The 266,591-nt window shown below is 39.6% G+C and overlaps 4 protein-coding genes across 6 annotated transcripts; 2 read left to right on the top strand and 2 right to left on the bottom strand.

Annotated features, from left to right (window-relative positions):
- Window positions 1–70,083: 70,083 nt before the first annotated feature.
- Window positions 70,084–265,985, bottom strand: LOC6620202 (teneurin-a). 3 transcript variants are annotated; one of them, XM_032726421.1, is made up of 21 exons: window positions 265,587–265,985; window positions 265,164–265,433; window positions 248,244–248,277; window positions 207,281–207,878; window positions 204,961–205,743; window positions 204,352–204,421; window positions 128,878–129,183; window positions 126,546–126,652; window positions 116,668–117,873; window positions 116,332–116,526; window positions 114,312–114,521; window positions 111,375–111,560; window positions 107,987–108,133; window positions 107,655–107,862; window positions 105,198–105,224; window positions 92,012–92,131; window positions 88,082–88,249; window positions 87,603–87,795; window positions 85,638–87,022; window positions 82,681–83,225; window positions 70,084–77,923 (listed from the first exon to the last, which is right to left on the bottom strand). In XM_032726421.1, exons 4-21 carry the CDS (start codon window positions 207,603–207,605, stop codon window positions 74,031–74,033), a joined length of 10,074 nt encoding a protein of 3,357 aa, XP_032582312.1. In that variant the 5' UTR covers window positions 207,606–207,878; window positions 248,244–248,277; window positions 265,164–265,433; window positions 265,587–265,985; the 3' UTR covers window positions 70,084–74,030. The 3 variants fall into 3 exon arrangements, with proteins under 3 accessions (XP_032582312.1, XP_032582313.1, XP_032582314.1); XM_032726422.1 differs by lacking the exons at window positions 204,352–204,421; window positions 204,961–205,743; window positions 207,281–207,878; ... (1 more) ...; window positions 265,164–265,433; window positions 265,587–265,985 and adding exons at window positions 171,980–172,548; window positions 197,271–197,533; window positions 197,674–197,852; XM_032726423.1 differs by lacking the exons at window positions 105,198–105,224; window positions 204,352–204,421; window positions 204,961–205,743; ... (2 more) ...; window positions 265,164–265,433; window positions 265,587–265,985 and adding exons at window positions 171,980–172,548; window positions 197,271–197,852.
- LOC116802307 lies at window positions 128,049–128,446 on the bottom strand. Its single transcript, XM_032726425.1, has one exon. The coding sequence runs from the start codon at window positions 128,385–128,387 to the stop codon at window positions 128,049–128,051; it is 339 nt and encodes a 112-aa protein (XP_032582316.1). The 5' UTR covers window positions 128,388–128,446.
- Window positions 166,412–167,686, top strand: LOC6620203. The gene is made up of 2 exons (XM_032726424.1): window positions 166,412–167,138; window positions 167,204–167,686. The coding sequence occupies exons 1-2, from the start codon at window positions 166,595–166,597 to the stop codon at window positions 167,656–167,658; spliced, it is 999 nt and encodes a 332-aa protein (XP_032582315.1). The 5' UTR covers window positions 166,412–166,594; the 3' UTR covers window positions 167,659–167,686.
- Window positions 221,589–223,862, top strand: LOC6620204 (calnexin). Its single transcript, XM_002044375.2, is given in 2 exon segments — window positions 221,589–223,212; window positions 223,215–223,862. Coding segments are annotated over 2 exon segments (1,647 nt in total). The 5' UTR covers window positions 221,589–221,694; the 3' UTR covers window positions 223,344–223,862.
- Window positions 265,986–266,591: the final 606 nt, after the last annotated feature.

Genomic DNA, 266,591 nt, shown 5'->3' with positions numbered 1-266,591 from the left:
TTTTGGCTATAGCTTGTCAAAAAATGGTCTCACAGCAAAAAGTAGTACCATTTTATACTCCTTATCACCAATACTAACAACCGCTTTCACGTTAGACTGATTTTGTAAAATAAAATGTTGGCCAAATTTTTGCATTTTTTGTAAGGGGTACCATCATCAAAATTTGCGAAAAATTAAAAAATCGTAGAATTCCCAAACTTGAATGCAAATCGATTGGGATTTAAAAAACAAACTCAACGAGGTATGACATTCCTTATTGGGAGCATTATTTCCAATGCTTCGATCAAAATACCGATTACTTTTTTTCACAAAAAATCTGGAAAAATATTTTTAATAAGAAACTGAATTTTCAAGTTGGCTTTTTTGGCTATAACTTGACTAAAAATGGTCTCACAGCTAAAAGTAGTACCATTTTATACTCCTTATAACCAATACTAACAACCCCCTTCACTGTTAGACTGATTTTGTAAAATAAATTGTTGGCCAAATTTTCGCGTTTTCATCATCAAATTGCGTAAAATGGAAAAACTCAAGCCTTTTCGATATAAATGGTCATAAAGGTAGCTACATTGTAGCATTTTTACAATTTTATATTATATGTACTTTTGGATATATTTCTTATAACCATTTTTCTTTTTTGGTGTAGAAGCGGTAAGTAGAGGATGAGCTGGCAGCCGAGCATTTACATCATAACATGGCCGCCTGATGAACAGACAGATAGTCAGGCATTACCATTAGTGGCCACCACAATGGGTTTTTTGATGATGATGATCATGATGAGAATTGGCTGCGATGATGAAGACGATATGGATGATTACGATGATGGGCAGATGATGATGAAGATGATGATGATGACGGCAGAAGCTCCTGTTCCTGTCTCCTGGATTTGTATTCGGCGTCGGATTCAGATTCAGTAAGCGATTCGCAGACTCAAAGCTAGAAACTCCGTCTGGGCGTGCGGTTTGTGGGTGGGCGTGGCCGGACCTGATGTTGAAACATGCGGGTAAATTATCTTTTCATTTCCATCAACGTCGTCGTTGTCGTGGCTTTTCTGTGCCTGTAACTGTTGTTGTCGTAGAAATCGCCACTTCCACTCGCCCTGCCTACTCCAACTTTCATTCCCACACACCTTCTCCCCCCATTTCTTCTCCTGCCCTCCTCCAACTTGTAGTTACAATGGCAACACATTCGGGAAATCGGGGGATTGAAAATCGCCATTGGCTGTGTGTTCTTCTATTCGCCACGCCCCCGTCCACCTCCTGCGACGTTTTGAGGCTCATTAAAATGGAATTGGAGGCCATTTAAGAGACGGCATGACACTTGTCCGCCACTAATTAGATAATTAAGATCTAGAAACTGAAATTTAGTAATAATGAACTAAAAGTGCCAAAACTATTTAAATTTCCGTACCATTGATATGTCGCAACACACTATTAGAAACGTTTACAAGTGATGCCAGGACTTGTTATTTCTGGCACCAATATCTTTAGGTGGTATTATATAATTGCGATTGCTTTGATTGATGCCGTTAACCTCGGTCGTGGGTCCAGTTCAATATCCGTCGTGAACGATAGCATGCCCGGGTGCAAATGAGTATTAATGAATATGAAAGTTGTCCTGTCGCCGGACGAACTAACTTGCCAACGTGTCTAGAACAAACGTGACAAAAGTTTATGTACAGCCGGCAATTGCAGAGGCAGTGAAAGAGACGGATTGCACTGACGTGAAAGAGAGAGGGCATTAGCGGGGCTGACAGAGACGGAAAGATGGCGCTGAAGTTGGATGAGCAACAAACAGCAAAATATAAATGACTTTAATAGCTCATCAATGATTCAGGCGGAAATCCGGGCTGTCCAAGTGCAGTCGGTTTATTGGATACCGGAAAGGCATTATGCTGCTCTCTCTATTGCCCACTCTGGCCCTCTCGCTCTATCTTCACAGCCCGTCCCGCTCTATTTGTGTATTTGTTTGATTGTGCTGACTGGAGTAGTCTGTCTGACTTTCTGGTCTGGGGTTTTTGGATCGAAATCGTTGTGGTACGGGGTCTTCTGTCTGCTTAGCTGCAATGATTTTCACGCTGCCTCCGAAAAGTATGCAACAAAATTTGCATATTGTTTTGCTCCTGCATTTTGCCCCTGCAATTTGTCCCGCTCCCTGTTTTCGACACCCCTTCCAACAGCTCATCATCTGCTGTTGCACCTGGAAAAAAATTTGGCAAGTTCAGTGGCAAAACTTGGTCTTAGAGCTTTGTCAGATGATTTAAAATCACGTAACGTGTGCAACAATATATTTCATATCTGTATTTTCGACGATTTCCCCCCTTTTCACTGCATAATTGTTCATGTTACTGTATTATGTTAGCTTTTGTTTCGCACAGTGCTCTTTGGGCATATGCCGACCATTTGCATTTGTGTCCAAGTCAACTCTCACTTCAATTGCCCCCACACCTTTTACACCTGTTTTCGAGGAGTGTGCATGCAGTGTGTGCAGTGTGTGCATTTGCATCATTATTATCATCATTATAGATGGCACATGGCCAGTTTCTCCCATTGGCCATGTGACAGTAGCCGCTTGGCTTTTGTGTCTCATTTATTATGCAAATCCGAGCCAGGGGTCGAAAACGAGGCGTGTGGCAGGAGTGGGGTTAAGACCGGATGAAGGGTGGCCAGCGGGTTGTGCGGCGATGCGCAGATGTGTGGATGTGAGTGGAAATGGGGACAGTGTCCTTTATTCCTTGGCCGATTGTCCGATGGACCGGACGGTCAACGAGTTCAAGTTTTGCAACAATTATACCGCAATAATCATCGATGTGTTGCAGTCTTGCAATCGTGTATGAGCTGTGCCATTTGCCCAGAAACAATAATGCTTATCGCATATTAATGAAACGACAGCAAATATTACAAATCAACGCAATTGGAAAATTTATTCAGCTCCCTTCTCCTTTATGGCAAATGTTATTTAAAGTTTCGACAAACACAAATCGAATCTGACAAGAGGGCTTTCTATAAATTCGAAGCACTAAATACACTTTAAGTATTCTTTTCAAATTGTTTTCATAAAAATAAACAGGCCTTAGTGTAGCAAAGCCCTAGTCAAGAGCATTTAAAATAGTTATGTACTTTAGAGCCCATTGCCAATGTTTACTCACTAACAATTGATCTAGCATTTTAGAGATCCAAGCAAATAAATTCAAGGCCCCTAATGAAAGGCAGTGTATGCATTTGCTGCGAAGCTTATGGAAATCGAATATAGAGGTGGAATTGGGTGGACAATAATAAAAAGTAAATATAATTTCAATTTTTATTCTCGCTTCAATGTTAATCAATTACGTGCTTTAATTGAAATCGCCAAAGTCAATAGCGAGCATCAAGTAAAACCAAAAACAAAAACCATTTTGGCACATATACCCGTATTTATATAGGCGAAACACACATATTATTGTGCGTTATTTGTCTATGAATTTTTAAGCGGCCAAAAGATCCCGGCTGGCCACTTATTTTCACTCCGGAAAATCGACTGTCCGCCGATTGCTGTTTGCCTACGAATTGCTTTTCAATTAACTCTAAGCCGTAAAAACATAATTGAAATGCGGCTGCCCCTTCTCCATTCTGCATTCGCAATTCTCCATTTGCCAGGCCAACGCGCAATAAACCAGTAAGATTGGTCGAAGACCTCGACTTTGAGGTACCCAGTAGTGGAGGTTAATCATATCCATAGGTATACAACTTGCACAAGATATATTTCCAATTTAATTAAAGCTTATTATTATTTTAATTTACTTGAAGATTACATCAGACTAATTGAATAAGTGTAGTTAAGTTTAAAGGATCCATATAGTTTTATACAGTCTCTTCAAGCATGAAAGGCATTATCAGGGTCTTAATGACCAAGCCTGGAGAAAAGAGGTCAGAAGTGTACGAACCATCGAGTTTATGGAGGCTATAGCATTGAAACTGGAGCCTGGAGACCTATGCCCCACTCTATGGTTGAACCTCTGGTTGGTGTCCTGGCGCCTAGCATCCTGCTGTCCCTAATGTCCCACTCCCATATCATCGTAGCATCGTAGTGCCTCCACTGAACTAAACCAGAACAGAACTGAACTGAACCGAACCGAACCGAACTCGACGTAACTCGACTCGAATGGGCCTCCTGTCGTCTGCGGCTGTAAATGAAGTTGTGTTTTAATTAAAATTCCAGACTTTATTTCTGTAATTATATTAACTCGCTGTTCGAATTCGTTTGCCGGGCCTTCGCTTTCGCTCTCTCGATCGATCTATGGGGTGTGCATGCTGGTTGTTCGGAAGCGGGGAAAGTAAGGAAAAGATAAAACCATTAACGGCAAAGTGGAGAAATGTGGAAAACGTGGCAAAGGCATGCGGTGTTCTCGGCCCAGAGTGTTTGCTCCTGGTTGCTGGGTCGGGGGTCCTGAGTCCCGTGTCCTGTGTTCTGGCTCCTGGCTCCTCGGTTCCGAGCCGTGAGTCCTGAATATCCTGCTGTGTCGTCATTGGCATCGGTATCGGCATTGGCATCTTCGTCGGGGTCAGCTCACCCCTTGGCGCATCCTGCCGAGTCCTTCGTCCTCCGACTATCGTCCTGCTGCCCTGCCAGCTGCCCGACTGCAAATGGTGTTAAAATTAATTTAATTGAATGTGAAATGAAATTTGTTTTGACACACACCGGCACTAGCACTTCGAGTCCAACGAAACCATCCACCCACCCACACCCATTTAAACCCACAAGAGCAACATCAATGCCAACTCAAACTCAAACCCCTGCTGCTACACTCGTAAAACAAATGATGAAGCATTGACTTTGACACTCCAAATGAAAATATCCGAAAGATCCAAACATCTATATTCCTGTTATTCAACAATGGTTAATTTAGCCACTTTCTTGTTTGATTCATTAAATTATGGTCGTTGTCTATCCCGTTTTTTCGCCCAGTGCAGCATCCCAAGCCGGTCGTGGATTGCTCTGGATTCCTTTTGGCCTCTGCTCCCATTGTTTTCCTATCGCTGCATCGTCGCATTGTCGCACAATACAAATGCCCGCCATTGCATCCTGAGGAATTGCGTCCCGCCGTCGGAATATCGGAATGCGAAAGCCTTGCATAAGTGGGAGCTTATTGGGTGTTTTCCGGAAATGGTAAAAGGGTTAAGTTAAGGGCTAAAGCGCTGGGTGGCAGGGGCGTGGCGGGGAGGGAAAGGATATCGCCATACAAAAAATTAAGTTAATGAACTCTATGAAGTGGGTTCATCTGCAAGATAACACAGATACTATAAATTGTATGGAAACTTTAGAGTCATGGCTTAAAGTCAAGCTTCATGTTCTAAGGATACTTCATTATCTGTAATACTAACCAGTCGGGAGATACATGTCCTTATGTTCCGAGCCGATCTCATTGGGTTTTCCCATGCGATTCCACTAATAGAAGCATATAGATAGTATCCCTTGGCACCCAAAACTCTTGCCACATATGACCGTGTGTGTTTGGCATTGTCGTGTTGTTGGTTGCCTAATCAAAAACAGAAGCTACGAAAGCCGCAAATTTTGGCCAGCGGATGCTGTCAAGTGCATGTGTATGGGTGCCAGTGAATGTGCGTGTGTGTGTGCGGGTGCGGGTGCGGGTGTGTGTGGGTGTGCACGTCCATTTTGTGGCGGCACACGTTGCGTATGCGCAACGCATTTCTATCGGCAGCAGCGCTGAAACAACTAAAAGCAACAATTTTTGTTAAAATTTGCTAAATTTGCATTTTTTGACGTTTTTGCGGTGAGGAGTGTTGTAGCAGCTAGAGCAAATGCCTATGCCTCATAGCCTCCTTCCGTCCATCCGCTCGTCCGTCCATCTGTTTGTGTTGCAAATATAATTTTTAATTTAAATGCAAATTTTGGAAATCATTTTCGAAGCATTATGTGCCCATATTGATACGCAAATTGCTGTCAGCACACGCACACTGTCGCCGCCATAGAGACACACACTCACATATACTCGTACAAACGTATACATGTGTAGGATGCGAGTACGCACACACATGCAGATTTAATAACGCATACGCGTCAGTCAACCGCCGGCAAAAGCCGCAGAGCCATCAGTTTTGGGAGTTTCGGGAGTTACGGGTGGCACTATGTACTCCTCCTTGGGGCACTGTGACCACCACCGAGGAGCTGACAGCGTCAGACTCCGTTTTCCCAGCCAGTTTTCAGTTCAGTTTTCCCGCACCGTGTACCCATGTTCAGTTTTCAGTTTCAGTCGCCGCCCATTGATTTTTGAAGAATCCGCTAGGTGGATTTTAGCCAGATTGCCCAAATGCAGGTTGTCGACGCCTGTTTTTAATGTTTATTGGCGGTGGCAGCAGAAGCAACTGAAATGCGATTAAGGTGCTGTCCGTAGAATCCTTTTAGATTCTTGGGCAGTTAAGAATAGCAACGAAAAAATGTCTTAAAAATTGCACTTCATCTACAAAAATGGTATTTGCTAAATTTATGAAATAAATTCATAGATATATGAATGGGTTCTTCACATAAACAGTATAAAAGGTCTAAACATAAAACAATGAGAATTGAAACACGGTTGCCAAATGAAATCCATTAATGCGGAAATGAAAAGGCGTAACATTTTACCTTGCATCAAAGGGAGTAATTTAGCTAGTTTAGTTTCCCACCTGGGAACCCCTTTAAATGCCCCACTCCACAACCTTCCCTGTCCACCATTGCACATCCCGCAAATCAACCAATCGGTGTGAGTTAGTTTTTTTCTCGGCTTTTGCTCTAATGATTATAATTCCATCGGACTGAACGCCACTGAACACTGGCGCATTTAAAACCATTTCACAAGTCGTCAAATCCGATTATGAACTCATTTCACTATACCACTCTGCTCTCTGTCCGCCAAGTGACTTTGATGTTTAATTTGCAATTTCATTTTAATGTGCCTACCGCGTGCCACGCCCCCCGCAGGGCGGCCAACGCCTTCCTTCCTTCCTTCCGCCATTAACCACCGCCCACGTCGCGTTTTCCGGTTGTGCCCACCTGGGCGTATGAGCAATTCATAAAGGCCGTGCTCCCTTTTCCCCTTTCGGCGATAATTTTATTATTGCCGCCAATGTTGCCGTTGTATTTGCCATTTTGCTATTAGTTGGTTGCCAGCAGCTGGCCATTAACGTCCATTTAGCCAGGCGCCACGCATTTCTAAGTCGGTAACATTTTCTAATTGCCACAGATGGCCAAAATAGCGGGGGTAAAGCAAATAGCACCATTGTGGCTTGTTACCACAGAATAACTTTGCCAATTCAATATTACATCAAATAATTTGATGATGATTTATTGTTTTAGTTTAATTAATGTTTAAATCATTATATAAATAAAATATTATAATATAGCTGCTACAAAGTTGCAAAATTATAAACATATTAAAATTATGAATTGATAATTTCCCAGACCTATTATTTTGAGCTCGATAGTTGCTGATGAGTGGATGGGGTGTGACTTGAACGTTGATTACAACTGACAGCGACAACAGCAACATTACGGGAAAACCGGGTGAAAAGCGGAGAAAAGCCAGCGAAATGTGGGGGAAAAGCGAGTGAAAAGTGGAGTGAGCGTGGAACTAGAGCGTTTTGCATGCGATGGATGCGATGGCTTTGTTGCCTCTGCCAGTTGCCATTGATTTCACCCACTTTGCCCGCCAGCAATTAGTGCAACTCCAGCAGCAACATCAGCACACCAGCACACCAGCAATGTAAACCTTCAACCTCAATAAGTGCGAGGTACAACGTGAAAGGGTGATCCAGGGGCTATAGAACCCCAGCTTATCCCATTAGCACCCGACAAACTCTTTTTGCATTCATTTATGAATATTTTAAAATTCATTGCTGATGTTGCTGCCGTGCAAGTATTTGCCGCTGCTCCTGCTGTTGTTGTTATTATTGAAATCTAGTCGGAAATTAAGTTGTCCCGCTCGACCGTGTGGCAATAATGGAGTGTGGAACTCCCCGCAAAAGCCAACTGAATGCCATCCCCAACGTACTCGTACTAGGGGACTTCCCCATTTTGTTAGTTACCTGAGACATCTTAATGGACATGCAAGACCAAAGTTCGGTCTGGATGCAAGTTGATGTACGAGTATTTACATATATGGTGCTCCGAAAGATGGAGGTGAGTGTAATGGCTTAGCTGGGCACAAAGGTTTTACATTACATTAGTCTGACATTCGAGCCAAAGGTCGAATGGCATTTTTGGCCCAGTTTAGCACGATTTTTTGAGATTTTAACTGAAAATCTTTGACTTCATATGTTGTCCAAGTATATAGCAATTAGTTGAATCATTTAGTGTTTTTCTTATGTTTCATTATATTTTAAATATATATATATAATATATAACTCTGAGACTTAATGTCGTAATCATTTGAATACTTCAAAGGAACTCCCAGTGTATGTGTGTAAGGAGCGACAGCATGTCCTTATATCTGGTGCCCGATTGGGGTGGCGGTCCTTGGATTCTGGCTACTGGTTGGAGGTTTGAGGTTCCTGCTTCCTGGTTCCAGGTCACGTGCAGGATGCTGACGCTCCTCGGGTTAACAAGTAACAAGTGAGGACCTTCGAGGCCAAAGGACGATGGTAACAGAATGGTGTCCCCGACAAGGAAGAGAGAGAGAGAGAGCAAGCAAGCGGGCGAGCGAGATGGCGCGTTAATGTTTCTTTTACGTGCCCACATTGGATCCCTTCCCCCTTTTAAGTCATAGCCAGGCACTTCTTAGGTTCTTAGGTAATGTAAGTTAATAGCCATTGTTGTGCCCGTGCCCCTCGACCTTCCACCTTCCACCTGTCACCCCGTGACCCACCACCACCGCCCTTCTGCATCTCCGTTCGCTGCTCAAAAAAATAAAAAAGAAAACGAAAAGGTGGAACGGTCAGGTTTATTGATAATTATTGTGCCCGGCTTCCTTTTGGCGTTCACACGCCTCCCTCTCCCTTGCTGTTGTTGTGCATAAATTTAATTTGGTTAATTAATTAAGAAAAGCTGCAAGTGCGGGAGCGGGAGGGCAAGTCGCTGGGCGAACGGGATGGGGATAGTGGGTGGGTCACTTTGCGAGCCACTAATTGAAAATAAAGACCAATTTTTTAATTAAACTTTAAATTAATTTATTGAAGTGCTCCTGGAGGGCAGGCAAAGGTAGGGGCGCAAAAAAAAGTGAGGGGATTGTCGGGGATTATGAACTTTGACCCGCGGTCACTTCACTTCCAGATCAAAGTGCTCACTAATTAACTGAAATAAAGCGCGAATCATTCAAACATTCATTAAAATGCACGAATTGCGCAACGGATTTTAGGTTTATCACTCATACGCAGCGTTGCCGTCGCTCAATTAATTCATTTTTCAAACAAAATGGAGTAGATAAGAAGTGAAAAGCTTTATTCATGTTTTCAACGTTGAGATGCTGTTATTACCGAGTTGTTGAATATTTAATTTAAAACTTATAAAATTATGAATTAACTCTATTAAAATTCCCTCTAAAATCGGTACATGTTTACCCAAAGAAACTTTATTATTCTGGCGCTCTTGGAAGCCATAAAGTATTTCAATTCCTGGAAATATCTACTGTTCACGGATGAAGCCTCTCATCCTAATGGCGGAGCTTAAATTCCGGCTTTAATTTAGCCCGTTTAAGGGGCGTTGATGGCCCGGTCGTTCAGGGGGCGTGGCACAGGGCTCGCTGCACTAAACCAACAATGCGCTAATGCTCATTTAATGCGATTTCGCACGTTTGCATTTTCTATTAGACGCACACACACACACCAACGCACTGGCACAGGACATCCCACACACACATATGCACTGGAAAGTGGACATATGTGATGAGTTTATGGCAGGTTGAAAGTTGTGAATACAAAATTCAATCGATTACCATTAAACTTAAACTTTACTAAGCACTATTAATCAAATTTATTGGCGAAACATGCACCAAAATATTTTAATTTCTTAAATCGCATTCATTTTACTGCATTATATTTAGGGTGAAACTTAAACCATTCATTTGTTTTACGATCGCAAGTGAAAAAGGCCAATCCCGAATTTAGTTAGCCCATAAACGGATTTGAGCCCATCTGCTGGCCATGCGAGTCTATTGCTAAAACGTATTTATCTAAGTTTTACGCAATATTTGCACTATATTACATAGCCGCATTGTTCCCACCGCCAATGAAGCTCGAAATGAAAAGCCAGCCCATGCAAAAAACGGCAAGGGGGCGTGGTCGTGGGCGAATGTGGGGGCGGCTGGGTGCGGCAGGTTGGCTGCCGTGCAAAAGGTAAACACAAATTGTTGCATGGAAGCGCTGAAGCGATGGCTTACAGTGCGGCAAAAATCGTTGTTAATAAAAAGGAAGTGGTCGGTCAACTTATTAATGTCTCTTGCTGTATAAAACTTTTTATTTTTATTTTCCAAATGCGTGAGGCTTTAGAAATGTACAACTTACTATCTCAATTAAATAGAAAACATGATTTTAGGCTTATATATAAATAAATATAATATATATTATATATCCTCGCAATCTATAAATTACTGCTGTTTGATAAGAGATATTTCCACGGTCCCTTAGCATATTGAAATATATCGCATTAAATAATAAAAAGGGCCAGGAATAGACAGATTGCGAGCTAAAAATCTGTGCTGGCCAACCAAAGTACACGTGGAGAAAAAAGGGTGAAAATATTAATTAAATTAAAACCACAAAACCAAGCCCGCAAATATCCGCACACACAAAATGTTGTAATCACGATTTATGCTGAGTTGGTTATTTACACTTTGCACTTAATACACACTACACACCCACATCTCGTCCTGGGAGAGGGGGAAGGGGGATGTGCATACATGAGTGCATGTTGCACACGTTGCGCGAAGCTTTTTGCATGTTTAGCAGAAAATAATATGCAAATTATGCAATTATTTTAGCTTCGTCTGTGTGCGTCCTTATCGCCCACTATCCCACCTGTCCCACCTATCCCAGCTATCCCTGCTATCCCAGCTATCCTACCCATCCTGCCATCTACCCCCGCAACTATCCAGCTATCCAGCTTTTCAGCCACATATCCCGCCCATTTGGCAGGTGACCATCGCCGGACACTGGAGCAACATAACCAGAAGGCGCAGCAGAGTGCAGCAGCAACATGGAGGCACTTTGCCTGATTGCACCCGTCTGCTGGGTGTCCAATTCCATAGTCTAGTGTCTTGCAGCATGGCTCTAATCGCTTTGGAGACGGAACGAGCCGAGCGGCGGTTAAGGATACTTTTTAACCTTCCCGATTTCTGGCAGATCATTTGCCAACTTTGCCAGCCTTCCAGCCAGCCAGCCAGCCACCCAGCTAGTCAGTCACCTCAGGACTCACATCCTGTGCGAATTTTTGCCATCCCATTTTTTGGCCAGACAACCGCACTCGTTTTGCCTTTGTTTTTGCGCCTTTGTCCCGTTCAGTTTGGCACGGCACATTGTTTCCCAGCACTTTTGCCAGGACTCGGCCGATCATCCAGCACCAGCTCCGACTCCTTGTCGTGGCTTGCAGGTTTGTCCTGTCGGCGCCAGAAATTTATGACAGCATTTGGCCAAAACATATGCCGGCAGACGGGCATTAGCTGCCTTTGCCATTACCATTGCCTTTGCCTGCCGCCGCCGTCGTCAACTTAACCTCAAGCTGGAAAATCGTCGAAGAAGGACGAGGTTGGTCCGCCACTTTGGGCACAAAATGTCATTCGTCCTGTGGGATTTAATAATGCGAAAATCATCAAATAAATGGCAGTATAGAATTTGCATAAATCGGTTAAAGTTTAAGCAGCTGCATTTTGGTAAAGACTTCAATGACAAGTATATGTACATATATTTTATATAATACTCATTTCTTAAAGAAAAGAAATAATTATTTATTTTACATAAATAATACAGTAAATTATTTTTAAACATTCTATGATTATTTCTTGGATTAATTAGAGATTGGCATTATGCATATTGGTCTCGATCTCCACCCATCTCGAGATTCCCCCGAGGAGAACTCTTCCGCTCGAATGGCGAAATCAAAATTCACTTATCGAACTGCCAGCGGAATGGGAGGACACTTCGTTTATTAAGGCGACTCCTTGAATGCCTAATGAGCAGGATGAAATAACGAGGGGAGTGTGGCAAAAATCCATGTGTGTGCGTGGAAATTATTTATTGACTTTCATATGCAATTTGGCAGGCCGGCGAGCAAACAGACAAATAAACGCTAAATTATGCACCCCGCCCTCCATCGACGATTTCTCCCCGACATCGGGCAACACATAACCATAACAAAGTCACTTGTCAAATGCAGCTAAAGTGAAAGCAAAAGCCAATCTCCATCCGAATCCATGTCCAAATCCGAATAATGCTACCAGAAATTAAAAGACCCGGCAGCGGCAGCAAACACTTAATGCCAAAAATATGGATAATGTCATTTTTCTATCGAATGCCCCACATCCACATTTATTGGGCCTGTCGCTTTCCGCTTCCTGATGTGATTATGATAAAATATCCTTGAGCCGTTCTTCGCTCCTTTTTTTATGATTTATGACTTTAAATATGGCAAACAAAACGGCTTCGATTTGTGTATTGGCAGAGGGGGCGGAACTGGGCCAGTAGCTGAGGAGCTGGGGGCGTGGCAGGACAATAAGCACTCGAGTGCGTCGGCATAATTTATCCTTGTTTGCCCGCCGAGCCGCAATTTCGCATTGGTAAAACTTTTCCCAGCTCTGTTCTTTCTCTTCTCCGCCCTCCTATATGTACATATTTTTTTATATTTCCTCGACCAGCAGCAGTACGATTACCACCACCTGAAATGGGGGTGTCTGGCCATCCTGGCTGAGTAGCGAGTCCTTCCGAAACAAAACCCCATCGATACACCCGTCTGGCCATCATTTTTCGCGCATAATTTGCTCTATTATGGGTCTCGAGTTCCACTTCCACTTCGGTGTCCTGCGTGTCCTTGTTTCCCCGTATCCTTGGCGGGGCGCCTTCAATTTTCATAATTTGCGACTTTTTGGGGTTGCCACGAGGTCAACTCACTTAGCACTGTCACGCCCAGCAAAAAAGGAAAAAAATACAATAAAATCTAAAAGGAGAGGAAAGAGCAAGGAAAAAAGGAAGTTGTGGAAAAAAAGGGAGTTCGAATACTCTTGATCGCAATAAGGGGTGAAATCGTGTATATTGTGTTGGCATATTTGCTTAAAGTAGTAAGCGAAAGAACATCCCAAATAAGCTTGAATATGATTAAATTATTTATTGGTTAGTCGTTACTTTGGAATTTTTAAATATTATTATATAATCTTTAATTCGCTTTAGAATTAAAAATAGTATATTATTATTTGGATACCTGTCAAAAGTCAAATCATACGAACAATAAAGAAAATTGTCCGTAATCTACTCTAGTTCCGAATATATGTAAGATTCAAGTTCCACCTTCCTTGAAGATTTTCCCCATTGCAAAGGTGAGGGGACGCAGTGCATGAATACTTCTAATCAAGCGAATGCAATCAGTTTTCCATCGAAGAGAAAGGCCAAATCAAATCAGGGTAGCACACTCAATTACCATATGAGCCAAGGCGAGTGTATTCATTGCATTCATTTCTGACGTACGCTCACGCATATATTCCTTTCTCGATTTGTTTGCGTCCTTCAATCTGCTTCAATCTTGGGCCACTGACTTTGCATCCACGCCGGACATGGCGTATACGCCATGTGCAACAAGCCCAGACTGTAACCCACTCCCTCACTCGCTCACTGATTTGTCCGTGGATCTAGACGGGTTCCCCCCCCCCTTCCCGCCTCCAACAAAAACTGGCCATGGTCAAGAGCGGCTGGCCTCGAGGGTTGTAAAGTGGTGTTCTGGTTTTGGGTGGTTGGGTCGCATTTGGGCGGATTGGTGGGTGGGTAACTCGTCCGCGCGAGCCAACATTGTTGAGTCCCCTTCACGTCACAGCTGACCAAAATTCCTTGTCCACAAGCGTCGAAAGGAGCTGTGCTTTAAAAACCTTTCTGGCCATCATTGCAGCTGCTTTTCTACGCAGTAAAATCATTCAAATTGACAGTAGAATACAAAACATTTATGAGTAAATCTTCTTAGAAACGCAACTTCTTGGAACTCCGATGTCAATTGGCTTATTCCTTTTTATATCGATTCTGATTTTGTGGCTGATAATAGGAGCGTTTGTCATATTAATATGTCATTATTTTCGTCTATTGAAATCGGCTTTTTAGATGAGGTCGCTACACTGGTCACGCACAGATGACAGCATCCAAAAGCCAACACACCCACTCACTCCACCCTCCAAATGGCAGACGAAAGGTGCACAAATGAGGACACCGCACACCAGACCAAACATACATACATATGTGCGGAATGAAACGTAATGAATTTGATGATCTATTGTCAAAGTGGGCTGGCACTTTTGGGGGGCCTCGGATTGGACTTCTCGGTGGGGGATGCTGCTCCTCGTAGGCCTCTTTTAAAGTCACTTCGTTGGGCTTACTTTGTATGCCTGTCTCGCAGAATGCCAGAGAGTGTGCGTGTGTGTGTGGAGTGTGTGCATCCTTAGCATCTATCAGTCTGTAGAGCTTCCTTCCTTCCTTCCTGTCCTCCAGAAGCGAACGTGCGGCAATGCGTGTGTCTGCCCCCTTATTCAGCCCCTTACCATCCATCGTTCAGTGTTATTTCGGAATGCGTCGACTGATATGCATATGTGGATGTGCACAGGGAGAAAAGAAGTGTATCAAACGGAATCAAAATATTAACATGTGCTACAGCTCTGCATATGGAGTGAAGAAGGATGGAACTTGCTATTGACCACTAGCTTGACATTTTCTATATATATATATATATATATATATATACATATATATATTTTTGTTTTCAATCAAAGATGTAGGGTAACGTTTTTCGCAGTGCCCGGGTATGCGGATTCAAGCAGGGACAACACGACACAACCACGGCCTCATCGCATCCACACCCACATGTGTGCTCATTCATTCATTCATTTCGGAACCCGGGAACCCAGCAACCCAGCCCTGGAACATCCCGGATTTGGATCTCGGGATCTGCTCTGCTCTGCTCAACTCAGATAGCGGTGGACTGAAAAAGGAACGCCGCAGAGGCATATATATGAATGGGAGGGGGGCATATTCAATTTAGCAACACACGAGAAGATGACAAAACGATTGCTTTCGACTGCTTGTCATATAGATGATGAATTGTTCCTGTTCCGACCGACCGTCGGACTAGCCAACCAGCTAACCATACAACCAACCAACCAACCAAGCGACCAACTCCCGTCCTCATTCTTATCTTGGCCACCATCCTTACAAAACATCCTTTTGTTTTTGCTGCTGCTGCTGCTGCCACTGCTGCATATTAATGCCCAGTGTGTGTGTGACAAACTTAAAGCGGAAATTAAATTTGGGGCAATTAAGGTGTCTGCCCACCATTCCATTCGAAAGTGAAATGGCAACAGCTTGCTCCTTCAAAGGTGTGACTTGCATAGTTTCCACATCACTTTTTGTGGTGACTGTCTTAAAATGTGTTGGCAAATTTCAGAAGAAGGAATTCATACAATCCAGTGTCTTGGGGCCACACAATCATTTTGTTTTCAATTTCGAAATTGCAAAATATTGTAAACGAAATATATTTAATAAATGAATGCGCAATATTTTGAGGTCATTATTTACCTAAGGTCTTTTCCTTCACAAATTGGGCCGTGTGAAGTAATTGATAAGTTCTTTCGTCCAAGCGTAGCTAACAACTTTTATTATTATTATTAGACCTTGGCTTTAGAATAAGGCTATTTGGAACCATCGAATTAAACCGCTCAGTAGCCAGAGTTCCACTTCAAAGTGCTGGGGGTTTGTCATTAAAAGTGACAGCCCGCAGCAGCTTTAGCAACTCCTATGGCTTCGGGGCTCTAGCTGAAGTCCTGGTAGCAGTGTGACCCCCTGAACCGGAAGTCATGGATCCTCTATACACGGGCACTAGCGAATCAATTAGTTCAGTGCATGTGAAGAGCGCAGCGTCGGCTTTATTTGCTCTGGAGCACTTCCGCCGCTTGCTGCCAACAAACAAAACTAATTACAAGCATTTTCATTAACGCCTACGAGTGAGCAACTCCCTCGCATTTGCCCCCACTCCTCGCACCCACCGCCGATGCACTTGCATTTGGCTGGGAAAATGGAAAATGGGGAATGGAAAGTGGGCGGGGAAAGTGCTCGGGTTTCGGCGGGGATGGGGCAACTACTTAAAAGTCGATGCGCAAGCAAGGCTAAAACACTTTTGCAGTCACTCAAGTGACAATTCAGACGGCCAGTGGGAAATTGGGGGCAGGGAAAAGTGGGCGGGCGATGGAGATACCAAGTGTGGATCACAACAAGGAGTAAGTCGCGGACTTGGAAAATATTGAAAAGTAGCTAGGTGTGAGCAATAGACAATAATAACAAACTAAAGATCTCAAATATATTGTTAGTTATGTGATATTATAACTAAGCCGCAAAACTACAAGAATAAATTCCTTAAAACACTTAAAAAAAATACTTAACTAGTTATGGTATTTGATTTGCCCTCGGTATAAGCAATATATTCATTTATTATCTTTGCATTTCGAATTTGAGTTGTCTCTTGGCTAACAACATGCCAATGTCGCAGCACTGAAATTGGGCGGAAAATCGGGGGGTTGGGAAAATGGTAGAGTCACCGGAGACGACGACAAAGTTCGGTGGCGCAAACTTTACCGCCAATGCGGCGCATCCCGAATCTGTGCCGTCAACAAAAAATATTCGACGCGTCGAGCGGCGGCGAGTGTGGCCAAAAAACGTGGGGTGGGCCATCCAAGTCCGAGACCTGGGGTCCAGGAAAGTGGAAAATCCGAAGAAATGGTGTGGAGGGGGCGGACGGACTGGCGGACCGTGTGGAAGGGGCGTGGTAAAAGGGCGAGTGAATTGTCTAATTACAGCTGCCAGCTGCAGGGGAAAACAAAAGGCGGCGCTGTCAGGAGCAGCGGGAAAATCCGAGGCCAACTACTGCGCCTTTTGTCGCCGCATCGTCGCCAAAGCGAGTCGAAAACATCTTAAGCACATTTTTAATTAATTTAAATGCGTTAAGTTGCCTGTCACTTCATTTGGCGCCCCAGTCTCTCAAGGACCCGCCACTCGAGTCCACGTTTCGGCACTTCAGCACTTTGGTTCGCTTCAGTTTGGTTTGGTTTGGCTGGTCCCGGGTTCTGGTACGAAGAGTCTGATCGGCGGACAGGTGTCCTGCGGCCAGGACATAGCCGGGAAATTCTGATTCGGGATCCAAAAGGCTTGCAATCGGATCCAGGAACAACTACATTATGTCTGGATGACGCTGATTTGTCCAAGCAGCCAAAGGGTCACCACTGACCAGAAGGGAATTTCTAACCCACTGATTAAGATGTTCAACTTTTGGTCAGCGACTCGATGACATTCATCCCCTACCCAACTGAAATCTAAGCCAGGATATGTCGTTTATAGACTTTTGCATACACACACACAGACACATGGCCAATGGCCAACAGATATCGAGGACGCCATCATATGAACCAAAAACGCCATTATTTCATTCCATTCGCAACGACTGGCTACAAATTGTCCAACTCAATTAAAGAAACGTTGTCTTACTTTGTAATTGAGCGGCCGCCGCACACGATAGCGCCATCTACCGGTCAGCAGATGTATATGTATTTATATGTATGCTCGAATGTATATATGTGCGGTTTGTACATAATGCACACACAGTTACGGCCACTAATATATTTCTATGGGAAATCGACATGAAGACTATATCAAATGGTAATACTATTAAATTGTATTTATGGCATCCGTCTACCAGAAAACAATAGCTACTTTGCACGCTCTAAAAATAAAAAGGTTTTTTTGCAAATAAATATATACCGACCGCTTGCTTTTAACATTTCATTAAGCACGAAAATACAAATATTTTTGTGGCGAAATCTAGAGATAACAGCTGTGATTTTCAGGTCAGCCAATTTGCCCGCGGCTGTTTCGTTTTGCCGGCGAGAAGGAGACACGAACAGCTGACTGTCTCGCTCACGCCTGCAACATTGGATCTACTTCATAAGCTGGCAGAAATAAAGCGAAATACATATAAAAAACAGGCCGAAAAACAAAAACCAAGTCGCACACTCAAAGTGAAGTAAAAAAAGCGGGGCAATTTCCGTGTGTGTTGACGGCGACAACATCGTAGCAGCAACAGCAGCAACTGCAACAAATATTGCAGCTGGGAGGAAAACAAGGGGCGTGGCAGTGACATGAAATTGTATCTGCACAAAAAAGTGCACCGTTGCTTTTAATTGAAAACGCAAATTGGTCATCAATTAATTTGACATACATATAGACGTTGACATTGCCCGACGGTTCTCTCAGAAGCAAAACAAAAAAAAAAAAGAAATATATATAAAAAAAACATTGGAAAGTGTGTGGAAAACAATCGGCAAAACCTCCACTTGCCGTCTCTTTCACTTGCCACGCTGCCCGTCTCTTTCTTGGCGGGTCATTATCCTCGAACGGCTGCGATCAAAGTTACCGCCACTTTTCTGCTTTATTTTTTTTGCCAGCGAAAGGAAATGCAAATCCACGAAATTCGTTTAAATGGTTTTGATAACTTCAAAATGCAGCCGCAAATTAAATGGCGGAGAAAAGCGGAAAAGCGCTGCACAAATAAATAAATATATATATGAAAATAAATAAGATGCTAGCCGCGGCTCCCCCAATGATTATCATTACCATTTCTGGCGCATCCTTTGTCCTTCGCTTGTCTGATGATGGTAGTACCCTGTAATTTAAAAGTGCCATTGATCTCTTAAGACAACCTAACATTAATCATACGCCCAGTGAGCTTTATGACCCCATAAACGTATGCTACGATCTTATGATTTTATAAGATAAATATAAAATAAAATAAATATATAAAAATATACAAAAACGTATTTTTCAATATTGACGATACTTCAAACCAGTACTTATTTATTAGAAGGGTACCACACAGTCTATATATTCGTTTGGCACTTATCACTTGCTGTTGCAACTGCTGTTACTGTTGCAGCTTATGTTGCTGCTGTTGCAAGTATTGCTGCCGTCGCCCCTGGCGCTGCATTTGCAATGGAAATGGGCATGAGAATGGCTCCCATCGTCGCCGTCATCATCATCGCATGCGAAATGCATTTTAAACGCGACTCCAGCCGAAAAAGCGGATCGCATCGGTCCGTTTCGCTTTCCCGAAAAGTCGTTGACAATTTGGCGACGATGAAAATAAATAAATAGGCGGAGGCGGAGGCGGCAGCAGGCAAAGTTATATCCCCCGACTTTTCCGTTCCCCCACCCCCCTTCACACCAGCGACGAGGCAACGTAAGCATGCAAATATTTAGATTAATGCAAGACTTTTGCAACAAAATACGCGGCGCGCATATTGCCAAACGAATTTTTATTTATGCCAAGAGATGGAGCTGCGAGTCCAAGTCACTTGTCACTCGCAACGCCAACGTCGCTGACGAAATTAGTTTTGGTTTTGTTTTTTACTCGGTTTTTGCTTTAGGCGTGTGCTTTTTATTTTGTTCAAATTTCCCTTGCCAGGAATTACTTTATATTACATATATATATATATGTATATGTATAAATAAAGTATGTATGTTTTATAAATATAATCTAAATTTCCTTATCAAGGAAACTATTTATGTCACAAGCCTAAAAATTAAGAAGTCGTAATTTCAAACACTGAATTTCCAAATGTTTATGTTTACTATATAACTGGGAATCCCTCGAAGATGAGCCACTCACACTGCCCCCCACATTCTCCTTTCATTTGAGCATCCGGCTATTGTGCTCTCTTACTCTCTTTTTCCATCTTTCTCTGCTTTCTCCTGCTGCTGCTTCTCTCTGGAGCTGCCATAAATCTCGCTTGAAGTTGCTATAAATGATTCTGTCGCGGGTTCGAAACCAGGCTAAACGTCGATTGAGAGGTAATTAGGAACCTAATTTGGAAAAAATTGAGCACCTGTAATTTGCCTTCAGGATATAATACTGCGTTAAAACATTAAGCATGGAAAGCAAATGAAATTAACTCTCCGTTAATGAAATATATGAATGTTTTCAGTTTCAGTTGACAGTGATTTTATTAGTTTGCACAACCAAAACATAGTAATTTTAATAGTAAATACTACATACTAAGAGTCCACTTTATGATAAATTGTTTTGATGTAATGTAAATGGACTCAAGGTTTTAATTTTGAAAAAACAAAAACAATTTCTACTAAGTTAAAACAGTACAAATGAATGACAGTTCCTGCGAATCGCATGTTATGTTCCCCCATGTCTATTTTGTCAGTGCCAGGATACTGACGTGGTAATACAGCGATGCATATGTGAATTCGGTTAGCCGATAAACTGGAATTGCACTTGAAACTTAATTACGAACTCGTGGCCGACTGGCAAGCAGCAAAATGCAAATGCAGATGCAGATGCAAATGCCACTGCCAATGTGAATGTGAATGTGAAATCGGAATACCTGACAGCCGGGGAGCTAAGGCTGAAAGCCGAAACTAAGTGCCACTCGCCCCTAAAATTCGCCCCACTCCGAATTCCGTTCCCCCAAGCATCTCTCTTCTGCTCCGTCATACATGACGTATGAGCAATGTGCAATGGGCAAACGACTGGCTGCCAAACTAAATGTGTCCATAATGCCCCATAAACTCAGTCCACGGCACAGCCAGCACATATATTCTGACACACTTATGTAATTAAGTGTCTTGTTAAAACGGAAATGGAATTCGGTTTCGGGTTTTGATTTGAATTTACATTAATTGCAGCTGCAACAGCACAAGCACTTGGATTCGGTGGCCGAGGCGGTTGAATCGAAAACAAATACGGCCAACAGGTAACAATAACAATAGCTTCCAAGCGCTGGCCGAGGTGCTCGGATGTCTTTCAGTGTCCTGCTTTCCCTTAACATCTTAAAAATGCATGAAACGAAAGTGGATATTCGGTATTTTGATCATGCCGTTAATCGGCCGCACTCGACGTGAAAGTATTTCGGATGATGCGTCCAGGGGATTCGACTGGATGCGCAAATGCAACATGCTAAATATTCCATTGTCGTTGGATTCTCACTAATTCATAGGCCAAAGGAAATCAAATCGAATGAATTTAATGCAAGTGTGAGCTTAGAGAAATTGCATCCGGCCCGGATTATAATGGTTCACACATGGGAGATGATTTTGAGAGGTAATGCCAGGTAAACAGACGAAATTTAACAGCTGCACTGGGCGGCAATTGTAATCATGTCCGAATGGATAATACAATTCAATATTAATTCAATATGTGGCACAGGACGAGGATTAGAATGGAAACAGGCCAAGATGCGGATACTTCAGCTGCAAGCTGCTAAAGATTCGTGTCACTGGCTGGTCACCAATGCCAATTCATATTTACCGAATTTAATTAACTAATTTATATCATTATACATTATTAAATAGATTTAATGGGACCTTTGTAGTGCTGCACTCTGCTTTTTTAAAAACTGTATATAAACTGGCTAAAATGTAACAGAATTTAATTAACTAATGCAATGTAATGGGAATTTAAGAATTTATGCTGCATTTTTTTCCATCAAGTATGTGGTTAGAATTATGCGGCGGTCATTGAATGGATCCTTAATTGCCATTAATGTTTGGGTTTGGATATTTTCATTTGCCTGGCCTCATTTCGGATATTTCCCATATTAACCCTTAGTTGGTCCAGACACAAAAAAAACAGGCAACTCACCTGGCTTTGAAGGCCTTTTGCGATTGGGGTGTGTGCCCACCACCGAAACCCCCCTTCGCCACGCACACCCCCCACAACCACTTCCCTTCAGCCAAGCAGCTTCACATCATTTGTTCGCATATGCATTGACGTATTTGCCGAGGCCAGCGAAGCGTGTGATTAAATTTAAAATATTTAAGCATATTTTACGCGTTGGCCAAAATAAAAAAAGAGCAACAAAAACGTAAAGAAGGCAGGGAAAAAAATGGAAATCGCACAAAAAGCGAGCCATTGACCAGTTGCATGAGAAGAGGGGTAAAACCAGCAACAATGAGCGCGAAAATAATAACAATAAAAAAATTAACTGCAAGTGCAAAAAATGGCGCGCAAATTAAAAAGAATAAAAATCCAATGGAAATTGCTCTCTATAAAAATGTAAAAATGCGCGAAGCATGGAAAAAAAATAAACGCGAAAAATACAACAAAAATGGAAACAACAAGATACAAATAAAACAACAACAAAAAAGCGCAGTACAGTGAAGCCAAATAAAAGGAAACTGTAAGCAAACGGCGCTGAAAATGCGCAATTGTTTATGGCATGGTTGGGGAAAAATGAGGGGGGTGGCACCGAAAAGGGGGACACTGATGGCTGCCGGCGCCTCTGGCGTGGTGTGCGTGTATTTGAGTGACTGCAAAAGTAGGGGGGGGGGGGGGGGGGGGGGTGTACTGAAAGCGGGTGGAGCGGATAGGTTCATGGGTGGTAATGGCTGCAGGGTCGCAGTGAAAGGGTGTGGCCGCCCTTGTTGTCTGCTAGGCATGTGGAAAATCAGCGCCAGCCAAGCGGAGACGGCAAAGGGGGTTCGTCAAAAAGGGGCGCAGGGGGTGTAGCCAGGAGGGGGGGTGCAAAAAAATGGGTAGAAAGAAGAAAACCAAACGAGAACGAGATACCGAAGCCAGCACACACACAATATGTTTCCAATGTAGCACATTTAATATTAACTTTTCGAATTTATTTTTATTTCCGCTCGGCGCGAAATATATTTGTGTGCGTGCGTGTGTGCGAGAACGTGTGTGTGCGTAAGTGTGTGTATCTGTGTGTGCCACATTCATTTCGCTTCATTTCTTGCTTTCTTGCAGGAAATTACAGCATGTAATTTGCATTCAGTTGTAAAGTGAAATGGAATAATTTCACGAAGCTGCCGCCGTTGATGGTTTCTTCTGCATGCCCGTCTGCGTATGCCTGTGTGTGTGTGTGTGCCATATATGCGTATGTGAATTAATTTCTCAATCATTCAATCATACATTCTCGCAGGCATTTCGCACTCCCCATCCAACCGCCCATCGCATCGATTCCCATCTCTCGATGTGCAAAAATTTGACATGCTTTTAGTCAAGACGACATTACATCTTTATCTTTATAAGTGTGCGCCTGTGTGTGTGTATGTGCGCTAGTGTGCGTTTGCGGAAGTTGACACTTTCGCGTCTAATGGCGGCGGAAGGAAGAGGAAGGCCAACACCAAAGGCCAACCCAGCAAACCAAAATCCCTGCTGCCTAAAGTCTTGGTTTTCTTTATCTTTATTCTGTTGCGAATTTCGAAAATTGTTAATAGGTTAATACGAATATTTCATGGCAAAATAGTGCAGTTAATGTATTAACCTATTTATGAAAGCATAATTCCCCAAACTAGATATTTATTAACTAACTAAATATATGACCGAGTTAAACACAATTTACTTAAATGGGAATTAGAGGAAAATGCATTTTTAATTAAATGCCAAAATTTTTAGTCTGAAATTCACTATTGAACGGACACTTTACTCCCCTTGACACCGTCTTGAAACCAATTTCCAGTCGAATCGAAGTCTTATTCAAAAATATTAACTTACTGCCAAAAGCAAAGGGTCAGGAATAAAAAGTGGGACAGTAACCCAATTTGCACTCCCAGTTGGCTTAAATCCTTGGAAAACTTGCGCCTTTAACAGAAAGTTTTTATATCCCCCCTCGTCCACCACCACACTCTCCCGTCATCGACCTCTCTTTTCAACTTTCTTTTCTCTCCCTTTCTTTCGGTATCTCCGTGGTCAGGATATATATGTATATTTACATAAAGAAAGCCATTTTGCGAAAGAAATCAAATTAAGTGCTTGGGGCAGCCATTTTGAGCATACGCTATATTAAATTATGGCCACATATATGTACGAGTATATGGTTATATAATGAACGTATAAGTAAATCAATGGGAGTGTGTGCGAGAGGACCAAGAAATGCATATCCTTTCTACCGTTAAACGGTCAACAGTCGCGGCCGTGCCAGCGAATGTTCATTCGCCGTTTAAATTTTTAATTGAAATTACAAATTGATGTCAGCAATCCACTCTCCCCTTTTCACCTTTCACCTGTCAAAAGGACATGCCCGCTAAAAGGACACCGAGCAAGGGATGGTAAGCTGGACAGAGCGGGACGGCGACAAAGGACACACATGGGCACGCTTTTTGCCTTTGTGTCGCTGGCCACTTGAAAAGGTAAACGGAACAAGATCAGCCGCCATTGCCATTGGCAGCTCAGCCGGATCCGGAATGCGCAATCCGAAATCCGAAATACGCAGTCCGGCAATACAGCGGTGCTACACAGAGAAAAATTCCACACTAATGCCACTTATCAAAGCTGATTAATATGCATAATATTGCGCGATAGCATTACTTTAAGTTATTAAATTAAGTTGTTATTTAAAACGAAGAGATATAGAGTAAGCACAGTTTTACCAAAATAAACTCAGCTATTATACTATTAGTGTAATAAGCAACCTATTGCATACTCCCATCTAATTGTTCAACCGAAAGAAACCGCTCTTATTTTTTGTTGTTGAGGTCAGAGCCGCATTTAATACCAACACGCCTCGTTCATTATTAACAGCTGACGCCAACGCTACCCACTGTGCTAAGGATTGAGAAGGATACAGGACGATTGCAGGAGGCCAGGAGGAGCGAGTGGACAGCATGGCCAGAAGATCCAGCAAAACAGGACAATAGTGGCTGTCCACGTCATGGCATTGACAGTTATTAAAGCGAATGAACGAGTAAATTAGACTGCTGCTTATGGGAAAAATTAAAACCTCCCGATTCAAATGTCAATTTTAGCATGGCAAAAAGTTAAAATTCGAAGAATTGGACGCCAGTTAATAATGAATTTAAGTAAAATCCTAACGATGTATTTTATTTAAAATTTAGACGTCAAGATACGAAAATTTTTGGGAAATTCACCTGAAACTGCACAGTTATTGTTCAAATTATTAAATAACTATCATTTTAAATCTGGACCTAAGCAGTTTAAAGTGCTACCTGTTGCCCCAGGGGAAATCCGTTTTTCAATTACGTCTTTGGCCCACTCAGATCCATCTTTTTATTTCACACACTTTTCTCGGCCAGGGGAAGTCGGCTGTTTCGGGCATGAATGTTTTGTTTAACACCTTCACGTGATTCCGGCATTTATTAAATTGCTTTGTACTTTGTTGCCATTTCCGTTTCGCTGCACGACAGAAGCCAAACATGCGACGTGACGAATGCGAATGCTAATGCCGCGATCCCTTTTCCAGAGGCGGGGGTTGGATTCATTGGAGGTGGAGGAGTCCTCTCCTCTCCACCGGAGAGGTGGCTTCCAGGTGAGTTAGGCCACCGCAAGGAGCGGCACAATAACAATAATGAGGTGTACTTACAAATGCATCTCTGTCGCTGAGCTCGAGTGTCCCCTTCCATTGATTGTAATGATACACTGGGGAAAATAGTTCAGATTAGCAACATAATGTTTCAATGAAGGAAAAATATTGTATACACATATTGGACATATAGAAACTATATCCTGAATCACCTCTTCATTTAAATGATATACTTCATGACAAATGTTGCAATGTAAATATATACCTTTTTTTCAGGTGCACAGGCACCTATTCGGCACCTTTTTCATCGCCATACCCTTGCCATCTTCATCAGAGTCCCGCGAGACGCAAATTTGTCTTTTAAATTATGCGCATCTCTGGGAATATGGGCATGGGTGTACTATCATGGGTGGGTACTACGTCCATGGACCAACGATGGCAAAGGTTGGTGCAGGAGGGTGAAGGGAGGGGTTTACCACGTCCTGGGACACCGGCGCGTTTTAAAATGCGACGCATGACTTTCATTTCACGTTGTTTACTTCGCATGCGTTCGCGTGATTTTCATACGGCGGCGTCTCAGATCGTTTCAAAGGGTGGGGGGGAGGCGTTTAGGAGGGGTTTCAGTCGGGAACGGGGTGGTGGTGTAAGGAGGGCGAAGGGGGCGGCGTTAAGGCCGCGGCACGATGCGGCACGTGTCAACAGTTGGAAATGGGTTTTTAAGGCGCCGCAACGTATGCTACAGTTTCTTTGGCTACAACTTTTGTTTCAATTACGATTACCTGTTACCGCCCCCAGCCCCTCGAGCCTTAACCCCCTGAACCGCCCTTAACCTCCAGCATCTTGCACTGCATTTGCATGGATTGTCACGCTCCATGATACCACCCCCTCGCGCACCAGGCCCACTCCACAATAAGTTTGTTGATGTATTTTGATGATTATCTGTGCTGCTAATACGTGGCCAGTGTTGGTAAGCAACTGCGACGGCGATGGGGGGGGGGGGGGTTAGATCCTGCGGAGTCCTTAGACTTGATTAATATATATAAGAGACTTTATGTGGGTGGGGATTTTGTACCAAACTGTTGGTGTGCCTAGACTTCGGGGACTTAACACTTTTGATTCTTTTTAATGGCGTTAAAGTTTTCGATTTCATGCAAATTTTGTAAAGGCGAATAGTATAGTTTAGTTGAATGCAAAACTAATTGATCACTAAAAAGCAAAGCAATACTACCAGTTTTTTTGCAAAGCCAGACAAATATGAGGAGCAGTAACAAATTTCTAAACTACAGATTGCAACTTCGTTGTGGAAGCCACAAGCATTTGTGAGGTATAAATCACCTTGGCTTTGCATTCTTTCGGCACTTCCTTTTGCATCGGCAAGGATAACTCTGTTGACTCCGTTTAATGGGTGTGGCAACCCTGAAATTGGATACTATTTCAGTTTGCCAAAATCTGTGCAGCCTTCGTTTATGTCACCAATTGCCACAAAAAATGCTGGAGCACCGAAATAATTCTTTGTCATATTTTTCGAAATCCCCCTCAGCAATACGTGTGAGTGTGTCTGTGATTGTTAGTGTGTTAGTGCCAGTGCACGTGGCATATTACACCTAAATGCCGCCAGAGCCATTTGACTCCGATTTCGGTCTGTGGCCAAGTGAAATTTATATGGCCAGACATAATGAACTTGAGGCACCGGCACGTACACCCCTTCCTCGGCTCTTCCGCAAGCACCCCTCCCCCTTTCCACGCCCATGTACTCCGGCAAGTATAGTAACATTTCACTTCAGCCCAAAGTGCAGTTTGGCTGGTTGACTGCCTGGATTGTTTGGTCCTTTTGGTTCTTTAGGCATTTCGTCCTGTCTGGGGAGAAATGGAGGTCTTGGCAACCCTTGTAACAATACAGAGAACAATACCAAAATCGGTTCTATAGTCAATGAAAATTCATGGATAAATTTTCTAAGCTTACAAAACTTATTGAAACGGCATAGAAATTCGGAATATTTCGATTTCTCTTTCTTATTCCACATACGCTCTTAGCAAAAAATATACTGGCAACATAGCTTAGAGCACTATACTTAGGAATGAAAAATAATATAAGAAATACAAATTGTAGGGTTTAAATTATTTTTAATATTATTTTGTGGTTTTTGAAGATTTAATTAGCTCGTGATTTATACTGCACAATGAACCATTCCATTTGTAGACATATTTGGCCAGTGCATTCATTCCTGTTCGTGTGGTGCAGCAGCTCGAACGGCAGTTGCCAATGCATTTGGAACATAAACTAAACTGCGCTGTGAGGATTCCCTATCATGCTGCTGTCCTGTTCCTTTCCCTCAACCCCCCTCGATCTACCTCTCTCTCTCTCTTCAGCTTCTGCCTCATCTCTACCTCCATTTCTTTGGCTGTTCCCAGGGAAAACAGCATGAAAATCATATTATAAATAAATTATGCAATTATAATTACACAAGAAAACTACTTGGGGCGAAACACGTTACGAAGAGGGACCGAAAGAGACTGAGGCATTTTGCTGGAAAGAGACAGGTAGCGCTGGGCAGAAAGAGAAAGATAGAGAGAGTTGAAGACTGGAACACACACACACATGGACATTCAACGCCAGAAGCCATATGTATACGTGTGAGAGTCCTGGCTTGGGCTGAAAATCCTCAATGTTGTCGTGCCGGGCGCGTGAAGCTTTCCCATTTCCCAAACTTTCTCTACTTTCCCACCCCCCCGCCTATCAACACTGTGCATGTGTGTGTATGTGTACCAGTGTGTGAGTGTGTACATGTGGGCGAGTGCCGAGCACAAATAGCACAAGTACAGGAAAATAATTACATTTTACGTGTTCCTATTAATCTTGCTGAGTTTTTAGTTTCAGTTTTAGTTTTGCCCACTAATTCACTTGCCTTCCATCCCTTTTACTCCCTTTTCAGGACCTTTCTTCACCCTTTCTCGAATTCAATTTTCTTGGTTGAGTTTGCTTTTTACTTTAGTTCACTTTTCCCCCCCATTTTCTCTGAAATTCTTTGGCAGTCCAGTGACAAACAGCTCGAAGTGAGTCATTTTCAGGGGGTAACTTCAAGGGGGAGTTTTCCGATGGGAGGATGGTCATTCGGTGGTTTATGAAAGAATCATATAGAGCACACACACACTCACACAAAACAGTGGTAATCACTTAGACCGCTAGCAAATCAAATTAATTTGTCCCAGCCTAGCGAAAAATTTACAAAATCATTTAGCGTAATGACAAGTCATAGTTTATGCCGAATATCTCAGGCAATTGATTAATTACTGAACTGGCAAATAATTAAATGCACAAGGCGATCGTTAATAAAACTTAGAGACAGAAATACAAAGGAAACATATATGCCAAGTAAGTAAAGTAATAAGTATTATATTGAAATGAATTAAATTCCATTGACACGGATTTTATTTTGTAGAATATTTTATTTTATATATGACTTTCAATCAGAATAAATGCTTTCTTCAATACAAAAAAAAAAAATAGGAAGCGAAATGAGGTGGAAAAGCTGCACAAAACCATTTTCAGCTTTCGGCTTTAATGGGTTTCCGGAAAAGTCCTTTTCCCTTTGATAAGGTGTGGGCGGCGCCGAGGCAAGGGGGCGTGGCGTGGTGTGTGTGTGTCAGTAGCCATGATGTTGCATGCAACTAATTATACTTTTTACCATTCGGTGGTTTGCTCTTTTGCCACTTAGCAACAACATAAGCCGCTTAACCCACTAAAGCCGCAGAATACATGAACACACATACACACACTTATATTATACACACTTATGCACCCACACACACATTGAGAGGGAAACACACACGCAAATCTCATTAAAGTTGCGAACATGTTTCAAAATTAATTTCAGTAATTCTCCACTTGACTGCGGCTCTCGGCGAATGTGTTCACCGCTCATCGCATTTGATGTATCCCATCGCCCTCCATCTCGCTCTCTCCGGCCATGTGGCGACTCTTTCTCGGCTGTCCAGGAACCCGATCCTTCAGCCGTGCTCCGCCATTCGGGCTCGAGGACTTGAGCCGGACCCCGGGCAACCGCAGTTCGAATGCAGCACTCGCAGGATAATCGCATCACTCGAAAGTTTCACCAAAACGGCAGCAAACGAAATTGGATTGCAATTTCTGGATGGTGAAGGGGATACAAATGGCCCATACACATATCTGCAATCCGGATGAATATACGAAATACTTTGGAGCGCCAATTAATAAGTGATATTAACTGATATCTGGCTGAAAGCCTTCAATAGGATGTGGGCAATTTTATCCAGAATCTTCGGGTTTCAACTGAAAACTTCGCTTAATAATAATTTATTAAGTAATTGCTTTATACTGTTGCCTTTCAATTAATAAATACTATTATGTCATCGAAGCTATTGTTGAGCTAGTATCAAGACTTTACTTTGCTTAAATAAACTCTAAGGAATAGTTGAAAATAATAGCAAATTGTCCTTTTAGAGCATCAATAGGGATTCAGGCTTAGCCGCCGACTGAGTGGTGACCCCGATGCCCGCAAAATGGCTGCTCCGTGCGGAAAGTGCCCTTTTAGATCCCATTACCACTGCAGGCATCCAGAAATGGGTGGCCATGGTCGGAGAACACACATAGAATGACATGTGGTGGCTGCGGAGTGGATGCGGTGACCTCCAAGGTGGACCAAAAGCCAGGAGACTGCATCCAGCGTTCCAACAGCATGGATCCAGGAGCCAGCAGCCAGCAGGGCGTACTTCACTTAATGTCAACTTAATTGCATTGTTTCAGCCACAAATTACAAAACGAGTTTTGCACAAGGCAGCAAACATGTCGTCACTGGCTCCAGTTTCCAGCTCCACCCGCTCCCGCTCCAGATCCCGCTTCTCCCCTTGATTCTCCACACTATTCTCTATTTTACCTAGTCCTACACTGGGAGAAATGTACTATCCCACAGCGGGTACATGGGGAAAATATGCATAAGTGAGTTTAGATAATACCAAAGGGGGAAACGTTTTTTCTCGCAGTGCAGCTGCAACAATGGCATCCTGTGTGTGTCTGTCTGTGGGAGGTGGCCCGGTTGCCAGCACCTGTAAAAAGAATCAATTGTGTGTGACCAAATTAAGTTCACTGACTCGCGGGAAGGGGCAGGAAGGAAGGGGCACGCTGCCATTGTCAAGTGGAAGCCAAATGGGGATTCATTTGAATAGAGTGGCGGCCAATGCGGGATGTTGACGGGAACGGGAATGGAAGTGGGTATGCAGAAATGACTGCAGGTCGTCCTGCCGGGCTCTGCGAAACTCCTCTCTCTCTAAAAAGCGGGGGCTGCCGTGTAAATGGAGAATGTAACCAAATTGAAAACAGAACAGAGCATCACTTTGAATGCACTCCCACGGGAGGAAGGAAAAAAGTTTTGGGAGGAGAGGCTGAAACACAGGACTCGGAAGAGTGGAGGTCCTGGCTCATCCATTATCAGACTAGGTCAGAAGCGTCCGACAGGCAAACGCTAATTGAGGCTGCACTTTAAACGGCTTTCGATCTCAAAGAACACAGCTTGATCAGCCTGAAATCAAAAGGACTTACTACATATTCTAAAACTAATACACGCTGGGTTTTTCGTTTTTGTAAAACCGCAAAACAAAACTGCTAATGAAAACTTCAGAAGTAAGTGTTCATCATATGTAACTGAAAGCAATGTATTTTCTGTACAATTAAAAAAACATTGATATTATTAATTAAAAATATTTCTTACAAGCATGTTAATCTTCCACATCTATCTAGGTTTAATTTAAATTATTTTAGCTTGGAATTCAAGTAGGTTTCTTTGGAAGAGGACAACTCTTTGACCAGATTTAGAGTCCACATTCTCGGCAGCCTTGGATTCCTGGTCTCGAAAGGATTCCTGGTGGGCTAAGGTAGGAGGGAGGTGGCTCGGATTTCTCAGCTTGAAAAGGTGAGGATGGTAGGTGGCAGGTCGGTTGTTGGGTGGCTGTGGGGCAGCACTCTGGTATCTGGGCCTTGGCAAAGTAGAGGTCGTGTGCATATGACAAAAGCATCTGCCTTTTGTTTGGTTGGCGCGCCCTTGGCTTTTTCCTTCTCTTCCCCCATTGCCAACCCATTTCTCCGCCCACCCGTAAGTCTGTGTGTGTGTGTGCTAGCTGAAGCATTCAAATAATTAAACTCATCAAGCCGGCTTCTTCTTGGCCTCCGCTCCGTTTAGTCTAATCTTCTTTGTTTTCTTTTTATTACAGGCCCGAGTCCTAGGAGCGCTTTTCCTCCTCTTTCGCCGCATCCGGAAAATACACACTAGCAAACTCACACACGTACACGCTTACATGCCCATGGACTGAGCACGCATAATCCTTGATCTTTTGTTAGTTGTTTGCTCAACTTCTGGGTTTTCCCCCGGCTCACCCTGTTTGTAAGAGGACTTCTAAACACCCTGCTGCTCCTGCTCTAAATTATTAATTAAAGTATTTAACAAATATGCTAAAGTTTGCCATGGCTCATGAGTCTGTCATATGGTTTCCCGTCCTCATCGTAATCCTGAACTCGCCCAGGAGTTCATTTCTTCCGAGTTAATAATGTGGCCAGTGCGTGTGTGTGTGTGTTGACATTGCATCTTTTTGATGTCCCGCTGCCGCATCAAAAACGAAAACCAAAATAGTTGACATTTCGGTCCTTTTGTGCCAGATCGCCTGGGAATTCCAGGGCTTTGAAATCCCTTTTCCTTTTTCTTAGTTTGTCACAAGAGAAAAGTGCTTTAACACCGGAACAACGCAAGTGGATAGAAAATTAAGTTACATATTCAACGAGGTATCGCATTCCAGTTTTGGACAACTATTTTAAATGCTATTAAAAAAAACTAGATATTAAAAAATAAGAAACGAACAAAAAATGTTGCCAAAATTTGAATATTTACATACGGGGTTTTCACTATAACTTGGGCAAAAAATGAGGTAAAGCTAAAATAAAGGCAGTTTTGTGCTGCTAATAAACATGCCTAACTATCCCTATCGCAATTTTTATGATTTTCGCGTTTTTTATAAGGGGTACCATCATCAAAATTTGCGAAAAATGACAAAAAATTTTATTTTCCAATTTGGAATACAGGTCGATAGGGAATTTTGCTACGAATTCAAAGAGGTATGACATTCCACTTTTGGACAGCTAGTTTTATTGCTATTGGGAAAATACTGATTATTTTTTATCAACAAAAAAACAAAATAATAATATTGCCAAAATTTGAATATTTACATACGGGGTTTTCTCTATAACTTGGACAAAAAATGAGGTAAAGCTAAAATAAAGGCAGTTTTGTGCTGCTAATAAACATGCCTAACTATCCCTATCGCAATTTTTATGATTTTCGAAAATCAAATATTTTACAAATTTTCGCGTTTTTTATAAGGGGTACCATCATCAAAATTTGCGAAAAATGGCAAAAAATTTTATTTTCCAATTTGGAATACAGGTCGATAGGGAATTTTGCTACGAATTCAAAGAGGTATGACATTCCACTTTTGGACAGCTAGTTTTATTGCTATTGGGAAAATACTGATTATTTTTTAGCAACAAAAAAACAAAATAATAATAATAATATTGCCAAAATTTGAATATTTACATACGGGGTTTTCTCCATAACTTGGCGAAAAAGGGAGGTAAAGCTAAAATAAAGACAGTTTTGTGATGCTAATAAACATGCCTAACTATACCTATCGCAATTTTTTTGATTTTCGAAAATCAAATCTTTTACAAATTTTCGCGTTTTTTATAAGGGGTACCATCATCAAAATTTGCGAAAAATGACAAAAAATTTTATTTTCCAATTTGGAATACAGGTCGATAGGGAATTTTGCTACGAATTCAAAGAGGTATGACATTCCACTTTTGGACAGCTAGTTTTATTGCTATTGGGAAAATACTGATTATTTTTTAGCAACAAAAAAACAAAATAATAATAATAATATTGCCAAAATTTAAATATTTACATACGGGGTTTTCTCTATAACTTGGACAAAAAATGAGGTAAAGCTAAAATAAAGACAGTTTTGTGATGCTAATAAACATGTTTAACTATCCCTATCGCAATTTTTTTGATTTTCGAAAATCAAATCTTTTACAAATTTTCGCGTTTTTTATAAGGGGTACCATCATCAAAATTTGCGAAAAATGACAAAAAATTTTATTTTCCAATTTGGAATACAGGTCGATAGGGAATTTTGCTACGAATTCAAAGAGGTATGACATTCCACTTTTGGACAGCTAGTTTTATTGCTATTGGGAAAATACTGATTATTTTTTATCAACAAAAAAACAAAATAATAATATTGCCAAAATTTGAATATTTACATACGGGGTTTTCTCTATAACTTGGACAAAAAATGAGGTAAAGCTAAAATAAAGGCAGTTTTGTGCTGCTAATAAACATGCCTAACTATCCCTATCGCAATTTTTATGATTTTCGAAAATCAAATATTTTACAAATTTTCGCGTTTTTTATAAGGGGTACCATCATCAAAATTTGCGAAAAATGGCAAAAAATTTTATTTTCCAATTTGGAATACAGGTCGATAGGGAATTTTGCTACGAATTCAAAGAGGTATGACATTCCACTTTTGGACAGCTAGTTTTATTGCTATTGGGAAAATACTGATTATTTTTTAGCAACAAAAAAACAAAATAATAATAATAATATTGCCAAAATTTGAATATTTACATACGGGGTTTTCTCCATAACTTGGCGAAAAAGGGAGGTAAAGCTAAAATAAAGACAGTTTTGTGATGCTAATAAACATGCCTAACTATACCTATCGCAATTTTTTTGATTTTCGAAAATCAAATCTTTTACAAATTTTCGCGTTTTTTATAAGGGGTACCATCATCAAAATTTGCGAAAAATGACAAAAAATTTTATTTTCCAATTTGGAATACAGGTCGATAGGGAATTTTGCTACGAATTCAAAGAGGTATGACATTCCACTTTTGGACAGCTAGTTTTATTGCTATTGGGAAAATACTGATTATTTTTTAGCAACAAAAAAACAAAATAATAATAATAATATTGCCAAAATTTAAATATTTACATACGGGGTTTTCTCTATAACTTGGACAAAAAATGAGGTAAAGCTAAAATAAAGGCAGTTTTGTGCTGCTAATAAACATGCCTAACTATCCCTATCGCAATTTTTATGATTTTCGAAAATCAAATATTTTACAAATTTTCGCGTTTTTTATAAGGGGTACCATCATCAAAATTTGCGAAAAATAGCAAAAAATTTTATTTTCCAATTTGGAATACAGGTCGATAGGGAATTTTGCTACGATTTCAAAGAGGTATGACATTCCACTTTTGGACAGCTAGTTTTATTGCTATTGGGAAAATACTGATTATTTTTTAGCAACAAAAAAACAAAATAATAATAATAATATTGCCAAAATTTAAATATTTACATACGGGGTTTTCTCTATAACTTGGACAAAAAATGAGGTAAAGCTAAAATAAAGGCAGTTTTGTGCTGCTAATAAACATGCCTAACTATCCCTATCGCAATTTTTATGATTTTCGAAAATCAAATATTTTACAAATTTTCGCGTTTTTTATAAGGGGTACCATCATCAAAATTTGCGAAAAATGGCAAAAAATTTTATTTTCCAATTTGGAATACAGGTCGATAGGGAATTTTGCTACGAATTCAAAGAGGTATGACATTCCACTTTTGGACAGCTAGTTTTATTGTTATTGGGAAAATACTGATTATTTTTTAGCAACAAAAAAACAAAATAATAATAATAATATTGCCAAAATTTAAATATTTACATACGGGGTTTTCTCTATAACTTGGACAAAAAATGAGGTAAAGCTAAAATAAAGGCAGTTTTGTGCTGCTAATAAACATGCCTAACTATCCCTATCGCAATTTTTATGATTTTCGAAAATCAAATATTTTACAAATTTTCGCGTTTTTAATAAGGGGTACCATCATCAACATTTGCGAAAAATAGCAAAAAATTTTATTTTCCAATTTGGAATACAGGTCGATAGGGAATTTTGCTACGATTTCAAAGAGGTATGACATTCCACTTTTGGACAGCTAGTTTTATTGCTATTGGGAAAATACTGATTATTTTTTAGCAACAAAAAAACAAAATAATAATAATAATATTGCCAAAATTTAAATATTTACATACGGGGTTTTCTCTATAACTTGGACAAAAAATGAGGTAAAGCTAAAATAAAGGCAGTTTTGTGCTGCTAATAAACATGCCTAACTATCCCTATCGCAATTTTTATGATTTTCGAAAATCAAATATTTTACAAATTTTCGCGTTTTTTATAAGGGGTACCATCATCAAAATTTGCGAAAAATGGCAAAAAATTTTATTTTCCAATTTGGAATACAGGTCGATAGGGAATTTTGCTACGAATTCAAAGAGGTATGACATTCCACTTTTGGACAGCTAGTTTTATTGTTATTGGGAAAATACTGATTATTTTTTAGCAACAAAAAAACAATATAATAATATTGCCAAAATTTGAATATTTACATACGGGGTTTTCTCCATAACTTGGCGAAAAAGGGAGGTAAAGCTAAAATAAAGACAGTTTTGTGATGCTAATAAACATGCCTAACTATCCCTATCGCAATTTTTTTGATTTTCGAAAATCAAATCTTTTACAAATTTTCGCGTTTTTTATAAGGGGTACCATCATCAAAATTTGCGAAAAATGACAAAAAATTTTATTTTCCAATTTGGAATACAGGTCGATAGGGAATTTTGCTACGAATTCAAAGAGGTATGACATTCCACTTTTGGACAGCTAGTTTTATTGCTATTGGGAAAATACTGATTATTTTTTAGCAACAAAAAAACAAAATAATAATAATAATATTGCCAAAATTTAAATATTTACATACGGGGTTTTCTCTATAACTTGGACAAAAAATGAGGTAAAGCTAAAATAAAGGCAGTTTTGTGCTGCTAATAAACATGCCTAACTATCCCTATCGCAATTTTTATGATTTTCGAAAATCAAATATTTTACAAATTTTCGCGTTTTTTATAAGGGGTACCATCATCACAATTTGCGAAAAATAGCAAAAAATTTTATTTTCCAATTTGGAATACAGGTCGATAGGGAATTTTGCTACGATTTCAAAGAGGTATGACATTCCACTTTTGGACAGCTAGTTTTATTGCTATTGGGAAAATACTGATTATTTTTTAGCAACAAAAAAACAAAATAATAATAATAATATTGCCAAAATTTAAATATTTACATACGGGGTTTTCTCTATATCTTGGACAAAAAATGAGGTAAAGCTAAAATAAAGGCAGTTTTGTGCTGCTAATAAACATGCCTAACTATCCCTATCGCAATTTTTATGATTTTCGAAAATCAAATATTTTACAAATTTTCGCGTTTTTTATAAGGGGTACCATCATCAAAATTTGCGAAAAATGGCAAAAAATTTTATTTTCCAATTTGGAATACAGGTCGATAGGGAAGTTTGCTACGAATTCAAAGAGGTATGACATTCCACTTTTGGACAGCTAGTTTTATTGCTATTGGGAAAATACTGATTATTTTTAGCAACAAAAAAACAAAATAATAATATTGCCAAAATTTGAATATTTACATACGGGGTTTTCTCTATAACTGGGCCAAAAAATGAGGTAAAGCTAAAATAAAGGCAGTTTTGTGCTGCTAATAAACATGCCTAACTATCCCTATCGCAATTTTTATGATTTTCGAAAATCAAATATTTTACAAATTTTCGCGTTTTTTATAAAATCATCAAAATTTGCGAAAAATGGCAAACAATTTTATTTTCCAATTTGGAATACAGGTCGATAGGGAAGTTTGCTACGAATTCAAAGAGGTATGACATTCCACTTTTGGACAGCTAGTTTTATTGTTATTGGGAAATACTGATTATTTTTTAGCAACAAAAAAACAAAATAATAATATTGCCAAAATTTGAATATTTACATACGGGGTTTTCTCCATAACTTGGCGAAAAAGGGAGGTAAAGCTAAAATAAAGGCAGTTTTGTGCTGCTAATAAATATGCCTAACTATCCCTATCGCAATTTTTATGATTTTCGAAAATCAAATATTTTACAAATTTTCGCGTTTTTTATAAGGGGTACCATCATCAAAATTTGCGAAAAATGGCAAAAAATTTTATTTTCCAATTTGGAATACAGGTCGATAGGGAAGTTTGCTACGAATTCAAAGAGGTATGACATTCCACTTTTGGACAGCTAGTTTTATTGTTATTGGGAAATACTGATTATTTTTTAGCAACAAAAAAACAAAATAATAATATTGCCAAAATTTGAATATTTACATACGGGGTTTTCTCCATAACTTGGCGAAAAAGGGAGGTAAAGCTAAAATAAAGGCAGTTTTGTGCTGCTAATAAATATGCCTAACTATCCCTATCGCAATTTTTATGATTTTCGAAAATCAAATATTTTACAAATTTTCGCGTTTTTTATAAAATCATCAAAATTTGCGAAAAATGGCAAAAAATTTTATTTTCCAATTTGGAATACAGGTCGATAGGGAATTTTGCTACGAATTCAAAGAGGTATGACATTCCACTTTTGGACAGCTAGTTTTATTGTTATTGGGAAAATACTGATTATTTTTTAGCAACAAAAAAACAAAATAATAATATTGCCAAAATTTGAATATTTACATACGGGGTTTTCTCCATAACTTGGCGAAAAAGGGAGGTAAAGCTAAAATAAAGGCAGTTTTGTGCTGCTAATAAATATGCCTAACTATCCCTATCGCAATTTTTATGATTTTCGAAAATCAAATATTTTACATATTTTCGCGTTTTTTATAAGGGGTACCATCATCAAAATTTGCGAAAAATGGCAAAAAATTTTATTTTCCAATTTGGAATACAGGTCGATAGGGAATTTTGCTACGAATTCAAAGAGGTATGACATTCCACTTTTGGACAGCTAGTTTTATTGTTATTGGGAAATACTGATTATTTTTTAGCAACAAAAAAACAAAATAATAATATTGCCAAAATTTGAATATTTACATACGGGGTTTTCTCCATAACTTGGCGAAAAAGGGAGGTAAAGCTAAAATAAAGGCAGTTTTGTGCTGCTAATAAATATGCCTAACTATTCCTATCGCAATTTTTATGATTTTCGAAAATCAAATATTTTACAAATTTTCGCGTTTTTTATAAAATCATCAAAATTTGCGAAAAATGGCAAAAAATTTTATTTTCCAATTTGGAATACAGGTCGATAGGGAATTTTGCTACGAATTCAAAGAGGTATGACATTCCACTTTTGGACAGCTAGTTTTATTGTTATTGGGAAAATACTGATTATTTTTTAGCAACAAAAAAACAAAATAATAATAATAATATTGCCAAAATTTAAATATTTACATACGGGGTTTTCTCTATAACTTGGACAAAAAATGAGGTAAAGCTAAAATAAAGGCAGTTTTGTGCTGCTAATAAACATGCCTAACTATCCCTATCGCAATTTTTATGATTTTCGAAAATCAAATATTTTACAAATTTTCGCGTTTTTTATAAGGGGTACCATCATCAAAATTTGCGAAAAATAGCAAAAAATTTTATTTTCCAATTTGGAATACAGGTCGATAGGGAATTTTGCTACGATTTCAAAGAGGTATGACATTCCACTTTTGGACAGCTAGTTTTATTGTTATTGGGAAATACTGATTATTTTTTAGCAACAAAAAAACAAAATAATAATATTGCCAAAATTTGAATATTTACATACGGGGTTTTCTCCATAACTTGGCGAAAAAGGGAGGTAAAGCTAAAATAAAGGCAGTTTTGTGCTGCTAATAAATATGCCTAACTATTCCTATCGCAATTTTTATGATTTTCGAAAATCAAATATTTTACAAATTTTCGCGTTTTTTATAAAATCATCAAAATTTGCGAAAAATGGCAAAAAATTTTATTTTCCAATTTGGAATACAGGTCGATAGGGAATTTTGCTACGAATTCAAAGAGGTATGACATTCCACTTTTGGACAGCTAGTTTTATTGTTATTGGGAAAATACTGATTATTTTTTAGCAACAAAAAAACAAAATAATAATAATAATATTGCCAAAATTTAAATATTTACATACGGGGTTTTCTCTATAACTTGGACAAAAAATGAGGTAAAGCTAAAATAAAGGCAGTTTTGTGCTGCTAATAAACATGCCTAACTATCCCTATCGCAATTTTTATGATTTTCGAAAATCAAATATTTTACAAATTTTCGCGTTTTTTATAAGGGGTACCATCATCAAAATTTGCGAAAAATAGCAAAAAATTTTATTTTCCAATTTGGAATACAGGTCGATAGGGAATTTTGCTACGATTTCAAAGAGGTATGACATTCCACTTTTGACAGCTAGTTTTATTGCTATTGGGAAAATACTGATTATTTTTTAGCAACAAAAAAACAAAATAATAATAATAATATTGCCAAAATTTAAATATTTACATACGGGGTTTTCTCTATAACTTGGACAAAAAATGAGGTAAAGCTAAAATAAAGGCAGTTTTGTGCTGCTAATAAACATGCCTAACTATCCCTATCGCAATTTTTATGATTTTCGAAAATCAAATATTTTACAAATTTTCGCGTTTTTTATAAGGGGTACCATCATCAAAATTTGCGAAAAATGGCAAAAAATTTTATTTTCCAATTTGGAATACAGGTCGATAGGGAATTTTGCTACGAATTCAAAGAGGTATGACATTCCACTTTTGGACAGCTAGTTTTATTGTTATTGGGAAAATACTGATTATTTTTTAGCAACAAAAAAACAAAATAATAATATTGCCAAAATTTGAATATTTACATACGGGGTTTTCTCCATAACTTGGCGAAAAAGGGAGGTAAAGCTAAAATAAAGGCAGTTTTGTGCTGCTAATAAATATGCCTAACTATCCCTATCGCAATTTTTATGATTTTCGAAAATCAAATATTTTACATATTTTCGCGTTTTTTATAAGGGGTACCATCATCAAAATTTGCGAAAAATGGCAAAAAATTTTATTTTCCAATTTGGAATACAGGTCGATAGGGAATTTTGCTACGAATTCAAAGAGGTATGACATTCCACTTTTGGACAGCTAGTTTTATTGTTATTGGGAAATACTGATTATTTTTTAGCAACAAAAAAACAAAATAATAATATTGCCAAAATTTGAATATTTACATACGGGGTTTTCTCCATAACTTGGCGAAAAAGGGAGGTAAAGCTAAAATAAAGGCAGTTTTGTGCTGCTAATAAATATGCCTAACTATTCCTATCGCAATTTTTATGATTTTCGAAAATCAAATATTTTACAAATTTTCGCGTTTTTTATAAGGGGTACCATCATCAAAATTTGCGAAAAATGGCAAAAAATTTTATTTTCCAATTTGGAATACAGGTCGATAGGGAATTTTGCTATGAATTCAAAGAGGTATGACATTCCACTTTTGGACAGCTAGTTTTATTGCTATTGGGAAAATACTGATTATTTTTTAGCAACAAAAAAACAAAATAATAATATTGCCAAAATTTGAATATTTACATACGGGGTTTTCTCTATAACTGGGCCAAAAAATGAGGTAAAGCTAAAATAAAGGCAGTTTTGTGCTGCTAATAAACATGCCTAACTATCCCTATCGCAATTTTTATGATTTTCCAAAATCATATATTTTACAAATTTTCGCGTTTTTTATAAGGGGTACCATCATCAAAAATTGCGAAACATGGCAAAAAATTTTATTTTCCAATTTGGAATACAGGTCGATAGGGAATTTTGCTATGAATTCAAAGAGGTATGACATTCCACTTTTGGACAGCTAGTTTTATTGCTATTGGGAAAATACTGATTATTTTTTATCAACAAAAAAACAAAATAATAATAATAATATTGCCAAAATTTAAATATTTACATACGGGGTTTTCTCTATAACTTGGACAAAAAATGAGGTAAAGCTAAAATAAAGGCAGTTTTGTACTGCTAATAAACATGCCTAACTATCTCTATCGCAATTTTTATGATTTTCGAAAATCAAATATTTTACAAATTTTCGCGTTTTTTATAAGGGGTACCATCATCAAAATTTGCGAAAAATGGCAAAAAATTTTATTTTCCAATTTGGAATACAGGTCGATAGGGAATTTTGCTACGAATTCAAAGAGGTATGACATTCCACTTTTGGACAGCTAGTTTTATTGTTATTGGGAAAATACTGATTATTTTTTAGCAACAAAAAAACAAAATAATAATAATAATATTGCGAAAATTTAAATATTTACATACGGGGTTTTCTCTATAACTTGGACAAAAAATGAGGTAAAGCTAAAATAAAGACAGTTTTGTGCTGCTAGTAAACTTGCCTAACTATCCCTATCGCAATTTTTATTATTTTCGAAAATCAAATATTTTACAAATTTTCGCGTTTTTTATAAGGGGTACCATCATCAAAAATTGCGAAACATGGCAAAAAATTTTATTTTCCAATTTGGAATACAGGTCGATAGGGAATTTTGCTATGAATTCAAAGAGGTATGACATTCCACTTTTGGACAGCTAGTTTTATTGCTATTGGGAAAATACTGATTATTTTTTAGCAACAAAAAAACAAAATAATAATATTGCCAAAATTTGAATATTTACATACGGGGTTTTCTCTATAACTGGGCCTAAAATAAAGGCAGTTTTGTGCTGCTAATAAACATGCCTAACTATCCCTATCGCAATTTTTATGATTTTCGAAAATCAAATATTTTACAAATTTTCGCGTTTTTTATAAGGGGTACCATCATCAAAATTTGCGAAAAATGGCAAAAAATTTTATTTTCCAATTTGGAATACAGGTCGATAGGGAATTTTGCTACGAATTCAAAGAGGTATGACATTCCACTTTTGGACAGCTAGTTTTATTGTTATTGGGAAAATACTGATTATTTTTTAGCAACAAAAAAACAAAATAATAATATTGCCAAAATTTGAATATTTACATACGGGGTTTTCTCCATAACTTGGCGAAAAAGGGAGGTAAAGCTAAAATAAAGGCAGTTTTGTGCTGCTAATAAATATGCCTAACTATCCCTATCGCAATTTTTATGATTTTCGAAAATCAAATATTTTACAAATTTTCGCGTTTTTTATAAGGGGTACCATCATCAAAATTTGCGAAAAATGGCAAAAAATTTTTTTTTCCAATTTGGAATACAGGTCGATAGGGAATTTTGCTATGAATTCAAAGAGGTATGACATTCCACTTTTGGACAGCTAGTTTTATTGCTATTGGGAAAATACTGATTATTTTTTAGCAACAAAAAAACAAAATAATAATATTGCCAAAATTTGAATATTTACATACGGGGTTTTCTCTATAACTGGGCCAAAAAATGAGGTAAAGCTAAAATAAAGGCAGTTTTGTGCTGCTAATAAACATGCCTAACTATCCCTATCGCAATTTTTATGATTTTCGAAAATCAAATATTTTACAAATTTTCGCGTTTTTTATAAGGGGTACCATCATCAAAATTTGCGAAAAATAGCAAAAAATTTTATTTTCCAATTTGGAATACAGGTCGATAGGGAATTTTGCTACGATTTCAAAGAGGTATGACATTCCACTTTTGACAGCTAGTTTTATTGCTATTGGGAAAATACTGATTATTTTTTAGCAACAAAAAAACAAAATAATAATAATAATATTGCCAAAATTTAAATATTTACATACGGGGTTTTCTCTATAACTTGGACAAAAAATGAGGTAAAGCTAAAATAAAGGCAGTTTTGTGCTGCTAATAAACATGCCTAACTATCCCTATCGCAATTTTTATGATTTTCGAAAATCAAATATTTTACAAATTTTCGCGTTTTTTATAAAATCATCAAAATTTGCGAAAAATGGCAAAAAATTTTATTTTCCAATTTGGAATACAGGTCGATAGGGAATTTTGCTACGAATTCAAAGAGGTATGACATTCCACTTTTGGACAGCTAGTTTTATTGTTATTGGGAAAATACTGATTATTTTTTAGCAACAAAAAAACAAAATAATAATAATAATATTGCCAAAATTTAAATATTTACATACGGGGTTTTCTCTATAACTTGGACAAAAAATGAGGTAAAGCTAAAATAAAGGCAGTTTTGTGCTGCTAATAAACATGCCTAACTATCCCTATCGCAATTTTTATTATTTTCGAAAATCAAATATTTTACAAATTTTCGCGTTTTTTATAAGGGGTACCATCATCAAAATTTGCGAAAAATAGCAAAAAATTTTATTTTCCAATTTGGAATACAGGTCGATAGGGAATTTTGCTACGATTTCAAAGAGGTATGACATTCCACTTTTGGACAGCTAGTTTTATTGCTATTGGGAAAATACTGATTATTTTTTAGCAACAAAAAAACAAAATAATAATATTGCCAAAATTTGAATATTTACATACGGGGTTTTCTCTATAACTGGGCCAAAAAATGAGGTAAAGCTAAAATAAAGGCAGTTTTGTGCTGCTAATAAACATGCCTAACTATCCCTATCGCAATTTTTATGATTTTCGAAAATCAAATATTTTACAAATTTTCGCGTTTTTTATAAAATCATCAAAATTTGCGAAAAATGGCAAAAAATTTTATTTTCCAATTTGGAATACAGGTCGATAGGGAATTTTGCTACGAATTCAAAGAGGTATGACATTCCACTTTTGGACAGCTAGTTTTATTGTTATTGGGAAAATACTGATTATTTTTTAGCAACAAAAAAACAAAATAATAATAATAATATTGCCAAAATTTAAATATTTACATACGGGGTTTTCTCTATAACTTGGACAAAAAATGAGGTAAAGCTAAAATAAAGGCAGTTTTGTGCTGCTAATAAACATGCCTAACTATCCCTATCGCAATTTTTATGATTTTCGAAAATCAAATATTTTACAAATTTTCGCGTTTTTTATAAAATCATCAAAATTTGCGAAAAATGGCAAAAAATTTTATTTTCCAATTTGGAATACAGGTCGATAGGGAATTTTGCTACGAATTCAAAGAGGTATGACATTCCACTTTTGGACAGCTAGTTTTATTGTTATTGGGAAAATACTGATTATTTTTTAGCAACAAAAAAACAAAATAATAATATTGCCAAAATTTGAATATTTACATACGGGGTTTTCTCCATAACTTGGCGAAAAAGGGAGGTAAAGCTAAAATAAAGGCAGTTTTGTGCTGCTAATAAATATGCCTAACTATCCCTATCGCAATTTTTATGATTTTCGAAAATCAAATATTTTACAAATTTTCGCGTTTTTTATAAGGGGTACCATCATCAAAATTTGCGAAAAATGGCAAAAAATTTTATTTTCCAATTTGGAATACAGGTCGATAGGGAATTTTGCTACGAATTCAAAGAGGTATGACATTCCACTTTTGGACAGCTAGTTTTATTGTTATTGGGAAATACTGATTATTTTTTAGCAACAAAAAAACAAAATAATAATATTGCCAAAATTTGAATATTTACATACGGGGTTTTCTCCATAACTTGGCGAAAAAGGGAGGTAAAGCTAAAATAAAGGCAGTTTTGTGCTGCTAATAAATATGCCTAACTATCCCTATCGCAATTTTTATGATTTTCGAAAATCAAATATTTTACAAATTTTCGCGTTTTTTATAAGGGGTACCATCATCAAAATTTGCGAAAAATGGCAAAAAATTTTATTTTCCAATTTGGAATACAGGTCCATAGGGAATTTTGCTATGGATTCAAAGAGGTATGACATTCCACTTTTGGACAGCTAGTTTTATTGCTATTGGGAAAATACTGATTATTTTTTAGCAACAAAAAAACAAAATAATAATATTGCCAAAATTTGAATATTTACATACGGGGTTTTCTCCATAACTTGGCGAAAAAGGGAGGTAAAGCTAAAATAAAGGCAGTTTTGTGCTGCTAATAAATATGCCTAACTATCCCTATCGCAATTTTTATGATTTTCGAAAATCAAATATTTTACAAATTTTCGCGTTTTTTATAAGGGGTACCATCATCAAAATTTGCGAAAAATAGCAAAAAATTTTTTTTCCAATTTGGAATACAGGTCGATAGGGAATTTTGCTACGATTTCAAAGAGGTATGACATTCCACTTTTGGACAGCTAGTTTTATTGCTATTGGGAAAATACTGATTATTTTTTAGCAACAAAAAAACAAAATAATAATATTGCCAAAATTTGAATATTTACATACGGGGTTTTCTCTATAACTGGGCCAAAAAATGAGGTAAAGCTAAAATAAAGGCAGTTTTGTGCTGCTAATAAACATGCCTAACTATCCCTATCGCAATTTTTATGATTTTCGAAAATCAAATATTTTACAAATTTTCGCGTTTTTTATATATATATATACCATCATCAAAATTTGCGAAAAATAGCAAAAAATTTTATTTTCCAATTTGGAATACAGGTCGATAGGGAATTTTGCTACGATTTCAAAGAGGTATGACATTCCACTTTTGGACAGCTAGTTTTATTGCTATTGGGAAAATACTGATTATTTTTTAGCAACAAAAAAACAAAATAATAATAATAATATTGCCAAAATTTAAATATTTACATACGGGGTTTTCTCTATAACTTGGACAAAAAATGAGGTAAAGCTAAAATAAAGGCAGTTTTGTGCTGCTAATAAACATGCCTAACTATCCCTATCGCAATTTTTATGATTTTCGAAAATCAAATATTTTACAAATTTTCGCGTTTTTTATAAAATCATCAAAATTTGCGAAAAATGGCAAAAAATTTTATTTTCCAATTTGGAATACAGGTCGATAGGGAATTTTGCTACGAATTCAAAGAGGTATGACATTCCACTTTTGGACAGCTAGTTTTATTGTTATTGGGAAAATACTGATTATTTTTTAGCAACAAAAAAACAAAATAATAATAATAATATTGCCAAAATTTAAATATTTACATACGGGGTTTTCTCTATAACTTGGACAAAAAATGAGGTAAAGCTAAAATAAAGGCAGTTTTGTGCTGCTAATAAACATGCCTAACTATCCCTATCGCAATTTTTATGATTTTCGAAAATCAAATATTTTACAAATTTTCGCGTTTTTTATAAAATCATCAAAATTTGCGAAAAATGGCAAAAAATTTTATTTTCCAATTTGGAATACAGGTCCATAGGGAATTTTGCTATGGATTCAAAGAGGTATGACATTCCACTTTTGGACAGCTAGTTTTATTGCTATTGGGAAAATACTGATTATTTTTTAGCAACAAAAAAACAAAATAATAATATTGCCAAAATTTGAATATTTACATACGGGGTTTTCTCCATAACTTGGCGAAAAAGGGAGGTAAAGCTAAAATAAAGGCAGTTTTGTGCTGCTAATAAATATGCCTAACTATCCCTATCGCAATTTTTATGATTTTCGAAAATCAAATATTTTACAAATTTTCGCGTTTTTTATAAGGGGTACCATCATCAAAATTTGCGAAAAATAGCAAAAAATTTTATTTTCCAATTTGGAATACAGGTCGATAGGGAATTTTGCTACGATTTCAAAGAGGTATGACATTCCACTTTTGGACAGCTAGTTTTATTGCTATTGGGAAAATACTGATTATTTTTTAGCAACAAAAAAACAAAATAATAATATTGCCAAAATTTGAATATTTACATACGGGGTTTTCTCTATAACTGGGCCAAAAAATGAGGTAAAGCTAAAATAAAGGCAGTTTTGTGCTGCTAATAAACATGCCTAACTATCCCTATCGCAATTTTTATGATTTTCGAAAATCAAATATTTTACAAATTTTCGCGTTTTTTATATATATATATACCATCATCAAAATTTGCGAAAAATAGCAAAAAATTTTATTTTCCAATTTGGAATACAGGTCGATAGGGAATTTTGCTACGATTTCAAAGAGGTATGACATTCCACTTTTGGACAGCTAGTTTTATTGCTATTGGGAAAATACTGATTATTTTTTAGCAACAAAAAAACAAAATAATAATAATAATATTGCCAAAATTTAAATATTTACATACGGGGTTTTCTCTATAACTTGGACAAAAAATGAGGTAAAGCTAAAATAAAGGCAGTTTTGTGCTGCTAATAAACATGCCTAACTATCCCTATCGCAATTTTTATGATTTTCGAAAATCAAATATTTTACAAATTTTCGCGTTTTTTATAAAATCATCAAAATTTGCGAAAAATGGCAAAAAATTTTATTTTCCAATTTGGAATACAGGTCGATAGGGAATTTTGCTACGAATTCAAAGAGGTATGACATTCCACTTTTGGACAGCTAGTTTTATTGTTATTGGGAAAATACTGATTATTTTTTAGCAACAAAAAAACAAAATAATAATAATAATATTGCCAAAATTTAAATATTTACATACGGGGTTTTCTCTATAACTTGGACAAAAAATGAGGTAAAGCTAAAATAAAGGCAGTTTTGTGCTGCTAATAAACATGCCTAACTATCCCTATCGCAATTTTTATGATTTTCGAAAATCAAATATTTTACAAATTTTCGCGTTTTTTATAAAATCATCAAAATTTGCGAAAAATGGCAAAAAATTTTATTTTCCAATTTGGAATACAGGTCGATAGGGAATTTTGCTACGAATTCAAAGAGGTATGACATTCCACTTTTGGACAGCTAGTTTTATTGTTATTGGGAAAATACTGATTATTTTTTAGCAACAAAAAAACAAAATAATAATATTGCCAAAATTTGAATATTTACATACGGGGTTTTCTCCATAACTTGGCGAAAAAGGGAGGTAAAGCTAAAATAAAGGCAGTTTTGTGCTGCTAATAAATATGCCTAACTATCCCTATCGCAATTTTTATGATTTTCGAAAATCAAATATTTTACAAATTTTCGCGTTTTTTATAAGGGGTACCATCATCAAAATTTGCGAAAAATGGCAAAAAATTTTATTTTCCAATTTGGAATACAGGTCGATAGGGAATTTTGCTACGAATTCAAAGAGGTATGACATTCCACTTTTGGACAGCTAGTTTTATTGTTATTGGGAAATACTGATTATTTTTTAGCAACAAAAAAACAAAATAATAATATTGCCAAAATTTGAATATTTACATACGGGGTTTTCTCCATAACTTGGCGAAAAAGGGAGGTAAAGCTAAAATAAAGGCAGTTTTGTGCTGCTAATAAATATGCCTAACTATCCCTATCGCAATTTTTATGATTTTCGAAAATCAAATATTTTACAAATTTTCGCGTTTTTTATAAGGGGTACCATCATCAAAATTTGCGAAAAATGGCAAAAAATTTTATTTTCCAATTTGGAATACAGGTCGATAGGGAATTTTGCTACGAATTCAAAGAGGTATGACATTCCACTTTTGGACAGCTAGTTTTATTGCTATTGGGAAAATACTGATTATTTTTTAGCAACAAAAAAACAAAATAATAATATTGCCAAAATTTGAATATTTACATACGGGGTTTTCTCCATAACTTGGCGAAAAAGGGAGGTAAAGCTAAAATAAAGGCAGTTTTGTGCTGCTAATAAATATGCTGCTAATAAATAAAAATTTTCGAAAAATGGCAAAAAATTTTATTTTCCAATTTGGAATACAGGTCGATAGGGAATTTTGCTATGAATTCAAAGAGGTATGACATTCCACTTTTGGACAGCTAGTTTTATTGCTATTGGGAAAATACTGATTATTTTTTAGCAACAAAAAACCAAAATAATAATAATAATATTGCCAAAATTTAAATATTTACATACGTGGTTTTCTCTATAACTTGGACATAAAATGAGGTAAAGCTAAAATAAAGGCAGTTTTGTGCTGCTAATAAATATGCCTATCTATCCCTATCGCAATTTTTATGATTTTCGAAAATCAAATATTTTACAAATTTTCGCGTTTTTTATAAGGGGTACCATCATCAAAATTTGCGAAAAATGGCAAAAAATTTTATTTTCCAATTTGGAATACAGGTCGATAGGGAATTTTGCTATGAATTCAAAGAGGTATGACATTCCACTTTTGGACAGCTAGTTTTATTGCTATTGGGAAAATACTGATTATTTTTTAGCAACAAAAAAACAAAATAATAATATTGCCAAAATTTGATTATTTACATACGGGGTTTTCTCCATAACTTGGCGAAAAAGGGAGGTAAAGCTAAAATAAAGGCAGTTTTGTGCTGCTAATAAATATGCCTAACTATCCCTATCGCAATTTTTATGATTTTCGAAAATCAAATATTTTACAAATTTTCGCGTTTTTTATAAGGGGTACCATCATCAAAATTTGCGAAAAATGGCAAAAAATTTTATTTTCCAATTTGGAATACAGGTCCATAGGGAATTTTGCTATGGATTCAAAGAGGTATGACATTCCACTTTTGGACAGCTAGTTTTATTGCTATTGGGAAAATACTGATTATTTTTTAGCAACAAAAAAACAAAATAATAATAATAATATTGCCAAAATTTAAATATTTACATACGGGGTTTTCTCTATAACTTGGAAAAAAATGAGGTAAAGCTAAAATAAAGGCAGTTTTGTGCTGCTAATAAACATGCCTAACTATCCCTATCGCAATTTTATGATTTTCGAAAATCAAATATTTTACAAATTTTCGCGTTTTTTATAAGGGGTACCATCATCAAAATTTGCGAAAAATGGCAAAAAATTTTATTTTCCAATTTGGAATACAGGTCGATAGGGAATTTTGCTACGAATTCAAAGAGGTATGACATTCCACTTTTGGACAGCTAGTTTTATTGCTATTGGGAAAATACTGATTATTTTTTAGCAACAAAAAAACAAAATAATAATATTGCCAAAATTTGAATATTTACATACGGGGTTTTCTCCATAACTTGGCGAAAAAGGGAGGTAAAGCTAAAATAAAGGCAGTTTTGTGCTGCTAATAAATATGCTGCTAATAAATAAAAATTTTCGAAAAATGGCAAAAAATTTTATTTTCCAATTTGGAATACAGGTCGATAGGGAATTTTGCTATGAATTCAAAGAGGTATGACATTCCACTTTTGGACAGCTAGTTTTATTGCTATTGGGAAAATACTGATTATTTTTTAGCAACAAAAAAACAAAATAATAATATTGCCAAAATTTGAATATTTACATACGGGGTTTTCTCCATAACTTGGCGAAAAAGGGAGGTAAAGCTAAAATAAAGGCAGTTTTGTGCTGCTAATAAATATGCTGCTAATAAATAAAAATTTGCGAAAAATGGCAAAAAATTTTATTTTCCAATTTGGAATACAGGTCCATAGGGAATTTTGCTATGGATTCAAAGAGGTATGACATTCCACTTTTGGACAGCTAGTTTTATTGCTATTGGGAAAATACTGATTATTTTTTAGCAACAAAAAAACAAAATAATAATAATAATATTGCCAAAATTTAAATATTTACATACGGGGTTTTCTCTATAACTTGGACAAAAAATGAGGTAAAGCTAAAATAAAGGCAGTTTTGTGCTGCTAATAAACATGCCTAACTATCCCTATCGCAATTTTTATGATTTTCGAAAATCAAATATTTTACAAATTTTCGCGTTTTTTATAAGGGGTACCATCATCAAAATTTGCGAAAAATGGCAAAAAATTTTATTTTCCAATTTGGAATACAGGTCGATAGGGAATTTTGCTACGAATTCAAAGAGGTATGACATTCCACTTTTGGACAGCTAGTTTTATTGCTATTGGGAAAATACTGATTATTTTTTAGCAACAAAAAAACAAAATAATAATAATAATATTGCCAAAATTTAAATATTTACATACGTGGTTTTCTCTATAACTTGGACATAAAATGAGGTAAAGCTAAAATAAAGGCAGTTTTGTGCTGCTAATAAATATGCCAATCTATCCCTATCGCAATTTTTATGATTTTCGAAAATCAAATATTTTAAAAATTTTCGCGTTTTTTATAAGGGGTACCATCATCAAAATTTGCGAAAAATGGCAAAAAATTTTATTTTCCAATTTGGAATACAGGTCGATAGGGAATTTTGCTATGAATTCAAAGAGGTATGACATTCCACTTTTGGACAGCTAGTTTTATTGCTATTGGGAAAATACTGATTATTTTTTAGCAACAAAAAAACAAAATAATAATAATAATATTGCCAAAATTTGAATATTTACATACGGGGTTTTCTCCATAACTTGGCGAAAAAGGGAGGTAAAGCTAAAATAAAGGCAGTTTTGTGCTGCTAATAAATATGCCTAACTATCCCTATCGCAATTTTTATGATTTTCGAAAATCAAATATTTTACAAATTTTCGCGTTTTTTATAAGGGGTACCATCATCAAAATTTGCGAAAAATGGCAAAAAATTTTATTTTCCAATTTGGAATACAGGTCCATAGGGAATTTTGCTATGGATTCAAAGAGGTATGACATTCCACTTTTGGACAGCTAGTTTTATTGCTATTGGGAAAATACTGATTATTTTTTAGCAACAAAAAAACAAAATAATAATATTGCCAAAATTTGAATATTTACATACGGGGTTTTCTCCATAACTTGGCGAAAAAGGGAGGTAAAGCTAAAATAAAGGCAGTTTTGTGCTGCTAATAAATATGCCTAACTATCCCTATCGCAATTTTTATGATTTTCGAAAATCAAATATTTTACAAATTTTCGCGTTTTTTATAAGGGGTACCATCATCAAAATTTGCGAAAAATGGCAAAAAATTTTATTTTCCAATTTGGAATACAGGTCCATAGGGAATTTTGCTATGGATTCAAAGAGGTATGACATTCCACTTTTGGACAGCTAGTTTTATTGCTATTGGGAAAATACTGATTATTTTTTAGCAACAAAAAAACAAAATAATAATAATAATATTGCCAAAATTTAAATATTTACATACGGGGTTTTCTCTATAACTTGGAAAAAAATGAGGTAAAGCTAAAATAAAGGCAGTTTTGTGCTGCTAATAAACATGCCTAACTATCCCTATCGCAATTTTATGATTTTCGAAAATCAAATATTTTACAAATTTTCGCGTTTTTTATAAGGGGTACCATCATCAAAATTTGCGAAAAATGGCAAAAAATTTTATTTTCCAATTTGGAATACAGGTCGATAGGGAATTTTGCTACGAATTCAAAGAGGTATGACATTCCACTTTTGGACAGCTAGTTTTATTGCTATTGGGAAAATACTGATTATTTTTTAGCAACAAAAAAACAAAATAATAATATTGCCAAAATTTGAATATTTACATACGGGGTTTTCTCCATAACTTGGCGAAAAAGGGAGGTAAAGCTAAAATAAAGGCAGTTTTGTGCTGCTAATAAATATGCTGCTAATAAATAAAAATTTTCGAAAAATGGCAAAAAATTTTATTTTCCAATTTGGAATACAGGTCGATAGGGAATTTTGCTATGAATTCAAAGAGGTATGACATTCCACTTTTGGACAGCTAGTTTTATTGCTATTGGGAAAATACTGATTATTTTTTAGCAACAAAAAAACAAAATAATAATATTGCCAAAATTTGAATATTTACATACGGGGTTTTCTCCATAACTTGGCGAAAAAGGGAGGTAAAGCTAAAATAAAGGCAGTTTTGTGCTGCTAATAAATATGCCTAACTATCCCTATCGCAATTTTTATGATTTTCGAAAATCAAATATTTTACAAATTTTCGCGTTTTTTATAAGGGGTACCATCATCAAAATTTGCGAAAAATGGCAAAAAATTTTATTTTCCAATTTGGAATACAGGTCGATAGGGAATTTTGCTATGAATTCAAAGAGGTATGACATTCCACTTTTGGACAGCTAGTTTTATTGCTATTGGGAAAATACTGATTATTTTTTAGCAACAAAAAAACAAAATAATAATAATAATATTGCCAAAATTTGAATATTTACATACGGGGTTTTCTCCATAACTTGGCGAAAAAGGGAGGTAAAGCTAAAATAAAGGCAGTTTTGTGCTGCTAATAAATATGCCTAACTATCCCTATCGCAATTTTTATGATTTTCGAAAATCAAATATTTTACAAATTTTCGCGTTTTTTATAAGGGGTACCATCATCAAAATTTGCGAAAAATGGCAAAAAATTTTATTTTCCAATTTGGAATACAGGTCGATAGGGAATTTTGCTACGAATTCAAAGAGGTATGACATTCCACTTTTGGACAGCTAGTTTTATTGCTATTGGGAAAATACTGATTATTTTTTAGCAACAAAAAAACAAAATAATAATATTGCCAAAATTTGAATATTTACATACGGGGTTTTCTCTATAACTTGGCCAAAAAATGAGGTAAAGCTAAAATAAAGACAGTTTTGTGCTGCTAATAAACATGCCTAACTATCCCTATCGCAATTTTTATGATTTTCGAAAATCAAATATTTTACAAATTTTCGCGTTTTTTATAAGGGGTACCATCATCAAAATTTGCGAAAAATAGCAAAAAATTTTATTTTCCAATTTGGAATACAGGTCGATAGGGAATTTTGCTACGAATTCAAAGAGGTGTGACATTCCACTTTTGGACAGCTAGTTTTATGGTTATTGGGAAAATACTGATTATTTTTTATCAACAAAAAAACAAAATAATAATAATAATATTGCCAAAATTTGAATATTTACATACGGGGTTTTCTCCATAACTTGGCGAAAAAGGGAGGTAAAGCTAAAATAAAGACAGTTTTGTGCTGCTAATAAACATGCCTAACTATCCCTATCGCAATTTTTATGATTTTCGAAAATCAAATATTTTACAAATTTTCGCGTTTTTTATAAGGGGTACCATCATCAAAATTTGCGAAAAATGGCAAAAAATTTTGTTTTCCAATTTGGAATACAGGTCGATAGGGAATTTTGCTACGAATTCAAAGAGGTGTGACATTCCACTTTTGGACAGCTAGTTTTATGGTTATTGGGAAAATACTGATTATTTTTTAGCAACAAAAAACAAAATAATAATATTGCCAAAATTTGAATATTTACATACGGGGTTTTCTCTATAACTTGGCCAAAAAATGTGGTAAAGCTAAAATAAAGACAGTTTTGTGCTGCTAATAAACATGCCTAACTATCCCTATCGCAATTTTTATGATTTTCGAAAATCAAATATTTTACAAATTTTCGCGTTTTTTATAAGGGGTACCATCATCAAAATTTGCGAAAAATAGCAAAAAATTTTATTTTCCAATTTGGAATACAGGTCGATAGGGAATTTTGCTACGAATTCAAAGAGGTGTGACATTCCACTTTTGGACAGCTAGTTTTATGGTTATTGGGAAAATACTGATTATTTTTTATCAACAAAAAAACAAAATAATAATAATAATATTGCCAAAATTTGAATATTTACATACGGGGTTTTCTCCATAACTTGGCGAAAAAGGGAGGTAAAGCTAAAATAAAGGCAGTTTTGTGCTGCTAATAAATATGCCTAACTATCCCTATCGCAATTTTTATGATTTTCGAAAATCAAATATTTTACAAATTTTCGCGTTTTTTATAAGGGGTACCATCATCAAAATTTGCGAAAAATGGCAAAAAATTTTATTTTCCAATTTGGAATACAGGTCGATAGGGAATTTTGCTATGAATTCAAAGAGGTATGACATTCCACTTTTGGACAGCTAGTTTTATTGCTATTGGGAAAATACTGATTATTTTTTAGCAACAAAAAAACAAAATAATAATATTGCCAAAATTTGATTATTTACATACGGGGTTTTCTCCATAACTTGGCGAAAAAGGGAGGTAAAGCTAAAATAAAGGCAGTTTTGTGCTGCTAATAAATATGCCTAACTATCCCTATCGCAATTTTTATGATTTTCGAAAATCAAATATTTTACAAATTTTCGCGTTTTTTATAAGGGGTACCATCATCAAAATTTGCGAAAAATGGCAAAAAATTTTATTTTCCAATTTGGAATACAGGTCGATAGGGAATTTTGCTACGAATTCAAAGAGGTATGACATTCCACTTTTGGACAGCTAGTTTTATTGTTATTGGGAAAATACTGATTATTTTTTAGCAACAAAAAAACAAAATAATAATATTGCCAAAATTTGAATATTTACATACGGGGTTTTCTCCATAACTTGGCGAAAAAGGGAGGTAAAGCTAAAATAAAGGCAGTTTTGTGCTGCTAATAAATATGCCTAACTATCCCTATCGCAATTTTTATGATTTTCGAAAATCAAATATTTTACATATTTTCGCGTTTTTTATAAGGGGTACCATCATCAAAATTTGCGAAAAATGGCAAAAATTTTATTTTCCAATTTGGAATACAGGTCGATAGGGAATTTTGCTACGAATTCAAAGAGGTATGACATTCCACTTTTGGACAGCTAGTTTTATTGTTATTGGGAAATACTGATTATTTTTTAGCAACAAAAAAACAAAATAATAATATTGCCAAAATATGAATATTTACATACGGGGTTTTCTCCATAACTTGGCGAAAAAGGGAGGTAAAGCTAAAATAAAGGCAGTTTTGTGCTGCTAATAAATATGCCTAACTATCCCTATCGCAATTTTTATGATTTTCGAAAATCAAATATTTTACAAATTTTCGCGTTTTTTATAAGGGGTACCATCATCAAAATTTGCGAAAAATGGCAAAAAATTTTATTTTCCAATTTGGAATACAGGTCGATAGGGAATTTTGCTATGAATTCAAAGAGGTATGACATTCCACTTTTGGACAGCTAGTTTTATTGCTATTGGGAAAATACTGATTATTTTTTAGCAACAAAAAAACAAAATAATAATATTGCCAAAATTTGATTATTTACATACGGGGTTTTCTCCATAACTTGGCGAAAAAGGGAGGTAAAGCTAAAATAAAGGCAGTTTTGTGCTGCTAATAAATATGCCTAACTATCCCTATCGCAATTTTTATGATTTTCGAAAATCAAATATTTTACAAATTTTCGCGTTTTTTATAAGGGGTACCATCATCAAAATTTGCGAAAAATGGCAAAAAATTTTATTTTCCAATTTGGAATACAGGTCGATAGGGAATTTTGCTACGAATTCAAAGAGGTATGACATTCCACTTTTGGACAGCTAGTTTTATTGTTATTGGGAAATACTGATTATTTTTTAGCAACAAAAAAACAAAATAATAATATTGCCAAAATATGAATATTTACATACGGGGTTTTCTCCATAACTTGGCGAAAAAGGGAGGTAAAGCTAAAATAAAGGCAGTTTTGTGCTGCTAATAAATATGCCTAACTATCCCTATCGCAATTTTTATGATTTTCGAAAATCAAATATTTTACATATTTTCGCGTTTTTTATAAGGGGTACCATCATCAAAATTTGCGAAAAATGGCAAAAAATTTTATTTTCCAATTTGGAATACAGGTCGATAGGGAATTTTGCTACGAATTCAAAGAGGTATGACATTCCACTTTTGGACAGCTAGTTTTATTGTTATTGGGAAATACTGATTATTTTTTAGCAACAAAAAAACAAAATAATAATATTGCCAAAATTTGAATATTTACATACGGGGTTTTCTCCATAACTTGGCGAAAAAGGGAGGTAAAGCTAAAATAAAGGCAGTTTTGTGCTGCTAATAAATATGCCTAACTATCCCTATCGCAATTTTTATGATTTTCGAAAATCAAATATTTTACAAATTTTCGCGTTTTTTATAAGGGGTACCATCATCAAAATTTGCGAAAAATGGCAAAAAATTTTATTTTCCAATTTGGAATACAGGTCGATAGGGAATTTTGCTATGAATTCAAAGAGGTATGACATTCCACTTTTGGACAGCTAGTTTTATTGCTATTGGGAAAATACTGATTATTTTTTAGCAACAAAAAAACAAAATAATAATATTGCCAAAATTTGAATATTTACATACGGGGTTTTCTCTATAACTTGGCCAAAAAATGAGGTAAAGCTAAAATAAAGACAGTTTTGTGCTGCTAATAAACATGCCTAACTATCCCTATCGCAATTTTTATGATTTTCGAAAATCAAATATTTTACAAATTTTCGCGTTTTTTATAAGGGGTACCATCATCAAAATTTGCGAAAAATGGCAAAAAATTTTGTTTTCCAATTTGGAATACAGGTCGATAGGGAATTTTGCTACGAATTCAAAGAGGTGTGACATTCCACTTTTGGACAGCTAGTTTTATGGTTATTGGGAAAATACTGATTATTTTTTATCAACAAAAAAACAAAATAATAATAATAATATTGCCAAAATTTGAATATTTACATACGGGGTTTTCTCCATAACTTGGCGAAAAAGGGAGGTAAAGCTAAAATAAAGACAGTTTTGTGCTGCTAATAAACATGCCTAACTATCCCTATCGCAATTTTTATGATTTTCGAAAATCAAATATTTTACAAATTTTCGCGTTTTTTATAAGGGGTACCATCATCAAAATTTGCGAAAAATGGCAAAAAATTTTGTTTTCCAATTTGGAATACAGGTCGATAGGGAATTTTGCTACGAATTCAAAGAGGTGTGACATTCCACTTTTGGACAGCTAGTTTTATGGTTATTGGGAAAATACTGATTATTTTTTAGCAACAAAAAAACAAAATAATAATATTGCCAAAATTTGAATATTTACATACGGGGTTTTCTCTATAACTTGGCCAAAAAATGTGGTAAAGCTAAAATAAAGACAGTTTTGTGCTGCTAATAAATATGCCTAACTATCCCTATCGCAATTTTTATGATTTTCGAAAATCAAATATTTTACAAATTTTCGCGTTTTTTATAAGGGGTACCATCATCAAAATTTGCGAAAAATAGCAAAAAATTTTATTTTCCAATTTGGAATACAGGTCGATAGGGAATTTTGCTACGAATTCAAAGAGGTGTGACATTCCACTTTTGGACAGCTAGTTTTATGGTTATTGGGAAAATACTGATTATTTTTTATCAACAAAAAAACAAAATAATAATAATAATATTGCCAAAATTTGAATATTTACATACGGGGTTTTCTCCATAACTTGGCGAAAAAGGGAGGTAAAGCTAAAATAAAGGCAGTTTTGTGCTGCTAATAAATATGCCTAACTATCCCTATCGCAATTTTTATGATTTTCGAAAATCAAATATTTTACAAATTTTCGCGTTTTTTATAAGGGGTACCATCATCAAAATTTGCGAAAAATGGCAAAAAATTTTATTTTCCAATTTGGAATACAGGTCGATAGGGAATTTTGCTATGAATTCAAAGAGGTATGACATTCCACTTTTGGACAGCTAGTTTTATTGCTATTGGGAAAATACTGATTATTTTTTAGCAACAAAAAAACAAAATAATAATATTGCCAAAATTTGATTATTTACATACGGGGTTTTCTCCATAACTTGGCGAAAAAGGGAGGTAAAGCTAAAATAAAGGCAGTTTTGTGCTGCTAATAAATATGCCTAACTATCCCTATCGCAATTTTTATGATTTTCGAAAATCAAATATTTTACAAATTTTCGCGTTTTTTATAAGGGGTATATCATCAAAATTTGCGAAAAATGGCAAAAAATTTTATTTTCCAATTTGGAATACAGGTCGATAGGGAATTTTGCTACGAATTCAAAGAGGTATGACATTCCACTTTTGGACAGCTAGTTTTATTGTTATTGGGAAAATACTGATTATTTTTTAGCAACAAAAAAACAAAATAATAATATTGCCAAAATTTGAATATTTACATACGGGGTTTTCTCCATAACTTGGCGAAAAAGGGAGGTAAAGCTAAAATAAAGGCAGTTTTGTGCTGCTAATAAATATGCCTAACTATCCCTATCGAAATTTTTATGATTTTCGAAAATCAAATATTTTACATATTTTCGCGTTTTTTATAAGGGGTACCATCATCAAAATTTGCGAAAAATGGCAAAAAATTTTATTTTCCAATTTGGAATACAGGTCGATAGGGAATTTTGCTACGAATTCAAAGAGGTATGACATTCCACTTTTGGACAGCTAGTTTTATTGTTATTGGGAAATACTGATTATTTTTTAGCAACAAAAAAACAAAATAATAATATTGCCAAAATTTGAATATTTACATACGGGGTTTTCTCCATAACTTGGCGAAAAAGGGAGGTAAAGCTAAAATAAAGGCAGTTTTGTGCTGCTAATAAATATGCCTAACTATCCCTATCGCAATTTTTATGATTTTCGAAAATCAAATATTTTACATATTTTCGCGTTTTTTATAAGGGGTACCATCATCAAAATTTGCGAAAAATGGCAAAAAATTTTATTTTCCAATTTGGAATACAGGTCGATAGGGAATTTTGCTACGAATTCAAAGAGGTATGACATTCCACTTTTGGACAGCTAGTTTTATTGTTATTGGGAAATACTGATTATTTTTTAGCAACAAAAAAACAAAATAATAATATTGCCAAAATTTGAATATTTACATACGGGGTTTTCTCCATAACTTGGCGAAAAAGGGAGGTAAAGCTAAAATAAAGGCAGTTTTGTGCTGCTAATAAATATGCCTAACTATCCCTATCGCAATTTTTATGATTTTCGAAAATCAAATATTTTACAAATTTTCGCGTTTTTTATAAGGGGTACCATCATCAAAATTTGCGAAAAATGGCAAAAAATTTTGTTTTCCAATTTGGAATACAGGTCGATAGGGAATTTTGCTACGAATTCAAAGAGGTGTGACATTCCACTTTTGGACAGCTAGTTTTATGGTTATTGGGAAAATACTGATTATTTTTTATCAACAAAAAAACAAAATAATAATAATAATATTGCCAAAATTTGAATATTTACATACGGGGTTTTCTCCATAACTTGGCGAAAAAGGGAGGTAAAGCTAAAATAAAGACAGTTTTGTGCTGCTAATAAACATGCCTAACTATCCCTATCGCAATTTTTATGATTTTCGAAAATCAAATATTTTACAAATTTTCGCGTTTTTTATAAGGGGTACCATCATCAAAATTTGCGAAAAATGGCAAAAAATTTTGTTTTCCAATTTGGAATACAGGTCGATAGGGAATTTTGCTACGAATTCAAAGAGGTGTGACATTCCACTTTTGGACAGCTAGTTTTATGGTTATTGGGAAAATACTGATTATTTTTTAGCAACAAAAAAACAAAATAATAATATTGCCAAAATTTGAATATTTACATACGGGGTTTTCTCTATAACTTGGCCAAAAAATGTGGTAAAGCTAAAATAAAGACAGTTTTGTGCTGCTAATAAACATGCCTAACTATCCCTATCGCAATTTTTATGATTTTCGAAAATCAAATATTTTACAAATTTTCGCGTTTTTTATAAGGGGTACCATCATCAAAATTTGCGAAAAATAGCAAAAAATTTTATTTTCCAATTTGGAATACAGGTCCATAGGGAATTTTGCTATGGATTCAAAGAGGTATGACATTCCACTTTTGGACAGCTAGTTTTATTGCTATTGGGAAAATACTGATTATTTTTTAGCAACAAAAAAACAAAATAATAATATTGCCAAAATTTGAATATTTACATACGGGGTTTTCTCCATAACTTGGCGAAAAAGGGAGGTAAAGCTAAAATAAAGGCAGTTTTGTGCTGCTAATAAATATGCCTAACTATCCCTATCGCAATTTTTATGATTTTCGAAAATCAAATATTTTACAAATTTTCGCGTTTTTTATAAGGAATCAAAATCATCATCAAAATTTGCGAAAAATGGCAAAAAATTTTATTTTCCAATTTGGAATACAGGTCGATAGGGAATTTTGCTATGAATTCAAAGAGGTATGACATTCCACTTTTGGACAGCTAGTTTTATTGCTATTGGGAAAATACTGATTATTTTTTATCAACAAAAAAACAAAATAATAATAATAATATTGCCAAAATTTGAATATTTACATACGGGGTTTTCTCCATAACTTGGCGAAAAAGGGAGGTAAAGCTAAAATAAAGGCAGTTTTGTGCTGCTAATAAATATGCCTAACTATCCCTATCGCAATTTTTATGATTTTCGAAAATCAAATATTTTACAAATTTTCGCGTTTTTTATAAGGGGTACCATCATCAAAATTTGCGAAAAATGGCAAAAAATTTTATTTTCCAATTTGGAATACAGGTCGATAGGGAATTTTGCTATGAATTCAAAGAGGTATGACATTCCACTTTTGGACAGCTAGTTTTATTGCTATTGGGAAAATACTGATTATTTTTTAGCAACAAAAAAACAAAATAATAATATTGCCAAAATTTGATTATTTACATACGGGGTTTTCTCCATAACTTGGCGAAAAAGGGAGGTAAAGCTAAAATAAAGGCAGTTTTGTGCTGCTAATAAATATGCCTAACTATCCCTATCGCAATTTTTATGATTTTCGAAAATCAAATATTTTACAAATTTTCGCGTTTTTTATAAGGGGTATATCATCAAAATTTGCGAAAAATGGCAAAAAATTTTATTTTCCAATTTGGAATACAGGTCGATAGGGAATTTTGCTACGAATTCAAAGAGGTATGACATTCCACTTTTGGACAGCTAGTTTTATTGTTATTGGGAAAATACTGATTATTTTTTAGCAACAAAAAAACAAAATAATAATATTGCCAAAATTTGAATATTTACATACGGGGTTTTCTCCATAACTTGGCGAAAAAGGGAGGTAAAGCTAAAATAAAGGCAGTTTTGTGCTGCTAATAAATATGCCTAACTATCCCTATCGAAATTTTTATGATTTTCGAAAATCAAATATTTTACATATTTTCGCGTTTTTTATAAGGGGTACCATCATCAAAATTTGCGAAAAATGGCAAAAAATTTTATTTTCCAATTTGGAATACAGGTCGATAGGGAATTTTGCTACGAATTCAAAGAGGTATGACATTCCACTTTTGGACAGCTAGTTTTATTGTTATTGGGAAATACTGATTATTTTTTAGCAACAAAAAAACAAAATAATAATATTGCCAAAATTTGAATATTTACATACGGGGTTTTCTCCATAACTTGGCGAAAAAGGGAGGTAAAGCTAAAATAAAGGCAGTTTTGTGCTGCTAATAAATATGCCTAACTATCCCTATCGCAATTTTTATGATTTCGAAAATCAAATATTTTACATATTTTCGCGTTTTTATAAGGGGTACCATCATCAAAATTTGCGAAAAATGGCAAAAAATTTTATTTTCCAATTTGGAATACAGGTCGATAGGGAATTTTGCTACGAATTCAAAGAGGTATGACATTCCACTTTTGGACAGCTAGTTTTATTGTTATTGGGAAATACTGATTATTTTTTAGCAACAAAAAACAAAATAATAATATTGCCAAAATTTGAATATTTACATACGGGGTTTTCTCCATAACTTGGCGAAAAAGGGAGGTAAAGCTAAAATAAAGGCAGTTTTGTGCTGCTAATAAATATGCCTAACTATCCCTATCGCAATTTTTATGATTTTCGAAAATCAAATATTTTACAAATTTTCGCGTTTTTTATAAGGGGTACCATCATCAAAATTTGCGAAAAATGGCAAAAAATTTTATTTTCCAATTTGGAATACAGGTCCATAGGGAATTTTGCTATGGATTCAAAGAGGTATGACATTCCACTTTTGGACAGCTAGTTTTATTGCTATTGGGAAAATACTGATTATTTTTTAGCAACAAAAAAACAAAATAATAATAATAATATTGCCAAAATTTAAATATTTACATACGGGGTTTTCTCTATAACTTGGAAAAAAATGAGGTAAAGCTAAAATAAAGGCAGTTTTGTGCTGCTAATAAACATGCCTAATTATCCCTATCGCAATTTTATGATTTTCGAAAATCAAATATTTTACAAATTTTCGCGTTTTTTATAAGGGGTACCATCATCAAAATTTGCGAAAAATGGCAAAAAATTTTATTTTCCAATTTGGAATACAGGTCGATAGGGAATTTTGCTACGAATTCAAAGAGGTATGACATTCCACTTTTGGACAGCTAGTTTTATTGCTATTGGGAAAATACTGATTATTTTTTAGCAACAAAAAAACAAAATAATAATATTGCCAAAATTTGAATATTTACATACGGGGTTTTCTCCATAACTTGGCGAAAAAGGGAGGTAAAGCTAAAATAAAGGCAGTTTTGTGCTGCTAATAAATATGCTGCTAATAAATAAAAATTTTCGAAAAATGGCAAAAAATTTTATTTTCCAATTTGGAATACAGGTCGATAGGGAATTTTGCTATGAATTCAAAGAGGTATGACATTCCACTTTTGGACAGCTAGTTTTATTGCTATTGGGAAAATACTGACTATTTTTTAGCAACAAAAAAACAAAATAATAATATTGCCAAAATTTGAATATTTACATACGGGGTTTTCTCCATAACTTGGCGAAAAAGGGAGGTAAAGCTAAAATAAAGGCAGTTTTGTGCTGCTAATAAATATGCCTAACTATCCCTATCGCAATTTTTATGATTTTCGAAAATCAAATATTTTACAAATTTTCGCGTTTTTTATAAGGGGTACCATCATCAAAATTTGCGAAAAATAGCAAAAAATTTTATTTTCCAATTTGGAATACAGGTCGATAGGGAATTTTGCTACGAATTCAAAGAGGTGTGACATTCCACTTTTGGACAGCTAGTTTTATGGTTATTGGGAAAATACTGATTATTTTTTATCAACAAAAAAACAAAATAATAATAATAATATTGCCAAAATTTGAATATTTACATACGGGGTTTTCTCCATAACTTGGCGAAAAAGGGAGGTAAAGCTAAAATAAAGACAGTTTTGTGCTGCTAATAAACATGCCTATCTATCCCTATCGCAATTTTTATGATTTTCGAATATCAAATATTTTACAAATTTTCGCGTTTTTTATAAGGGGTACCATCATCAAAATTTGCGAAAAATGGCAAAAAATTTTATTTTCCAATTTGGAATACAGGTCGATAGGGAATTTTGCTATGAATTCAAAGAGGTATGACATTCCACTTTTGGACAGCTAGTTTTATTGCTATTGGGAAAATACTGATTATTTTTTAGCAACAAAAAAACAAAATAATAATAATAATATTGCCAAAATTTGAATATTTACATACGGGGTTTTCTCTATAACTTGGCCAAAAAATGAGGTAAAGCTAAAATAAAGACAGTTTTGTGCTGCTAATAAACATGCCTAACTATCCCTATCGCAATTTTTATGATTTTCGAAAATCAAATATTTTACAAATTTTCGCGTTTTTTATAAGGGGTACCATCATCAAAATTTGCGAAAAATGGCAAAAAATTTTATTTTCCAATTTGGAATACAGGTCGATAGGGAATTTTGCTACGAATTCAAAGAGGTATGACATTCCACTTTTGGACAGCTAGTTTTATTGCTATTGGGAAAATACTGATTATTTTTTAGCAACAAAAAAACAAAATAATAATATTGCCAAAATTTGAATATTTACATACGGGGTTTTCTCTATAACTTGGCCAAAAAATGAGGTAAAGCTAAAATAAAGACAGTTTTGTGCTGCTAATAAACATGCCTAACTATCCCTATCGCAATTTTTATGATTTTCGAAAATCAAATATTTTACAAATTTTCGCGTTTTTTATAAGGGGTACCATCATCAAAATTTGCGAAAAATAGCAAAAAATTTTATTTTCCAATTTGGAATACAGGTCGATAGGGAATTTTGCTACGAATTCAAAGAGGTGTGACATTCCACTTTTGGACAGCTAGTTTTATGGTTATTGGGAAAATACTGATTATTTTTTATCAACAAAAAAACAAAATAATAATAATAATATTGCCAAAATTTGAATATTTACATACGGGGTTTTCTCCATAACTTGGCGAAAAAGGGAGGTAAAGCTAAAATAAAGACAGTTTTGTGCTGCTAATAAACATGCCTAACTATCCCTATCGCAATTTTTATGATTTTCGAAAATCAAATATTTTAAAAATTTTCGCGTTTTTTATAAGGGGTACCATCATCAAAATTTGCGAAAAATGGCAAAAAATTTTATTTTCCAATTTGGAATACAGGTCGATAGGGAATTTTGCTACGAATTCAAAGAGGTATGACATTCCACTTTTGGACAGCTAGTTTTATTGCTATTGGGAAAATACTGATTATTTTTTAGCAACAAAAAAACAAAATAATAATATTGCCAAAATTTGAATATTTACATACGGGGTTTTCTCTATAACTTGGCCAAAAAATGAGGTAAAGCTAAAATAAAGACAGTTTTGTGCTGCTAATAAACATGCCTAACTATCCCTATCGCAATTTTTATGATTTTCGAAAATCAAATATTTTACAAATTTTCGCGTTTTTTATAAGGGGTACCATCATCAAAATTTGCGAAAAATAGCAAAAAATTTTATTTTCCAATTTGGAATACAGGTCGATAGGGAATTTTGCTACGAATTCAAAGAGGTGTGACATTCCATTTTTGGACAGCTAGTTTTATGGTTATTGGGAAAATACTGATTATTTTTTATCAACAAAAAAACAAAATAATAATAATAATATTGCCAAAATTTGAATATTTACATACGGGGTTTTCTCCATAACTTGGCGAAAAAGGGAGGTAAAGCTAAAATAAAGACAGTTTTGTGCTGCTAATAAACATGCCTAACTATCCCTATCGCAATTTTTATGATTTTCGAAAATCAAATATTTTACAAATTTTCGCGTTTTTTATAAGGGGTACCATCATCAAAATTTGCGAAAAATGGCAAAAAATTTTATTTTCCAATTTGGAATACAGGTCGATAGGGAAGTTTGCTACGAATTCAAAGAGGTATGACATTCCACTTTTGGACAGCTAGTTTTATTGTTATTGGGAAATACTGATTATTTTTTAGCAACAAAAAAACAAAATAATAATATTGCCGAAATTTGAATATTTACATACGGGGTTTTCTCTATAACTTGGCCAAAAAATGAGGTAAATCTAAAATAAAGGCAGTTTTGTGCTGCTAATAAACATGCCTAACTATCCCTATCGCAATTTTTATGATTTTCGAAAATCAAATATTTTACAAATTTTCGCGTTTTTTATAAGGGGGTACCATCATCAAAATTTGCGAAAAATGGCAAAAAATTTTATTTTCCAATTTGGAATACAGGTCGATAGGGAAGTTTGCTACGAATTCAAAGAGGTATGACATTCCACTTTTGGACAGCTAGTTTTATTGTTATTGGGAAATACTGATTATTTTTTAGCAACAAAAAAACAAAATAATAATATTGCCAAAATTTGAATATTTACATACGGGGTTTTCTCCATAACTTGGCGAAAAAGGGAGGTAAAGCTAAAATAAAGGCAGTTTTGTGCTGCTAATAAATATGCCTAACTATCCCTATCGCAATTTTTATGATTTTCGAAAATCAAATATTTTACAAATTTTCGCGTTTTTTATAAGGGGTACCATCATCAAAATTTGCGAAAAATGGCAAAAAATTTTATTTTCCAATTTGGAATACAGGTCCATAGGGAATTTTGCTATGGATTCAAAGAGGTATGACATTCCACTTTTGGACAGCTAGTTTTATTGCTATTGGGAAAATACTGATTATTTTTTAGCAACAAAAAAACAAAATAATAATAATAATATTGCCAAAATTTAAATATTTACATACGGTGTTTTCTCTATAACTTGGACAAAAAATGAGGTAAAGCTAAAATAAAGGCAGTTTTGTGCTGCTAATAAACATGCCTAACTATCCCTATCGCAATTTTTATGATTTTCGAAAATCAAATATTTTACAAATTTTCGCGTTTTTTATAAGGGGTACCATCATCAAAATTTGCGAAAAATAGCAAAAAATTTTATTTTCCAATTTGGAATACAGGTCGATAGGGAATTTTGCTACGATTTCAAAGAGGTATGACATTCCACTTTTGACAGCTAGTTTTATTGCTATTGGGAAAATACTGATTATTTTTTAGCAACAAAAAAACAAAATAATAATAATAATATTGCCAAAATTTAAATATTTACATACGGGGTTTTCTCTATAACTTGGACAAAAAATGAGGTAAAGCTAAAATAAAGGCAGTTTTGTGCTGCTAATAAACATGCCTAACTATCCCTATCGCAATTTTTATGATTTTCGAAAATCAAATATTTTACAAATTTTCGCGTTTTTAATAAGGGGTACCATCATCAACATTTGCGAAAAATAGCAAAAAATTTTATTTTCCAATTTGGAATACAGGTCGATAGGGAATTTTGCTACGATTTCAAAGAGGTATGACATTCCACTTTTGGACAGCTAGTTTTATTGCTATTGGGAAAATACTGATTATTTTTTAGCAACAAAAAAACAAAATAATAATAATAATATTGCCAAAATTTAAATATTTACATACGGGGTTTTCTCTATAACTTGGACAAAAAATGAGGTAAAGCTAAAATAAAGACAGTTTTGTGCTGCTAATAAACATGCCTAACTATCCCTATCGCAATTTTTATGATTTTCGAAAATCAAATATTTTACAAATTTTCGCGTTTTTTATAAGGGGTACCATCATCAAAATTTGCGAAAAATAGCAAAAAATTTTATTTTCCAATTTGGAATACAGGTCGATAGGGAATTTTGCTACGATTTCAAAGAGGTATGACATTCCACTTTTGGACAGCTAGTTTTATTGCTATTGGGAAAATACTGATTATTTTTTAGCAACAAAAAAACAAAATAATAATAATAATATTGCCAAAATTTAAATATTTACATACGGGGTTTTCTCTATAACTTGGACAAAAAATGAGGTAAAGCTAAAATAAAGGCAGTTTTGTGCTGCTAATAAACATGCCTAACTATCCCTATCGCAATTTTTATGATTTTCGAAAATCAAATATTTTACAAATTTTCGCGTTTTTTATAAAATCATCAAAATTTGCGAAAAATGGCAAAAAATTTTATTTTCCAATTTGGAATACAGGTCGATAGGGAATTTTGCTACGAATTCAAAGAGGTATGACATTCCACTTTTGGACAGCTAGTTTTATTGCTATTGGGAAAATACTGATTATTTTTTAGCAACAAAAAAACAAAATAATAATATTGCCAAAATTTGAATATTTACATACGGGGTTTTCTCCATAACTTGGCGAAAAAGGGAGGTAAAGCTAAAATAAAGGCAGTTTTGTGCTGCTAATAAATATGCTGCTAATAAATAAAAATTTTCGAAAAATGGCAAAAAATTTTATTTTCCAATTTGGAATACAGGTCGATAGGGAAGTTTGCTACGAATTCAAAGAGGTATGACATTCCACTTTTGGACAACTATTTTAATTGCTATTAAAAAAAAGCTCGTTATTAAAAAAAAAGAAACGAAAAAAGGTTGACAAAAAAGTTGGTAATGCTAAAATAAAGGCAGTTTTGTACTACCCTAATTTTCGCATTTTAAAAGAAGGCTGTTTGACTCTTGATCTTCAAATTGGCATATTCTTTCGCCATGTTTAAATTCTGGATCGCAATAACTTGGGGACTTTGACTATGCCACTTCATTTGCGCCGGTTTCGTGTCATTTATGTGTTTGTTTCGTGTCAGATTTTTTGCTTTTGGCTGAGTGTCAGGTCTAGGCTAGAAAACAGCTCTCGAGGCAGAGGTGCATACTGATGATGCAGATGATGGCAATGGAAATGGGGTGATGGGGGTTGCCAGCAAGTCTGTAATTGAAATGCAGAAAATGGAGAGCAGCCTCGACCTGGGAAAGGTGAGTACCGTCCCCTTTCTGCCGGGGATAAATAATGCAGCAGGTCTGCACAATTGTGAGGTGCAGGAAGTGGATGCTTTCTTCATCTGTCTCGGCCTGAGCCGCTGTTGACACATAGTTTGTAGTTGGTAAACAGGCAACACAAAACTGCTCAACGAGCACCTGAAGATGCTTTGTATAAATTTGAATATTTAACTGCAGCTGCAGTTGCAGATGGAGATGGAGATTGGAACGGTGGTGGGGGGGGGGTGGTGTCTGTGGTGATGCACTGGCTTTGGCTGTGGCAGTCGTAGCAGTTACAGGACCCACGAAACCCACCCACAAGTAGCAACATTTCACTCAAATCTAGTACAGCTGCTGGCTCCGGCAACGTGGCCTGGCCAAATCTTTTGGCAAAAGCCGGAGCGACCCCCAGGCCCCTCAGCCCCCGCAAAACGCATTTGGCATGCATGTGTGTCAACGCTCTGGCCAAAACAGCAGCAACGTCGCAGCAGCAGCACCAACTGAGTTGATTATTATGTATGCATTTTGGGGCTTAACTTCCTTGGGGGCCAAATGGTTCAACTGACATTCACCCGCTGCTTCAATGATCACGTTTCCAGGGTATTTAAGCAACGCTATTCATGAGCATAGTTGCAATATGTACATATATGCACAGCTGCAGGATCAAATTGGGTGTAACTTTCAACCGCATCATCAAATTATTACAAGTTGTATTTTAGGTGAAAATAACTCTTAGCATACTCAGAAATAGTTATTTGTTATAATAATCAGCTTGAACAATTTGAATACTTACTTTTCCAATATAATCCGCATTCAGTGGCTGAGATAAGCAAAGTTCAATAAAAACACAGGGGTATAGCTTCACATTTAGTTTTCATATTCATTTATTTATTTTTAATTAATTCATTAGTTTTATTTATTCTTAGACCCTTGATATCCTCAGAAGTTGTGTTGTGTGGTTTTCTTTTTTTTTTGTTTTGGTTTATCTTTACCGCTTGTCGCATGTTTTTTGTTTTGTTTTTTATCCATTTATATATTTTCATATATAATATAGTTCAACTTAATACGCTTAAAATATTCTCGTTTCGCGTTGAAATCATTACATATATGGTATATCATTATCATTATTGCAATAATTATCGTAATTACCTTTAGTTTATGTCATTTTAGTTTACTGTTCTGCTGTGGTAATATAATGCCATATATAATTGTTCATTTACCGATAGATACATATATGCATATGCCTAGGGGGTTCTAGGTGATGAATGGGGGTTATCGTTTATCGTTTGCATTGACAATGCGGGGGTTGCAGAGGGGGCTGTCCGCCCCGCCGACCCTTGAATTCTCCACTAAGCTTACACAGACAAAAAAAAGTTGGGATGTTTTCTGTTCGTTTCTCAATTAGTTTGAATTTGCCCTACAATATTCCTTAGGTTTGCTTGGTTTGCCTCGGTTTATTTACTATTTGTGAATTACATAGTTCGATATACTACAGATTCATCTTCTCTGCTATTTTGTCTAATAAATATAATTTGTTCTTCTTTTTTTTTAAATTGTTCTCCTCTGCGTTTATTTGTTTATAATAAGTATTTCAACTTTTCTTGTTGCTTCGCTGCCTTTTGGTTGGTTTGTTTATATTATTTTGTTTATTTGTTTATTATATCTCATAAATTCTTGTTGTTGCTAAATTTTGTTGTTTGCTTTGCTGTCGAGTGTATATGTACTTGCATCTGTATTATGTCGGTGTATGTGGGAGGGTGTGTTTGTATCTGTGTGAGCTCTGTTATAGTTGTTGTTTAGCTTGTTTATTTTGTTTGTGGTGTGCAAAACGTTTAAATGTTAATTTATCTCAATTGTTTCCCTGTTTCTTTATTTGCTAAGTATTTCTCATCGTTTTTTTGCCTTTCAACTTTAGCATTATTTTAGTATTAAGTTTAGGTTTAGTTGTAAGTTAGTCCTTCGGTTTAAGTTGAAGTTTGTGTAGCTCTAACATAAATATCCTAAAATACTTGGGTTTTCAGTTATGTACACATAAATATTTCTTGCTGCGTCTGCTGTTTTGTTTTATATTTTACTTTTACTTTCTCAAGCCATTTCATAGTTTGCTCTCATCAATAATATTTATTTTAGTGTGCCATTTGTTTATCTTTTTTTGTTTGCTTTTGAAGCAATTTCATTTCGTTTTTTTTTGTTTGTTTTCATTTTGTTGCTTGTTTGCTTTTTATGCTTGCCAAATTCTAATAGGTAACTGACTCCTGCTCTTTTTCGAATTGTTTTGGTTTGCCAATCAACGAAACGGAAATGGAAACGAATCAAAAACCAGATGGGAGAAATTCGAGCGGAAAGTACAGTGGTACCCCGCACACGTACAACTAACATGTAGACTCCTATACATATTACATATATTTATTTATATTTATATATGCCATTTATCCAATAGTTTGTCTCGTTTATTTTACATCTAGTTAGGCGCGACAACGATGGAGAAAAAAAAGCCAAAAAAAATGTTCGCACACTTCTGTGTGAGCTTGTATATTTTGTTTTTTTCTTGTATATAACTAGAGATTACGATGCACGGTGCCATATACTATATAACACTAGTTTACCTTGATTAGCCTTAATATATATACACAGATACTCCGGCAAATGTCGGGCGACACCGAATTTCCATTCATATATTTTGATATAACGCAATCGCACGCACGCGGACTCTTTCTCTCTACCTGATGTACGGACAAAATTTCTTTCTTGAGCGGACATTGTCTTCTTGAGCGGACATTTAGCAATATACCTGTCGCTCTTCGGCGGACAACACTCGCTTCCATGAACGGACACTCATACGGACACTCATTCTGCTCTAAGCTGCGTTCTACTTGGCTGGCTCCCCATGCTCCCTTCTTGTCCAATTGATCGATCGTTTTGGCCTCGTTTTGTGGTCTGGTTTTCGAGTTGGTAATTTTTATAAAATTTCGTTTTCTTGCTTGCTCGCAACTAATTCAGCAATCTTTTGTTTTCCTTTTCTACGGTATTTTGTTATTAATGCAATGTTTTCCTTAGTTTCTAGGAGGCAAGGAAACGATCAACACACACACGCAATTATTTAACTATACCTACACATATAGTTGTGGCAATAAATTCGATAAGCACCAATTCATGGAAAATAAGTGAAATTCGAGCTGCAAAAAGTGGGTTTTTTCTAAAGCGAAGCAAAATTGGTCAACTAATCCGGTCAAATTCTACTTTAATTGGCATCTAATATCTGTCTGGATCCCTAGCAATCTCAATCAAATTGGACGGAAAGCTCAACGATCTCGATCTGGGTTCCATAGCTGAAATCATATATCTATTTCGTGTTTGTGTTGTTTTTAATACTGTTTTTAAGCTTTATTTATTTCGATTCGTTTATGGTTTTGAGTTTATTTGGGCCGCATTGAGCTGAGTTCGAGAAAAGCAGACTTACAAATAATAACAAAACATTTCACTTTCCACATAATAATAGCATTAATATGTATAATTAAAATTAGTTCGATATATACTTTTTAATATATTTTTTTCTTTTTTTGGATTGTGGATGTGTTTGCCCTTGCCTCGGCCATATATGTATGTATGAACAATAATAATGAATAAATTAATTAATTAAGTAGGACGAAACTTAAACTTATCTATACGAACATTACAGCTATAGGTTTCTCACTATAAATATGTGTGTGTGTGTGTGTTCTATATTTAATATATATCATTTTATATTTTATTAAAAAAAAAAAACACTTTACCTAACAGCTACATTTTCTTGTTCGATCTCTATAATTACGTTTCTTATTTTCTTGTTATCCATTTAATTTTCAAAGCTGACACTGTGCAAAGCAAACGAGAGAAAGCTTTCGCTAAGCAAAAATCTCCCACAACCCCAAAACCGGTTGTCTAGTGTAGTGAGTCCGTCGGTGTGTCTATGTGTGTGTGTGTGAGTTTTGGTCTGGGCCTGTCCTTCAAAATGTCCACTTCCGTTTCCGTTCCCGCCACCTCTCTCTCCATTTCCGCTTATGTACATTGGATGGTTGGTATCAAATGGAAGATCCAAGGGATCACCTCCAGAAGGTCCGTCGGTCAGTTGCCGTTCAATTGGTTTTGTTTAAAACTATGCCAGTCTCAAAAAGCTCGAGAACCACGAAAAAAATTAGATACGCCAATTCCCATAAATTTCCCGCCCTGCTAATTTTCCTCCTGCGCCCCTTATTGTGATGAGTATGCATGTACATATGTTCTGTATGTATGGTACGCTTTATGCTCGTATGACTACTACACTATACTATCCATTATCCTTATATATATATACTATATATATATATATATTATGAATATATATATATGATGTATATATATATACGTATCTGTATATCTATAACTTCGTCTATATCCGCGGCTGTATCTGTAATCTGTATCTGTACTGTAAATGTATCTGCGGCTTAGCTGACGTCACACACACACACATATATAAACGTACATGCAGCTACATGGGATTATGTTGGCATGTCGCTTTCTTAATTTTCATTAATTTTCTTTCTTTACTTTTCTCTAGTGGCTAACAATAAAAAAAAATATTTTATGTATACGTGTATATATATATATAATGTTCCTTGACATCAAAAAACTGGTTCGATAACATAGATTTATGTACTATATATATATATATATATATATATGTTTATATATATATATGTATAAATATAAATAATTATGTCTCCTGTTCTTCGGTTTTCACTGCGCTCCTCGCGGTTTAGTGGCTGGTTTTTAGGGATTTCCTACGGAGCTAACAGTCGGCTTCGCGGTGGAGCTCCTCCTCGTCCTCCTGGATAAGATCGGTAGATCTGCGGCGTCGACGTCGCGAATTGGGCACTCCCGCCGCACCGCCGGTGGCGCCCTTCTTCTTCACGAACTTGATGTTGTACGGATCCTCCGCCAGTTCCGGATAAAGATTCACATCGTGGATGTACTCACCCTCGTAGTTATTGGCATAGCTCTGTTTCAGGATCTCATCGGTCTCCTGCTGGCTCCACTCGAGAGCCGTGGTCAGTCCGCTGCGGAGTGCCTCCTTTTCGCGGTGCCACGCCTTTCGCACCGCCGTCAGCTTGGCGTGGTGCATCAGTCGCTGCTGCTCCTTGGCTACGGTGGTGCCGTAGCGCAGATTAATGATGGCGTGTGCCCCGTGAATCTTAACGTCCAGATAGTTGCCCGTATTGGAGGACGAGCCACCACCGGATGATGACGACGAGGAAGATGAGGAGCCGGCACCACCACTGGCTGCTCCCGCTGGTCCACTGCCCACAGTCGCCTCCCTTGTGATCTCATGGAACGTGGTGTTCACCTGACCCTGCAGGCGCTTCAGCTGCTGCCGGTCCTCGGTGGCCCGCCAGGCATCCTCCTTCACGAAGAAGAACGAGTCCTGCTGGGCATTGTGAACCACAAAGGTGAATGGCAGTAGTTTGGAACGATTGAATACACTAGTGTAGACATCCCGGTAGATGGCGTTCGCCGCTGGTACACTGGACACTATGGCTTGGCCATCGGCGGTACGGGAGACGACAATGCCCTTGCCAAACGGTGGCTCCGTATCGGATCCGATTGTCTTGGGCGATGGGTCCATCACATCGCACTTGAGGGCGGAACGCGGTGGTGCCGACAGCTGTTCGAAGTCCGACATTCGGCGCACGTTTAGGTGAGCCAGGAAGCCGCTCTCCACCGCCATAGTGGGAATGTTATCGAAGGGTCGCCGCAGATTCAGGGCCACTGGATTGGCGGGTGGTCGGCCCCAAAGTGCTGGCGGTTGCCACAGATCCCGGGCCAATTGAGGCACCAGATTGCCCACATTGTAGCCCAGGGTGCGCATCCAGGCGGCAAAGTCCTCTGGATAATGACGTTCGTGGCCGACATTAATGGGATCGTTGCCATTGAATCGGTACAGATGCAGGCGCGTCGGTGTGATGATCCTCTCGGCAACACGCTGCCAGTCCGGCGACATCCACTGGCCAATCAATGGATCATATACTCGACCATCGCCCATGTGCACCAGCGTCGTCACCTGATCCAGAATGCCGCCGCAGAAATCGATGGGCAGATACAGATATGGATTGGAATCGTAGACAATGTGACCGAATGGTGAACGCATTATCTCCCGAATGCCCTCGCCGTACTGGTTGAAGAGCATCAATGGAGTGCCACTCTGATCCGTGGCCACATAGTACTTGTGCCGGTACACCTGTGCGTAGATTAGATGACCCACATCGTCGTAGGTCAGTGACATTAGCTTGCCATCCCGCGGCGAGTATATCTGGCTGACCTCGTAAGGTCGTTGCTGGTTGGTGTAAAAGAACTGGGTGACATTGCCAAAGTTATCCTTTCGCGTCGTCAGACGCTTCAAATGATCGTAGTAGTAGCGTACATCGAAGCGACCCCGCTTGGAGGCCCGGACGAGCAGGCCCTGGGTATTGTAGTGGAACCGCTCTTCTCTGGCATTTTGAGCCACCAGACCCCTCGCATCGTACTTATACTGCCCCTCGCCGAACTTTACAATCCTGTCCTGGGCATTGTACTCCATTGGTATCGTGTTGCCTCTGTAGGTGAGCGACAGCAGATTGCCATTGTCATCGTACCGGAAGCCCCACGGTTCCTGGGCCTCCACGCCCACCAACTGGCCATCGCAGTCCCATGTATAGTTTTTCACATTCGTATAGCTGTTTACCGCCATGTTCCGCGTATAGGTGCGCGTCTGCGATATCCTGCCGTGCACTCCATAGGAGAACTCCATGCGGAACACCTCCAGCCGATGAATGGCTAGGGCCATTCGCTGTGTCTGGAAGCGTCCATCGACCGTCCGTGTGAAGCTAGCGGTTCCGTCATGCAATTGGGTTTGATTCTGCGCCGGCTGCGAGAATCGGAACTGGCCAATCAGACTGGGTCTTCCCGTGCGCGGATCGTAGGCAAAGGCCTGTGTCGGAAGACTCTGACCGCCAATCCGGCCCTGCAGGGCCACCACTCGCAGCTGGGAATCGTACTCGTAGCTAAACTTGGCATTGCTCAGACCCGTTTTGGCCACATAATCGATCCTCTCCTCGGCCAGCAAGCCGGCGGCATACTCGAAGTCCCATCGGTACTCCAATTCCCGTTCCGTGTGCGAAACGGTGCTTGGCATTCCGGTGGCCTCGTTGTACTGGAATTCACTCCTTCCATCGCCATGGACCACCTCCGTCAACTGGCCAGCGGCATTGTAGCGGTATACGATGCGGGCTCCATCGCCCGGTAGGATCGTCTGGAGCAGGGCTCCCGCATGGCTGTAGTGCTGCAGATAGGCCCTTGTGCTGCCCGGCGGCGTGTAGGTGCAGCGGATGAATCCAATCGAGGTCTGCATGCTGAAGCTGTGTCGAGTCCCGGAGGGCAGAACCACATGCCTCAAACCACCGGCATCATCGTACTGCAGCACAAACTTCCGCTGGCTGGCCAATCCGATCTCTGAGACCAGATTCCAGTCATTGTACACGAAGGACACGATGCCATCCTGCTGCGAGGTGATCTCCGAGAGCAAACCATGTCGGTCGTAGCTGTACTTGAGCTCCGCTGGACCCCAGGCCCAGCCCTCGACGCGATTGAATCGATCGTAGGTGATGTTTACCGGATAGCCATTGGTGGGGTAATAGGATTTGGGCAGACCAGACTGATCGTAGGCCACTATCAGGATCGGGGTGCGTCGGGCATCGTAGAAGGTCTCCCGGTTGGTGAACTGATCGAACTCCACGCCAATCACCCGCGACTGGTTGACCCAAATCTCACGGTTGAGCGTCTGTTGCGGATTCCTAACATCGCCCACCAAACTGTAGACGGAGTACATTGAGTTGGTCAGTCCCTCGCCCATGGTGACACTTTGATGTGACCACATGGCCAGCATTTCCGCCTCCACGGGCAGAGCTGCCTCCAGCAGGGGGTGCCTGGCCACGGCAGAGGCCTCCACCACCACGCCATTATCGCCATGGATCACCAGGGTGTTGTTAGCCTTCAGTTCCGCATCGGCGTGGGCTTGTCCGCGCTTCAGAAAAGTGGATCGCACTCCGCCCAGAACCAGCAGCTCATTGGCCTCGCCGGCGATCCGTTCCCTCGAGAAAAGGGACTCCACGGAGGCATGGACGTACACTGTGAGACCCTGGCTATCGGCCAGCTGGGAGGTGATTCTCACGATCTCACCGCTGGGCAGTATCATGCCAGTGACCCGTCCAAATTCATCGTACTGGTAGATGTATGTCTCACCGCCAGAGGATCGCGAATTTAGCAGACCCGTGTTACTATCGTAGTCCAGCTCGATCTCCTGGCGACCCTTCTCGCTCAGCTTGGTCATGATGCCAATGCCATTGATCTGGATCTCCGATTTGTGATCCTGCGTGTTCTCAATGGAACTCACCACATTGCTGTAGTCGCGCAGGAACTGGATCTTATTGCCGGAAGCATCCGTTACCGTTGACAATCGGCCGAAACTGGTGTTCTTCGAGTACAGGAAGCTATAGCGCGTCTTACCGGAGGTCAGATCCTTGGTGGCCACGTGCTGGCCATATCGGTTGAACACATATATCTCACTGGACGGCGGGAAGGGAATGTGGAACTCGCCGTTCTCATCGTGCGAGGGCAAATAGTGCTCCAAGGCCAAAACGTGCAGAGATCCTGAAATATTATGGGTAAAAAAAAGATGACGATGTAATCATAGAAAAGTAAAATATAATATGCATTCGCACTATTTGATCTGTATATTTATTGGGTGTGTTTTGTTTACATTGACAGTATTGGAATAACTTTTAGCACCTTACGAATTAATTACGAAGAAAGAGTTGCCAATTTGATGGGTCGAGTTAATTTTTAATGTGCGCCGAGTTAAAGGAGCACTTTACTGGAAGTTAAAGGCAACTTTTTCTTTACAAGCGTAGCTTATCAACTTTATTTACTACCTAATGGGTGGCTGGAAATGCTGGAAAAACATCTGCTCGGCATTTGATTACCTTTTCCCTCGAACGCTGGGAAAATTCGTAAAAAAAAGTCGCACACTCGTTGTCCTTGCCAGATAATTGACTCATTTATTCATTCCCAGCTCCTTGGGCCATTCCTTTTAACTGGTCATCAAATTTATTCGCACTTCCTTAACGGTCCATTCCCATTCCAAACTCGATTTTCCCTTGGTTTGTTGATCATTTGCTTAAGCTAAACGCCAAGTTCCTGCAGCTGTTTGTTTTTACTGCTCTGGATTTTCCCTTCCTCAGTTTTCACTGCACTTTCCCCTCGCCACCTACCATTGAATATTACCCAACACCCCCCGTTTTTCAGTTTTTGAATCACTGCAAATGCACAAATACAAAATGGCATAGGTAAGTTCTGTCTGCAAGCGAGTGTCTTAAGTATTTTTGTGCAATTTGCTACTACTACTACTACTACTAGTCATCCTGCCTCCACCAGCCACGCCCCATTTTGTGCGCCCCTGCGAAGCGTTTCATTTTAGTTAGTGTTGAAAATCGCTTTGGATTTGCATAAATTTGCTTGCCTTACGCCTCACAGCTCCCTGGTATCATCCCCTTTTATTTCAACACCTCCCAACCCCCTTTTTCCTACGGCTTTGCATTGCAAACAGACAACAACAAAAGACGATGATGACAGCATTTTGTATAAGAAACTAAGTGGAAAAGCGGAGAAAAGTGGGCGATGTCTGGGTGGGGTTGGGGTCTGTGGAACACATTAACTTTAAATCATTGCCCGCAACTGCAGTCATCTTAAAATGCCACAAAACTTGGTCATTCAAGCTGCTTAAAATGTTGATTTTTAAAGCAAACGAGTGCCACAATCATTGGAACGACTATATAAAATAGTATATTTACGCTTTATACGCAACTGCCGCGTTAACCACACACTCTCCACAGCTCCAAAATCATTGCGCAGCAAGGACCTTTTCAAAATCCACCCCACCATAAACCTCCGTTTCACGCAATTATTGCATGCAACAATTCACCGCTGATTGCGAATTATGTGCCAGTGTGTTGCTATTTGCACATATCACAATAAAAATATTAAATACATTGTGGCTTCTGGCTTCTTCTTATTGCGGTTCGGGCAGTGTTGATTTGATTTGATTGCGTTACAGTTCATTTACCCGAACCCGAATCCGAATCCGAATCCGAGGACACAAAAGCACAGCGGCAGCGAGGCAGGATCCTTTCCAGCCAAAGACACATGACCCAGACCACCACCACCACCGCCCACAACTCCACACAAAATCCGCATCCACCCCCATCTGTGACCTCGTGTAGTTGGAGCGTAAGCCATTATGGTCTCATTTTAGAGGAGCTTTTCGGTTTCGGGTTCGGCGTGTTGTACAGTACAAAATATTACGAAATGTGCATCGCATTTTCACTGCTTCAATTTGATTGATTTTAATCGGAAACAAAATGTTTGTCTTCTAATTGTTGAACAGTGTTAAACTATGTATTTATCTAATTAAGTATTGATCGTCAAATTCTTGACTTATTTCCATTCAAGGCGGTTTTTTCACAGTGTAGTCGTCTCGTTTTCCCAACTGAAGCTGGGGCATTGGCATTCGAATTGGCAAAGCGCCAGGCCAGCGATTGAGCGAATTTCAATGCAATAAATGTGTGACGCTCAGCTGGAGGTTACCACCCACCGCCTCCCCTCGCTAAATACATACGTGTGTGTGTGTGCGTGGGTGAATTGTAATGTAATGGTAATGACCCCATAAACTGAACAACTTGTTTGTGCCCAGTGCAAAGGGTTGTTGCCATTGTGTCGCCAAATGTTTGTTGCTCCACCGGCCCCACAATCTGCTAGGTCTTTAAACCATCCTTAGTGGGTTTGTTTTACACACACACACACACTCAGATCCTGGGGTGTCCTGCAATTGTCCTGAGCGTTAAACAGTCGCCATGGCCAGCTGGCATATGTCCAAATCGCTGGCGAAATTGATATCGACGGGGATTGAGGATGTTAAATGGAGAGCTCCATGGTGTTCCCGATTTGCCGATGTCGATACGAGGATGTTTCTGCACAGACCTTTTCCTAATATTGCCATAATTATAATATGGTTCAAATTTTGATCACAAAAGTCGGATTTTTTGGGCAAAACTATTGAAAAATTGATCCAATATATGATTGTCATACCTCGTTGAGCTCGTAACTTTATTTACAATCGACTGGCATTCAAATTTTAAAAACGAAATTTTTTAAAATTTTTGGAAAAATGTCCAAAATTTTAATGTTTCTAAATCGTTTAGAAAGTGGCTGTAGTTGTTAGCCATGATGAGCAGTCGGGTTTTTCGCTGTGCTACTCATTTTGACAAAGTTAGAAGTAGAACAAACCGATATCTTTAACTGGCTAAGTTTTTCTACTCATTGCTGCTGTCACTCTTCGATTCCATCGATATTTCTTTATTTTTAGCTCGCTTTTCCTTCATTTTTTTTCCGTGGCAGGCAATTAATGCAATAATTTTTCACATGCTCGCCGGGGAAAAAGGCCACTTAAGCTTGCGAGCTGCTAATGAAGCTTATTTACGTTTTTCTTTGGCCGGCAGCTACATTTGTATGTGTCTTGTCTGCCGCCACGGATGCGAAACCACCCACACACCGACGCATATTTCTACATTTATATGTAATATATATAAATGCGTGCGTGTGTGTGTCTGTATGTATGTATTCCTGATTAATGCTGTGTAGGGGCGGCGCGTTTTTTGTTTGGAAGGGGCCAAAAGTTTTGCCAATTCAATGCCGCGTAGGTAATAAGATTGATTTTCACTTTTTCGCTTTTCACACTCACACAGCAATCACTCACACGTGTGCACACAGCCCACACCACCACCAATGCAGACTAAAACTTGATTAATTATAGCCATTGATTTGCTTTCCACGGCTTCGGCTACAACACTCGCCCAGCCTTTTCATTAATTTCCGCGCCGAGTTGCCGAGTTGATGATGATCCATCCAGCCAGGAAGGAAATCCAAAAAAGGAAACGACGCCACCCAAAAATCCACCCTTTTGTCCATCGTTAGGGGAGTCATCCACATCCGAGGCACCCCATCCCATTGCTTTTGTGGAAATTTATTAATTACGTTTTTGGTCTTATCAAATTACGCTCTGCTAATGCACTCAAATTTATACCTTCCGTGCTTTTTTGAGCTTTAGCTTCTGCAGAGGACTCTCTAGTTGTACACTGAGAAAAAGCGATTAGGGTTCATGTTTTCAACTGCCTTTATATGCTTTAAAAATGTAATTTAAGGCCATTTTATATTGCATATAAATTCAATTCAATATAATTTGTGTATTCATTTTTTTTTAAATTATTAGGATATTGAATATTTCAAAATATACAATTTTCCCCTGTGCGTCTTTTCCCCCATTTTTCTTGGCTCTTCCGTTTCCCCAAAATTTATTGGCGGCCATTTTGTTTTGGGTTTTTGTTCAGTTACCTGAGAGAATGCGAGTGTGTGTGCGTGTGAGAGTGGGTCCTAATTTGTCGTCGTTCGAATGGTAACGGAAATTGGTTTCGCTCTTTCCTCTTTGGCCTGCCCTCCTTGGCCCCGCCCACTTTTCCACGGCTCCCCAACCCCCTTTGGGCATAATGGCCAATTACAACAACAATTGCTTGTTCCTACGCAGCTTGTTCATTGTTCAAGTTTTGTTTCCATTTCCGTGGCTGTTGCTGCTGTTGTTGCTGTTGTTGCTGTCATTATTATTATTGTATTTGCTGTGGTTGTGTTTTGCAATATGTCGAAATTCAACTTCCGGTTTTCCCGTATTTTTCCGTTTGTTTCCTTCTTTTTTATACGATACTCTACCATCCCAGCAGCAGTTAACATTTTCTATTTTTGTTCCCTTTGCCGCTTGTTAACACAATAACATGGCGAAAGAAAAGCAGAAATAAGAAGAAGTGCGAGTTGAAGAAAATTTGCCAAAGGAAATGTTCCATTTTCCATGCTGTTGTGTTTGTGTTGGCGCGTGTGTGTGTGTGTGTGGGAGTATGCAATACAAAAGTAAATTGCCGGGCCCACACACTCACACACACACCCGCACACACATAAGCCCACACACATGTGGGAAAACACAACCAAGGAAGATGACAAATTTGCTGTATCAGATGACAGTTGTTGGGCCCCTCTGTCAGGATACTGGAAAAGCAATAAGTTTTGAGGGGAACCCTTAAAAATCCCCCGAAAAACGGCTAAAAATGCATCGCAAGTAATGTGAACTTTGAACTGAAATGCCTGTTTACTTTATGCCTTGACTGCAGTACCAATGTTCTAAAGATCTTACTAAAAACTGAACAATGTTTTCTAATTTGTTTTGGATTCGTATTGTGTTGCTCAATAAAAATATTGATAATTATACCAGGTAAGCCAAATAATTGTTATAAATTATAGAAGGCACTTACCTTGATCGGCCACATTGATGACTCCATCTTGCGCCACCGCAATGGCGGATATGGCCTGGAATCGGGCATTGGAAGACAGCAGCGTCTCCGCATTGCTGAGCGTTCCGTCGTCGTTCAAGGTGGCCGCTCCTATGCCCGCCGCCGTGGTCTTGGCGCCCAGGAGCACCGTGGTGGTGGTGGTGGGTCCGGTGGACATTAGACCGCCGCTGCCGACGATGCTGGCCAGGGTGCCGCCGCCGTTGCTGCCGGCGCTCGATCCGGAACCAGTGGACAGGGCGATGCCGCCCGCACAGATGCAGGCACCTCCGTTTGCACCACCACCGCTGCCGTTTGAGCCTCCCACTGAGCCACCGGCCGAGGTCGCCGACGAACCGTTGCCATTTCCGCTTCCGTTTCCGCCCGACGGGGTGGTGGGCGTTGTGCCGCCATTCGGACGCGTTGGATTGACGGTCGTCGAGTAGGCGCCGCCGCTGGCCCCGCCCACTCCTGAGTTGGCAGCGCTGCCATTGCTGCCGCTTCCAATCGCACAGTCGCACGTCTGAGATCTGGTGGGGGAAAAGGTGGAAAATTGAGGGAAATGCGTGTTATATGATATATGATGCTATGATATATAATTGAAAATACACTAAGCGAGCATAAATATAAGTTGCATTTAAAGTCTATTAATTAATTCTATTCTACTTCCAAGATAAAGCGACTGTATAGGCTGTTCCTGGCCAACTTCTAGTGTGCTTCTGCAGCAGATGTGGTTCATATTGTACGAAGGGTTGAGAGCCATCAACCCATTGCTGTCATCCTTATTTTTCCTATCTCTGGCCGCACCCTTTCTTCGGGTCTTCCTGCAGGATTTCCCCTTCTTTTCTGGCTGCTCGGGACGCATATTTATGATGACATTGTTTGTTCGATAAACAGTCTAAAGTAAAGCGAACTCCGGGTGCCGCTTATCGCAGCCACGCCCACGCAACAGACACGGACACAGACCGCCCCCATCCATCTAACCCACTGCCCTTAGCCCTTAACAGCCCCGCGAGCTGCCCCTCGGGCGCTTAACCCTCTTTGGCCACCTCTCGAAAGATATAGCTCCACACAAAAGACGCCGGGGGAAGAAGAGAAAAAACGAGTGAAAAGTTGATTTATAGTTTCTGTCTGTGGCGCGACGGCCGCTAATTACTTTGCCACGTCTGCCGGCCACGCCCACTTCAATCGTCCGCCGCCCGTATCTACGCTTTAACCCCCTGACACCTGACGCCATTCGCATGACCCCACAAAATTCAGAGCGAATAAAGTTGAGCAATATATCCTTACTATGGATTTGGTAGGTATTTTAGATTTAGATTAGGTTAAATGTAAGATTATCTCAAAAACTTCTTAAAAAGTTTATTTACAATTACTTTGTCGTGAATTTAAGCAATTTTATACGAAGAAATATGTTATACGAAGAACTGTTTCTTTTTTACCCCAGCTATAAAAAGTTGTATTCCTCTTTCTTTGTACTTTATGCTGAAATTAAACTGACCAACACTAAAGAACCATTTTACAACACTATGTAGCACTACGTTTTTGCGCTTGGCAACGTGGCATAAAATTATTCCGTTGGCGTCAGGAATTTAAGTTTATTGACTGCTGTTTCCGTTTCCGTTTTCTGCCCCGCTTTAATCAATGCACAAAATGCAAATGGCTTTAGTGCCTCTGGTACACGAACACATTTATAGAAACACATGTATGCATACACACAGTCACACATACGTATATGTTGTGTACTGGGGCAATGAAAAATCAGACAATGAAATTCCCCAATGTGAGAATTCCAATTAATTTTTGGTCACCGTTTTCGATGCCTTCAAAATGGGTTAATAAAGTCAAATAAAGTTAACATGACTGTGGATGGCTAAAAGAGCAGAAAGAGCTGAAAAGAGATGGATATTTTTGCATACCGGTACTATTGCATTTATATGGAATAGAATGGAAGCCAGAGAGAGATGGGGATATGGTACACTAGGGGGTATTGCCTAGTTGGCCTGACATTTATGGCCGTTTTGGTGCATTGGCAATTTTGTGCTGCTCTTGCTGAATTTTTATTATTTATGCCCCACTCTACGGTCGAGTATCCTTTCCCCGTCCCGCTCTTGCTCTCACTCCATCTCCTCTCTCTCTCTATCTCTCTCGCTCTTTCGTCCTGTGTGCGTTTTGTCCCGAGTGTCGTTTGGTAGACATTTTGAAAAATTGGCTGATATCGCTCGGCAATATGCAAATAGCCCGGAGCTCACTTAATTGGGTCAAGTATGCGCATAAACAAGTCCGAGTGGAGTCAATCTACCCACCCAGCCAACCCATTTTCCTGCATGCCCTTTACACCATCCACATCCACACCCATTTCATTCGTTCGTTCCATTCGATTTTTGGCCAGCGGCCTGCTGACCAAATTCCCTGTAATGTTGACCCAGTAGCCAGTCAATATTTGAGGGCATAAAACAACTAAGAATGCAATAGTCGGGTATTCCAACTACATATGCCATACCCACACATACTCGTACACAAAACTACCCAAGGGAGCACAGCTAAATATTGGGAATCATTTATTTTTAGTGCACTTTGATAACTCGGCAAAGTGCAAATAAGCAGCCCCCAATGACAGCGAATTGGGAACCCTTTGAATTATAATTTTCCAGCTAAGCGCACTCAAACTGCATGAATTATTGGTTATTCAACTTTGGAACAATATTCATATTTTAGATTTTGGATAAAACTAATGGAAAATAATTAATGTTTCCCATTGCTGTTAAATGGATGTGGCGTAATATTTTAAATAAGCAAAATATGGCAGCGAACCTAATCGAGTGACCAAAATATTATTTAGTACTCATACAAATTATACGTATTTTACCTTAAATGCAACTTTATCTATGGAACTAACGATCTATGGAATGGCTTCTAAACAGTTTTAAGTATCTACTTACCCCGTGCCCTCTTGTTTTCCGGCAAAGTATCGCATATTGCCGGCCGTGTCCACCACGCGAATGGAATTGACCCTCCTCGAATCGCTGTCCGCAATATAGAGATTGCCGAAGGGCGAGAAGGCCATGGCAAGAACGGTGCCCAGGACATTGTCCGCTCCCGTCTTGTTCACCCGGCCATCCTGTCCCCCATTGCTGCAGTGCAGCGGTGTGCCGGCCACAACGCGGATCTTCATGTCCGAGGTGAGTCGCAGGACCAGTCGATCGTCGATGAAGTGCAGGGATCCGTCCAGAGGACTAAGGGCCAGGCCGGTGGGCCATTGCAATTGCGCCTGATTGGCCATCAGGGTGCCGCTGCAGGGAGCCGGACTCCAGTGATTGTGATGGCCATGGTGTCCGATCAGAGTGTGAATGACGCCCTTAGGATCCACGGCGCGGATATTGGTGCCATCAGCAATGTACATGGTGCGATCGGCTGCGATTGCTAGGCCCTTGGGATGCGAGAGTCGAGCCAATAGGGCCGGTCCTCCATCGCCGCAGTTGCCCTCGTCACCAGGAATGCAACGCTGGCCACTGCCTACCACGGGATCACTGTTGATACTGGGATCCTTGACCTTCTCCAGTCGCACGAGTCTCAGGATCTGATGCCTCTCCGGATCCGATATGTACAGATGGCCATCGGCTGGCGAAACAGCCAGGTAATACTGATACGACACCTGGGTGGCGCTCAACTGCAGAATGGTGTACACCTTGCCGTCGGGCGTGATGCGACGCACCAGATTGAAGTCGCCCACATAGAGACTGCCGTCGGGTCCGGTGGCCAGGGCGATGGGCGTCAGCAGCTTGGCATCCTTGGCCACACCATTGCAGTAATCCGGGCAGGTGAGTGGTCGCTGCAGTCCGGTGCCCATGACCACCTTGACGGTTCTCGGATACTCCTTCATGTGCAGCGTACTGCCGTCGCCCTTCTGCAGTATGCCCTCGTGGAAGTTGTAGTGGTGGTGTATGTCCAGTCCCCAGCCGCCGATATCGGATATATCCACATCGTAGCCCTGCAGCTTGGCCGTCTGGGCAATCCAAACGGGCGATTGGCAGGTGCTGTGCTGATAGCCCACAGAAATGCGGGCCACAGTCACTCCGTACACCTTTTGTCGATAGACATTGCGCTTGTTCCACGCGAAGGTATGCACCAAACTGGGATCTGCCTCGTAGGTCTTCACATGTAGGGCTCCCTCGATCTCCACACCCACATGCACGTGGGTCAGAGTGGGCGGAATCGTTTCGCCGGTTAGGCGCATGCGCACTATGCTCAGATAGCCACTGGCCTGCGAGGACTGATAGGTCAGATGGAGGTCCGAGCCCGGAATCTGGATGGATTCTTGGACGATCTGTGGATGGAGAGCAGAAGCACTTGGTTAGCTAACAGTGGTTTAAGCAAAATTATTGGCTTGTTTTCTTGTTTCCAAGACCCTAGTCACTTTTATCATCGGCCTCAGGTGACAGTTAACTGCGGGAAAAGTTTACCTAGACCTGGAGAAATTACCCTCGGACCTAAGTTGGGAAATAGCGCCTTCGGAAAGGTAATGGCAAGCAGACATCGGTGGAGGCAAACCAAGTGTCTGCTGGTGACCGCAGCTGGACAGGTTCGAGTGGTGCAATTAAACGCATTGCGAATCCGACCAGAATTAATGTCCACCTCACTGGCCCTTTCACCCAAACGCACCCAACACCACTGCCACTGCCCCTGCCACTGCCACCAACACCAGTCTCCACCTCCCCCCCTTTTCAGCGGGCAGATGCAAAGTTATAATGTCATTAAGGCAAACTTTAAATTAATTAAAACTGCGCTGCGTCCAGCATCTGCTGCCCGGACTGCTAATTAGGAATGGCATTAGGGACGGGCCATGCTATAGTAAATGGTAAATGAGGGGCACTCCCGCCACTCCCCCGACCTGGTTGTCCACCCACCTGAGTCTCGGCAAAGATGACCCTTTTGCCGGGCATGGCGCCCACTCCGTTGGGCATCCAGGTGCTGATCAGCTGGGGACGCAGCTTCTCGTGGTCGTGATCCATGCACACCTTGCTGGCATCGTTGGCCTCGTCCGCCGTGTGGTAGTGGATCGAGTTGAGGAACGTCAGGGCTGGATTCAGTGGAGCCACTCTGGAAGTAGAAGCATAGGTATTAGTAGGGATATTTATACAAAACATTTATAACGCATGTTTCCGAGAGTTACTATAGCTAAGAAACAATGATTAGAACCATTATATTATTATGATGTTGTGATTAGATATATTTTCTGAAATGAAAACAATGGATTGGAGACTTTCCGTCGAGTCCCCAGATTAAAGGGTTTTGTGTTTCAGGTGATGCGATTAAGACTATTTGAATTGCAGACAAGCTGCAGGATAATTTCAGGTGTTCAGGTATGAAAAGATGGAAAACTTACTTGATATTCCTGCTGGTCGTCTCGTCGTCGTCGCTGAGCTGCATTTGCACGGGCGGCAGGACCACGATCCGGTTCCAGGGCACAAAGACGGTGCGGGTCAGAGGTCGGAAGGGGGAGCGCTGGAATTGCAAGGTCACCGCCCCGCCTCCATTCACCAGCACATCGAACCTGCAAGTGGAGTAAGTGAGTGAGTGGTTGGTATGAGAAATATGAAATGGAATACGAAATTAGTGCAAAAGTTGCTGGCAAACATGCAAATTAATATTTTAATGAACTTGAAGCGAAGGGAATTGCGCGAGAGATTCCCACCCCGCAACCTAATGCCAAGGTGGAGCCCCAGATAATACCTCAATTGTTTGTGGGAAATTGAAAAACTTTGGATGCTGCAGAAGGTATAGAGCACAAGTTAAGATCCATCCATGCACCCCCCTTACCATCCACTTCCCTTCCCTTATCATGCGTTAGCCGCATTAAATATAATGATGGCGATTGCGAGCCGCCGCCATTATTACACGAGAAAATTCGCATTGCAGCTACGGGAAAGTTGCACAAACTTCTGCCAAGAGGACGAAGATGTTGGAAAACAAAGGGACAGAACAACAACTGGAGGAAAACGAAACTTGGGGGTGGGGGTGTGTGGGGCGAGAAAATCCAGGAGCATGAGTTCGGAAAAGCACGGAATGGGTGGTGGGGGGTTGCTTTACAAAGCCAAGTCGCGTTGGAAACTCAAGAAATGGCAAAAACTTTTACTTTTGAAATATTTAATTAATGCTATTTTTAATTGTGTTTTGCGCGTGCGACAGGGATAGCAGCTAGCGAGTGAGATAGCCTGCATCTGGAAAATGTTTCAATGCCCCAGACGCATTTTCCGCCGAATCAAATGACAAAACATTCAATTGAATTGCCTCGTAAACCAGGCGACCAAAGCTGCCCATAAACATGCCCATAAACAAGGACATGCATTTCATTAAAAATAAAATGGTTACAAAAAATAGCGGAAAAAAGCGACAAATATATAAGGGCATTTTGTGAAATTGGTTACAATTTTTGCTAGTTTAATTTAACTGTTTTTGCCACTGCAGCTGTTAGCCGTTGCTGTTGTTTTTGGCTGCTTTTATGGCCTGCATAAAGTAGTGACACACATGTGCATACGCAATCCGATGTAATCGGGCTAAAAGTTCAAATGCTACGCAGTATTATTTTAAATTTTCCAATTTTTTATGGATTTTTACTCGTTGGTATCAAGCCAAATTCAAAGCCAACAGAATCTGTTCTTTTGTGTCCACTAGTAGTTCCTGGACCTATTATATTGTCCGCAGCTGTGTGAAGGCCAAAGTCCGTCGTGGCATTGCATTTATTCATTTGTAATTGAATTGGATTTTATGAGCACGAGCAGAGCGAAAATCCGGAGAAATGCGAGGAGTGACCAGTGGTGCGGTGGTTGGTTTAGTGGGTGGTTTTGTGGCTGCTTTTGTGGGTGGTGTAGCATTTAGCGGAGGCAACAACCCAAAAACATATACCCACACACACATACACACACACAAGCACACATAAGGACATACGTTTCGCTGGGCCAACTCTAATAATACTTATGCAATAAAAAATGCCAAGAATAATCCCCTGCAGCACAATATAATGACTTTTATTACCTTTATTACTATGACAACAACAACCAACAATGCATGTCAGCCAGCCAGAGCAACAACTACAGCGCAAAAAATAAAACATAATAAAAAATAAAAAAAATGAAAAAAAAATTAAGCAGGACAACAAATGGCGGCAGCCAAAAGAGCAACAGAGAAAAGAGCAAAGTCGGTGCGAAAGGAAAACGGCAAATTCGGGGGGGTAGCTAATAAAAGCATAGAATTGAAATAAACATTATAAATACAAAACCATAAAATCCTGCAACAGACCCAAGAAGCACCAGCCAGCTACAACAATCTGAGGCCAAAAGTAAGAGGATACACATATGTGTGCAAAATCCCGGGAAAGCCAGCCAGTGGCTGGGCGGAAAATGAGGGGGCGGCGACCTGCTAACAACACACTGTTGCTTATTGGGCCGCATAAAATGCACAGCAACAGCAGCAGCACCAGCAGCATTAGCAACAGCAGTAGCTACAGCATTTTCAGCAGTTTCAGCTGCAAAAGGCAGCATGCCATAAACCAAAATGAATTCAGGAAAATAACTCCTATTTAGCTACACAGAGAAAAAGAGTTTCAAGAGCGTTTCTGAATACGAAAGAGCACAGAAAATTCCGATCAATATTGTTTGCAGATTAGTTACTGTACTGTAACTGCAGTTTTCAAGCCAATTTTGCAACATGTGGCCTAACAAACAAATCAATAGCAGTTGTGCAAAGGCGTTACTAATTCCCTGGCTGGCAGTGTATAAAAAAAGGCAAAAATAAGGCGAACATAAACAGGAATTATTGCGAGGCAAAGAGCGAGAATAAGAGAATAAGGCGAGCAGCAGGGATATAAAAATAACAAGGACATTTTTAAAGACCCCTTAAAGGACCGAAAAATAAACAACGACACATATTGTCATAAAAAAAATGGATAAATAAGAGCTGAGGTATTTATGCCGCACCAGGCAGGACCTCCTTTTTTGTGGCCCAGTAAGTAGTTGCACTTGCGACATTTGGCATCAACATGCAACATATCGCTTACTTGGCCATTGGCCTAATGAGAAATTATGGCCAACACACACACACACAGGCCCAACTGTGTGGGCCAAAGTCTCGTTTCCTTTTTATTTTCGGAGCTCAGCACATGGCCGAGAAAGATATGCTATGCTATACACCTGCATATTTGTCTAGGCTAATGTGCGAGTGTGTGCGAGATTGAAATAAACAAAGCGTGAGTATGTGTGTGCCTGTGTGTGTGAGTGTGTGTGTGTGGAAAGTAAACACAAATAATCATCAGACAGTCGGAGTTTTGTCTGTCTGCTGCACAGATTCTGTTTGTATTTCTACGCTTGGCCATAATAAAATCAGGCAGAGTCGGGTGCGAAATGTTTATTTAAATTGGCCAACACAAACACATGGAGTAAAAGAAAATGGCAAAACAACAAGGACAGCAAACAATGTTGCTGATGGCAGCAAACGGAAATCCTTTTTACAAAAAAGAAAAACAACAGCAAAAATATTTATATTAGATATATTGGATTGCCGGCACTTTTGCTCCACTCAGCTCCTCACCGAATTTTGCCATCCGTTCACAGTTGAGAAAATATTCTGATTTTGATTCTGATTCTGATTTTGATTCAGATTTCGGTTCTGTCCTTGCATCTTTGATGGGCTCAATTAGAGCAAAAGTTCTCCGAGCATTTGTGCTTAAAAAGCAATTCGAATGAAATGTCAAATAATTGAAACTAATGTCCATCCCATTTCCCCTTGAAAGAATGACAAGAAACTGAACCATGCAACCACTCCTGCGGCTTTTGGCCAATTGTGGCCTGTCTGCTCTAATTATGCTAACCACTTGTGTAAGCTCGAGAACTTGGCGACAGAGGACAGAGCATGGAGGATGGAGGATGGAGAGCCTCCAAGAAGTTGGCCGCACATCAAAGCGAGAGATTTAATTAAAAATATGATAACTTGGCCTCGCCGGCGCATCTTCACCTTCTATGTTCTCACATTTTTATTTTATTTTTTTATATTTTGTTGGCCTTTATTTTGGACTGCGCAACTGTGCTTCTGGCCATCGGCGGATGGCGGATTCCATCAGCAGAATTTAATCAACGAAAAAAGCTACCCAACCATACGTAAGTAATTTGCATTTGCCGCAAAAAAGTACAGTGGAGCATCGGAGGAGGGGACCACTAATCTTATCTTTAGTGAATTTAATGTACCTTCAAGTTCATAATATTTTGTTACCTCTCAAAATCGCACTTTTAAGATAATAAGAAATATAAGGGTTACTACTCACCAGCCTCCTTGACGAGTTAGTGTGAATCCAAATCGGGAATCGCGATCCACGGATACCCGAATGCCAACAATTCCGAGTCCTTGGGGAGTGATCACCTGTCCACGCATTACGGATACACGGCTATTTGGTTATCCAATCGAAAGGAATCCACGTCGAATTTCGATGGGGTTGGGTTTTTTGATTTGGTAATTGGGATTATTGCAAAAGACAAAAATATATATGTTAGTTACTTGGCAAATTTGCGTTCGAGTTTTTGCTTTTGTTTAATCTTTTTCTTTCTTTTCTTTTCTTTTCCGTTTGTTTCTAATTTAGTTTTGTGGTTGAAATCATACGTTTTGAAAAGGTGAAGAAAACATTGAGAAATTGTCTGTATTGATGGTATGGGAAAACTGAAAAGCGACTCGATTGTTTTCTCAGCACTTGGCTCTAAGGACAAACCGAAAAAAGTTATGCAATAATTTGAGAAAATATTTATATAAATGTATATATATATAATATATATGTAATATAGCTATGTTTCGTATGCATATGTATAAGTATTTGTATTTCAACTAGAATTGTATGTATAAAGATAGAGAGAGAGAGACGGAAAGAGCGAGCGAGCGAGACGGAGAATGAGAATGGGATGAGTTTCTAAGAGTTTTGTCACCAGGAATGCGTTTTCTACTTTGTATCTGTATCTGTATCTTTTGTATATTTGTATATATATATATATCTGCAACTGCAGTGTGTCTATATCTTTTGTGAGCGTGTGTTTCTGTGTTCTGGGAAATTCTTTGCGGGACAATCTCAAAGTGTTTGCCTGGCTTTGGGTAATTCAATTATTGGAACTGGGTGTGAATGTGTATCTTTGAGTGTGGAATGAATCGAATAAATGTCCAACAATGAGCTACGGAAAAAAGAGAGCGAGGGAAGAGGAGGAGATGGATTTCCCCCATTTTCCTACTTTTCCCGGGGTGCAAGTGCAAATGGCATTTGGCACGCAGCTTGGATGGGGAAAATGTGAGGCGGAATGGCGGATGAGGGGTATATTCTAGACCCGACTTTGGAATGCCAATATATATCGAATCCTTCAACATTTCTCAGTGAGTTCATCAGAATTTCAAGTTGGTTTCGGTATTAAATGGAAGCTGCGACCAAATGAAGGGAATGGGAGAGTGCAACGGTTGATGGTCTATCGATCGGTGGGTGAATGTTATCGAAGGCATTCGGCCTCAGTTTCCTTTGGAGAGTCAAGCGTGAAAAGGAATTAAAATTAATAAACATTGTTGCGAAAACAAGTGAAGTATATATAAGAGCGTTGGAAACATACCCTTTAATTTGTAAGAAACTGTAAAATCATTAGAAATTATGTGCCTTTATAAGTCGCAGTTAATTTGCTTAACCACAGATTACATACTATCGATAACTTTCCCCACCGACTTTGGCACCACCAAACGTATTTAACAAAATACATGCAATAACTGACAATAAGTAGTATTAGAGAAAAAACTATTTTAAAATTCATTTCGATATATAACGCATTTTCTGCGACTTTCAACGATATTCGATAAATGCGACTAACGGCTAACCAGGCCAAAACGATCAACTTAAAAAACAACGAAAGTCAAACCAACAACACAAAAGGGCCCAAAGCTGTAGGAAATCAAGAAAACATTTGACCCGATAACGAAAATCGATTGGCGTTCGGCTGCGAAATGCGATACTTCACGGGTCGAAATGCAAACCAGTCAGTTGCCCTTGCAGTGTCCTCTGGCAGTGTTTAACCCTCCACGAGTCGCCCCCCTTTCTCCATATCTATTGATGAGGGACGCAGCTGCGCGGCCCAAAATCATTTTCATTTTCATTTCCATTTACATTTCCATTTAATAAGAAGAAACTACGGCAACCTGCTTTCTTTGTCACTTTCTTCGAGGAGACGGGGTCGTGCACCGATATCCGATTTCAAGTTTGCCAATTTATTATGACAAAAGAGCGCACAAAATATGCTTTATATTTTCAATAAATGGAATACAGCAGCGGTCCCTTCTGTCTATATACATATATATGTATGTATATGCATATACAAATTCTTCTGAGCTGGTTCTTCAGAGCAGCCAGCAGACGCCCCTTGAAACAAAATGCCGCAGTGAGGCTTAAAAGGCAGGGGCGTGCGCCGAATGGGGGTTTCCTTTTACTTCTTTTTTTTTTGGGGCAAAGTTACCAAGGATATCGGAAACGAGCGCAATTGTTTGCACTAATTACTGCTGCAGAGTTGGGGGTTTTCGAGGGGCTTCCCAGGAGGCGTCCTGTCCCCCCGTCATCAGGTGCAGCCTCCCATACCCCCCTTATGCAACTCCATTTCCAGAGTCCGAGGACTGCAGTTGGCCTCTTTTAACTTTTGTGCCAGCAGCGCAAGTTCTCGAAAACATTTTCAAGTTTTCAAGTGTTGCAATTTCTCAGCCCCCATTCCCCCCACAACCAGCCCCCCTTTTTACTGTTGTTCCGCCGCCCTCTCATCTTTTTCCGCAAAACCCCCCGTTTCACCACTCTGCTTTTTACTTCTAACAGACATAAACACATAATGTACAGTATTTGGGTCAGAGTTTTATGTGCCCAGTTGCATTTTTATTAGGAAGGAAAAGAGAGCGGAGGAAGGCTGGGGGCGTGAGAGTAAGAGGAGTTCCCACCAGTGGGTGGGCCAAAGGTCGCCAGGGAGTGGGCGAAGGGGGGTCGCTGAGGCGAAGGCCCATTGGAATTCTTGGAGAGCAGCGCACTTCTTCACTGACTTCTAATTGCAATTGACCAAAGTCCGAGGTTCCGTGCTCAAAAGTCATGCCCAACTAGCTCTTTTTTTTCGAGCATGCTTGTGTGTGTGTGCCACGCCTATTTCGCCCACAGAAGTGGGCGTTTTAGCAACGGTATTTTACCCACAATTTCATTTTTCTGCCTCAATTCGATGCAATGAAGCAACATTTTATTTGAAATCAAGCCGAAAAGCAAATTGCATGGGTATAAGTACATTTTTTATGCCACATGTGTTTGTTCGTTGAGTAGGTATATATATGTCTATATATTATACATTTATAATATATATATATACGTATATAGGTGTATCACGAGTCATTGAAGTGGTGAGTGTCATTGATTTTTATTCCGCATTTGATTCGTTTCGTTTCATTTATTATTTATTTGATTTATTTGCACTGCTGTAGCGAAGAAGGAACCTTTTTGGCCTGCTCCTTCGTCTGCTGGCCAGGTAAATCACTCATACGCCACCGACACTTGAATGTCTTCAGCACATTTCGTTTTGTTTGCTCTGCCCCGCTTTCCTTGCGTCTCGTCTTGCTGCCATTCAATTCAATTCGGTTTGATTTGGTTATGAGAACAGTTTTCACTTTGATTTTGTTACCATCGAAATGGAAATGCTGCACTTAGTGGACGAAAGCGGAAGGGCTTGTGGAGAAACGCCTTAGTCGTCGCCTCAAGGACTCACATTACGTATACGCAACACTTTGCACTAGGAATTTGTTTTGTGAGCAGAGCTTCAGTGATTCCATGTCTAGTAGTTTACTCTTAATTTGGAAATTTAAAAATTCGGATGCGAATTTCAGAATGTTAATTATTAAGCATGGCTCAAACACTATATATAAGATAGCTTATAGAAAACTATAAGCTATTTATAGTAAACACTTTAAACATGAGTACCACACATTTTGAAAGCTCTGTAAGCCAATGAGTTACTCAGCAAGTTTGTTGACATGTTCTTGAACCCGCCTCCTTTTTCAATCTTTTCAATCAGCTAAGCATAATCATCATTATCAGTACAAGCCACTCAAAATTATGAGGCAATAAAGGCATTTAGCCAGCGAAAGGAAATGAATAAGCCAGACTGATAGAGATCGGGATATATATGTGTGTGTATACATAGAGGAGAAGCAATCTCGTCCGATGAAGTGAAAGCAATGCCACAAAAATGTTCTAATCTCAAAAGATGCGCGCCCTTTGCGCCGCCTTTACCCAATTTTACCCCATTTCCCCAACCATTTTCTGTCGCCCACCACCCACCGACTAATCGCCCTTGCAGCGAATGAGCAATAGAAGGCAACAATGGCGAGGGGGTTATGGGTGTGGGTGTGGGTAGCCTAGAAAGCTAGAAAGGACCAAAAACCAGGAGCCAGCATTGTCGCCACTGCACCTTTTGTGTCAAAAGTGCACTTCCATTATTAGCGCATTGTGTGGACGCGAGGGGGTGGAAAATGGTGAAAAGCCGGAGGGGAAGAGCCGGGCTGGAAAATATGAGAAGCCCGCGCATAAAGGAAGTGCATTTAATTTCTTTTCTTTTTGCCATTTTTTGTGCCTTTCTGCGAAAGGCGGAGTGTGGAGTGCAGCGGGAAAACTCTGCCAGACAGCAAGAGTTTCAGAATGGGTGGCTGGTTGCGTTTTTTTTTATTTTTTTGTGGCCATTCATAAAGCGGCAGGCTGCCATTCATTTGCACCACCGCCACACCCCCTACCCTTCGCCACATTTTGCTAACTTGGCTTACCACGGCACACAAAGTGGCGACGGCAGCGTCGTCTTGCCATCATAAAAATTGAGCACGACTTAGTTGACTTTTGTGCATACAAAAGGACATTTGCACTCCACACACACACACACCGAGAGAAACAGGATATAATTTTAATTTGGCTTTATTTTCATGACGCCCACGAGGATGCAGCTTTAGAGGAAGCTGGCAAGAAAAACAAAGCCAGGACTGCAGGCGATTCGGTTCGGTTGGGTTTGCTTGGTGGGTGGATGGTGGGTTGGTTATTCAAGGAGGTGGTGGTGGTGGTTCGGCTCATGCCATCGGTGGCACAGTCGGTGGTGCTGGAGGTGGTGGCCCCGCTTTATGTTCATTTAGCCTGAAACAGTTTTTGAAACATTTTTCAGGCGAAAACCCTGGGCCACACTTTTCTTTTACGCTTTTGTAACCACGATAAATGTGCTTTATGTAGCGAGATGCCAGAGATGAGACCATTTCCATGGCCACCGAGGGGTTAAGGAGGCGTTTGTGTGCCTGTGTGTGTTTGGCTGCCTGATGAAATGTTTCCTGCACTTTCGCCATTTCTTTTGCTCGCTTCTGTTTGCATCTTGCATCTTTTTCATTACAGCAAGAAAGATCGCACTGAAAAGGACGAAAGCGAAAAGCGAAGAAAGTGGCGAGCAGGCAGGCTAAAAGGGTTAAAATGAGAAGTAGTTTAGGCGGAAAACCCACGACAAAGGACTCATTACAATAGCATCTTTTCTTAAAAACAAAAGTTTTTAGTAATGCATTGTTTTCTAATCGTAAACTATTGAACTGTTTTGATTTGTGTAACAATTTAAAATATTATAAATATTAACAAACATATGTTTAGTTACACTTCATCACAAATGGTCTTGCGTTATTGATATCAAACGAATTTCCTTGCTTTAATTGAAACCGAAACTGATTACCCTTACATTTCTGCCATCGTTCAGCAGGCGAAGATGAAAGCACATTATAAATAAATAGCAACTGCAGGGCGATTCTACGGCAAATTGCAAGGAGTGTGTAAAAAGGTGTGTGTGGAGTGGAGAGTTGAGCTGAAATAGGGACACAACATACAACATACAACACACACACACAGGCAGAGGCGTGTATAGAAAAAGTTTGAATAGCATTTTTAAGTTTGCCATTTACCAACACACAGACACCGTCCGATAGGAGAGCAAAGAAAACCTTTAGTAGCGTGTAATTTGCACTTTGTAAATTTGCATAAAAGCTGCACACAAACAGCGGGGAAACGCGGGCAGAGGGGAGGGAGGAGGGGATTGGCGTTTGGGAAAACTAAGGGGAAAACTGGCATAAGTCCAAGATAGAGACGATATGTAAATGCCATGCCATGTGTCGTCGCTTTAAGTAAGCAACTCTGGCAAAATTAGGGGGTGGTGACCGGGTGGTGGTGGGTGCTTGGGAAAACACGCCTGCATAAAATGCCATTCATTGGCTCCAACATTTCCATTTATTTTCGGGGTTTTTCCTTCCATTCCGTTCAGTTTTTCATTACAGATTAGCTGGCGCCACCTGGCGGCTAACGCTGCCAGCTCATCAACACAGGCGCACTCGCACACACACACACACACACATGCATGGATGCCGGAAAAGCATATCTACGCTTTCCACATTTTGGCTGTTCAATTTGATGCACACAAAACAAATTTCATTTGGCAGCATTTCACTGGGAAATTCCCTGGTCACCGGGTGAATCGAAGGAGGCGGTGGTAAGGGGTAAACCAAGGGGCTGGGAAAAACCGAGGACAGGCGGAGCAGTGGATTGCATGACACTTTTGTCCCTAAGAAGATTACACTTGGCACCTTTTGCCACCTGGCTTTAAAGGCAATGCAATGGCAATGGATCGAATGTTTTTCCCATTCGAAAAAACGCTGCCAGAAAAAGGCTAAAAAAGAAAGGGTTAAGAAAAACGTTCACTTAGGGGCTTTTGCACTCAACAAAATGTGCGCAAGGATTAAATGAATTTATTGCTCACTACAATATGCATAAATTGATGAAAGTTGAGGTTTCTAAAGTCGCTAAATTCCGCAAACCAGTGGAATAGATTTCTCCCTCTGTAGAACGCTATTGTGGCTAAAATAAAATATTTCCAAGAATCGCCTGCAACTCCTTTCGATGCCTAAATATGTATTCATTCCATTTCCGCTCTAATCATTCGGGATCTTGGTGGGCGGATTGCACTGGGTGGATCGCCTTCATTTTATACCGCAATCAAAACAGTTTTCATCAACTTTTGCCGCAATGGCCGCATGCAACCACCAGCCACCAGCCATGAGGCACAACCCACCGCCCACTCATTTCTCATGTCGCCGCCACAATGGCACACGGCTTATACATTTTATAGTTATATGAAGCCATTACAGTGGTCTGTCCGTACAACAACCGCCCATTTTTCAGCCGGAGTGGCACGAAATCCAGTTTTGTAGCTCTGCAGTTTGCACTTCACTTAAATGCGCCGCACGACGACCGTCAAAAGAATAACAATAACAAAAATGTAAGCCCACCAAGCCATCCACAACCCACCCACCCACTCAATGGAAACTTATGACCGACCGACGATGGGCGTCATTTGGCGGGGGGTTGGCTTGGTTTTCCAGGCGTTTTACGTTGGGGCTCCACTGCCACTCCGCCGCAGGCCATTAAAAATGTTGTGCTGATGTCGAATTAGCGAGCGCGGAGCGTAGACTGCAACTGCAACTGGCTTTATACTGGCCGCTTGCCCACCAACAAACACATAAATATATCTAATCTCACATAAAAGTAATTACTTTCAGCTGCCGTCGTTGTTGCTATCGAAAAATATTAAATTATATTGAGTGCACACACACACACACAGGCTGGCGGCAGGACATGGGATATAGGATATGCGATATGGATACACCGATATGGATACGGACCACGGCCACGGATTGTAGAAGCCGTCGACCGCAGACCATAACTATGGCAAACTACTATCCCCAATGTTTCCCTTTTGGCCCCGTCGACATATTTGCTTTTTTCTCCACATTTTTTGTGCGACTGCAGCGAAAATTCCGCGAATTTCTCGTCGCTTTTTTCCAACATTTTCCCTTTTTCACTGGATGCCAAAAAAAAGAAAGAGGAGGAAAAAATGAACAGAAATCGCGCGAGAGAAAAAACGGCATGAAAGTGGGGGACTCTTGGATATATGGACTTTGGCATAAAGTTGGCAGCGATCAAGCGATGTATACATATATGGCTTATGCGAATATATATGTTGTATACGAGTTCAGAATATTTACAAAGGAATCGGTTGACAGAAAAGTTCTGCGAAATTAACTGAAAAGCGTTACCATCGTACGCTTAATCCGGTCATACTGATTTCGAATCAAAATATCGAGAATATTGTAACTCTACTTAGAAAGAATCATAGCCATGTACTACAATCCAGAATAATTCACTTCTGAATATGGTTATTATTTTTTTTTATAATATGATGCGGTAGTATATACATCAAAACATCCATTCATTCAATTGCCACTTGATGTTATATCACCTTTTTATATAACTCAATCAAAAAGCCTGTTTTAAAACCCAGTGCTTTGAAGTGCATTCTCTGTTCGAATTAAATCTTTCCCTCTTGATTTTCACTTTGTTTTCATGGCTTTTTTTACGAGGCCTTCTCGTTTGGCCAGTTGTGTTTTGCCCATTTCTATTGGCCACGTTGACTGGAAAAGGCTGTTGGCTGAAAGCGGGCTAACTTTCCTTGCTCTTATCCGTATCCGTGCAGCTTTTTACTTTTTTTTTGCACTATCACATACTCGTACACCTCGTACACTCAAACTGTTTGTAACTTATATGGGTATTAATTTTGGTTTATGTGCAACTTGTACGCTGTAAATTCCTCCTCCTTTTTTTCTAAAGCGGATTTTTCTTTTTTTTGCCCTCTGAGCAAACGGATGGGGATAAGAGCTGCTGCCGCTCTGCCAGCACCACCAACAATAACAATTCCGGTGGAGCTATAGTCCAGGCAATGGCCCCGTTGATAAGACCAGAAAATCACAACAAGGACAACGACAACTGCCTGTGAAAACATTCGGACTGGCGCCTTTTTAATTTATATATACACAATATCTGCATTCGAATGCATGGCACAAGCACATGCGGAAAATAAACAGGTATATATATATATATATGTGGCACATATTCAGGATGTATCTCTACCCATAAGTCTTGGCAACTTGAAGTGAAAAAAGAACGGATTGCTGTCGGCAAATATACGGCAAACGAGAAAGATTCAGAAATGTGAGATAAATGTGCAAGCAGAATTTTCACAGATTCAAATATTTCGAAAATAATCGTTTGATATCTCATATTTCACAATGAAATGTTGAAAAGATCTACCGGAAATTCGGCTTTGTAGCCATCTAATCCATTTGTATATACATTTATATATCCTCATTTCCCTTTTTTAGCGCACAAGATCAAGGATCAAACGCTTACGACACTTGACAGCCAGCAGGAACCGCAAACAGCAGCTTAGGAAGGCGGTTGGGAAAAGGGGTTGCCACCGAGCAACTCTGTTGGCGACAACAACCCTGCATCCAACCCTGCACCACCCACAATAATCCAGCGACTTTCTCCAGTAGCCACTTGATGACTGCCAGCAAGTTGACACTAATCAGTTTAGCTACAGCCCGACGCAGACAACTTGATTTGCATACACAACTGTGCATGGCCGGGGGCGGGGGGATTTTTCCAAGGGGTCGGCGTGGAAAATATGGTGGAGAAATGCTGGGCTGGTGGGAAAACCACTTAAGCGGGCAACTAGCCACACCTAAACAGGCCGTCAGTCAGTTGGGACAGCAAAAAAAAGAAGAAAATAACGAAAAAAACCGTGAAGAGAAGAGAAGAAAAGTCGGGGGCTTTCCCTTAACCAAGCTCACACTTAACCCCCTTTTTTGAGCGCCCTTCCTGGCTCCATTTTATCCCCTTTATTTTCGCAGCACCCCCACAAAATGGCAGCCAAAACAGGAAGTAATCTATAGTCGCTCCGCCATTGTTTATTGTTTAATTTTTAGTCAACGTTGTTGCTGTTGCTCAACTTTTGACTCCGGCCAAGTCTCCGTTCTGGTTATGCCTGCTTCCTGTTCGTCCTGCGTCCCACGTCCTTCTTCCTACCCCAATCTCCCCTCCCCCTTAACCATCCACCCACCTCGCTCGGCGTTTTCTTTGCCTGTTTCTTCTTGTATTATTTCTATTGTTAACAGTTTTTGCATTTGCCGCTGCAAGTAGCGAAAACTTTTCACAATGGACCTTTGTTCCATACCCGCTCCACCGCTACCTCCTGGTTCCACCTCTCCACCTTAACTGCCCTGCCTTTCAACGATGCCACTTGAGCACTACAAAGCCAAAAAAAAAGCGAATGGAAAAGAGGACACTGAATGGAATAGCTGAGGGGTAGAGGAGCGCAACAGCAGGAGCAGACAAAGACGGCCCGAAATGCCAAAGACGAAGACGTTGACAACGGCGGCAGTCTTGCACCCCCAACAGCCCCAAGCCACCCATAGCTACCCATAGCTACCCATGGCTACCCATGGCCACCCACTAAACCACGCCTCCCTGAAGTCATGACACGCCCGTATCGCATTTACTTGGATTTCGCTTTATCGGAGCGGCAAGGAAAACAGCAACCCGCCGACGACGACAACAACGTCACCCAGTTTCCATGGCATCGTCATCATCATCTGGTTCTTTCCGCTCACCCTACACTGAAAACAACTTCGAGGTAGGGAACCTCTAGTTCCTATCTACACGATCCTTTCAATTTTAAATTTTTTACTCAGTGTTGTTAAGTTCTTTTCAATCGAATACTTTCATTAACTTATGTCTCTTCTTTTTGGTGCTTAAAAAATTGCGAAAGTGCGGAAGAAGAAATGTTTTCTTGGTGTCTTGGGTAAAATTCTTCTTATTTTTTAAAATGATATTTTCTTTCTTTTCCAGCAATTTTCTCTGGCCAAGGCAAATGACTTATAATTGCGTTGCGGTGTCTACAACAGCAATATTCCAGATATAATGGCAACTTTTCCAAGCAACGCTTTTCCCATTTACCAGTTTTTAACTTTAGTCCCTTTTTTTGTGAGTAATGAGGGAAAGTTTGACTAATCCCTCGGCCACTTAATTAATGCAGTGAAAATCAGTTCATTACGATGATCGGATGGCTGTCAGTGCAACCCGTTCATTAACTTAATAGGCACACTTTTTTGCCATTAATACCCACACTTTTTACACTTTTGCACAATTAATGACCATGGTTGCTCCCACATTATATAATATTTTTTTTTGGGCCCATTAATAAAATTACTCTTATGACTTATTTTAATAGCATTTTTTTAGCTCAAACCATAGAACTACCCAATATTCACACTGCGTTACTCGTTTTAGATACCCTCCCACACTTTATTTCATTTGAAGGGACTTCTGCAAGGGCATTTTATAGAACTTCGGTATGCCGAAGAAATTGTTATTGCATTGACAGTTTGAAAATATATATATACATACATATATCAACCGAAAAAAAAGAATAATTGAAATGCGGAAAACGCAAAAAGAAACGCAAAAACCTGATGGAAAAATTTGCATTAAGAATTGTTTGTAAAGAATTTTCTGTTTTTCCTTAATTATTATATTTCTTTTATAAAACTTTGATATTTTTCTTCTTTTTTCTGGTGAAGAATTTTCTGTGTTGGAACGGATGGATGTATGCGTGTGGTTGTGTGTGTGTGTGTGTGTGATTGGGTGAGTTTTATTGTATTTGGAAAACATATAAACAAATGGCTTAGACGCAGACAATTAGGACATTTAGGGATACGTTTGGGGGTTTTGTAGGGATGTTTTTTTTTTTTCGTTGTTATTTTTTTGAGTGATAACATATAAGGATATACAGATATTTTCTTTCGTTTTACTTGCATTTTTATTAGCTTTGATTGGTTCTTTCTTTGTCTTTGTTCTGCTGCTGACCTTTGGGTTTTCATTTCATTTTATTGGATGGGAAACCTATCGAGTTTCTGTTTTTTGTATACATAATTCCTTCGTTTGGTTAACAAAACATCAACAGAGATATTAATCGATACGAAAACTCATAAAGTGATTTATATTTGATGAGATTTGTTTACCATAAAAAGCTTTGATTAAAATTCAAACGAATACAACCGAAAAACGTAAAGAGATCAAGAGTTTGAGAGAGATGAGGGAAGAAATTGGTGGAGTTTCGTTGATGGAAATCAAAACATAAACGATTTAATAACGATCGGGGGCATTTTGTGATGGGTAGACATATATAGAGAATGTGAGAAAGGGTGATTTGGAGAAACGGAGAACCTCGGGAGAAATCAAACAAAATTCTGCTCGAAATGCTCACATGCCAAACTATGAGTAGAGTAGAGTAGAGTAAATAATAATAACAATAATATTTCGATGACTTTCGTGGGTAAATGGGTTAGTATGAGTGTTAAAATCGCTGGCTGATTGGCAAAAGGAACAAACACAAATCGGAAATCAAACTAAATACACATATAGACACGGTACACATAACACATACAATTATTTATCTATATATATATATATGTGGATATATATATCGAGATTTTTTCATCTTGCCCTATAAAGTATGCCAACGAAAAACGATAAAAAAAATAATGAATATGGAAAACATACTCATGATATGCATGTTATGATATGATATGTGTTTATTTTTATTTTTATTTTTTTTTTTTTTTTGCGAGTGCGTGCTGGTGTGTTGGTGAGATAAAAAATTATGAATGCATTTTTTCCGTTGTTAATTTATATTTTGTACTTTTTGTTGTCTTCACTCCTCTTGTTGTCGTGTTTTATTTACATGAATGATTTGTTGACTTTTCGATCTCTGGGTTTTGCGGTTCTCAGTTTTTGTGTGTGTGTTCAAATGTAATTTAAAATCAACAAAATGGCATTATATGCAAGCGAATGGTGCGAATGGGATAGGTGCTGGTACAATTATAATGCAATTACAGCCGCGGGGCATTTAAATGTTGATCAGGAATTTGGAAAAAAATGCAAAAGTCAATTGCAGGCGTTTCAAACGTATTTCCTTTTCTGTGCTCAATATGTCAGCACTTTGGGGTATTCAAAATGGAAGTTTTGGTTGAATTTAAATATTAGCTGATACAATTGATAACTCTGCTCTTTAGTTCTAATCTAAGTTCTTCATTTACTTCAAAGAAGATTTGGCTTGACTGCATTGACTTATAGAATTTAGAAAGGTACATTTATTTCTTAACTGGGAAGAGGAAGTGAGTGATCGAAAAAGAAGTGATGAGAGATGCCACCTACATTTGTGAACCAAAGAATCTCGTGTGTGATTTTATGGATGCATATATTTAAAAAAAAAACCGAAGGCAAACAAAACTCGATGCTTTTTGTGGATGGACAAGTGGATGCGATGGATCAATGGATCAATTGGATGCTTGGATGAGGTGAACTTAAAATTCAGAATCAACTGAAGAAGATGCGACTGTAACAAAGATTTTCGTTTTGTTTTTGTTTTCATTTTTTTTCTTTCTGGTTTGGAGTACCCAAAAAATTGTACGTCTGTGTTTCCTTTTTTTCTTTAGGTGTTTTGTTTTCGACTTACCAAGGTGTGAACGAGCTCCAGAAGAGACTACAAGTTCACGGGTTGAAACGTAGGATTTTTTGTATATTTTTTGATTTTTTTCGATTTTGATTTGCATATGGGAAATGCATTTTTTTTTTGGTGTTGAAATTTGATTTGGATTTGATTTTTTTTTGGTATTTGGTTTTGGTTTAGCACACAACATGAAGGTATCGAGCCACAGCAACAGAGTAGGACAGTACACAATTAATTGACAGGACAATAAAAAAGAAATTAAAAGACAAAAATGCGTTTCGTTAACGAATTGATCAAACTTTGATATTGCTTAACAATTGGTAATAATTTTTTTGTTTAGATTTACTTTTAGCATACCTAAGGTGGAGATTTGTACTTTCATAGCTTAGTGAACCAAAGACAAATCAAACGGAAATGGAAACCAAACGGAAATGGAACGAAAACGACACGCTGAGAAACAAGTAACGCAAAATAACACATTTGACGAACACACTTAGTCGGATGATGAGACGAAGACGAAGACAGAGACGGAGGCGGAGATCGGCAGACATCTTCGGGGCTTGACTGACATATCATCTTGGTTGGTTTAGTATGGTTAGTTGGTTAAATGCGGAACGGAACGAAACGGAACGAAATGATAACGAAACGATTGGGGGGACGGGGGAATCATCGGAACGGAAACGGAAACGAAAGAGAAACTCAAAATCAATTTCGCTCCTCGGTCATCCTCAGTTTTGGGGAATCCTCTCCTCTTGGTCTTGGCATCGGCGCAGTTCTCTTTTTTGTTTTTACTTTTTTGGGGGGTCTTCAAATCAGAATCGAAATCATAGCAACAACTCAAGAGACACGCTATATAGGTAATATATAGATACAATGACAGACTGTACTTCGCTTAAGAAACCAAACGAAAGCAAATTAAATTTAAAGTTAACTATCGGTAATGTAACTAGGTCTGTTCTTAGTTATACACTCGATCTGATCGATCACTTACTTATCGATGGAGGCCTAACTTTGAGAGATTTTTTATATCATTTGTTTTTGGTTATATTTTATATTTTGTATATATTTCTTATTTTTTTTGGGGTAAGACGAACACAAGGAGGTTTAACACTAGACAACACACATACTCAATGAAGTGCTATCATTATATATTCGCTTTTCTCATAATGTTCTCATCAAATAGTTCTGATTTTTCATTGCTCCATGTAGAGTTCGAGAGAATGAGAGAAATGAGGCGGCAAGAAAGGAATGGAAATGAAAAGGACAGCAGGATCAAGGATCCTACGACTCCAAAACTCAGGAGAATCAACCAAAGGAAAAAAATATGGTTTTTTTAGTCGAAAAAAACAAACAATGGAAATAGATATTATTTTCGGGTTTCTTTCTTTTGCGCTGGAAGTAGTCATCATCAGCGTCTGATTCTTCGCATTGGCTTGGCATTTCCCAGGCGGGCAAGAAAAGAAAAAGCTCAAACTAGGAAAATGTCATTTCGTTTTCCTCCTCTTTTTTTTTTTTGTTTTGGGAGAAATCAGGAGAAATAAGGATCCACAGAACTGATATATAACATAACGAATCGATATGGAAACGGAACGGTTGGGAAGAGAACTCAGAGGAACGAGAAAAAAGAAAACTTTGAAAATTCAACATTTTCACTTGAGATTCTCACATTCTCATCTCAATATTATTTTTTAGTGTTTTTTCTTTTTTTGTTTTCAGCGCATAAATGATAGACTCATTGAGGGGAGAGAGGCGTTCGGGATTGTGGGAATGTGAATGGGTTTAGATTTTCATTTCTTTTGCTTCTTCTTGATTTTTCTTTTTTTCGACTGATTGATTGATTGAGACTACTGGCAGTGTGTTTAGTTGAAGTTGGTATAAAACATAAACAGATTCTTTTTTTCATTTTCTTTTCGTTTTGTAAAGCATAAAGTAAAAATATTTGCATATATGTATATATAGGTGGTCAGATAGGCCATGGGTATCTAGTATCTGGTATCTGGTTATATACACATATATACGCTTCATATAGAATAAATTTGAGCTTTTTCCCTTCATTGCACCCGTAAAGCTTAAAGAATAATCACACAGAACCGAAAACGGAAAAAGTTCAAACGCAATTCCAATGAAAAATTTCTCAATCGCAGATCGAAACGTCCCTGTATATACATATGTAGATACATATATATTCAAGATATACGCGGGACACTCGCTGTCTGCAACTCAAAAACGAAACTCAAAAGATCAAACTGGAAACGAAAAAGATTTGAACTGAGGTAGGAAACTCAAGAGTCGCTCAATGGCAAGCCCTCTCATTTTATATATATATATATATATATGGTATATATATGGTCATTTTGGAATCCCTGCGCACTAAGAGTCAGACGCATACGTATATGTATATATAGGCTATACAGATATAGGGGCGCTACGAGATAGTTCTTAATTGTAGGGCGAATCACTTACTTCTCGCTGTACTCGTCCATGTGGGCGTACGACTGCACCGAGTTCTCCTCGATCAAAAATTTGACCCTCTGGTAGAAGGATGCGGTCACCGAGGGCGGTTGTTTTCGCAGCAGGACCTCCACAGGATCGTTGGACGATAGGCACATTATGTGCTCCGAGCAGGCGGGATGTGAGCAGCACTCGCTGTCAGAGCAATCGGTCATTCCATCTATATAAAATACAACATTATCAGGATCAGGATATTGAGGATTTGAAAGAATGACACCTCTATGGGTTACAACTCATTGCTATGCATTTTAAACCAGATTTCTATATTTCTTTTTCCAACTTACCGCCATCATTGTCGATATTATCCTTGCAGTTCAGCTCCAGTGCGATGGAGCAATCACTTCCAGCCCATCCTTCAATGCAATCGCAGCGATATTCGCCATTTTCCAGGGTACACTGCCCATGTCGAGAGCAACCATTTTCGCAGCCAGCTGGAGGTATTTAAGTGGTTTGTAAATTAATATGGTTAAGTCGCATATCGATGTTGCATCGTTGTGATAGCGGATGCTCTAAGTCTTGTATTTCTATTACTGAACAATATGATTTCGAGCGACTTGACACGCAATCGAATTGGCTTTTGTATGCCATTTTATTTAACGGTCTGGTATTTTTGTGCCAATGGCTTGCTGTAATTAAGAGTAAACTGTCCGGATCGAGTGGCGCTTCAAATTGAATGATAACACCCTGCCCATTGCCATTTGCACGGGTATTTCCATTTAAAAACCCAAACCCAAGCCCCAGCTACGCTGGATTCCCGTGCTCGGCGAGTCAACATCATGAATATAAAAATAATGTTGATGTTTGCTCTCACTCTCAGTGGCAGTTAACCTTTGGCAGAACACTCGGCGAAATGTTGGGCAAACATAAAAACCCAACGAAACGTAACCTAACGATAGATGATTTGGTCCCATTTTTACGTTTTCTGCCTTCCTTCTTCTTTTTTTTTTTTTTTTTGGCTTTATTTGTTTGTGCCACGACAGCATTTGACGCAAAGTTAATGTCACTTGACATGTGTCATTTGCGAAATGGGGTAAGGTAGCAGCAACGCCCTCCTTCCTTTTTGGCCCTTACACACCATTTCGATGGTAAAAAAGAAGAAAGGGGCCTGCTAACTCAGCTTCCGGCATGTTAAAAAGTTTGCGGCGCATAAAATGACTTCCCTGGTTGTTACTGCCTTCCTGTTTACGAGTAGCCCCCTCTCTTTCCGCCACCATCGTGCCGTCTCTTTCCGTTCGAGTGCGTGTTTGTGTGCACATATTGGCAATAACTTCAAGTGTTCTTGCAAATATTGAACTCCCGGGACGGCAGAAACGGGGGAATATGTCAAATCTGTTGACTGGATTAGACCTCGAACTTTGGAGAACTATAAAAACCGCGGCGAAATGGCCAACTTTACTGCATACAAACCTGATTTTAGTTGAACGAAAACCGAATAAACGGCACAAAGTTGTACTTAATATTTAAAACCACAAAAATCAATCAAAAGAACTGTCTGGACATTTTTAATGCTGAATAAAAAAAAAACACTAAGTGTTTGTTTGTTAACAACAGTTTTACAACTGAAAAATATGAAATATCTGCTACTCCCTTCGAAAATTCCGCAATATGAATGTCCAACATCGCTTTGGAAAATATTTATATAAATATAAACCGATTTACCAACCGAAATGAAATGTGAATTCATTATTAACCTTGTATTTTTTGCCATTCATTTTGCCATTACATGAATTTTTTTAATTTAGAGTTCAAGCTGCACTATTTTCTTTCTTTATTGTATTTAACACAGCAATGTCTGCCATTGGCTTTTTACCAACCATTTACAGGAACCTCCCTGTTTGGCTTTTTCGCCCTCTGCGCAGCTTATTTCCCCTCTATTTTATCACTTTCGGCGTACAAATCCCTCGTTTTTTATGCCTGGCCATTCAAAAAATTGTTGTAATCTCCCCAAACACACTTCTGCACATATTTTACAATCCATAATAAAACCCCAGCTAGCATAAAAAAAAAGAAAATGCCGGTGCAGAAAAAAAGAGAATCGGCGATGGGAAAAACATTGTAAATATTTGAATGAGACGACGGGTTATAGAAAAGGGAATAGAACTGGATGGCACGGGGTTTGGGCAACTAAATGTAACTACTACTATCAACTATGCATGGGGCTTTCGGGTGTCTGTGCACCTAGAAACTAACCATTTTGCCAACTAGGAGGGCCAATCGAGTGGAGCTTTCGGTGGCGCGTAATTCGCTGGAAATCTCTGTTTCGAATTCAATCAACTCTGCCGCATTGAAGTCGCCGTCTGAAAGGTCTAATCTGTGCAAAAACCCTCCTTTTGTATGCACCCCGCTCAGTTTTTCGTCTAATCTGCACTGTCTTCTTTTTAGCAAATTTCTAGCTAAAAAGATGATGGTAAAAATGGGACTATCAACCAATAACTATATTTAGTTGAGCAGGAAAGAAAGCTCAAAAATCTGTTGTATCTTTCGGCATATATTGTATATATAAAGCTAATCTAAAAATTGAGGTTATATGGAAATATGCCTGTTTGTTACTCATAGGCGACAACTCTGCGACAAAGTCGTTAAGTACTTTCTAAAAATACGAGGCCCTCAGTCAGACACAGATACCATATAGTATACCAGATAGCCCCCCTTTTCACTCGAATCGATTGAAAGAGTGCCGAAAGTTTCCCGGGGGACAAAAGAAGGATGGGGGGAGGGGGAACGGAGGCCACCAAGATTGCTTGTGACTCTGAATGACGTCGGAAGTTTTATTGGTTTTGCACACGTCAACGAAATGCTGATCGCGGGTAGGGGGTGGTTTTAGCCCCCCAAAAAGGGGGCTTGTAATGGCATTACATGCATGCCTGCGCTGCCGCCGCCGCCGCCAGGGGGCGCCACACGTTTGAATGTTTTTGTAACATGACTGTTTGTTTTTAAAGTTTTAATCACTGTCAATCGATAGCTACTTATCATGCTGCAGTGCCGGCTTTTCGTTCTAGGGAAAAGTCGTATCCTGCTGCTGCTCCCTGTCATTGGTGTTGTTTTTTGGTTGCGTTGCCTCAAACAACATGGTTAAGTCATGGCGGCAAAACTGTCAAACGCACTTCCAACGAAAAAAAAAAAAATAAAAGCGGGGGATATAGTAAGCAACAAATAAAGCAGGAAAATCGCAAAAGAGGGGAAAAATTCCCTGCAGTGGGGCAGGCGGAAAATCAAAGGGTTTGGAACGTTGCAAAACTGAAGTGGGTAGCAAATGGCGTAAACATGTACAAAATACTTTGGTGCATCGACTCCTGCCAGCGAAGAAAAAAGCCCGAAAAAAAATCGAGATTGATAAAAAGCACGCCAGCAACGTTGGCAAAAAAAAAAGAAACTTAAAAACAGCCACGACAGCAGCTACATTGACAGTGGGCGGGGTGGTACCGGGGGCGTGGCAGCTGCAGCAAACACTGCAATGTTGCTGTTGTAAAGTACTGCCTAGAATTCGGCAACTGCCAAAAAGGAAATTCCTAAGATATTGAAGTTGAGCTTTCATTTAACGTTTTATCATGCTATCATCATGAGTTACTGATTCTAAAAGTGGCCCTACTATGTGTACATATTTTCTTTTGAGTTTTAACACACTTTTTGTGTCAGTGTACAAATCTCGATTCTAAATTCCAGTGAACTTACGCAGTGTGCAGTGACGACCATTCCATCCTTGGGAGCAAACGCAGGTGCCATTTTTGCATTGTCCGTGTTCCGAGCAGCGGGAATCGCAGGGCAGCTGGTCACACAGGTTGCCCGTCCACCCGGAATTGCAGCGGCATTTTCCGGACTCACACACTCCGTTCCGGCCGCAATCCAAACTGCAGACGGCTGAAAAAAAAACCAAAATACAAATATTGAATCAGACATGGTTGTATTATTTTAGGAACTTTAGGTGAATACTATTAAAAAGTTCGTTTAAATATGACATTTGTCAACGATTTCCGCAGTTTTTTCTCTTTCTCTTGTAGTTCTCTACCATCCAATTTTCATAATTTTCCATGTGCGCATTTAAATTCATTAAAGCTTCTGCTCCGCTGGCTCCTTCACGTAAAGTGGCCGGAGTGAAAGGCGTTGGGGTGTTGGTAGCCATAAAAACAGCATTATAAATGTTACATTTACGTGGTGGCACACTTTGCTAACAAGACCCATACCATTTCCATCGAGCATGCCCTCGTCGCTTTTCCGTTTTTCTCCTAAAGATGTCGCTTTTTCTCGACTCGACTGCGGAATTTTCGACTGGGAATGGTCAACGGTTCTGGTTCATAAGTTGGTTCATAGGTTGCTTGTACGATTTCTTCATGGATATTGATTCAGCGAACATGACTTGGTTGGCTTAATAATATGAAAAGGTCCTGCCACTTTAAGGATTGAACAAGGAATACTGGTAACTGAAAAGCTCGCTTTAAAGTCAGTCAGCCAAAAATAACTTCATGTTTTATTTAAGCTTTATCTTGGCCAAAATTTTGAATTATTAATTTTTCATTGCATTGGTTCGGGCTTTTCTTGTTTTTCCGCTTTCCCCCCAACCAGCTTTAATTTATGGTTTAGTTCATAATCTCGTTTTTCGGGGGTTGCTTTACAAACCCATGACTTTTGTTAGCAAGCGTAAATTTATTTTATTTGCTAAAAGAAAGAGAGAGATAGAGACAGAGAGGGCGGTCGGTGGCAAAGCCAACCTGCGTATTAAATAAATAATGAATTTTTATGAGACTCTGCTTCATTACGCCGGGAGGAGTCGTCAACTTGGTTTCCCGACTGAGGTACTATATACATATATATATATATGTATCCGATATAGTATGCACCCCAGTCCGCTCATTTTCCTCCTTCTGGTGCTAAAAAGTTAAGCAAATTAGGAGTACGTGTCCTTTGGCCTTCGGTGGCATCGTAAGCCGCTTGTTTTATTGAGCCCCTGCCCCGAAATTTTCCACCGATTCTCTGCTGATTTCCCTGCTCTCAACCACGCCGGATGATTATGGACCTCGGCCGTGGACCTAATTGGAAGCTCCGGCTTTATGGCTCAGCATTCCATTCTAATTTCGGGTTTAGTTGTGGCCATAAAACATCATCATATTCGGTGGAGTGGCACCGGCTGAGTCTGGCTCCATATCAACTGACAGATCTCGTGAGTGATTGCCCTTCTATGTGCACCTGATTTTCCGACCGCCACTTTATGGCCACTCCATAAAATACCCTGTATATTAGGGGTGGACCATAGGCTACTTGCTAATCCACTCTAATTTTAGATTGTGCAGGAAAAATTGTCAGGACGTGGTAACACAAAATATCTGTTGTGAAGCTCATAGTTTGCCAATTTAAAAGTGGAATCTTTTCTTAGGTTATCCCTTTAACATTGTAACAATATATATCTAAATGAAATAATATAGTGACCCAACACTAAGTAGCGGGGTTTTCTTCATAACTTGGCCAAAAAAGATGGTAAAGCTAAAATAGAGACAGTTTTGTGCTGCTAATAAACATGCCTAACTATCCCTATCGCAATTTTTATGATTTTCGAAAATCAAATATTTTACAAATTTTCGCGTTTTTTATAAGGGGTACCATCATCAAAATTTGCGAAAAATGGCAAAAAATTTTATTTTCCAATTTGGAATACAGGTCGATAGGGAAGTTTGCTGCGAATTCAAAGAGGTATGACATTCCACTTTTGGACAGCTAGTTTTATTGCTATTGGGAAAATACTGATTATTTTTTGGGAACAAAAAAACAAAATAATAATATTGCCAAAATTTGAATATTTACATACGGGGTTTTCTCTATAACTTGGCCAAAAAATGAGGTAAAGCTAAAATAAAGACAGTTTTGTGCTGCTAATAAACATGCCTAACTATCCCTATCGCAATTTTTATGATTTTCGAAAATCAAATATTTTACAAATTTTCGCGTTTTTTATAAGGGGTACCATCATCAAAATTTGCGAAAATTGGCAAAAAATTTTATTTTCCAATTTGGAATACAGGTCGATAGGGAAGTTTGCTACGAATTCAAAGAGGTATGACATTCCACTTTTGGACCGCTAGTTTTATTGCTATTGGGAAAATACTGATTATTTTTTGGGAACAAAAAAACAAAATAATAATATTGCCAAAATTTGAATATTTACATACGGGGTTTTCTCTATAACTTGGCCAAAAAATGAGGTAAAGCTAAAATAAAGACAGTTTTGTGCTGCTAATAAACATGCCTAACTATCCCTATCGCAATTTTTATGATTTTCGAAAATCAAATATTTTACAAATTTTCGCGTTTTTTATAAGGGGTACCATCATCAAAATTTGCGAAAAATTTGAACATCTTGGATCTTCCAGGTTTCAACACAGGTGGATAGGGATTTAAGTTACGAATTCAACGAGGTATCGCAGTCCAGTTTTGGACAACTAGTTTTTAATATTTTAGCACAAAGTCTAGATAGTTTGTATCAAAAAGGATGAGCTCGTGATTTCAGTGTCCCATTTTCTTTAATATTTTGTTGTGTAAGGAAACAATAAGGGCAAACATTTTAAACACAGTTACTAGCGACTGTTAAAGACATATTAGGGTTTAAGGATTACAACTCACCTTGGGAGCAATCGGGGCCCGTCCAGTGGCGCTCGCACACACATTGTCCCGTTTCCAGATCGTAGGTTCCGTGCTCGGAGCAGCCGGGCAGGCACTGGTACACCTGCTGGTCGATCGTGCCGCAATCCTCGCCCTGCCATCCGGCCTTGCAATAGCATTGTCCGGCGACGCAGGTGCCGTGTCCGGAGCACAATGGATCCAGGCAGTCGTCTTCATATCCATCATTATCATCATCAGTGGGTGCGGAAGTGGGTGGTTGTGGTGGTGGTCAGAGGTCACAGGTCAGCATTTGGTGGTTTTTGGGGAAGAGAGCACAAATTGATTGTTAGTCAACACACAAAACAGACGAGTGGCATATGGGTACAGTGAATAATGCGTAGGATGGACATGTGTAGGCAATCTCTATCACTTTATACTGACTATTTATAGTGGAAATTCAATTATATTATGTTTAAGTAATATATTTTCTAACAATAATTCTTAGCCCTGTTTCTATCAGCGAGTTTCTACTGTTTTTAACGGGGAAAAAAAGAGTTCAGGGGCAGTAAGAGCGGAAATGTATATGTATATATATTTGGAGGGGCAGTGAAATCGTGACAGTCGTGGCTAAACAAAAGCTTTCCGCCATGAAGGACTCTTCCCCTCTCGCTCCATCTCTTTCTGGGTGCCTCCCTCTCGCTCCCTCCGGCACGCATACATGCACACATGACATGATTAGTATGTTGGACACGTACAAAAGTGGTCATTAAAATGAAATTCCAGTTTAGTTCAAGTTGGTAATTTTGCGCAGTTGTTGCAATTTTTCTTTTGGCCCGCTTTGTTCAGCTTTTGTTTGTTTTTTTCCCGTTCGTAATTTTTTTTTTGCTTGGCTTTTGGCCATGCTTTTCCGCCCGCCCCGCCCACTTTTCCTGTGGCCTCCTGGTATTTTACTTTTCCCTGCATGTGTATGAGAAATATGCTTCCAACATATAAATTCGATTTTATACGTTTTATGTGTTTTATGTTTGCTCAACGGGCTTTCGTTCTTTTTTTCCCCGTGTCTTAGTTTATTTTTTGTTTGTTTGGTCCTGTTTCTGTTTCGGATTCTGTTTGTTGTTTGTCCTTGTTTGTTATCACATGCCAAGAGTCCGATGCTCACACATACAGGCAAACTCAGTGCGTTGTTGCATATTTCATAAGTCATTTTTTGAGCCATTCTGCCATGGGGTATATTGCTTCTACGGAATTTACTTTCAGATCCATAATTCAAATTCATCAATATTTTTAGAATGCCGGTTTGCGATTTCTTTAAGTTAAATATATTTGTGCCTTGTTCGTACAATATTCGACAACTTTTGGCTGCATCCTAAAATTCGCTTCGATTTTAGTGTCTGCTTTAAGGCTAATTCAAAGTTATTTGACCAAAAAAATAAAATATGTATAAATAAAATGAAAAACAAGGCAAAAATTGTTGGCATTTCTTTGCCTTTCCCTTTGTCAATTTAAGGTCCACACACAAAAAGCGAGGACAGAATATTTTTGGCCAAAAGAAGTGCAGACGACGGTGTCGTCGGCATAATAACTGATATATTTTGGCATCCACTTTGGGCCAGCCACCCGCCCCGTTCATCCGCCCATCTCCGCCCACTTGTCCTTGTCCGCTGGCCTTATCGGCCAGTGTCAACATGGCCCGGAACCGAGAGGCTGGCTCCAAATTGCAAACAAGGCAAATAAATAATTTTAGCATTTTTATGCCAAGTCAGCAGAAAGCTCACATTCGCCAGACACCAAAAAAAAGTGAGTCTCTTATCTTTCTATTCCACCTATAGTCTAAAAGTTTTCAGCAAATACATTATCTATTCCACATTTTTTGCACAAGGCCTTAAAAAGTATGCTGACTTTTTTAAAGTGAACTAATGCAATAATATCTTTATCTAGTAATATAATATTTAACATCTTGTTTTCCTGATATTCAAGGCATTTTCCATTAGTTTATTATAATTTTTTTAAGTGTATTTGTGGGCTAGTCCTTGACACTTACGTTGATCGCAGTAGGGTCCTTTCCAGCCGCGCTCGCAATGGCACTCGCCCTCGATGCAGCGTCCGTGGCTGGAGCAGTTGGGCACCTCGCACTCGCCCACCGGAATGTCGCACTCGGCGCCCTTCCAGCCCTCCTCGCAGTGGCACACTCCTCCGCCGTAGTGTCCATGAGCCGAGCACAGAACCGGACAGACGCCTGGAAGAGCAGAATGGAAAATGCGGTGAGAACAAGGGGAATTAATAAGGGAACAATGGTTCAAGGGCCAAAAGCTGAACCAAAGTGATATTTGAAGAGTATATTCTTGGCCAAATTAGTATGCTCTTAAGCATTACTTACTCTTGGAGCAGTCCACGCCCTGGTAGCCATCGATGCAGTCGCACTTGCCGAGATAGCAGCTTCCCCTGCCGGAGCAATCGTTGGGGCATGTGGTACTGACGCCCTCGGCCTCCTCGGCCAGCAATGATACGGAATGGGCCACCAGTTCGTCATTGTAGACGGATATGAACCACAGGCCGGTGTCCAAGTACTGCAGCAGGGATACGTTCACCGTCATGGCATCGACATCCAGAGCGGGAAGGCCATCGCCAGCGGATCGTTTGTTCACCCAGTGGCTCTGGGGCTTGCCAATCCGCTGCAGATGCTGTTTGGCCGTATCGAGGGGTGTCTCCACGTCGTACGATTCGCTGGAGTCGAAACTGCGGCTCTCGTCCTGTTCCGAGTCCTGATCCTGAGCCGATTCCGCACTCTGGTCCTTGTCCTGGCGATACAGCTCCACATCTTGCCCAGTTGTGGTGGCATTGGCGGAGCTGCGTCGATGTCTCAGGTGGCTATCCAGTCGTCCGCCCTTGATGAACTCCACAAAATCGTGTTGCGTCACCGAAGGCGCCACATTGCGGCGCGAATAGACCGCAAAATGTGCGCCCCAGGGCAAAGTGAAATTGAAGCGAATGAATGCGGGATGTTTGTTGCGGAATTCCAAGGTCCAAAACTGGTAGGCGGGTATGGTGGCATGGTAGGCCTCGTTGAACTCCTTCAGCTCTACCACACCGCCCAGTTGCGGCTGCAGCGCCTGATGGTGGTGTCCATTCAAGCCGCCACCCGGTTGCTGCATCAACTGGCCACCCAGTCCGCCATTCAGTCCACCATTCATCATGCCACCGCCGCTCAGGCCAATCCCGCCAACGCCACCGGGCAGTGCGCCACCGTAGGTCAGCTGGTGGTGATCCTGCAGATGGGTATTGGTCGCGTCCAGCGGTGTCAGCGGCTGGTTGATCGAGTGCGGCTGCTGCTGCTGCAGCAGCAACTGCTGCTGGATGCCCGAGTTGCTGCCTCCGCTGCCCGCCGACGGGTTCATCAGTCCGTGTCCATTCTGGCCGTGGTCCGAGGTGCTGGTCTGGATCGATTCCTCCGTGGGGAAGGCCGTGACCACGCCCTTCTCATTGGACTTGGCCAGTCCGCCGCGCAGATCGTGGGGCTGTGACTTGACGTCCTGGACTAGGATGCAATTGGTGCTGTCCATGTTGGGTTTCATCGAGCTGACAGCTGCAAGAGGCAAGGAAAATTGCATTATTTTTATTGTTTAGTTTATTGAATATTTAACGTGCTCAACTAGTAAGATCTTACAGATATAACTTATTGAGTGCATGTAGGTGTTGTTTCATCTTATCTGCCGACAGAAAGTGCAATTAAAGCTTTTGAGATTATGGGACACATCGCTCGTTCGGAATACCCAAGCAAACTATATCCTTCTGTTTTTGGCTGTGCCCCTTGGCTGGATTTTCGATTCGGCTTGGCCAAATGTGCGCCCATAAATCGAAAGACAGAGAGGGATATAGCCAGCCGGTTAGCTGGGTGAGCGGGGAGTGGGAAGGGTAAGCGAGATGGCCACAGTGCTGGCCATAAATCTGGTCCTCATGCTGCCATTTTGGCCAAGAGAATCGCAATAATGTCTTCTGTGGTGCTGTAGTTGGTGGCTTCAGCTGCTGCACCGCCCTGTTTTTCACACATAAATTTTGGCATCATATTTTAACGCCATATTAATATGCACACGAGTATAAATCAAAAACTACTGCCGCCCTCTCCGCTGACCCCTTGACCCTTGCTCACACACGCACACGCTCAGACACTTACACACTAACATACACACACACAGACACAAAGTGGCCGTTGTTAACACGTTTGCATTTTGCTGCTGGAAAACGGAGCGGAAAAAAGGACCCCTCCCGGCTATCGTTTATCGATAACTATGGCCGGCGATTTATGGCCATTGGCAGTGGGAATGCGGCGCCAGCAGGTCCTGGCCACCAGGACATCGAGAAAGGAGGGCAGGCGAATGATTGAAGGACTCGCTGGAACGCACAGCTTGGGCGAACAAGGGTTAAACAAGTCTGGAATGAGCGCTTCCCACGGCAGAACGATAACTACAGGCTTGGTCTTAATCTTTCCTTAAACTATTATTTCGTTAAACTATATAAGATTCTAGATAAAATATGCTACTTCATTTTTCTAACATTTTTACAGATCGAAAAATAAGTTCTAACATAAATAGCCGGAACTTGCAATAATCACTTTGCACATTAGAGCGAAATTCCGTAGAAACTAAATCCCGTGCGAGCAATTAACCTTGCCACATTTATATCGATTGAAATTATGTTAATGGGGCGCATTATATGGACGCCACATATACGAGCATTAGTGTGTGTACAGTGCGGACTGCCACAAGCAAACGTTTTGGGGACGAGAGAGCGTGTGGATCATAAATATATGAGTAATGGCTGCAAATGCTGTCGGTTTGCTGGCTTGTTGTTTATTCTTAGCCCAATTCCAATTCGGGACACTTGACAGGACACACAAAACATTTCGTTGACATGTAAACTAATGCACCCCATTTCCATCGATAAGCTGGTCAGAGTCCTATGAGAAGGAACAATGTATACTTATATATATGGCGGGTATCATTAATAAATTAAGAGCTCGGCCCAGTTGGTTCTATTAAGTTAACAAGCTTTTCATTCGAGTGTCCTGTCAGCCCCGCACCATCGCCAAATACAGGACCCTCGATGGTGGAAGGCTTCCTTGAAATTGGTTGGGTTTCCCTTCCCCTTGATTCGATTCGATTCGATTCGGGTTTCCTTCACTTCGCGTTGTTTTTCGTTCACCAATTAAATTTGATTACAATTTGTTGCCCCATACCGAGACACCCACCCAACTTACATCCATCACCACCCCCACGTTTTACTCACGCTAATGGTTATTTAGTTGGTTTTTATATTCCTCAAGTGGAAGCCAAGTAAACGTGGTATAGATTTTATTTCAGCTCTGTAAGTCAAGTAGCAAACACGGAGAAAATGTTGGGAACAATATAAAAAAGACCTTATGATGTGATGTGCATAAATCTATACTTTCGATGGAGAAGCAAAGTATTATAGTATTATAGACATTTTGCCAACTTGTATGCTGACGCTCTAGGTAGACAAATCTTGTTTAGAAATCACACTTGATATGATCAAAAATTAATTACCAGCTGATAGTTTTTTTTTTGTTTCTTGCTCATCAACATTTGTGCTGCACATCATTAGTGTGACACATGTCGCCCAGGTTTTTCCTCAATATTCATGCCCTCACTAATTTATTTCTTTAAGCATTTTCCTAATAAACCCCATCCATGTGGGTGGGCGGGTGTTGTGGGTGTTGTGGCACTCCCTTGGCTTTATTTTTAGACCCACTCGAGTTCTGCTCCAGTTGCTGCTGGCTCAAAGGGTGTGCAACGGATGTGTTCGATTAATTATTTCCGCCCTTCGTCCGGGAAGTGGGCAATAAACTTTAGAAGGAGCAGAAGCTCCACTTTCGAATCCTGGGCGTCGTCATGAATAAAAGAGTTCTTGTCTCGTTCTCGTTCTCGTCCACTTTCTTCTGTCCTCCCGCCTAATGAGACACATCGTCAGGCGTTTTGGACCAGGACCAGGACTAGGACGACTAGCACTAATTGCTCCTGCCGGGCTGGAAAACTGAGAGAGGAGAAGCGCCGAAAAACCATGTCCAAACGTCCAGTGTCAGGGTCAGGCAAAAGTTACAACCGGCTGGGAAATTTATGAAACATTTTCTTAATTGCACTTCCTTAAGGAAAATAATTTATTTAAACGACATGCGCACACCTTTTTCGGAGAAAGGCGAATGGAGCACGCCCAGCGGCCATTACAGTTGAAAGTGACAAATGTCCTTTTGCGTTTTGCGTGTGTGTGTGCCTGCGCTTGTATGCGATGTAATTTAAATTGAAATGTCTTTCGATATGCTTGTTTTGATGGCGATTTTAGGCAAATTGTTTGCGGCCTACGCATTAATTGAAACCATCTGGCTTGTTGTTTTCCTCCTATTTTTCCGCCAACATTGTTCTTCGGTCTTTTCCTCTGCTAATTGACTTTCTTTGTTGCGGTTGTGTGTGACGTTCGCATTTCCGGTTGATTGGCCAGCCCGACGCCCTCTTCCTGCCACGCCCAGCCGCCCAGCGTCCAGTATGTTTTTACCATGTTTTTGCAGCCCTGAAAAGGAAACACGAAATGCGAGCAGGACAATTTCCGAGTGCTTTGCATAATTCGTTAGGCGCAAATGGAAACCGCAGAAAAATGAACAATTCCATTCACTAATTGGCAGCTCGGTACAGTGAAGCCCCCATCGATCGAACGATTCTAGTGCATTTGACAGGACACATTGCGGTTGACAAGGGGGGCTTTGGCATTTGTCTATCCCGAAATTGAAAAATAGCCAGGGCAAAAGTCAATTACTGCGAAAGAAGTCATGGAAGTTGATGTGCCCACAAAGCAAAGAAATGTGCGAGCAAATTGATTCAAAATCATGCAAGAGAAAAGCATTTGCTCCAGCATGAATATTTTCCGAATTCATTTTAATTGTGGAGCATATCTAACTAAAATTCTGCAAAGGTAAAATATAAAGGTGAAGTTTCATTTTATATACTTCATACTTTTGGACAACTTTTGCAGCTAAGTTGCACTGGATTTTCTTCGATTTTCCCTCGCAAAAATCCCGAAATTTATTTTCAAATCAGATACAAACCCAACTATTTGGCCGCACCTTCCGTTGACCCTCGACTACTTAAGTGCATCCCGGTAATTAGGCGCCCACTCGGTCGGTTAGTTACCTTTCCAGCGGCTAAGACGACACCCTAGTGGCCATAATAACAGCTGGCATAATCGGATTACAGTTGGCTGGGCTAAGGAAACCGGCTGAATATTCCATTGGCATATGCATTTCGATACACTGCATTTTGCGGGATGGGGCAATGGGACTTTGCCCACTGTGCGCATCTAGTTCGCATTTTCCGTTTGGGTTCGGAAAATGTGGGCGTGGCTCTGGCTGGGATAACCGCAACACAGAGCCAAAGGCAGCAACAAATTAAATTTCCAGCAAACCGCAACGCAAAGTGAAATGAAAATAAAATCGCATAAACTACAAGGCCAGCTGCTGTAAATGACAACGCCGATAAGATGTTAAAGGGGGTCAGTTGGTGGGTTTTTCTACGGATTTTCCAGGGTGGTCAGTCCAATATGTATGTATGTATATCCAAGTATATATAGAACGGAATGGCAAATAAAAGCTGTACGGAATAAGCCCCATGGGGTCATTGCAGCAGTTATATATAGCACAGTAAGTGCAATAGCAAAGGCAAAAGCAAAACCAGGAGCAAAGGCAGTAAGGCATGCAACCACACACAGCTGGTGGTGCATGGACGTAGCCAGGAGGGTTTGCAGCAGAGCAGGTTGGACGCTTCCTGGGGAGGGGAGGGGAGTTTGGAGCACTGGAGTTTCAACACAGATGGATGCACGAACGCACTCGGCCAGTTGGCGTGGCCGGGAGCACAGTGATAAACAAGTGGCACTCAATGGAAAGCATATTTCTCTAAGATATATTTAATCTTATTTAAATTTTATTTTAATTTTTAATAATAATTTTTAGGTTTTTGTTAGTTAAAATCGAGTGGAGTATAAAATCTCTTTCAGTTCCTGCTTTTTCTGACCGTGTATTCTTGAGGGGGGAAACAAGCCATCGGAACGGGGGGCGTGGCCGGCCTCCATCTGTCTGTGAAACAGTGCATATCGAATGAGTTTCCGATAGTTATCTGCTTAAAAATCGATTAACCTATTTCCGATAACTACTGCAATGCGCATCCTGACAGGGCCAGCTGCCAGTCAAGCATATTAACTGCTGTCCGTCCGTTTGTCGGTCTGTCGGTCTGTCGGTCGGTCTGTCTGTCTGGTCCGCTGTCTCTTTCGCACTGGGACTTGCTGTCCTGCTTCGATGCTCCTGCTGCTTTTGTTGTGATAGAAAGTGGCACATTTGTAAATCGCTGGGCAAACATTTATGCAACTTTATGGGCGGCGAATGCTGATGCTTTTGCTTTTGCTGCTGCTGCTGCGGTTGCACTTGTCACCGGCTCTCCCCTCTCTTTCCCGCCCGCCCCAGCCTCTCGCTCGCACTCGGCTGACACTGCGGTCGATTATCGGAACAGATATGACAGCTGCATGCAGATCGCTATGTGTGCCTCATACGCAAATGTGCAAATGTGCACTTAAAGCTGTCAGTCGTCATCACTTTTCACAGCCAAAAGTGGATAAGTTTAAAGTATAATACTTGTGACATAAAAAGTTTGCTTTAAAATCTGTAACTACGTACGTAATACGTAGGCATTAATATATCCATAAAATTGTGCACCTCGAGATTTATTTCTCAAATAACTATAAACTATTTAAGGCCTTGCATTGATAAGTTTATTGGTTCGTCTGTATCAGAATACAATACAAATTATACAAATTACTCTTGCACGCAATCGCCGCAATCATCTTCCGTTGCGCTGCGCTCATAAGTAGGCAACGAAAAATATTCATTTTATTTTCCCAGCTTTTTGTGCTTATTTGCTCGAAGCCTGAAATCTTCCATCATCATTTGGGGCGGTGGGCGGCAAATGGAGACAGTATGTAAATCAAATTAAAGAGAACAACTCGTGAGGCTGACAAGGCAAATAAGCAAACGCAAGCTGTCTGCCTGTTAATTAACTGACAATGGGCCGCACATATTTGTATATAATTATACAGTTTCCTGAGTGTGCTTGCTTGCACATACACACATACATACATACAAATATGCATACATATACGCATGCCATGCATATACAAGTGTATATATATTTTAAAATACCCAAACAGCTGGCGCCCCTCAAACCGCAATTGCTGGCTAATTTTATGGCGAAACCCTTAATTAATAGAAAATTATTAAGCAAACACGATGGGCGAAAAGTTTGACAGCAAAACCAAAATATATACGTATATAAAAATGAGGTAAATTAATTTTTGGTTCACCTGTTCCCCAGTCGGTATCTTAACCCCACAGTTTCTAAAACTATTCAACCATTAAGCGACCCCCAAGCACCCAAACACACACACACACACGCACACAAAAAGCTTTTTACACAAATGAGTTTATGGCGGTTAAGAAACGAGGGGCGCCACAAAAATTAATACATTATTTTTAAAAGATAAATTTCAAGCATGTGCTACTGCTGCTGCCACTGGCTGCCAACAATTAAATCAGTGAAATCCACACGCAGCAGCAGCTCCCCAAAAATGCCAACCACCCCCCCACCCGAATCCACAAAATGTTCACAACTTTTCAACTTAAATTCATTTTGTGCCAAAAAAGGCGAGGGTCGTGGAGTGTGGAGTGCGGCCGAGGGGAGCGATTGAGAGGGGGCTGCCATGTGCCAAGTGGCATCACATATATTTTTCCCGTGGTTTGTTGTAAATTTGTTTTCGTTCACTTGCAATCCTGTGACACCGCAGCCCCATCAGCAACAACAACAGCAGGAACAACAGCGGCACCAACAACCTTGCCGCCCAAAATCCACCCACCAGCCACCCAAAAAGCACCCACCAAACAAGCCGCAGCTTTTAGCCAACTGTAAATCAGTGCCGCCGTCTCACGAGCAGCTGCTGCTGCTTCTTCTGCGTAGATAATAAATTAAACGCAGGGAGAAAGTGCGAAAGTGGGGGGAGAGAGACAGGGCGGCCCGCGGAGAAAGTGCGCAGAGGAGCAGGCAAATAGGGGAAGAAATGAGTGGCTCGAATTGGTAATGAATGGCACTAGCAAAACAATCCGGGAAAGTCGTGGATGATGATGGAGCAAGAATAAATAATGTTACTAAAATACAAAAAAAAAAATGTTATTTGGGCCAATTCTTGGTTTCACAGCAACTTTGATTAGAACTTTACAATTTAATATAATATATATACTATAGAAGAGATAAATTCTATTAAAGGCATCGCAGAATTTCCTCACTGGTTCTATTTTAGCATGACAATTGTTTTGTGATTTCCGGCCAACTTGTTTACCTGAAAATGTCATGGGGAAACAACGCAAATCACTCACAAAATCCCCTAACAAATTTCGGCACACGGAGACAAAAAGGCTTCTTTTTGGTCGCTAAAGTTCAGCCACATAAATTTGAATGCCTTCGCGTAAGATTTATCAAAAAAAAGAACAAGAAAACAACAGAAAAAAAAACAGTTGGCAGTTGGAAAATCCCCATCGGAAAAAGTGAGAAGAACCTGGCAGCCCAGATGTCGACGCACAGACGCTAAAAGTGTCCAAAAAGTTGTGCCAATGTTTCACTAGATAAAATGCCGGGGCACAGAGGCCACCACAGGAAAATTTACAGGAAGGGGGTTTCAGCATGGCCGAAAGGTTGTGGCCAAAAATGGGTGAAAAAAGGGGGTGGTGACTCAGTTTTCCGAGCGGTTTTCTGGGGGATTTTAAGGTGGCTGAGGAGGCGTCGTCATCGTCGCCATTGCCGTCAACGGTTGGCGAGGCTGACTGCCTGCCAACCGTCAACCCTTTTGTTTCAAATTAAAATTTACATATTTTAATGTGCAAAGTTTTTGCCAGGGCAAAACAACAGCAACAGCAACAACAACGATGTTGTTGGGTGGCCAAAAAGTGATGGTGGATGGGAGGGGTAGGGGCATGGAAAGCCAAAGGTTCGCCAGAGCAGAAAAGAGAAATGGGCAAAAAGAATTAAATTGACCTGTAAATATAATTTGGAAGGCAGCACAGCCAGGGACGGCACAAAACGTGTTTAATTATCAAGTTGTAAACAAAAAGCAAAATATATATATATATATAAAAAAAAGAGGAAAACATCAGGAAAAACAGGAATATAAAAGGACGAGCAAAAAGCACGAGGGGAAAAAGCACACTTCGGATGTGGCAAGTGCAACTTGCAAAAAAAGGGAAAACATTAAAAAGCCATTTTAATATCTGTTGCCAATTCAGGTGAGATTTGCCAGGAAAAGCATAACTTTGGTCACAACTCGTACACAAGGAAATTGTTTTATTTTTCACTAAGCATTAGTTGGTAATTTATCAAAAATTATCTCGAAATGCAATTATACGCGTTTTCAAGGTTTTTAAGAAGTGCCCACTTCAACTAATGCGAATTAAATCTGTTTGCCGCTAAATCAGCAATAGTTAATTAAATTTTGGGTGCTTCCCAAGATTGTGGACATAACCTTCAATCATGGATTTTCAATCGATCTGGCGGTTTTTCCGATGCCATCGAACTTTGAGGACTTGCGGATTCTAATTTGCTTGTCAATTGTGCAGGATGCACCACCAGCAGTTGGTGCATTTATCAATTAACATTTTGAGCCAGCCGAAGAATTTATACACATACATCATGTGCATACACTGAGAAAATTAATGAAAGGCACTTAGTAAATCTAAATTTAATAATTTAATAAATATTAAAGCAGTAAATGAATACTTAAGAATTGAAAACTTTAAAAGCTATGGAAGTCTTGTACTTTAACAAGTTTCGATGGATCATATTGTCAATTGTTTTCTCAGTGTATGGACATGTAAGTATGTGGTTACCTAGGCCAATGCTCCGTGTTTCTTAGCTGGCCAAAGTGTGTGTGTGTGTGTGTGTAAGTTAACACCATTTAACGCTAATGTAATGCAAACACCTTGATGTATTTGCCTTGTTATAGCTTGTTTGTAGTTTGCACTTATGTATACACTGAACGAATATTTGCAAAGGTACGCGCATGTTTGTGTGCGTGTGTGTGGGTGCGAATGGGCTTGTGTATTTTTCATTAACTGTGTTGGCATTATCACAATGTCCGATGTTTTTAGTCAGAAGTTCTTACCTGCAAAGTACGCCAACATGGCTGTTAGGACGACGGATACGAATATTAAGGCGATGCTCAAGCATTTCCAGGAACATCGGTGCTGACAGCGTTTATCTATGTGAAACCTGTAAAAATACACGTGGAGAAAAGAGTATGATGATGAGATAGCAGCGTTAAGCAAACTGAGCAATGCATTTGTAATTAACAAAAGGGGTGGGGTGGTGCGGTGCGGGGCATTGAGACTGCAAGACAGGAGTAAAGCCACTCGCCTCCATCGCCTCCATGTCCTTTTTGTCCCCCACATATCCCGTACTCTGTCCTGCGGCTTTAGTCGCTTGACATATCACAAGGACCACAGAAACCATCCAACCAAACAAACACGTTTCGCATAGAGCAAGTAAAATCAACGGAGAGCACGGAGGAAAATTTACTAGTTTTTTACTAGTTTCGCAACAGAAAGGAAATTTAAGCTACAAAATAATAAGAAATACTGAGCTATATTTTTAATTTGATCATTTGATCTAAATTTATCAGTGTGACCACTGGATGCTTAAAAGGCAAGCAGCCAGTGTGACCATACAGCGGCTGAACTGATCGTACACAAAACGTCTCTTTTTTAATAATAAGCAACTTGAAAGTAAGTTAAATTTTCATATTTTTCCCAATGCAAAAAACAAAAACGCTGCGTGGCGCAGAGTTAGTACGCCAATGAGTTTGTCAACTGCTGGCAACAGCTGGCAACTTTTTTAATAAAGCCCCCCAACCGAAAAGGCAACGCATGCAAAATGATGCACAAGACCGAGGACAAGGACCACTGCTCCCAGCTTCCAGCTTCCAGGCCAGCCTGCCCCAATCTCAACCCAAAAAAAGGGTGTTAATCACACATACAGCCAGCCAACAAGTCTAAGCCGCCGCAGGCAGAGCTGTCAAGTCTTTCGGCGTGGTCGCCTCTAATTGCGTAAAAGTTGAACGAAACGCTGACGGAGGGAGTTACGAAATTTCAATGGGGGAAATATGGGCAAAATGAAGAGGGGTAAGTGCTGGCGAAGGGGGCGTGGTCCCAGCTTAAAGAGAATTAACAATTCTTGAGTTGGCAACTTTCGAAAGTTGGCCCAGAATTGGGTTAGACTCAAAAGTGTCCGAGAGTCAGGCCTTCAAAGGTGATTCAACTCGGTGAAGGGGAAAAATAAAAAGCAACAGGGAAAAGAGTGGAAATCTCCCTGGGGGGAAAATTCCTTATGGAGTTAGGCACTAACTAGGGAACTCTGAACTGCACAAAAAAGTTTCTGCATCACTTTGAAATACTAACTAGACGAGTCTTTAAGGTAGTAAGTATCTCACAAGAAAACATCAACAAGATGTAAGATATTTAAAAGGAACAGAAAATGATAAAAGCTATACGAATTAGGAAACATTTATATGAAATGATATATTTTCATGATTAATGCCAAATGATCATGAATTACAGAGGCTTTAAAATCAAAATCTGTTCTATTCAACAGAAGATCAGAGCATCCCCAATCATCCTTGGCATCCACAGCTACTTGACGGACGTGTCGAGTTTTCGATAATCAGAGGAAACTTCTGTCGGATATCGTTGCATACATTCAATGGCCACCAATATCTGAATAGGCGGTTAAATTTCTGCGCTTGTGGAATAGACCCCACGGATTCCAGATATTTGACGGATGTCATGGTCCTATAGTCGACATCGCTGCGACCGGAATTGGAATCGTGTCCTGTAAACTGGATCTCCTGTCGGCGATGCAATCCCGGAATGTGATCATCCGCTGTTGTCTCACGTCGCCAGCGGGCAACGCACACAATGTGGATCATATGAGCGGTTGCTAAAACGCCCATTACTATATTTAGATATTCCAAAACTTAAATCGATTTTCTTGTGTTAACAATTTTGATGTAGAAAAGTGGGAAGTTAACCAATTACTGTTCTAGCATGAATGTCAGCGGCAACTTCTATGTGTAAACTAAGCTAATTGGTTCACAAAAAGTTTTCTGAATAATAAAATAATATCAAATAAATGTGAGAATTACCCTTAAATGTGCAGCACATCCTCGATTGCTGCGCGAGCGAAAAAGCCGCCTTCTCTTGAACAAAATCAGTTGACTGGAAAGTCATAACCAGTGAACCACCACTGTTCTCACTCAATTTAACGCTCATTCACTCGAGGAGTGTTCACTGTTACCCCCGGGGCGAAAGGTCCAGATATACACCATATTTTGGGGGGCACCCCTTGTTCTGCAGCTCCCACCACCACCAGCAATGCCACTATCACTATCACTGGTACTACCAATACAATACTACTACACATCCGAATGGATGTCAACTTACCTGGATGGCGAATATGGCGAATAGTGCGGTGCATGCGCTGAGTGGGAATTACGCAACGGGAATCCGGGCATGACCAGCGGCTGTGAGCCGCTTATCTGGCAATTGCCACCGTTACCGCTCCCGGGCGGACCGACGCCCACCTGGGGTCCTCCACCGGCCACGCCCCCCGGTCCACCGCCCACGCCGCCGGGCATCGTGCCAGCGCCCATCGGCAGTCCAACGCCGCCGCGATCGATGCCACCATGGCCGATTGTGTTGCTGCCAGTTGACATACTCTGCGGCATCTGTTGTGGGTGGCCGCCCAGTCTGCAAAGAGGAGAAAATGCAAGGAAACTGGGTTATCCACTGGCTGTCAATTTTGGGGATGCACTCGAACGGAATTGTGCTTGACACTTGATTACTTAAGAATATAAATATAACTCCTAATTTTAAGGTTTACAATTCTCAGTAAACATACTAACTTAACTTTAGAAAAATCCACTGTTTTAGTTTGCACCACTAAAATATTTTACAACTAAATTGCTAACTTTTACTTCAGTCATTTCATTTCATTTTAGCTGAATACTTAATTTTGATATGTGTGTTTTAGCTTATGAATTCGGTTCCACCTGCTCAGTGCACTTTGGCTTGTAATGCGGAAATTAAAACATGTGCAAAAGTTTTCGCCTCTCGCTGCTGCTTCTTCTACGCGTTTGGCAATGTTACAATATTTAAATCGCATCCTCGCGGACAATGGCTTATTGTTGTTGCCGCGGCCCGCTGTTATTGTTATTATTATTTTTAACGGTTAAGTGATGCGGAAATTTTAAATTAAAAAACATAAATCAATGCATGTGTGCGCGCCGGCCATTGTATGGCGAATTGTGAATGGAGAATGGCGAATGGCGAATGGCGAATGGCGAATGGCGAAGGGCGAATGGGTTGCACGAAAAGCAACAATAAAAAAAGAGAGAAAAAATAGCAACCAACCAATGTAAAAATAAAAATTACAACAAAAAATAACGACGAGTTTCATTATCCCCGACCGGCAGTCGGGCGAATTTTGTTGCTGTTTGTGTTTTATTATCGCTCAACATTAAGCGGAAATGCAGTCGCTGCTGCCATTTCTCGATAACTGCCGCCATTGTTGTAAATTCCTGTGCGCGCGTGTGTGTGTGTGTCGTCTGTGTGTGGTTGCCATTTTCAGCAGCCGCCCGCAAGTATGCAACAGAAATTACAACCTTTTCCAGCCGCCAAAGCAGAAACTCATTTTTGTGAACCCTCGCGATAGATTTACACACACTGGCAAAGATAAAGCCACTCTCCACTAATTTCATTCAACAGATTTAAAATTATTATTTTATGACTTCGATATCTTTTTTTTTCTTTTGGTCAATAAATGCCACGTTGTTGTTGGCCAAGCAAATACCTTAAAGGCATAAAATGTTGTCTTTTCGGAAAAATGCCCTCAGGCCGCAATGTATTGTTTTTGGACAAATATTTTGATTTTCAGAGAGATTATTCTTCACATTTGTTTTGTTTTCCTAACGAAAGACGAAGTCAATTATAGAAAGTCTTTGGACTTGAACTACATGGCCTGTAATTGGAACATCTTGTTTGAGTACAAAATGAAATATATATTGCTTAGATTTTAAACGAATTCTTTTAAATATTTCAACATTCTAACTTGCCCCACTTGCTTCAATTTGATTTGATGCATACAACGTAATGGCACTGTCTAAACCGCATTTTAACCCATTTCGAGGAGCTTATCGCTGACCCACGATTATTTTTATAAATTCCCCGTCCAACCAACTTCATTGCCATTGTACCGAGCTCATCGTCACTTGCTGTTGCGTGTATTTGACATATCACATTTGGCCCTATTCGTATCTCTTCGTTTGCTTTTTCAGATTCAGTTCATTTTTTTTTGGTTTTTTGGCTGCGGCTCTCTGTCGTTTTGGTCGCCATTTTGGCTTTGTTATTTATGGCCATGTCAAGCGGTCGCCGGCTGGTCAAGCGTGTGCCACGCCCCCAGCCCCTAGCCCTCGTTCGCGGCGATTTGACCTGCATTTGACATGCGGTTCCTGTGTGCGGGCTTCGTTTATTTGTATTTTATCTTTCCCCCTTTTTTTCTCTCATTTCTCAATTGAAATTTTAACTCCGTCGAGTGAGATGGCCTTATGAATAGTACCCAAAGTTCTGTATGATATATCATATTCAAAATTTTAGAAAACGAAGACAAAAAAAAAAAGAAATCAAAAATCAAGCTGCAAATTTACGAGGTTTTGCCACAAAAGTTACTAGATCAGTGTAATTTATAGCGGGAAAGGGACGGCACGAATGCAAAACAGAACAATGAATGGCACCCTGGGGTCGCCGGAGCGAAAGAGACGGCTGTGCCTGCCGGAAAAGAGACGGGAACAAAAAGCCGCTTACACCAGCAGGCACAAGACAAATGTGCTTCTCACTCTGTGCGTGTGTGTGTGTACTTGCGTGTGTATCTATGTGAGTTTGGGACAGCTTAGCAAATACTAAGCCAGACTGCGAGCAGCGCAAGCTGTGCCTGTGATTTATTAGCAACAATAATAGAATTAAACAATTTAAATTAAGTTGTAGCCAAAAACCATAAACTGTCTGGCAGGCGGGCCTGCGGACTGTGCCCCACCATTCCCCCACTCACTCAACACTCTCGCACACACGCAACGTTTTGTTCCCACTAAGTTTGATACCCTCGAAAGTCAGGGTTATATAGTTGGCAAGGCAATACGTCTGAGTAAGTTGCAAGTTATTGTTTAGTTATAAAAATTCTAAGGTATTTAAAGAAATCCAGTCAAAGGTAAGAAAGTAGGACTTCATGACGTTTATAATGAATATATGTAAACAATTTTAGACAGCAAGGATTTTATTTATATATTTAATGATTAAAAGCAAACAGACTAGAAAATGTATTTTTATGAGCTTTTTTTATTAGGGAAATAATATAATTTACAACAGAAACCCTCTAGTCGAAGTAATATCATGTTCGTGGTGCCAAATTCGACTGAAATTCCTTGACCAGCAGGCGACTGAGCAGCAGCGGAAGCTCAGCTGGGGGGAAAGTTGGGAAAGCGGTGGCAAAATGGAGGGGGGCATGGCCAAGAGGGGTGGGGGGAGCCAACTTGGTCGCGCTGCTGGCGGGGCATTACAAATGCTTCCTGTGCATACATTTGGCAGCAGTTTGTGTGTGCCCATTCCGCTTTTCCACATCGTGTGTATATTGTTGCCATTATTATTGCCGTTGACCAGCCGCAGCAGCAGTTCCACTTTCGCCCCACTTTTCTCCATTTCAGCTACACCCCCCTCCCCCCCCCCCCCCCCCCCCCAACCAGGCAACGCTACTTTCAACCACCACTACCATGACACTCGACGAAAGTTGTGCACACGCAATATGGAGTGGTGCAAAAAGAGCGCACAAAAAATGTTGCATACTTTTAAGTGCAGCGCATTTTGTAACTCAAAATGGCAGTTCGTTGCTGAATGCATGTGAGTTTGCGAGTGTGAGTGTGTGTGTGTGTGTGTGTAAGCGCGTGTGCTTGATTGTTTAATTTAATTTGGATTTAAAAGCAACGCATAACAAAGATTGCTAGCAATTATTTTTTGCCCGACGCTCTTGTTATTCAATCAAATAATATTCATTTCATTTGCAATCAACAACAGCAGCAGAAGCAGCTGCAGAAAAACTTTTCCTTTAATTAAATTTTGTTTCTGTTTATTCCGCTTTGTGATAATAAATACTGTTTTTGCACTGTCCGTGGGGAAAACAACCGAGAGATGGCGATAGTTTGCGTGAAAGGGACATAAATCCAATGGGGACAAACTGAGCAAAAAAAAAAACAAAAAGTATATATAAATGCAGTTGGGAACAGCATTTGAGAATGAATTGAAGGACTGACTACTTTATGCTATCGTCATAAACTGAAAACCTGGCATTAATGGTATTGTATTGGAACATTTCGTATTTTATAGAAGTATCAGTATCACTGATTAAACCATCAAAGCCAACAGTGCAAAACATAGTAGTTTTCCTCCAAAGGATTTAAACGTAAAAAATAAATAACTGTCATGAATATTTTATTACTTTTTGCAATTTTAAAAATTGTTGTCTTAGATCTGCCAACATTAAGTGGAATATTTCCCCTCGACGGAAGCTGTTAAATATTTTTGTCTAATTTCCCTCGTTTTCCCATGACTTTTTCCAATTTTTCTAGTATTTTCCGTCATTCGAATTTTCGTCAATTTTAGTTGGTGTTCTCCTACAAAAACGATCGAGCCTCGAGGCTATTGAACATTTTGTGCAAAGTTTTCAATGGGACACCCACACACACACATACATCCATTTATAGAGTGGAAGTGGAACAAAACTATGAATTTAGTTTTTCTGGCATTGTTGGGTTAACGCTGCCCCTTTAACCCTTGGCTGCCCCGCCATCGGATTCGTGCCGCACAAAGCGAAAACTAACAAAAACGCCCACCAAAAACGTGATTTTCTCCAAATTTCACAAAAACACACACACACACAGTACCGCACAGAATATTGAAGAGGCGAAAGAGAGGGCACGAGAGGTGCAGAACGAGATAGCAAGAGGCGGCACCGAAGAAAAATCCCAACAAAATTACACGCTGTGTGTGAAGCGCTGAAAACGTGCTAGAAAAATGAAGCGCGAAATCAATAATAACACACAATAAAAAGGGACAGCATCGGCGTGAAAGAGATAGCCCTACTGCTAGCGACAGAGACAGAGAGCTGGGGAAAAAAATAGGTGAACAACAAACTGTGGCAAAAGGCTACGTGCAACATTATCATCGGCAACTGCAACCAAATCAGAGCAATTGCATTGTCCTGTCACGCATGCGAAAATAGCTAGAATTTGCCAAGGCAAAAACACAGATTTCTTCCAGCGAAAAGTGTCAAATAATTGTTGGAAATAATGGATTCGATTTGTTGAAGTTTAAGTAGGGTATAAAAAGAAAAACCTAGGACAGAAAAATGTGCAAGCAAGTCATAAGAAAATGCAAATTCATATATAAACCTAAATTGTAATATTGAAATAATAATATTATATAATAATATTATATAATAAATATAATATTTTTATTCAAAAGGTTTTTAGTTTTTTGTACCTCAAACTGCCTTTTCGGACATTTATCCATCTAGTTTTATGGAAAAACAATTTTGCCGACTTAATACCAATTCCGCACGACTTTAAAATGTTTTCAACAATATTTTTTTTTTTTCTAGCCTCAACCGCTTTTCCTTTGAGCATAATTTTCTTTTCTTCCTGTCTGAGACAAAAGGCAGCGAGATGAAAAACAAAGGGAAAATCGCAACGATGGAGCAGACAAAGAAAGTTTTGGGGGAACATTTTGCGGCGGTGCGCGGGAAAGCGGGAAAGTGTGGGCGGTGGCAGGGGGGGGTGGGGCAAATCAATTTAATTAGTTTCTGACTTTCATTTACAAATTATGCATAAATCTGTAGACAGCGCCCCAGAGACCATAAATTAAGCGCCAGCGTCAAACTCAAACTCTTGGTCAAAAATAAAAGAAGCAGAGAAAGAAGAAGCAGAAGCCCGCGAAAAAAGGCGAACGGGCGAAAGAAAGAGAAAAACTTTTACGGAAATCACAACACAAACAACAACAAAACTTGTATCTAACTACAGCAGACGAAGAAAATGGGAGGAAAAACGAGGGTTGGACGCAAAATTAATTTGCGCTTTTATTAAAATTTCTTTTGCCGCTCTTCGCAGGACGCGAAGGACGTCGCAGGGATCGGTGGGCGGTGGGCGGCAGGGAGGCAGGTAATCACGCCCACAGGGGAAAATACACACACACACACACACCCACACTCGCACGCGTATGAGCAATTTTTATCGAGCGTAAGAGCAACAAGCGAATAAAGGAGCAAAAGGACATCCAAAGCGCAGGAGATACAGGGGCGGAGGAAAAGCGGCCGAGAGGGGTGGAAAATGCGGGCCCAATGGGGGGTGGTGCTGCTGCTGCTGCCGTCAAACAAAAATGCAACCCCTTGAACAATTTTTTATACACGATTTATTTCCATTTTCTGCTATCCCTTTTTTTTTTGCACAATTTTCTTTTGAGCAGTGTTTTGGAGGGCAAAATGCCCCTCAAATTTTCCATGCTCCAATGCACGCAATATAATCAAAGGGGGGCACATGAAAATTATTACACAGAAATCTCCCCAAAGATCAATCACTAAAATGATTTATTAAAAACTATATTGAAAGCACAACTTCTATGAGTTTTAGTATAAATTCTAATTATTAGAATGTAACAAGAAAATATTATTTCCCCTTTTTACCAATTTCTTTCCATTTTTTTTTAGGGTTAAAATCTCAGCTTGCAGTTAATATTTAATTAACAATCTCATAAATCCCCACCGGCAAAGTCTTGTGCATTTTCCCCCATTTTATTGCCACATTTCTCTCCCACTTAAGACCCTCAACAAATTGCAAGTTCGCGACTAAGCCGTAAGGTAAATGATCTAAAAATGGCAACTAAGTGGGGTGTGTGTTACCCCACCCCCGCCCCCTTTTTTTTGTTTCACCGTCGAGTGGGAATATATATCAGTTACGCGCTCTCATGACAGATGATTCTGCAAAATACGAAAATAAAAAAAAAAATATAAAAAAAAGTGAAATGGTAAAGAGAAAACCCCGGCCTTAACCCTCCGCTGGCCCCATGGGTGAAGTCGGGCGACTAATAACACCCCGAGGGAGCAGCCTGTCGCCCGGGGGCGTGGCCATGGACGTGGGCGTACGGGGCGGCGACGGCCAATGATCAAAGAATTTTTTCCACTGCGCTCTGGTTCATCCTTTTGTTTCTTTTTTTTTTCCTTCTGGTTTGCCCGCGAGTTGCCATGCTAAATTTTTGTTATGACGGCGGAATTAATATTATTAAGGGTCGCGCAGACCGCTTGGTCCTTTTCCCCTCTGTACGTGTGTGTGTGTGTCTGTTTTCTTTTTTGCAGCCGTTGAGTTGATAATTTCGCGATGGCACACCAGCAAGGAAGGAAAAAAAAAGAAGGGGGGAAATTTTCCACGATGTCATTATCAGCAAATGCCGCACGCCGCTTTGTTTGACAAAGGCGGCACCACCCAACCCACCCATCATTTTCGCTGTTTATGGGCCCTTATTAAATATTTACAGTTTTGGCAAGTTTGAAAAGCGCCTTTAATTGCTGTCACTTCTAGATTAATTATTTACACAACCCACAGACACACACACATTGCCGCTTGTTTATACCCTGTGAGAATAAATTGAATGAATTTAATTAGAGTTGGCGGTTTCGTGCAATTTAACTAGGGAATAAATAATCCATTAAAGTGTCGTATTTTTTGTGAATATTTTAGAAAAAGCTTAGCTGGCTAAACAAATTATATGTGTGTTGGTAAATTCCAAATGTTTAATACATTTATAGATATCAATATTGTTTTCAAATGCTATATTTAATTTCGATTGTATGCGTATAATGTGTATCACATCTTCCTCCTGCACACAATCATTCACTTTTTGTAGCATAAACTAAAGGTAGTTCGAAACAAACTAAATTAAAGTTTCCTGCTGCACGAACTCCTATGCAATTTCCTCCTCCATCCGAGAGCATTCTCGAGTCGACGTTTTCCAATTTCCCCTATTTTCCCTTTTGCCGGCTCTGCATTTGTCTGTCAGCGAGTGAAAATCGGGAAAGCGAAAAGTGTGGGTAAAAATGAGGAATGGAAATGGGGGAAAAACGGCCTGAAAAGCGTCGCGCGATAAGCGCCTCAAACATTTTTCCAAGCGCCTATTAATTGTGTTTGTCGAGTGACGACGGCTGCTTGAGCCTGTGCAAAAAGGATACGTAGGTAACGAGGGTGTTTGCCAAAGGATTATGCAGCGATGTCGCCGACGCGGCGCTCCAAGGCAAACACACTTCACGCCGGCGGAAGGAATGGAATGGAATGGAAATGAAAAGGAGCGGAGAAAAGAGGCAAGCAAAAGGAAAAACCTTGGGAAAAGCGGCTGGAATTTAGTTGAGCTCTGCCATACTGCCACCTGCTGGGCGGCAGGCAAGAAAGATTTTTAATATTTGCCATAAGTGTGGCAATAAAATCCATCGAGCTAATAACGGATATTGCCGCAGGAAGAAAGGCGGAAAAAACGCAGGACACAAATTCGGGAAATCGAAAAACGCAGCGGGTCATCGGCCGGCGAGCACGTGTCCTCCTCCCTCCCCCTTCTATAAAATGTATATATATATATATATATATACGCTATGCCTGAATTGCGATTTGAAATGGCATAAATTGAATTAGACGCCCGGTTTTCGGGGATTCCTGCAGCTGCAAGTGCAGCGAAAAGTCACCACCACCAGCAGCAGCATCCCCGATATTTCGCAACACCCTCACATTTTGACCATAAAGCAAAGTAATATGCTCGCCCATCTGGCTAATAATCAAATCAATGGGCGTGGTCATATTTTTCGATTGCCAACACAGCCCGCTTTTTTATTTTTTTATTTCCGGTCCATCAATTATCGAAGGTCCTGCAACGCGACGAGCGATTTCTTTCAGGAGATATCGAAATGGTTACAAGTCAACCAATTGTAGTTATATTAGCCATATGAGTTCATATAGTCGCTATGGGATAAGCGAACCTTTTATCGCGACGAGCAACGTGTAATTAAATAATCTGGAAACTGCCCTTCGTAAGCATATTAATTTTCTGCCATTTCATAACGCCGCTGATGATCTTCTGGGGTCCAGTGACCGCCCTCAAGTTAATTTGCAACATAATCTTTTAATCTGGTTTTTGTGTCAAGCGCAGACCAATGAACATTGCCAGGGCTATAACGGTTGGCGCGTGGGTTGCTGACGGGATGGCTTTCCCATTTCCCACTTACCATTTACCATTCACCATTTCCCCCGAAAAGGAAAACCCACCCCATATCGACAGGGCCATTCAACCCTTGATGATGGCGAACGGTGGATGGGATTTATGAAAAATTCATTAGTTCCGTGTGCGCTTCGCATCTATGGGATGACATATGAACCTAATGACGCCCCAGGCACCCACACACACACACACGCACACACACAGCTCGCAGGACATTGTCCACTTGATGGTCGAGAACAACAACAACAGCAAGAAAAAGAAGAAAAAATCGGAAATATGAGCAATGAATTAGCCAATAAATACATCCGCCGTAGACCATTAATCCGATCCAAAAATCGCATTGTCTGCTAACGACTGGTAACTTTTTTGGGGTTTTAGATTTTTGCATTTCCTGGTTTTTCTATTTTTGGGGGCCAACAGGAAGAACCCTTGACTTGTGTAACAATCCTTTAAAGAATTTATTGCTTTAAAACGATAAGTAACTGAGCTGCAATAAGTAATTATAATGTATAGCGTTACTTCAAATTGAAATACAGCTGTATATATTGCGTTTCAATCTACAGAATGATTGTGTTACTTTGCTAAAAATAGGCCTACACACAGTTCAGTATTCCTTGCCGAATTAACACATTTTGCAAACACGATTCGAACGGATGATATATTGTTGTTTGTTTCTATGATTTTTCCGGTATTTTTTATTTTTTTGTTCAACCTGAATTACTTTAATCTCAATGTAATTTTTGTGTGCGCAATTTTCTTCTTTTTGCGGCCTTTTTTCGGCGGGTCGCTTATCAATGAGCAACAAAAACGAGCTCAGGAGCATCAAAAAGGAAGAAAAATGTATGTGTGTGTGCGGCACACATATCAGCATAAGTCAGGCAGGATGCGGATATACATGTGTACATGTGAGTATCAGTGTGTAGCCGAAATTCATCAAAATCCAATCAATCTTTCATTTAAACATTTTCATTTCGGCTCGTTGCGTTGCGCGGCATTCGCATTGAATGGAAATCCATACAAAGGGCCACGAGGAGCGGTCCAAAAAAAATAAAAAAAAAAAAGCTGGGAAAATGGCAAAACAAAGGGTGCGGGGGAGTGGGGTGGCGGTAAGGAGGAAAATCCGCAGTAAAGCGCAAATATTTGCGCATATAAATGGGGATGATGATAGATGGAAAACCAAAAGGCAGGAAGACTAAAAAAAATGTAAGAAAAACAAAAAAGGAAACCGCAAAATAGGGACAAAAAATCAGTTCTGCCGAAGCCGGGATAGTTTCCAATCAGATAAAACTGTTGAAATCCAAACTGAAGAAAAACATATTTCCCAGCTGCTTTAAACTTTGATCCACAGATCTTGTCAATTAGAAAGCTCAAATATTGCACACATACATATATATATATATATATATATACGGAAACGGAAGTGAAAATTAGCAGACGAGGAAAATGTTTTGACGAAACTAATAGAGAGGCCAGATGGTTTCGGGTCAAAAGGAAAAGTGGGGTTCCCACTTCTGCCCACAATCATCTAAATTAGTTGGCAAAGGCGAAGGGAAACGCTATAAATAAACAAAAGCCACAAACGACAGAGCGAACTGAAAGCGAAACTTGAAATTAATTCCGAACGGGAGCTGAGGACCATGCTCATCTGCAAGTTGGTATTTGGAATTTGGAATCTGGGCGCAAGTGGCCGCCCACTGAAGCGAATGATGAGCCTGTATAAATATCCGGGTACAGGCCAACTGGAGGGGCATAAATCATATGGCTCAAATACAAATTTTATGACGCATCCCCAAACAATTTCCTCCGCTTTTCGCCGCCGCCATCTCCTTGTGCCTTTTTTCATTTCTCATTTGAGAAATGCCAAGGCAAACAGGCAGCGCGTTGGGAGCTGGTAGCTGGGTGTTTACAGGAGAAAGTCCTGCGAGAAAAGCGGGCGGCCAAGGCTCTCTGCTTGCCGCCTTTGCATTTAAAGCTTAATCCCAGCCAAGGAAAGCATGAATTTATAATTAAAAGTAAATTAAAAGTAAATAAAACCGAAGAACCCACGAACAACAAGAACAACCAGAACCCCGAAAACCTTATCCCAGGAAACCAGCAAATTGGTTTGGGTTCGTATGCTCTGCAGCCCTTCAGATACAAGATACTAGATACAAAATAATATTTGACCAAGACGAGAAACGAAGGCAGAGCGCCGAGCACAAAGCCAGCCGTCTAAAAATAGGCTTTTATGTTTAATAAATAGCTAAATACTAAAGTATGCTGTAAGCCAGTGAAAGTCTTAGTAAGGCTGAAAAACTTAGAAATCTATACAATGGTCTTAACCTATATGAAACTTTCAACTGATATATTTTTTAAATACTTTATCCGATGCAGGAAAATACGAACTTTTTTGCAAGTAAAAAGGAGAGAAAACCTAAAAACTTTCCTCGAGCACACTAAAAGCAAGTTGAAGTACAATCCCACAATCTCTCCCCAAAATCAAATTGGTGTCAACGCATAATCAGATGCTGACCCCCCTTGCAGCTGACACATCCCCCCCCCCCCCCCCCCCATCTCTCTGCCCCCCTCTACTGCCATGTCTTTCGACAAATTTGAATATCTAACAAGGATGAGAAGCAACATTAGCAAAAGACGAGAAAAGAAGCCAGAGGAAAATGGCGCCCAAAGTAGGTTAATGTGCGTCGATGTCGATAAAAATATATATTGACAGTAGGACATCTACATACACTGTTTTATTTTCTATTTTTGCATACATAAAATACGAAAATAAAACTGAATCAATATCAGTTTTGAAAGCCCGTTTCAAAATCTGGTTTTTAGATTTTATTTAAGCTTTTACTAAAATTTATTGTTGAAACATGTACCTAAAATATCAGCTAGTATTTTAACATTTTAAGCAAATTTTATTGTAAATTGCTATTTTTTCTCAGTGCCTTTGCATATTTATCAAAAAGTAAGCTTCAATCTGCCGATGTCTAGGCAGGCTAAATTTAAAATTCTAATTGCTCAACTGGGATGTGTGTGCGTGTCGTGTCCTTTCCAGACGGAATGAATAAAACATTAAATCGGATTATAAAATTTTTGCATTTCTTGAAATTAACATGTTTATCTTGGCCCAGAAAAACGAGTGATTCAGGGGGAGAAAATACAGACAGAATTTCCCATTGAACTGCCATTCAAAACCCCCCGCCCCCTCCACAGAAAAACCGCACTCAAAGTGTTCGGCAAACATTTCCACTTGGCAACTTCTTGGCATTTCCCATCGACACATCGCATGCAAATTGCACAAAACCAACAAAAAAAAAAAGAAAAAAATCGAGTGAGAATTGGGCTGGGAAAAGTGGGTGGGCAACTCAACGGTAGCAATTAAAACAGACATTCGGAGCAAGTGGGCGTGGCCTAATAGGGTTAAGCATTATCTCGAGGTGTGGAAAAAGTTTTTGGCAAGGCGATAAGAGATCGATGAGAATGCAATCAGCCCGAAGAGAGGAACGTTGGCAAATCGGGCAAGTGCAATAAACTTTTACGACGAGTGGCAAGTGTCTATCTAAATGCTGTGCAAGAATTAGAAGTTTGCGAAATCTTTAAGGCGCTAACTGCACTGAGATACATTGCGATTAGATATTATATCTTATATGTGGAAATCTCTGTTTAAAATCAAATCTTCAGCTTTGATTTCGAGCAGATAATATCTGACCTACCTCGAATTTCAAAAGAACTTCCCCAAATATATAGTACATCCCTTCATCATCATCATCGTCGTGGGTTTGACGTAATCGTGCAACGAACGCCTGACTGGCATCCATTTGAAGTGCCATAATGGGATTAGTGTCTTAGCTATAGGGTTTTCGATTCGGCATTTTCAGATTCCAGATTGGGCTGATAATATGTTGGCTTGGAGGGTTCCGTTTTTTTTTTTGTATCTTTGTATCTCTAAGTTGAGCGCCCAGCTGTCGTTATGCGAAGTATGATATTGTGATGAGGGTGCAACAGTTGCCGGGATCGCGGCCCGTAATTAAGTTGAAAGACTTTCGGGCGATAATTACAGGTTGAGCGCGCTGCACGCACAACAATACACGGCGAAAAAAGGGGGCAACATATTTATTATTATTATTATTCCAAAGGCATTCACGTAATGCCATCTATAAGATGGAAGTTTTCAGCTGATACATGCCACAAGATACATATTTCCCCCGTGCACCGCCGATCGGGAAACTACACCTTGGGCACTTATGACGCAACCTCCATCGACACTCCATCGACATGGCCGCATGACAAATAGCCAAATAACAACTTCCCGAACTGCCGGCGCACTCAGTGACTTGTGACTGGCATGTGTAATTAGCCTGTCAACGTTTGCACCACCGCCACCAACATCGCCACCACCATCACCATTCCCGTTTTCCCACCTTACACCCAAACCAATCCAGCCCACCGCCACCCACTTTTTGGAGCATTGTAATGCGGTGGTGCGAGCAATGATGACGACGCCAACTGCAGGCGATGGCAAACATTATTTGATTGCCGAAAATGTAAATTGTCGAAGCCATTAACAGTTGCTGATGTGGCCGCAACACAACATTCACAACACAGCATTCCCAGCATCTCACATCCATCCAGCAGTTGCAAGATGAGCAGGACTTGTGCAATATGTTGCTGCATTCCGGTTTACCAAGACAGGAAGTCGTAGAAAGTCTGGCGGAATTGAAACTAATTTCATTGAGACGGAGTAAAAAAAAACTAAGAGAAATGTATGCCATATAGGCTATATAGATAGATGTAACATAATATATATCACATGGACCTATCAATGGACTGCTGACACAAGGGACTGCTACAAGGTGTTTACCCATGCCCACTTTTTCCTTTCTATCCCTTACGTATTTGTCACGATCCTTATCGCAGGAGTGTCCTTGTTGTTGTCCCGGCTCCTTCTAATTTCTAATTATGTGGCCCATCCTGAGCGGTGCCAGCTTGCATATCAATGCGATATCAAGATGCGATTTATGCGCCTTGTGCATGAAAAAGTCATTAAAATGTAATAAATTAGGCCACAGGCAAAGAAGCCGCTCTGAAGAAAATGGTGAATCACAGATGAATCAGGGTGCTCACCACCAACTCATCCCATTTGTTTTCCTTCCTTCTTTTCCTTTTCCTCTGCCGGCAGAGTTGCCACCCCACCCAAGTTTCAGTCCCAGATGAAAAGTGTATTAAATTGATTTCACTTGATTTTCCCGCTAGTACTTTATTTATTTTGTTAGAAGGGTGGCGCGGAGGGTCCAGTGTCCTGATGGATGGGTTTTCTACACCCCCGACTCCTCCATTTCTGCCCTCTTCGCCTGTGTGTGTGTGTGTATTCATTTCGCATTATTGCAAACTCCACACGAGCCGAGCGTAATACATTTTTCCTTCATGCCACACCTCCTAATTTATTTTTTTTTTCTTGGCCTGTGCCTTTGTGGATAATGAATATCACGCGCTGCTTATTAAACCTTACGCATCGCTGCGAATCTAATAGAAAAAGTCAAAGAAGGAGCAGGAAGAAGAGCTGCACAGGAAAAAAAGTAATGCTACTTTAAATGTAACTAAAGGATATTGGCAGTTGACTATGAAATAGTGTTCTTCAAGTTTAGTATTTAAAACTGTTAGATTGCAGACTCAGAGTTGGACTGTTCTTTTTTTTAATTAGTAAACAATTATTAGTGTTGGCTAGCTTTTTTTGGGACTGAATGCAGTATTATTTACGATATCGCATTGATTAGCCGATAAGTTTCTTCCTGTGTAGGGAGAGGAGGCTTTTTCGGTTGGCTTACAAAACGTGCCAGTTGGGAATTTAAGCAAAAATATCAAAATGAAGCCGATGAAAGCAACCAGAGCGAGAAAGAGAGAGCACGATGGTCGAAGACCGAGAGGGCCAGATGGTGATGGTGTGGTGAGAGTTAGAGGTGGCCTTCCGAGGTGAACCGAGGTGAAAAGAGTGAGTGAGAGTGCGTTTCTATTTTATTTCATATCCTTTTCCTTTCTGTTTACCTGTATAAGTGTGCTGTTCCTGTTCCTGGGCATGTGTGTGTGTGTGTTTGTGTGTTGTTTTGGGCCAAATATTACAAAACACAAACGCCTGTTTCCGTTTTGCTAATTCGTATGCTGTTTGCATTTGCATTTTGTTGGCAGAGGGAAATGGATGCCACACATGAGTTTGGGTGCCGAAAAGTGGGTGGCGGGCAGAACGGTCGTTGTGTGGGGAAAATGAGTGGGGGGAAAATGTGGGCTGTGGGCGGAAAACGGAGTATGCGTGCGTGCGACATGTATGAAAAATATCCTTGAGCTTGGTTTGGGTCCCGCAAAAGGAGGCAAAGTAAACGCGAAATCGAAAATATCGCGAAATTTACGGAGGGGTTTAAGGGGTGGTTGGGAACCCCCTAAAAACACCCCACTCACACATACACACACACACACTCACAGGAACAACAAGCTGCGCCTTGTTGTCGTTCATTTTGCATAGCTCAAAAGCAAAGTGCCAAAATGGTTTGCGAACGCAATGGAGATGGGTTCCAAAATAAAAAAAAAAACGGTCGGGGGTTTCGGGGGGTTTTGTGTACCCAAAGTGCAAAAGGAAATTCATGCATATGTGAGTGGGGGGTGGGGTTGGGTGGAAAGGAGAAAGCGGAAAGCGTTGAAATGTGCTACAAATTGAATTTTATTGAAACGTGTTTGAAATTTTTCGTCAGGCATTTCCACCGTTTTTAGCCCCCCTTTCCCCATTTGGGGCAAATGTGCGAGATGGTAGAGAGAGTTTCTGATGGTGGAAAATGCGAGAAGGGAGACGGCTAAATCGAGGGGTGGCAACTCTGCTTGTTTTGGGTCCATTGTAGAATGCAAACACGGGCAATCGCCAAGTGTCGCACACTCATTCCACACACATCGCCAATGGCCAACTATTCAAAACGGGTGGGGAAGTGCTCATCCCAAAAAGTGGGGGTTTCCAAAAACCATAGGTGCACGAAACGAAGGGGGGGGCCCAAAACGAACGGCTGTCAGGCGAACAAAAGAAGATGCCATCGCCAGTGCGCCACAAAGCAGACAACCAAGCGGCGAAAGAGACTAAAAAGCTGGCCAAAAAGTGAGCAAAAACCTAATCTACGGCAGGGTTGTCACCCGCATTGCAGATGCAGCGCAAAAAGATAGCTGCGGCTCACTGAGTTGCTTTGTTCGATGTGACACAGTTGAAATATTAGCCAGCTAGTCCCTTGAGAGGAATGGCAAGAACATACAAAAAATACCAAAATACATACATAAACAAAACCTCAAAATCATAAACAAAAACATATCGAAATAATTTTGATTTAGTCATTGTTGAATGGCTTGATGACTATGTAAGCAGTTGGGGAAAGGGGTTACCATCTTCATCTATGAATCACCGCACATAGGAATGCATAATTAAAAGTTTTTCAAGGCTGGCTCCGTTGCTGCTATCATTTTTGTATGCCATGCATAGTTCTGATTTGAATTCGAATATTTTTTGTTCGATTTAAGTGCAGTGGCAATTCAGGTAGCACACAAATGCTTTTTATATGGCCTACGATCCATCGATTCGATGGCGTTTCATTAGCCAAAGTGCCGGTAACCTGGCCAAGCGACAACGACAGGCGACATTGACAAATGTCTGAGGAATGGGAGCGGGAGCGACAGTAGCCGAAAAAAATATTTCACTGCCTCCAGTTCTATTTGAAGTCACCTGCTCACCATTCTGTTTCCGATTTCTATTCCTCCTGCTTTCATTTCCTATTTTTTTATATTTCATTAAAATATCGGCAAGTTGGAAATTAGTTGATTTGTATATGATAAATCAGGAGGGGTTCCACTGCGAGAAAATGTTTGTGTTCAAAGACTTTATACACATTACAAAAATGAAAATGCTGTTGATTTGATTGATTCAACTAATATTCTATACTTTCCTCAGGCCGAGTTTTCTTTCAGCGTTAGTGCTGCGCAGGTACAAATAAAGAGCTATGAGCAAGATGTTCGGGGACCTTCTTGGCCCGACTTCAATTCGGGTTTTCTGGGCCTGAGTCTTTGCCTTGTCAATCGGTGACTAATGTTCAGCAATTTGGCTAAGCGACAGACACTGGAGACATCAACGGGAATACGAGAAGGAGTCAGGCAGGTAGGTTGGTAGGGATGAAAGAGCCAGAAACGAGCTAAAATGCCAGGACAAAATCGTTAAAATGTTAACAACAAACTGGCTAAAATAAATCAATGCGCTTTTCGTTATTTATTCCCTTTCAACTTTTATTTCACTTCCATTTGTATGTGTGCCCCCAGGGGCAGAAGCTACCCTCCCATCTCTCTCTTTTTTTCCTTTCTGTGGGGGCAAGAGTGTGGGGACAAGTTTCTCGGAATCCGCATTCAATTTGTTTATCAGCAAGAAATTGAGTGAGTGTCACTGAATGAATCAAGTGCCAAAGTGCCCGAATCGGTGCACAGTCCTTGGATTTCCACCCAATTCGATCCCCATCCCCCCTACCAAACCCACGCAAAAGTCCATCCCCCCTCAGGTGATGGTGTTTTTGTCATTAGTTGCATTAACTTTCCGCTTGACAGTCAATTTCTTTCGTTTCTCTTGGCCTTTTCGGGTATTTTCTTTTCGTTTTTGCCTCCTTAGCGTATGCAAATTTGTTTTGTTTCAGTCCCCGATATGCGAAATGATAAAAAAAATACGAACCCAAAAGCGATGACAACTTGGTTTAGCAAACGCAATTTACCAATTGATGGAGGGATCCTTTTTAAATTGCTGGATTTCCAAGGAAAAATAAAAAGCCTTTTAATACACACACACGTCTATAGAGACAGGGTTGCCATCCGCGCATTTAATCAACCATGCTACGATTTACAGAGTTGCATTGACAGAACTTGAGTGTTTTACAGAAGCTGGTTTATTGTCTTAGAGATTTTCTACGAAAAATGCTTACTAAAATGGAAACTCCTTTTTTTTTTTTCGTTTTTGATAGCCCTGAGTCCTAATTGGTCCCCAAATTCCGAGTGCCTCTTAAAACAAACTTCTTAATTCATGTTCTCCCCTGGGAATGCGTGAATTTTTTGGTATCTTGGGTAAGGGATTCAATTTTCTGACTCAGTAAGAGCAAACGATTTGAATGCAGCCAGTCACCTTTGAATACAACGATAACACACATGCAATAAATTTTGTCACTAATTTTTGTCGCCTCCGCTTTCCTTTCCTTATTTATCCCCCTGTCCTCCTCTCCACCCTTCGCCGTAATAAAGCCAGGAAGCAATAATGAAGGGGGCAAAACGAAGGGAGCGATAAATCAAAAATGTGAGGCGGTTAAAAACAAAGACAACATCCGAAATATGTCAAATGATTCATATTAAAGTGCGCGGTTATGTTCTCCTCGCTTGGTTATAAATCAAGCAAAGATACAGATACAAAATACACACACAGTTGCAGATACACGGCCACAGATACAAATGCACAAGTGCGTAGATGTCGCCTGCGTTTGTCATTGTCGTATTCGGTTTTTGGCTTTGTATGTAGTACATCCGCAAATGGAAGTGAGGTTTGGAGCTTCGCCTGAATGGGAAACATTCTGGGGAACCCCGAAAACCGAACACCGAATACTGAAGCCGAAATTGGGGAACGTTGGTTGTTGAATGCTGGATGTCGCGTGCAAACGCGTTGATATATCGATTTGGCCCAGGCTACTTAATCAAAATAATGCCGGGCAATGCGAAGCGCTGACAATTCTCGGAATTTTGATAGAGTTGCTCCAATGGATTGCGGTTCTTGTGACAAATCTCCGCCGGAATGGAGTTTCGTGGTAAGCTAATCGAAAATGTTGATAAATTGGTTGGGGATTGGGGGTGCTGTAGTATCGCCGAAAATGCAACAAAGCGCTTTATGTTTATCAATGTGTCAGCAATTTACCATTGAAAAGTACATCGATATATCATCTGATCTTATTCGGATTTTAGTCATTTTGGGGCTTACATAGGCCGCCCCTAAAACTAAAGTCCTTTCCAGTTGCCATTAAATATTTTAAGTATTTGGCATTTTCGTAAAACGGAAGTTCGCTGGCAACTTTGCCGCTCATCCAATGGCTCAAATAGCCCAAAATGTTACCCAAAGGATCCCCGAAAGTACAAAACAATTGAGAACTCGCAGGATAAATTCGGCATTTGCAAATGCAAAGTTGAAGTTTCGGCCCCATCTCTCCACCGCCAAAAAGGCGTCGTGTAAGCGTATTTAACTTTATTATTTATGCCGAAACTCCAATGTGTGTGTTTGTGTGTGCGAGTGTGTGTGTTTGAGCGCTTATTAATTTATAATACACTGCGGCCTTGCCTTTTTGGGGTGGCCCCCAAAAACTTTGTATTCAATAAAATGCCGCCGTTGTTGTTTGCGTTGCTTGTGGGTTTTGGGGTGGGCATTTTATAGTTCTATTTTTTTTTTTCACCACGCAGAACTTTGGGACTTTCGAGAACTAAAATGTTTGGGAGTTGAGATCCTGCAGGCAATGTGTGTGTGTGTGTGTGTGCGTGGATGCAACTCATTTGCATAATATGCTGCTGAAACATTTATGCCCCACAGCAGTCAGTGGCACACTTGAGATAATTCTAATTAATGTGGCTATAGTGAACCAAACTGGCCGTCACCCATTTTCCTCCTCCTATATCTTCCACCATTTTCCCTTATTATTTGCAGTCGATGTGGAAAATAATACTCGGCACTTGGTATTTAACTTTAAAGATCTTGTTAAATTTAAAACCCGCCTCACCTGTTTCGTTGCCAAGCAAAATTATATCAGAATTCTTTCTAAATTTCCAAATGTATCCACGTCTAATGAGTCAATGAGCCACAAAGGAAAAACATAATCCCAAAGGCAGTTAAAAGCGAAAAATTCTGGGCTTGTTGGGTTAACCCTGACAATGGGCTCTTCTTAGCTGGAACTCCTTGAGCTTTAAGATACTCTTAGTACATAAAAAAACAAACGAATGAGCAAAGCGGTGCCAAAATGTTTTGCGGCCAGAAAAGCCAGAAACAAAAGGGGCAGTGGGAAGTGGTGTTTTGGGTGGCGTAAAATGGTTAGGGGATATCTCCGACCAACACGGAACATAATGGCATAAAGCGTTGATAACAAATTTGCGCATTTCAACATGAATGAATCCTCTAGAGTGGCGGAGCACACACATGAAAGGGGCTTCGCTCCCAAACTCAGAAGGGGAGTGTGGGTTTGGGGGGGTGCTGTTCACTCGCTCAAGGATTTTCCAGGAACAGGACGACAGCAGGGGGATGGAATACCCCTTTGGGGTGGCTGGCTGGCTGGTTGGCTGGCTGGCTTCTTCTTCGTCTACTGTTCTTGGGTAGGTGACATTGTTGCCTTAAGTGGCCAAGCGGCAAAATGACAAACAGACGGCCCACCGACGTGAGTGGATACGGATTCGCCCATACCCCATCACCCATCACCCATTTCCATTCCCCAACCCATTTACCGTCTCCTAGGACCATGTAACCGAGTGTCCGGATACGGATCCATGTCCGTGTCCATGTCCATGTCCGTGTCCGAAAGTCCAAAGTCCAGTCACGGCTTGCTGCCAGCATGTCAACATTTGCTCCGGCGCCTTGAGAAAAGGCCCTAGATCCGTGGGACATACGGGGGAAAAGTGGAGAAATGGAGCAGCCGGGGAGGGGACATCAGCCTGATTTTCCGGCATGGCCTCTGTGATTTTTCGGCCGCCGTCGAGACAAGAGATGAGAAACGCTGACGCAGCTGAGAGGAAGGTCGCAGGGAAAGTCGCAGCAAAGTCATCAGTACAGTGAGCAAAATTGCATGTCAGTTATGGGAATATAGACTAAGTACAGCCAAGATGTAGAGCATGTTATTCCTTAGACTTTGGTTGCAACAATAGATTTTTCTAACAAGCTATTAGAGCTTGTATTGCAGAATCTTTACTCTATTGAGATTTGCAACTAGGATGTGATTTTTTCCAGTGTCTTCAGCGTAGACAAAAGAAATCAGTGTGAGAATACGTGCAGGCTGCACAGGATGTCCTCCCCAAGGACCCCATATCCTTTCGTCTCGCTCCCACACGCTCCTTCTCGCTCCCTCCCGCCTGTTGACGTTTCATTTATCGTAATCAAGTGCGCAATCAATGCGAAGAGTATTGCACTTAACTACCCCCGTCTCTTTCCATCGGTCATCCAGCCGTCTCTTTCGGTACTTGTTTTGTGTCTCCAACTTCTAATTTACTTTGATTTGTTTGGCTGGTAAAGATGGAGCAAAGCAGGCCATTTGGATGACTGACTGGCTGACTGACAGCGACATTGATCTATCCGTGAACTTTTGACCCGCGAAAGTCAGCAAAATGATTGGCAATGGAAGTAAAGTGACTCCAAGGTTGTGAACATAACGACATATTCACAAAGGCTATTTCGAGCATATGCCTACAGCATTGAAAGTATTTAACTATGTTTCAAATTACTTACGAGTTGAGCCTTAAACCCAATCGCTTGCAACTTAAACTGCACCAAAAAAAAAAAAGAAAAAATGGCCAAAATTGCAGCAGTTTAGTGCCGGATTTGTCCCCTTTTAGACGGCTTCCCGAAAAAGCCCCACTGATAATGACAAAGCCAGCCAAAAAGGCAGCGAGCAGAAGAGCAGTACAGTCAGCACATTTTAACGCTGACTGACTGACGAAACAAAAAGCTGAAAAAAAAGTTGGGCGAAAAATAGAAAATGGTTGTTTCGCTAACCGAAAATCGTGCCCAAAAGTTTGTGGCCGAGCGCTTGACTGGCGGGTAAGTTTGCGGCAGTCCAAATCCAAGCCCAGGCCCAACCCATCCTCATCGGAATCCCAATCCCAATCCCAATCCCAAGCCTCATTCCCATCCTCTCCTGCTCATCCGAATCCGAATCCGTTGTCAGTTTCGCTTCCCTTTTCCATCTATCTCACTCCGTTTGGGTGTGCGGGTGTGGGTGTGGATTGCTGTGTGTATGAGTGTTGGCCAGGACAAAAGGAAAAGCGAGGACATCGCGATATTGTCAGCGGGCCCAGAGAAAAATGCAATTTCTGCAGAGAGCATCGCACACCAAAAATTTCCTCGACGACAACGAAAATTGGATGAGCACTTCTTCTTTCTGCCCCTCAGATGCAACAAAAAATTCCAAAAAAAAAAAAGGGAACAGTAGATATCTATATATATATATATATATGTATAGTTGGCGGGAAAATAGAAAATGGGAGTGGCAAGTCCCTGGCAACTGGCAGACCGACGGAGCATACAAAATAACCACAAACCCAAGCTGCACATTATCTATAAATGTGGTTTTTGTTGTGCAGCCTCGGAGGGCTGGGTGCTTTTCCTGGGTGGTTTTCCCAGCCCCCTCCCCTTACAATTCCCCCCCCCCCCCCCCTACTACCTTCTTCTCTTCTATATATTTCTCTTTTTTTTTTGCGCCAGCAAAAATCGCAAAGGGGGCAAAGCCAAAGCGGAAATTGTTAAACAGAACTTAAATCTCAACGAATTGTTTTTGGCGACAGTTTGTGCATGCCCGGCCTGTTCCACTGTAGTGGGTGGTGCCCAGCCCCCTCCCCTTCCATTCGCCCAACCACACCGCCCCCCTCAACCAATGAAGGTCCGAACCTTGTTAGCAAGCAGCAGCATCAGCAGCCGGCGTTGTGCATGTGCAAGTTACAAGCTGCATGTGTGTCCACAAAACCCCACCCACAACCATCACCCATCCGAGAGCCACCTCATTTGGAGTCGCTCTAAAAATTAAGCCAGGTGGTTTTGGGCTTCCATTTCATTTGATTCAGAAGTTGGTAAATACAAGTGTATCAGTAGCTGGAGAGAATCCTAAGGTCAAGATCACATTGGGTTGTAATCCTCTCGGTGAGAATAAAGTAACATTACCTTTGCTACAACTAAAGTCTAGAGTTTTGGTTACAAGTTTAGCCAGTTTGGCTAATGCCAAGTAGGAATACCTACGAGCAGTTGCTCTGGATCCTAACTTTAGGGAAGTTTGGAAACTTGATGGTTTCTGGTAGCCTAAAAATCGGGAGAGTGCACTACTAGGCTGTTCTAATCGTAGCTGTATAGGCTGATATTCCTCTTTTTTTTTGTTTTTTTGGTGAAATGGGTGGCTTAGCTGGTTGGGTTGCCTGCACCAGCATTGCAGAGATTTGTTGGCTTGGAAATTGCCCAACAAATTTCTGTTGGCGGGCCACAAACAACACGACACACGGCTGCTGGCTGGAAAATGTATGGCGAGTGGGTGGCTGAAAATGGCGGGGGGATTGGGTGTGGATGCCATGTAAGCGCGTATCTATGCATACATCTCCTCTGCTTTTCAGTCTGTCCGTGTGTGCGAATGTGTGTGTTTGTGCAGATTACTTACTTTTGGAGCGCTGCTAGTCGTTAGTGCCTTTATTTCATAGTTGCCGTCACGCCCAAAACCGCAACTGCCACGCCTCCCAACCGCCTCCTTTTTTTTTGGTGGGTGGGTGGTACTGGGTGATGGGATACTTAGACGACCAAGCCGCACAAAAGCGCAAAAGCCGTTCATTGATAATGTAAACTCAGCACAAAAATATCTGGTAGGTAGGTAGGCTAGCATGAAAATTTGCCCGAGCGGGAAAACTGAGGAGAAAATCCAGAGGTGGAGGTCATAACTAGGTGGCAAAGTGGGAGGGGGAAAGCTCACCACACACACACACACACACACGCTCACAACCATTTATGAAGCCTGCGAAAAGTTTTGCCTCTACTGGCCAAAAAATTATGTGGCTATTTTTAAAGTTTTCGTGGGCTTTTGGCCCATAGTTGGGCACTAGACTGCGTAATACTTTTTCAGTTAACTAACGCAAACTTTTGCCAGAATATATATCTATATCTAAACTATAAGCTCATGCATATATGATGTGCGGTTGGCCCATTCTGTATGTACTTAACCATTTTGGGATGACCCACGGAGTCGTTCTTGAATTTTGATACATACCTGAAAGAAAAGAGATGGGAAAATATTTAATTTACAAATATGAAGGGAACTTATTAACTTAGTCTCTAAATTAAACAATTTTCAATTTCATTATATATAACATTTGAGACCTTTCAATAATTCGTGTATTTTATATACTTATTAATGCCAAGCCCCTAGTTTTATTTCCTCTGCTCGTAGAATTACTGGAGTCATTATGTGTCACATTAAATCCACTCCCCCTTTTTCTTTTGGGGTGTTACACAAACATTCGACTCATTTAGCACATTGTTCAAATATAGACCGGCATAACCTCAAAGTGTTGAATAGAAAAACAGCAAAACAACAAAAAGGAGTTGAAAAAAGGCAACAGAACACGAGGAGTTTTTTCCCCCTTCATGATTTGGTCGTGTTTTGATACCCATTGATCCTAGAGTTAAAGGGTATACTAGAATCGTTGAAAAGAAGAAAGCGCTTCTGACCGTATCAAGTATATATATTCTTGATCTCTCTGGCTAAAATGAATTAATTTTTTTATATGTTCAACTTTCTCGTTAGCACTCCCACTGGGTAAAGGGTATCTGATAGTCGAGAAAATCGACTATGGCGTTCTATCTGGTTTTTGTGCATTTGGTTTTTCCCCTGTTTTTCTGTTGAACCGCCTCCAACGCTCGGAGTAATTTTGCATAAATTAAGCATCGACAAGGTCCGAGACATAACAGTATTGCTAATTACGGCATAATGTCCGAATTCACAGACCAAACTAGGCGAAATTTGGTATTGGAGTTGGAAATAAAAGTGGTGGGCAGAGCAACAAATTAGCATAATAACCTCTAATCATACAAACGAAAAAATTAAATAACGAAAAGAGGGATGTGGTGGGGAAATATGCTAAGTAGGCACACGACCGTACAATTTTTTGGCTTCTTGGTATTCTTTTTTGTTTGTATCCATATACCTCGTGTTTTTTTTTTTTGTTGTGTTCTGAACACTACAAGCCATTAACGCACATTAGCAGAACTTATAAATTTATTGCCGCCCGTCTCGATATGGATGAATGTTTCTCTGGGCTTGGGTTTTAATTCGAGGACCTCGTCGAGGGGTTGTTGCCACTGAAGGAAGCCCCTCTCGATAAACAATGACCACCAAAAGGGGGTTGCTACTTCTACATTGCTGTTAAAGTGAGCGTGAATTCAAGAGGAACTCGGATTTCAATCTTGGCAATACAGTGGTTCCACAATAAAAACTCTTTTTATGCTGAAATAATAATATATGAATGCCAGTTTGATAAGCTTAAAATAAAACATAAAGGTCTATAACAATTCAGTATCAAAAAAAAGGACAGAAAGGTTGTATTGAGAGCCATTTTACATTTTAAACTATTAACATAATTTTAAAAGTTTTTAATCTAAATACAACACATTTCACACCACTGTCTGGCATTTACAGATTGCACAATGATTTTGCTAATTTGTTTGTCAGCCCGTAGAATGTTGTGTTGTGCTCGCCCTTTTTTCCAACAACTAACCCTTAACCCGTACTCTCCGCTTGCCGTTACCCTTAACCCAAGGATGCCTACGAGGGGGAAATTGAGGCGGCACACGTGCAAAATCTCTCAAGCCAAATGCAGTTAGCCGGAGCATTTCCCATTTTCCAGCCACAGAAAAACACAGCAGCACACTTGTCCTGCCGAAGAAAATGCAATACAGAATGAATATTTCAGCAGGTCAGTGGGCGTTGGGAGGGTTAAGACTGGCGGGGAAAGCCGGAGGGGGCCACTACTGTTGAAATCAACGCTATCCCATAAGAGGAAAATTGCATTTCGCATTTATCCCTGCAATGCCAGGTGTGTGTTTCTCCCTCTCGTTTTCTACTTCCCTTTTTTTTTTTTTCTTTTCGGCCACCCCCCTCTTTTTGAAAGACCCTCTTTACTCCGCATAGTAGTGGTACAAACATTTAGCTCGTGTTTAACCCTCGGCTCGACGAACAGCTGAGAGGTATCCATAAAAACCGGGGTAGTACTATTGATGGAAACAGAATACCCCGAAGAACGGTTAAAACGGGTAATAAAGCAAAGAAATGTGAAGGGAAGAGCCGACGGATGAAGGGTTAACAAGGCCATGGTGGAAAAAAGAACGGTAATTCAACAGCAGGCATCCCCAGGGAAGAAATTCATTGCCTGGGGGGAATTCTTCCGAAAAAAAGACTCCCTTTCTTCGAAAAAGGAGCACGGGTCACGTTCTAAAGTTTTTTTTTTTTTGGTGTTTAGTCTTAGGGTTCGTTGTCCATTTAAAGAAACCGAAGAGCCACCTGTTGCGCAGGGAGATTCCCCTTTTTCGGCTGTCAATCACTAGGAATTTCATTCATTTACTTCAAAAAAAAAGCCAAAATATTATCATGTTATAATGATCATCTGCAGTCTGTATAAGAAATCGATTTTAACATGCCATGATAATATCATAGTAGAATATAAATAAATAATCCGTTCGTGATCTTAAGAATAGATCATCACTTTGTTACTCCAAGTGCGCCTATTAATAGAACTTTTAATAATTTCTGTAGTATGGATTTACGACTTATAACAGTAACTAATGCTTATCTTTCGATCTTTCACGTGTTTCGTTTGCCTTTCTCCAATCATATGTATTCTCCACATTCACCACACCCCTTCCCCATTCCCCATTTCTCTGGCTTTACTTTCAACCTTATGTTTCACTTTGTGTGCACTGCAATTCCGTTATTTATGCGCGGACCGTTTTCACATATCCCGATATATGTATGTATATGCATATATATTGTGCTATATTATTATTATTATTATTCTTATGAGACAGCTCCTGCTGTTCCCGGTTACTATACTGCCTTATTCCTTGCCGCTGCCACTGCCGCTGCTGTCGTTACTGCCTTTTTTACTTTTTATTTTTATTTTTTGTTTGCGCCCCATTTGGCTGTTTGTATTCATTTCGAATCTTCATTGCCTTTGTTTTACAACAATTGCATGCCACATTGCTCCTGCTGCCGCTATGGCTGCTCCTGCTCAGATACCCTAACCAGATATCCAGGCATTGCTCTTGGAGTAAAAAATAGCTAATACTAATCATATCATACCATCATAATGATACCATATAAATGATATCATACTGCATCATTATGTAATAAAATTATATATATATGTATCTTTAAGTATATCCAAATCGCTCTTATTTTGTTTCGTTTCGAATACAAATCATGGTATCATGGTCCTTTGATCATCATAAAGAGTATTCCCCACTTCGGCTTTCCACTACTTTGACCGTACTTTTTTTTATTTTCGTACTTTTGCTAAACTCAGCATTTAATTTTAGTTGGCCCAAAGGGTTGAGACGACGACGGCGACAGTCAGTTTGGGTTCTCTTCTCTTCAGTTCAGTTCAGTTCTGTTCAGTTCGCTTTTGACTGCAGATTGTGTACGGGAGTACGTATACTCGTATGCTCCTGCTTGGGGTAAAATGTTTTGCATTTTATTTTTTCTCGTTCTCCTTGTTTGCCACAATAAAAAGGGTGAATTTTTATATATTTTGCCATAAGTTTTTATGGCTTCCGTGTGTGGCGGCTGTCGGTAGCTGTCCGCATGTCCGCCTGTCCGTTTGTCCGTTTGTGTGCTGTCCGTTAACTACTGACTGGCCTACACTGCACAAATATGCTTGTAAATCAAACCTTTTAATATAATATGTTTAATTTGAAATAGGTCTTTTTATCACTGCGAATATGTTTTAAAATCTTTTTTCAGGTTATATTTCATTGGCCAAAAAACCAAACCTCTTTAAACAACAGAGCATCAGTTTCTTTTCAAACGTAAAGTGTAGCCTGCCTGCTCCTTTCATTTTTCCACTGTTTTTTGTCGACATTTTGTCAAAAGTTAGTCCAGTCAACCAGGTTTTAGGGGCGGCGGGGCGTGGCTTGCGGTGTGTCTAACATGACGCGCCTTTACACTTAACTGTTTTAAAAAGTTTTCCCATCCTGCGTCCCGCTTTTCCATTTCCCCCCCTCACTTTTGGCACACTCTTTGCATTGTTGCTCTCCTTGGTTTGCACTTTTAATTCGGTTTATTTGAGCACAATTTATGAGTGTCTGTGTGTGTGTGTATTTAGATTTTAATCTACTTTGCCGCTTCAGCTGCAAAAAACTTTTTGGCAGCACCACACCCCAAAAGAGGACTAAAAACACTCCATTCATTTTTTTTTGTACATCAAAAATTAAGCAAAAACGCCTCGTAGTTTGCAGTGAATTTTTTTTTGCGAAAATCGAGGGACGAACTCCTAATTGGATAACAAATTTCGACTGTAATTTGATGGGCTCACAAAGTCACAAAAAACAACAACAAGCAGCAAATAAAAAAGTCAACGTTAAAAGCCCTTTTGTATGGTCACAAAAAAGTGTGTATACAAAAGACTTACACCGAATCGCAACAAACTCCCTTTGATAGTCATTCAAACAAATTTAAACCAAAATCACATTTGGTATTAAAAACTTTTCCCAATATTTGTTTTTTTTTTTATATTTGTGTCAGTTGCAGTCGGTTTTTTCAGCATTTCAACAATATATTTGATTTTACTGCCGCGATCAAGCGACAAACAATTTATTAATTTGTAAAGTTGTTGCTCTAAATCTGTCAAGAACATTTGGCTAACGAATTTTCAAATGCACACACATTGTTCAGTATGTAGGCCAATTAAAATTCAATTTCATTGTTGCTTAACTTCTCTACCGAAATGTGTTGCACTTTTTGTTTAAATATGCACAGTCGAGGGGTAATAAAAGTGTTAAAAATCATCTTAAAATGCTGAAATTGTATTGCTTCTGCACTTAAAGTGCAGCTAAACGCAAAACAGTGGTTATAATTAGCAATATTCCCACTCCGCTTGCCGTGCCCATATATTAGAATACTATGTAATTTAACCCACTACTACCCCACCCCACATTTCCCATAAAATTACACTTGAATCATTCAGCGAGTTGGGAATTGCTCACATTTGATTGCACACATTAATTTAGTCGCTGACTTTTGCCGACTGCCCACACACAAAGCGCCACCAAAGAGGATGGAAAATCGTGGGGGAAAATCAAGGCGAATCGGGGGGAAATGCAGCGGGGCGGGGGAAGGAAACGATGGCGGGGAAATGAAGGAGGCAGGCGGAGATCGGAGCCCAAGAAACGTGCTTTGCAAATGAATGCAAGGGCCAGTGTTAAATTTCAATGCCAATTGCAGTTTAAAACGGAGTATTGCCCGGGGAAATCGCGGCGGCTTTTTGCCTTCATTTGTATGGCTTTTGAAATGCAAACAATTCTTACATATTTACATGCATGCTGCACAGGCAAAGCAGTTGTAATTTCTCTCGGTGCACGCGGCTCTTTTGTCGATGGCACTCGATAGATGCGATGCGGGCCATCGTCTGTGATTCCTCAAGTTGAAAATTTCCTAAGTATTATTAACATTGCTGCCGTAGTCTCCCTCGTTTTCCATTGCCTTGCACTCCCTCTACTTTCATTATATTTTTTTATATTTTCTTTTTAGTTTTTTCTTTGCCTTAATTAAAGGGAAAGGTTGGGGGGTTTCGGAAGGAATTAAATGTTCGCTCAATTAGCAATGCCGAACATTTTTCACATCCTTATTAAGAGTTCTTCTTAAGACTCTTTTGTTGGCAGATTTTCCGCCTCGTACAATAATAAAAAGCAGAGGAGCCAATGCGAAATAAAAAAAAATACCCACCGATTGTTTGATTGCCGCCGTTTTATGCACATCAATTCTTCTTTAATCATTGCTTTTCCTTTCATTTTCCTTGCCCCTTTCTCGCCGGATTTTCCACTCGCCGGGCTTTTCACTTGAGTGACACCACCCAGTGCGTTTTATTGACTTGGGCTTTTCGGAGCAAACAACATGACCAACATGAAACGGCCCGCATCTGACACATCATAACCATAAAACGATTTCCACTCCGATTCCGATTCCGAATCCGAATCGAACAAAATTTTATGGAACGCCCAATGAATTTTTTCGTTTTATATGCAAATTCAAATGAATTGGAATTTTCTCGCTCTCTGTTTTTTCCTATTTTTTTTCTTTTCATTCTAATCATCGGCCTCATTATCATCAGCACTGAAGTGGCCGAATTAACGGCTGTCAGGCGATCGAAACGAGAACTGAAAAAAGGCTTTGCCCACATGTTTATGGCTTTTTTTTTATTTAGTTCAGAAATTTGAGTTGAAAATATACGTATATGGAAATAATTTCAATATTATTAGGTATAATATAGCGCACACATGAACCTCTTTAACCCCCAAGACCAGGAATGTCATTCAAGGTGCGGTTAATTGCAAGTCAAACATGAAACCCAAGCCTTTGAGACAATCAACCCTTCAACACACAAATATATGTATTATAATTTGTATATGCCATACTTATATAAATCAAATTTCGTGTCAATTTTAATTGCAATTTAATGATAAATGATGTCCGATGTCGCGACCTCTTCACTAAAGGGTTAAGTTGTCTTCAAGGGCTCGTTGGCATCAATAAATGCGGGTAGTACGCCCAAACCGCCCATCCTTAACCCCATACTGCCCATACTTCTTCTTTGGTCGGTGGAGCATTTGGTGGCATTTAATTCGCAGTTGCTGATTGAATGCCGAGACGAATTCCCATCAGAGTTCAAACATCGGCAATCGAAGAATTATGATGAGAGAATAAATTCCCCATTGCAACTGCCGCATCTAAGGCCCCCATTCATGCCGTACATTAATTCAATTAAGCTCTTTCAATTTCAACTTCAGTTCCAATAATCAAACAACAACATTAATATACACAGAGATAAGCCCACACACACACACAATTGTGTGCCCATGGGAGAGGAGAGGCACTGAGAAAAATAGCAGGAAACTTGAATAATGCCGTAAAATGGGGCCTTTCCCAACACTATTTTCAAGTATAATCTAAATTATTTAATTATTAGATATATATATATATATATATACATCTTTTAAATCATACTTATTTAACATAAAATCCTCTATTTGCAGTGCACACAATTCCAGCATCCGAAGTACCTGGCATTCCCTTCCTAACTTTTTGTTTCCCCACTTTTACATACATATATTTTTGTAGTTATGTATACATTGGAGTTACCTATCGGCGTTGTCTATATGTTTTTTCTCTTTTTCCACTTGCCCTGTTTCGTTCATACAGCTAAGTGCAAAAATACGTTTTTAATTGATTTTTAATTAAATGTTAAATTGTCAGTTGCAGTCGTGTTTGTTGGCTGCGTTTTGTTGGAAGGGAGTTTTTATGAGTCAGCAAAAACTCCGCATAGCATTCCGAACACAAAAACACTCAATTATTTAGCTTAGTCGTTTTTTGAAAAAAGGAACTTGTACTACGGGGGAATTTTTCAAGGGAAATAGATTAGTCTGAAAGCAAATTTTTATCTAACATACCAAATAAGCTAGAAGTAGACTTTAAAAGATATAATGCACACATTATCATCTAATATTTTCCAATAGCTTTAATCCACACGTTAGATCAAAGAAAATCCAATCTGTGCTGGCAAAACAAAAGCTGCCTAAAAACGCGTCAAATGAAAATAGGTCAAAATTTCCAATCTGGCCAACATAAGATCCCAATGTCAAGTCTCTTTATTCACATTAAGCTAAGAGGTCTGCTCATCAGGCAACATAATGTTGTCAAGAAGGGGGAAGGGATTTTTTCATATAGAAAAGTCGTGGGTATCCAGTTGGTTGGGGGAAGTGATAAGGGGGGCATGGGGGCCAGAGGAAAAAAAAGAAAAGTTTTTTGTTGTCTGAAAAGCGTGCTCACAGGTGGGCCCGATGCTTGTTGAAAGCTGTTGTCGGCGCAAAAGTTCCCTTCAGCCTTCATTATAGCCATTACCAAAATGATGATTATGATGATGATGATGATGATCAGCAGGAGCACCAGCATCGGCATTATGATCATCAACGCGATGCTGATGATGATGATGATGATGATGTTCATCATTGTGGTGCTATGTGGTATGTGAGCCTATCACGTACATTCGCCATCAATAACGCGACGATTTAACTTGTCTCGTTCTGGACCCGGGCACGTAGTAGTTCGCCAGTAGGTTGCCCCTTGGCCTGCCGAACTGAACCACCCAAAAGCAGCCATCACCCGAACAGCACCACCCAGCACCACCCACTTACACCGACAGCTATGGCACCACCCAAATCCTAAAACCCACTCCACCACTTTTTCAACAACAGCACGTACGCGTAGCATACACGTGGCTTTTGGACTAAGTCCCCATCCATGGAGCTCTCTCTTTCTACACTGCAAAAAAAACACAATCGATAGACGCAAAAATAAGCAGGTGGATTTGGCGGTGCAACAGGGATGTTATAAAGGTAATAGGTATCACCAACATTGAGCTTATGACTATAATGTGTATGTATGATATATTATTTTCTCACAGTGCCATTGAAATCGCTGATGTTTATTCCAACTTTGTTTATCGATATAAATATTGGCAACTTTTTCACATTTCGACCTGGCACGTAACACCGTTACAGACAGTTGAGAGCCCCACCGCCCAGCCCACCTAAGCACCCATTCACCCAACCACCCATCGCACCACCCATTGAACCACCCACAGCAACCCGAGGCTAAGCTTACGGTCTACAAATGCACTTAGTTGCTAATTGGCGGCAAATCAGCTGGCTAAAGCCTGCTCTTCTGTTTGGCTTTCTTCTCGAATCCAATCGAAACGAATCGAATTGAGTTTGCAGTCATTGGAGTCGATACCTTGGACTTTAAACGCGGATTTCTTCGGAAATTGTAAGGCAAAGTTGTAATGCAAATATTAAGACATTTTCTACAGCCAAAGGAAACCCACCTACGGTTTGAAAATGCTAAATATCTTCTGGGATATAAATATAAAATCTATTTCCCACCTAACAAATAATTAAATATTTACGTTTGATTTGATATTGGTACACATATTTTCTATTCCACTTAAGTTCTATTGACTTGGCTACCCTGCGATGAAACACAATTGGCAGCACTGATTGTTCTACTTGTTTTGGGTTTGTATCTTTGTATCTAAGCCAGTGAGGAATCGCATCACGTGCATCATGGAGATGCCCCCGTCTCCCCCGTCCATCAACGCCTTTTTTCTCGCACTGTATCTGTTTTTTATGCTCCCTCTATTTTTTTTTTTTTTTTTTATTCCAGCTCTGTGTGTTTGTGTTTCGGTCCAAATCCATTTGAGGCAGCAGGAGCAGGCACTTTTTTTTCGGCTCAGGCTCTCTGTGTGGTTTTAAACCTAAACCAGAACCGAAAACCAGAACCAGGAACCAAAAAAAAAAAAAGAAAATATATATATATATATACATATGATGATCGGAGGGGCGAGGCAACCAAGTCGCGGCTCTTGGGCGCCTTGGCTTTTGTGGTCAGTCAGTTTTGGCCGTCTGTGATGGTCGTAAAAATACCCAAGAGATGTCGAAGGCATGTTGCAAAATTTCAAGCTCAAGTCGAAATGGCATCCAAAGTCTGTTCCCCACACACACGTAGTGCAAAAAACTAAAGGAGCACACACACAGAGAAAAGTTGCCTGTTTGGATTTCAAATGGTCAAAATGTGGACATTTGCTTAAAGAAGAAAGAAGAAGAAATCCAGATACCAAGATACTTCTTTGTGTCCCTCCCTTTCTCGCCGCCCTACCCCTCTCTTTCGCACGAAACAAGTCTGCTGAAGAAGAGCTTGTTTTCGCATTTTTATGTCCATTGCAAAATGCGGTTTGGCCCATTCAAGGAGCTTACATAATGCCCTACCACTGAGCTTCTTGCAGTTCAGTTTGGTTTTCAGCTAATTAAAATATTGAAATAATACTTCTATCTGCATTTGGTTTCAAGAACAGCATTAGTAGTTAGTAATTTTGTCTTAAAGATACATTTTATTATATGGAATAAATACACTTATATATGCATTGGCTTATTATTACCCCTGTGTACTTTATCCATAAGTAGCGCCCTTTGGCAGTCGACCCAGTTGAGTGCCCTGGAAAATAAGTTGGTCCACAAGCCGTGGTGGGGACAATCTTAAGCTCCAGAACTCGGGACCTCTCGGCTGCACTCGTCGTCTCTGTTTTATCCAATCCCTCTATCACTTGCACGCACTCACACAATTTTCCTTCTTTTAGTCTTTTTTTTCTCATTTTTTTCTACTTTTCTTTTTTTTTAAATAAAAGTTTGCGTTTTAGCTTTAGCCAGATTTATGTTTTCCTGCTTGCGTTTGCAGAATTGTTGTCGGAAGTTTTTTGTGCAGCATCATGGCACACACACACTGAAAGTTCTCAAAAAAACGTAAAAAAAAGAATGGAAATAAAACAAGAAGGGAAAAATGAAGTAAGGAAAAGCCGGGCTCTGTGGCAGCTGGAAAATGGAAAATGGGTTGGGCCGGGCGAAGTGAGGCGACCGCAAAATATGCTCAGTAGCATTGATGCGCCTTTTGACCCGGCCTCTGACTTTGACACTGAAACCGAAACCGAAACTGAAACTGAAAAAAGAAGCAGCCAACATGAAACCAAGAAGGAAGGGCTTTTCCCTGTGACTTGGCATTAGTCGAGCAGGAGTGCGTCTTATTAGCAGTTCCGTATAGGGCTTACACAGCGAGAAAATGCGTGTGCTGAGCACCTACAATTTTAAGATCAAAGTGAATAAAAGGGAGAGCTACTTTCCGCCTTAATTAAGCATAATAACATTCTTTCCAATTATAAGAAACCACATGTTATAGAATTTATAAATATGTACAACCAACCCTACTTTTGACTTTCAAGTGACCCAATTTTATGGGTCATGTTTATTCTGCTAGTGTGTGCGAAACGGTAACCTTTCCCGGCAGAAAGAACGCCCGAGGCCAGGACCCCCATTTCACTTTCACTTGTCCAATTAGCTGTCGAGAATGTACTGGCGCAATCGGATGTTTAGTACTCCAGATGTCATGTAGTTCGTTTGGTTTTCCACCTCCGTCGACTCGGATTTGCTTTCATTTGTTCTGGCCATCACACCTGGCCTCCGGGGAAGTCCCAATGAAATCGAATCGAATACACTGAATTGGACATCATTAGCAGGGAGCGTGGGTGGTGGAATGGGGGGCAGTAGGTTAAGGAGTTCACCTTGTGAAAGTTACCCCTGGAGGCAGGTGGAATGACCAAAGGAATGGGCAATTCGTAGGGCGAAGATGACTCGCCCTCTTCATCTTTCAGTTGGACTGTATGGACTGTGGACTGTGTACGACTGTAATTGAGATGGGTGCACAGAACGAAAGGCGGAGAAGTGGTCCTTCTTCTCGTCCTTTGGCTCCTTTTGGTCCTTGAGTCCTCCAGTCGAGTGGACCCAAACAACAAGATGTCATATCATCGGAATGGCAGTCTCATTACGAGACTTTGTTCATCGCCTTTTTGTTCGCTTCCCTTTTTTTGTTGTGTCTTTTGAGCCGGCATTAATCAAAGGTCTTAGGGTTAATGTTTCGCCAAGCGACGTGGTGGGGATATCAAAACGATTGTGCTCATAATTATAGCGCTGGGAATTGGAGATGATCCAACTGCCTCGGGGGAAACTTCGAATGCAAATGCGGTGATTACGCTTTTGTCAATATAATGCCTATAATTTTCGATTAAAATCGCTCCATCCAGTTTATTTATATCCCATGCTGTCCGATTTCTGTGCTATTTTTTTGACCACTGCTGTGCATATATACGATTGGTAGTGTATACTGTATTTATTTACCACACACACACACACACACACTAAACTAAGCGGCTGTTAATGACGCAATTTCCGCAAACGTAAACGGAGGCCTTTGGCAACCTTTGAGGGTCAGTTGCTTTGGCCAACTTCTTGGTGTTGTTGGCCAAAGCTAATTAGCTTAGCGCGTTTAAATCGCCCGAGCATCGCTCATTTCTAAGGCATCTCTCTATATGCCCACACTCTCAATACATATATACTGCCTATATATATAAAGCGGATGTGTAACCCCGGCGAAATGGCTGTCGATAAATAAAATGAGGGGGAGTGGCTCATACAAGCCACAAAATACGAAAACAACAACTGGGATAACCCTTTTTTTTACACACAATTCCAAGCCATTACACTGAGAAATGTGACACAATTTGAATAACATTTAAAATATAAAATTGAGCATCAATTCGGTTTGGATTCCGGCTTTTTTCCTCCTCGTTTTTTTTTTTTTTTTTTTGGTGATGGTTTTTGGACATACCAACCCAACTCCTTGAAGTGATGGATTTGCCTGAAGAGAACATTTTCTTGGGCCTTTTCTTTCCATTCCCGATTTTTCCGGGCCGTCTCTTGTTGTTTGTTTTATTTTTTCCCCGCCACGACTTTCTGTTCTTTTTTTTTACTTTGTCTAAATTGCGTAAATTATTGGCATATGTTGTCTTCGCAGTCCTGTCGAGAGAGGCAATGAAACATTTTTAACCCTTTTCCTTGGAAATTGACAGGGGCGTAGGTTGGGGGGAGGGGTTGGGGCTGGGGAAAATGTCGATGTCGGCCTGGTATTTTATTCCATTCTGCCGTCTTTCTCTGGGATTCTCGGGTGTTCTCCCTAGTATTTGATGTCCCCCCACAGAACCCCACATTTTGGGGCGCCTCTGTCTGGCTGCCAGTTGGCTGTCATTTATCCCCACTTCGGGTTCAGTTTCGGCTTCCACCAATTTTCTCCCACTTTCTATCTTTCTTTTTTTTTTTATCATTTATGGCCGTCGTTCTTTGGCTTTTTATGTGCGCTATTTCGCGAAGTAGAACAATAGCCGCCCGCCAGCTCATTCAACCCACTGCCAAAGTCGTGGATCCGGATCCCAGGATCCTGAGTCCTGAATCCTACTGTTCCTGCTCCAGCTCCAACTTCATCTTCGTGTGCTTTTGTTACAGCAAAACGGGCAGGGTGAGCCACTACTGTCCTTCACTATCGCTCGTTGCGCCCTCGCGCTACTTTATGGTCTTGCCAAAAGAAATAGACTTTTAATATACTTGGCCATTCAGACATTCAGAGCACAAAACATGGAGCAAAGCTCCCAGGGAAAACTCCTTTTTCCTTACTCACAAAAAAAAAAAAAAAAAAAAAAAAAAAAAAAAAAATGCCAGCAAACACACGGAAAATAGAGGAAAAAAGGACAAGTGTCTGGGAGTGTGGAAATATTAGGCGATTTTGCCAGTTCATTGACTTGCCACAACAATAGTTTGAAGTTTGTCTGCCAAAATATGAGAGTCCGAATAAAATGGAAGCAATCCGGGGATGAGGATTCGTAAGGGAGCGACGGAAAACAGAAGCTAAAAAGTTTTTCACTTTAATAGTTCGACCAATTTGAGAGTGGCTAAAAGGCCAGGATAATGGCAGCACAGGGAGTGCAAATAAAGTCGTACTCCGATTTATTTGTACTTTTTGTTGGGCGCAATTTCTGACTGGATCAATTTGAAACTTGGCCATTTTATAGCTATCATTTCGAATCAAAATAAAGCCATGTTAAATCAATTTTTTTCCCCAATATCTAAAACATGTTGGCCTTGATTTTAGTTGAATTGTGTTCGAACACCCATCGCTTGATTATCTCAGTTTAAACACGACACAGTAACTGAGCACAACACAATAGAACAAAATTCCCAAATATTGTTGTTTCAGGTCTAGGAAATTCAAAATTATTCTTTTGTTTTTGATAGAGCGACTGAGGATTCCCTACTTTCAAGACTATACCCAAGAGAACCTCAAGCTCTAATCTCAAATAAAACATGGCCGAGAAGAAATCCCAGGACAATAATGATAATGCCAGTGGATCCCAGAATCGAACGAGCCGCGTGGAAGCCCACGTTCGCCAGCAAGAACAGAATAATGCTATATTTGCTCGACTTTTTGCCAGTTTGGATGCCGAACATCGTAAATTGAGGGAACTTGAAGAGCGCAGATCGCAGCTAATTGAAGAAATGAAATATTTGAGGTCTGTACTCTTTGCGGAGAATAAGAAACTTCGGCAGACCGTTGCTCCCATTTCGGGAGGAAATCCATTACCAATTCCAGCTACCACCAACAGTGCTCGTCCCGTCGTGAAAACTGGTTCGGAGAAACCTTCCGGCTCTAGGACCTCTCCCATTATCAAGTCAGCACGTTTGGAACGGAGACCTTCCAATAAATCGGTTACAATTGCCGATCCACCAACACAAAGTTTAAACACCAGCTCCAGACCCAAGGCAAGTAGTTCACAAGTTTTAAAGAAAAAGGAAAATCGACGCAGTCTCATGGTTCCAACAAGGAAAAATAAACATAGAATTACTTTGGGTAAATAATATATCAGCTTGTTCACATTCTAATTTAATCAAACCAAAACGGCATTCATTTTCTAGATAACTTATCAAATACCAGGGAGGACATGTTAGACGAGATCGATGAGTCTGCATTGGCAACTTCTGTGGGCTCCAACTTGCGAACTTTGGAGCAGCGTATATCCAATTTAGAGGAACGAGAAGATATAGACGAAGTTTTGGTCTCGCTGTCAGCATTATTCACCTTTATGGATTCACAAAATACAGACCAGGCCATTTTACCAAGTGCTGCTGATACCAATGATTCAAAAACTGACGAAGTGCTTCCCAATACCGATCAAGATCCAAGTTTTTATCTCCCAAGTGCCGATTCTTTGTTCAAGGACATACTAGGACCGAATTCACCACACGTAGGGGTGAATTTGCCAGAAGAATCACTTGAATTACAACCAGTTGGCTTTGTCGAATGTTCAGCGAACGTGGCGGAAATCGTTGAAAATGAACACGAAACGGAAACGGAAACGGAAACTGATTAAAAGCCCCGTTTAAGGGTTTTTAAGACTTTTCTCATGGCTTATTAAACTTGGAACTGCAGCAGCTATTTACTAGATCTGGCAACAATATAAAACAAATACAGACATTAAAGCCAACAGCACAGCCTTTGCATTGAGGGATAAAATAGAAAGGCTTTCAGATAACTCTGCTTAAAAATCCTGTGGTTTCAAACTGTGGTTGAATAGCTGAATCTCTCACCGCATGACTACTTAGTTTTTCAGGGATCAAAGGCAAACAATTTTCCTGTTGATGCTATCAAAAATGTGGCAAAATATTTACGGACAAGTGAGGGCCTATTATTTTTGGGGTGGAAGAAAATCTGCACATGCTCATGGCATATTCGGTCGACTTTTCTCAGCATATCTTGTGCTTTTTTTTTTTGTTTCTTATTCAATTTGCCGACCCTTGGTCCCCTGTCTCAAATTGAAGTCCTGGGGGTCGAGGACACTCTCGACATCCATTTCAAAATAAATTAGTTGCCAACTGTCCGAAACAAATGTTGTCTAACGAGCAAAATCGAGTTGTCTCCCATTGCTATAAGAATACTTATGAACTAGGAATGATATATACACATAAATATATATATAATATATATTTGGTATAGGTATATATACATATGTATGACATGTCCACTTCTTGGGAGTTTTGTGCGACTTGTTTGTCCAACGAAATGATAAGAAAAGCTCGGCATTTCAATCATAATGTTCATCACGATTTTTTCCTGTTTTCCTTTGGGGTTGGAATAGAGAAGATGGTGGGGACTTATTGATTGGACTGGGTCAAGAGGTTATGTTTTGTGTGTGGGATTTTTGCTAGTGAAATGCACTTGAAGTGCAAAACTAAACTTGCAAGTCAAACCCGAAGCTACAAAAAATAAAAAAAAATAAAATGGGAAACTCGAGAACTGAAAACTGAACTAAGGCAAACCGAAAACTAAACAAGTTTCTGGCTACCAAAAAAACCACCTGACCCATACGAGCACACACAAATTACTTATGTGCGGATGTTGGGTGGTGGTTCAGTGGGTGGTTACACATTTCATTTTTCCTTTTTTTTTTTTGGTTACTGTTGTTGTTTGTTTTCAAGTAGGTCATTAGAGAGGCCTTCGCCCTTCGCCCAGCCACTTGAATTATTAAATTCCCCCGGCATTTCGAAGTTCTGCAGTTGAGCCAAGCGAAACGAGGCGCTTTTCTGCCCTCGCTCCTCAAATATGCATATTTTTCTATACATATACACCCATCCATCCATCCGTCCATCCATCCATCCATCCATCCATCCATATATACATTTATACATATATAGTAGGTCCTATTCACATTCGTAATCGTATTCCAGGTTTGCCAGACTGTTTCCATAACTTACCTAAAAGTGGCGAAAAAATAGAGAAATATAAATATTTATTGTAATTTTTCTGTTTTGAATTCACAGCAGCAGCTTAAAAATGGGAAACTTTGACATTCAAGGGGACATAAATCAGCAAAGAGAAAAAGTGCAATATTTTTAAAGCATATAGGTCAGGCCAGAAAGTGTATATACATTTTAGATCCTCTTACTCTTGTTTCGCTTACGAAAAGCTTGAGCATAGATTTGTCACCGGCAAAGGTACTTTCAAACCAATTCCAGTGCCATTTTTTCAGTTTCTAGTTCTCTGGAATTTAGTATTTAACTATTTAAGTTGGAGTGAATTCTAGAGCACACCCTGTTGTGGTCCCGCGTTCGGCTGGCAGTCCCATAAAAAGTAATTGGAATTTTCATTTAATATAAAAGCTGAGCGAACAACACAGGCAGCGGAACACAATCTAACCCACTTGGCAGCTTGCAATCGCACAGCAACCAAAAACTATGCATATAAACGGGGCCACTGATGTTAGGATCTGTACCCCCCATTTCACAACTTGCTCCCCCCCTTTGGGAAACCCTTTCGAAAAATCCATCTCTTCCATTTTGAACTGGAAAAAGGATACAATGTAGCCAGTGGAGCATCCTCATACTCATGGATATGTGTATCCCCGTGCAGGCTCGGCTCGTTGCTCATAAAACTCACTCAAGTAAAAGTACGAATGGTTTTCGATATGAAATGCATGAAACTGACAGGCAAACATATTGCGCCGCATTGCCGAAACCCGCCCACGGCCACTCCCACGCGACCCAAACGCCCATACGCCCACATTTCAAAGCCACTACACCGGGGAATAAAATCATATAAGCATCTTATTTATTTTCACTCATTTAGTTTGCATCCAAATATTTCTCTTTTTTTTGTTTGAATCTCTGGAATACGGATTTTTTCAACTTTTACGTTTACTTAGTGCTCAAAGTTTGCTCGATTTTAATATGAAATCGCGAAAGCAGTTTCAATCGCATGCAGTCATTATGCAATATACAAAAAATAATAAATAAAAAACAATAATAATAAATTTAAAAAAAATGTAAAATCGTTGAGCAGTTTTCATTCTTAAAAAGTTTAAATTTGAATTTTCAAGAAATGCTAATAGCCATTGAAATTATTTTTAAAAAAATATCGAATCATATTTTTTTTGTTGTACTGATAAATAAATAAGCAATTCCTTAACAGGTGGTATATTTTTTTTTCAGTGCAGCCAGTCTCTTGTATCAGTTGGCTGACTGTTGGTTACCACTTGGCCATTGTTGCTCCTCATTCACATTCTCATCCACATCCACATCCTCATCCACATCCATATCCTCAAGCTCAACCTCCATTTCGTCCTCGTAAGCTCTTCCATCTGTGTGCCCTCGTTACCGCCCCTTCACCCCTCCGGTCATTGTTGTGGGCTGTCTATATATGTATATACGAATTATATATATATATATATATACATATATATATATTGTATCCCAGTGCGAACTCCGCACCTCTCGCCTGTCTATTTATTCAGATATGAAAATGCATATTGTACACTCGACTCACGCCGCTCTATATGGGACATTTCTTTATCATCCGCTCTCCTCGCCTCCATCTGCATACACACACAGATATATTTTATCCTTTTTTCAATATGCAACTCTGTGGCATGTGAGTGTGCGTATGTTTGTGTGCGGGTAAAACGGACCGAAAAAAGGATATATGGATGGGTACAAAATATAGGAGCTACTCATCGAGGCGTGCGTTTATTGCAATTGTGTTCCAGTTTCTTGCGTTTGAATTGGAGATGATTGCGCCGACGAATGGAGTCTCAAAAAAAAAAAAATAAAAAAATAAAAAAATAAAAAAAAATAAAAAATGAAATGAAAACAAAGCAACACCTTCGGGTGACACGGCAATAAAGGAACTGTTTTCTTTTTGATAAAACTCAATGGGTTTAAATGCTTTCTGGTTCAAAGTGTTATTTCCACATGCTCCGATTTATTTTAGCTATTATTAGGTGCAATATTTGGCACAATTCTTGTTTATTTCTGTATTAAATCATTGCATTTTTCTAAGGCACAAAACACTTGAACCCCATGCCATTATTCAAATGACTTGTTGTTGTGTTTGAAAACACTCGAAATGTAAACTGTTTAATTATGTTACAAAGCACTGAACTCGGCACTTTTGCAAGTTATATTTTCCTATTGAAATTTCCGTTTAATTAGGGCTTAAAGCACTTTGCCCTTTGAGCTAACGTTTATGCTGGCGACTCACATTGCGTTTCAAATTGCTGGCATTTGCCCAGGATTGCTTGTATTTTCTAATTATTATATGCATTTCAATGCAACGGCGGGTACCACAGGACTCGAGGACTCGATTGTTAATTAAGTCTTAAATCTGTGGCAATATTTCGGTAATGATATCACGGCAACGCAACTCAGACAGCAATGCGATACGGTTGACCCGAGTTGACCTGTGCATAATCGCCATTTTGCCTTTGTTCCCGGCATTTTGATGGCGTTGTAAATTCGCGATGACACTCGACTTAATTACAATTATTTGCACAGGTGTGCAGGAGAATGCACTTGCAGAAAATTAAGTCGAATATTTAAGTATTTGGTATTTTTATAAATTTAGTTGAGTTTAAACCTACGTATTATATGCAATTTTGCTTATGGATTTAATTTAATAAATCTTTTTAAACTTAATCCAGTTTGTCTTAATAAAAATAAGCTATTTTATGAATGAATATAAATATTTTATGTTTTAATAGAGTGATTTAAAATATCTATATTATTTAGAGTGAACTAATGTCTTTAATTTCACTTTTAATTTTTCTTTGACTTAGCTTTGCAATTCACTATATAAGTTACAGAGAATCTTAAATTGTATTTGAACTATTTTTTTTTAAGTGCATCGAGTGCATTATTTACCTGCTGGAATGGTTCGGCTCGTGGGCAAAGGGCTCAGCGTAGATATTTCGCACGGGGGGCACTCGGCGGGGCAGGGGCGGCGGCACCGGATTGTAGCCATCCATGATGGTATCACAATCGGAGTACTTCATCGATTTCATAGTCATTTTGTGTCTGGTGTTCACTGTACCGAGAGTGCGAGAGTCCACTTTGCTTAACGATTTATGTCGATTATTTATTATTTAATTATGCGTTTTTATTTCGTTTTCGCGACGTTGCGTTCCGCTCTTGTCGTTTATTAATTATTACAACTATTATTATTGTTAATGGCAAGTGCAGGATTTAACCCTTCAGCGGCGATCGCGAGTCGTCTGCACCCCGTTCGATGCATGGGCAGGGGCAGGAGGGGCCCACAGGGGCCTCGGTGGCATTGCCACCCGCGTATGGATATATATTCCCAGCGATTCAATGAAAATCTCTGCGTCGAAATCCCTATCTATCGGATTTCCAATCGCTCTGGATCGCCGGTTATCTGTATCCTTAAAGTGTTTTTAAATCTTTTTCATGGCTGCCAATTGGTTATTTTCGATCTGAATGGGAATAGAAAATATATGGGTGAGTAATTGAGTAGGGTTGTCTTAAAGACAACAACCTTGTGACCTTTCGTTACGCTTTACTAAATCCATTTTGTGTTTCTCTTTTATCAAGTTTTGATAACCACATTATAAATGTTTAGTATTTTATATAATTATTCGCATTATTTGTTATTTTTCGCATTGCATCTTATCTAATATTTGCTGGTAATTATTTATTCTATTGTTTATAATTAAAGTCGAATTAATACGGATTTGCTAAACATGTAAATCGACCTTTTCATTCGCAATTTAAGTAAACACTTAATCAAGCGTGTAATTAAAAGCAAAAATTCCAACATTTTCCCTAATTTCCCACATTTGCCAGCGGCTGGCAAAACACTCTTAATACCGCTTAGCAAATGTTAATTGTTTTTCCCCTGGTAACAACGATTGCATTTGCCTAATCTGTATCTGTTACCATCCCACCCGTTTCGCAATCTATATATCTATCTATCTATCTATCTATCTATCGATTTCATTCCCGAGTTCTAACCAAAAATCATTCTTGGCTCCGTTTCAGCATTTTCAAATATCCCAAAACTGGTTTTCCTTCTGCCAAAATGGAAAAATCGAGGGGCGAATCGAGTGGAGAGCGGCTGGGCAAACAATCAGAATAAGTGTGGATTCCATTTTGGTATCTGGCAGTTTGTAGTCCCATGTCCGACTGACTGCCAATGGCCAGCATATTTGTTACACTTGCCGCCCTCTTTATCCGATTGGACTGCTGGTACTAGTAGTGGCACTGGTGCTACACTGCTGTATGGCTCTAATCACAAAATCCCACCCATGATGTGCACAGACAAAATATTCAAAGTCATCGTGTAATATTGGAAAAACACTTGGAGCTGTGTGGGGCTTTTGGATTTTCGATTGGGGATTGGGGATTGTGGAGCGGGCGCCGATGCCAAACAATTTCAAATGTAATCCGTTATTGTGGCCAGGCCGATCGAAACGTTTTCGTATCTCAACCTGTATATGTATCTGTATCTGTATCTGTGGGGTACAATGGACCAGCACGGCAGCAGCACGGGCTTGGGATAATGCGGCATATCTTTGGGATTTTCATCTCAAATTAAATTTATGATATGGCACAAAAATTGAATAACACCCAGCCGGGCACGAAGTGAATCAAAATCAATCAAAAGCTGCCAAACCAAGGGAAAGGGCAACCTGGAGATAGAGGAGGTAGTAAGACTAAAGGCTCTTCAACGGCAGACAGCAGACACCTCAAATGAACCGCAGAGATGCAAGTGCATCGATGCAGATGCAAAATACGGAAAACAAGGCAGTGGCGTAGAACGGATTTTATCAATGGGAAAGGGTTTCTGAAAATGATTTCTATTTATTTATAATTAATAAAGAACCTTTTTTTATTTATATAAAAAACATAAATATATTAATTTTAATGTGCAAACGCAGCATTTATTTAACTTCAAGTTAAGTAAATTAACCATTTAACAAAACGAAATCCCCTTTCTAAGCCACTGACTACACATCTGCGGTTGCAAGTGCAGTTGCAGTAACAGCGTCTCGACCGCAAAATGGTCAATTCCTTGCTGCATTTTGCATTGCCATATAGACACAGATGTATCGTATCTTCCGCTATCCTGGCAAATTTCTCATTAATCAAACATCGAAACACTGACTGATTTTGGGATGCATTAATTAGCACAACGCAATGAACTAGCACATTCATTCCACGCCAGCGAATCGAATGCCTCAATAGATATAGATACACCATCCGTATCTTTTCTCACAGCGGTGGCTAATGAAATACTTTCAATCATAAACGAAAATAATATCACGTTCATTATGAAAACAGCGAACAAAAACAACACAAGCAAACAAGAGAAATAATAACCCAACAAAGAACTGGCATATCCATTGCTGTTGCTCAAATATATCAGCAACACGTATCAGATACGTCAAAAAAAAAAAAAAAACATTAAAAAAAACAACAAACAAGAATGGCTTGTAATCGCATAATTGTTGTTCGAAAAGAGAACAAAAAAATAAGAAATTTGAACGAATTTTGAGAAGGGTAAAAAGTATGTTGTCACCACGACATGAAATACAAAAATTTTTGGTATTTTGGCAATCAAATTGTTTTAATTCCTCAAATTAATATATGCCTCGAAAAAAGAGAAAATCCCCTTGATATAGTTAATATTAATGCAGCCGGGAAATATATTGTACAGCATTTTTATATTTATTTGTATTATTTTTGCAGAGTTTTATTATCGTTTTTGTTAATTACAAATACTTGATATTATATTTTCGGTCAAGGATTAACAATTTCCGCTTCCTATCATCCAAATCGCATCTTGCAGACACTGGGAAATTTCTGTTGGTTTTTCTGGAAAATCTCTAGCATTCCTATGATTGATCCCCGTGGCCCTGTGCTCCATGCATACATATATGGCTTCTCGGAAATCCCCGGACAAATATCTTCTGGTCCAATACGCATTGTGCTGATATGAAATCTACTAGTTGGTTTGGCCGAGCCCGAAAAGCAGCTAAAGATTTACTGGCCAAAGGCACGAATACCGCTCCCCGTTTTTAGCTTTCAGCTTTCAGTTTTCCAACGTTCGGCGTTCAGCTGCCCAGAAATATTCCAGCTGAGTTTGTCTGGCAGCGCATTAATCTCCAGCTTGGCTACCAAGTTCGCTGCACTCTCCACGCGGCCTACGCGAAAAATGCAGCGCGAAAAAGAGGCAGCAACGAAAAGGGGGCGAGTGCAGGGAGGTACTTGCACTGAAAAAAAAAAAATATGGGGTAGACAACTCTATGGGCAATCAAAACAAGGACCATAAAAATCCAACTCAAGCATATGATAACATACTAAAGAAGGAAGACGGGAATACTTTTTGTACCTTTTTCGACAGGTAACACTCCCCCCTTTTTTGGCAGTGCATTTAGAGAGGAGCGACTGCTCCTTAAACATTTTGTTGTTTTGTAGTGCAAATCATGTCGACGCCCCTCCGCCTGCGCATTCGAGACCCTGCCCCTTTCGCCCACCCAAAATGCTACCAAACGAGTTCGCAGCAAGTTGCTCTGTCGAACAGCAAAAAAAAAAAATCCAACGACAAGTTTCCAGGTTTTCGTTAGGATGCAGCTTAGCTTATAAGAAAACAAAAAATAAACCAAGAGGAACGTTGGAAAAAAATCTATATAGGAAAATAAGAGGAAACCAAAAGCAGAGCTGGAACTGGGACTTAAACTGGGACTGAGCCTCCGACTTGGACTTCAACTGCGACCGAAACGGACCATTGAGCATTGGGGATTGGGGACTGAGGATTGGGCAGAACTGGTTTTCATCAGAAAAACCAGAAGAGGGCCTTGGTTTGTTGTGCCCCCCTTTCTTGCCGCCCCCTTTATTCTTTTTTCGCCGCCTGTCAGGCATCAAAATGTCAGCGAGTAAATGTAATTAAAATTGATTTTATTTCCCTACGAACGCCACAAACATAAAACAATTAAATGGCGTCTAAGCCAATCTCTTTGCCCATTCCCCGAACTTGTGTCAACAATTTTTGATTGTTTATAAATAGTAGCAGAGGGTGAGAAAAGTATGTATGCCCCGACTCTCTTGAACATTTGCCACAAATGTCAAAAGTAATCATGATGGCCAACACGGCATGTCATTTCACTCGCTCACTCCAGAAATTCTGAAATCCCGAAGATCTTCAACCAAAACCAAAGGGTTGCCCAACAACATTTTTATGGTCGCTGGAGCAAACAAAAACACACATATATGTATTTCTCCAAAAATGTTTCCAGTTTTTATGAGTGGGAAGTGCGTGCCACATGAACAACGGGGGATCTTGTGGCGGGGAAACGCGGGCGGGAGTCCCGAGAAAATCGGAGGGAAAAACGAAAAGCCACAGTCCATATAAAATATGCTTTTCCAATTAGCGTTTATTTGGTTTTTCATTTTCTGTTTTATGTTTGCCCAGATAAACAAGCAAACACCACAGTTTCGAATAATTAAGGCACACTGAACTTGATAAAGTTTACTAGCTGTAGTTTTTGAATTAACAGCTCTCAAATTAATATTCTTTTCAAAAATATTCAATAAAAGAAAATAACAATTGCAATAGAGAAATAATTTAGTTTAAATACTAAATGGTATAATGAAGAAGATATACGATCCAATTGCATTTAGATCGTATTAACTTTAAGAATTATTTAAATTTTAAACATTTAAAAAAATAATATTTAAATAAGTTGTTTTCCATTTTTTTTCACAGTTTATGGAAAGGATGATTCCCCACTCGGGGCATTCGATTTGGGGCCAAAGCTAATTGGCCAAAAGCCATTGGTGGCGAGTGTCACCGAAGATCATGGATCATGATGCATCAAACAGCTGGCATTTTTCCAGCTGAAGATTTCCCCCAGCGAAGAAAATCCAGCGGGTTCAAGCATCTTTTCCAAGAAGATCACTCAAAATAATCATGGGACTTGCAGCGAAAGCTCTTGTCACGATCGTTTCGTTTTATGGAATTGGGAGCAATCTGTTCGATCGTTTTTTCGTTTTTTTTTTTCGGCGTTGTTTGTGGAGTGAGATAGACAAAAAAAAGATGAGCGCTTCAATGTGCCATAAAGTCACAACTGAATTATGAACTTATGAACCAGAATCACACTGGCCATTCAAGCTGATTATGGTGGCCATAACTGCTGATCCGCCTTGATAATTTTATTGGCAAAAAGTAAGGGATTCCAGATGCAGCACGCAATCAGATCGGCGCGATCCTCGATGGCAATGACGCACATGATCGTCCAGCAAGTCGGTATCCCCCCTTTTCAAGTCACACATAAATTAACGCCCCTGTCATAAGTAAATATATATACATACATATGTGCACTGTGCATTTCAAGGTCTGGGGATGTATGGTATGTATACATATATGTACATATATCCAGCAGATCGAGAAACCGCACGCACGCGTCTCGCTGAAGTAATGAATTCCCCCTTTTCTTTTTTGTTTAAATATTTTGCGTGCCTCGAGATTTATGTTGGTGTCGCAACAACAATTGCATGAGGCAAGCCGCATTTATTTGTCTTGAAAGTTTTATTGCTTTTAAATTTATGGCCTGGGTTCTTCTGCTCTTGTTTTTTTTTTTGTTTTGGTGATGATCATGTCACAGGGCGAGTGTTCACACCTACATAATTAAGGAAAATATTGTTCAAAACAACTGAGACACATCTGCCGATGGACTTCCCCTTTCTCGAAATCTTCAAGAGATTCTTATGGTTTTATGACCCCAAGAATGAGCCACATTTCGTATTTAGAATCTCAAAATCTAATACTTAGAATTTGCTCGGAAATTTATAGCTATTTATTAAAGTTATCAATAACACACTTTATAAGAATTTATATGTTCTTTGGACTTTGTTTTGAGATTTTAGGTAGGCGCTCTTGATTATGAGCTCTACATGGAGATTTTCCGCATATTTTCACTTGCAAATGAAAAGAACTTTTGCTTAGCCCACACACACACACACACTCAAGTCACGGTGTTTTTTGTTTTTCTTGGCATGTCAGAAGCCAGGTTCTTAGACTTCGTTGATAAGTTATCATGGCCAAAACAGAGGCATCCACCTCCTCGGGCTTTTAGCCTCCGCTCCTACCAATTCAATGAGATTAAAATCTTTGAAGACATTTTATAAACATGAAAAATGTGCGTCAAGTAAACTAAATATAACAAAAGACACGGGAAGACAAAGGAAAAGTCGAAAGTTTTTTAAGTAAAATGCGGGGAAGGTTACTGCCCTGCTTTTTCCAGAAAATGTTAATATTTATTGAAAGCATAAAATAGAAAGGCGACACAAATAAACTTATTTTTTTCTCAGTCGCGTCTCCTTAACCTTCCCTTGAATTTCCTTTTTGTACTCGTACTCTACTGCTACTGCTTTTATTATAAGAAAAGCTAAGGAAAAAAGTAAAGTGCACACACATAAGCCTGCCTGCATAGACATCATAAAAAAGTTAAGCTCACAATACAAAGACGCAGATACACACATGCACACACAACAAAAGAGCAATTTGTTATTTAATGAAACTGAAAATGAAATAAACTCGCAGGCAAAAAGCCAGCAGCAGACGAAAAAAGCAGAATGTATCAGTAAGATGAAAGCATTAACGCACAGAATGCTAATATCTTATGCACACAACACAAGACACGCAGATACATTTACAGCCTCAGCTGCAGATACAGATACAGATACGAATATATATGTGGGCACAGATATATATGGGGCGCTTCTGGGGAATTACAACGTCCTATGAACTGAAACCGAAACTGAACTCGAAGTGGATCCCAACTCAACTCGAACTGAACTGAATTTTGTCGTGTCTTTGATTATTATCTTAGCACACGGGAAAAAACGAGCAGCGTTCTCAATCGTTTTTATAAAAATTTTGTTTTATTCTCAAATGAAACTATATGTGCTCTGCAGAATATTTATTTTTAATTGAATATTTTTAAGTATATTTATGCAATATTTAAATTTGAATTTTATAGTATATATATGGAACGTTTCCAAAAAAAAAAAAACATCCGATTTATTGAAGTGCAGCTTAGCCCGCGATATGCGCTCATAAAACCCAAAACACACACACATGGTCACCCATTTGTATCTGTATCTGCATCTCGCACATTAACAGAGAAGCAAAAAAAAAATAGGAAAATAAAGAGAATAAAGTTAAGCTAACAAAGCAAGGCGCCGAAACTCAAGAGGTGGGTTTTTCCACCCGCGGTAAGGGGGCGCTAGGAAATTGTATGGGAGATAAGTGAAAAATGTTGTAGGACAATTTCTGTCGTTTGCCTTTATGGATTAACAAAAAGAAAAAAAAAACAACCGAGGAAAGGGAAAATAAACCAAAGTCAGAGGGAAATTTAATTTAGCTTGCTATCTCAAAGTAAATACAAATTGTATTAATCGCACGCTAATATGCATTTATGGCAACGCAAAATCATATTAGATAATATGGCTATTTGATTTTGTTTACAATGTGCACAAATATACATTTTATGTATGCATGCGTTTAACAAATTAGACAAATCGCTAATTACTAATCCCATCTAAATATGCATTTATGGCTTATTTATTCCTCGATTTGAAATCACATTTGATTTTATTTACAAACATTGCAATTAACATGTAATGAATCCAAACAACCGAATGGATGGACATGTAAAATACCATTCCCACAGTTCAGATCTCTTCAGCAACGAAGTTATCCACAGTCATTTGCCAACACTTGGCCAGTTGATTGTGTAACTCATCGCATCTATCAATGATTCCCATCGATTTCGAGCTAATTTCCACTTCCTCTTCGGCTGACACTTTTTCCCCCACCACCATCGCCACGTTACATTTCCCGTCTAAAGGGCTGACTGACTGACAGCTTGTTAGGAAAATACAAAACCCAGACGAAAAGAAACCTTGGGATGCATCTGACGATCCGATCCGATTCGAATCGAATCGCGGCGATCTGCCCACACGAAAGACACCCAAAACGCAAGAGACCAAGCCCCGAGTGATGATGATGATCAGCTGAACCCTTTTTATTGTTGTCTGCTGTTCTCCCACCCCTTCCACCCAATTTTCGATCTCCACCCACTCTGGCTTGCTACACAGGCAAAAAATGTTAGGTACTTCTGATAAAGTGAGTATCTTATGAATATACAAACACCATCTGTACTTAATTGGAAGCATCTTTCTTCCATAAATATTTATTTGGAAAGACTTAACCCTTTTTTTTCACTGTGTAAATTCACAAATCCGTAAAAGACTGTAGCATTTATTTGTCGCTTCGGCAAGCACAGAAATTGGATGAATTCGATGTCTGGGTTTAAGGAAAGTTCCGCATCAACAACATTGTTGCATTTTAACAAGCCATTTTCAAAAAAAAAAGAGGAAAAATCGACCCCACACATGGATCGTTAACGGTGCAACAACAGCTATAAAGGGGGAATATATCTATGGGATCACCGAGATCCGATCCGATCCGATCCGAACGAGGCGATTCCCAACTTGAAAACCTTGTAACTGGCTTAAAGATGTTGATCGGCTTATCGCCGTCGATCGTTTTGCATTCGAAATGAGATGCAATCCGCGGGTCTTAAAAGTATCTGTATATTTATATCGCTGTATCTGGGGTCTGTGAATCGTTGTATCTGCACATCCATCCGCGGCGACCGCCTGCGAAACGTTTTACACCCAATAAAGGCGTCAAGAGCGCCATAATAATTATCACAGACACAGGCCAACATTCCCATTCTCAGTTTTCCTTTTCGCCGGGCGACTATTAAAAGCCAACAAAAACAAAGACGACGGGGGCAAAAACGAAAGGAAAACGATGAAAAACCAAAGATGCAGCCCATAAAATAAGTATGGTAAATAAAACAACAGTTGCCGGCAAACAAAAAAAAAACAAAAAAAAACATCAAGAAATGTACACAAAAGAGTGACTAAGTGAAATATGAAAAGGGGGCGAAAGGAGTGTAGCTACTTGGGCTGAGATTTTCTTGGAATTAATTACACAGATGCAACATGTTTTGTGGCCGAAATTAGTAATGCTCTAGAAGATGCAATTAGCAAATACCTAAATACATTTATACTGGCACTTGATGTTAATACTTTTAATGTGGCATTTTATAATGACCAGAGAGAACACTTAAATGCCGTAATTGTTAGAAGCAGTACGTGCTATATATACAAAATATTGTAAAACCATCTAGGTTTTTGAGAAGTACAAAGAAGGTGATATAAGTTCTCAAGATTGTGGTGGGTGTTAAGTGACTTTCCGCCCCAAAAATCATTTACACCTCAAGCCAAAGGAGAATCAGAGAAAAAAGTATCTGACAAATGAGCAGATGCTGGGCACTAGGGTGTTGATTGGCATCTTCGGCTGCGGACTGCAGTTAGGCGGCCAATGCACTTTTCCTCACTTTTCCCTCCGCCCCGTTTTATATGAAGAGCACTTTCTTTCGTGTATTTGGCAAGTTGATTTCCATTTTCATTAGCTGCCTTTGGGCTTATTTATTTTGTTCCCTCTCCCTTTTGCCATTTGCATTTGCAATGAATGAACATTTTTGCGCAAGACACGCATGCAAAACGAGAGGCAAAAATGCAGCCCAGTTGGCCCGAAGAACTCACAACTTCTTGACAACCGGGAGACAAACGTGCAACAATAATTGGCACACGGCCAGATATTCCAAGTCCATTGATGAAAAGCGGCCACATCGGCTACAGATACAGATACCGATACAGATACATATGCAGATACACGCCACATGGATGCGCATATATAACGATATGCCAGATGAAGATACAGCAGATCTTAACCCAGCGCTTTCGATTTAATTTTAGCCACTTGAATTTCCGCCGTTCGCTCGTCGTGGATTTTATTTACTTTTTTTTTGTTGTTGCCGTATTTTTTTTACGACCTCAGTCCCAAGTCGACAACACAAAAATGTTTACAAAATAGAAATAAGAGCATAAAATATTTTGTCGACTTCCGCTCGTAATCACCAATTAGTAATGCCACACTGACAAATATGCCAAACCGAAAAACTTGGACAAACGGCAAACAGCCGGTGGATGATTGGATAAAATGCTGGCGGGAGGAATGGGATGATATATTATTTGTAATAAATTGCCGTCGCAGCCCAAAAAGACGCTGGAATCCTGCAAATGTCCCCAAAACTTGGGTCACACTTTCATCATTAGTCAGCCAACTACGGACTACTAAATTCAAATGAAATGCCCAGAATCTGCAAGATACATTTGTACACAGACACACACACAGCATGGATACAGATACAGATACAGACACTTTGCGCATTGTCAAATCTACCAAATCGAAGTGTATCCAATGGAACGCCATTCCCAGTGGAGCAATTCACGCTTGGCCGTTAAAATGTATCTGTATCTGTAGCAGCAACGCTCTGTTCCTTTGGCAGCGAAATGAAACCAGAAGAAATTAAATAAAAATAGCAAAATGGCCGAAAAGCCTTCGATAGGCCAAAAAGATGTTTATGCGTTAATACAGCTAAAATTAGCAAAGTGTTAAATGAATATGAATAAAATATTAATCGAAAACTCCTTGAAACTACTGTTTAAAAATTTTAAAAGGAAAAACTATACTTTTTGGATATTTTTCTTTGCCATTTCGCCTTAAAATCGCACGCATAAACATGGGGAAAATTCGGGAAAACTTTGGCATTTGGTTTTCCTTTGCATTTTCGCTCCATTTGTCTGCCTCTTTCGGGTTTCGCACTTCAATTGCTCCGCCCAGCCATCTTACACATTCGCAGTTTTACCCAGGCTGACCAATCAATCGATGTGTATTTTTCCCCCCAGTATTTTCCTTAGGTTTTCCCTTGATTTTTCGCGGGGCTTCTTCTTCGGCCGCCTCCTTTTCGACTCTCAATTCTACAAAAGAAAGATCAAAAGCGGCGAATAACCAACAAACAAATGAAAAAGAAAAAACGCCTGGGAAATGAGCTCAAGTGTTTGGTCTCCTCTTTGATTTCTCGAGTGGGTGTGGGTCGATGTGTGTGTGTGTGTTGGTGTTTGTGTGTGATTTTCCACCCCTCGGTGGAAATCGTGAAAAGTGCCCATACCGAATTGGCTCTTATATGGGATTTTAATGCGTCGCGTTCTAGTTTCAGTTTCACAGATTAATGAAGATTGTCTAATCGCATTGATTGATGTCTTTAGCGAAAAACTTTTCTTCGCGCGGTTTTCCAAGCGCCGCTGCACGCAAAAATCTTGTTAAGTCTTGTGTTTTTGCGGTTCGTTTGTTGTGGATTTTTTGGTTCAGTTTTTGGTTTTTCGGTTCTCAAAAAGCTGACTGCACCGCGATATAAATTAATGAAAAGCGCTTAAGCGTCTGTCTGGATTTTATATATGTATATGTGCGTACTAAAGGAAAGTTGCCCCGAAAAGTTCGATGTGCGGTTGGGATAATCTTTGCAACAACCGCAGAACGAGAAACAGACGGAAAACAGGGGCAATTCGGTTTTCGGCAACAAGAAGAAACACTCAATGGAAATTAAAGCAATTTCCTGTAGCAATTTGAAGATGCTAAATTAAAATACAAACGATGGCGCACAGAGCAAGGGGAGATGCTAAAATACTCTATACTCCATCTGCATGCCGCCATTTGGCAAATCCGGCAATCCGGCAGATACATAGATACAAATACACCAAACAAACACACACAAGTGTTCTACGACCGCCATTCATAGATATTTAATTAGCAGAGTGCCGGGCGTTAGAGAGAGATGGGCAAAAAGTGAACGAGAGAGACAGGCGGCTTGTAAATTGGCAATAATCTCAATGGGAATCTGTGCACTCGAAGAAAAATTCCAATTATTCCAAGCATGAATGCATTTAAAGTTGCATTGGACAAATGTTTATAAGATTTTCATATAACAACATTTTTAGATGTAAATCTTTGTAAAGTTTTAATGCAACTCCATATTCATTGGCAGATTTTTTTTACAGTGTATCGGTGCACAGAACAGCAACCGAACAGTGTCATCCGCAAAACCGAAAAACGTCAAGAGACGGCAGCGACAACAAAGTAAATGAAGATGAGCACTTCCTGCAACAAAAGCGACAACAACTGAGCTGAGGAAAATCGCAGGGAAATGCGGCGGGCGGGGAAAACTGAGGGAAATGCGGCTGCCGGGGCACACACGAAACATTTTTAATCGAGTGCAACGCCATGAATGAGCAGAAGTTGGTTCAGGAAAGCAGCTGAAGAGCCCATGAAGAACTCGCCCATTTGTTTGTGCATGTATGTATATGTATATGTGCGTGCAGCAGAGTTACAGATACTCGCGGTTTTTGTATCTTTTATACGAATGAGTTAAATGCTATGCTCGAGTTGAGTGAGTGATGCATCCCAGGGCGCATCCGTAAGATAAACAGGCCCAGCACGCAACGTTTAACTTTTCATTTGCAGCCCTTGCCGCATTCGCAAGTATCTATATCTTGTGTATATTGTATCCTGTATCTTGTGGGTGCCGCGACAAAGGTCACGGACATGCTCCGTTGCAGTGCCGAATGCCCCGTGCCCAAAAAACAAACAAACATGCGCTTAAATTGAACAAATCATTAAAAATATTTAACGTAGGAATGCGGCTGCATTCTGCGGGGCGGCACAAGATAAATATGGGCGAAATAATAAACAAACTGAATAATCTCAGCAATTACGGCATTTTACAAATATTTGTGCATGGATTTTGGGGCCAACAATGTGGCAAGACTTACACGTATTTGTGGCATTTTAAGATCATGGGTAATTTCTTCAAAATCACAAGCAAACAGATGGGAAACTTTCTAAATAATCATGAACTGATAAGGTTAATAACTGAAATACTATTGAAAAGAACTACGAAAGTTAATGAAATTAGTTTAAAATAACTAAATGAAAATATGGAAAAAGTAAACTTTAACTCGAGTTGGATATACTCATTATTAAGGAAGTCAGTTGGCCAATAATGAAGCAAATATTTGCACACCCAATAACTGAGAGCTACGAAAATAAAAGTCAAACTTGAGTCGGCGAAACTTTTGTGTCTTCTTGTTTCAGCCCAACTAAAATTCGGTATAAGCCAAGTTAAGAAAGCCGAAGATGCTTTGGTAAAACTTGAGAAGGGGGCTGGCTGGGTAAAGGGGGTATTTCATTTTTCGCCAAAATGGTGAATCAAGTCAAGAAAACCCTCAAATTTCCAAATGATTTAACTTGCCAGACACTTCAATCGGCTCAGACGCTCTCTCTTAAAAACTGCTGAAAGTGAAGCTACTTGAAATGAATGTGCGTGATGTGAGCTGCTTAACCCCGCAGCAGCATACCCTTTCCTTTAACCCTCTGTCGCCCAACTACTTATCCCATCAAAACGATTGAGATAGAAAATAAGACAGACATCGAGCGTAGGGTTTCGCTTTTTATCTGGCCTCAGAAAGGCAAAAAATACAAAAAATAAAGAAAAACAAACAAAACAATCTTACAAACTTGCTGGTGAAATGAGCTGAGAGGATAGGCGAAGCTTTGGAGATTTCTTCGCTATTCTACGTATCAATTTGGGCATTAAGCCCATATGCAATTGAAGCCAATTGAAGCTAATCATTTGCTACTTAAATACGGGAACAACAAAGCGCTGAACCCAAGAGCTCGAGACACGGCTGCAATAGATACAGATACATATCTGTGATCTAGAGTGCACAAAATGACAAAACAGACACAAACTGAGAGAAATTGCGACAAGTATCAGTTGTATCTTAGATATTAAATAAATTATAAATATATCTATGCTTGTATATTTATTTGTATCTCCACATTTATTTGATAGTGTTTTAAATCGCCAGGAAATCTTTTGCTCTTTTTACAACACACCAGCATTTTCTTTCTCTGCATCTCAATGACTAGATAGGTAGTCTAGACTCCATTGGTAGATATGGTGAGTGAAATAGGGGTTACCAAGTGGACATAACTCACTTCGAAAACCTCAACGAAACATTCCACAGCATGCTGAAGTTATGGAAGTGATCTCATCTTTATAAGGGTGAGAGTTATAGGGGAACACAATGATCTAGTTAATAGCCTAGTTAATATATTGCTGTAATGAATTCCATTTAATTAAATTGAGTAGCTCAGCCGCTAACACATAAGGTGCAGTTAAACTTATGGATTTAGCCAGAATCAATCTCGGTAGAAGCAGCTCTCGAAATGTTACCAACCGCCTTGAAAATTCTGTGAGCTGCATTTATTGCAGCCAAGGCATTTTGCTCGCGCTCACAAGTTTTTTCAGCTTTATGAAATATTGTTCAGCGGCAAAATCTCATCGCCTGGCGAAATGCATTCCTTGCTGAGGGTTGAGTGTGGGTGGTTGGTTAGCTTTCTGGGGCGATGGGTGGTGGGCGTTGGGCTTTTCCTTGGATTTCCAAAGGGGGGGAGGGGTGTAACCCACTCCGGATGCAACACCAGTTGGATCTCATACTATATAGCCGCTACAGTTGGCTGCCAAATTGAGACTCACATTGGCACGCGTCCGCATTGTATTTGACCTCGTTTTCGCCTAAGCTATGGTGCCATAAAGCCCGCAATTTCTGGCAAGCAAACAAGTTCTGATGGAAGGAGCTGGGCATCAGCATTAAATTATATTTTATGCGCAAATTATTTAAGTTGAACACAAGTTGGCCAAAAATAGGAGCATTAAGAAGAATTTATATATATGTACATTCGAAATTCGGTGGCTCATTATTTGAGTTGCATTTCTCTGGCGCTCGGCTTCTTTTTCTATTTTTTTTCTTATCTTTTTTTTTTTTTCTTGGCTGATGGCCATGGCAAACAAAGCCATTAACTGGGCGGAAAAAGGGGGCGGGAAAATGGGTTTGGCAATTGACTCTTTAGCTTTTGATTTCGACCATCGGAAAATGCATTGATGCGTTGCATTTTCTATTCCTTCCTCATCTTCCGCTTTTTGTTTTAGTTTTTTTCTTTATTTTTTTTTTTTGGTAATTTCTGTCCTTTTTTTCTTTGTTTTTCGGCTGGAATTTGTTTTTTTTTTTTCATGCGAAAAGTTTTCAATTGCTCTGGCGTCACTTTTTGATTGCTTTGATGTGTTTTTCTCGCACATTTCCCCAGCCTCAATTCATGACAAAAGTTTTTCGGCGCAGCGACAGGGAGATTGGGCTACTATATACATATATATGTATTATATATATATATATATATATAGATAGATGGAGCTAAGCAAAGTTTGCCGTGGAAGGATAAGTCCTGCGGACAGACAAAAGCTGAGAACTTTCGCTTTGATTTTCAAATATCTTCTCCGGCTGCATTTTCCTCATTTTCCCGTACTTTTCTCCATTTTTTTTTTCTTTATTTTGGGTTTTGCATTTGCGGCGCCTTGCCACTACTGTGTGTGTGTGTGTTATCCTTGGCCTGACAGAAAAATGAAAGTTTAATGCGTTTGCCAAATACAATTTTCACAATTTTTTTTTCTTGCACACGCACACACACAATACATATTTTTTTCTTAGTTGAATTTAGTTTGGAAATTGAGTTTTCCCATTCGCGCGCTCGCTTCCTCTATCTCATTCTATATAAATATACTATATATATATATTTATATAAATATATATTTCAATATATGTATGTGCACTGTGTTGGCCGGAAAATGTGTGCGTCTGTGCGGAAATTGCATTTTTCACCCTTTTTCCATTCTGCCTTACTTTTTCTTGTAATGCGATTTTTTCCCTTTTCGAATTTTACTTGATTTTTTTTTTGTAAACTTTTTTTTAGCGCATTATCCAAGGGCGCAAAAGGGAGGCCAGTGCAAGTTTAAATGGTTTAAAGTGCTTATAATGCAAATATTAAAAGAACCAAGGGGATGGGGCGAAAGTTAAGCGAAGAGCAATATAAAAGTTCAAATCGCAAAGGGTTCAAAAGTATCTTCCTGGGCAATAAAAGAACACTTAATGCCGTCTTGCCGCTTGATGATTTATTCAGCATAAAACAAATTTCACAGTCGATTGATACATAAATAGATGGCAAGAATTTAGATTTTAAAGTGTATCTTTAATATTTTTAGCCTGATTTTATTGAAAACGCTTAAGCTTTTAATTATTCCTAAGCGTTTTAAAATGAAGATCTATTCCTTTATCAAGCTCAATTTATTCAACTCATTGCCTACACACTATATCTTCTAAAAATATTTTTGTTTACTTTGTCCCAGGGTTTTTGTTCATTATTTCTTTTGTTTATCCGCTTTCCAATGCCATTTCCTCGACATAATCCCCAAATTGATTTGCATAGACGCTCAATCAATTTTAATCAATCTGCCCTGTGGGGAATCCCCCACCACATTCCACCCCATTTTAATGCTCAGCTAATTCCTTAATTCATTCCTGCCTGCACCTCCCCAAATAAAACCCTATATATATTGACCGATACAAATTACGATTTCGTTTAGTTTTTAATTGAACATTTTTCCTCGAGCACGAAGGACTAACTCACGTGGCTATTACGGCGAAAATATCCGAAAACAAAACAAAACAAACAGACACAGAAACTGAAACGAGGGAGTACATTTTAATCTACAAATTGAATTTCCCTACAGCAGGACGAAAAAGAAATGGAAGGTCCTTTTAATTGCCGGCCGAAATGTTTACATTGGCGGTACCGGGTTGATTCCAAAGTCCCTTGGGCACCACGAATTTGTTGGCTGTCAAATAAAACAAGACGCATCAAATTATTTCAAATTTATCGCGACAAAGGTGTCCTGCAGAATCCTTGTGTGCATTTGTGTGTGTGTGTGTGTGTAGAACTATATATCCTGTCTTTTCTGGCAGCTGGTCGCGATGCCAACGAGCGATTTTCATCCCTGCAAATCGTGTAAATAGAAAATAATCCACCCCGGTGCCCAACCAAAGCCAGGCACAAAAAGTATTGAAAATGTTGTCACAGCCCATCCGTATCTGGATAATCAACGAATCTGGGCGATTCAGGTAGATAGAGCGGGTGGGGGGCACATATTTAGCCACAGATTCGTACCGCAAAATGACAGGCCAACGACAATTAATGGCCATCCCAAAAGAACAGCTCGAACCGTAAATGTATCTAACACACAAAATGATATTTTGACACGCAGCAGCGGGCCAAACTTGCAATTAACCGAACCCAAAAGTGGAAAAAAAGAAACGAGGAAAACTAGGGAAAAAAATAAGTAAAGAACCATAGATTGTGTATATCTTGGCTTTTGTGCAATTGTGGGTTAATGGCACTTTAAACTGCGCTCCACACCGAAAACCGCACAGGAAGTGGACGAGAGTAGAGTATCTTGTGGATACGTTCTGTCTTTGATTCATATTTGGCACGCAATAATGCAATCACGAACTGAGAAGACGAGAACTTACAGATACAATCTGAAGAGATCTTTTCAGAGGCAACTTAAATCTTAGAATTGTTAGGTTTTATCTTACGTAAAATAAGCACTACGCTTTAAAATATATGAAAATATATTACATTTAGTTACTATTTCCAGTAACCAGAGTAAAACCAGATAAAATCGTATCTCACAGATACGAGTTTTGAGGCCCCTTGAAAAGGCGATTGCTCTGGCTAATATATGACTCAGAAGAGGGCGTTGTGGGCGTGGCCATTATAAATCATCACGAATGTTGCAGAAATTAACGAAACGCGGAGAGCTTAAAATGCAATTTAGTCGATGCAATTAAGCGGCGACCATGACTCAGACAAGGGCCATACATAAAACCCTCTTCCATTGCGCCTTTTTTTTTGGCCACGCCCTGTTCGCGCCATGGGTGAGGTGGGCGGTGGGTTTTGAAAGAACCACGCCAAAAGAATACAAAAGCGTCGACTGATTTTTATCAACTAACCAAGCGTAACGCAGACAAACACTTCCTAAATCACTTGAGTGCTCGAACGGAGCTCCTCGCTCTTGTCTATTTTATTTTATTTTATTTGGGAACAACCCCCAGAAGGCAACGCTTCCTGTGCCACATAAAACATAAATTATTTAATTTTTCCCTCTTACTTTGGGGAACTGTATCTTTTTTTTTGTTTTGTGTCTGCTCGTTGGGGGCTGCTTATCGGAATTTTCGATGGCGACGGCGGCGGCGCTTAGAATTCGAAAATTATGAAACACTTCGGTTTGGTTTGGTTAGGTTCCTTGCTCCTTGCTTATATGTATAAATATATATAAATATATGAGAATTTTCGTTGCCCTCGCCAGCTATCATTTACTTCATTAATTTCTTTATATTTATTTGGCTTTGTTGGCTTTTTTCGGTGCTTTCTTTCTGCACTCGAATTTCATTGGGTTTAATGCGTAGAGTATCGAATTCTTGGCGAATTCAGCTGCGGGCATCAACACAACTGGAATCGGGTTCTAATCAAAAGATCTCGCACAAAAGGTTTCGGTAATACGATCCGCGTAGGGATCCCCCAACACAGCGAGAAAAAATCGTCATTAATTAAATCTATTATTACTACTTTGGCAAAAAGAAAAGAGCAAACACTATTTAATGGGTGAAAGAGAAGAAGAATATCTTATATTAAAACCAAAACAACTATTTCAATTAAATAATATAAACCTTTTGTTACTCTGTTCCCTTTTGAATTGGAATCTAAAGTGTTCATAAATGCTTGTATCTTGATATGATTTAACGGATTAATTACCATGTTTTATTACGTTGAATGGTTTCATTTCAGCTTTGAATCAGTTTTATGTTTTCGAAACCTAACAAAAACTTTATATTTAAAACAAACTGAAATTCCTGAAGGAATATATCTTAATGCAATAAAACTTCAGCATTCGTTTCTGAAATCTTTATAAAAAGCCATGACTGCGTGTTTGATTTATAAACATTCAATACCTAATGCCAGCCTCAATTTCAACCCATCTTCATTTCGGCGATCCTCTTTTTTCCGGCAGATTTTTCCCATCCAAGTCCCCGCACACAATTCAATCAAACTTTGGTGGGGCCAAACTTTATGACACCCCAAGTTTTTGGGAGGAAATGAAAAACTCGCGGCGTATGAAGAAGGCTAAAAGGAAGAAGTCAAACGTTTTGCATGGGAAATGGGCGAAAAGTCGGTAGAAAGTACGTCTAAAAGAGGCGTATACATACATATATATACGTTTTATATATGTATTTTTAGGGGAGTAGGTGGCAGCGACAGGAATAATAAATATTCAGTTTAAGTAAATGGGCTTTTATCGCGCATCTCTGGGGTGCCATAATTTGCCATTTTTGCCAGCCTGTCTGCCTGCTTTCTATTTTCTGCCCCTGTTTTCCCAGCTTTTCCTTACATTTTCCCTTAGTTTTTTTTTCTTTCGCTGTTTTTTTTTTTTTTTTTTGCCTGTAATTGATTCAACAAAACGACGCAAAGGTGCAAAAGGGAAACCAAAAGCGAAAACTTGGCGACGAGGCAACAACAATTATACGCATAATATATTTTCAGTCATAAATATGCAATGGTATACTTATGTATGTACGTATATACGTAAACAAACACGCGTGTACGTTGCAAAATAAAAATTATCAAAACCAAAGTCACGCTCAGAGCTTCAAACCTAACAAAAAAAAAAGAAAAAACATTGCCCATAAAATGTGAAAAATTTGGCCAGGCATATTTTGTTTCAGCTTCTTCGTTTTTTTTTATTTTCCTGGCACCGGGGGAAAGGCAAATCACTTCAGCGTAGAAGGAGGCAACAATTTAGCTCATTTATTTTTATACATTTTAAGAAACAATAAACCAACGGGCCATAAAACACAAGCCACCAAAGGAAAATGATTTAAGGCGCACGAGAATTATTTCCTTGGAAAAGTTCAACAAAATAATTGCAACGTTTTGTTGGATTTCGTTTTTTCCGCCGGTGATTTATACTACCAAGTGCGTTTTCATGGCCCTGGCAGTGTTGTTAAGCGGCCAATTTTGCGGCAAAGTAATGTTTCTTCTTCGCAAATATTGTAAAGTTACATATATTTTCAAATATTAGTTATCAAAACTATTTGAAATGATATCTTGACACTATACCATTTCTTTTAGCTAGTGCACTTTTCCAGCCAGTGTTGTACTGTGCTGACTGTCAATTCAGCTAGCTATATGCAACTGGAATTGAATTAAGCCTGCTTTGGCCATCCAATTAGTTGGCCCCGTTTTTAAAGCCGAGCGGACAGGGAATTTGTCGAGCGGCGGCGGCAGCCCTAGTTAAGTAGTGGCATTAGTGGAAGTTTGGCAACTCTGGAAAATGCAACGCTGTCATTTAATGAGTTTTCCGCGCACTATTTTGTGCAGCAAAAGCTTTTTCTTGTCAGCCTTTAAATCCGCTGCAAATATATATATGTAGGTATGTAGATATATATTTATTTGGCTCTAGATTTTTCGCGACAGGATGCTGAGCTGGGAATGTGAAACTTGAAATTTAATTATGCCGCCTGCGTTTCTCTTCGGTTTGTTTTTACTGCGAGCTCCTGCCAGCGATTTGCCTGCAACGTCTTGAGAAGCAGGCGAAAAACACACAGCAGCCACAGCCACTTGACTTCTCGAGTGGCACTTTTCCACCAGCATTTTCCCACACCGCCGACATTGCCCCACTCGCACTCGAAATGCTTAAATGCTAAACACGCCTGGCAAATTAGCTCCTTGTTCGCCCTTTTTCCTCAACAGGTTCGCCACGTAAAAGTCTCCTTATCCTTTCTCGCCTGCCACTCTTTACGTTTGCCAATCCAAAATACACACTGGCTTATCAAATTTCCAAACTTTCAATTGCACTTCACAGCTCGAGCTGATATTATTACTCGATTTGATTACATTTTGATTTGATTTCGATCTAGAATTTCGTTTAATTGGTCTCCGGGAAAAGCAATTTCGATTTTGGTGTCGCTGCTCTGTCTTCGGAAGATTTACGATTTACGATTGCACCCTTTATCACCATTCAACACCAATGCCCTACCATTTTCCACACGCTCCAATTCATTTGGAAGCGATTTGTGTGGATTTATGGTTTGTTTGTCTCATTGGCAACTTGCTGCATAAATTTCCAATAATTATGGAAAATAAATCCAGCTCTCTCCGTCGTTTCCTTAGACGTTCCTGTAGTGTTGTGTAAATGCAAAATCAACAAGAACATCGCGAAATCATTCAAGTATTTTCCATCTTTCGTCTTTCCAAGGCAAAGCAGCCAACCAGTTGTGCTGATTCACACAGGTAAAAATATAGAAAAATGTAGAGAAATGTATAAAAAAAAACAATATTCGGGCGAGAGGTGTGAAAACGGTTTTGGAGGCGACTCGAGAGGATGGAGCACACCTCGAGTGTTTGGAAAATAAACGATGTTGTCTATGACAAGGCATGACGGTAATGACCAAACCAGCCAACGCCGCTGGACCAAAGATTCTACTCCTTCTTGGCCAAACCAAACCGAACCGAAACAGCCTTCTTTTCTTTGGCTACATCTGCTGCTTTTTTAGCCGCGTCATTGTTGCCAAGCTCCTCGGCAGCTTTGTTTTTGATTTACTTATACAAGAAACACTGAGACAAAAACATAAATAATTTATTGCTAACCTAACAATTGAGAAGTTCGATTGCCTAGTGGATAGTATAGAATTTATAGACTATGTAATGATTACTTTTACCAACGGAGTTGCCAATAAAATATAGAATACGATTCGATTCTATGATTAAAATTTGATTAAAATGTTCCGCTTAATAGTCTCGTATTCGATTGCATAAGGACTTTTGACAGTTTCTTTAGTTTATGACCCTATTTTTGGGCAGTGCAATTTGCACATATTTTTGCAGGCATATTTTTGTTTTGGGAATTTTTCAATTCAAGGTTTTGGCCCGGTGTGCTTCACACCTTCAACTAAGTAAAATGAAATACGAAAAAAAAGGAAACCTCCCCGCCTTCCGTGTTTTTCTCCGTGTTTCCTCTTCCTTGGGTTTTTGTGCAGCATCATGGTCTTAGGGCCCGTTTTTCTGGGTTCCAGAGATCCCGAGTTCCACAGTTTCAGAATTTATCCGAGAGGCTGCTGACTGAGGCTGCCTGCCTGCCTGCCTGCTATCAATGGCAAAACCTTTTTGGATTGTTATTTTTGCTGTCTGCACTTGTGCGAGGAGCCGGAGAATCGGGCTGACTGGCATCATAAATCATCTCAAGTGGCTGCCGCCGCAGCAAGCCCTCAAAATCCAGCTATTTCGGTTCCCTTGTATCCATAACTATAACAATTTGCAACGAACAGATACACAGGGCCGTACATACACTCATGCCGCGTACTGTCTGTCTGTCAGTCAACACATTTGACATATTCGCTGCACTAATTTGCGCACTTGAGTAAAATTATACTGTCGCCAGCTGGAGATGCAGATACTTGTACTTATGTTTTGAATACAATATCAATTTGTGCGCTCGATTTTCTATGGCTTAATCAGGGAGTAGATGTAACTAATGCAGAAGGTTAATCGCCTTAATTATCTGCCACTTACATCTAAAGAGTTTAAGGCAACATAAGATGCAATTGGATTATTTACAAGAAAATGTAAATCATTTAATCAGCTCGCACGGTAAGATATATCAGGTAAATTAGTATTTATAAAGTTAAGTAAGCAAAAATGGTCTTTATGGGTGATAATAATGTGTACACTTTTCGATTCGAGCGTTTTAAATTATCATAAATATCTAGAAATATAATTTCTTTATTGAATCTAAGACTGAGTAAAAAATATTCTGCGGCACTTTATTGAGTGTTCTCTTTCATCTGGAGATACAAATACATCTGGTGTGCCTCAGATACAATTTCAAATTCTAAAGGAGCCCTTTCTCAGCGTTTAATCCGGGCACAGGTAGCTCGAGATACTTGGCTGCATCCATGAGATACATTTTCCTTTCCGTGGCGTTAAACTGACAACAGCTGTGCGGCACATTTGCGAAACGATAAAGGAGCAGAGAAAGAGAAGAACTGATAAAGATGCGGGGGTGTAAGAGCAGGATTTTGGATTTCTGCACTTTTCAAGCAGGTTATATACCCTATATAGCATAAGCTGTAAGCGACCTTCTCCCGATTTTATTGCCCCAGAAAAGCGGCAACGGCGCATCAAGACAAAAAGAAACAGAAAATAAAACAGCTGTTGGAATTCCTAGGGATTTGTGTATCATTTTCGGGAAACCTGAGAAGATCACGATTGAAATTGATATTTCAAATTGGTTAAGAACGATCTTAAAACTTACGAGAATTTTGGAGAAGCTTCTTCTAACGCATGTCCAGTATGTAAAAACATTTTTTTATCCTTTTGAATGCTATTAAAACAACCTATTCTTCAAACTTCCTTCACTGATTTCTTTCCACAACAATTTTCCATATTCCCGATGCAAAAAGTAAATAGTTTTTCATTTGTCTACTTGTATCTTAGGGAAATTTGCCTTCAAACGTTACGAACTGTTTATTGCAGCAAAAATCAAGCCTTTTTAACCCTTTCCTTCCTAATTTTTAATTTATGGGCCACAAATATGACATTCAATTAAGCTTAATATTAAGAAAACTTCAGCTGATTGAGTCGATTGTTTTCGGACTCTTTCAACAATTTGCTTAATTGCAAAACACCACGACTCACTTCACCATATAAATGGCAGAAGAAAAGGGGTAAAATAAGGGGCTGCCAGGGAACTATTCTTCGTACTCAAGATCGGCGGGGTATATAGACTCTATATGCCTATAAATCCATTCGCTGATTGCCGACGGCATTGATTTATGGCCACAAGCGGCGAAGATCGCGGATGCCAGCGATGGCCAAAGATACAAAGATATTAAGATACATTTTGAGAACACATGGCGGAGTTGTAGAAAAAATAGGAAAAAATACACATGAGCCATGGCAATAACCATTTGCGTTTGTCCATTAAACATATGTGCAAAAAAAAAATAATAAATAAAAACGGCAAAAACGTCAAACTGTAAGGCATTGGAAAATAAACAAACCGGCGCACAAATTGAGCAACATTTTCGAGCCGAAGAAAAAACATTAAACACCAAGCACAAGAACTAATGAATATAAATTATTAACTATGTTGGCACTTTGGCTAATGTTTTCTTGTTTTTTTTTTTTTTTGTTTCTTGCTGCAAGTAGTTCCGCCATCAAAAAGTCTGGCACTTTTACACAAAATGTGTTTAAAGGATGTCAAAGTGTTTCAAGTTGTCAAAATATGGGTTTACTGTTAGTTAATGGTTATTTGTTTGCTAATTTGGGTTTACAGTTGCTGTCGTATTAAAAAATATTTTTTATTCTGTGGCAGTTTACTAACGCTATTAATTCTACTATGTATCTTTTAGTCAACAATGTATATTACGTTGGATTTTATTTATCTGAAGCATTATTAATTGAATATTTTGGAATGAAGGCTAAAAATTATTCCACTTGCTAATTTTTAAAATTTTTAAATCTCAGATATTTACATTTGTAATATTATTTGTTTAGTTTTAACATTTGTTCTACTAAGTGGTTTTTCTTTTATATTCAATAGACTCAAAAGATAGGAAATTTGTAGAAAATCTCATTTACTTCATTTACAACATTGTTTAGTTATCCTTGTAAAATTGAATTGCATTTTATTAAGAGTACTTCTTTCAAAATATTAGTTACAATCTCTAATTTGTTTAGCTGTTAAAGTTGGTCAACAATTATAAACTAGGAAAAGTGCACTTCTGTTGTTTCTAGAAATACAACGTGAAATCGATTTCATAAATATTAAATTGCATATCGCATGTTTTCATTGTGTAGTGTTGTCCAGTGATTACACTGGTTATTTATTATTCCTATGTTTTCCCCATAACGTATAGAATGTTTTTTCATGTTTTTGCACGCTTTCCCTATCCTCGCGCTTCTTCTCTTTTCGTTTGCATTTGCATTTTTGGCAATTTGCAGAAATAACAAAAGCGAATGGCGGACTGAAAAAGGATGGGCCGAGAAAACACCGTTAGAATAATAGTAAAGCGTAACATTGCACAAAGTTGTTGTTGATGATTATGATATGATTATTTCACAGTTTGCGACATTTTTTTTTTGGGCCAAGGAAAAAGGAAATGTTTTTGCATTTCTTTTTTTCCCTTTTGTTTATAAGAGGTGACCTACATTTTGTTGTTGTTTTTTCCAAAGTAATTGCAAATGCACTTGCAATCCAGTTGTTGTTTTTCTATCTCGTGCGCTTTTGGCTTTTCTATATGCTTTTCGTTTTTTATCCAAATAAAGATGCTGCTCTCAGTGATTGTAATCCGTTTCACATTGATGTTTTGTTTCAAGAAACTTGCATTTTCTCAGTGGTTTTGTTGTGTTTTGCGTTTTATTTGTGTTTTTCGTTATCTTCTTTCGTATTTGTTGACTTTTACACTTTAGCACTTGAAAAAAAAGAGGACGACACAAAAAACAAGAATTGATTAAAACCAAATTCGAACGGGACATAAAATCGAAAATATGGAGAAATTAAAAGGGGCAGTAACAAATTGAAAGCAACAACAAATGTTCCGCAAAAACACACAGGCTCACGCACACGTACACAAACACGGGGGACGCCGTTACACACACGTGTGCGAGCGAGAGGCAGTAATGATTTGTACGCGCTTACACGGAGCCGCATAAAAAAAAACACAAACACCCGAAGAGTAGCGGTAAACGGCCGCGAAAGAACCGTTCGAGTTGGAGCTGAGTCGGCGAATACGACGACTGAAATCGCACTGTTTCCGGTTTCCGTCGCTTGCATTTGCCTAAGTGTGGCCAGTCCGAAAACGCCGAGGTTTGTGCTCTCTCGCTGGCGTTGTATTTTTGCTGGCGGCCCAAAACGGTCACTCTCCGCTCTTACGACGCCGCTCTTTGGCTCTCACGCGCGACGAATGTTGTGATAAAACGCAGGATGCAATCGTGGAGCGTGTGGTAGGGAAAGGGACAGCGCGATATGGCTGATAGCGTTGCGTTTTATGCGAGAGAAATTGAGAGAGTGTTTGGCTCTCTCTTGCTTAACAGTCTGTTGGTAAACATTGGTGGGCATTAACATGGGTAAACAGGATTCCACTTAACATTCTGTTAGCCGCCACAGGTTTCTGTTGTTCCCTTGCACTTTGTTATTGTTGTTATTAACTGTTATTAATTTAACTATTAAATTTTGTTTCTCGAACAGCTGTTTCATGTTCTTATTTATTAAGTAAATTTAAATTTAAAAGCAATATAAGAACGACAACTTCCAAGAGTTGACCAACCGTAAAAGTCATTCATTCTATTCAATTTTACGTTTTATTTATTCATGCACTGTAGTATTAACTTATGTTTATATTTCTCGGCTCTAATAAAAGTCCAGTTGCAATATTATTTTTGTTAATATTAACAATTTTAAGCTTTCAGCCAATTCAAGGAGTTTCTTATACATTATCTGTAGTAAATTTATGCCCTTTGCTCGCTTTATGTTTTATGTAACTATTTACTTTACTCTTACAACTATTCCTGACTCTCTTTTGTCGCGCTAGATTTACTCTTTCCTTGTTCTCTTGCTTATCCTTTTTGTATAACAGTTATACGCGTTACTCTTATAACAGCATCCAAAAATAGGTTGCTAACTTGGCTATTTTTCGGAAACAACTTGTTGATGGATTTGCATTTTTATCGCATTTTTTTGGCTTTGCCATAATGTTTTGGTTTTTATCATAATATCTTAATATTTTGGTTTCTCGTATTTTGCATTTTTAAGCTCTGTGTGATTTTTGATGCCTGTGCGCATGCAAAGATTAATTACACCAAATTAAAAGAGGTGTGTTATAAATGACTATTGTAACGTGACACTTGGACTTGGAAATACAACGAATATTCGGAGAACAGTTACAACATTTCTCACAGCCAAGAAACAAGAAAAAAACGAAACAAAAACAATAATAATAAGGTCAATCAACGGACTCAGCGGGCGGCGACTGCGCTGCTGGCGTCGCTGTCAACAGCTGTCGCGCATGCGCGTAAAAACGAAAGAGACAGCAGCAGAAAGAGAGGTGGTGAAATGTACAGTGCACTGCGAAAAATTATGCAGTCATTTATACAATCACCATGCTACCAGTGAAACTGCATGTCTCTCTAATTATCAAAACTAATTTTTTTGGTATATTCAAAATTTTCAATCTCAAAAATGCTCGAAATGAATCCATTTCTTTCAGTGCACCAGCAGCAGATTAATTGCATAGTCGTCGGCGTGAATTTATGAATTTCCCATGAGTGATGGGATCTCACTCCAGTTTTTTTTTTCGTCAGCGCCACTTGAGGGAAAGGAAAAGCAAGAAAACATATATTTTCAAATTTTCCTATTATTTTGTTTGTTGTTGCTTGTGTTGCGTGGGCCCGCATTGTTGTTGCTTTTCATATGGTTGATAGTTGGCCATTTGTTAGTGGTAAGCTGATCCGTTACGGCTGGTGGATATGGATATATATCTACCGTAAGCTAGATTGAAAGTAATGGAGAACTTTCAACCATTCATCAAGGCAATTCAATGGAAAGCCATAACGATCAATGAAAATTGAAACTGCACTGCATTTTGTTTCAGCTTACGTTTATGATTATTATTCAACGCTTAGAATAATATCATAGCACAACCATTTTCAATTTAAATACTCAGTTATATTAATACAATTGAAAGTTCCATTGTTATTGGATTTGTTTTAAATGCTTACAATATTTTCAACTCATTAAGTTGAACATGTACATCCAAATCACGTGGTTTGGTTAATTTAACCTCCGGTTGAAAATGTCAACGATTTCCGTTTCGAGTTCCCACAGCCAGCACATTTTCGCCCCCGATTGAACTTTCAACTTTGTTTTGACATCCAGAGACAAATTCAATTAAGCCAAATCAGTCGACAATTAAACAATTGAGCATAATTACGCGAAATTATGAGCGCCGGCGAAAGGAAGGGCGCCGAAATCGCAGATTTACAAAGCTCCAAAAAAAAAATGCCTAATTAATAAAGAAGTGAGCTGACGAAGGTCTTCGGGAAGGTTGCCTTCCGAGGGTCCGAAAAAAGTGAAGAACCCAACTCAGTGGGACGTCTTCGCGGTCAACTCCTACTGCTTTTGGGCATATTCTCTGGCCAGCGCCAGTTCCCGATCCCTACTATCCAACCATCCAGCCATCCATCCATCCATCCATCCATCCATCCACATATACCACATACCATGTACGATATATGTACCGTCCATTTGTTTGCCCTGCCACCTTTTCAACTCCTTTAATGAAGTGGATAAGCAAACCGAAGCGGCATCCCACAGCGTTTGTATCTGTATCTTATGGATGCTATATCGCCTGGCGGATGTGTGTGTGTACAGTTATAATTAAGTGATACACATAAACGGGCGCCCCAGACAACCACTTCGCAGTCCAGGTCTCAGTTTCTGTTTAATGATTGTTTTCAATTAGTCTGTTCGTTTTACTCGCCTTTGATACCCGTTCTTTGCCGTGTCTTTTGTGGTATACCACAATGTTCATATTGTTGGATTTCTTCACGGTTTAGGAGATCACATTACCTAAAGATTGAGTGGCTGAATCTCGTTTCTTCAGCTAGGAAACAAATCGAATTCGATTTTGTAAGATAAGTTGACTTTAAAATATAGTTGCTTAAAAATCTGGTATTCAGTTTCTTATTTTATATCCATTCAAGGTATTTGAAGGTTCAAATCCCCGTTTTTCAGAATCTCAGATGATTCTGAGATCTCATTTTCTGACAAACAAATCCGTAGAAGTGAAAACCCGAACCAGTCACTCAGCAAGACACTCACTCAATTACTGACTCATTCAACGAACAAAAGTGCGAGGGCGTTGGAAAGGTTTTTTGGTTGTTTTTAAATCACTGCCCCTACCATTATTCCAAAAAAAAAACGAGGCAAAAAACGATTGAGTCAATTCGGTGTGGAGCGCCTTTTAAGTGTTTACGCTTGTTTTATTAATTCCCATCATATATCTTCGACTGTCAGCGATCATGGGCATCTTCGACTTCACCTTCAACATTTTACCACATTCAATGATCACTCGTTAACGATGTGCCAAGAAAATCAGCCAGTTGATATTCATGATGCTCTTTTAAATCCATTTAATTTCATGGATTCCATTAAATTGTTTATAGAACTAACGATATATACAAATTTTAGCATTTGAAGTTTTATTTTTGGGATCTGTCGCTTTTGCTTACTGACTGTCATCCGCTTTGGCCGACAGTTCAGACCCAGATCTGCCAAAGACAACTGGCCCGTATGACCGCCCCAGTGCAGTCAATTGACCGCTAACTGTTGCAGGACTCTCGCCATTTCATGTCCTTCGCATTTGTGGCAACCACAACGTGTGGCAGACAGCTTAAGACTCTGGCTGACAGGATGTGAACATGCTTGCTACACTCGCAGAAAATAGTATACCCACTTTCGAAACTTATTCAAATGAAGGGTTGAAACAGTTGTTAATTTATAAAAATTCAATTTATATATAAATTCTTCCTATAAATAGAAATCTTATTTAATGAAATACATCTTTTTAACACAATTTTTGATACATTATCTATCCAATTTATTTGCCATGAAGTCTGCCTTTTTTTATGGTGCAGGATAATGTTGCGGGGTTCGAAAAGTGGGAGTGGGTCAGGATAAAGGCCGTGTCGTTGACAGTCGTCATGCGCAGCTACTTAGACGGACATAAAATTATGATTACAGCAAATGCCACATGCTCCACATGCCACTCCCCCTTTTAGGGAGAGATAAAAAAAAATATATATATATACATATGTGTATTGAAGCTGGCGGTAAACGGAGGGGCGGAAAAATCCGAGGCAATTCATTACAATAAGCTCACGAATGTGCCATAAAAATGGCAGCTCTCTTCCTGCGGCACTGCACTCGAACCATGAAATTGCCAATTCCAATCCGGTTTTAGTTGTAAAAACTTTCATGATCCCCACATTAATAGAATATGCCATGTACTACGCTCGGTCAGCCCACGATAATCTCTCATCTTTTGGCCAGGCCATTATGGATTGTTCCCACCAAACTCAGACCCAAAAGCCAAAAGAGGGTCCTTTGTGTGTCTAGCTGTTGAGTTTATCTTGGCAGTAAGCAGCATTAAAGCTTGTATTAAATGTAGACGCCTTTGGAAATGTACTCCCTTCGATCAATGTTAGATTTGCTTCCTTTGATCGATTTAATAATTTAAAGGCGCTTTTTTAATCAATCATTTAATCATTTAAGTGAACAGCCTTCTCAGAACTTCAACAACTTTCGAGCTCTTTTTTCAAAAAAAAATACCTGTCTCCTTTTCGTTCTATATCTTACTTACACCTGACATAATTAACCGTCCAGAAATCTCCACAAAATTAAGACTCTCTTATTTTAGCCCCCCTGCGTATTGCAGTAATTTAGTGTAAACAAACCACTTGACTATATCTTGTCTCCCGCCCAGAAAATCCACTGGTTCCCTCCACTGCCACTCACTCACTCACTCACTCACTCACTTTTCTCACTTTTTAAGCCGCTGCCATTGTTTGTGGCCCATGGTTTTCATTCCATTCAGTGGAATATCCGATGCTCGAGGAACTACTCCTGCAGCTCCAGGAGCTTCGCAATCATTAGCTGTAACATTAGCGTCTGTCTTGCGGTGGAAACTTTCGGCTACCTGAAACCCTTTCCCGCCTCTTCCGCTTTTCCTCCTTTTCCCCCTGCAGGCTTTCACCGTTTTTGGAAAATCCACCAAAATGTGCAAGAAATACCAAGTCCTGCCGACAAGCTGCGAGGACGAGGGAATCCAATGGCAATGGTTAAACCTATAAAACCACGTAATCTCCAAGCGAGTTCTTTAATTATGCTGCACACAGCCAATGGAACTGGAACTGGAGCATCAGGTGGCAGGTGGGAAAATCGGGGGGTAAATGCCTGCTGCGGGGGCGGTGGATAAACCAGAGGGCGTGGCAGGAGACAGACACACACACACACACATACACAAAGAGGCCGCCTGAAGGACGAGAAATCCAGAGGAGCAGAACAAACAAAATGCGATGCGAAAGCCGCTTACAAAACCGCAAAATGCTACGGACATCTTTTCGCCAGATGGGTTGGGGGGAGGGGGAAAACGGTCGGAGAGTGCAGGAGTAGAAGGGTCTGCGGGCGAATAGGGTCGCCCCTCCGGAAAACTGAGGGACAAAAAAGGCGAATCCAATGGCCACCAAAGGCAGCCATTTTGAAGTTTGGCGCTGCGGCTTTGGTGTCTCCACATCTGCCCGGGATTACAATGGAGCTGCACTTGTAGATGAGATACGAGACTGCGGAAAACCCCGGAAAAGCGGGAAAGGCCGCAGGAGTCGGAGATGGAGCTGGAGCGCCCAACTGAGACGGAGAACCGAACCGATAGACTGACGGACACGATAAACAAACAAACTGCGATCCGGCGAACACGTATGCCAATGCGAAACCATTTTGCGAATGTAATTGCCGTTAACATGGAACGAGCTTCATTTTACACCGCACTTCCGGTGCACTGGAAAAAACATCCCCATGCAAATCCCATAGACACTTCATTTGCAATAGCTGTAGTTAAAAGGAAGTTGTGTCAGCGAATTGACTGGGTTGTTCTAATAACTTATAAAGGATGCAAAACTTTATATATGGAACCCCTTTTTGAATTTAACTAACTATTACTTCCGATTTTTCCCAGTGCATCTGTTTTTTTTTTGTCTGGCCGGGCTTCGGGTAACATGAGCTTCAAAGAGTTCCATAGTCCAGCCGGAGATTAGAGGGCAAACGTTGACAATGTGGAGGTTCCTTCGGCGCTGTTTTTATCCAATATGCTTCTGTCTTTCCGAATGCGAAAAGAAAACTCCACTTTGGTTACCCCAAAAATTTCACTTGATGGATTTAAGTCGAGTTTCGATGACAGAAATACAGCACACAGGGTGAATAATCCGAAGAAAAAGAACGGGTTAAATCAGATTAAGCTCTTGATGTCCCGAAAAGGAATATTGCAGTCACAGCTTATGAATTAAATCATTTTGTTCTATATTGAAATACGTTTAAACAAGTTGAAGCTTACTTATTAATGCAAGATATAATCATTTTAACATAAGATAAGTCATTTAAATATGGTTTATTCCCCTGAATGTCAAAGTTCCACCTATTGCGAAATATATTTTTTAATAAACTATGAACTGCACTTACCCATTTGAGTCGCCTGGTGATATAGGCTTAAGTTGCTGATCTGAACGGAGGTTATCGCTGAGTATATAGTCTGTAAGAAATAGCAGAAAATAAAATAGAATGTAGTTAATATTTTCCATATGGTAAAGGAGCTTTTAAAACTTGTCCTAAGCTTTAAGCACTAACATAAATGTAAGTAAGCCGAAAATTCTGTTAAAGGTTTACTTTGCCACAGGACGAAAAGCTTTCCTCATTTCGAAAAACATAGCAAGCTTACAGAGTTGTACTAAAAAGCTTGGGACTTAAAGCTTAAGGGATTTGCTGCAATTTCCCAGTGTTTCTATTTCCTTGCCTAGTTGGGCAATTTTTCCTTCTTTATTTCAAATAAAATCTGCGGTTACAAGTTAAATTGCTAGTTAAGGTATGATTTGATTTCTGAAAATCAAATCAATTGAGGGCATTTGAATATGATTTGAAACATTTGATAATGAGTACTTGAGTACTTGAGAGTACTGTGTAATTTGGCTTATATGATTAAAAAATCATCTTTCAATACTGATTTAAGTTAGGTTTATTAAGATAGGCATCTGTTTCCAGCCTGAACTGAACCCTTTTTGGAGCTGAACTCACCCTTCTGCAGCTGACTGGTGGGGATGAACTCCTCGTGCTTCTGGTCACCCTTCTCCTCGTACTTCAGCTTGTAGTCGGAGTGCTTGCGAAGGGACATGAGTAGGGATTGGGTGCGCGGCGGGATTTCTGGTGGCGCCGGTTCCGGCGGCGGTTCCTCCGACTCCCCTCCGCTGCTGCAGTTGCCCAATTCGAGGGAACCCAGACCCAGGACGAATTCATCATCGCCGCTGTCCTCCGGCGGCAGCATTTGCTGCTGCTGCTTAACTGCAGCAATCTGCTGTTGCTGCTGTTGCTGGTGGTGGGTCTGTGAATCGCTGCTGGAACTGGTCATGCCACTGAGGCGATTCAATGCATTGCGATTGCGATGGCTGCTGCGAATGCTCGAGGTCGCCGCCGTCGAGGAAGAGGCCGATGGCTTCAGCATATTGATATTTTCCAGGCCGCCATCCTCGCCGGCAAACTTGGATGAGCCGTTCAGGAAGGGATTTGTGCTGCGCGGCGTGTGAGCGGCGACTCCATTCTGCACACTACTGCCGCCGCTGCTGCTGCTGTTGGGAAACAGGCCCAGATTGGCATTCGATTGGTATTTGCCCGCCGAAACGGTGGACACCTTCAGTGGTGACCCCGCCATCGAGGAGCGCTGCTGGTGCGGCTGCGCATAGGTCACCTCGGGGGCGGCGGCCACGGTGGGCGGGGCATCGCCCAGGGGCGTGTCCTCATCCTGGTGACGATCGCGCTGCCTCAAGTAATCCGGCTCACAGTCTGAGTTATAATGCTCCATGCCTGCGAATATGCAAAAATTCAAAAGCAACGTGAATGAAAATTCAATATATATATTTATAGGGTATTCTATGGTATAGAGTATAGAGTATAGAGTAGAGTATTCTTATTTATTTCTGTAACTAATTGATGACTTCATTGATTGATTCTATGGAACCCAACTTCCCTGTTTGACCCTAGAGAATCCATAATTGTATTTATTTAAGGTTTTCATGTCTATACTGCGATCAAACATTTACAATTTCCAGGCCACAGGATGTCGGATTCTGATTGTTTTGTTGCGTGAAAATTGCGAAACTGTGAAATTGCGCAACTGGTAAGTTGCGTAGATGGTGGGGGAAAAGCTGGCTTTTCACTTTTCCCGCAAGAGTAACGGCCGGCAAACAATTTGCGAGAAATCGTCGCGCCCGTCCGAGCGTTATTAGGTTGTAAAAAATGAATCGTAAATTGCATTAAATATTAACAGACAATAAAACGAAACGAAACAAATGCAGGCGACCCGTAAAAAGAGCATTTTCCCCGCTGAAGTCGCTGCGATTTGCGTTTTATGCTTCGATTAAGTTCGCTGCGGGATAACTGGAAGTGGAGTTTGGGGGGAGGGGGTGTTGGAAAATTGAGCGGAAAAGCGGTGGGCGGTGGGTGGTCGGGCTATGGGTGGTGTAATATCAGAGAGGATGTACCATTGTATCGGCCATTAGGCCGGCGCTGCCAACTTGATTGTAATTGAATTGCACACTGCTGACGTTCGCGGTGCTGCCATCGCAGTGCTGTCAAAGTACAGTGAAAACTCGCACTTAAACAACCGTTTTGCGATCCATTGCGCTTTATGTACGTGTAAAAGGGCTTTTACTTTAAAGGAAAAATGTGCAACAATCTTGCCATCATAAAAAGTAGATGCACTCAAGCTTATTTCATTGAAAAATAAGTTCAACTGAATAAATAAGAAATCTAAAACTGATATGCATTTATTAATAAGAGTTAAATAACAAGTTCTTTTTTTTTAATTGTAGCTTGCGTTTCCCTGTAAGCTACCTTTACTGTGGCCCATCGTTTACATCGGGCGATTTAGTGAATTCAATCAGGGAAATGTCAGGAGTGCCCCCCGTATCCCGCCTCTCCTCAAAATGTATCTCAGCATCTTGGCCAGCTCGATTTCAATGGCCAGCAATTGGAATCGATTTGTGTGGCAGGACCTAAGCCAGTCGGTTAGTTGGTTATTCCGACATCCTCGACACAGTTGCGGCAGCTGAATAATTCAATTAAATAAAATAATGAATATTTACTAGCCTGGCCGACTGGTAAATCGCATTTGGTTCGTAACATTCAACCCAAGAAAACCCAACGGATTACACTGGTTAGAAAAATATACCTAAATACATATCCCAACTATAATTTTAAATCCCTAATACTTGCTGACTGCATTACACTTTCTTCAACCTAGAAAAGTACAACATTTCTGAAACGATTGATTTGGTGTTCTTTGTGTGTTATAAAAGGCTTTAAAATGCATTTCTTCGAGTGTATTAGCCGTGGTACTCACTTGCCAATTGCTGACTCTGCAGCAGCAGCTGGGCGAGCAGTTGGGTATCGAATGCCGTCGCCTGTCCGGTGTTCTGGTACTCATCCTCGCTGCTGCTCCCGTAGCCGTGACCCATGCCATGACCCAGTCCATGACTCAGGCCATGACCGTGACGACCGTGACTGTGCCACTCGGCGGAACGCTGTCGACGCAGTTGCTCCCCGCCACCGCTGCCGCCACCGTTCGCGGATCCCAGTCCGCCGGATGCGTAGTAATATTCACTGCCGGCCGCACTGCCGCTGCCCACGCGTTTACGGCCAATTGTTCCGGAGTGACTGCTGGACATGATGGCCCTGCTCTCGATGTGGTAGCTTTCCGGATAAATGGCAAATCCAATCCGGATGTGGTCGACTCAGACTAGGCAGGTGCAATTTGTCCAGCGGTCTGTGCTCCTCCAATGGTTCTTGATGAGCACGCTGCCGTTGCCCAAGATGCCGATGATGATGATGTTGATGACGATGATGTGGCTCCTGTCAACGCAGCATCGCTCCAGCTCCGGCTGGCCAACTGCCAGTCCATGTGGACCTCAGTTTGCTTTAAGTGCTTAACCGAATTAACGCTGAAACGATAAAAACGACAAAGTGTCAGCAGAGTGGAAGATAAAGCCATAAATGCACGAAAATGAAAATAAATAGCAGCCGGTACCAGGGCATATACATACATATATCCAAAACACCCTCCCCGGTACTTTCACTTTGACTTCTGGACGTAAAGTGAACTTAATAGCAATTGCAGGAGGAGGACATACCATTCCCATTTACCATTGCCCAACAAAACCAGCGATGCCCACCATCGATTACAGAAACAAGTTTAGTGAGGCATGGAAAATCTATGATCTACAAGTATATATAGTAGTATATTCTTCAGATCCTGGTTAAGTTACATATTATTCTATATAGTATACAAATCTTATATATAACGTCTAACGTCACCTTATCACCAATAGTAGGTATTCTTGGTACATTTTTCTGTCTGCAAGTATTACTATACTATATTATATATTTCTTAGAATTTATATACATTGGTTATCACCTTTTGTTTTCCTTTAGTCTTTAAACTTGATTATAAAAAGCACCAATCCTTGTTTGGCACCGTAAAATTCTACTTTTTACGATATGCCCATTTTGCTTTGGTCAATTTTCTTGCTCCAAATGAAATACGCTGCATTTGCGTTAGCTATAAAACAGCCAAACTGTCAGCGCAGTGGGGCAGCTTTCTGTTTATGGTCGCTGCTGGCTTGGCTTAGACAGACAATTTGACTTTTGATTTTGATGAGTGAGCATTTGAATGCACTAAAACACAGGGGAAAAGGGCTGGCAGCACAAGTGGGTCATTACTGACAGCCTCCGCTCGATGCGGGTTAAGGCTGTCTGCTCAATGGCCACGCAAAGCGTTTCAAAAGGACACGGAGCGCAAAGGTTATCCCTGCTGAGGACTCAACCTTTCGCTGGCGAAGCCTCAAGGACTCAAGGATTGTGTGTGGCAATGTTATCCAATATGGGTTTCCAAGGAGGCGGAGTTGCTGGGGTATAAGAGGATGTGAATCCATTCGAAGGACTTCCAAATATGTCCTGTCCAATCGGAAATCTCAATTAGAGGGACTTTAACCCGCATGATGGTTTTGATTTTGGAAAACTTGATAATGACAAAAGTTGAGATCTATTTGAATTGTATTTTTTTTGCATTCAGAAATAACCAAAACTATTAAATACTAAAACATATTTAAAAGGCAGTAAAAAAAGGGAAGATAAAAAAAGGGAAGAAGAGTAGCAGAACTTCACTCTTGTTTCCTCGAACAGCTATACCTTTTTCGGATTCTTTAGCAGTCGTTTACCGGCATTTACCATTTTACAGCATGGAAAACTCTTGGTAAACAGGAAAAGCCCATTTGCAGTGTTGTAAAGTGGTGTAACCTAGTGTTTGGCTTCTTGGGTAAACAGAACTTAATCGAATGCAACTGCATTTGCAGTCGACTTCAAGTCAATTCGTATCGCCCAATATGTGACTCATGGAATCATTGCATTTTTTTTTTTTTTGTTTCGATCTCCCTCCGGTTGCCCCGCCCACACATTAACCCGCACACGCCGGTCAACTTTTCTCCATCGGCAAATGCACAATTTGGCCTGCAAAATGCATATTTGTGGCATCCATTTGTATGGCTTTGTTGGTCCGTAGTCCGAACCGAAAGATAATCAAATACGCATTTCTCTTTCTCATGCTGCCACTATAGCGTTCTCCCTCTAATGAACCAAGATAGAGTTGCCAATTTGGGCTTCCATTTTTAAGAGAAAATTTCATTTTAAGTTATCAAGTATTTCGTATATCTTATGTAACATTAAGAATCACATCTTATGACATCTATAAGTATAAAATAAAAAATTAACCATATGTTGTATCTTATATGATATATAATATGAATTATGTATCTTATGGGCATACAAATTTTAAAGGTCAAGAAAAATGCTTTTCACTTCAGGTAACTCTTAAGGGATTATGCCCGATTCTAGGCATTTGTAAGACTAATTTGGCTATATGTTTGTCCTCAACTTTTTGGCTGGCCAAATGGAAAAATGGACCAAATGGAAAAACGGCACAGCATCAATTGCAATTTTAAATTGAAGCCTGCATCGGCTGCAACGAAACTTTGCTAACGAATTAAGAGCAAAATATTATATGCCTGGCAAAATGTTGCATAAGGTGGCAGTTGGGTGGGTGCGGCACTGGATGGGGGCTGTGAGTGAAATGGTGGCGTGGGTGTTGCGGGGTGCACGCAATTATTTTGCATGCTCCATTTTAACAATTTGGAGAAAGAAATGTGAGCCAGTTTAATGCAAAAATGAATGAATGAATGGGCGACTGAATGCTAGCTCCATCCCGCCTCCACTTCGCAGTGGAAAGTGGGGCATTAAAGCCTAGAATCCGACATTTTCATATGCATGCTTAAGTACGTCGACTGTACGAAAGCAACAACATTCACATTCACATCTACATCCGCATCCACCAAGTGCCACCACAAGGAGCCAAGAAAATATTGAGTTAACCCGAGCCTTGTTGCCCTAAAAGTATGCAACGAAATGTTATTTTGCTCATTTCCCAAATAAAACTTTCTCGCCCCGCCCCCTGCTTAACCCGCTAAAGCGGCACCGTCTTTAACCCACAGCCGCGTTGCAGCTGTTATTTTAAGATGGTCTCAAATTAAATGAAGCTCGCGAAGGCAATGACCTCAATGGGATAATAATTATAGGTCAGATGGTTGATTAGGTTTCATTCCTCAATTCTTTAAATATTCTGAGCACTATTTTAAGCATTTTAGTAGTATATATAAGTATATATTTTGCCAACTTAACAACTTAAATTCCAGGCCACATCTTCGCTTGATTTCCTTTAATCATATCGCTGAAAGCCCAGAAATTTGTGTAGTGCTTCGCTCTTTGACACTAAATGAATTACAAATTGGAATGGGTCTTAGTTCTTTTGTGCGCTATTTCGCCTTGAATATCGCTTCATTTGAATTCAGCATTTTCACTCTGTTGGGTTTTTTTCTTTTTGCAGGACGCATTTCCTCTGACATCAATCGTTTTGCTGCCGCATTTCATTGTTTCAGCCGCAATATTTATGCAGACGAGTGTGTAACAGATATGTACTCCATCCACTGTTCATGTACTACATGAATATATAGGACTATGACTATATGCATGCTTGTGGCATATCGGGGGCTTCGGTTCGGCTGCGGAGGTTCATTTATCCAATGACAATGGAAAATGGCTCTGCGAACCACAAGCTCTCTATGTGTGCCCTTTTTCTCGTGCCGTTGTCAACCGCAAAACGTTTAATTACATGTCAAAATGCGAAAATGCATTGAGCAAGACAGGAACCATAACACTCAGGATCCCCGCCGACGGCACGCCCCCTAAACGCCCCGTAATGCCCAAAAATTTTCCATTTACCATTTACCATTTTCCACTTCCTCCAGCATCGCAAGCACTTCCTGAGCCGCTGCGTCATCATCAGCGTTGTTTTATAGATAAAGCAGCGTTACAGCTCCAAATTTCGTATTATGAGTGAACATGCAAAAACAACCTCATTACGAACCCGGAACATAGACCAAAACATGACGCACACACTTGTGGAGGGAAGCGCCACCCCCCTGGAAAAACAGCCCCTGGAAATAACAACACCCATGTAAGTGAGGCAGGGGCGTAGTTTTCGGGAGGGGCGCCCTTTAATGGCAACTAAAAGCTGAGTTTCGAAACACTGGCTGCCAACAGAGACAGAGATTTTATCAGAAAATTATTTTTATAGACAAGACCATGAGAAATGTGTAATGTCAGACTTTCAAGTGAATACTCATATGTATAAAGTATGGTATCAGTGCGCATAGTAATTTCGCATTATTGTTTTGTTCTCATCAAAAGGTTATAGTCTGTTGTGAGCACCTAATTACGCAATTGTTTTATAAAATCAAATTTGGCCAAAAATATGCAAAAAATTAAATTTTTAAACACAGTGCGATTTGGATTTAAACAACGAACTCAGCTAGGTATGACATTTCTTATTTGGGTCATTATTTTCAATGTTTTAATCAAAATACCGATTATTTTTTTCACAAAAAATCCGGAAACTTATTTTTGGCAAAAAACTCAATTTTCAATTTGCCTTTTTTGGCGATAACTTGACTAAAAATGGTCTCACAGCAAAAAGGATTACCATTTTATACTCCTTATAACCAAGACTAACCACCCCCTTCACTTTTAAACGGATTTTGTAAAATTAATTTTCGGCCAAATTTTCGCATTTTTTGTAAGGGGTACCATCATCAAAATTTGCGAAAAATGGCAAAAAATTACAATTTCGAAGTTTGAATACAGTTCGCTAGGAAATTTTGTTACGAATTCAACGAGGTATGGCATTCCATTTTTGGGCCATTATTTTCAACGTTATGCTCAAAATACCGATTATTTTTTTCACAAAAAATCTGGAAACTTATTTTTGGCAAAAAACTCAATTTTCAATTTGCCTTTTTGGCTATAACTCGACTAAAAATGGTCACACAGTCACATAAATTACCGGTTTTTACTCCTAATTACTAATACTAAGCATCCCTGTCACTTTTTGACGATCTTTGTAAAATTATTTTTTTTCAAATTTTTTTTTATTTTTTTTTGATTATTTTATGATGGAAATTCGGAAAAATGGATTTAAAAAAAAATCAAAAGGCATTTCATAAGTTTTTTAAAAATTATCATTACGATATAAATAACAGTTTTTATCGGCTAATTACCAATTTCTACCACCTCTTTCACTTTTTTCAGATACTGAGAAAAATTAAAAACGAGAATGAATTTGTAAGGGAGCTTACTAATTTAAAATCAATTTAACAACTAGCACAGTACATTTTGTATAGTATCAATTTGCAAAAGCAAATAGGAATTTTCGTTAAACAAATGCAAAATACTGGTTGAAAAGATTGCTGCTTTTTGTTTACAAGAGCCTTGCAAATGGTTTTTTAATGGGGTTTCAGATTTATCAACAAAGTGAAACTGTAAACTAAAGTAATAAAAATTCCGTGAAATACACTGCTCTCAAAAAAAGAGCAATAATAAAGTGGAGTGTTTGAATATGATCAAAGAAAACAAAAAGAATTGAAAATCATTTGAATTTCCGGCAACGAAAAAGTTTTATTTGCATACAAACACAGAGCCGAAGAAAAATAGCAAAAATAATTAACTTAAAAATGGAAAAGTAGATCCAAATAGTATATATTACTCAATATTACTACTCTGCCAAACAAATACAGATTTTCAGCGAAAATGTTCAGCGCATAATGTTGGTATTTATGTGGGCTACAATCTGCACCCCTGAGCCAGGGCCTTACGGTTATGTACCTTGCTGTACCGCGTGTTCCGTAATTGCTTCCTGAAAACACACAGTTCCCTTTCTGCCTTCTTGTTTCGTTTTTTTTTGTTTTTTTTGCATTTTGTGGTGGCTTGCCAACAAAATTATTGACAGCATGGTGGAAGAGGAGAGGGTCCTGACATGACGCCGTGTTGCGAAAAGGATACGCCCACGGAATGTCTATCGATGTCATCCAGATAAAAATAACCCAAGTCAATTAATGGTAGCTCGGCTATTTTTTCCAGAGAGGAACTCAACGTTGCAACACGATTTTTCGATGGCAAAGTTAGACACTTAGGCTTGCAAACAAAAGGAAAAAATGTATAATTAAAAAGACTACAGTTGAAGTGAAAACGTAACAGTAAAGGAAATACAATAGGCTTAATAATAATTGCTTAACAAATAAATGTTTTTCCGCGGCCAATCCTTTCGTGATCCACCAGTTGCAGTTTCTATTGATCAAAATAGTTTACTCCATTCATCAGCTTAGACTTTCTCGCCCAATCTCTGTGAAATTTGAACTATGCCAGGCACATGTTTTGCTAGCCACTAGTTTCAGCATGTGTCTGAGGCCATGTCGGAAATGCGAGCATGTGGGCGGTGGTGGCATGTTGACCCCATGCCCTGTCCCCTTCCACTTCTCTAGCCCCCACCCCCCTGCTAGCCCCTCGGGCACACAAAACAGCTCCTTTGTTTGCTGGTCATACGGAATAGGGAAACTGTAAGGATTTGCGAGGCAAAGTTCCTCAACTTGCAGGCTTTGGATGCACTGAGAACTCAAAAAAAAAAACTATATACATAATTTCAAGCTTCTTGCATTTTTCGGTCAGTTCGTATTTAAAATATGTTCATTCAGCCTTTTTCACCATTTCGCTACTTCTTCCATTTCATTTTTTGTTCTATCTTGAAACTTTGAGCTGCAACGAAGTACTTACAAAATCCATCATCCTACTTTTGCCACAAATCAACTTTCCAACTATTAAGTGCGCAGTGTAGAACTCTTAACTAACGGTAAGCACACGCATCGTAATTCACAATGTAATTGATATAAATTTCGAGTGGACCCCGTTGCCCTTTTGGATATTGCCCCACTGTGGCCGCAACTTTATTATAACAAGTGAAGGAGCAGTTTTCATGCGAGGAGCGATGGCCAAACACGGGTCTAAAGCAAAAGCTAAAGCCCAGGCTAAGGCTAATAATATGGGCAAGGATAAATGGTGGGAGAGGGGGAGGGGGGAGGGGGGGGGGGGGGAACGGGTTGGGGATGGCGGCGGTACAGTTGCAGTGGCTTTATGAAATTCATGGCACGCGGCACGTTCCTGGCGTCCTGGAAGTCCTTTAGCACCATGGAACTGGTACTCCGAAAAATGAGAGGAGTGGAGAGATGCCAAGTGCTTGCGTAAAAATGCATAACGGCGCCAAAAGTCAAAGGGCAAAAGTTATTTTATACACATTTTTAATTTTTTGCTCCTTTGCAAGGACTCCACACACACACTGACACACACACGACACATGGATACAAAATGGTGTCAGCAGTGGTTGCCATTCGCAAAGAAGAGAACGAGGAAAGGAGAAAAAGGATCCTGGCCGGGGGTGTGTGGGGGAAAAAAAAAACTATTAGAAGGTGTTGGCTGGCAACATTTTGCAGACATGACTTTCGGGGGAAAAGGGTGGAAAACCCTGCACAAGGATGCGCATAAATTGCAGGCACCATGCATAAATGGAAGGATATTGCTGCAGCCCGGCCAGCCTTTGAGCCTGCTCCTCGCCAAAAAGTGTAAAAATGGAGAAACATTCAAGACTCGAGGTGGATAAGCTCGAGCAGGGGACGAAGTCGACACGAAAGAATTGTGATTACAGGGAGTGCGGAGCAAAAAAGGGCGGCTTAATTGATAAGAAAGCCGAGATTGAAGCGCGTAGGGAGAAATCAGAATACGGAATTTCCGTTTGCTCCAAATGAAAAACAGGGAAAGTTACTCACTGCAAATTGCCAAGATGCAACCAATAAACATTTTTGTAGTTACTGTTGTGAGTGAGTTTAAAAAGCTGTTCATTCATTTATTTAAGAAATACCGTTCTTCAGATTTGTTAAACTTAAAGTTCCATCCGTCCAGATTCCCTCACAGCTGCAAACCATTTATATGGATCAGCACCAGCAAAAGCAGCTCGATCGACTTTATGACTTCGCCCATATCTAGTGGGCGGGATTTCGCGGGAATGAGATTTATGATTGCCTTTGTGCAAGTAGCCCTGACTTGGCCTGGCACCTTTCAGCCGGCTGCCGACTCCGACTGTCTGTCCCGGTCCACCTGGATGTCTGATTCGGATTTGGTTGGAGGTGGAGATTGGGCAGTGGTACTGGGCGGTGCGAGATGATTACCTAAAGCAAACACAGACGGGAGGGCAAACAGCAGCTGACAAACCCACTCACGACCATTGTTGCAGAATGCTGTCGAGCTGCTCTTCTACGAGTGAAGAGCATGTGGAGAACGTGTGCCGGAGGATGAAACTGGGGTGGATGAGGATGGGAATGGGGATGGGAATTGGGATGGGGATGGGGATCTGGAGCTGTTGATGGTGATGGCCTCAAGGCTTGCCAACAAAAGGATAGGATGGATAGCCTGTCCTCTGCTGGGTCATCGGCATGGGCCAACGCATGTGTGAAAAGAAATGCGAGCAAGGAACGTGAACGTGGCAGGGGAAAGTCGACCAAGGCAGACCTCCCTTTTTGGAGCACACGCGGCGTATACGTAATGCATTCAGGTGGAATGCATATGTGTGCACTCAGAGCCACACACACATACACATAATCACATACAAACGCACTCAAAGAAAGAGACAGACACTCTCGTAGCGTGTGTGAACAGGCACTTGATTGTGTTATTATTATTGTTTCAAGTGTTGCTCTCTGTTCTCGTTGTTTATCCGCATGCATTGTATCTGTAGCTGTCCCAAAGAGGTTGGACCATTCAGGAGGGTGCAAAAGGGTTCTGGCACAGTGGTTAACTAACAATGGCCGTTGGCCTTTTCATATCCAACAAATCAAATGAGCCGGCCGACTCTTGCCCAATAAATTCAACACTTGTGGCGCCCAAATTAAACCTCAACTTATTTATACCTACAAGCAAAATACGCTTAAGCAGGAAGATTTCTGCCGAAATGTACCATTCTTGTACTTGTACTATTGATGTTTTAGTGCCCAGCGTGGGCCATACTCACCCCATTATCCTCAATTTGTCTGGGCTGCAAATCATCAGCATTTGAACGCATTGTCATTGCCCATTGTTGGCTCCACTGTACTTGCACTAGTACAGTAAGCTGTACACCGCCATCTCCTTGCATTCGATGCCAGCATTGTAGCGAGCACACTTGAATGCACTTGAATGTTCAGCGAACCGGAGTCGCGCAAACGACCCAGTGCCCCTCTTCCACCGCCGCGTTTTTATGGTGCCACACTTTTTTGTACGTCCCGCATCGGATGTTTGTTCCAATAATGTTTTTATTATACCAACTACACTCGATTGTCAGTGGTGAATGTTAATTGCTGACGGAATAACACAGCTACCGTTTGGATTTAATTGCTTACCAATCAGGTTGCAGCTTTCCTTTTGCAATAGCTACCATACGTTAATGTCAATAGAGTTTCTAGAGTTCACTTTATCGATTGTCCACTTCATATACTGTAACCTATTTATATAATCTATTATAATTAATAACATAATTTCACGCTGGTATTTACATATTGTTGAAATTCCGCATATAATATACGTTCACGGCGCTTAGCTCATGCAAATTATGTATTTTGAACTCGTTTTCGCGCTGTTCAAGCGAAATCTGTGCACTTATTGGATTCAGTTTAAAGCGAATCCGGATTGACCTGAAAATGGGCGGAAAGCCGAGCACGATAATGTTAATGCCGTGTCTGCCGCATTTTCCATTCTTCCTGACTGCCCCTTTTTGTAAGGGGTTATTTATGAAAATGACTAAACGAATGCGTGCAAATTATGCCTTTTCTGGCAATGCCAAAGAGCCTGGAATATGGGTTAAGTGCAGCAGGATGTTGGTCTCGCCGGATGCCAGCCCCTCCCAGTTTTCCCACACTTCCGCCCGCCGCAACGCAGCTCCTTTTCGCATATCTTTCCTTCTTAACAGTCGTAAACAAAAAGGTAGCTGTCCCCGGTTCTCCGCATCTAGAATTTTATTTATATTATAATTATACCCTTGTGTAGGGTATTATCATTTTTAGAGGAACTCTAGAAAAGAGTTTCTGAAATGCATGCTCTTTGGCTGAATTTAAGCTCAACTTTTAGTCCATTAATCAATAAAGTTTACCAGTTGGTAAAAGGGCTTTGGACGCTCAATTTCTTTAATAGGGTAATTATCGAGGTCATTTGTCCGTTGAAAATGACTAAAAGTTGTGGTCGAGTCAGGATGCCCAACACTGGAATCCTTCCTGGCATAAGGGTATTCCCCGTTTTTATTTTATCCTTTTGTTTGTTTCGCTGCCTGGCTGTTTGCTGAATGCAGCTGGCCTGAAACTGAATCTAAAACGGAAGGCACGAGACGATGATAAAGCGGCAGGATGACTCCTCGCTGGCAGATCCTTTAGCTCCTCGGTCCGCCTGCTCATTAAAAATTACCCTTCTTATGGTGAAGTGGTATTAAAATCGCGTCAGTTGGCAGCGGCGTGTGGCGCGCAAACTTCTTTTAACTGTTTATAATATGCAACGCTGCAAAAATACACACGCTGCCAGACAGAGACACAAATATGCATGTACATAGCGGTGGAAGCGAGATGGCTGCTGGTGAAGCGGGTGAACAAAGCTAACGTGAACAATGAATTAAAAACACAAAGCAACTTTCTTTGCCACATTTCTTTTAGCCCCCGACAACTTTCTACACCTCCTACCCACGCTTTTTTCACTCTATCTCCATCATTTTGTTCCTTGAAACACAGGCAAGTCTCTGCTGTACTTTGGGTTGCAAATTCCGCGCTATCGATAAGCTCGCACGATAGGCAAACATCGATAAAGTGCTGTTTTGCATACCTATTATCCTTGGCTCGAGAACTTCAAAGAAATATTAGCTCTGCTTAATGGTAAGTCATGGTAAGTATTTCAATATTTGTTTACCATTTGAAAGTACCATTCTTTTAGTTGCCAACAACGTACCATCTTTAATGAGTGAAAAGTCTGCGTGCGTATTCAACTGAGCTTTACTGTACCATCCGCCCGAAAGAAGGCGTGGAGCGGCAAAGCTGGCTCCCAAGTCATTAGGACTAATGGCCACCTAAGCGGGGGGCATCCCTGCAATGCCGGAATCAGTGGGTGAGTTGGGCTCCACGAAGGAGTTGGGCCGGGGAGTGGGGAAGTCCCGCCCCTTCCCCTCTTTGAAGGGACGTCAGAAGGAGAGGGTCCTGTGGCTGCGGCCAGCACAAATAACCAAGTAGCTGTAGTAGCTGTTCGGCGGTTTTGATTTTGCAACACACGTACATACGTTGTGCGACTACCGAATCGCGCGTTCTATTGTGCACAGCTCGTCTTTGCTGTCGTCTCTTTCACCTTGTCTATACCCGTCTCTTTCGCCGGCAGTTCGCCCGTCCCTTTCTGTGTAATTAAGCACTTCAGCTGAGTTGTAAAATGTGCTCGACGCTTTTCTCTCCGCCGTTGAATTCGGTCGGAAAACAATTTAAGGCAACCGTGCGGTTATATGGCGGTCTCGTTCCCTTCCGTTTCTCTATTTATACACGTTAAAAAATATTAAATCACAGAGATTTCAGAAAATAAGAATATTATACCAGCACCAGAGCTGCATAATTTGAAAAGAGATCTTAGTGTCATATCTTAGATTTATTACATAAAAGATACAACATAGATATAAGACTTTCAATGGCAAATTCTGCCTCGATTTTTCTTAGTGTACCAACATATCTCTATTTGCTTCTGCTTCTTTTCTAGTTCATTTCAGCGGGCTTTAGCATTTTCGCTTTTTCCACTTTCGTTGTCTGCCTTTTTTTATCAACTGGGTTTCTCTTTTTTTGGCTATTGAGTTTTGATGAACAGCCTTCGATGGGCCAGACTCTTGGCCAAGGCCGTCATAATTTGGCCCAAAAAAGGGAATTGCAATATTTGGCTTTACCACAACATTCCATGCGGCTAATGGGCAAAGTTGAAATTGAAGTTTTCCCCAGAGAAGCGCTTTGGAAAATGGTTTTCGCTGCTTAAAAAGGCTTACAAATCCTTTACCACAAGTCGATAAAGCATTTTTGGCCAACAGATTACATCGAATAATATAGTTAACTAGAACTTTAAATGCAAATTTCGATAGTAAATATATAAATATATAAATATTAAAATAATACACAAGCTGCTTATAACTTCGAACACTATGCAATTATAACGAGCAGTAGTTAGCTGCGTAAAATCCTGGCAAGCACTCAGGGAACGGGAACCTTCATATTTTAGTTGCAAAGTCAACTGATTAGCCCAAATTGCCGGCTCGCAATGGTGGAAAGTCCCAGGTCCCCGAACTACTCATCAAGTACCCCCTTGATTATTTCGCAAACTCTCCGTTCCGTTCGCACTTTCGCGAGTGCTCTGATTACTCTAGAGAAAGTTGTGCGAATTGTTTCCGGCTTGACAGATTGTTTGGCAAATTGTCGTGCAAATTGCTGGCGAATGTGTTTCTTTTGTTTTTCTTTTTTCTTTTTGCTGCAGTTATGACATGTGAAGTTTATTTTTAGTGTCGCTACATATGCACACACACACACACACCCATATATTCTTTGTCTTAATGCAATTATTTCCGTGTAATTTATTTGCATTGCAAGTGGGATGTCATAAGTGCATTGCTGCCTTGGGTTTTTCGGATGGTTGGTTGGTTGAAGGTGGAGATGCAAATGGAAGTGGAGATGGAGGTGGAAATGGTGGGATCCTGCATTCATTAAGTGCACCGTGTCTCCCCTGGCGCTGTCAACAAGCCCCTGTTTTGTACCTCCATTTTTTGCAACCCATCCCCTCATGGTTTTTCTTTTTTTTTTTTGCCACATAATCGTCTGTCTTCATCACGGTGAAAGACCAGGAAAGAAGAGGGTAGAAATTTATGCTTGACATAGAAACACGATTTTGCCGACAGTCGGCCATTTTATTCTTATTCCTCGATGGCGCCTCCATTTCGCTTGTTTTTAGCCCTTTTACAAGGTACCACACCTTTGGTCGCCGCCTTCGTATTACCATGATTAATTGTTGTGCAAATATACCAGACACTTGGCAACTTAATCCCCAAAGATCCCCCAAAAGTCTCTGCAGTGCAGGAGTATATTTAAAGGGTTTAAGCCCAATTGTATTGCCAAATCAATGAGTCTTTAATGTTATTAGTATTATGGGTATTATATAATTTTTACTTCATGTGAAAGAGTATTTTCTATTATAGAGTATTCCAAGTTGTACCATTGCTTTTTACACATTTCGCTTTCCAAATTGAGTTGCGATGTGAGTGGGACAAAAATAAAAGTAGTTTAAAAAAGCTCTCAAATTAAAACCGGAACCGTGAAACAAACAAATATTACTCCGGCTGGCTGTCTCTGTTTCTATGTTTGATGTGTTGTAATAAAGCCTAAATTAACAGCCAACCATGGGTGGTTATAAAAGTTCTTAAAAAACCATAAATTAGTAAGCCCGTTTAAGTAAGGCAGTACTTTCGTTTCCACAACATTATTTAGTATTATTTAGCATTATATCTAAACTCTTATCTAATATGTTAATATCAAATAAGAACTTTTCATTACTAAAATGCGATATGTTAAGTTATAAATGCCATAAAAAAATATTCTAAAATACTTTATGTCCGGCCCTCTGTACACGTAAAAAAATGAACGAGAAAACGCAAAGAATGCGACAAGAGCTCAGTTCAGGTGAGTGGATAAAACGTGGGCTTGTGGGGCTGGTTGAGTGGGTGGATGGGTGTATGGGTGGTTGAATGTACTGGGAAGAGGGTGGGCGGGTTGGATAGAGGGGGCAAATGTGGGTGGAGCAAGGGGTGCAGTTGGGCTTAACCCAAGGAAAATAGTGCTGGGTGCCATGCATCATGATGACGACGCTGTTGACACTTCATAAATACATGAATTGCAGTCAGAGCCTCCACACACACACACTCACACACGCACACGCACACGCACATACAACAGAATTCCAGGTAGGGGAAACGTGGACGTTGGAAGCATAGTACCGCAGGGACTTCGGGATTTTCACCCCTCACACAAAAACTTTGTTTATACCAAATAAAACATGATAAAAAAATATCACACGCTCTGAGAAAACACAGTAGGCAGCGCAGAAAATGTATAATTTACATTATCGTCGTAGTGTCACATCTTACTTGGCAGTCCGGGAAAACTGTTGAAAAACACAGCGCACAAAACTAAGTTCACTACCTGATTTTCCGCAAATACTAAATCCAAAACAAGCGAAAAGTGATTGAAAATGGCCTGGAAAATTGGAGGTAATCGGGCCGCAACGCTGTCAATGCTCCTCGCCAGCAGTTTGCTGTTGCTGAGTGCGGTCAAAGTCACCGATTCGAGCCCGGAATATGACGACTTTGAGGATGATGAGATGCTGGCCTATGAGAGCCCGGTGATCGATGCAAAGAAGTTCCATTTCGCGGACCACTTCGACGACGTGGAGGCGTCCAGGAAGAGGTGGGTGCTTTCGGAGGCCAAGAATGACGACATCGCCGAGGAGATCTCCAAGTACGATGACATCTGGAACTGGGAGCCGCCGCAGCGCATGGTTTGGGCAAACGATCTGGGTCTGGTGCTTAAGTCGAAGGTCAAACATGCAGCCATAGCCGCCCCCCTTCAAAAGCCGTTCGAGTTCAAATCGAAGAAGCCGCTGGTGGTGCAATACGAGGTCACGGTGCAGAAGGGTCAGGAGTGCGTCGGTTCGTATCTGAAGCTTTTGTCCATCGGAAATGACACGGAGCAAGTAAAAGGGTTTAATGACAAGACACCCTATACCATCATGTTTGGACCGGACAAGTGCGGCAAGGATGTGAAGATGCACTTCATATTCCAGCACCTCAATGGCACCATCACCGAAAAGCACTGCAACAAACCAAATAACAGTTTGGAAGAGCTATTCAAGGACAATCTACCCCATCTCTACCAGCTGGTGGTCCGTCCAGATAACAGCTTTGAAATTCGCGTTGACCACAAGATCATCAAAGAGGGTTCCCTGCTGACCGATTTCAAGCCACCAGTTAACCCGCCGGCGGAGATCGACGACCCCAATGACCATAAGCCAGATTCGTGGGATGAGCGAGAGAAGATCCCGGACCACAATGTCCACAAGCCCGAGGATTGGGACGAGAATGCCACCATACAGCTGCCCGATGCCGAGATGATTTTCGATCCAACTGCCACCAAACCCGAAGATTGGGATACCGAAATCGATGGCGAGTGGAAGGCTCCATTGGTAGGGAACCCAGTGTGCAAGAAGGCCCAAAGCTGTGGCACCATCCGCAATCCCAACTACAAGGGCAAGTGGATTGCACCAATGATCGATAACCCAAACTACCAAGGCAAGTGGACCCCCCGGAAGATAGCCAATCCAGACTTCTTTGTGGATCTCAAGCCCTTTCAAATGACGCCAATCAGCGCCGTGGGTCTGGAGCTGTGGTCCATGTCCAGCGATATTCTCTTCGACAACCTGATCATCACAGACGACGTGGAGGTGGCCCGTGACTTTGCGGCCAACAGCTTCGACATCAAGCGTCGCTACATCGATCTTGAATGGAACTCAATTGTGAATAAGGTAGTCGAGCTAGTGAAGGCCAATCCCTCGAGCCCGGCCATTGGCCTGCTGGCCATTGTGGCGCTGGTTGCCCTCACCATCTGGTGTGGATCTGGTACCGCTAAGGTTCAGGACTCGGATGCCAAAAAGGCTGATGCCGAGGCCAAGAAGACCGACGACCATCAGCCCGATTATGTGCCGATTCCGTTGGGAAGGAGGATGAGCAGAGCCCCGAAAAGGATGCTGGCGATACCACCAAGAAGAGCATACAGCTGTCCGCTACCCCACAAGAAGAACCAAAAGTCGAAGGCGGCGAAGAACCAAAGCTCTTTCTTAGATGATAACGTATGGGCACACACAGACTGAGGAATCTAACACTGAGAAGTAAGCGGGCTTTCAACCCCAGATGCCGAATTCGCCAGCGGTTGCAAGACAACAAAACAACCAAGTTACCAAGCAAATCAATCTACACACACACTACACTACTTGCTACGCAAATCGACAAACGATCTTGTCGCTGATTGTAGCATACTTTCCTGGGCTGCTAATGAATCCCTGTAAAAGGTCAAGGTGCAGCTCAACAGCCAAGCAGGACATTGTTGCTGTTTTGCCAGCTTTCGCAGCTTAAGCCGCCTTTATCGTTTTGTCGAGTACTTTAACAAATTTACACCTGCATTACTCATACGCGCTGTTGGCATGCCATTTATATGTAGCTACAACTAAGCCCTCTTTCCCATATTTCTACGGCTTTTTTACGGCAAATTCACCGGATACGGGTACAATAACTACATCAGCAACACAACAAAAGGCCGAAACGAAGTTTAGTTAATGAATAAAAAAGCAAACGCTGCCGAAATGCTCTCACTTTTGTTTGAATATGGGGTATACACACATGTGAAACATGGGGTCGCTTTCAATAAGAATTAGGATCATATTTTATTAACAACAAATATGCTACGCTCTCTAATGAAAATTCTAAATAACTATATAAGGCATTTTCCAATTGTGATCAAAATTTAAATTTTTATTCTGCTCTAAAATAAATATTGTGCTCTTACAAAATACAATATAGCGAAACACAAATTTTTATTTTACTTAAATCGCATTACAGCAATAGTAGTAAACAAAAAATCGCCCATACAAATCAGTTATATCATTTCAATTGTTAACATATTAGTGGCAAATTAGTGGTGCTGCAACGAAAAAAAAACAAATTTGTTGCCATACTTTTTCGGATGGCAAGTGATTTGCATGTGGAGTGGAAAGCGTGTATTAAAGTTTTTATTTTTTTCTGGCACACAGTGGGGAAACTCGAACGCCGTGTTCCCCACTTGTTCCCCACTTGATATGACCCCAGGGTTAAGGGAGTGTGACAAATGGGTTATGCCAGCAATAGTTTCCGGATTGGCCACAGAGAGGAAAAATGTTTGAACTTTAGATATATATATAATATATATTTAATATTTTATCACATACTAGAAACAAAGTAGAAGATGTTCTTAATCGAATGGTAATATTTAACGTATCCATATTGCATTTAATAAAAATATGGTAATGTCATTTAAAATGTACTCTTAATTTTACCTAGTAAGAGTAAGCTTAATAAGACCAACATTTTTTTTGCTAACGTAGAAAACTTTCAGTGTGTAAACAGTTAAACAAAGCATTTGATAATGTAGAAAATTTTCAGCTCAGCTCGTGAAGGTAAAAATAAAGGCGGGCTCAACTCCGAGCTGCAGATGAAGAAATAATATCCATGTGGAAAATGGGCAGGCGGTGTGTGATGGGTGGCATGTGGGTGGGCGCAAGGTTACGTGGGGGAAAATGGAGGCAAGAAAAATGAATCACCGACAAATTACGGCAAGAATGAAGGGGCAAATGGCGGCAACAACATTCCGTTATGGCACATCAGCCGCCAGCTTCCGTCTTTTATTGTTCGCCGACGCAGTCGTCGGAGCTCTTGAAATTTACCCGGCCCCCTTATTTCTGCTTTCCCCGCAACTACAATTCCATCTGAGGTTGTAAAAATTTAACCATAACTCCCAGCGAAAAGCGAAACGAAATGAAAAAGGTCTTATGAAATATGCATATGATCATTTTGGCCCACGTCCAAAACTGCCGGGGCTCCTGTGTCGAAGACCCAGGCCCAATCTGGGCGAAATTTCATTAAAGTTCAAGTGAAACATTCTTATTGCTGAACTTTAAGATGGTCGCACTGGGGATTCCCCAGTGAGCCGAGACTCGCAAAAAAAATAAACAACCAACAAAAAACGGAAAACGAAAAACGAAAAACAACATCCGCAAAGTTGCTAGCAGCGAAATTACCTGCAACGAAGGTAAACAAATGCGCCGGCAAAAGATGGCTAAGATGTCGAGAGCTGGCCAAAAAGCGAAGGAAAAGAGTTTACGCTGGCCGAGCAAAACTTAAGTCGTTAGGCAAGCCCGGCCGGCCAGTAAGCAATTCACGGCATGTCTGGAATTTCACTTTGCTCTCCAAAGTGCTGGAAATCCTGGCATCCTTTTGCATCGATCGACCCCGGAAAAGTGCGCCAGGGAAATCCCTGGGAAAAACTAAGCCTGAAAGGCTGTTTGCAAATGCTCGAGGTGTTTATTTATATTTTTTCATGTTCAATCTATTTTTTTAAGTATTTCATAATAATAAACACATACAACGACAATCAATCGTTTTGACGTATTTAGACACATCTTTGACCATTTATTTCTCAATAATAATTTCCCTCAAACTCAATATCATAATATTCGATAATCTTCAGCCCTGGGCAATTAATATCGCCCGACATATGTATATCCGAATATTAATGATAACATGCCATGGTGCAATGGCCTTGAAGTCGGGCCCAATTGTAATCCGAAAATTATTTGCCCCGAATGCCACACAAACGGAATTCCCCAAGGTGTTTCCGTTCCATTCTGTTCGTTTGTTTTTTTTGGCCAGCTCGTTTGTTTGCATGTGCCATTCCATAAAGAATATTTATCTTTCGGTTTTGTGTGGCTGTCATTATTCGGCGACTGGACCAAAGTCCCACTGTACCTACCGTTCTTCATAAATTATGAGCGACAGGCAGATATCACTGCGAGAAAAATATGAAAGTTTGCAATCAGTGGCATCATGTGGCAACTTTGCTTTCAAAGTAAGATATTATGTAAGTATGTATGTTAAGTAAATATCAAACTGTTCCCCCTTTTTGCTCAGTGCACACACATTAAACACACACACACTGGCAAATTTCTGTTGTAACGCTGACGTTTAAGTATTTATCACAATGACAAAATCAGTAAGGGGGCGTTATTTGTGGGCGGGGCGGAGGCATTACTTTAGGGTTTAAATGTAACACATTTACAAATTGTTTACAAACACACTGGCAGATGGACACGCACACAGCAGCCCACACACACACACACACACACACACATAGACGTGTGCTCAGCCTGGTGATAAATGATAACAAATTAGCGGTTTGTCTCTTAAGCGAAAAAGGGGCCACACACACACACATACAGCGGGGCGATACCACAAAGTTACCGCACTGCAATAAATCACATCACCTGAGCGCACACACCTTTCTCTCCCCACACACACACACATACGCAACGGGGATCTAACGCACAACAAAGCCAAGTTAAGCACACTCAACAGACTTTGTACATTCGAAATATTTCCATTGCCCCGTTTTATTATCGCCTAAAGTAAAATACGAACAAGCTGATGTTTTCATTTTAGTTCAAAGGAATTAAAGTTTGGATGTTCATTGTTTTATATCTCTATTAATCATTATTAAATCACAGGCGGATTTAAATAAATATATAAAATTATTCAATCATATCTAAATTTTTACGCATACGCAGTGTAATCCCGCATAGAGAACACTCCTTAATAATAACAAAGCTTGAAAATATATATAAATATATTAGTTTTCAACTTTTTCTTGGTCCAAAAAAGACATAATTTCCAAAACCTTTGTCTTTGCTACCTTGGCAATCTTCACGCCATATCACGCATACGCAGTGTTAGCCAGCAGTTCAAATCACCTGCTTAGGCATGCATACGGCCAGAGGGAAATGGAGGGAATATGGCCAACAGATGAGGGTTTTTCCTGTCGGTGGGTGTGGTATGGGAAAAACGAGTTAGGCAAAAGGGGTGGCGGTAACTGGAAGTGGAATGCTGGCGCAACTGAAAAGTGGTAACTGAAAACTGGTAACGAGACCGTGGCACAGCATTTATGACTTGCAGCAAAGGAGTTGTTGCCACCTTCTGGGGACCTCGATTCTGGTCGGAATTCGGATTCGGATACGGCTACGGCTACGGCTACGGATACGGATTCGTATTCAGATTCAGATTCTGGCTCACTTCGTTTCGCTGGCTTTTTGCACCGGGTGTTAAGTGGCACTTGGGCATAATTCATGATGCACGGCGGCTGCCTTTTCCTGATTTTGCCGCTTTCCCTGCTACTGCTGGGAGCATTTTAATTATCATTTTGGTAAGCAAGCAAAATTTAATGAGCTAGCCGGCGAAATTATGGCCAAACAACACACTCTCTCGTTCGCTTGAGGGCCAAAAGCTCCGACACCTAAAATTCACCCAACAGCATTTGGCTCCCCCCGACTTTCGCTGAACTTATTTCATTACATTTAAACTAGCCGCACGATATTTGCTTTACAGTTTTGCACTCTAATGAAGAAACTTTGCGGCTGCGTTTGCCTGTGGGTGTACTTTTCGGTGTGTGAGTGCCAGCGTCACTCTGCATATGTATTTGTATATGAGTGTGTGTGTATTGGGGTCACCTTTATCCGAACAGAGTGCAAAATCCTGGCGCCCCAAAGTGTGGGAAAATCATTGAGCTGCTTATCTCTAGACTTAGTTTGTTTAATCTAAATAATTGCTTGCTCTGTTAAAGAATTGTGGGTTAAGCACAAAAGGATGTGTGCTTATGTTCACAAAAGCTGGTAATAATGCCATAATAATGGTATATATGGATGGGTATCTCAAGTAGCCAACACAAAAATGGGTCAAAATAATTGATCATTATGAGAGTGTAACAAATGAAAGCAGTTTGTTTGGAATCTAAACCCAAACAACGAAGTTTGCAACTTTGAACAGGGTATTAGATAATCTGCATTATGCAAAACTTACAAATTGCGCTTTAATAAAATGTAATTTAAATCTTTGTTTAAACAAACTTGTTTCGGCCATTTTAAGATGTCAATTTTCCAAGCAACTATTAAATAAATAATGCTTCTAATCCCCAAACCACTTTGGCATTTAATCACTTTCCACAAGCACCATGTTTAATCAACATAATCAAGCAGAATGGCTAAATCTAATTTTAACATGCATAAAGTGTGCATCCCTTCGGCTTAAACGGGCTTTTGAAGTGGTCATAACCATATAAAAAAGTGGTGACAATGTGTGCGATATGTGTACACATATATATGTTCCCTGGGAATAGCCATGCCCACGCTATAATGATGCCGCACATACTTATATGCCGTATAGTTCGTATTGCGAGTGGTATGTATGGTATGAAGGAAAACATGGACGATAATTTTAATTTCCTGTGCCAGCAGGTCGAATGCTTCATCAAATTTATGATGAAACTTCGAGCCGGGCTAACTCTGCACCACTATGGCCACCACCAACCCAACCGCCCAATCATCCGGAGTCGCCTGAAACCACCCAAAAGGCCTCCCGAAACCACCCACGAGTTCATTGCTCAGTGGGGCGACGCATAAAAGCGCGCTTCACTTATTTCAATCAAATTACGGCCAATGAATATTGAACTATCGCCGCATACAGAGCCACGCTTATGTCTATGTGTGCGTCTGTGTGTGCACACACATAGTTTTTCGGTGGGTGGTGATAGTTAAATATCCTTGCACACACACACGCACACTCGCTGCATTGGCGACGCTTGCGAAAATTATCGAACAAAGTGTGCGCCTCGAACTCGTTGCGAAATTCGATTATAAAAATTTCACTCGCATATTTACGCATATTGCATTCTATTTGCATGCCAATGCTTATTTATGGGGGCGCATGCATGTCGTAATACTTATCCATCAAATATTTAAGTCCGTCCATATGTGCAAAAAACCAGGTAATCAAACGCAAAAAAGGTCAATTCGATAGTCGGCGCCCATCGATGGCTTTTGGGTTTCTGGGTAAATATTGTGGCGTTACATTTCCATTCCCATTGAGCCCACCTGTCCACATCAAATGTTGCGAAAATTGTGACAAAATTAACAATGTTAGGCGAAAAGAGCTGGAAAACTCTATTTGAATTCAATTTTTAGCTCATCCCTGATTTATGTTGAACAAAAAAGATAAATATCGTACAAAGAAACCATTTAAAACAATAAATAAGCGAAGCCCTTAGTTTTAACCAGTTTCATGCATATTTGACCCACTGTGCGTCATTTTAACCGCGGCTGTCTAAACGGTTAGCCACTCTTTTTGGGCCACGTCGTGTGTTCATTTGTCTGTGTGCAGCGGCATCGTTTGGCTTTTGCCATTTGACTGAGCGCACAATAAAAATTGGCACATATTTTTGGTTTCAGTGTGTGTTGCATGGTTGCTGCCCCGGCTTTTATCGTTGTAATTGTAACTGTTGCAATTTTCAGTGCCACACATACAAATTTATATGCGTACGGAGTGTACATGATGCAATTGGGTGCCTTCATTCTTCGCCATTTTTTTTTTTTTTTTTGCAATTTATTGAACGCACACATGGATATTTCGCTGAATACTTATGCATAAATTATGGCAATCGCAATGCGTTGACTGTCAGTTGACCAGGGATCGTGAAATGGCCGCGCAAAAAGTGCAACAAACACGGGAAATTAAAAGGAATTGCGATGGGAAATAATGAAAAGTAAAGAAAAGGAATCGCTGGCCGCAAGGAAGATGCCCGGTTCCGGCCAACAGAGGTCGCCACCTGACAAACAACGGACCCAGAAACTGAAAGATATTGGGTCATATCGGCACCAGAAACACTCTTCTTGCAAAAATATACATTTTCTTGTCTTTTAAATTGTAAAAAATTATAAGATGTTCGCCTTAAAAACTACTGTTTTAATAAGCTTTCTTTAATTAAAATTTGATTTGAGCTTAGTAACTAAGAAACTACTACTTTCAATCTCTCGAAATGTGTGTGTTTAACTTTTGGGCAACAATATCCTTGGTAAGGGCGTCGAATATGCAGCGGAAGTGAAAAGTAAAATACAAAAAAGGAAAGGGACGAAAACATATCCGTCGACGCAATTAAATTGCACAAACACACAGATAGTGCGATAGTGTGAACGGAGGAGCGCCGTATCCTGGAAGTCTCCTTTCAGTGTCCTTGTCATTTCGCCTCGTTTCTCGCATTGTTTATTGCCAGCTATTGGCCATTTTTCTTCAATTGTGATAGTACATAACCATTTTAATTAATAGAGTGCGATAGCAAATACTCCGCTAAACGAATGGCTTTTTAAGTATGAACTTCACTAACATGTGAGTGTAAATTACACTTATGATATTAATCTGTTTATTCCTAGTTTTTGTTTTTGCGCATATTCTTCAATAATTTACTATACCATATTGGAAAGTTTTTTGCTGACATCGTGCTGGTTGATACCATGGTACCAGATCCTGCGATTCCCGCATTCGTTCTCCTGCTTGTTGTTTGCTGTTTGTCTGACTGAGTGACGCCCACTGTCCGGCTGTCCGGGTGTCCTGATGTCCTGATGTCCTCGTGTCTTCGTGTCCTTATGTCCATGTCTGTCTGCCAACTGCACTCCAAGGGCGGAAAATCAAAGGGCGGGCCAAAAGGAAAAGCATCGACCCGGCAACCTAACAACCCATCGACCCAGTGACGTTGCCTTTAGCTGGATTTCACTTGCATTAAGTGCTTCCTCCACTGTCACCGAGGCCGACTCAACAAGCCCGCCTCCAAAGTCCACACTCCCGACGCCCGACTCCTGAATCCTGAAGCTCGATTCCATAGTCCATGGTCCGGACATGTCTTCTGCTGCGACGTCTGGCATCGGGCAACCACTTTGTGCCTCCACCTTCGTGTCATTCAAATTAAAACAAGAGAGTCGAGTTCCTCGCCTATCACATACCCATTACTCAGCTAATGGGAGTCCCAGTATGTAATTGACATACCGATAGAAATTGGCAAAACGAATACTTATAGTTCCCGAGAACTCGACGTTCATACGGAGAGACAGACATAGAGATATTGACTCGGTCAGTTATCCTGATCAAGAATATACTATATATACATTATAAAATCCTTTGACGTGTTACGTTATTTTTAACGAATCTAGTATACCCTTTTACTCTTCGAGTAACGGATATAAAAGAAGTGGTTCCATATACGAATATATATACATTTATAAAAGGGGCGGTTCAAGCTTGAAAAAAAAAAAACTAAAGCTCAGTTCGTGTCACATACGTCGCTCTTTTTTGTGCACAAAAAAAAAAATTATTATTAAAAACGCTACTGAGTTTCATGGAAAAAAGAATCCTGCAAATCCTGGACCTTAGGGTTTTAGTGAAATCACTTAAAAGTGTTCTTTAAAATGTGAAGCCATTGTGAGCTTTGTTTTCAAATATTTTTGTAACTCCAAGAAAATTTCTATCATACTTAATTAAAGATTTTACTTTCCATAAATGAATACTGTTCATTTTTGTGGTCCTCTCACTTGGAATATCATATGTTTAAGTGTAACATTTGTATGGCTCCGCGATATTACAGCTTTAATCATGGACTGGGCGCGGCTTTACTTATGCCGTTTGTCCCGAGGCCCACAGTCCACAGCCCAAACCCAAACCCAATCGCAATCCCAAATCCAGAGCCAACTGCAAAAGCCAACTCCGAAAACCGACCCGAACTCGTATCCAAAAAACGCAGTTCGTCGACAGTGAGCTTGGGCCATGTCCTGTTTGTTGCTCCTGCATGTTTGCGGATTCCATGCATGCAAGTGTCCTATTACGCCTAGCATGTCCTTGCATCCTGCTCATTCGGCTTTTGTACTTGTCTCTGCATTTAACCCAAAACCCCTTTATTTCTGCCGGAGCTGGGAGCTTGGACATTTTATATGATCTGGATCTGGAGGGCTTCACAAATTGCCTCGGTCAACCAGATTTCCTGAAAATAATATTCTGGTTTCTTTATATCTAAGGCCTATCGCTTTTAAATAAAAATAAGTGCATTTACTGCACTTTTAAAGCTAAGTGTAGGGTACATTATGTTTTATAAAAAATTAATATGATTAAGATTCGATGATGAAAACTAATTATAACTTAGATCCTTGAAGAAGTTTAAATTATATATTTTCTTTCATTTAAGATCAAAGTGTATCTATTTACTTACGTACTTTAGATAAATTCAAAGTTGATTTAAATTTCAGTTAAATTGTCTTTAAGACTCCGTCTGCAATTCGCATTCAAATTAAATTAAACGAGAAACAAAAATGCGAGAATATTTTGCATACATTTAAATGACAGCTTTAACCAACTTTTTCGCTGCAAATGTCACAATTTTTGGCTCTCGATTTCCGGCAACACTGCCGGCATTTTCGACTCCGTTGGTCCCGTTTGCTTTTTGGCCCCGCCGGTTGGTCTCGGTTTTATTCAGCATGGCAGCAAATTATTTTTAATTATCGCCATAGCTGTCCGCCATTTCTGTCCAATGTCCACTGTCCGCTGTCACTGCCGCTGACGCCGACCGCTCTGCCCCAAAGCAAAAATGGACAAAACACCAAACAAAAAAAAAAAAAAAAAATGGAAAAATGAAAAATAACTTGGAAACGCGAACAAACGAATGGGAACCGCAGGTAATTTCCACGGCTTCTACCACGACAGGTGCACAACAATATAAAGCTTATCGGCCTGGTTCCCAATCAAGTCTAGTTTTCGCTGGCGATCACAAAATTTAGTTGTCAATTTCGTTTGGCAGAAAAAAAATAATAAAAACGTCGATAGAGAACACTTGTGAAAGTTTGCTACTACTGCTATTTTACTTGCTATTACTAGAAAATATTATACTGCAATATATAATTTATATTTAATTTCTTTTTTCCCCTTTTTGACCCAATTGCTTTGAAATTTATCGTTCAAGCCAATTGGTTTTCCAACTGCACTGATTCGTAGTACGAATTTCGTACCCCTAAATATTCGATAAATTTGTGGCAATCTTGCCAACCATGAGTAGTAGCACAAATAATGGCATTTCAATTTCCCATATTGGAAAACTTTCGTATTGTCGGCGTGCAAGAAGTCGTGAAAAGTGAAAATGCGAACGGGATTTTCCCCACTGAATACGAAAGTGCGAACGAATTCCGAGCAGTTGTAATGTAAGCATCGCAAAACATTTATGAGTCCCCACATGTAAATCACACACACACAAACACAGACGTGTAACACACATGTACAGGCACACCCACACAAGAGCAAGAACAGCAACAGCAACAAGGAGTTGCCCAGACACCGGCCAACTGGTTATCCCTTTAGGAAATCAACTAAGCATTTTAATTAACTTTGCCGAAAAACGGAACCGAAAAAAAAGTAGAAGAAATGCCGAGAAACCGGAAAAACAAAGGGGGGGAAAGCCCCAAAGAAGAAGAGGCAGCTGAAAATATGACCAAAAGCCGCAAAACTAAAGTTAAAGCCGATGGTAAAGGATGGTAAAATGCATGGGGATATCATGATAATTTACTGAAAGCGCAACCATTTGTACACAGATACAACTACAGAGATACCCACACACGCACACTCACACCCACACACCCACACACACACATACAATCAATATTAAATTTCCGCTTGCCACGTCTTTATTTGCTTTTTGTTGTACCCCAAACAATGAGGGGCCAAAGGGGCAGGGGTCGAAGGGCAAGTGCCATCACATGCCCCTGAAGCCCCTCCCCCTCCTAAACACACACAGACACACACACAGAGAAGCCCCCTGGAGTGTAACGTGAGCAAAGTGCAACTAATTTCCAAAAGGCAAATTTTATTATATTTTTAGCCCACATATAACAGTGGCAAAACGAGGAATGCGGGCTGAATTCCCAAATGCAAATCTAAACTGCCTTTGGCCCACAACACACAAAACAGAGTGAAAAATAATATGTCCAAAAAGGTTTTTCAAAAAAAAAAAGAAAAAAAAATCATTTCACAATCAATGCAGTAATTGGTTTATTGGCATTAACTTAAATAAAATCCATTTAATTTATAAATATATGACTTTTTTATAACATATCGATTAGTAATGATAATGTAAAGCTAAAGGTCGTTTACTAATTAAAGAATTATATAATAATCAGGCAGCATTTAATTTTTTCGTTTTCGCTTGTAATTTTTAAATCGTTTGAAATGCTTGCATGCCATAGTGATAAGTACCTATGCTTTTCTCTCAGTGCAGGCACACATTGAAGGTGATGCACACACTGAGCACTGAAATGAAAAAGGGGCAAGGCGAGCGAGAGAGAAAGTTTGCCAACTCAAGTTGAGGCCGATGATAAAGAGTTCAACGTAAAACTTTCATTTTATTTACCATGAGTTGGCAGCAAAATTGCTGGCAAAAACTGGAGCCCCAATGATTAATAAACAACCAACAAACGAAAGGAGAGCTCTGTTCGACAAAACAGCAAAAAGCCAAAAAAAAAAAAATGGAAATAGTAAGAAAAACAAGCAAACGTATTGATAGTCATGCTGCCAAAATTGCTGGCAAGCCATTAGAGCAAAATGGTCAATTATCAACAGTATCAGTGGAAATTGGCCAAGCATAAGTTTGGAAATATTTTATAGAAATAAATGCACTTGATTCTTGCATGTAACATAGATTTTTGTAGATTGTTTTTTAACAGTTAAATAGCAGGAAAATATTAATGCAAATGAATTTAAGTAGACCATTTAGGTATTTTAGATAGCCCAATTAGTTGTTATTTATTGGTAGTTTTCGATTAAGTGGCTCTTTGGGCTAATATCACCTATATTCCTTTTAATTCCTACCAAATTATTGATAAAATATAGGAAGCCTATTGATTAGCAGGCTTATTTTTGTAATATTTATCGCCTGCATGAAGTTTAGCATACTTTTCCGCTGGATTACCCAGCTTGACCCAGTTGATCCTGGCTGGCAACAGAAATATTAACTTGAGCAATTTAATCCTTGCTCATGCGAGTGTCCCCATGTCAGCCCCAACTCCTCCTCTGTTGCCATCGCTGTCCCTTTCGGAACCTTCCGTCTCTGTCAGGCTTAAACTGCAGTCATAACAATAAATTTCATTTGCACGTTCCGACTTGGCCTGGAACTCTTGGCTCCTTGACTCCTTTACTTGCACTTCGTCCTGCCGGCAACTGCTGCTGCTTCTGCTTCTTCCTCGCCTAGTTCTTCTTCTTCACGTTCGGCTTGAGGTCCTTCTTGGAGTGCTTGTGGCTCGTCTCTTCTTCACCCAGTGTCGACCGAGAGAGGTGGAGGTCCTTGTTGTTGGCTGTTTCGGTTGGCTGAGCTTGAATTTGACATAATTTCCCATGGTCAAGTGTCGTAAAGCTTTCACAGCACAAACATTCCTTTTTTTTTCGTTCTCTTAGCCAGAATTATTTTATGATTTATACACATTGCGATATTGATACAGCCGAAGAGAGCCCAGCGACTTAGATATGTTGGATATATTTTTGGTTAGATAGCTAGACAGATGGATAAGCCTTCGTCCTTTGAGCCACACTTCATTCGCAGTGCAAATTGCATTTTTTGACACTTGACAGCGCCAATTTGACTGCCAGAAATTTCAATTACCCTCTGCGGAAAGCGTGTTTCGCTTTCGATTTCATTTTTTCAACCTATTTTCAATCTTTTTTTCGCCCGTTTTTTTTTTTTTTGGCCTTTTTCACTGGCTGGAAATAAGTTATCTGTTTTGGATTTTGAGTCGGTCTGATTCGAAGTTTTGTGTGCGAACGCGTATGTGGCAAATATTTCAAATGCATTTGGGGCCGTGAAATGAATTGAATTTGTATCGATTGCAACGAGAGTATCGAGCGCAGTCATCTATATGCAAAATAAAACTAAAAACCAACTGTACGAGCTCAATTCACAAGATAAATATAAATGGAAAGGAAATAAAATCAATCAGTAGTCAAATGCTATATTCCACGGGCGGGCAAAAATAAAATTTAAACTTTCTTTATGGCCCTAAATTTCTAAATTAAATTTACTAAATGTGAACAAGTTTAAAGTGGTGCCGAAAAATATAATTAGAAGAAGTTAATAAATGAGGAACTATTATCTGCGAAAGAATACATTTTAAATTTAAATTAAATGATGAGGGAAGAAACCAAAAACTTATTACATTACATTTAAAGTTGGCAAGTATCTAAAAAATATGAAGTTGCTTGCCAACTTGTGCGATAAATTCAAATGAAATCCAGCTGAAAAATGCGTTTTTTTTCAAGTGGAAGTTCGGATGGACTTCTTTTCTTGGTTGGCATATCGATAGCACACTATTTGCATTCAGCTCCTTTCATATTCACTTTGTTCAGGCCAACTTTAGCTTCTGGCCAAAAGCCTTTGCTTTCGCTTCGTTTTGGATAAGTAAAGGCGGCAAATGTTTGTTCCTCTTTAGTCTGGGCCATTTCTACTTTTTCGCATCTGGCGCTGTCATTGCTTTGCGCTTTCATTCTGCCATTTTGCCTCTTTTTTCTAGCTTTTCCTTTTATTTTCTAGTTTTTCCTCCTCGTTTTCTATTTTTTTTTTTTTTTTTTTGCATAGTTCAAGTCATGTTGCCCAAAAGTGGGTGGGTTTGCCAACTATTTTGTAGGTTATTAGGGCGTAACGCGCTCGCTCATACCCATACATTCAAGCATTTCTATAGACAGACAGTAACGCCCTCGCACACACATGCACTGCGCAAAATACTTCATACAGAACGGAAAAAATAGTATTTAATTCATACCAAGTGTGAATAATAATCTCAACTATGGATTCAACAAGTTATAAAGCATTTATGTTGAATATTTTGATTCATAAAATAGTAAAAATAGCATAAGCTTATTTGTGTAAGCCATAAAAAAAATCTTAAAATTAATATTTGATAATTTTCTAGAAGTAAAAATTGTTTTTCCATGTGCACGATATATGAAATGATGTTTGGGGGATTTTCTGGGTGGACTAGTGGGCGGCATTGTGGAGACATAAACACGGATTTAAGTTTGCAAAAATCTGGCATTGTTTTAGTTGTTTGCTAAGGCAGCTGCATTTGCATTCGCATTCGGATCGTCCCTTTAGGGGGCTTTACCCCAATGGATATTGCACATGATTTTTGGCCAAGACTATTTTCGCTGGGCTTCGCTCCAATAGTAATAGGATACAAAACTAAATCAGAGTCGTTGTAAGTTGAAAATGACCCAAAATATTTAATAGTTTCCTGTTTAGGGAAATGCCATAACACGTTATTACTTGGAATTTTAGTTTGAAAATATAATAACATATAATGAAAAATAAATACTTAATCAACTTGCAGGCATCTTTAAATAATAAATAGAACTAAAGCTTCCATTCCATTTAAATAATAAATACAATCAATAATCAAATCTTTTAATTAGTTTAAGACCTCATTTTTCATCTAAAAAGTTTTCTGGGTAATCACTCTTGCGTGACATTTCCAAGCGATTAATATCCAACGATTAATTCGTTTTTTTGTCAACATTTGGCCTTTAAAATTACACTTGGCCAACCTCTGGAAGTGAAGTTTCTTCTTAACACTAACCATTCCAAAAGTTCATTTATTGTGAAAGGAAAATCCCGCAAATTAGCGAGGGTCATTGTCCGGCTTTTCCCTTTTTGCCTCGCCATCATTTTTTATTTTTCTTTAAGCCAAACGAACCAACAAGTCGTTCATCGATGCTTATCGAGTGGGAAGCCCCTTTGCCGAAAACAAAGCGAGAAATAAAAAAAATACGAACCCAAAACCTGCGACTGTGGGAAAAGTTGGCCGGCTGTTTAAAGCGGATTTGATGCTGAATATTATTTATGGGGATGCCTTTTATTTCCAGGACGAAGGGGACGACCCTTAAGAGCCATGGCCCATGAATGTCTGTGTCCATGTGTGCGGTTTCAAAAATATTTGCCAACATTCTTCGGGTATTTAAACAAAGATTTATTTTATATTTATATCGTGTGTGTCCTGTTCCATCCCCAGTGTCTGTGTGTCCGTATGTTTGTCTCTTGCTGTGTTGTATATATCCCGTCTAAAACGAGAAACGGACAGCGAGCAGAGGAAAAACGGACAAACGGAAATTGCAAGTAGAGCGTTGAATCCTTTTTGCTTGAACACGTCCTGCACACACACACACACTTGCATGTGTCTATCTGTTGGCCATTGTTCGAGGATTTGTTTGGGACTTGTTTCATATTTTACGATAACTCCATTTATTGCTGCTCCTTCATCGTCGTTGCGGGTCTTTAAACATGAAATAGGGTTATCAGTTAGTGGAGCATGACACTTTCGGTTAGCCATTAGCCGGATGGCATGAGAAGCGCCGAGGAGGGCGGCGTTATCAATCATACGCACTGTGGGCGGGACGGGTTACGCGCTACAGGCTAGCGGCTTAATTGATGTGACAGCTGCAATGTGCATATTTTGTCTATTAATTTGTGTTTGTGCATAATTGGGATTAATTATGCATAATCGTGATTAACAGTCCAAATGCAAATGGGCTGTCATAATTAGCCCGCCCACACGAGTACCGCTTATCATTTCCCCCCCAGAGATTTGGCTTTCTTTCAATGTGTCCGTGTATTTCAAATTTACGACCTTTACACGTGACCCCGATGCGTATAATTTTATCTTTTGCAACAGACACACACGAACACTCACGATATGGTTTGGGAATAAAATAGATAAATGCCGGGGAACACAACGCGAATTTGTACGCTGATATATATACATATATATTTTGATATTTTGACCAGCTGCCAGTCGTTTCGCATTTTCGCTGATTACATTGGGGACTTGGCCCATTCAATGCATTTATTTCAAACTTTTGCTGCTGCGGTTTCCTGAATTTTTGCTGCAGTTTTATCGAATATCCTTTAATACTCTTGTAGGTGTACTTTAATTCCTCTTTTTTTTTTACTACTATAATTTATTAACAATTGACAGATGTAATTTTTGATACATTGCATTTCTCGTTCTCTTTTTTCAGAGCTTGCCTAATTTTTTTCGTAGTTTTTCTCAGCCGAATTTCATTGGCTGCCAATATGAGTAGATCAAGGGCTTGTGACTACATTCTTTAGATTAAGTCACCGATTAGCTTTGATAACTCGCAACCTACTTACTCTGACACCCTTTCACATTGTTTTAGTTTTTTCTTTGTTTTTTTTGCTTGGCCCCAACCCAAGTAAACAAACTTTTGGAACCCGAGCGAAAGATTTTCGGGGATATTTAGATGGGGGGTACAAAATACTTTTATGGGCTAAGTAGCGCCCCAGCAATGGCGTACAACACCCCCAAAAACATTATCCAGGGAGAAACCGAAAAATTAGCAACCCTTTTTAGCCGTTTATCTCGCTTTTTATTTGGCCAAGCGCTTTTGGCACACAGCGCTGCTCCGAGTTTTTCCGTAATTTTGTTTATTAAAAGTTGGCTGACCCCGCCTTAAGAGTGATTCCCCCTCCGCTCTGCTGCTTTTCCCGCTGGCTGTGAAATTAATTTTTCTGAATTTCGTACAATTTTCGGTGGTTTGCCAAGTGTCATTAGTTTGCTGTTTGGCAGCCAGCTCGGAGACATAGTTAAATTAGCTAAACATTGCGGTGGGTGGTTCATAAAAGGTTGGAAAGGGGGAAAATTGGAAAGGAAAATCAGCAGCAGCAGCGAACTCCAACTGAGTTTCCCTTTTGCACTTCACTACACTCGAAAAAGGCGAGCAAAGTTTTCGCATAAAAATTTAGATAATGTTCGTGCGGGCAGAGTGGGTGTTGGAAAATGCGGAATGCGAGTCTGAGTTCTTTTCAAAATGCACTTAATGGATTTCGGTGTGCTGGCCAATAGTGGGCGTGGCCACAGTGCGGTTGCAACGCCCCTTTGGCGAAAAATTTGATTTGGCTACAAAGGAATTTAGTGGTGGTGGCGTTGAAAATGTTGGTTGAGATGTTTCCACAGTGATGGAAATTTTGCATGTTCATGTTTCCGAGCGTTTTTCGACAGTCAATCAGTGTGGCTATGAAATTGGGTCAATCGCAAAATTAATTAGGAACTGTGGGAATTTTTGAGGCCATTACATCAATTATGGTATTAGTAAAATTAATAAACAATGGATTTTCTTTCATACAAGTTTATTCAAGTAAGCTAGTTCTTTATTACAGCAATTAATAGAATTATGTTTCCAAACAAAAGCCATTTCATGCAATTGATGCGTTTTCCAATTTAAAGTATTTTTGAAAGGCTATATTTCTACTATATATTTCTTCAATTAGTGAAATCTAATCTCTAATAATTATTTCCACTAAAATAGTATACATATTTAATCCTTCTAGGGGTTGTGTTACATAAATTAAATTAAATCAGTATTGAATACGAAATAACACGTATATTATTAACAGTGAACAACCCTTCCATCCACTTGAGTTTTTCCCTTCACAGTGGTTTAGGTGGCCCAATCAAAGCCAGTCGACTTGAAGCCATAACGTAGCCGCAATGGTGGCTCAATACAAGTTAAATAGAGCTAACAGGAAGCCAAATGTCAAAACAATATTGCATTGGCTAACACTGGCTCAATCGGCCAGACTTTGCACAGCACTTCAGCAGAAGCAGCTCTGCGGGAAACTTCGAGGAAAACTCTGAGAGTGGGGGATGAAAATCAAGGAAAATCAGGGACGAACTCGAATAGCACTCGAAGGAGAAGCGAAAGGAGCCCAAAGGACGAGGACTGGTGTGAAGGGGCGCCGTCACTTATCAACCATTTATAAACAATAAGCGAATATAAACAAGAAACTTCGAGCCAGCTAACGTGAAAATGCATTACATCGAGACCGAGGAATCGAAGCTGGGGGGTAAAAAAGCTCAGATAAATGGCTGAAATATGGCAAGCAAAATGGTCGAAGGGTGCGCAAATTGTCGGCAAACCGGGATCGAGACGAAAAGTCGGGGGAAAGTCGGAGGAAAATTGTGGGGCTAGCTCCAAACATGTCAATGTGAAAAGTTCTTTTCTTGTATATTTCGTTCCCTCTCTGATTTCTCCAAAGTTGTTTCCCTTATTGCAAGTTATCGCAGCAAAGTTGCGCAAAAAAAAGGAGGACAAAACGAGGACGTAAAAAAGGCAGAGAAAAGTTCCACGTTGATGTTTTGTTTACGAAATATGAAAGGGAAACGTATGGCCCAGAAAGGTGGCAAATAAAATTCCAAGACGAGGGTGTTGTCCTGGCCAAAATGGCTGGCAAGTTTTGGCCAAAAAAGGGCGAAAAAAATATGGATGGGGCTCCCAAGTTGGCTTAGCGAGTGGACGACATTGTGTGCGCGTCTATATCAAAACGTATTTCATGCACATTAGTTGCGCTTTTATGAACTTCATGTTGTAATTTGCCCGGCGACCCAAAACAAAACTTGATGTTCGTTTGTCTTGCTAGGATGAAGTTTGGAAAATCGTCATACGAATGACAAAAGTTTAAAAATAATATGCTTGCAAGGATTAGATGGAAACAATTGTACTTCTATATCAGATTGGTTGAGACTTTCAGCTTAATTCATTAAAATTCCTGCGTCTGTGGCCTAAAATATTTTTAAAAATATATATTTTAAAAAAAACCGAATTAAACTATATTATCTTTATATTTTTTAACCTTTTCTTTAGGAATTTAATTTATAATTGGCAGACTTTACGAATATATATATTATTTGATAGTTAATTTTTGGGTTTCCATCTTCTCTGCTATGCAATATTTATTTTTTCTGAGTGCACCTCGACAGGATTCCCTTTTGATGTGCCATATCCTGCCGTTCGTCCTTGTCTTGTCTCGCAGCTGCAAATGACAAGAATTTGTTGCTACTTCGTGGCATGTAAATATTAACTTTAAACAGAATGCGACAGGCCACGCAGTCACGCCCACTTTCTTCGGTTAGATAAAACTTTTTCCTTTTTTTTTATATATATATATATATATATATGTACCTCCCAGTTCGCCCAGTTTGTCCGCAAAATTTCTCGCAGAGCGAAACAATTTTTTGTTCAAGTTTATGAACACCGCCTGAAGTTCAGCTCAGCTCCGCTCATATACTTGTTCGTATCGTTCTCGTCCTGGTTTTAATCCGCCAACTTTAGCAAAACGAAAGAGGAGAAGGAGGCTGGAATGGATTTAGCTGGGGCAACTTGCAAGTTTTGTAATTGTTGGCGATTGCAGTCACATCCAGCTTATGGACACCCCGGCAAAACTGAGACGCTTCATTAGGGCGACGTTATGACACTTTGCCCTATCAGAAAGAATGTTGCCATCCAGGCATCCTGGCCCTTGGCCCTTAGCCCTTAGCCCTCGATAGCCAACGGGGTAGACAAAGAGCTACCAATCCCTTTCCTATCCCTGCACTGTTAACGCTCTGGTGCACGTGCCAACGTTGCGTATGATTGATGAACTGGGCGGAGGTGGACGGGATGGCCATAACGGCCATAACAATAACAGGCAAGGACACTCGACTGCGTGAGTTGTGTGCGAAACGGCGAAAAAGGACGCGAGCAGGGGCACTGTGTAAAAAAATGTGGAGAAACTGCCAATCATTATGGCCAATCAAGTTTGTAAAACTGCCAGTATTCCGTAAATCGTTTAAAAAATAAACAGAAAATATATAAATAACCATTTTTAGCATATTCTTTAATGAGTCTTATTGCCATTAATATTACTATAATTTCTCAGTGTTAAAACGAATATGTGGCAAAATATGGTGAAGTCAATAATGGAAAAAAAAAACAACATTGAAATTTCGAATACTCTGTCAGAATAATCAAAAATGTTGATAAAGCGATTGCATGACACAGAAATCGTAAACAGTTTTATTTTAGATGCAAAAAGGTAGTTTAAAAATCGAATAGGTAGCTGAAATAGTTTTGTATTCAGGCACAAACAAAAACAAAAAAAAAAAAAAAATGGTAAAAAGAAGCACGTAAAATGCAAGGGCCGTCAAACAAGAAGTAAGACACAATTTCATTAAATGTCCAAACGAATAAACTTCTGACCGTCGGAAAGCAAATCAAATGCAGAGGGCTTACATAAAAAGGGAAAAACTGGTCACGAACCGACTAATCGAATCAAATCTAGGAGAACGAAATGCCAAGAAAATAAAGACATCTTGCCACTAATATTATTTGAGGGCTGTTGCCACAATATTTGCCTCAATTTAGCCAATTTCTCGCAATCCTTAAACACACAAGATAGTCACGCATAAATTGGAACTATTTTATTGCCCTGCACTCGGACGACGAGCAGAAAATCAATGGAGATTCAACTCAATTTGGCCGAGTTGCATTTTATACTATATATAAAATATATATATATGTGTGTATATATGTGAGACTTACAGTTTATCCCGCTGTTTGCTCACCAATCGAGGCAGCAAAAATAAAAGCAACGTGAGTCGTTGTATAAAAGGCAGGTGTACATACATATGTACGTACGCTGGCACACGCGGCGTATGCGCAATTTTCCTTTAATGCACAACAATGACAATTTGACAATCGACAATGGTCCCCGAAGACCGCGCAGTGTGGAATATTTATAGAAAGCGAGACAGGAGTGGTGCTCCGCATGTTTATTTATTTTGATTTTGATTGAATAAGTGCTAAGGCAAGCCCCGATTTACATCCATTTTTATATAGCAGCGTTGTTGATCCCGCCCTTAAGGACGACGATTCCTTTGGCATATTTACGCGCCATTTCAGCCAAAATGCACAAAAAAAAAAAAAAGAAATGAAATGAAAAGAAAATAAGAAGAAACAACTGAGAAGAAGATGAGTTGGCAACAAGGAGCAACAAATTCAGTTTATATATGGATTTGGTTTGTTCTTTCATTTTCTTCTTCGATTTTAGGTCTTATAAAATATTTACATTTTGGCTTTTTTCCGACTGTTTTCATGACTCGGTGACAGGCAAACAAATAGGGAGACAAGTGCAGTGGACAGGACAAAAATAGGACACTGGCAACAGGACACAATCCGAACAGGACTCAAGGCCATCAATCAATGGCACCAGGTTTAACAGGTGAAGCATTGTAAATACCTGGTTGAAATTCTTTATTTTTGTTAGGCGACAACAAATTTTACGACTACACATTAATCGTAGAAGAAAAATCAATCAATAATCAAATTCTTAATTCTTTTTCGAAGCATAAGTTTTCAAAGGTTTCCCTCTAGCATGGAAATGTGCACGGGGAGGTGGCACTTTCCTGCTCCTGGTTTCTTATTATGCATTTTCGCAGGCACAGACACACACACACTCAAACACGGCCAGTTCCGTTGACCTCGCTTTTATTCTTATGGCATACTACACCTATACTACACGCTCTGCCGACTTCATAGCACACTATTCACCACTTCACTTGCTGCAAACTTCCTTCCGTCGCCGGTTGTTTTTTCTTTTGCCTGTCGGACATTTCAGAAGTAGTCTCCAGCGGATGTCCCAATGAGTGATCAACGATCGCCAGAAAAGGTAGAGGGTTCCAGGCAAACAAGCCCTTTAATGCACTAGGAAGCCACATGCACTAAGAAATGTTTAAATATTAAAGGGCGACCCTTAAAATGCTACCCTTAAATGTACATCGCACATTAAAATAACTTTAAAATTTTTCTTATCGCTTATAAAAGCAGAATTCCATAGTTAATTTAAATAAAAAGTCCCATTGAAGTGCCCTGCGTACATTTTGAATTAAATTAAAATCCACATGTCTCAGTGCATTTCGCCCAGTGAACAATTAAAATTGGAGGAAACGAATTAAATAACAACAGACTGAAGTTGAAAGCATCAAACAACGAGAGCAGCGAAAACAACAGCTCCGCAAGGTAATTATATAATCAGGTGTCCATGACAGGCATCAGTTCCACCCACTCTCACCTTTCACCTTTCGCCACCACTCGATTCGCAGTGCCCACCCCCGGCGTGACCCCTGACCCGCGGACCCATTGGTGCGAGCGAGACGAAAAACAGGCCTGGCACAAATTGTAACCTTTGATGAAAGTTTTTCGCAAAAACTTTTCGCCACGACAACGAACTCGATTTTCATTATCAGGCAAAAGTTGGTCGCATTTGTAGCATTTTGTTGCCGTTGCCTTTTGCATTTTGAGCGGTCTATGTGGGTGACTGTGCGTGTTAGTGTGTGTGTGTATGTGTGTGTGTGGGTGTGGGTGTGTGTGTGTGTGACGCTAATTAACAGGCCTGCCAGGCGACCACTCTCTATTTTGCCATCCCTACACTGCGAGAAATTCACTTAGCACAAAGTTGCAAAACACTTAGCATCAAACTTTTAAATCTAATACTCAAAGCCAAATTAATTATTAATAATAATTTAATAAAATATAACATATGTATTTAATGTTCAATATTTCAACACTTGGCTATTCCAAAAAAAAACTTGCCCTTAAAAATATATGTAATTGAATTTGTTTGATTATATTACCAAATTGCATCACATCCTTATTCCATTATACCAGATAAAATTATGAGAAATATAATTTAAAAAATATTCCCTCGTAAATTGTATTAAAATTCCTTAGAAATTCATATTTTTATATTTGTTTATTTTTTTCAGTGCACTCTTTTTGTATGGCAGCAAGGCAGAAAACTTTGCCGCTTTTTGCCTAATACGCATGCATACATAATTGAGGAAAGGCCACCACCACCCACACACACACAACAGCACACACATGCAGACAGCCTCATCTATTTCCATATGCATATCAATACGCACACACACACACACAGACATTCAGCAACACTCTAATAAAAACAGATACAAAGCCTAACGCACGCACATTAATGCGGTGAGCCCGAAAATCATTGAAGCAACACAAGTAGAAATCCTGAAGAGTTTAGAAAAATCCTGGCGCTTAGTTTGATACCCTATGATCCCATAAAACAAAAGGAGCTGAGTAAGATCCGATAATAGTTCAATATTTATAACAACGGCATTTAAATTGTAGCTAAAATTGTATAGAAAACTTAAATGTTTTTGATAGTAAGCTTTCTAGTTAAGTTTTAAAATGTTCGTGGTAAAGGATTTTTGTATCTAAAAAAAGTCCTAGTTGCACATTGAGAAGTCCAGCAAAAATGCAAGCAACTTAATAAAATCATAAAGCTTATTTAACCACTCAGTTCGTATAACGAATTCAAGGTATATTCGCACATATCCCATTATTCCGATGGCGAGTGTGTGGGGTATATAAAAAGGCACTTTACTTTGTCGACCAACCTTTTGTCCATATGTGTGTGTGCGTGTGTGTGTTAGTGTGTGTATGGGCACTTTGTATCTATGTGCGCCTGTGCTTTGTGTATACTTTGGCTGTGAAATTGCATTTCATGAATGGTAATGTGCTATGATGCGAGCCTCTCACCTTGCTGCCCACAGCACTCCGAGTGCCGCCCAACTCCCACCCATTTGGTGACCTTGCTGAGTGGTCGGCATATCTGTGGCCATGTCTCCATGGAGCTCCAAAAGGTTCCACACCCAACAAAAAAAAAAACACAAAAATAATGCAAATTGAAGCTAATGCTACCAGCTGGGGGCTATGCGAAATTCCAATTGAAGTTGAAGGCCAAAATGTTTGATGGACTCAATCAAGATGGAAAATAAATGATGATGATGCGACTTGTTGGTCGAGAAACTGCTTGAAACTTACACACAAAAAAAAAAACCTAAATTTAAGAAAGTATTAACAAGAATTTTATAACACTCAAGTTTCATTGATATTTTTAGTAACATCTTGATCTGCTTATTGGCAATTTAAGTCTACTTAAATCATGAACTTGCATTGCGATATGGATTTTCACATCAGTTCTTGCTACAATTGGCCAAATGGAACCGAGATGTTCTTGTTGTTTATTAAATGGGTGAACAATTTCAATTTTACTCAAATCGAATTCAAATCCCAAGGTTTCGACGCGCTTTGAATGTTGTTCACACAGGATTCTGTCGTTGGGGCAACTGGGAAAATGGAAAATGGCCTGGAAAAGCGATGGGTTGGGGTTGTTGGGTGCTTGGGTGACTGTTTTGTGGTGGGTGTCAAAGAGCTGTTGTTTGCCTGGCACAAGCAATCGAATTGAAATTGTGGTCCCTATTTCGATGCGAAGTATTTAGCACATGCACAAATAATTGAAATGCAGCTGAGTCTTCATTTCCTTTGGCTTTCAGCCATCATTGAGTGCGCTAATAAATAAATTACTCATAAACCATCCATAAATCGCATATATCGTCAATTTACATATGTGTATGTGTGTGCATATATTTGGGCACTCTGGGGTTTTACAGGAAATTATCGAAAATTGAATGCAAATACATAATGTGTATGAAACAACAACAGAAAGCCGGACAACAAACAGATATAAATAGATGGACAATTTGCTTATTGTTTTGCATTGTATTGGGTATGAAAAACAAAGAAAAAAATAATGCACAGAAAAGTAGAGAGAGCAAAAATTTAAATAAATAATTTCGCATGATTTTGCCGTTGTGTGTGCATTATTTATTAACCAATTTGTTTTAATTTCCCATAGAAATCCATCGAAATCACAAATAAATGCATGCAAAATCAACCGGAAAACCAAACGCTCTTCTGCTGCGCATTGATGCACGTTCGTGTCACAAATGGCTAAAACCGAAAACTAAAACTCCAGCTACAAAAAACAAACATGATAACATCTGCTCAGCTAATCGACTAAAGTGCCACTGTGTTAAATGTTAAATGTGTGTGGCATAAAAACACACTTGGCCCCATTCGAAACGCATTTGTCACAACATCGAGTGCCTGTCATCCATCTCTTTTAGCCAAAATACAAAAAAAAAAAAAAATAATACTAAACAAAGCCATAAACTAGCCACTTAATCACTTTGTCTAAACAGATGCTGGCAATTGAAAATGCGAGAGTAACTATTTCATTAGAAACTCAAAGTGATTAAACATTGGAAACACTAAGCAATTAGTTTCAGCTTTTTATACAACAGTAATGTTATAAGTAAAATATTTTTAAAGTAAAGTCACTCACCTTTTAAACAATTAAATATACGATCAGAGATAGTCTGCAAAAGATATAGAGAGATATATATAAATTAATATTTAATTATATAAACAAATAAGCTATAAATACGTATTAAACATTACTTTTTAATATAATAAATATAACTTTTTAGTTAAACGAGTAATACAAAGTCACTTACAAATGCAACATAAAGTTGAAACGATTGAAAGTAAGCCTGTTTTTTTTTTGGGTTGCGTGGGAAATGGGCATCCATTTCTATATGAATAATAGAAAGCTGCATAAAAAGTGCAGCCGACGCAGCCAGAGCATTATGCAAATATGCGAATAAATATCTCTAAAACATTTGTTTCAATTTCCCCCCCACCACCGCAGTAACCCCTTTTATAACCCCGTAATCCCGCTCAACCAATTCCACGGATGTCACATCAGATGCCCCAAAAAACGATTGGATCCAGCCGCCCCTATATCAACCCTGCAATATCATTCCATTCCATTCCCTTCCCATTTTATTCCATTCCATTCCATTATATTCTATTCTATTCCATTCCTCCTGATGCTGCTGGCTTGCATAAAATGGTTTTGAGCCTGGTTTGGTGGCTCGAGTACAAAAGTTTTTTGTGTGTCCCATAAATTTGCAACGCTGTCAGGCGCGTTTTTTTTCTTATCAATGGGTGCGGGGGTGTGGAGGTGGGGTTAGGGGATAGTGGAAAGGGGGGCGGTGTCAGCTAACCCGCATTTTTGTGTTGGCCTTGTAAAACATAGCAATCGAGATTTGTTTTAGGCAGCAGGGGATGGTGCACAAAAATGTGTTGCATACTTTGCTGCATATTTGTCGATTGCCATAATTAAGCCGTAAATGAGGCGCACAGGGGGTGGCGCTTTCAAGGGTGGTGGGGGGTGGTGAGGGTAAAGTGGAAGTGGGTGGCTTGCCACATCATTTAATGCTCATTAAAATAACTGCGACGCGTATCCTTCCGCTCTGTCTGTCCCACTATCCCCAGGCACCCCCACCTGCATTTTCCACCCACTTTTCCCCACTCTTTCTCGCTTTTCACTCTCTCTCTTTCTCTCCCTCTCTCTCTCTCTCTTTTGGCATTTGCAGCACTTGACATTTTGCGGCGTTTTAATTTGGCGCACGCTTAAGTGCTCCACCTCGTATTGCCAACAGCACTGGCATGGGTGGCGTGGAAAATCACAAAACGGGGTCCGGATCCAACTGCAAAAAGGGGTGATGGCCGGGAGCTAAGCTGGCAAATGAATTGTTATAAGGCTAACGGCATGCCCCAGCGGATAACGAGCTTTGATTGCCAGTCGAGAGTTGATGAAATATCATGCATGGCCACCGCACTCATCATCGAAGTCATCATCATCATCATCATCATCATGATCATTATCCGGATTTTCATCGTCATTAGAGGCAAAGGTACAAGCATTTGGTCTTAAGCCAAATCTATCTGGTAATTGCTTTTGAGCTACAGCACTCGTAGTCTCAGTCAATAGTGCAATACAAGTTCCTAACACGTTGAATGTTCAGCCAATATTGCATTTGGTTTATTACAACTGAAACAAAGTAGGGCAGAATATTCTTATATAATTTACTAAAAAAAAAAAAAAAAACGAAACCCTTCAATTCTACCACTTTCACTTTTTGGCAAGCCACCAATAATTTTCTTTTCTTTTAGATTAAAAAACTCAAGCTTTTGAGCTCTTAGGATTAATTCATAGTTATGCTACAATTTAAAAAATTTTTCGCTTTTTTTTTAGTTTTCCAACACACTTTATTTTAATAAATATTAAATCAGCACCCCTCCACTTATTGTGCGATTTAAAAGAGAATATTTAAGCAAGACCCGTGGCAAAATAACTTAATACCATGGAGTTTCACATAATCCGCAGTATTTATCGGCGAATGCCTTTCAAAAAACAAATTCCACTGCATTCCTTGAACATTTTTACACCACACCCCACCCACCAGCAGCCACTTGACAAGGAAAAAATATGAAGTTGATGTCTTTTGGCGCATTCCGCCTTTCAACTGGCAACTGTCACTCATAATTTGGACGAAGATACATTAGTGTGATGTGAGTGGGATTGCGATAGGGATTGACAGCTTGGAATGGGTATGGGGATTCCGATTGGAATTGCAATTGGGGATGGGCGTAGGGGATGGTCGTAGGGGTTGAGGGTACTCGGTGCCTGGGGGGTGAATGGGGTATTCCTTATACATTTTGAATGCCAGCGACATTAGGTAGATGAGGTGGGTGGGCGGTAAGAGGCTTTGGTGTCTTTTATCGCCTTTTCATCGAAGTTATCTTGCATATTGCATGAGTCGTTCGCCATATGGAAATTTATGTGCGCACACATACACACATACACTTGCGCGAAAATCGTTTAAATTTGAACGTGCTCGAGTGTGTGCGCGTGTGTGTGTGTGTGGGCCACAAACATGTCCTTATACATCCTTATCGATATGTTGCCGCTTCTGCTCAGATGTGTGTGTGTGTGTGTGTATGTTGATGTGGCTTACTCAGTTATAGATTTCTTTGGGGACCCTGTTTATTATCCTTTTTTATATCCTAGCTGGCTTCTCCTACGTTTCTTTTTTATTTATTGATGTTGTACATTTGAGTTAAGGGCGCAAAGCGTCGCCGCATTCGTTAGCCATAACTGATGCCGTTTTTCTCTGCGTCCTGGAGGTCCGCGCCTCTCTCCCCTCTCCCATCGCCGTATTTTCCTCCATTTTCCACAAGCACACACACACACATTCTAGCACGACCTGCACTGCATATGAAACTGTAATACAAATATTGCGCATACGCCACATTGGCCCAGTGGCCACAGGAACTGCCCCCAATATCCAGCTGCCAGCTTCTAGCTTCCAGCATCCAGCTTCGCAATCTTACCGGCCAAAAAGGCGATCAAAAGTCGACGTCAAATGCCAGGCCACATATTGGTAACCAAACTGTAGACATATATAACTGGCTCAGGTAACCAAACGGGTCAAAATGTTATTTACTTTTTCGAGCAAGTTTCCTTAAAGGTGCAGCATACACATAAATTGCCAAAAATTGAACGCAAGACGTACGTATTTATTGTTTAGGCGAATGGCCAAAAAATAAAAGAAAGAGAACATTTTCATGGCCTGCAAGCAGGTCGGAAGCTTCGAAACTTTCCGAACGGATATTGCAGATTGGGTGTTCGAGTGGAAATAAGCAAAAAACGAAAAAAACATTTGAAAATTCCAAATCGCTTAAAGTTGGTTGTCAACATAGCTGGGTTTGTAAGGCAAATATTAAAAATTACTTGTTTATGCTTAGTATGCAATTTTAGTTATAGTTTTTGGGCTTATCGGTGACCAAACAAAAAGGCTGGCGCTTAAAGTGGCATCATGGAATTGGGTCGCTGCCCATTTGATCGGCGGATCCCAGTGACATTTTGTGATCCACTTGGCCATTTCCAATTCTCCGCATCACTGCCAAAGCCAAAAATCATAATTGATTCAGTTTTAATTGCTGCAGCAGCACAAACGCAGAAAAAAAAAGAAACAGAACGCTGAAAAAAGCGGAGAAATAAAGCAAGACAAATGAAGAAAAAAATTCAGCAAAAGGCCCAAAAGCGACAGGCCAAAAGCAACGATCGATTTCATGCCAGTCCAACCCCCTCCTGCTCCAGCTCCTGCCCACTCTGCGCCCATGAATCTGCTGCAGTTGAATCAAATTTAATATTGGCGTGTCACGTGAATTTAACTGTGCCAAGCTGACATTTTGCTGGCTCTCATTTCACGTTAGATTGCACAGAAATAAAAAAATAGAAGAAATGCCAGCGATGTGGAAAACGGCAAAAAACTATGCGAGAATGGAGATATAAGCGAGCCGAACAACAAAAATGCAAATAATGGGACAAAGTAAAACATGCATTTCTTATTGGCCCAAAAGCACAGGGGGGATTTCATAACCACCTGCCAAACGCAAATCCTTTTGGGCGATATCAATTTTAAAGTTGGCCACATTTTATGCTTAGAATTTGAAACATTTTGAGCTATTTTTTAGTTTATATTATTTGAAATACAAGTTTTAAGCTCTAAACTTGTAATCATTTTTATTACTTTCTCTTTCCATTTAATCCACACACACGTTTTTTCTCAAAAATTCCATTTAGATTTCACTTTCGTTTTCATCCTCGTTGAACCAGACCAAAAGTTAACTCTTAAATCTTGGCCTAATGCACCACGCCCCCAAAACCAATCAACTCCCACTCGACAACAATTTCGCACGCTCTCTTTCTTCGGCCACTCGCCATCTCTCTCTGTGCCATTAAGTGCAACACAAGGACGAGGATGACATTGCTACTCGCGCATTTTGGCCACTTAAGAGTGGGTGGAAAAGTGGGTGCGAGTAGGCGAGACGGGTATACCGAAGGTGAACTGCGGCTGACTGCAAGGGCAATAAATATCAAAGCATTTGTTTGCCGTCAAAGCCAACAGAGGCTGTGAAGATTCACGCCCACGTTCAAGCCGATGGCCAGAAGTCCGCCCACTTGCCACGCCCGCCCATACCATCAGTTGTGCGGAGACAGTAGAAGCACTGAGAAAAACTACATTTACATTTCGCATTGCTGTTTACAACAAATTAAGCAAATTAATATATTAATTAACTCATCTAGTAGAAAATTTCAATATTTTTCCACTGTATTTTTATTTTATAGTGAAACATTAAATATATTTTTTCAGTGCACTCACACACATTCCTCCAAGTCACTGGCCAAGTAGCAGTCATTGTAACAGCAACAGTAGCAGTCGCAGTCACGTGCAGCGTAATTTGCACATTTAACATTTAAAAGCATTCCATGGAACACGAAGGCGTATACGCAATAAATTTTACGACCCGCCATTAGATACATGGCCTACCTATACATTATGTATATATACACATATACTTACGTAGTTTTTAATTTATTAGTCGAATAAATGATCCGTCAATAACAACGACAAAGATCAACGCTGAAAACTTTAAATTGAAACACGAACAAATTTCGGTTATTCGGTTATTTCGGTCTTTATTCCAAGAATGTCATCTTAAGAGATTTTATCGGCTCGAGAGAAACGGGAATGTCTATTCAGTGTATTTGTGGGTGTGGGGTTTGATTTTTCTATATGTGTACAAAAGAATGATATGTAAGCAAGAATGTGAATTGGTTTCATGTGTTTGTGCATGTGCAAGATTGTATGTACAATGCTTGTAAGCGTAATATGTGAAGCATATTATGCTACTATATACATGGGACCTATAGGTAGTCCCATGGGCAGCGGACGAGGGGGGAATTGGTAGAGCGAGTGGCAGGTCCCCCAGGTTAATGATAAATTGACTTAATTACTGATGTGCCAAGCAGCTGAAATACAATTATGAATGATTTGCATGTACTGCATTTTCTTTTCGAGGCGTCCAACGGGCAGGGAAAACTGAGTGCTAACACGAATAATAGCCAGAAAAATAGTATAAATTAAAGGTGAATTCTTAGCATTATAATTTTGGGTTTTATGAATGTGCTTGAATGAGTTTAAATTTAGATTTTGGGTTACATGTTACATACTATAAGTAAAAGAACAATTAAGCTAAGAAATTTTTTATGAACTATATGTTTTCGTACATTTTCCTCTACACAACATAAATCTGACGATTTAAGGAAGTTTGGCTTAAAAAACAATGTATAAAGTTACCAATTTCACTGAACTCCCATCCGAATAATTCGTAATACCTCAATAGGTGTGCTAGCGTATGTGATGATGTTTACTCACGCAAACCGAAAAGTTGCCCAAACACGAAGTAAATATTTCCATTATTTGCCAACATTTCTGGACCATATCCGACGAGATGGCTTTCATCAGCAGTTCGAGCACGTTTTCCACAACGAAGCGAACTGTATTTCTTGTTTTATGTGCGAGAGAGCCAAACACCAGCGACATATAATTGAATCCATATTCCTAATGAGTGTACGCCCGAGTGCGTCCTCTTGAGTCGAAATCCTTTACACCCCCTCTCATACTATAGTCGTACCTTTTGCAGGATACCGATTACTATATGGCAAAAAAAAAAAAAAGAAGAAGAAAGAAACCCCCATCCCTGGAGCCCTTGTTGGTAGCCGATTTTTGGCCCACTAAGCAGGCTGGCTAGAAACACGTGGCAAAATAGAAATCAACTTTGGCAAGTTCAGTTTTCCATTTCGTATGCAACATGCGATGTTGGAAGCAGTAACAACCTGCAACATTTTTGAACAATTTAATTTATTTATTTTGTCACATTTTTGTTGTCGCAGTCAGCTGGCCTGACATGGGTCCTTCGTCCTTAGTCCTTACTGGCACTTCTCTGCCTCCGTTTCTGTTTCAGTTTCAGTTGGTGTTTCTGTTTCTGTTTCAGTTGCCTTTGCTGTTCCTGTCCTGTCCCAGATCGAAACGCACTGATAGGCGCTGTCAGTCAGAGGCGAACGGATTTCGCCACCGGATGGCAGGCCGGTCGATAGCGCCGGCTAATCGGGTCCACCCCAAAAACCAAAGGCAACAGCGAAGGCCCCACTCAAATTGAAGAGCCACACCAACCAACCACCCACCCCCATCACACACACAAACACACACATGTCCGTATAAGTAGGTAGCAATACTGGATTCAATTAAGTTCACGAGTCTTGAGCAATTATTGCTGCAGACTCTCGACATTTGGCAAAAAAAAAAAAATTGAATCTGAAATCCGCAAGTTCCTGTGGGTGAGGGAATGTCATGTTGATGCGGAGGAAGGAAAAAAATCAACCATTTTTAGCTTGTTTTAAAATATCAAATTCATTACAATGAAATACATTTATAAAACACGTTATTCTGTTTCCAATTTGTTAACTAAAATATCGCATTGTTCGTGCTTATAACTTTTTTTCTATAATTAAAATAAATGAAAGGGCAAGTATTTTTAGTTCAAGTGCCTTAATTAGCAAACATGACCCATTCTAATGTCAAACTAATTGTGCCACTTACGTGGGTAATTAAGCGGTAATTGGTTGCCACCTGTATAAGTACGTTTCCAAAATGATTGTATTTAATTACGTGGCAGCTTATCAACATTTAATTATATATGAAATCTAAAAAAAAAAAACAAGATTGTAACATTTATGATTGCGCAGCTTAACTCATTTTTTATGTTAGCCAGCCCGGGGGGGGAATTAGTCTTATCTCTTGGTCTTTTGTTCATTTAAAATTCCCGACATTTCTGGCACACATTGCTTTGAAGGCGATTAATTTGTGCTGTGTGCTGAGAAAAGGGAACAAAATGCTCCCTTTGCACACACATAAATTTGCACCCCCTTTTGTGTGGCACATCGCATTGCGCACTCGGCTGGTTAATTATGGTGAAAATATTTCACTAATTAAATCATTTAACATTTTCTATGCATTTTAATAAGCATTTTCAGGGCGAGAGATGACGTTTCCCTGTCGACGGACCCTTTAACCCTTATCATATAAATCGTTGGAGCTGCTTAACCCTCCCCCTCCCCTTTTTGCATTGCCATTTTCCTTCGCACAACCGCCGTGGAAAACGGAAAACTGTCTGTGTTTGTGAGTGTTGGTCCTGTAATTTATTTATGGCCACATAATAAATCTGTGCATAAAACATTCCCTGACCACTGGTCAAGATGGCAAACGGGGGTTGGAGGGAAGGGGATGGTGAATGGGGGTTGGGAGATGGGGCATGGAGGATGGGGTCTATAAATGGGCGGATCGGGCGGCTATATCCTTATGTGCGCCTGCCTTATGCTCGCTGTTTCCCTTTTAATGTTTTTCCTTCTCCGTTGCCATACTTTATTGCAGTGTCATTTGCGCAAACTGTTGTTAATAGCCTTGTGGCGACACCACGCCCCCTTTCCCAACGCCCCTTTTGCTTTTCCGCTAGATCTGCCCGATGGATTTGACCTATCCGAGCTACTTTCCCATTGCCCTGCAATCTGCTGTGCTTTTATTAAATTGAAGTTGAAAGCTATCTGTCTGTGAAATACTCCAGTTTTAAATCTCCTCGAGTACTTATTACATTTTTAAAATGAGAAATAGTTTGTAAATTAACCTTAAACTAATGCACATTCTATAATGCGTTTTAATTGCATTGATTATAATTGCCAAAGCACGATTTAAGTTGCTGCGTTGATCTGTGCGAATATTTTTAAAATGTATATTAATTTGTATCCTTTTACTGAGTTTTCCCACCTCGATTTTCCTATCAACCTGCGCGATTAACTCCATTTCATTAAATCCCACCCATTTACTTTTTCCGGATTCGCTTCATTGAGACTCCAGCACTTACCCTTAAATGGAATTTACCGGCTTTTTCATAGAAGTGTTGCCTCATTTGATTCGTAACCAAAATCAATAATGAGCTGTAACTAATTCTGACTAGTCGAAGGCGTCAATGGAAAAGGCAAAAGGGGGTGGTGGTGCGATATATATATATATATATCTATATATATATATATATATCTATATATATATATATATCTATATATATATATATAAATATAAATATATATATGTGCGTATTCTTTGTGCAGCCTACCACTCGGTGGCCTTTTGTTAATGGTAATCATAATGACGATGCCAAAACCCCGTCATCCCTATCATGCTCATTATCATTATCATTCCGGGTAACTGTGCTCGGCTGTTGGTAGTCCCCGATGAGTTTTCAGGTCATTTCGTTTGGCTTTGAGGCTGGACTTTGGTCAGATTTGGGTGTCTGGGTGATTGGGAATGTGTGCTTTGGGTCAAGTATACTCGCAGTGCACACATTTTGCGGCTAAGCTGACTTACAAAGGCCTAAACAGAGCTGCTTTGTGTTGACTTAAGGCGTTTAAAGGCTCAGGATCAATATGATACCGCACACGCACACACACACACACCCACATACACACACACACACACACAGCCATTGAATCAACAGGAAATAATCTCCTTAATGCACTCGCATCAATATTTTTACTGCCCCCGAGGACTCGGAAAATATCATCCAATTAATCCCCGCCCCGCCCACTATTCCAGTTGATCCTTAAAGTGGGCAGCAGCCACACTTCAAGACACTTTGACAAGTCACCGAATAATTGATATGATTTTTTAATGAATTTTCTTGCGTAAAGTTTTCGCTCACTCATTTGTAACTGTGCGTTTTAGGTGGCACTTTCTTGGCGTACTACAGCAACTACACCTTATTTTATTTTCACACTTTTAGCTTTTGTTTGTTTGATTTATATGCATTGCAGCTTAATGGGGGAAAGCCAACGGGTTGACAACTGTAAATTTTCCACATCGGAATTAAGTTTTCCGCAGTTCTTGGACTTTTAGTGTAGTGAGATCGTGTCACTTTGGTAAGTTATTACTGCATTACAATATTCCCTGGAAGATTGCTATTTTTCATAGCACGTAACGCTAAAATAAATCTATATTTTTTAATATGATTATGATAGTTTATACATATAGCCGCTTTCTGATTATTTTGTAAATCCCTTCAGAGCGAATGCGAAATTCAATCCAGCGCCCGCCTCTCTAGCATGTAATTATAATTCAACTTGAATTGATTTCCACTTGTTTTCCGGACCAAATCGAAACCCATTGAGTTTGCCATCCGTCGACGGAAAAGGGATGAAAATTCCGGCAGGGATTACGTATAAAGCGCCAAAGAGTGAACCGACATTTTACGACTTCATTTGCCGCGTTACGTGATAGTGCAAGTACACAAATAATCAACAGCAAACCAAAAATAAAATACTATATAAAAAATAAATAAAACTGAAATGTAAAAAAAAAAATAAAAGGGAAGGAAAGCCAACAATAAACAAAAAACAATCAAATGAAAAGGCCCAAAGCAACAGCGTACAATTCTCATTGCGTAAAAGTTGAATCCACGACAGGTTGCAAATGAAATGGCAACGGGGCAACGGAAGTTGAGGCCGGTTAAAGGGAATTTAAGTTAAACATAAACGCAAACGGAAATAAGCAGCAAAAACAGCGGCAAACATGTTTAGCGTTTTCTGGCACGCGATTTCCGCGAAAGTTGCAAAAACAACAAAAACAACGGGGAATCGACTGACGGATGATCTATGGTGCCCCAAAATGTATGCTACGCTTTCTTCACGCAACCAATTCGTGTGAAAGTGTTTATTATCATTATGATAATATGGCCAGATAGAGGTATTTCATATTATTTGACAGTTTGATTAATTTGGGAATTGAATTTGGGAAAGAATTCATCTAGCGTTCGCTATAAATTGCAATTAATAAAAAGATATAAAGATATAAAAAGATATAAAAGATATAACACAATTTTATATAATACATATAATTCAATTCACAAACAGAAGCCCGCACAGATACATAAATACTGCAGTACTTTATAACAACTGCATCATATTGGATATTGGTACCAAGCTACCCCGAATTACCCTGCAAATTATCTGGCAAATAAATCATAAATCCAAAGCCCTTTCGCCAATATCAATACAACTGAAATGGGAACTGGGATCATAGATACGTAAAGTGCATTTACAGATATGAGTGTGTGTGTGTGTATATGTGTGGTTGTGTGTGTCTAGCACACTGACACACTGAAAAGACGCCAAAAGCGGAGCCGCAGAAAATAAACAAAAATTGCTGCACAAAGCGAAAGAGCAAGTATGAAAGCGAAACGAAAACAAAAGAGTTTGCCCAAAAGCAAAGGAGAGAACGAGGGAAAGGGATGCCAAGAAAGAAGTACAAATATAGAAGAATAAAAATAAACAAAGAGAACACGCAAACAGCAAGTAAAGTGAATTTATTTGGGCGGATACCCAATAGAAACATATAACTTTATCAATGGGTCATCGAAGGGTTCAAAGTCGTAATATCAAAATGTGCCTACGTACTTTAAAATTAAGTATTAAAACAGTATCGAATATTTGCAAATATACGTTTATATTTACCTAGTGCTAACGTTAAATTAGCGAAATTTTGAATTTCCATTCAAATGTGCTAGATAGATACCATAAATTATTAAAGTGCAGCCCACAGATTATTGAACCCAGTTATGATGCCAAGACTCCAGTAACTTCAAATCCTCATTGCCCAGTTCGTAGAAACAGCAAATGTGTGGAACCTTTATGGGTAATCCCACCTTGTTTGCACAATGAAAGTAATCACTGTAATCACACACAATTAACGCTAATTTGCTGCCAATTTATATGGTCTCAAATGCCTTAGCTTTGAATTCGAACGAAAACCATCTCGAAATGCTGGCTCTTGCTGTACATTTGGGCTTTTAAGTTATATACACACAAGGCTTTCAATTACAGCTCGTCAATTAAGGTACGTTTAATTAAAACTAATTGTACGAAACTATAACCCTCAGCTAAGGGTGCAAATTCAAAGATTCAACACTTAAAAAGGAAATTCAGATTCTATCGATAACTGATATCTGAGTTGGGGAGATAGCTTACATAACTTATTGATGCACTTCTTAGTACAGTTGTGCTAGGAATCAATTTAGATGACACTGCAGCCACAGTAATCGATATGCCCAATGCTATCGATAAATTACCCTGGCGTGCTGGGTCCGATTCAACTGGTACAGTTGTGCTCGGCACACTTAGTCAGTCCGTCACTCATTGAATGCTTTGGGAAATCTTTTTGAGAGCCAGTGCTGTCAATAACGGTGGCTTGGGCTTCCAGATTTCTCTCTTCCGAAAACGCTGCACATGACAAAGGAAATTTCGTGGATTTTTTTTCTCGATCCCGTTTTGTTTTGTTGGCCAAATGTTAGCGGGTTGTACTACCTCGATATCCCTAAACTGCTTCTGAAAACTCCGCCAACTGTCTGCGTTTTTTTCTGTTTTTTTCTTTTTTGGACGTCACGACCGTAACGTAAAAGCGGCGCGTGCTCGGCTGCAACACACTCACACTCTCAGTGAAACACCGATGCTGTTTCCTGTTTTTTTTTTCTTTACTTTCTCCGCTTCGTAAAATTTTCCTGGTATATGTACATTTACCGTTATTTCCATTCAGTTGAGAAAGGTATTAAGCCGGAAAAACACGTGGCACATCGATGTACGAACGTATCTATGTGATCGTTTGCCGTTTGTACACAGAAAGAATATGATAACTATTCAAATGTAATGATTCAAATTAATAGCAACTGATTGTAATAATAATCATGTACCTCTTTTAATTAGAATTATACATAAATATTTGTGAAAAAGTGTTGATATTATAAAAAAAAGTTACTGCAGGCACATTTATTTCTCGCTGTGTATGGCTGAACATGTGTGAGTGGATAATATTCCTTGGTGGCCAGCGAGGCGATGGCACGTGTATTTACGTGAAGTCAACGTAGCCATACCTGAGAGATTCGCCAGGACAGTCGTTTCTCCTCAGGAAAAGTCGGTGGAAGTGGGCCAAGAGCAAGCGGGGAATTCCCGAGGGAGGTAGCGGAAGGACAGGTTGCCTCAAATGTTGGCCAAAATCAAATGAAATTAGCGTCGCACTCGGTGCCGAGATGATTTCAAGATGGTATGCGACAGATATATACATACATACATATATACTAGACACTGGATAGTAGACGGTGCGGCGATGGGCGGTCACAAGTTAATTAAAAGTGAAGTCAGCACTGAAATTAGTTAATTAATATTAAATTCAATTTGAGGCGTCGGGCCTGGTACAATTGAGTTATCAAACGAGCGCCTCGGGTCTTCCGTTTTCGCGCCGAACGTGACACTATTAAAATGAAAGGAATGCCCAATGTCCTTTCCACTGTAAAATGAGGAACGTGTTCGCCGGACTCATGAATCTCATTTGGTTGAAGAAAAACCGGAGAAGGACCAAAAAAAAAAACAAAAAAAGTAGCTGGACAATCTCATGATCGCAAATTAAGCTGCTGGCTAAAAAAACGTTACACGCAATCAGCCGCTTGAATTTAAGAGGATGTTCGGGATTTGAAAATAGACTAAGCTGCTTATTTCAACTTTTGCCTAATCTGTCTTGCGAATTGTGTATAAGCATATTAATAGCATATTAAATCACCTATTTATGCTGCAACTTTCCAAGCACAATATGCAAAAGTTTAGCTGCTGATTGAAAACAATTACCATTCGTTTAGCTGCAAGGTTCGAATTTTCCGGCACAATGTGGCACACATCTCACCGTAATTTGTTAGAAATGCACATTTGCAATTAACCAATGAACCGAAAGGATAACTAGAATCTTGAAACCATCAATTAAGATCGCCCACTTGCGGTTACCTCGAACGCATGCCTCATCTTCGCCAAAAGTCTACATATACCATACATATATATATAAATATTATATATATACATTTGGGCACACATCCATTTGCATTCCATGGCCATGAATCTGCAGGCTAGGTTCATGCCTAATCTTATTTACCCTTGGAGCCCGAATGTATGTAAATTTTGCAATTTGAGCACGATAACAGGGTTGATTGCGGCCGATGGCTTAATTCCCATTACACAGAACTGGGTACTAATAAAAAAAATGGAGGAAAATTAAAATGAAAATGTCGGAGTAAAAAGTGAAATGTTTACAACCATTGAGAGCATGCTATCTGCAATCTGCGTGCAAATGCACTTTGCTTGTAGAACAAAATCAGTGCCGGCACAAGATCCATTAAAGAAATCCACATGCTAAATCCAAGGTAGAAGCTCGGCACCTCCAGGAGGGAATCTGCCACGAGTACCGTGTCGACTGAGCCACAGGCTAAGCTAAGCATAAAAAGTGGCACCTCGCAACGTGCAACATCGGTCGGCTATGTGCAACATCAGTAAAAGTCCGCGGCAACATCAATAGCTCAGACACAGAAGCACAGAGAAAATACTACAGAAAATCTACCAATTTCTAAAAAACATTTTAACAAACAATTAATTTCAAATGCGAAATCATTACAACCAATGCAGCGTAATTAAGATATATCAATTAAAGTTCATTATTACATCTTTAATATTTACATCACAAGAATCGACTAAACTACTAAAATTCCTACAGCTATTTGTTGAATAGAAAATGCTAAAACAAAAGTAAAAAATAAAACAATAATTGCACACACAGAACTATTAGTAATGTTTTTAAATAATATTCAGCAACACAATCATCAATTGTTCAACCACACAAGATATTCAATCCGACTTTAAGGGCAATTTGCTCGAAAACAATAAGCCAAACACAAGTGGCATGTAAAACAACAAAAAAACCAATTAAATTTGTTGCAATCAGAAGAGAAAAAAATATTATATAAATGTTTTGCTTGGAATGCTTTTTTGAATCAAATGCAAATGCACAAAAAATATAAAGTAATAGTTGCAACAAAAAACGAAATGCAAATGTGACTTAAATTGATGCAACAATAACATCTTTCATTTTTTTTATAAAAAATTCAATGGCCAAGAGCAAATGGTGTAATTGGATATACATAGATATACATAGATACAAATTCATAAATATATGCAAAGTGATAACAAAAAAAAATATATAAACAAAAATATGCAACATTTAAAACTTAAGAAGACCAGCAGCCAGCTTAAAGTAAATCAATGTAAAATAAAAATGTATGCATTAAACATGTAAATAGTTTTTATTCTGAAGCTGCAGAATCAGCAGACAAAGCTGTCGTAAAACATAAGAAAATCGATGACAGGTAAAAAGCGGAACAGAATTCCTAAAATTCAGTAAGTAAAATATAAATAAATAAAACAAGCTTTGAACGAGCAGCAGCAATGTAAACAAAACTGAGTCGCATTGTTTACCATTTGCTGCAATTATTATTTAATTTTTTCGCTTGCACATTGCACTGTGTTCCTGTGCATTTTTCCATTTTTCTTTGTGGCAACAAAAATGCAACCCACCAACAGTGCTGCACTCGATGTTGGTTGTCAAAGGAAGTGGTGCAGCCAATCTGCAATCCCCGATCCCCAATCGCCAATCCCCTCCAGAAAGTGCCCAGTCCAGCGCCACTGTCAATACATTGAGCATTTCGCCTCGCTCAAGTTGTCGTGGCCCCCGATAGTTATCATAAATATTTAATTTTCATTTTGCTGGCAATTCTCCGCCCGAGGAGGCAATTCGCCCACTCAACTGGCATCTCTTTATTTTCCGGGCTAATTGAGAGATTATGGAGAAGGCGGGGTAAATATGAAATTTGTATCTCAATCAAAGACGGCAGCTGCAGCTGCAGATCAGAACTTATTTTCCATTTCAAATTAGTTTGCCATCTTGCGAAAGTGTGTGTTTCAGTCAGGCATTTTAGTTGCTTTGGTCGCAATATTGATTTAAATACAAAATGCACAGGCATGTTTATGCTCATATATTTGTTTTGTTTTAATTACTGCATATTTCGGAGCATTTAAGGGGAAATTTGCAAAGGGCACAGTAGAACGAACGAACGAACATTTGTTTGCTTTAATTATAAATAATATTTAATCTAGATATTTCATTCGAATGGTCTCCCCGAATGGTTGTAAGCCGTGTTATTATTATTACTTGTGTTTATTATTATTATTGGCATTTTTGTGCCTCTGCTGCTGCCGCTGCTGCTGCTGCGGCTTAAGTGCATAAATAAACAGATTTTAATTTAATTATTTTGAAATTCATTGGCCCCCGGCCGGGCTCCATTATTAACGGCATTCGATTCGGCATCCGATGATGATGGAACTGCCACCGGAGAATGCGGATACCTCCAACTAGGATGTAGTCCATAAATCAGGTATCGTGTAATATGCTAAATATATCGCCGGCCAAAAACTAGCACACACACACACATTCATTCATTCAGTTTGACCTTATTAGCTGCAGTTGACCAAATCGAATTAGACCCCTGGGTGAAAGCGTTTGGCAAACAAATTTTCGATTCGTTTACAGCGGCCATGGCAATTGTCCGGCTCGGTTGATCCCCGGAGTTTCAAGATGAGGTATAAATTATATATTTTCATTGCAAAATATGAAAGACATCAGAGGAAGTATTTCAAAAAAATTGTTGCATACCATACACAGATTTTATTTATCCAAAACCATTAAAATCCCATTTCAATAATCCGATAATAAGTGTGTAACGGCATTTCAACGATTATGATCGGTAATCAGTTTTATTAAGTGACATATTTTTAATTATTACTTTTTAAGTGCTATTCATTTACTGCAATTTCTTTTTAATCACGGCATTTATAATAGTTTATTGTCAATCAATGCCGTAATTTGCACTTACCAACCTCAAACGAAAGCGATAGTGAAACTTAACTACGGCAAGCCGAAGTATGTATACCCTTTCCTTGATCTTTAAAGCGCTTATTTCTATATTAAGTCTATAGAAATAGATGCTAACGGTTACTTACCTTTTGATATTGATACTCAAATAAAAATAAAAAGATGACCAAATAATTATTAACCATTTAAATAAATGTATAAAACTGTTAGTTTAGCGGTTACCGCATTCGAATAGTAATGCAATATTATTATTCCATTACTGAATTATGCAATTTTTTCCAAGTGACCCACAGCAAATGTTAATTAACCAAAAAAAACAAGAATCGAAATAGAATCAATCCACAAAAAAAAATGAAAAATTGCTTAATTGGTAACGCACGAGTCCCCAATGAACTTGTCAATTTTAATGGAAATGTGAAACGCATTGAATTTCCATTAACCTATCAAATCACAAACCCATTTTTTGGTAATACGACAGTTTGAAGTGCTCATGTCATGTATCCCTTTTGCTCCGGGCGGCAAATGTTTAATGTTCCTTTCTCGAATTACAAATTAGGCAACCAGCAAGCCCAAAAATGATCTAAAACCCCAATGGGCTCAGCGGAAACCGGAGATCGGATGTAAATATTTCCATAACATTTAACCAATTATTTGATGAAACTTACCTTTCCCAAAAACGAAACGGATATGACACGTGTGATTTGATTTCGGCTTGAAGCGGTGTTTTTTCTTTACTTCCTTCCTTTCTTTTCTTTCTTTTTTTCTTTTTTTTTTTTATTTGTATGGGCGCTTTTAATATTCACCGGCCATTGCCATTCAATTTGTTTGCCATTTATCAATGGTAACCGAAAACCGACATTGCACACACTCTCCTCTCTCTCCGTCGGGTATATTCACTCACACACTTTTCACTAGGGTCTCGCCTTGGTTATTTGCTGATTTTATTATATTTATTCCATTACAAATCGAACCCAAAACAAATAACAAAAATTGAGAAAAAAAATCGAGCAAGTAGCGCAGTCGATTAGTGTGCAAAAAAAAAAAAAAAAAAAAAAAACAATTCAATTCGCGCGAAGAAGTCGACTCACAACAAACAAGAGGAAGACACCGCGAAAGCGACGAAACAACACAGACACCACTATTTCTTTTCTGTGGGTCAAATAACACGCATACGCACCGTGGACCGTTGGCCGCCTGAAATACGCATACGCACCGTTGGACCGCTGCTCGACAACTGACGGCGCCGCCGATGCGAAACCGTGCAGATACCGACGTTAACTGCACTCGCCGATATTTTGGCCAGGCGAATGAATCCACACGCACATCCCCCGCACCAAAGCCCGACCGAACCAGTATCCAAAGTTTACCAAGCTCCCGAGTTGCTGTTTTGTATGTTTTCCACGACCCACGACAACGCACGAAGCGGCAACATTCGGTCTTTGGTCTTTCGGGCCTTTTGCTTTGCCCACCTAGCCACGACACGAGAAGCCAAACACACTCGGCTCTTAGCCATCGTATCCAGTGTGTGCGCATGTCACTAGGCCAAGACAAACTCATCCAGGGCCAACTTACTCAGGCTAAGCCACAAAATTGGCGCGCAATTTCAATTAGTTGATGTCCCTCACACATCCATCCATCGTCGCATTTCTTTCGCACTAACCTCTCCCTCCCCCTTCCGAATCTTAGCCGGCTTTCCCAGCTTTTCCGGCTTTTCCGGCCAGACGTCTGTTGCTCTCAACCCCCGGCACAAAAGTTTTGGCGGTTTCGGCCAAGTTTTCCGACCCTGTTTATCGACGCTTACTCGATTTAATTTGGCATTTAAAGTGGACACGTTCAGGCACTCAATGATGAAATCTGATCACAAGTTCCCGCCAAAACGAGCGTCGCAGTTATTCATCCGGCTTCATTTATGGTTAAATAGGGCGCACAAAAGTGCACTTACAAAAATAATTGCATTGTGTGGTAAAAGCAAGTGCTTCTTTCTTAAGTTTTCGAAATTAAAGAAATTTAAAAAAGGATAAAATTGATGAAAAATATACTGTTAATCATACGTAAATTTAACAGTGAAGCTTAAATTTCGACAGAAACATTAT

The sequence above is a fragment of the Drosophila sechellia genome, chromosome X, assembly GCF_004382195.2.
Source record: "Drosophila sechellia strain sech25 chromosome X, ASM438219v1, whole genome shotgun sequence".
Classification (NCBI taxonomy): domain Eukaryota; kingdom Metazoa; phylum Arthropoda; class Insecta; order Diptera; family Drosophilidae; genus Drosophila; species Drosophila sechellia.
The sequence above is the reverse complement of the archived record's forward strand: the minus strand, read 5'-3'. Positions and strand labels throughout refer to the sequence as shown.

Excerpts from the sequence above, each read along its gene's own strand:
- LOC116802307 (XM_032726425.1), bottom strand. The coding sequence starts at position 128,387 with ATGGGCGTTTTAGCAACCGCTCATATGATCCACATTGTGTGCGTTGCC.
- LOC6620203 (XM_032726424.1), top strand. The coding sequence starts at position 166,595 with ATGGCCGAGAAGAAATCCCAGGACAATAATGATAATGCCAGTGGATCC. Across the intron at positions 167,139-167,203 it reads TAAACATAGAATTACTTTGG|ATAACTTATCAAATACCAGG; the intron begins GTAAATAATATA and ends TTCATTTTCTAG.
- LOC6620202 (XM_032726421.1), bottom strand. The coding sequence starts at position 207,605 with ATGTCCAGCAGTCACTCCGGAACAATTGGCCGTAAACGCGTGGGCAGC. Across the intron at positions 116,527-116,667 it reads GGGCGTGGACTGCTCCAAGA|GCGTCTGTCCGGTTCTGTGC; the intron begins GTAAGTAATGCT and ends CTGCTCTTCCAG. Across the intron at positions 107,863-107,986 it reads TAATATCGACAATGATGGCG|ATGGAATGACCGATTGCTCT; the intron begins GTAAGTTGGAAA and ends TATTTTATATAG.